The following is a 288,358-nucleotide window of genomic DNA, read 5'->3' as shown; positions in this document are numbered from 1 at the left end:
TAGTGGAGTAGACTCAATGGGCTGAATGGCCTAATTCAGCTCCTTTGTCTTATTTACAGACAAACACTTTAAATATAATCAACAATGGAAAAACGACAATGATTTGAACACACCAAGGTGATAATAGTCACAGACCTATAAAACATGGAAATGGGTCCTATGATCTAACTCAAAGTAAATTAATTATCAAATAACATATATGTTACCATATACTACCTGAGATTCATGTTCCTATGGGCAATTACAGGGGAAAAAAGTACAATAGAATTTTACAAAAAAACTATCCATGCGCAGACAAAGATAGACAAACACCAATGTGCAAAAGAAGACAAACATTTTGAATAAAAAAAATTATACTGAGAATGAGTTGCAACATATCCTTGAAAGTGGGTCTGTTGGTCATGGAGTCAATCCAGAGCTGTAGTGATTAAAATTATCCATGTCTGTTGAGGAGCCTGATGGCTGGAGGTGAATGACTGTTCCTGAACCTGGTGGCTTCTGTACCTCCTGCCTAGGGAGAAAAGGGAATGGTCTGGATGCTGGGGAGTCATAGACTCACAATGATCTAGGTGAAGAATTGTTCTACATCTGTCCTATAATGGACTGCCTCCTTATTCTGAGATTGTGACTCTTGATTTCTGACATTCCCACCGGGGTAAATATCAATTCTACACCTCCTCTATCAAATCTCTTAAGAATTTTAGGTGTTTCAATGAGATCACCTCTTATTGTTCTAAACTCAAGAGAATACAGGCCTCTTGTTTGTTCATATGACAAAATCCATCTAAGATATCAGTCTAATCATCCTTCTATACACTCCCTCAGTTACATGTATATCCTGCTTTAGATAGGATGACCAGAGCTGTTGAAAACATTCCAAAGCAATCTCACCAGAGCAAAATGACACTCAAATCCTCGCGTAATAAAGACCAACAAACTTGCTCACCTGATTGTCAAATTTCAGTGTTAGGTGCACCAGCTCCCTAAAAACCTTCCACTCCCTACCAGTTGGCTTCATATTCTGAACTCGACACCTTTCAATTTCTGGCCAAAACTAATGCACGGCATTAATAAGTGCGATAAGGAATTCAAGAGAACTTCCTTTACTCAAAAGGGTGGCGAGAATGCTGAACTGACTTCCAAATGGGGCAGTACAGCAGCGTAGTGGTTAGCAGATCATTTGACAACACCAACATTCACCAAATGAGCTCCAACACCTGCCATTGTCAGTAAGCTGTTTGTACATTCTCCCTGTGACTGCATAGGTTTCCTCCAGGTGCTCCAATTTCCTCCCATGTTCCAAAGATGCATGGTTAGTAAGTTGTGAGCATACTTCGTTGGCATTTGGAAGCGTGGCGATATTCGCAGTTGCCCCCAGCACATCCTTGCTGATTGATATGATGCAAATAATGTATTTTGCTGTATGTTTCGATGTTTTGATGTACATGTCACAAATAAAGCTTAACTTTATCTTTAATCTTCTCAAATGAAATGAGCAACATTATTGTCTTTAACGGACTATGTATCTGAGAGAGAAAAGAATAAGAAATACTATGATACATTATGAGGGGTATAGATAGGGCAACTGCAAGCAGGCCTTTTTTTCTCTAAGATGAGACGAGAACTAGGTCATGTTTTAAGGATGAAAGATGAAATATTTAAGGGGAACATGAGGGGGAACTTCTTCACTCAGAGGGTGGTGAGAGTGTGGATTAAGCTGCCAGTGGAACTGGTGGCTGCAGGTTTGATTTTAACATTTAAGAGTGATTTGGATAGGTACATGGACAGGAGGGGCATAGGGGGGGTGCTACGGTCCGGGTGTATGTCAATGGGACTTGGCAGGATAATAGTTTGACACAGACTAGATGAGCCGAAGGGCCTGTTTCTTTGCTGCAGTGTTCTATGACTCTGTGACGGTACCAGTACGGTATTAGAATGGTGGATGCTCATGGATGGATAAAAGAGAACAGAGCACGAAAGAGTCATATGGAGCATGAACACTGGTATAAACCTGCTGGATTAAGTGGCCTCTTGCTGTGCTATTCCACTTAATGTATTTGTAATTGCCTTAATGATAACAAGTTTTGTGTTCGTACCATTGGAAAGTGAAGGTCAATATGGCTCTCCAGTTCTTTTATGCCAATCTATTGCATGCTGTGCAAAGGAGTCATCAGATCCCAGAGTTCATCCTAATATACAGCAAGCTTTAGAACTGGTTTATCACTTTCCCTGAGGAACATGCCGGTGGGGGTCGATTAGTTATATTGAATTTCAAGCATTATAATTATGGCATGTTATTTTATCTTCTTAAGATTGCTAACATTTGAGTTTGATGTGGTTTAAGTATTCTCATTTCATGAAGATATCTATCACTGGAACTATATTAGATTGATGACACTTTATTTATATTAATTTTATTCCCACATAGTTAAGAACTAAGTTGATGCATGTACTGTGAATAAAACCTTAAATGTATCATATTAATGACATTTCTTTGATTGAAATTTAATCATCCCATTTATATCAAATTACTTTTTGTTCTATTTCTCTTCACTCTTTTATGTTCCAATGCTACAGCAATGAAATGTGTGATTGCACGTATTCAGAATAAGATGCTAATCGGTATCCAACGACATTGCTGATGTGGTCGGAGAATACACCATTTTGTAGCTATAGGCTATTGATGTCACTCAAGAGATAACTTCAGTTATTTACAATGAATGAATAAATCAAATTAATTTGGCATTAAAAGGTTCTCTAGTATGTTCACCTCCGCCTTCAGAACTGAATCCCATTGAGGCTAGAGATGCTGCCTGGCCTGCTGCGTTCACCAGCAACTTTGATGTGTGTTGCTTGAGGCATTAATTGTTCTGTGGAAAAGCTTACAAGCCATGTTCACGGCTGGGGTTAGGGAGGAAATGGAAAGGCTGGTTTGCCTTTGAATCAGTCCAATTCCATGGTCATGGTCAGCTGGAGGATGGTCCTAGGGTTTGGTCATCAAACAGACCATAAGACATGGAAGTAGAATTAGGCCATTCAGCCCATTAATTCTGCTCTGCAATTCCATCGTGGATGATTTATTATCTTATTCAACTCCATTCTTCTGCCTTCTCTGTGTACCCCTCGGCACCCTTATAATCAAGAACCTATCAACCTCTACTTTAAATATGTTTCAAATCAACTGCCATCATTACTATAACCAAAGAACTCTACCCCTTCAGAAGTAAACTACTACAGCACGGTGGCACTGACACCAATCATCAGGACACACGTGTATGTGTTTGTATATACAGACATACAATATATACAACATCTCACTGCCACCAAAGACACACGTGTATGTATTTGTATATACAGACATACAATATATACAACATCTCACTGCCACCAAAGACACATGTGTATGTGTTGGTATATACAGACATACAATATATACAACATATCACTGCCACCAAAGACACACGTGTATGTGTTTGTAGGCAGGTTTGTATATACAGACATACAATATATATGCCAGAAAAGGGCCAGCAACATCCTGAAGGATCCCACTACCCTGCCGATGGACTGTCTGTCCCAGTCCCATCAGGGAGAGGCTCTGTAGCATCCACACCAGGACCACCAGACTCAAAAACAATTACTTTCCCCAAGCAGTAAGGCTGATCAATACCTCCACCCACTAACTCCACCTCTACTTTATTATTTCCTGTCATTCATCTTATGTACAGCCTAATACCACTTTAGCGCCACATATAAGCTATTTTATGTATTTATATTTGTTCTGTTTTATTAATGTTGTGTTCTTTATCTTTTGTGTTTTTTTGAGTTGTGTTAGATCCAGGATAACCATTACTTTATTCTCCTTTATCCTTGTTTACAGGAAATGACATCTAAGCATCTTGAATATTTGCAAATATGCCCAATGTCCTGAGCACAAACCAAGATGTGGCCACAAGTCATTGCCGCAGATTTTTATACCAAAGACACCTATTAGATGTTGAAGAATCTGAGAGATAGCCCAGTGTAATTGGTGAATGGGGGTTTGATTTCAACATTTAAGAGTAGTTTGAAGAACTACCTGGCAGGGCAGGATATAGGAGTATAGAAACAGCTATGTACGGGAAGTGTAAAAAAGTTCAAATTCAAGAATGGTTGAATGTTGTAAATGGTTTAACGTGTCAATGCCGTTGGAGGAGAGGAGAGTACATTTTGTTTACATCCCCACCCCCTGCCATGGGTAACACCCTAGCAAAGTTGAAGATGTAAAGAACATCTCCTCACTTCTTGGAGCACAGTCACCCTGGTATGAGCTTTTGGTGAATACTGTAGTCATACTCCGCATAACCGTTTACTTTCCATAATGCTTTGCCCTGCTCTGCATTACAAGAGATCAACCCACTGAGTGGCTTGATGGGATGAATGAAGAGAACAATATTCTAGCAGGAAGGAGCTTGGTCACAGATGTACACAGAGTGAAGACCATAAGATATAGGAGCAGATTTAGACAATTTGGCCCATCGAGTCTGTTCCGCCATTTCATAATGAGTGATCCACTTTCTGTCTTAGCTCTAATCTCCTGCCTTCTCCCCATATCCTTTCATGCTCAGACTAACCAAGAATCTATCAACCTCTGCCTTAAATATAGCTAATGACTTGGCCTCCACAGCCACCTGTGGCAATGAATTCCGCACATTCACCACCCTCTGGATAAAGAAATTCATCTTTATCTCTGTTTGAAATGGATGCCTCACTATTCTGAGACGGTGCTCTCTGGTCCTGGACTCCACCACTGTAGGAAACATCCTCTCCATTTCCACTCTACCTACACTTTTTAGCAGCTTTCAATGAGATTTCCCCCTTTATTCTTCTAAACTCCAGTGAGCACAGGCTTAGAGCCATCAAAAGCTACTATCCATTTCATTCCTGGTAACATTCTCATGAACCTCCTCTATACCCTTTCCAATGCCAGCCATCTTTTCTTAGATAAAGGACCCACAATATTTCAAGTATGGGCTGACATTACGTCCTTGCTTTTATAGTCTAGTCCTTTCAAAATGACTGCTAACATTGCAATTGCCTTCTTTGCCACTGACTCAACCTGCAAGTTAATCTTTAGAGAATCCTGCATGTGGACTTCTAAGTACATTTGCACCTCTGATTTTTGAATTTTCTCTCCATTTAGAAAATAGTTTACCCTTTATTTGTTCTACCAAAGTGCATGACCATATACTTCATGACACTGTATTCCATCTGCTACTTCTTTGTCCATTCTCCTAATCTGTACAAGTCTTTCTGTAGCCTCTCTACTTCCTCAAACCTACCTGCCCCTCCAGCTACCTGCATATGGAATACTCTGGTTGAATGGACAATATAAGCAAAACTTTACAATTGGATGAATGCTTGAGGTGACAAAAGTTCATCAGTCCTCTGGGGATAGGACATGTTACAGACTGAATTACTCTTCCAAATTGTCCACACCACTAACACTGGCTTCCTTCAGCACCGTTTCATTCCATGATTCTATGCCACAGAAGGAGGTTATTTCTAAGTTGCAGCCCAATATAGGCTGTTTTTCAAGATACATCAAAGATGTTCAAAGTAAACTTATTATCAAAGTACACCTATTTCACCAGATACTATCCTGTGAATCGTTTTCTGTGGGCATTCACAGTAAATGGAAAGAAACACAATAAAATCAATAAAAATCACACACGACAAAGACAGACCAATGACAATGTGCAAAAGAAAACAAACTGTGCAATTACAGAAAGAACATAGTAACAATATATCTGGATATTGTAATGCATGATAAACAAGCAAAAACAACTTATTTTATGGATATAGCCATTTTAAAACATATAAGTTACAGAAATCAATACTGTAAGTGAAAACCCCAGAAATATGCTGAATTAAAAGAGGAAATTGAAAGACTATGGAACATGAACATGGTATACATTGTCCTGATAGTAATAGCTGCAACTGGTATCACTCCAAAGGCACTACACAACAGCATTTAACAATTAGGGCAACATGGCAATATTTATGTAAATCTTCAGACAGCTACAATACTAAACACCATGAGAATAGTCTGAAAGTTCCCAGCAACTGAGAAAAAAATGTTTTTTGGCTATGCCTGTACCTCAGGTTTTACCATCTTGAGCTGAGAAAAAATAAATTGCAATAATAATGATAAATAAATAAGCAGTAAATATTGAGAACACAAGTTGTAAGGTCCTTAAAACTGAGTTCTTAGGGTACATAGAATCAGCTATTAATTTGCCTCTTGAAAGAGACTGATAAATGGAGTTCAAATTCAAGAAAGGTTTGATAGAGTAAATAAAAGAAAGAATATTTGAGTATCAGTGCTGTTGGGGGAGAAGAGTACAGGTCCTTTACCCTTCTCCACAGCGCTGAGTCTCCTGGACTGGCTTCACTCCCCTCAGCGCTGAATGGACTGTGAGCTGCAGCCATCGGGCTCCTGGACTGGCTTCACTCTCCTCAGCACTGTACAGGCTTCATGGCTGTGGACTCACTTTTGGGAACTCTGTCATTCATGTTCTGTGTATTACTTATTTACTTTTTTAATTGTTTGCACAATTTGTACTTTTTTCACACATTGGATATTTGTCGGTCATTCCTCTGTGTGTTTTTCTTCGTGGATTCTATTGTGTTTCTTAGTTTTGTGGCCGCCTGCAAGAAGAATCTCAAGGTTGTAGATGGCTGACAGTACCTACTTTGATAGTAAATTTACTTTGAACTTTTTGTAATTTGCCATGTTACCCAAGTACCTAGCTAAGCTGAACTTCTCTTTCCTTGGTGCACAAATGACCTGGCACAAGCTCCGGATGAATTTTGGGCAATAGAGCAGACAATATTCTGCATATTTACTCTCTATTGTCCCTCACTCCGCACTGCACCTCGTGTCTGTGTCAACACAATATAGATACACCACCTGGGGTGGGGGTGGGGTTTGACACCAATTGCAATTCTTGCCTGTTCTGCACAGCACTTGGTTTCTATTCTAATTGGATCCCAAACCTGCTCGCATTAGATGACAGTAAGAACTGAACTCGGATAATGTAAAGTATGTCAAATTCATTAATCTGCTTACCTGTATTTGCAGCACACAGGGTTGTGAAGATAATTTCAGCAGCTGTAATCACTCATCGCATGACTGCAGCGTGGTGCGGTGTTACTTGACTTAGAGTGCCTTCGCAGAAGGTGGAGAAGGTCCTTATTGATGAGATCATTAAAGTTTTTATTATTAGCTTTATTTGTCACAGGTACATTGAAACAGTCAGTGAAATGCGATGTTTGCATCAATGACCAGCATAGTCTGAGGACTGTGCCGGGGGCAGCCTGCAAGTGTCACTGTGTTTCCAGCACCAACATAGTACGCCCACAACTTACTAGCCCGAACCCATACGTCCTTGGAATGTGGGAGGAAGCCGGAACACCCAGAGGAAAACCACGTGGTCATGAGGAGAATGTATAAACTCCTTAGAGAAAGTGGCAGGAATTGAACACAAATCTCTGGCACTGTAAAGTGTTATACTAACTGCTTCACCACAGTGCCACCCTTTATTCTTGTCTTCATCACAGCTATTCAACTGAGTTGGACCATCCTGAGGAGGGCCTGTACTGTGCTGTACTATTCTATGTTCTATGTTCTATCACTCCTTAGTGCTGTAGAGTGATAGAGCACAGCAGCCCTATGCTCATTGTGCCAATGTGGGTACTTCAGTGGAGCTATTTAAATACTTGCACCTGAAGAATATTGATTATTGCTTGCCACAGACCATAAAACTGGATCGAGACTGTAAGCTCATAACTAATGCTGAAAGCTCACATGATGTTGGAAGGAGGTGCAGCCACTGAAAGAGCTTGTTGGGGAAGGATGACATTATAGAGTTCTTCCACTATTGGAGAGGGAGGGGTCCGGTTCGGTGAGGAAGCCTCTCAATTATTGTAGTAGAGTACCAGCCGAGGGGCCACATAAGCACCAGCAATCCTATTGGTTTTAAGGAATGTAACTGAACAGCACTGAAAGCATTGACTAGGAATGCAAAATACGAAGATGATTGTATGGTTTATTTTTGTAAATGATTCTTTATTTAAAGTTTAAAAATGTTGAAAGAAGGGAGTAAATGCATGTGCACTCAGTGCTACTTTATTAGGTATACCTATGTTCATTAATGCAAATATCTAAGTCAATCATGTGATAGCAAAATGCATAAAAACATGCAGACGTAGTCAAGAGGTTCAGTTGCTGTTCATACCAAGCATCAGAATGGGGAAGAAATGTGATCTAAGTGACTTTAACTGTGGAATGATTGCTGGTGCCAGAGGGGGTGGTTTGTGTATCTCAGAATCTGCTGATCTCCTGTATAGTTATTGGCCTTATCAACCCTCAGCCTGATCAGTTTCAAAACAACACAGTGTCACTCTTCATGAACTAACTCCCTGAGGAGTACTGCATTGTCTTGTACAATTAACAATAGAACAAAATGCAACATATTCTTGTCTTTCTGTTAGTTTTATGTCCTTATTCATGATTGGTCAGGGAATGAAGGAATACAGGGAGAAAACAGGAGATTGGGGCTGAGAGGAAAATTGGATTGACCATGATGAAATGGTGGAGCAGACTCGATGGGCCAAATTGTCTAATTCTTCTCCTATATCTAATAGTCTTATGGTCTTATAGCACTGCAAACTTTCACAGTCTCAGTACTTATCCAAGCAGAGTTTGCATTCTTTGTAAAGCTGCTACCAGGCCTTGTCATAGTCTACACTCCGTGGTCATTAATTAGGTATCCTCATACACCTGCTCATAAAACCGCTGATCTCCTAGGACTTTCATGCAAAACAGTTTCTAGAGTTTACAGAGAATGACGCAAAAAAACAAAAAGTATCCAGTGTGAGGCAGTTCTGTGGGTGAATACGCCTTGTTAATGAGAACAGAGGAGAAGGGCCAGACTGGTTAAAGCAGACAGGAAGATAACAATAACTCAGGTAACCATGCATTACAACAGTGGTGTGCAGAAAAGCATTTCTGAATGCACATGCTGAATCCTGAAGTGCATGGGCCACAGCAGCACAAGACCATGAACATGCACTCAGTGGCCACTTTGTTAGGTACAGGAGGTATCAAATAAAGTGGCAACTGAGTGTATATCAGCAGTTTTGCTCAGGAACGATTCCTACTCCTGATCAATGGTCCAATGATCTACTAAGAGTCAATGGCCAATGGTATTGTTTTCAGGGATGGATGGGTAAATGCTAATCACCACTTGTGGTTACTGCTGTGCTGGTAAATCTATTGAAGTCAGCTTTAAATAGCAATGCAGACAGGACTTGGATTTACCTTCAAAAGACCTGAAGTTGCAGGTTCTTGAAATTAAATTTAAAGTTTGACTGAAGTCTCCAAGTCAGATAATATGACTAGGAAACAAGAAATTAAAACATCAACATCCTGCATTTCATCCTCATTTCCACCAGCTTATTTCTGGCTGCGACCATGTTAGTCTTTTGCCAGAATGCAGCTAGTTTCCTATTAACCCTTGCAGGTCTGTAGCCTGGTGAGATCAGTTACACCACACATCAATATTGCAGCTTAGTTCAGTGTGTGGGAGTCCTATGCTTGGGAGCAACTGACAGCTCAAGAGAAACCTATCAACTTTTGAAAGGGATAGATAGAGTAGATGTGGAGAGGATGTTTCCTATGGTAGAGAAGTCCAGGACCAGAGCACACAGCCTTAGACTACAAGGATGTTGTCATAATGGGGGCGCTGGTGCGAACCCAAATGCAGGACACAAACACGTTTTGTGGAGTTAACTAAATTGAGTTTATTACTCGTTACAAGGAGAGCAAACTGGAAGTGGGAATAAGCGTAAAGGACTGGGACTCAGGGTTTGGGCTAGGCTGGGACTCAGGCCCTGGGCTAGGCTGGGACTCAGAGCACGGACCTCGGAGCCAGGACTTGATGCTTGAAAACCCCGGAACCAGGACTTGGAACTCAAACACAGGACATAGAACACTGAGTCGGGACTCCTACTTTGACAGAGGATATGGAGCCGGGACTCTTCTTATTCATTGGACAGACTCAGACACAGGACATAAAACACTGAGCCGGGAATCCTCCTTAGACACAGGACAGAGTCGGGACTCTTCTTGACACAGGGTCAGGACCCCTTTTAGACACAGGACATGGATACAGAGACCACACAACGATAGACAGTTCTTTATCTGGACACAAGTTTGCTCCAAGCAGCGGTGAGCTCTTGACTCACCCCGGCGGGTTAACTTTGACAGATCCGCTCTGGCAAGGGAAGGCAGCTTGCTGGCACTTGCTTCGGGAGGAGACTTGGCTTGCTCCAGCAAGAAACTTAGTTGGCTCTGGCCAGATGACATTGGCTCGCACTAGCTCTGGTGACTTCGTTAACGCTCCATAATGCTCTCAAGCCAAACGGCTGAAGCCGGAGACTTATAAACATGGGTTCAGTAGAGAGTAAATTGCCTTTAATCACCAAGCCCGAGGGGCATGGGAAAACAGGGAATTAATCAGGGAGTCAACAGTCCGGATTGTAACACAAACAAAGTAAGTTTAAAGGGAACCTGATCCGGACCATGACAGATGTCCTTTAGAACAGATATGAGGAGGGTTTTCTTTAGCTAGAACATGGTGCATCTGTGGAATTCATTGTCACAGACGGCTGTGGAGGCCAAGTCATTGGGTATATTTAAAGTGGAGGTTAATAGGTTCTTGATTAGTAAGGGCATTAAAGATTACAGGGAGAAGGAGGAGAACGGAGTTGAGAGGGATAATGAATCAATCATGATGGAATGGCAGGGCAGACTTGATCTGCTGAATGGCTTAATTCTGCTCTTGTTTTATGGTCTAATGGAATAACTGGCTTTCTCAAAGACCTCATAAAGGAACCTCCAACCTCTCCTGAGTCACAGTAATTACTTGGAACCTTCTTTTTCCCACTTCCCAACCTGTATCCTTACTGCCTCCAGTCTTCAGCATCTCAATTGTGAAACTTGAGCTAATTTTCCCATCCAAGTGATACTTTGGGGAGAGTTCCCATGGTGACAGTTTTTCCTCCTGCTCATTAGTTAAAATTTTAAGCTGCATTACTAAAAGAATCCCCTGATACAGTGAGTACCAGAGAATGTGTATGTGATACACTAAATTCTGCACTGATTTTTCTTTTTTATAAAAGCACAGATTTCCATTGGTTGTCCACGTACTTTCCCTTAACTTACTTCATTTTGAAAAAAATACCTGATAGTTTTTTAATGAATTAATTGTGCAATTTCTTCTACAATGCTGGTGTACAAATTACAAAGTCACGGCCACTGGCATGGTAAGAAAGAACAGAAAAAAATTGCTGGAATCTCTCTAAGGGCATTCCAAATTGTGTTCTATCAAATAAATTACTTCTGGAATATCGTTACTAGTAGGGAAATGCTTAATCCCCGATTCTATACAGTAAGATCCCACTATAGGAAATACAACCAGTTTTCATAGCCTTCTTTTGACTGAGGGTTAAATTTTGGCATGGAAATGGGAGAAGTTTCCTGCCTGTCCTTATTTAGTACCATGGGATCCTCAACAAGCAGATGCTCCCACATTCCATTTTCCTTGGTGTAGAAATCTTTTGTTGAACATAGGACCATAATTTCATAAGACATAGGAGCAAATTTAGGGCATTTGGCGCATCGAGTCTGCTCTGCCGTTCCATCCTGACTGATTTATTATCCCTCTGAATCCACTCTCCTGCCTTATCTCTATAACATTTGATGCCCTGGCTAATCAAATAACTATCAACCTCCATTTTAATTATACTCAATGAATTATCCTCCACAGGGCAATGAGTTCCACAGATTCACCACCCTCTAGCTAAAGAAATTCCTCCCCATCCCTGCTCTAAATGGACATCCCACATATTCTGAGGCTGTGCCCTTTGGTCCTAGACTCATCCACTATAGGAAGCATCCTCTTCATATCCACTCTATCTAGGCCTTTCAATGTATGATAGTTTTCAATGAGATTTCACCCCTCAGGTTTCTAAACTCCAGAAAGTACAGGCCTAGAGCCATCAAAAGCTCCTCATAAATCAACCCTTTCATTCCTGGGATCATTCTCATGAACCTCCTTTGGATTCTCCCCAATGCCAGCTCATCCTTTCTTAGATAAGGGGCAAAACTGCTCACAATACTCCAAGTGTGGTCTGACCATTTTTTTTTACAAAACCTCGGCATTACATCCTTGCTTTTATATTCTTTTTCTCTCAAAATGATTGTTAATATTGCATTTGCTTTCCTTAACAATGACTAAACTTGCAAGTTAACCTGTAAGGAATCCTGCACAAGGACTCCCAAGTCCCTTTGCACCTCTGAGTTTTGAGTTTCCTCCCCTTTAGAAAATAGTCCATGCCTTAATTCCTTCTGCCAAAGTGTATGGCCATACACTTCCCTATACTACATTCCATCTGCCACTTTTTTGCCCATTCTTCCAATCTATCTGTCCTGCAGCAGACTCTCAGCTTCTGCAACACTTTAGCCCCACCAATGTTGTATCTTCTGCAAACTGGCCACAAAGCCATCAAATTTGTCATCGAAAACTATTGACAAGTAACATGGAAAGAACAAATCCCAATATTGGCCCCTGTGGAACACCACTAGTCACCAACAGCTGACCAGAAAAGGCCCCCTTTATTCCCATTCTTGGCCTGCTGCCAGTCAGCCAATGTTCTATCCATACTAGTATCTTTCAGGGCGAAAAGCATTATCAGGGATGCATCTCACCCTAACCATGGACTTTTTACTCTCCTCCCATCCAGTAGGTGCTACAGGAGCCTCCACTCCTGCACCAGCAGGCACAGGAAGAGCTTCTTCCCTGAGACTGTGACACTGCTGAACCTCTCATCACAGCGCTAAGCAGTATTGCATACATATTGTACTGTCTCAGTACTTATATATTTGTGTGCTGTAGCACTTTTTTAATGCACAGTTATTTTGTTAATAACACTATTCTTTGCATTTCTGGTCAGATGCTAAATGCATTTCATCGGCTTTGTATCTGTACTCGGCACAACGACAATAAAGTTGAATCTAATCTAATCTAATACCATGGGCTCTTATCCTGTTAGACAGTTTCATGTGTGGCACCTTGTCAAGACCTTTTGGAAATCTAAGTTAACATCCACTGACTTTCCTTTGTCTATACTATCTGTTATTCCCTCAAAGCATTCCAACAGATTTGTCTGGGAAAATTTCCCCTTTAAGAAATCATGTTAACTTTGGCCTATTTGCTCATGTGCCTCCAAGCACACAGAAACCTCATCCTTAATAATCAATTTCAACATCTTCTCAACTAGTGATTATACATTGATTTTATTAGGTAATCCTGTACACATGCTTGTTTATATAGATATCTAATCCGCCAATCATGCAACTTAATGCATAAAACCATGCAGACATGTTCAAGAGGTTCAATTGTTATTCTGACCAAACATCAGAACAGGGATGAAGTGTGACTTTGAACATGGAATGATTGTTGGTATCAGAGGGAGTGGTTTGAGTATCTCAGAAATAGCTGATCTCCTGGAATTTTCATGCATAGCAGTTTCTATAGCAGGAGTTCCCAAATTGGGATCAACATACCCTTGCTTAATGGTATTGGTCCTTGGCATAAAAAATGTTTGGAACCCCCAATCCAGAGTTTGGAGAGAATGGTGCGAAAACCAGAAAACATCCAGTGAGTGCATTTCTATGGGAGAAAATGCCTTGTTAATGAGAGAGGCCAGAGGAGAATGGCAAGAATAGTTCAAGTTGTTAGGAAGGTAACAGTAACACACATAACCACCCATTACAAAGGTGGCGTGTGGAAGAGCACTTCTGAATGCATAAGGGCATCAGCCCTTGAAGGGGATGGGCTACAGCAGTGGAAGACCAGGAATGTACACTCAGTGGTCACTTTATTAGTGTATATTAACTTTATTGAGATTTAAGTGCTGCTGACAAGGCTGGCATTTAATGTACATTCTTAATTACGAAGTTGGCGGTGAGCTGCTCTCTTGAAGCATTTTTAGTCCTGATCCACAGTGGCTGTTGAGGGAAGAAATATTATACTGAGCAACACAAACAAATGCTGGAGGAACTCAGCAAATCATGCAGCATCTACGAAGGGAATAAACAATTGATGATTTGGACTGAGACTCTTGATCAGGACTAGGAAGGAAGGGAGCAGAAGCCAGAATAAGAAGGTGGGGGGAGGGCGGAGGGGGGAGGGTAAGGAGTACAAGCTAGAAAGTGATAGGTGATGGTGGGTGCATATAGGAGAATGAGTGAAGAAGCTGTGATGTTATAGGTAGCTGAGGCAAATGGCTGAAGAAGAAGAAATCTGGATAGGAGAGGACAGCAGACCATGGAAGAATGGGAAGGAGGATGGGCACTAGAGGGAGGTGATTGGCAGTGAGGAGAAGAGGTGAGAGTGGAGCCAGAATGAGGAATAGAAAAAGAGAAGAAGTGAGGGGAGAAATTACTGGAAGTTAGAGAAATCTGACACAAAGGTTGGGGGTGTTGTGGATAGTGTAGAGGACTGTCAGAATTTACAGCAGGATGTTGATAGGATGCAAAATTGGGCTGAGAAGTGGCAAATGGAGTTCAACCCAGATAAGTGTGAGGTGGTTCATTTTGGTAGGTCAAATATGATGGCAGAATACAGTATTAATGGCAAGACTTGGCAGAGTGGAGGATCAGAGGGATCTTGGGGTCTGAGCCCATAGGACACTCAAAGCTGCTGCGCAGGTTGACTGTGTGGTTAAGAAGGCATACAAAGCATTGGCCTTCATCAACCATGGGATTGAGTTTAAGAGCTGAGAGGTAATGTTGCAGCTACAGGTTTCCCCTGCCATCCGAAGGTAGAGCGTTCCTATGAAACGGTTCATAAGCCGAAATGTAAAGCGAAGAAGCAGTTACCATTTATTTATATGGGAAAATTTTGTGAGCATTCACAGACCCAAAAATAACCTACCAAATCATGCCAAATAACATATAAAACCTAAAATAACAGTAACATATAGAAAAAGCAGGAATGATGTGATAAATACACAGCCTATATAAAGTAGAAATACTTTTCCACAATCATTACTGAACTGTTCTCCGTAGCGAAAATCTCACGCAAGCACCGTTGGCAGAAAATCTCACGCAAGCGCTGTTGGCAAGAACACTCTCTCCAGTAACCTTTAAGTTATGAAGCTGCCAAATCATACCAAATAACACGTAAAAATACACAACCTATATAAAGTATAAATAATGTATATACAGTGTAGTATCACTTACCGGAATCGGGAAGACAGCTTGCTGAGCACACTGATGATGGTGTGTTAGACTGAGTCATTGCAGGTTGGGTGGTGCAGTGGCCCCCACCCTCCAGGCCGCCGAGTGATACATTGCTGCGAAGCATGCAGGAATGCAACGGTAGCTGGGAGGTACACAGCACATCTTTAAGAAAAAAGCCGAAATAAACGACTAATTAATTAGGTGCCACCCGACACGTAACTGTCGGCCCAGATCAATGCCGATTTCCGATTGCGTCGTCTCTGATCTGGGCCGACAATTACGTGTCGGCGGTACCTAATTAATTAGCATGTTTATTTCGGCTTTTTTCTTAAAGATGTGCTGTGTGCCTCCTGGCTACCGTTGCATTCTCCGTGAATCGGTATCTGTCCATGGCCTGAAGGTTGGGATGGTGAGATACTGGGGTGTCAGCTCGTCGTCTGTTTCCATTAGAGCAGGCAGCTCATCTTCTTCTATCTCTGCCCGCCTCGATGTCGAAGGTCGAGGTTTGTCATCTGCTGTGGCTGATGTGGAAGCCTTGCTTGACTGCTGAGCCTCGCGCATTTTTCTATCACATAAGGACTCAAACCATCCTGCAAATATCTCCTAAACCGACGTATCCTTTCAAAATTAAAGTCGTACTTTATCATTACTCATTCAGTTTTGATTGTTATTCTTTTTACTTCCAATTGCATCTGCTCTTCATCTGTCAGTTCTTGGTGATGGGATGCCGGAGCCTCTTCAACATCATGTTCGTCAGCTTTCACAAGTCAAACACACGTTGTCCTTACTTCGTTCACCAATATCAAAATGCTTAATTATGTCTAGTTTTGCTTTAAGTGTAACACCCTTACGAGCTCTTTCAGGCTTTTCTGATACCATAGAACTCATCTTGCAAACGGCTGCTCACAGGCACGTGTTAAAGCAAAGCAGTTCCGAATCCGGGGGACAGCGGCTGCTCGGGGCGTGCGCTGCCTTTTATTGTGCGCTGAATTTTTTCCGTAACAGTGAAAACACCTTCTGAAAGCGAAAACAGGGTACTAATGTAGGTCTTTCGTAATAGTGAGGTTTCGTAAAGTGAACATTCGAAAAGCGGGGGACACCTGTATATAGGACCCTGGTCAGACCCCACTTGAAGTACTGTGTTCAGTTCTGATCACCTCACTATGGGAAGGATGTGGAAACTATAGAAAGGGTGCAGAGGAGATTTACAAGGATGTTGCCTGGATTGGGGAGCATGCCTTCTGAGAATAGGTTGAGTGAACTTGGCCTTTTCTCCTTGGAGTGACGGAGGATGAGAGGTGACCCGACAGAGGTGTATAAGATGATGAGAGGCATAGATCGTGTGGATAGTCAGAGGCTTTTTCCCAGGGCTGAAATGGCTAACACGAGAAGGCACAGTTTTAAGGTGCTTGGAAGTAGTACAGAGGAGATGTCAGGGGTAATTCTTTTATACAGAGAGTGGTGAGTGCGTGGAATGGGCTGCCGTCAATGGTGGTGCAGATATGATAGGGTCTTTTAAGAGACTGCTGGATAGGTGCATTGAGCTTAGAAAAATAGAGGGCTATGGGTAACCTTAGGTAACTTCTAAAGTAAGTACATGTTCGGTGCAGGATTGTGGGCTGAAGGGCCTGTATTCTGCTGTAGATTTTCTATGTTTCTATGTTTAAATTGATGTTCATGACATTAGGTTGGAGGCTACCCAGGTGGAATATGAGGTGTTGCCAGGGGAGGACATGGACCAACATGTCCGAATGGGAATGGGAAATTGAATTGAAATTAGTGGCCACTATGTGTAGAATGTTTTTGGTGCAGACAACATCATTTCACTGACATTCCAAAGGAGAGCAGACCCTGAGATATCAAGGCATGGATTAAGCCGTCTTGTGTTCTTCTATTAGCAATAGTGGGGACTTCAGAGATCCTGCTTTCATTTTGCCCTTGGCCATGATGAAAGAAATAATTTATTTTCAATATTTTATGATTTCAGGAAGCCCCTTAAATTGGAAATGCATAACCAATGGTTGCTATCGCTTGCATCTATTGCAGTGAAGGGCTTACACTGGGCAGGAGACCTACTGTTATTTCCAAAGTTGGCATGAAATTTTTTACAGCCAACTGAAAAGGTCTCAAGTCAAAATCTTGTCTGAAAGATATGGTAGTGTCGCAGTTAGCATAACACTGTTGTAGAGTACCAACAACCTGGTTCAGTTCCTGCTGCTATCTACAAGGAGACTGTACGTTCTCCTGTGTCAGTGTGGGTTTCTTCTGGGTGCCCCACTCCAAAGGTGCACAGGTTAGTAGGTTAGTAGACCACATGAGTGTAATTGGGCGGCGTGGGCTTGTTGGGCCAGAAAGGCCCGTTCCTGTGTTGTATTCCTAAATAAAATAAGTAAACTCAGCTTTGCTTTCCTTCAGGCCCTGACCCAAGAACTTGGAGTATTGTGTTCTGTTCTGGTCACCTCTTCATATGAGGAAGGTGGAAGCTTTAGAAAGGGTGCAGATGAGATTTTTCAGGATGCTGCCTTGTCTAGATAGCATGTGTTAAGAAGATGGTCTAAGCGAGCCAGAGGTGTACAAGGTGATAAGAGGCAAAGATAGAGTAGATATCCAGAGACTTTTTCCCAGGGCAAAAATGGCTAATACTCGGAGGCATCATTTTACGGTGATTGGAGAAGATAGAGGCGGATGTCAGAGATGGGCTTATTACACAGAGAGTGGCGGTGTGTGGAATGCCCCGCCAGGGGTTGTGGAGGAGGCAGATATATTAGAGGCATTTAAGAAACTCTTAGATACGCACATGGATTATAGAAATATGGAGGGTTAAGTAGAAGGAAAGGGTTGGATTGATAGAGTCAGAGAGTCATAGAAAGGTACAGTACAGAAACAGGCCCTTCAACTCATCTAGTCCATGCTGAACCATTTAAACTGCCTACTCCCATCAACCTGTACTGGGACCATAGCCCTCTATATCCATACTATCCGTGTACCTATCTAAACTTCTCTCCAATGTTGAAATTGAGCTTGCATGCACCATGTGTGCTGGTGGCTTGTTCCACACTCTCACGACCCTCTGAGTGAAGAAATTTCCTCTCGTGTTCCTCTTAAACTTTTCACCTTTTTTGATTTTTCAGTAGGTTAAAATGTTAGCATAATGTCATGGGCCGAATGGCCTGTACTGTGCTTTACTGTTCTTTGTTCTACAAATTCTGGCTCTGAGGTGACACAATTTCCCGGTGAGTTGCAGTTCACACCGCACATTACTTCAGATGTTAATCTCAAATTGCACCCATTTAGTGTTAATATTCCTGTCTTTCAGCCAAAATAGATACATGGCAATGAATAAACTTCATACAGCATTTCAGTTTATGAGTTGTATTATAATTGCTCAAAATTTTAAAGTTGCTTTTCATTGTTGTTAATAACGAAGGCTCATTTTGTTGCTTCTCCAGAACATCAGGGAACTTAAAAGAATTAATCAGTCAAAACTGCTGAGGTTGGCTCAGGCAGATATATCACATCTACAAACTTTGTACCCTACTTCACTTCAATTTTTTAGACAGGGAGCATGCCTTCACAGCCATGTCTGGGGGTGCAAGTAGTTAGGACGAGCCACGCTCAGATGTATATTCAGTGACCACTTTATTAGGTAAGCCTGCATACCCGCTCGTTAATGCAAATAACTAATCATCTTGTAGCAACTGAATAGATAAAAGCATGCAGTCCTGGTCAAGAGGTTCAGTTGTTTTCAGACCAAATATCAGCATGCGAAAGGAATGTATTCTAAGTGACTTTAACCGTGGAATGATTGTTGGTGCCTGACAGGGTGGTTTGAGTATCTCAGAAACTGCTGAGATACTGAGATGGTGCATGAAATTCCCAGGAGATCAGCACTTTAGAGTTTACAGAGTATGGAGCAAGGAACAAAAAAAAAATCCAGCAAGCGGCAGTTCTGTGGGTGAAAATGCCTTGTTAATGAAAGAAGTCAGAGGAGAGGACAGACAATTCCCCGAAACTTCCGCCACCTCTAACCGGATCCCTTCACCAAGCATATTTTTCCCTCACCCCCTTCCCCACTTTCTGCTTTTTGCAGTGATCGCTCCCTGTGCAACTTTCTGCGGGGATCGCCCCTCCCCACCAATCCCCCTTCTGGCACTAATCCTTGCAAGTGGAACAAGTGCTACACCTGCCCCTATACCTCCTCCCTCACTACCATTCAGGGCCTTAAACTGTCCTTCCAGGTGAGGCAACACTTCACCTGTGAGTCAGTTGGGATCACTTACTGTGTTCGGTGCTCCCGGTGTGGCCTCCTGTATACTGGAGAGACCCTGACGTAAATTGAGAGACCCCTTCACCGAGCATCTATGCGCTGTCCACCAGAACAAGTGGGATATCCCAGTGGCCACCCATTTTAATTCCACTTCACATTTCCATATGTCCATCCATGGCCTCCTCCTTCTTCCTCTTCTTCGGTTGTCCATTGAAATCCGATGATGACGTCCACTTCTTTAACGGTGAGCTCTTTGATGACTATACAGTCCTATCCTGGACCCACAAGCTCTATTGCAGGTATGTATATATGGTAGTGGTAGCAACCATGGCTGCATTTCTCCTGGCTCTCTTCTGCTGTCTTCTGGTTGTTCCTTCCATCTCCAGAATACAAACCCCATCCCTACACAGCTGTCGCCAAGTGGTACGGTCAGCAGCAACCTCCTGCAGGTCCTTGGGTCTGATCTTACACTTCCTTAAAGCATTCTTCATCTGATCCTTATAGCGCTTCTTCGGCCCTCCAGCTGAACATCGACCATGATGTAGCTGGCCGTGTAACACTCTATGGGGTAGCCGACATGGGGGCATCCTTATCACGTGCCCCAGCCACTGCAGCTGATGCTGGGTGATGATGGCCTCAACACTCCTACAGTTGGTCTTTACAAGTATTTCAGTGTGAGGCACCCACTCAATGCCAGGTAATTCCCAGGATGCACTGGAGGCAGCTTATGTGGAAGCGCTCGAAGGACTTGATGTGACGGCTGTAGGTTACCCAAGCTTCACAGCTATAAAGGAGGGTGGTGACACAGACCGCTTGGTATATGACAACCTTTGTGGAGGGATAAAAGCTCCTGTTCTAAAAGACTCTCCGCCAAGGTCTCCCAAAGGCAGCTGATACCTGTTTAATGCGGCTCTGGATGTCGTTGTCAATGCCGCGATCCTTAGAGAATGCTCCCCAGATATTTGAAAGATGGCACTACTGACAGCTTTTCATCACCAACAGTGAAGGCAGGTAGAGTGGGTGGGACACTGGTACTCCATTGGCAAACCACGTCTGTCTTGGGGGTATTGACAGTCAGCACCATCCTGCTGGAAGCTCTCACTGCCACAGCAAGGACAGTCTGAAGATCCTCTGGAGTATGGGCCACAAGAGTACAGTCGTCTGCATACTGCAGCTCCAGAACCCGCTCCCTACGGGGTTTGGTGGTTGTGTGGAACCTCCTGATGTCAAAGAGGTTGCCATCGAATGTGATGTCCACTGCCACACCGCTGCTGTCTTCAATCTCGTTCTGGAGAAGCTTGGTAACACACAAGAGGAAGATGTTAAAGAGCACTGGCGCTAGCACACACCCCTGCCTCACCCCTGTGTGTACAAGAAAGGGCTTGGACTCCTGTCCTCCAATGGTCACCCAAGCAGTCATCCCATCATGGAACTGGCAGAGGATGATAACAAATTTATTGGGACAGCCAAACCTGAGGAGGACATCCCATAAGAGCTCTCTTTGCACAGTGTCGAATGCTTTGGAGAGGTCGACAAAGGCCATAAACAGGTCCTGATGTTGCTCCCGGCACTTTTCCTGAAGCTGCCGGGCTGTGGAGATTATGTCGATCGTGCTCCTGTTCTTCCTAAATCCACACTGCGATTCAGGCAGCATTGACTCGGTGATGTTGCTGATGAGTCTCTGAAGCATCACCTTAGCCAGGACCTTTCCAGCAACAGAAAGGGGTGGTATGCCCCTACTATTGCCGCAGATGGCCTTGTCACCCTTGTTCTTATAAATGACAACGATGTTTGCATTTCTCCATTGTGGGATGTTCTCATCAGTCCAGGCCTTGGTGATGTACTGGTAGAGGGTGCGCATACACATGTACCGTCAGTTCTTCAGTAACTCAGCAGGGATATTGTCAGTGCCAGGGGACTTGTTCTTAAGTGAATGGACAGCTGATAGAACCTCCTGGAAAGTTGGTGGTAGACTGAGGCCACTGTTGGAAGTCCACTGTTGTGATGAGGACACACTTAGGTTGGAAGAACAACACTTTATATTCCATTTGGGTAGCCTCCAACCTGATGGCATGAACATTGATTTCTCAAACTTCTGGTAATGCCCCCTGAACCCCCCTCCCTTCACCATTTTCCATCCCCATTCCCTCTGTCACCTTATCTCCTTGTCTGCCCATCGTCTTCCTCTGGTGCTCCTCCCCCCCCCCCGCCCACTTTCTTCTATGGCCTTCTGTTTCTTTCACCAATCAACTTCCCAGCTTTTTACTTCATCCCTCTTCCTCCAGGTTTCACGTATCACCTGGAATTTCCCTCTCCCCTCCCCCACCTTTTAAATCTACTCCTCAGTGTTTTTTTCTCCAGCCCTGCTGAAGGGTTTCGGCCTGAAATGTCGACTGTGCTTTTTTCCATGGATGCTGCCTGTCCTACTGAGTTCCTCCAGCATTTTGTGTGCGTCGATTGGAGAGGAAGGTGACAGCTTTTCCTGGGACCAGATGATGTAAAAGTTTCTTGTGAATGTGATATATGCTCCCCAGGATATGGAGGTCTGGAAGTCCGTGCTTGCCTGTTTGTGTCTTCTGTACTAATCCAACATGACAGGGACGTTTAGAGCTGAATTGCACTAGGTTCTTAACACATGAATAATGGTGATGGGCAACAGACCCTCTGAGATGGGGAGGCATAGTGGAATAGGTCTCACCAAATCACTCCCCAACGTTTGCCAGTGTTGCCGTAACAAACTCCCAATCCTGCGTTGCTATGCTCCTTAATAACTATTTCAATGGCTGGTACTGTGAACACTTTTCATTAGGAAATCAGAAAACTAGACCCCTCACAGCATTCTCAAACACAAGGCGTACATTCTGCAATGATTTTCCCTCGGGAATCAATTATGTTTAACCCTATATGTGTTCTTACATTCCATAGCTCCCCCTACCTACTGTGTTTGAAAATGTTTAAGGACTAGATGGTACATTTGGTCATGAGCAAAGGATCTGGTATTTCTTCTACCTTACTTCTTAGTCCATTTTTTAATGCCACATCTAGCCACAAGCAAAGGATCTGACATTTTTATCTTGAATCTAGACTGCTTTTCATCACCCTTTATCTTACTGGTAAAGGGTGCCCTCCCAAAACAGTTCTATAGATATATAGTTCTGTTCCAACATTATTACCTGCGCTGTGCATGTCAATATTTCCATTGCTAGGGGTCTTCAGGCCAGATTAAAGCGTGACGCCCAAGAGCGGAAAATGAATTGATGTTCATCCCCACTACTCTAGGCCTATTAAAGTGCTGAGCCAGATTAAAGGGATGAAGCCCTTGAGCGGAAAAATGAATTGATGCTCATCCTCACATCCCTGCACCCAATGAAAGCGCTGAGCCAGATTAAAGTGTCGAGGCTGAAGTGTAGAAAATGAACTAGTGTCCGTCTCCACTACTCCACACCGATCAAAGAGTTGACCTAGATTAAGGCGTCAAGGTCCAAGAGTCGAAAACAAACCAGTGTTCAGCCCAATACTCCATGCCAACCACCTGAGCCCATCCCATCTGCCTATGCTTAATCCTTCTTGCTATTACCAACAGGTGGGAGGTGCAGGAGTCACTGCCGGGTTTGGGAACAATTGTTGCCCTGCAGCCGTTGGGCTCCTGGACGAGCTTCACTCGCCTCAGCACTGAACTAACGCCACAGGCTGTAGACTCAGTCTGCAGCTCATGGTCATGTATAATATTCATTTTTCAGGTACTAAACGTTTGCCAGTCTTGGTTGTATGGGGTTTTTCATGGTTTCTATTGTGTTTCTTTGACTTACAGCTATCTGCAAGAAGATGAATCTCAAGGCTATATATTGGATACATACTTTGAAGATAAATTTACTTTGAGATTTGAACTGCATCATTGAAACTCTAATCATCTCATGGCTCTCCATTGCAAATTTCTTACATTGTCAATATAGCAGTAATTCATAACAATGAACCAACACTATAACCCTCAGCCTGAAGCTTCAAGCGCGTAATTCAAAAACAGCTTTGCAACAACAGTGACCAATAAATGAAAATCTTTAAAATCTTAAATCACTTAACTGCACTGCTGGCTGGAACAACCTTTTTTTATTTTATCTTAGATGATGATTAACAGATAAAATTAATATATAAATATAAAACACAATGAAATATCGACAGCTTCTTGTCAGGTAAAGTAGAAGAGGCTTGACACAAAAGCAGAGGAGAGGAGACAATTCAACAGTGTACAATAGCTTTAATAGTAGTCCATAAAATAACAAGTCACAAGGAATCACTAAACAAGAGAGAACCGAAATGCAACAGGCAACAAAGCCATCTTTAGGAAAGCTGGGAGCAACTGGTTGAGACCAGCTGGTTCAATGAGGAAACAAGGGTTGTGGCTGAGAACTGGGGTTATATGGGCTCCCTGTAATGAGACCAAAATGAGTGGCAGATGAATGCTATTAGCTGAGTGGCGAGTGGGAGGTGCCTGCATGGACATGCCGGGCACTTCTGTATAAAGTGCCTCTTCCCACCCTTCTTGGAAATTCTTGATGGCCACGAATCACTAACTGAAGGCTTAGACTATAATAATTGCCTTTGCTTTGCCTATCTGTTTTACTTTCTGCAAAACCTTTGACGCAGCTGAATAATTGTTGATTGATATATTGGCCTTTTCTCTGAACCTGATCAGAATTCTCAAAAATTGATTGTGTTTCTGTTTCTACATTGTCAAGTATGTGAAGTGGCAATTTCCATAGTTAAAAAGCCATAGTTTTATTGTTCCATACCATCACAGAACACAATGGAACTGAAAATGGAAATTGGGCCTGCTCTATGAGCTGCGGTCACATCTTTTCTTGTACGTGTTATTATGTGGTAATTATTATTTTCTGTATGATTAGTGATCATAAGAAAAATGGTAAGGTTCATTTTAATATAGCCCAGTGTGAGATGTACGCCTAATGACGTCAGCCAGTACATGCCAGCCACTTCTGCACTATCCAATCAAAATTGTCATAGGAGGCACTATCGTTATCAAGCTTTGATTGTGTCTTGCTTTTGCACAGTCTTTTTTTTCATTGTACAGTATAATCTAAGCATAATTTATATTCTGTGTGCTGCTTGTGCTTACATGTCTGTGATGCTGGGGCGGGTAAGTTTTTCATTGTACCTTACACATATGACAATAAACTTGAGGAGAGACCCATGAATTGTGTTTTTCACTAATAGTAACACAGGAGGCAAACCTCACAGCTAGTGGGAAAAGGTATGTAATATAAAAGTAGGACATCAATATTTTACCCACAGCCACTGGCTTTGACCAATTCTTTGACCACTTTGGTCTTGAGTTATCACCAACAAAGAATGCTGCACCTCAGTGTTATGTATGTACCTCACTGCAATGAACTGTCCCGTAACAATTGGCTACAGGTTGGTAGTCTGATGCCACACACATCCTTAAAACAATTAGACTAAAAAATCACGTGTCTGCAGCCCAGACCCTGAACAATGCACCAAAAAAAAAACGGTGTTTTTTTCCAAGTTAATTTGCCGAACTATTCTCATGGGCCTGCCATATTAACCCTGGGTCATTCTCAATGGATGCTGCCTGGTCTGCTGAGTGTTTCCAGCAGTTTCTGTTTCTTTTATTATTGTGGAAACTATTCTATAACATAAATAGTTACAACATAGAATAACCAAGCAGTGGAAAGATAACCCAATTACCCATCGATCGCTTGATTACTTTTTTGCAGCTCATCTGATTAGGCACTTGTTTCACACACAGTGCCCATAATGCATACCCAAATGGTAATCTCTGGTGTCCTGATATAGGACTTTATAAATCCAGCTCTTTTCTCAAGTGTTCGATATTACAGACAGCACCAAGAATAGAATCATTTGTATATTGGAAAGCAGCCATATTGTGATCCCCTGAAACCAATTCATAAAGGAAATCTTCATATTTTATAATATTCAGAATATTTAGGACATGAAATACAGCAGATTGCCATAAAATAAATTATTTTATGTGGCCACACAATTGTCTCATTAGTCTTGTTTAGCAGTTTTAGATATTAAAATGCTACTGATTTTTATTCTACGACCAACTAAAAAGAATGAAACTTTCAAAATATTTCTGAGAAAACGTTCATTGCTCCTTCCAAAACCTCCTACAACAACTCTCTGGCCCATCACTGAGTACTCTGTGTCCAATGACCCCCTTATCCATCTACCAGCTCTGCCCGGTATTTGAATTTCCCCTGCCATCTCTCCCCAGCAGGAAAACAACCAACCCACAACCTATTTGTAAGCTATCAGCTTGGAAAGTACTGTCATCCCAGTAGATAGAATTTCTGCAGTAGATAGAACTACTGTCACCTAGTTGGTGTGTGTGTGTGGGGTGAGAATTGGGAAGGACATCAGGAGGAAATTTAGGAGATTCTGCTGAAGTCTAAACATGAATGACTTAGCCAGTGGTCTGTTAGGTGTACAGAGATTACTGCAACACTTTATAGCACCTGCGATCAATGGGAGATTGGGTACAATCCCCGCTGCTGTCTGTAAGTAGTTTGAATGTTCTCTCTATGACCATGTTGGGTTCTTCTGGGTGCTCTGGTTTCCTCCCACATTCCAAAGATGTTGAGGTTAGTAAGTTATGGGCATGTTATGTTGGTGCTGGAAGCAAGGCGACACTTGCAAGCTGCCCCCAGCACACTGTTGACGCAAACCAAGAGTCTCAGCCCAAAACGGCAACTCCCAATTCATTTCCATTGACATTGCCTGATCTGCTGAGTTCTGCCAGCATTATGTATGTGCTAATGCACATTGCACTATATGTTTCAAAGTGCATTTATTATCAAAGTATGTATACAAAGAGTGGCAAACACCCAATGTACAAAAAAGAAACAAATCTTGCAAGCAATAGAAAAGTAGACAAGTAACATACAGAACATGAACCGCAGAGTTCCCAAAAGTGAGTCAATAGCCACGGAGCCAGCTCAGCGCTGAGGTGAGTGAACCCTGATGGTTGGTGCTCATATTCACGGAACCAGTTCAACGCTGAGGTGAGGGAAGCCTGATTGATACTGACCATCGCCACGGAGCCAGTTCAGCACTGAGGCGAGTGAAGGCTCATGGCTGGTGACCATAGCCACAGATCCAATTCTGAGCTGAGGCGAGTGAAGCCTGCTGTCTGCTCACCACAGCCACGGGGCCAGTTCAGCGCCAGGGCGAGTTTGGCCTTATGGCTGGTGATAATAGTCACGGATCCAGTTCCGAGCTGAGGCGAGTGAAGCCTGATGGCTGACGACCAGAGACCCGGAGCCAGTTCAGTGCGGAGGGGAGTGAACCTTGATGGCTGCTGCCCACCATAACCATGGAGCCAGTTCAGCACTGGGCGAGTTTAGCCTTATGGCTGGTGATAATAGCCACGGATCCAGTTCCGAGCTGAGGCGAGTGAACCCTGATGTCTGCCCACCACAGCCACGGGGCCAGTTCAGCGCCGAGGCGAGAGAAGCCTGATCGATTCGGGCCACTGAAGCGAGTGAACCCTGATGGTTGCCGACCATAGTCATGGAGCCAGTTCAGCGCTGTTACAAGGTTGTGTGTTGGAGGCGGACCCAAATGCAAGATACAGACACTGAGGTACTAACAACAGGACTACGGTTAACCAGATAACAAGGTGAGTAAGGAAGAAAAGACGCTGGACATTGACACTGGACATGGACGAGACTAGGATTCAGGGCCTTGGACTAGAAGCACGGTACCTGGACGTGGAACAAGTAACAAGGAGCCTGCATTAGGAACTCGGAACTCCGGAACCAGAATCTGGACAAGGACCCGGAACCTGGTTCTTGGTTGGGATTCAGAACCTGGGTCTTCACTCTGAACCGGAACCTGGGTCTAGGCTAGGACTTGGGACTAGGATCTTGGCAAGGACAGGACGAGGACTCTCCAGCACAGAATTTGGCTCGGCTCTTGGACTCAGCTTAGTTAGGCTCCTGCGTATGGAGCCGGGACTCCTCCTTGGAGTGCAGGGCCGGGACCCTTTCTAGGACACAGGGCCGGGATGCTTTCGCAGGGCCGGATGCTTTCTTGGACGCAGGGCCGGATGCTTTCTTGGAAGCAGGGCCGGGATGCTTTCTTGGACGCAGGGCTGGGCTGCTGTCTTGGATGCAGGGCCGGGATGCTTTCTAGGATGCGGGGCTGGGATACTTTCTAGGATTCATGGCAGATGCAATTTAATGTGGATAAATGTGAAGTTATCCACTTTGGTGGCAAAAATAGGAAAACAGATTATTATCTGAATGGTGGCCGATTAGGAAAAGGGGAGGTGCAACGAGACCTGGGTGTCATTATACACCAGTCATTGAAAGTGGGCATGCAGGTACAGCAGGCGGTGAAAAAGGCGAATGGTATGCTGGCATTTATAGCGAGAGGATTCGAGTACAGGAGCAGGGAGGTACTACTGCAGTTGTACAAGGCCTTGGTGAGACCACACCTGGAGTATTGTGTGCAGTTTTGGTCCCCTAATCTGAGGAAAGACATCCTTGCCATAGAGGGAGTACAAAGAAGGTTCACCAGATTGATTCCTGGGATGGCAGGACTTTCATATGAAGAAAGACTGGATGAACTGGGCTTGTACTCGTTGGAATTTAGAAGATTGAGGGGGGATCTGATTGAAACGTATAAAATCCTAAAGGGATTGGACAGGCTAGATGCAGGAAGATTGTTCCCGATGTTGGGGGAAGTCCAGAACGAGGGGTCACAGTTTGAGGATAAAGGGGAAGCCTTTTAGGACCGAGATTAGGAAAAACTTCTTCACACAGAGAGTGGTGAATCTGCGGAATTCTCTGCCACAGGAAACAGTTGAGGCCAGTTCATTGGCTATATTTAAGAGGGAGTTAGATATGGCCCTTGTGGCTACGGGGATCAGGGAGTATGGAGGAAAGGCTGGGGCAGGGTTCTGAGTTGGATGATCAGCCATGATCATAATAAATGGCGGTGCAGGCTCGAAGGGCTGAATGGCCTACTCCTGCACCTATTTTCTATGTTTCTATGTTTCTATGCAGGGCCGGGATGCTTTCTAGGACACAGGGCCGGGATGCTTTCGCAGGACCGGATGCTTTCTTGGACGCAGGCGGGATGCTTTCTAGGATGTGGGGCTGGGAAGACTACGGAGGTAAACTGCCGAGGATTCGGATGGGGACAATCCAGCACAGGGCTGGGTGTGGTCCTCCTGGGCTGGGCAAGGCACATGGACTGAAAGAGGACAGAAAGCTCAGACTTGGACAGGGCTGGAACACAGCACCTGGACTTGGTCTTGGAACACAGGAACACAGAGCCTTGGACTTGAACTGGATGCACAGAGCGTTGGACATGGACTGGACACTCAGAGCCTTGGACGTAAACAGGACGCTCAGAGCCTTGGACGTGGACTGGACGAGGTACTCCACGGAAGGAAGAGCCTCTGAGGGTCCACTCGCTGAGGCGAGTGAAGTCTGATGGCTGCCAACCATAGCCACGGAGTCAGTTCAGCACAGAGGCGAGTGAACCTTGATGGCTGCCCACATTGGTCACGGCGCCAGTTCAGCGCTGTTACAAGGGGGTGTGTTGGAGGCGGACCAAAATGCAAGATACAGACATTGAGGTACTAGGAACCGGACTAGGGTTATCGAGAGAACAAGGTGAGTAAGGAAGAAATGATGCTGGACGTTAACACTGGACAAGACTAGGATTCAGGGCCTGGGCTCGGACTTGGACTAGAAGTACAGTACCCAGATGTGGAACAAGTAACAAGGAGCCTGGGCTAAGAACTCGGAACTCCGGAACCAGAGTCTGGACAAGGACTGGAACCTGGTTCTCGGTTGGGATTCGGAACCTGGGTCTTCACTCTGAACCGGAACCGGGGTCTAGGCTAGGACTCGGGACTACGTTCTTGACAAGGACGAGGTACCCTAGCACAGGACTAGGAATCTCCAGCACAGCACGAGGAATCTCCAGCACAGGACGTGGCTCTTGATTTAGATTTGGCTCGGCTCTTGGACTCACCTTATTTAGGCTCTTCCGTATGGAGACGGGACTCCTCCTTGGAGCGCAGGGCAGGGATAGCTACCAAGGTAAACTGCCGAGGATTCGGATGGGGCGACCGAGCACAGGATGGTGGAATCTCCAACACCAGGCTGGGCGAGGTACTCCTGGGCTGGGCGACGCACATGGACTGAAAGAGGACAGAAAGCTCAGACTTGGACAGGGCTGGAACACGGCGCCTGGACTTGGTCTGGAACACAGGAACACAGAGCCTTGGACTTGAACTGGATGCACAGAGCCTTGGACATGGACTGGACCCTCAGAGCCTAGGACGTGGAAGGAAGCTCCGAGCCTAGGATGTGGACTGGATGAGATACTCCAGGGAAGGACGAGGCTCTGAGGGTCCACTCACTGAGGCGAGTGAAGCCTGATGGCTGCTGACCATAGTGACGGAGCCAGTTCAGTGCTGAGGCGAGTCCCAATGGTTGCAGCCTGCAGCTGCAGAGTCAGCTCAGCGCTGAAGCAAGTAAACCTCGCGAAGGAGTGAGCTGAACACTGAATCGACCTTCGCCCTCGGCCTTAATGCTTGATCAAATTGTGCAAACAGTGACAAAAAGTAAACAAAAATACATGGAAGATGAGCTGCAGAGTCCTCGAGCATTTTCAGCGCTGAGGTGAGTGAAGTCCATTCAGGCACCCAATGTCTGCAGGGCAACAGCTCTCCTGAACCTGGCGGTTTGTGACCCAAGACCCCTGTGCCTCCCGCCCGATGGTAGTAGCGAGAAGACAGGGAAATCGCTTAAAATCTGGCAGACGGCACTGAACCCCTGCTCATTTTCCACTCTTGTCCTCGACAATTTTAATCTTCATTACATCTTTAATTAGCAGGGAGAAGTGAAGCCAATGACGGGCTTGTGTTCTGTCATCTGGTACTGATGCAGTTTCTATCCCCAGCGAAGGCTCCCCTGGCCGTACCAAAACAGAGGCATAAGTAACCAGATGACACACACAAAATGCTGGAGAACTCAGCAGGTCCGGCAGCATCTAAGGAGAGAAATTAACAGTCGATATTTTGGTTTGAGACCCTTCATCAGGAGGATAGAAGAGCAGTCGTGATGGGAAAAGGGGGAGGGCTTTTCCAGTCCTGGTGAAGGATCATGGCCTGAAACATCGACTGTTAATTCCTTTCATTAGCTGCTGCCTGACTTGCTCAGTTCCTCCATCATTTTGTGTGTGTTACTCTGGATTTCTAGCACCTACTGTCATAGTCCAGTCCGTGAAGTCCTCATTCCGGTTCACGGTCTGGTCCGTTGATTCCTTATTCTGGGTTTTCCTTTTTTCCCTTGTTCCATTGGGTGCCTTAATTAAGGAACTTGATTCTTGTTTTGGGCTGGCACATAAATACCTCTCAAACCAAGGATTCCCTGCTGGACTGTTCCATTCTCCTTCCTTCTGAAGCCTTGCTTGCATCCCTGCCAAGTTCAACCGCCGGAGTGAGACCAGAGCCTTGCCATGCCAAGATAAGGAACTATCTGTCATTGAGTTTGGAACTCTCTCTTTTTGTCCCCATGTTTAATGTCCGTATCAAAGAAGAGTCCCGGCCCTAGGTCCTGTTCCCAAGGAGGGGTCCTGACTCTGTGTAAAGCCCTGGCCCTAAGTCCTGTTCCCAAGGAGGGGTCCCGGCTCTGTGTTCCAGTCCTGTCCAAGTCAAGGCTTCGTGTTCTTGTCCAGTCCAGGAGTCCCTCGGCAGTTTACCTTGGCAGTTCCCTCGGCAGTTCCCTCGGCAGTCATCCTGGCCTTGCATCCTAGAAAGGGTCCCGGCCCTGCACTTCAAGAAAGGGTCCCGGCCCTGCGGTCCAAGGAGGAGACCCGGCTCTGGACCCAATAGCCTAACCAAGCTGAGTCCGAGAGCCACGTCCTGCACTGGAGGTTCCTCGTCCTGCACTGTAGCCACATCCTGTCCTTGCCAAGATCCTAGCCCCGAGTCCTTGCTAAGATCCGGGTTCCGGTTCCGAGTCAAGACCCAGGTTCTGAGTGCCAGCCAAGAGCCAGGTTCCGGGTCCTTGTCCAGACATCTGGTTCAGAAGTTCTGTGTTCCTAGTCCAGGCTCCTTGTTCCTAGTTCCTCATCCGGGTCCTGTGCTTCTAGCCCAAGTCCTAGCCCAGGCCCTGAATCCTAGCCTCCTCCAGGGCCTGAGTCAATGTCCAGCGTTGTTTCTTCCTGACTCCTCTTGCATTCTTGACAAACCTAGTCCTGTTCCTAGAACTGCAGTGTCTGTGTCTTGCATTTTAGGGCTGCTGCCAGTGTCCCCCTTATAACAACTACAGGATCTCTTGTGTTAATATGTAACTAGATAACTTTGGACTGAATAGCTATCTTCTGCTGTGAATCATTCCCTGATCCTAGCCATGGTTAAATGCAATATTTTTGTTGATTTTTTTATTTCTGCACAAGCTGATTTTGGCAAAACTGGTTCAAAGCAATTAGCACGATTAAACTGATAAAAAAAAACCTATGTTGCATCTTTCACGTCATTTGGAAAGCCCAGTGGAATTTAATGCACGCTAACTTTGTAATTATATACTCTGTTATTGTGTAGGAAAAGGAAACATAAGCTTGCACACAGCACTCAGCCCAAACAACGGATTGTGATAAATTGTCAGTTAATCTGTGTAGATGGAATGGGTTGACAGAAAACGTTTAGCCAGGACCCAGGGAGTACACCTGCACTTTTTGAACAGTGCCCTGGGGATTTTCCGAAGCCCACTAGAGAGGTTTTAACATCAGATTCAGATTGAAAGTGTACGGAGAAAATTTACAAGGATGTTGCTGGGTCTTGAGGACCTGAGTTATAGAGAAAGGTTGAATAGGTTAGGACTGTGTCCCCTGGAGTTGAAGACAATGAGGAGAGATTCAAAAGAGGTATACGAAATTATAGGTGGTGTAGATAGCTTTTTCCATTGAGGTTGGGTGAGACTAGAACTAGAGGTCATGGGCTAAGAGTGAAATATTTAAGAGCAACATGACAGGGAACTTCTTCACTCAGAGGATGGTGCTTCACCCAGTGGAAATGATGGACGCATAATCAGAATCAGAATCAAATTTAATATCACTGGCAGATGTCGAGAAATTTGTTGTTTTGTAGCAGCAGGAGAGTGCAACACATAATAATCAAAAATCTCGAAATTGCAATAAGAAAATATATACAGTATATCAAAACATTAATTAAATAAGTAGAGCAAAAAGAGAACAAAGAAGAAGAAAAAATACTGAGGTATTTTACATGGGTTCATTGTCCATTCAGAAATTTGATGGCAGAGGGGAAGAAACTGCTCCTGAAACATTAAATGTCTGTCTTCAGGTTTCTGTACCTTGTCCTTGATGGTAAGAGAGCATGTCCTGGGTGATGGGGTCCCTAATGATGGATACAGGTCATCTTTTTAAGATGTCCTTGATGCTAGGGAGGCTAGTGCCCATAATGGGGATGGCTGAGTTTGCAACTTTCTGCAGCTTTTCCCAATCCTGTGCAGTGGTCCCTCTACTTGAAAGGCTGCATACCCTCAGCACTGCACTGTGTGCTTGTAAGATGATTGTGCTTGGGTACGTGATCTAATTCAGCATCTCATCTAATATTTTAACAAACTCACTCATATAGATGCACAATAGAGAGCATCCTGACTGGTTGCATCACAGTCTGGTATGCAAATACTAATACCCGAGAAAAGAAAAGACTGCAATAATAGTGGATACAGCCCAGTACATCAAGGAATAAGCCCTCTCCACCACTGAGCATAAGACCAGGAGCAGAATTAGGCCATTCCATCATGTCTGATTTATTACATGTATTCATCTCACCCCATTCTCCTGTCTTCACATTCACAAGGACTGCTTCCACAAGAAAGCAACATCCATTGTCAAAGACCCCCACCATCCAGGCAATGCTCTGTTCTCCCTGCTGCCATCAGGATGGAGCCTTGGGTCCCACACCACCAAGTTCAGGAACAATTACTCACCCTCAACCATCAGGCTCCTGAACCAGCATGGATAACTCCACTCACCTCAGCACTGAATTGATTCCACAACCTACAGGCTCACTTTCATGGACTCGACAACTTGTTCTCAGTATTATTTATTTACTTTTATTATTGCACATTTTATTGTATTTGCACAGTTTGTCTTCTTTTGCACATCGGTTGTTTGTCAGTCTTTGTGTGTAGTTTTTCACTGATTCTATTGTATTTCTTTGTTCTACTGTGTTTGCCTGCGAGAAAGTGAATCTCAGGGTAGTATGTGGTGACATATGCGTACTTTAATGATACAACATTATGATAGTCTTTCTGTGTAAGCTCTCCCACCATGGTGTTGGGCAGGGTGTTCCAAAATCAAGACCCAATAATAAAAATTAAGTACATAGTCTTTGTAGACTGTCCCCAGCATATCCTTAGGTTGTGTCCCCTCTTCCCATCTTTTTATTCTGGCTTCTTCTCCCTTCCTTTCCAGTCCTGATAAAGAGTCTCGGCTTGAAACATCGACTCTTAATTCCTTTCCATAGGTATTACCTGACCTGCTGAGTTCCTCCAGGCTTTTGTGTGTATTGCTTAGATTGTGTTGCTTGTGTCAATGTACACGTGATAAATAAACGAATCTGAATCTGAATAAATTTACAAATCAGGATAGTGTGTAATTTGGAGGGGAACCTGAGTGTTCCCACACACCTGCAGCCCTTGTCGTTCCTGGTGATGGAGGTGGGTTGGGTTTAGGAGATGTTGTCAGAGTTAGCTGTGTGGAACTGCCATGCATTTTGTAGATGGTCTGCACTGTGGCCATTGCGTGCCATTGATGTTGAGGATGGATAGCTGGAATGGTGGGTGGGCCAGCGGTCAAGCAGGTTACTGCATTTGTCCAGTGTAGAGTATTTCATCATACCCTTGACTTGGGAAGGCACAAGAAGCTGCAGATGCTGGAATCTGGAATACTTGCAGAACTCAATGGGTCAGGCAACATCCATGGCCTGAAATATTGACTGTCCATTCTCCTCCACTGATCTGCTGAGTTCCACCAGCATTTTTATGTGTTACTCCTGATTTGTGCCTTGTTAGCAGTGGTGAAGAAAGCTTTTGGTTTGCTGGCCTTTATTAATCAGAACATTGAGTATAGGAGTTGGGATGTAATGTTGAAATTGTATAAGGCATTGGTAAGGCCAAATTTGGGGTATTGTGTACAGTTCTGGTCACCGAATTATAGGAAAGATGTCAACAAAATTGAGAGTACAGCTGAGGTTTACTAAAATGTTGCCTGGGTTTCATCTCCTAAGTTACAGAGGAAGGTTGAACAAGTTAGGCCTTTATTCTTTGGAGCGTAGAAGATTGAGGGGGGACTTGATAGAGGTGTTTAAAATTATGAGGGGAATTGATAGAGTTGACATGGTTAGACTTTTTCCATTGAGAGTGGGGAAAATTCAAACAAGAGGGCATAGGTGGAGAATTAGAGGACAAAAGTTTAGGGGTAACATGAGGGGGAACTTTTCTCAGAGAGTGGTAGCTGTGTGGAACGAGCTTCCAGCAGAAATGGTTGAGGCAGGTTCTATGTTGTCATTTAAAGTTAAATTGGATAGATAAATGGACAGGAAAGGAATGGAGGGTTATGGGCTGAGTGCAGGTCGGAGGGACTAGGTGAGAGTAAGAGTTCGGCACGGACTAGGAGGGCCGAGATGGCCTGTTTCCGTGCTGTAATTGTTATATGGTTATATGGAAATGCACTAAGATGACGGGGTGAGTCACTTGCCAGCCTCTGAAGTGGTGGTAATGCTAGTGAATGCTCTGGGCAGCTGGGGCAGCACTGCATCTTAAATGAAAATGCTTTTCATTCTGAAATATAAGATGTGCACTCTCAGCACCACCTCAGTTTTACCTTGTTGGAGGTAGTTATTACCTTGGCACTTTTGAATCACGGAGGTAACTTGCTAATTATCAGCCAATGTCTGGGTGTTGCTGAATGCAGGCATAATCTGCTCTATTTGCTGAGGATCGAAAGAGGAACTAAACATTTGCTATCATTAATCAATATTTCCACTTTAGACCTTATGTTGGAAGGAAGGAATTGAAGAAGATTGGACCTAGGATACTGCTCTGAGGAACTTCTATAGTGATGTCTCGAGAATGAGATGATTAAAAATAGATTATAGCACAGGTGTGGGTCTTTGGCCCACGATGTTGCGCTGGCCTTTCAGCCTACTCCAAGATCAATCTACCACTTCCTTCCTGCATAGCCCTCCATTTTCTATTATCCATGTGCCTATCTAGGAGAGAAGGGGATGGAAGTCAGCTATATGACTTGAGGGGGGAATGGGGTTTGTGAGCAGGGGGGGGAGGGAGAAGAGACTGTGAGGGGCAGTGATGGTGATTGTGGAAAGACACTGTTGGAATGAGGTAGAGGGAAAGAGAATTAGTGATAGGAAGAGGTTGGAGTGGGAATAGCAAGCAGGAGAAAGGGAGAGGTTTAGGTACAAGGGGATCTACATCCAGCACATATATCCCTATTATACAGTATCTGCCTCTACTACCACCCCTACCTAGTAAGGCATTCCAACATCTTCCAACAATCATGGCCGTCTTCCTTTGTTTGATTTACAATTCAATTCGCTGAAATTTCCTTCCTCTGACACCCACTGAGGCGATGCTTACCGTGGTTCCTTGATGCAGCTCCCAGCTGCTGTGGTATCAAGGACAGTCATTCTCACCTCACCCTTTGAAATTTGCTCTTCAGACCATATTGGGACAAAGGCTGGGACAAAGTTGGGAGACAAATGGTTCTGGCAAAACCCAGCATGGCTATCAGTAAGCAGGATTTTTCTGAGTAAGCGCTGCCTAATCGCTTTTTTAATGAGAGCTTCCATCACTTTGCTGATAATTGAGTGTAAACTGATGGGTGGTTTTTGGCTGGATTGCTTTTGCTGAACAGGATGTCCTCGGGCAATTTACCTTATGCTGCCTTTCGAGCTTTGCATCGAAGTGCACAAAGTCCCAGCAATCTGTCTCTCAACAGATTGCCGGTTTGCAGTGACATGGGCTTGGAAGAGTTATTGTGGCTGCCTGCATAATTACTCCTCGTAAAACAACTTCATCGCAGCAATCAACCTTCTCTGATCTGCTCTCAGCAAATATTTTAATTCTTAAATAAGACATAGGAGCAGAATTAGGCTATTCGGCCCATCATGTCTGCTCTGCCATTCCATCATGGCTGATTTAGTGTCCCTCTCAATCCGGTTCTTCTTCTTTTCCCCCCATAATCTTTGACACCCTTACTAGTCATAGTCATAGCCATAGTTTATTGATCCCGGGGGAAATTGGTTTTCGTTACAGTTGCACCATAAATAATAAATAGTAATAAAATCATAAATAGTTAAATAGTAATATGTAAATTATGCCAGGAAATTAGACCAGGACCTGCCTATTGGCTCAGGGTGTCTGACCCTCCAAGGGAGGAGTTGTAAAGTTTGATGGCCACAGGCAGGAATAACTTCCTATGACGCTCTGTGCTGCATCTCGGTGGAATGAGTCTCTGGCTGAATGTACTCCTGTGCCCAACCAGTACATTATGTAGTGGATGGGAGACATTGTCCAAGATGGCATGCAACTTAGACAGCATCCTCTTTTCAGACACCGCCGTGAGAGAGTCCAGTTCCATCCCCACAACATCACTGGCCTTATGAATGAGTTTGTTGATTCTGTTGGTGTCTGCTACCCTCAGCCTGCTGCCCCAGCACACAACAGCAAACATGATCGCACTGGCCACCACAGACTCGTAGAACATCCTCAGCGTCGTCCAGCAGATGTTAAAGGACCTCAGTCTCCTCAGGAAATAGAAACGGCTCTGACCCTTCTTGTAGACAGCCTCAGTGTTCTTTGATCAGCCCAGTTTATTGTCAACTCGTATCCCCAGGTATTTGTAATCCTCCACCATGTCCACACTGACCCCCTGGATGGAAACAGAGGTCACCGGTACTTTAGCTCTCCTCAGGTTTACCACCAGCTCCTTAGTCTTTTTCACATTAAGCTGCAGATAATTCTGCTCACACCATGTGACAAAGTTTCCTACCGTAGCCCTGTGCTCAGCCTCATCTCCCTTGCTGATGACGGCCATGAGTAGGTCAAGAACCTATTCACCTCCATTTAAATATGCCCAATGACTTGGCCTCCACAGCCATCTGTGGCTTTGGTTTCTTTCCACTGTACTGGTGCTAATATCTTATGGATTTAAACCTATTTCTCCTATACCAATCTTCCAGCCATGTGTTTATTTCTTTAATCTTGTTGCACTTGTGTCAATTAGCATGTGCCTCAGGAATGTGCTAGAGGAGAGAGGGGTGCGTAGAGATAAGGGGAGTATAGTTTGTGAGCAGAGGGAGTCAAGAAATTGTAGGGAGGAGAAACTGTGAGGAGCAATGATGGGGATTGTGGAAAGGCTTTTGGAATGAGGTAGAGAAAGAGGGAATTAGTGGTGGGGGGGGGAGTGGAGATGGTAAGCAGGGGAATGGGAGTGGGGTTCAACAGAGAGGAATCTGCATTCCACACATATGCATAATACTGACACTGGATTTAAGAGGCACTTCGTCCACTTTTATTTCTTAATATTAGGCACAAGGTACTGAAGCCTTCGGTCCCACACTGCTAGGTTCAGGAACAATTACTATCCTACAACCATCAAGCTCCTAAGTCAAAATGGATAACTTGACTCACCACTACTCTGAGCTGATCCTACAACCTACAGACTCACTTTCAAGGGTTGTTTACAACTCACATTCTCAGACAGCCTGATGATCCATAAATCTGAAGCCTTACCTCCTACACCAGCTCTTTCTCCACATATTGAACTGCACTCTATCTACTTCTCACCTCACTAGCTCAGAGCTAGGAAGTCCTGCTTTTTAGCTTCCTACAGATGTCTGTATGTTTGTAATAAGCAACAGGAAATTGAGTGCCGGGGGCAGAAGTGAGCAGAATTGTGATTACTAGGGAGAAGGTGCTTGGGAAGCTGAAAGGTTCGAATGTATAAGTCACCGGGACGAGATAGACTGTACCCAAGGGTTCTGAGAAAGGTAACTGAAGAAGTTGTGGAATAATGATCTTTCAAAAATCACTATATTCTGGAGGACTGGAAAATGGCAAATATCACTCCATTCTTCAAGAAGGGAGGGAGGCAGCAGGAAGGAGATTATAGGTCAGTTAGCCTGACCTCATTGGTTGAGAATCTGTTGGAGTTGATTGTTAAGGATGAGGTATCAAGGTACTTGGAGGCATATGATTAAATAGGCAAAAATAGCTTAGTTTCCTTAAGGGAAAATCTTGCCTGATAAATCTGTGGGAATTCTTTGAGGAGATAACAAGTAGGACAGACAAAGGAGAATCAGTGTATGTTGAGTAACTGGATTTTCAGAAGGCCTTTGACAAGATGCTGTACATGAGGCTGCTAAACAAGATGCCCATGGTATTGTGGTGACTAGTGATGTTCTGCAGGGGTTGGTGATGGGATTGTTTCTCTTTACGCTATATCTTAATGATTTAGATGATGACGTTGATGGCTTTTTGAGCAATTTTGTGCATGAAATGAAGATAGGTGGAGGGGCAGATAAAGTTGAGGCAGTATGGAGGCTACAGAAGGACAGATCAAGCACCATCTATAAATTTGCCAATGACACAGCTATTGTTGGCAGACTTTCAGATGGTGATGAGGAAGTATACAAGAGTTGGCTGAGTGGTGACACTTTGCACTCAACGTCATTAATACCAAAGAATTGATTGTGGACTTGAGAAAAGGGAAATCACAGGGAAATCTGGTACATATAGACAAAACACAGCAGCTGAATCTCTATGTACTGAAAAATGAAGGACCACCATTGCTGGGACGTGAATGGCTCAGGAAAATCCAGTTGGAATGGCACACCATCAAGGCACTAGTTGTGTCAACAAAGGAGGGCAGCTCAGCGGGGAAGATGTCTGCAGCTCTCCTCTCACCCATTGTCGACTGTTACGAAAACGAGGAGGAGCTAGACACTGTCAATGATGAGGACGAACGCGGTATCCATGGCCATGACTCGGATCAAGATACAGAGGATGCAAGGGAGACAGATATTGCCAATAAGCAGGATGATGAAGACTACCTGGAAGTAAAAGAGCAGATGTACCAGGAGAAATTAACATCTCTCAAAAGACAGCTACAGCAGTTACAGGAAGGCACTTTGCAGGAGTATCAGAAAAGGATGAAGAAACTAGATCAACAATACAAGGAAAGAATTCGAAATGCAGAGCTTTTTCTGCAACTGGAGACAGAACAAGTGGAAAGGAACTATATTAGAGAGAAGAAAGAAGCGGAGAGAGTGCAGGAGCCCCCATCTCAGACCAGCCCGAGCCGCAGCCACCTCACGCAGCCTGTCAACACCATGAGCGAGGCCGAGACGGAGCAGCAATCCGAACAGCAGCAGCAGCAACAGCCAGACAAACCCAAATCCCCTGGGGAGAAGAAAGTCATCGCAACAAAGCTTCTTGGACAGTAAAGTGGCTCAACATACGAAATGGATATGGATTCATCAACAAGAATGATACAAAGGAAACACGAGGAAGTCTGCAGATGCTGGAAATTCAAGCAACACACACACAATACTGGTGGAACATAGCAGGCCAGGCAGCATCTCTAGGAAGAGGTACAGTTGACATTTCAGGCTGAGACCCTTCATCAGGACTAACTGAAAGAAGAGATAGTAAGAGATTTGAAAGTGGGAGAGGGAGGGGGAGATCCAAAATGTTAGGAGAAAACAGGAGGGGGGAAGGATGGAGCTAAGAGCTGGAAAGTTGATTGGCAAAAGGGATACGAGGCTGGAGATGGGAGAGGATCATGGGATGGGAGGCCTAGGGAGAAAGAAAGGGGGTGGGAAGCCCAGAGGATGGGCAAGGAGTTATAGTGAGAGGGACAGAGGGAGAAAAAAGAGAGAGAAAATAAATAAATAAATAAGGGAAGGGGTACGAAGAGGAGGTGAAAAGGGTGCAGAAGCAGCAAACATAACTGATCCCGGAGGAATTCCAGTCCAAGGGAGCCGATAGGCTGCGGACAGAAATCGTTATTGTCGCTACAACCCTCGCCATCGAGGTCCACCACGCAATTACGAACAGAACATTGAAGGTGGAGAGAAAGGAGATGGAGCAGAGACAGCAACAGATGGAGAAAACCAAGATTATCAAAATCAACAACATCACCCTCCTTACAGAAGACAGCGTTACTCACCTTAAACAACAGGAATTCTACACCTTATATTCCGTCTGGGTAGCCTCCAACCTGATGGCATGAACATCGACTTCTCTAACTTCCGCTAATGCCCCACCTCCCCCTTGTACCCCATCCATTATTTATTTTTATACACACATTCTTTCTCTCACTCTCCTTTTTCTCCCTCTGTCCCTCTGACTATACCCCTTGCCCATCCTCTGGTTCCCCCCCCCCCCCACCCCTTGTCTTTCTCCCCGGACCTCCTGTCCCATGATCCTCTCGTATCCCTTTTGCCTATCACCTGTCCAGCTCTTGGCTCCATCCCTCCCCCTCCTGTCTTCTCCTATCATTTTGGATCTCCCCCTCCCCCTCCCACTTTCAAATCTCTTACTCACTCTTCCTTCAGTTAGTCCTGATGAAGGGTCTCAGCCTGAAACGTCGACTGTACATCTTCCTAGAGATGCTGCCTGGCCTGCTGCGTTCACCAGCAACTTTGATGTGTGTTACTCACCTTACTTTGTTCGTGGTCGCTATGGTCGCTGCCCACAATATAACGATCAGCTTCAGGGAGAAATTGTTGAGAGGGGTGAAATAAATGAAAACCAGGTTGCTGGAGGAGAAGGTAAACCTAACAGAGGACAAAATCAATTCCATTCAAACAGAACAGCTTTCGCACAAGGTAAATCTTGAACCAATCATTTCCTCCGTTGAGAATCATACACTTAATCCTTTGCAGGAAAGTATCTTTTGCATGTAGATAGTTTGAATCCTCAGCCAATGTGTCTTGTTTTGCACAGAGAAGGTTGGGAAACAGGTTCCAAACAGAAGTGAATTCCGGCAACAAACTGTAAGGTTTCTATTGTTGTATTTTCACACGTGTTGAATGTTTATCTGAAGAAATTCTCCCTCTTGAGTCAGACAGATAGCACTGCAGATAACCCTTACTATCGGCAAAACTGTACTTTAACAGCAGCTTAAGAACAATGGAACGAACAACAGGATTTCGATCAACTGTGAAATCAAATGGTGAAAGATTACTGGTAAAGTACTAATCTTTCTGTGAGTCATTGGATTGCTGCGACTTTTGAATAACTAGGAGAGACAGCAGATCACCAACCACTTCTTTTGTTGGTGGCAAGTCACCTTTGAAGCAGACCGTGGAAACTCCCTATGCTCAGAGGTCAACTTTTGTGACTTTTATATGGAAATCTGTATTAAAACAAACAAGTTTATTGACAGACGTTACCCAGAGGGGCAGAGAAGACCCCTCCAGAGACTTGAGTTATAGATAGATAGATAGATAGATATATAGATAGACATACTTTATTGATCCCAAGGGAAATTGGCTTTCGTTACAGCCGCACCAACCAAGAACAGAGTACAAGCATAGCAATACAAAACCACAAACAATCAAATAATAATATGTAAACCATGCCAGATGAAAATAAATTCAGGACCAGCCCATTGGCCCAGGGTGTCCAAGCCTCCAAAGGAGGAGCTGCAAAGTTTGATGGCCACAGGCAGGAATGACTTCTCATGACGCTCAGTGCTGCATCCCGGTGGAATGTGTCTCTGGCTGAATGCACTCCTGTGCTCAACGGTGTGAATGATGTTACACGCCGACGTCATTATAATAATAATTATTATGTTACCTTATTATAATTTGATATTATTAAACAATTGGTAAGTGTTTGTATGTTAAGGGTACACATATTGTTTATCATAGTGACCCCAGTAAAAAAAACAGTTGATACACTATTAAAATAAAAGGGGAGGAGTGTACCATATAACCTACTGTATAATATAGGACTACTTTATGTTGTACTAATACATTGTATCGAGCATGCGCTATTAGCCACGTATTGATCTGTATATATGTGTTCAGTTCAGGTTCCGTAAGCAAAAGCCCTTGTTAACTTAGCTCCAGTCTCTAGCATTTTTTTATTAATGATATTGTTGTGCAAATGGCCTCATACACAACGATACCTAATTAAACTACTAACCTAATGTCTTTGGAATGTGGGAGTAAACCAGAGCACCCAGAGGAAACCCACATGGGAAGAATGTATTCCTTGTAGACAGCAATAGAACTGAATCTGGGTTGCTGACACTGTAAGGGTGTTATGCTAATTGCTACGATACCATGCCACCTCTACAATATGAAACCTAAAGCTACCTGAGAGGCTTTCTTTTTTTTCTTTTATTATGTTAATTACTTATTATTTAGTTATGTAGAGTACTTATAATTTCATGTTAGTTTATACTTATGTTAACTAATATTCATTGTGTTTGTAATGTATGGTGCTGCTGCTGCTGCAAAAAGCTAATTTTCATTGCATTTAAACCCTGGGTATATACATTCAGTGGCCACTTTATTAGGTACACCTGTACATTTGCTCATTAATGCAAATATCTAATCAGCCAATCATGTCACAGCAACTCAATGCATAAAAGCATACAAACATGGTCAAGGGGTTCAGCTGTATTCAGATTGAACATCAGAAAGGGAAGAAATGTGATTTAAATGACTTTAACTGTGGAATGACTGTTTGTGCCAGATAAAGTGGCTGAGTATCTCAAAAACTGCTGATCTCCTGGGATTTTCACATATAACAGTCTCTAGACTTTGCAGAAGATGGTGAAAAAAACCAAAAAAAAACCATCAAGTATGTGGCAATTCTGTGGGTGAAAATGCCTTTTTAATGAGAGAGTTAAGAGGAGAATGGCCAGACTGGTTCAGGTTGACAGGAAGGCAACAGTAACTCAAATAACCACATGTTAAAACAGTGTGTGCAGAAGAGCATCGCTCAACGCACATGCCAAACCTTGAACTGGATGAGCTACAGGAGCAGAAGACCATGAATGTCCTCTTAGTGGCCACTTTATTAGGTACAGGAGGTACCAAACAAAATGGCCACTGTGTGTGGAGTACTGTGTAAAGTCTTAGATACATATAAAAGAGACCAGTCCACATTGAGGAATCAACAGTGGAAAGGGAGAGCAGTTTCAAATCGCTGCAATATGTGGATTTCAAAGCCAGGGGAGACAACACACTGGACTTGGTTTATACCGACGCACCACAGGCATACAAAGCAGCCCCCCGTCCCCATCTTGGCCACTCTGACCACATATCTGTCATGTTCACACCAGCATATAAACCACTGCTTAAACGTGTGAGAGCAGAGAAAAGAGAGAGAAGGGTCTGGCCAAAAGGAGCAGCCTCAGCACTACAGTCCAAAGACCTGCTGGTTGGTAGGTTAATTGGTCATTGTTAATTGTCCTGTGATTAGGCTAGGATTAAATCGGGGGATTGCTGGGCAGCATGGCTGAAAGGGCAGGAGGGACCTATTCTGTGCTGTATCTCAAAAATATATATGCCAGTGACATTAAATCTGATTCTGATTCTGATTCTGCATTCAGCACTTCTGCTGGCAGCTCATTCCACACTATCGCCACCCTCTGAGTGAAGAAATTCCCCTCGATGTTCCCCTTAAAATATTTCACCCTTAACCCATGACCTCTAGTTCTAGTCTCACCCAGCCTCAGTGGAAATAGTCTGCTTGCATTTACCCTATTGACCCCACTCATAATTTTGTTGACCTGTTTCAAATCTCCCCTCGTCCTTTTACCCTCTGGGGCTAAAGCCCCGGATGACTCAGGTCCTAAAACTCCAGCAACATGCTTGTAAATTTCTCTGTACTCCGTACTCTTTCAACCTTATTGATACCTTTCCTGTAGGTAGAGGACACAATACTCCAAATTCGGCCTCACCAATAACTTATGCAACTTTAACACAACATCCCAACTCCTGTACTCAATACTTTGTGTGGCCACAGAGTACTGGATGGACAAAAGTCTCTGTGTGTTAGCCTGCAAGATGGTTATTGGATTCTATCCACATTCTATCTTGTTGAAATTGAATCACAGTGAACACAATCAAGCTGCTACATGATCCAAATTCCGAGCAATCTTCTCTTCCTCCTTTCCATCTGCACAGTCTGAAGTTTCGTTGCCCAAATTACTCCTCTGGATTAAACAATGCTATTGGTGCCTGATCCAGAAGGTTAGTTTTTCATATGCTTTGCAGCAAAACATAACTTTCAGATTTTAGAGTTCTTCATGGAGAAAGGGAATGTGTGATGATCTTGTTCCCATTGCCTCTGTTCTCCAGTCAGCTCTGAGGAGGGCTTTCTCAGTTGCAATGATCTTTTCCTTTGTCTGAAGAACCTTACAAATTCGAGACACAAACGACTTCAGATGCTGGAATCTGGAGCAACACTTGATCTTCTGAATCTTTGGGGCAGCATGTATAATCCAGTGGTTAGTTTAACGCTGTTTCAGCACCAGTGACCCTGGTTCAATTCTGCCACTAACTATAAGGAACTTGTACATTCTCCCCATGACTTTTGGGTTTCTTCCAGGTGCTTCATCCAAAGACATAATTGCTCACATGGGTGTAATTGGGCAGCACAGGCTTGTTGGACCAGAAAAGCCCTGTTACCAAGCTGTATCTCTAAATTTAAAAAGAGGTAATGTAAACTTTGCAGTTTGAGCAGTATCAGTGGGAGGAAAGAAATTGTCACACTTCAGACCTGACACTGCTTGACACGCCAAGTCCCCCCAGCAAACTATGTGTTGCAACTTTACAAACTCCTTGGCTGGCTAAGATTGGGATCAGAAAAAGGTTGCAAGGCTGAAGCTTTATAAAGCTTGGAGTAGTGTGAGCAGTTTGAGGCCTCTTATTTAAGAAAGGATGTGCTGTTATTGGAGATGGTCTGGACAGGTTCACATGAATGATTCTGAGAATGAAAGGGTTAACATATGGGGAGATTTGATGGCTTTGGACCTGTTCTTACTAAAGACTAGAAGAGTGAGGGGGAATCTCATTGAAATCTATCGAATATTGAACTGCTTCGGTAGAGAGGTTGGGGAAAGGATGTTTCCTTAAGTGAGGGAGTCTGGGACCTGAGGTTAGAGCCTTAGAAAAGAAGATATCCCTTTAGAACAGAGATAAGGAGAAATTTCTTTAGCTAGAGGGTGGTGAATCTGTGTAGGCATTGCCATAGATGGCCGCAATTCATTGGGTATATTTAAACTGGAGGATGATAGGTTCTTAATTACTAATGAAGTCAAATGTGGTGGGAAGAAGGCTGGAGAATGGGATTTAAGGTGGATGATAAATCGGCAGTGATTGAATGGTGGAGCAAACTCGATGGGCTGAATGGACTAATTCTGTGCCGATATCTTATGGGCTAAATTCCATTTGCGCAGATCTGAGGCTCATTATGCCATGCATGACCAAAGGAAGTATTTGCTGAGCTTTGCCTTTGTTGTCCACAAATTGCCTGGGCCACCCCTAACAGGCTTTTCGCAGGAACTTCTCAAGGGGTGAAGTTAGCTGTCAAAGAGAGCTTTCAAGCTGGGAAACAGGCAAGTGCTGTTGATGCTGTGCTAGCCGGAGTCGGGAATTTATAAGACGATTGTAATTCAGTGCATTTTTCTTCTCAGTATTTGTCTGACAAGGGCTCACAGTTTGCCGCTGAAATAATGATGCTCTCAGTGTTGTCACGACTGAAATTGACCAACATCACACAGTGACAAAGAGATGCCTTTCAAGCTGTGAATCACCTCATTCCTGGATTATGTGTAGTGTTCCACTGTAACACTCAAGTAAATGGCAGTACTCCCTTGGCCTCTTTGTTAATTGCAAAAAAAATTCCACACTTGCACATTAATTGTTCTTTAAATTCAACCTAGAAGTATCGGGAATATGTTTATTTAGTATTGAGATGTATATGTCCCAAAATGAGAACGACTGAAATTGCAGAATCTCATTCCTTAACTGTTGCTAACTAGGCATCAGTTTAAATTATAAAATATACATTTTCTTCCTTTAACACAAGAAATTCTGCAGATACTGGAAATCCAGAGTAATACACACACAAAATGACAGAGGAACTCAGCAGGTCAGGCAGCACCTATGGAGAGGAATTAGCAGTTGAAGTCATGATGAAGGATCTTGGTCTGAAACGCTGACTGTTATTTTCTCTCTGTAGATGCTACCCGGCCTGCTGAGCTTCTCTGTCATTTTGCGTGTGTTATTCATTTTCTTTTATTTTTCTTCTGACTGTATTTCTGTCTCTTTGGCTAAAGCTGTGTTGCCAATCAGGATGGCGTGTGACATAAAGGGGAACCGGCACGTGGTGGTGATCCTAACTGGAAGTGGTCTTGTCTTTTTGGACTGTATAGGGCACAGGTTTGCAAGTTGCGATCAATGAAACATTAATGAGCAACTGTTATGCATTTTGTAGATGATACATATGCCAGTGGTGGAGGGAATGATGTTGATTATGAAGACAAATCCATTTAATGTTTAATGTAAATTGTTATTGAAAATAGTCATTGCATGGCACTAATGTGGTAAGAAATCATTTGCTGTAAACAGATCTGAATGTTGAATAATCTCTCCTTGGGCTTCATGCCAGCTACAGGTATTGATTATAACCAACATTTCCATGACAAACTCTGCCATCTTCTTCAAGGATGATGCCTGGGTAAGTCTAGTCCACTGGAAGAAGATGGCAGAGTTTGTCATTGAAACGCTGGTTATAATTGATAGCCGTACCAAGCTTGAAGCCTGGGAAGAGTTTATTCGTCATATATGCCGGGAAACACTAGATCCTTTTTCAGATCTGAATTTGATTCAATGGTATTTTAACTGGAACCAGAGTCTTTGTAAATGGAAAGTGCTGCCACTTATTATGCAATCCAAAATAGATTCACTTGACTAATTATAAACACAAACTCTACCATGGATTGTCCCAAGCCTAGCTGTGAAAGGAGGAGGGTTGGTTATGGGGTTAGCAACCACATCCTGTAAAAACCCAGAGCTATAGAAAAGACTTGTCAGAAGGGCAGTGTTATGATAATTGTGGAGGATTTTAACATGCAAGTGGATTGGGAAAATCAGGTCAGCACTGGATCTCAAGAGAGGGAGTTTGTAGAATGTCTGTGAGATGGCTTTTTAGAACAGCTTGTTGTTGAGCCCACTAGGGGATCGGCTGTACTGGATTGGGTATTGTGTAATGAACCGGAGGTGATTAGAGAGATTGAGGTGAAGGAACCCTTAGGAGACAGTGATCATAACATGATTGAGTTCACTGTGAAATTTGAAAAAGAGAAGCCGAAATCCGATGTGTTGGTATTTCAGTGTAAAGGAAATTACAGTGGCATGAGAGAGGAACTGGCCAAAGTTGACTGGAAAGGGACACTAGCGGGAAAGACAGCAGGGCAGCAGTGGCTGGAGTTTATGTGAGAAGTGAGGAATGTGCAAGACAGATATATTCCAAAAAAGAAGAAATTTTCGAATGGAAGAAGGATGTAACCGTGGCTGAAAAGAGAAGTCAAAGCCAAAGTTAAAACAAAGGAGAGGGGTTACAAGGAAGCAAAAATTAGTGGGAAGACAGAGGATTGGGAAGTTTTTAAAAGCTTACAAGAGGAAACTAAGCAGGTCATTAAGAGAGAAAAGATGAACTATGAAAGGAAGCTAGCAAATAATATCAAAGAGGATACTAAAGTCCTTTTCAAGTATATAAAGAGTACAAGATAGGTGAGAGTAGATATAGGACCGATAGAAAATGATGCTGGAGAAATTGTAATGGGAGATAAGGAGATGGTGGAGGAACTGAACGAGTATTTTGCATCAGTCTTCACTGAGGAAGACATCAACAGTATACCGGACACTCAAGGGTGGCAGGGAAGAGAAGTGTGCGCAGTCACAATTACGACAGAGAAAGTACTCAGGAAGCTGAATAGTCTAAGGGTAGATAAATCTCCCGGACCAGATGGAATGCACCCTTGTGTTCTGAAGGAAGTAGCTGTGGAGATTGCGGAGGCATTAGCAATGATCTTTCAAAAGTCGATAGATTCTGGCATGGTTCCGGAGGACTGGAAGATTGCAAATGTCACTCCGCTATTTAAGAAGGGGGCAAGGAAGCAAAAAGGAAATTATAGACCTGTTAGCCTGACATTGGTGGTTGGGAAGTTATTGGAGTCGATTGTCAAGGATGAGGTTACGGAGTACCTGGAGGCATATGACAAGATAGGCAGAACTCAGCATGGATTCCTTAAAGGAAATTCCTGCCTGACAAACCTATTACAATTTTTTGAGGAAATTACAAGTAGGCTAGAGAAGGGAGATGCTGTGGATGTTGTATATTTGGATTTTCAGAAGGCCTTTGACAAGGTGCCACACGTGAGCCTGCTTAACAAGATGAGAGCCCATGGAATTACGGGAAAGTTACATACATTGGCTGATTGGCAGGAAACAGGGAGTGGGAATAAAAGGATCCTATTCTGGTTGGCTGCCGGTTACCAGTGGTGTTCCACAGGGGTCTGTGTTGGGGCCGCTTCTTTTTACATTGTACATCAACGATTTGGATTATGGAACAGATGGCTTTGTGGCTAAGTTTGCTGATGATACCAAGATAGGTGGAGGGGCCGGTAGTGCTGAGGAAACAGAGAGTCTGCAGAGAGACTTGGATAGATTGGAAGAATGGGCAAAGAAGTGGCAAATGAAATACAATGTTGGAAAGTGTATGGTTATGTACTTTGGCTGAAGAAATAAATGGGCAGACTATTATTTAAATGGGGAGAGAATTCAAAGTTCTGAGATGCAATGGGACTTGGGAGTCCTCATGCAGGATACCCTTAAGGTTAACTTCCAGGTTGAGTCGGTGGTGAAGAAGGCGAATGCAATGTTGGCATTCATTTCTAGAAGAATAGAGTATAGGAGCAGGGATGTGATGTTGAGGCTCTATAAGACACTGGTAAGACCTCACTTGGAGTACTGTGGGCAGTTTTGGGGTCCTTATTTAAGAAAGGGTGTGCTGACGTTGGAGGGGGTACAGAGAAGATTCACTGGAATGTTTCCGGGAATGAGAGGTTTAACATATGAGGAACATTTGTCCGCTCTTGGACTGTATTCCTTGGAATTTAGAATAATGAGGGGGGACCTCATAGAAACATTTCGAATGTTGAAAGGCATGGACAGAGTGGATGTGGCAAAGTTGTTTCCCAAGATGGGGGAGTCTAGTATGAGAGGGCATAACTCAAAGATTGAAGGGTGCCCATTCAGAACAGAGATGCGAAGAAATTTTTTTAGCCAGAGGGTGGTGAATCTATGGAATTTGTTGCAACAGGCGGCAGTGGAGGCCAAGTCATTGGGTGTATTTAAGGCAGAGATTGATAGGTACCCGAGTAGCCAGGGCATCAAAGGGTATGGTGAGAAGGCGGGGGAGTGGGACTAAATGGGAGAATGGATCAGCTCATGATAAAATGGCAGAACAGACTCAATGGGCCGAATGGCTGACTTCTGTTCCTTTGTCTTATTTGTCTTATGGTCTATAGAAATGCCAAGAGGAGCTCCAAAGATCTCATCCCTGGGAGAGGAAGGATTGTGTCAAGAAGACGTATGAACTTGTGTGGTGAAAGCAGAAGTCACAGGGCCAATCAACCTTTTGCCCAGGACTGAAGACTCCGGTGAGCTGCTGTTGCTGGCCTGTGCTCCAGCAAAGGCGACAGGCTTAAGAAGAAGGAGAAATATAAACACAAGAGACTCTGCAAATACTGGAAATCTAGAGTAACATATACAAAATGCTGCAAGAACTCCTCAGGTCAGGCAGCATCTCTGGAAGGGAATGAACAGTTGATGTTTCAGGCTGAGACAATTCATTAGGAGGAATCAGGACCTTCACTGGAATTGGAATTGGTTTATGATTGTCATTTGTACCAAGACACAGTGAAGAACTTCATTTTTGTCCCATCAAAGCAGGTCAGTCTCATTGCAAGTACACTGAGGTAGTAAAAAGAAAACAACATGTAGATTATACTGTTGTAGATACACAGAAAAGTGCTGCTTAGGCAAACAAAACACAAGAGCCACAATGAGGTAGATTGGGAGATCAAGAGATTATCTTTTAGCGCATGAGAGGTCTGCACAAGAGTTTGATACCTGTGGGATAGAAGTTGTCTTTGAGTATGATTATTCATGATTTCAAGATCTTCTACTTTCTGCCTGAGAATAGAGGAGAGAGTGGAGAATGACTGGGGTGGGAAGGGTTCTTGATTATGCTGCCTGCTTTTCTGAGGCAGTGGGAAGTGTAGACAGAGTCTCTGCAGAGGAGGATGATTTCTAATGGGCTGTGTTCACAACTCTCTGCAATTTTTGGCAGTCCTGGGCAGAGCAGTTGCCATACCTAGTTCTGATGCATCCATATCAGGTGCTTTTTGAGTACCTATAAAAATTGTTAATGTAACACTGAAGTGCCCAGCAGGTGACACTGACACCTCCAAGAACAATGATGTCACCTTTCTGGATGGAGATCCTCATCCTAATCACTGGGAGGGATCTCAGTTGGATTATGAGACACACCTGAGACTGATTGAGGGGTGCTTAAGGCTGGTGGTTGCGTCTACTAGTTGCTCAGTCTTAATATTTGCTCAGTTGGTTAGAATTGACTAATAGAGTTAGTCATTCTCCTGTGCCAATTCTGTGAAAAGACTTACCTGGGATCTAGCCTGTGGAAACAACCCCTTTGTTTTGTGGCGCAAACATGAGGAAATCTGCAGATGCTGGAATTTCAAGCAACACACATAAAAGTTGCTGGTGAACACAGCAGACCAGGCAGCATCTCTAGGAAGAGGTACATTCGACCTTTTGGGGCCGAGACCCTTCGTCAGGACTAACTGAAAGAAGAAATAGTAAGAGATTTGAAAGTGGGAAGGGGAGGGGGAGATCGGAAATGATAGGAGAAGACAGGAGGGGGAGGGATGGAGCCAAGAGCTGGACAGTTGATTGGCAAAAGGGATATGAGAGGATCATGGGACAGGAGGCTTAGGGAGAAAGAAAAGCAGGAGGGGGGAAAGCCCAGAGGATGGGCAAGGGGTATAGTGAGAGGGACAGAGGGAGAAAAAGGAGAGAGAGAAAAAGAATGTGTATATATAAATAAATAAATAACAGATGGGGTACGAGGGGGAGGTGGGGCATTAGCGGAAGTTTGAGAAGTCAATGTTCATGCCATCAGGTTGGAGGCTACCCAGAACGGAATATAAGGCGTTGTTCCTCCAACCTGATTGTGAAGTGTCGCCTCACCTGGAAGGACTGTCTGGGGACCTGTGAGTCGGCTGGGGTGATATACTGCATCCGGTGCTCCCGATGCGGCCTTCTATATATTGGCGAGACCCAACGCAGACTGGGAGATCGTTTCGATGAACACCTATGCTCTGTCCGCCAGAGAAAGCAGGATCTCCCAGTGGCCACATATTTTAATTCCACGTCCCATTCCCATTCTGATATGTCTATCCATGGCCTCCTCTACTGTAAAGATAAAGCCACACTCAGGCTGGAGGAACAACACCTTATATTCCGTCTGGATAGCCTCCAGCCTGATGGCATGAACATTGACTTCTCAAACTTCCGCTAATGCCCCACCTCCCCCTCATACCCCATCCGTTATTTATTTATTTATATACACACATTCTTTTTCTCTCTCTTGTCCCTCTCACTATACCCCTTGCCCATCCTCTGGGTTTTTCCCCCCTCCCCCTTTTCTTTCTCCCTGGGCCTCCTGTCCCATGATCCTCTCATATCCCTTTTGCCAATCAATTGTCCAGCTCTTGGCTCCATCCCTCCCCCTCCCGTCTTCTCCTATCATTTCGGATCTCCCCCTCCCCCTCCCACTTTCAAATCCCTTACTAGCTCTTCTTTCAGTTAGTCCTGACGAAGGGTCTCGGCCCGAAACGTCGACTGTACCTCTTCCTAGAGATGCTGCCTGGCCTGCTGTGTTCACCAGCAACTTTGATGTGTGTTCCTTTGTTTTGTGGACTGACTTGCCAGATTTTCTCCTGAAGCCTTGGATCTTCTGAGACAGCTTGCCTGAAGCCTTTTTGTTATATTCTCTGTGAACTCTTAAAGTGCCTGTGTATTATAAGTTTAAATCTGAACAATTGAATGTGGTGAGATAGTTGAACTGAGTGTCTCTGACTGTTGAAGTAAAGTTAGAAGTCATTTGACCAACACTGTTGCTGTCTCTTTCTACAGTTGTGCTCAGACCCTCCTGCATTGTTACAGTTAAGTATCATTGCGACATGCTGCATTTCACTTGCCCTTAGATGAAGTTCAAAGTTCAAACTTATTATTGAAGTGTATACACCATATACAACCTCGAGATTCATTTTGCACGCAGCCACAAAACAAAGAAACACAATAGAATTCACAAAACTCCAACAAATATCTGAAGAGGAAAAGAGGACAGATTGCACAAAGAATTTAAATTGTAAAAATATAACAGATAGAACATGAGCTGCAGAGCCACAGCTGTGGAGTCTGTTCATCGCTGAGGAGTAGATGAGTTGCTCTGCTTTCTTGGCTGTAGCATTAACACGAATGGACGAGGACAGATTTTTGCAAAGGTGCTATAGAAATGTAAGCCTTTCTTTTTATGCAAACAAGCTCCTTCAGGTCTCTGTGTGTCAGCAGCATTAAAATGATAGAGTATAACAATTTACTACACTGCTAATTTCCCCAGAGTGCATGAAACCTTTCACTTCACCCACAATGCTGCTTGTGTCTGTGCACACATTAAGATGACATATCTAAATAGAAAGGTCTCTTACCATCAAATTACCCAGCTAGGACCATTTAGCGATGAACTATCAGTTTTCCTTGGAGTTGAAGCATTACTTTTTTAAAGACAATGTTCCGAATAATGCCTTTTCCTGTGGGAAAGAGATTGGAGAGTTGCTTACCAGCAACATCTAGTTACGTCACATTATTATTCAATATATATTAGGCAAGCTCTTTTTTTGAGCTAAGTTCTTAAAAATAACTTTCTACTTCTTGTATTCATACTGTTTCATACTGCAGACTTTGAGATTGCCTTCCCAAACCAATTCACCTCAATCATAAACGCAAGAGATTTGCAGATGTTGGAAATGCAGAGTAATACCTATAAGATGCCGGAGGAACTCAGACGCTATGGGTGAGGAATAAATAGTCGATGTTTCGGGCCAAGACCCTGATGAATGATCTGATAAAGGGTCATTTCGGGCTGAGACCCTGATGAATGGTCTGATGAAAGGTTGTTTCGGGCTGAGACCCTAATGAAAGGTCTGATGAAAGATTGTTTCGGGCTGAGACCCTAATGAAAGGTCTGATGAAGGGTCATTTCGGGCTGAGACCCTAATGAAAGGTCTGATGAAGGGTCATTTAGGGCTGAGACCCTGATGAATGGTCTGATGAAGTGTCATTTTGGGCTGAGACCCTGATTGAAAAGCCTGATGAATGGTTGTTTCAGGATGAGTCCCTGATGAAAGGTCTGATGGGTCATTTTGGGTCCAGTCTTGATGCAAGGTCTTAGGCTAAAATATCGACTGTTTATTCCTCTCCATGGAAGTGGCTTGACCTGCTGAGTTCTTCCAGCATTTTGTGTATGTTACCACTAAGTTATCTAACTCTTTGACTGCAAGTTTAGTGACCTGTCCTTTAATACGTAGTTCTTTGCCTGTAATACATTTATGACAGTTTATTTTTTCTCCTTTAAAGATCTTTTGTTGTTTTATTTAAGGGAATACATTGAAATAAATTTGACTTTGTTACATTATAAATCCAACTAGTCATTGATGTTGAAGCAAATAGACCTTCTCCAACACTAAGGTCTTCTTGAATGGCTATGCACCGCTAACAATAACATTCCTTTTAATAATTCTGTCTCAGCTTTAAAATATGCCTTCATTGTCATTGAATCAAAAACTTGCTACAAAGAACTGCCCAGGAGCAGTTACTTCAGGCAGGTTTCCGTTGGGATGACTTGCAAGATTGCTAAACAAGAAAAAATCTGCAGATGCTGGAAATCCAAGCAACATACGCAAACTGCTGGGGGAGCTCAACAGGCCAGGCAGCACCTATGGAAAAAAGTACAGTTGATGTTTCGGGCTGAGGCCCTTCATCAAGACTGGGGAAAAAATGATGAGGAGCCAGAAGAAGAAGGTGGGGGGAGGGGAGGAAGAAACACAAGGTGAAAGGTGAAACTGGGAGGGGGAGGGGTGAAGTAAAGAGCTGGGAATTTGATTGGTGAAAGAGGTACCTGGCTAGAAAAGGGGGAATCTGATAGGAGAGGACAGAAGACCATGGAAGAAAGAAAGGAAAGGGGGAGGAGAGGTAGACGGAGGTGATGGGCAGGTAAGGAGATAAGGTGAGAGAGGGAAATGGGAATGGGGAATGGTGAAGGAGAGGCAGGTGAGGATCATTACTGAAAATTCGAGAAATTGATGTTCATGCCATCAGGTTGGAGGCTACCCAGACAGAATATAAGGTGTTGCTCTTCCAACCTGACTGTGGCCTCATTGTGACAGTAGAGGAGGCCATGGACTGACATGTTGGAATGGGAATGGGAAGTGAAATTAAAATGGGTGGCCACTGGGAGATCCCGCGTTTTCTGGTGGATGGAGCGTAGGTGCTCGGCAAAGTGGTCTCCCAATCTACATCGGGTCTTACTGAAATATAGGAGGCCACACCAGGAGCACTGGATACAGTAGATGACCCCGGCAGATTCACAGGTGAAGGTTGCCTCAACTGGAAGGACTGTTTGGGGCCCTGAATGGTAGTGAGGCAGGAGGTGTAGGGGCAGGTGTAGTACATGTTCTGCTTGCAAGGATAAGTGCTGGTGGGGAGGGATGAACGGATAAGGGACAGAAGCATGAGAAATGGAAGATGTGTGCTTGAGGGCAGTGTTGACGGTGGAGGAAGGGAAGCCCCTTTCTTTGAAGAAGGAGGACAAATCCTTAGTTCTGGAATGAAAGCTTCATCCTGAGAGCAAGTAAGGAGGAGACAGAGGAAGTGAGAATAGAGGATGGCATTTTTACAAATAACAGGGTTGGAAGAAGTATCGTCCAGGTAGCTGTGAGAGTCTGTGGGTTTATAATAGACACCAGGAGATAAGCTGTGTCCAGAGTTAGGGACAGAGAGATCAAGAAAGGGGAGAGAGGTGTCTTAAATGTAAACTTGAGGGCAGAGTGGAACTTGGAGGCAAAGTTGATAAAGTCGACGAGGTCTGCATGGGTGCAGGATGCAGCACCGTTGCAGTCGTCAATATAGCATTGGAAAAGTTAAGGAATGATGCTAGTGTAGAACATGGACCGTTCCACATAGCTGACAAAAAGGCAGGCATAGCTGGGACCCATGCGAGCGTCCATGGCTACACCTTTTGCTTGAAGGAAGTGGGAGGAACCGAAGGAGAAATTTATGAGAGTGAGGGCAAATTCTGCGAGATGGAGAGAGTGCAACTGGTTAGGTCTGGTGTCCAGAAAGAAACAGAGTGCTTTGAGGCCTTCCTGGAGGGGGATGGAGGTGTATTGGGACTGGACATCCAGAGTGAAAATAAAATGCTCGGGGCCAGGGAAATTGAATTCTTTGAACAGATCAAGAGTGTGTGAAGTGTTGTGGATGTAGGTAGGAAGAGACTGAACCGGTGGGGTGGGGTGATGGTGGTGATAAAACTGAGTCGAGGTATGCAGATATGAGTTCAGTGGGGCAGGAGCAGGCAGGAACATGCAGAAACAATGGGTCGACCTGAACAGGCAGGTTTGTGGATCTCGGGTAGGAGGTAGAAATGGGTGATATCGGTGGCAGTGGATGGGAGACCCCAGAGTTCATAATGTCAGTGATGGTGTGGGAGACAATGGCCTGGTGTTCAACAACCAGAAACAATGGGCCTACCTGGACAGGCAAGTTTGTGGAACTTGGTTAGGAGGTAGAACATCATCATTGTAATAGCTTACCTTTATACACCCAGTGGCCACTTTATTAGCTACTTCCCATACCTAATTAAGTAGACACTGAGTGTATGTTTGTGGTCTTCTACTGCTGTAGCCCATCCACTTCAAGATTCAATGTGTGCATGTGGAGCTGCTCTTCTGCACATCATTGTGCTTATTTGAGTTACTGCAGGCTTCTTGACAGCTCGGCCATTTTCCTCTGACCTTTCTCATTAGCAAGGCACTTTTGTTCATGGAACTGTTGCTCACCATTCTCACACCAATCTCTGTAAGCTCTAGAGAGTGCACCTCCCAGGCAATCAGCAGCTTCTGAGACACTCAAACCACCCCATCTGACACCAACGATAATACCACAGCCAAGGTCACTTAGGTCACATTAGGTCTCCATTCTAATGTTTGCTCTGAACAATGATTGAACCTCTTGACCATGGCTGTATGTCTTTATGCATTGAGCTGCTGACAGATGATTGGCTGATTAGATATTTGCATTAATGAGCAGCGTACAGGTGTACCTAAAAAAAGTGGCCACTAACTGTATATTCCAGTAGGTAATTGAATACTGAATGTCCAATCATTTTGAGGAATATATGTACAAAGATAAGCTATTACAATGTAAGATTGAATTTATTATTATGGGAGAGTTAACACATAAAGGTTCATTATGTAAGTCGTATATGTTGCCTGGAGTATTGCTGCTGTGTATCGTCTGAACTGGAAGAGTTTCATGCCTGAGCATTGTCTGACCATGGGAGTGTTAACTTTGAGTTTTTAATCAGTCAGCACTCTCCAGAGCTGGTCAAGAATCTGCAGCCTGCCTGACAGTGAGCGGACTAATTTACACTTTCCAGACATTCCACTGTGTATGCGTTGTCTTGCCAAGTCTTGTTAGCAGCAGTACAAAGCATGCTGACTCCCCAGGAATGGCGCTAATACTCGTGAACCTTTTTCATCTGCACCAATTTACTCCTTTTGATTTGTCATCTAGTCAATACTAGCAAGATGTCTGCCAGTGATCAGTTATCTCTGTCTGTGAAATCTGATGAAAAATCATCATATTTTGAATGGGCAACTTCGAGTTATTTCAATCCGTGGATTGCCGCAAACATGAAGTTAGTTAATTACCTTAACCTGATTGACAGTGACCACAAAGACCTGTGGCTATCAATAACCTTGAGGCAGGCTTCTGCTAATTCTGCCCTTCAATGTCGGCTCTGCAGCACCAATTAGGTTGTTATTCTGAATTGCACTTGTATTCCAGGAGACACCTCTCACTTAAGGCAGGGTTTCTCCACTACTCCCCTTTTGTGTATTGGAAAATCCTTTAGTTAAATGAGGATATGCTGTCAGGGAGTACAATACCAGTTGGAATATCAAGTGTTGTTCCTTCAGTTTAGGTGCTGCTGTGCCATGGCATGAATAGGAAATTCCCCAGTTTCCGATAATCTGCTCCCCATATGGAATACAGTGTTGGGAAATGTATGATAATGCATTTTGGTAAAAAGAACAGTGGTGCAATCTATCTAACTGGGGAGAAGGTACAATCATCAGAGGTGCAGAGGGGCTTAGGATTCCTCATGCAAGACTCCTAGAAGGTTAATTTACAAGCTGAGTCTGTGGTAAAGAAGGCAAACACAATGTTGGCATTTATTTCAAGAGGAATAGAATAGAAAAGCAAGGAGATAATGCTGAAGCTTTATGAGACACTAGTCAGACCACACTTGGAGTATTGTCATCAGTTTTGGGCCCCATATCTCAGAAAGGATGTGTTGTCTTTGGAGAGAGTCCAGAGGAGGTTCATGAGGATAATTCTGGGAATGAAGGCGTTAACATATGAGGCGCGTTTGGCAGCTTTGGACCTGTACTCACTGGAATGTAGAAGAATGTAGGGGCATCTCATTAAAATCTACCAAAAATTGAAAACACTATATAAGGTGAATGTGGAGAGGTTGTTTCCTATCGTGGGGGTATCCAGAACTAGAGGACACAGCCTCAAAATTGAGGATGTGACCTTTTAGAACAGAGATAAGGAGGATTTTTTCAGCCAGAGAGTAGTGATTCTGTGGAATGCTGCACCACAGGTGAGAAGGCAGATATACGAGGTTGAGTGGTACCCGAGAGCAGCCATAATGGAATAGAGGAGCAGACTCAATGGGCTGAATGGCTGAATTCTGCCCCTGTGTCTTATGGATTTATGGTCTTATGTTCCTGTTTGCATTCCTCCTGATCTACCCAGTCCTTCCTTCACTCACCCCAGATCCCATCACCTGGTTTCCTTACCGTCTCCACCCCCTGTCCATCCTCCCAATCTGCCCATCACACACACACTTCTCCCACTGATTCCCAACCGCTGTTTTCATCTGCCTTCCCACCTCCATCCCTTGATTACACTCTCTACCTTCCACTCCAACCAGATTCCATTATCTTAAGCTCTTTGCCGCCATGGCCTATCACCTTCCAGTTTCTGCCACTATTTCCATTTTCCCCTCCTGCATCTGCCTATCAGCCTTTATTTCTTCCATTTTTATTTAGAGATACACCACAGTAACACACCCTTCTGACACAGAGACAGCAGAGTAACAGACTGTTCTGACACAATGAGATACACCACAGTAACACACCCTTCTGACTCAATGAGATACACCAGAGTAACAGACCCTTCTGACTCAATGAGATACACCAGAGTAACAGGCCCTTCTGACACAGTGAGACAGCAGAGTAACACACCCTTCTGACACAATGAGACAGCAGAGTAACAGACCCTTCGGACTCAATGAGATACAACAGAGTAACAGGCCCTTCTGACAAAATGAGACAGCAGAGTAACAGACCCTTCGGACTCAATGAGATACACCAGAGTAACAGACCCTTCTGACACAATGAGATACACCACAGTAACAGACCCTTCTGACTCAATGAGATACACCAAACAGACCCTTCGGACTCAATGAGATACACCAGAGTAACAGACCCTTCTGACACAATGAGATACACCACAGTAACAGACCCTTCTGACTCAATGAGATACACCAGAGTAACAGACCCTTCTGACTCAATGAGATACACCAAACAGACCCTTCTGACTCAATGAGATACACCAGAGTAACAGACCCTTCTGACACAATGAGATACACCAGAGTAACAGACCCTTCTGACACAATGAGATACACCACAGTAACACACCCTTCTGACTCAATGAGATACACCAGAGTAACAGACCCTTCTGACACAATGAGATACAGCAGAGTAACAGACCCTTCTGACTCAATGAGATACAACATGGTAACAGGTCCTTGTTACGCAACGAGCCCGTGCCTACCAAATACACCCATGTGACCAATTAGCCTGGTAATCTAAGCGCGGGAGGAAACTGGGGCATCTGGAGGAAATCCACACAGTTTAATATCCTCACTTATGATTCAAAATTCAAGATTTTTAATATAATTTCCAGTACAGAATTGTTAAGGAGAACAAAATAAATATTACACTGGATGTGATGCAGCACAAAAACCACAAAAGATAAATAGTATAATAGTAACGATAAAACGCAGTGAAATAAATACATAAGCTAGGCTATATAGATAGATTGATTGTATGGCCATAAGGTGATTGCTGGTACAGCAATGACTCGACATAAGGTGACTGACTGGAAATGATAAAGTAGTGGTGACTGGGGGTTGTGGGGGTTGTGGGGGTTCTGGGGGTGGGTTAGTGTGTGTTGGTGTTCATCGTCCTTACTGGTTGGACAAACTCACTGTTTTTGAGTCTGGTGGTCCTGGCGTGGATACTACATAGCCTCGTCCCTGTTGGGAGTGGGACAAACAGTGCATGAGCAGGGTGGGCGAGATCCTTCATGATGCTTATGGCCTTCTTCCGGCACCTTTCTCTATTTGTCCTTGACTGTGGGTAGGCTGCTGCCGGTGGTGCGTTGGGCAGCTTTGACTACCCGTTGTACAGCTTTACTGTTTTCTGCAGTGCAGTTTCTTTACCATGCAAGTGATGAAGTTTGTTATGACGCTCTCTATAGAGTGTCTGTAGAATGATGCATATCAGAATCAGAGTCAGAATCAAGTTCATTATCACCAGCATGTGACGTGAAATTTGTTAACTTAGCAGCACCAGCTCAATGCAATACATAATTTAGCAGAGACAGAAAAAATAATAGTAATAAATAAAATAAAACATAATAAGTGAACAAGTAAATCAATTACGTATATTGAATAGATTTAAAAATTGCACAAAAACAGAAATACTGTATATTAAAAAAAGTGAGGTAGTGTGCAAAGCTTCAATGTCCATTTAGGAATTGGATGGCAGAGGGGAAGAAGCTGTTCCCGAATTGCTGGGTGTGTGCCTTCAGGCTTCTGTATCTCCTACCTGATGGTAACAGTGAGAAAAGGGCATGCCCTGGGTGCTGGAGGTCCTTAATAATGGACGCTGCCTTTCTGAGACACCGATCCCTAAACATGTCCTGGGTACTTTGTAGGGTAGTACCCAAGATGGAGCTGACTAGATTTACAATCTTCTGCAGCTTCTTTCAGTCCTGTGCAGCAGCCCCTCCATACCAGACAGTGATGCAGCCTGTCAGAATGCTCTCCACAGTACAACTATAGTAGTTTTTGAGTGTATTTGTTGGCATGCCAAATCGCTTCAAACTCCTAATGATATATAGCTGCTGTCTTGCCTTCTTTACAACTACATCAATATATTGGGACCAGGTTAGATCCTCAGAGATCTTGACGCCCAGAACTTGAAGCTGCTCACTCTCTCCACTTCTGATCCCTCTTTGAGGATTGGAATGTGTTCCTTCGTCTCACCCTTCCTGAAGTTCACAATCAGCTCTTTCATCTTACTGGTGTTGAGTGCCAGGTTGTTGCTGCGGCACCATTCCGTTAGTTGGCATATCTCACTCCTGTACGCCCTCTCGTCACCATCTGAGATTCTACTTTACTTTACTTTATACTTTATTGTCGCCAAACAATTGATACTAGAACGTACAATCATCGCAGCGATATTTGATTCTGCGCTTCCCGCTCCCTGGATTACAAATCGATAGTAAATATTAAAAATTTAAATTATAAATCATAAATAGAAAATAGAAAAATGGAAAGTAAAGTAGTGCAAAAAAACTGAGAGGTAGGTCTGGATATTTGGAGGGTACGGCCCAGATCCGGGTCAGGATCTGTTCAGCAGTCTTATCACAGTTGGAAGGAAGCTGTTCCCAAATCTGGCCGTACGAGTCTTCAAGCTCCTGAGCCTTCTCCCGGAGGGAAGAGGGATGAAAAGTGCGTTGGCTGGGTGGGTCGTGTCCTTGATTATCCTGGCAGCACTGCTCTGACAGCGTGCGATATAAAGTGAGTCCAAGGACAGGAGATTGGTTTGTGTGATGTGCTGTGCCATGTTCACGATCTTCAGCAGCTTCTTCCGGTCTTGGACAGGACAACTTCCATACCAGGTTGTGATGCACCCTAGAAGAATGCTTTCTACAGTGCATCTATAAAAATTAGTGCGGATTTTAGGGGACAGGCCAAATTTCTTTAGCTTTCTCAGGAAGTAAAGACGCTGGTGGGCCTTCTTGGCAGTGAACTCTGCTTGGTTGGACCAAGTCAGGTCATTTGTGATATTGACCCCGAGGAACTTAAAGCTTTTGACCTGTTCCACTTGCGCACCACCAATGTAAATTGGGTTGTGCTGTCTGCTACTCCTTTTGAAGTTAACAACCAATTCCTTTGTCTTGCTGACGTTGAAGGATAGGTTATTGTCTTCACACCATGCCACGAGGTTCTTAAAATTTCCTCTCTGTACTCAAACTCATCATTACTCGAGATACTGCCTACAATTGTTGTGTCATCAGCAAACTTATATATTGAGTTTGATGGAAACTTGGCTACACAATCATGGGTGCACAGTGAGTACAGCAGGGGGCTGAGTACACAGTCTTGTGGGGCACCGGTGCTCAGAGTGATTGTAGAGGAGAGCTTGTCCCTTATTTTTACAGCCTGAGTCCTGTCTGTGAGGATGTTGAAGATCCAGCTGCAGATCTGAGTGCTAAGGCCCAGGTTCCGGAGCTTAGGAATCAGTTTATTTGGAATGATGGTATTAAAGGCAGAGCTGTAGTCAATGAAAAGGAGCCTTACGTATGCGTCTTTATTCTCCAGGTGTTCTAAGGAGGAATGAAGGGCCAGAGAGATGGCATCTGACGTTGACCTGCTGCTCCAGTAGGCGAATTGCAAAGTGTTGCGGTTGACTGGAAGTTTGTGGTTGATGTGTGCCATAACCAATCGCTCGAAGCACTTCATAGCAATTGATGTCAGAGCCACAGGTCGATAGTCATTCAGGCATGCCACCTTGCTCTTCTTCGGCACCGGGATTATTGTTGCCTTCTTAAAACACGAGGAGATCTTAGACTGAAGCAAGGAGCAGTGGAAGATGTCAGCAAACACTCCAGCTAGCTCGCTTGCACAGGCCCGGAGAACCCATCCTGGGACACCATCTGGGCACGCCGCCTTCCTTGGATTTATCTTCAGGAAGACCCTTCTAACATCCTCCTCGGTAATGATGAATCTCGATGCCACCAGGTCCGGTTCATCCGGAGGGAGCGGGACGCTCCTCTTCTGTTCGAATCTTGCGTAGAATACGTTAAGTTCGTCAGGAAGAGAAGCGCCACAGTTATTGATATTCCCAGCCTTTTCTTTGCGCCCAATGTTCTCATTTAGACCCTGCCATAGTCTACTGGCATCCCTCTGGTTAGCCTGGGATTCCAACTTGGCTCGATATTGCCTCTTGGCACCCTTAATGGCTTTCCGGAGTTCACGCCTGGATTCCGTGTAGCGACTGGTATCCCCGGACTAAAAGCCGCAGCTCTAGCCTTTAAAAGGGACTTGACCTCATAATTCATCCAAGGTTTCCAGTTAGGGAACACCCGGATCGTCTTGCAAGACGATCAACCATTGTCTACCAACAATGGTTGCATCATCAGCAAATTTATAGATAGTATTTCAGCTATGCTAGCCACACAGTCATGGGTATATAGAGAGTAGAGCAGTGGACTAAGTACACACCCTGAGGTGCCCCAGTGTTGATCATCAGCAAGAAGGATATGTTATCACCAATCTGCACAGATTGTGGTCTTCCGCTTAGGAAGTCGAGGATCCAATTGCAGAGGGAGGTACAGAGGCTCAGGTTCTGTAACTTCTCAATCAGGATTGTGGGAATGTTGGTATTAAATGTTGAGCTACAGTCAATGAACAGTATCCTGACGTAGGTGCTTGTTTTGTCCAGGTGGTCTAAAGCCGTGTGGAGAGCCATTGAGATTGCATCTGCCATTGACCTATTGTGGCGACAGGCAAATTGCAATGGGTCCAGGTCCTTGCTGAGGCAGGAGTTCAGTCTAGTCATGACCAACCTCTCAAAGCATTTCATCACTGTCGATGTGAGTGCTACTGGGTGATAGTCATCAAGGCAGCTCACATTATTTTTCTTTGGCACTGGTATAATTGTGGCCTTTTTGAACAAGTGGGAAATTCTGCCCGTAGTAGTGAGAGGTTGGAAATGTCCTTGAATACTCCTGCTGGTTGGTTGGCACAGGTTTTTAGAGCCTTACCAGGTACTTCATCATGACTTTCTGCCTTACGAGGGTTCACTTTCTTTAAAGACAGTCAAACATCAGCCTCTGAGACATAGATCACAGGGTCATCAGGTGCAGCAGGGATCTTCACAGCTGTAGTTGTGTTCTCCCTTTCAAAGTGTGCGTAGAAGGTGTTGTGCTCATCTGGTAGTGAAGCATCGCTGCCATTCATGCCATTGGGTTTCGCTTTGTAGGAAGTAATGTCTTGCAGTCCCTGCCAGAGTTGCCGTGCATCCGATGTCACCTCCAACCTCATTCGAAATTGCCTCTTCACCCTTGAAATAGCCCTCCACAAATCATACCTCGTTTTCTGGTACAGGCCCAGATTGCCAGACTTGAATGCCACAGATCTAGCCTTCAGCAGACGATGTACCTTCTGTTTCATCCACAGCTTTTGGCTTGGGAATGTACAGTAAGTCTCTGTAGTCACAAACTCATCCACACAGGTCTTAACGAAGTCGGTAACAACTGCAGCATACTCATCCGGATTCAAAGATGAATCCCTGAATACAGTCCAGTTCACCAATTCAAAGCAATCCTGTAGGCGCTCCTGCGCTTCCCTTGTCCAAACCTTCTTGGTCCTCACTGCTGGTGCTGCAGTCTTCAGTCTCTGCCTGTACTCAGGGAGTAGAAGTACAGCCAGGTGATCAGACTTCCCCAAATTGAGGATGTGGAAAAGCATGGTAGGCATTCTTGGTGGTGGTGTAACAATGGTCCAGTGTGTTGTTTCCTCTGGTATTACAAGTGATCTGTTGATGGTAATTGGTTAGTGATTTTTTCAGGCTGGCCTGGTTAAAATCTCCCAAAATGATAGTGCAGGTGTCAGGGTGCGCTGTCTTGTTCATGTTGATCCCATTGCTCAGAACATATAAAGCCTGCTTGACATTGGCCTGAGGTGGAATGTATACTGCTACCAAAATGACCCCAGAGAACTCCTGTGGTAGGTAAAAAGGACAACACTTTACTGCTAGATATTCCAAGTCTGGTGAGCCGAGATGGGACAGCACTGATATATTTGTGCACTAGGAAGAGTTGATTATGAGGCATACTCCTCCACCTCTGCTTTTGAGAGTATAGTCTAGCTCTCTTCCTATGGATGCATATAGTCCAGCTCTCTTCAGCTTCTTCAGGAAGTTAAGGCATTCGTGAGCTTTCCTGATTGTGTAAGATGTGTTCTGGGACGATGAGAGGTCCCATCGTCCCAGCAGTGGAAAGTGTAATCAGCTTCAAGTTCCTGCGCTTTAACATCTCAGAGGACCTACCCTGGGCTCAACGCATTCATGCATTCACGCAGAAGGCATGCCAACGGCTGGACTTCATTAGGAATTTGAGGAGATTTGGTATGTCACCACAGACTCTGTCAAATTTCTGTTGATTTTAAGTGGAGAGCATTCTGACTGGTTGCATCACCACCTGTTGTAGAGGCTCCAATGCACAGGATCGAAAGAGGCTGCCGAGGATTGTAAACTTGGCCAGCTCCTTCACGGGCACAAGTGTCACTACCATCGATGACACCTTCAGGAGGCAGTGCTTCAGGAAGGCAGCAGCCATCAACGAACCTCACCACTCTTATTAATACCATCAAGGAGCCTGAATACCCACACTCATTGCTTTAGGAACAGCTTTTTCCCATCTGCCATCTGATTTCTGAATGAAGCATAGTCCATGAACGCTAACTCATTGTCGCTCTTTCCCACTATTTATTTATTTTTATAATAACATATAAAATGTAACATATATTTGGGTGTATGGGGTGTCCAGGGAGGAATAGCACCTCTGGTGAAGGGGCTTGTTGTGTCCACTCTGGGGCAGCTCACTCACCTTTGGTCCCCACCGGACTAAAGTTCTCACCGCGGCTCCATGCGTGCAACAGTGGCCACACCCTGTAACTTTGCTTCGACAGGCAGGCTAAACCAGGTGAGGGTAGTTGGAGGGCCTCATTCCCTGGTGAGATATGGACATGCTTTTTCTAGCATGCAAAGTCGGCTCTGGCAGACTAGGCGGGTGAGATCAACACTGGAATCCAGTGGCCAGTTCTGCATTGCTTTGTGGAGAGTGAAGGGCATGATGAGGCACAGAAGAGGTCATGGTTATCCATAGCAACCAAGGAAGACCCCACTTATGACGGATACTCATGCTGCTGGACACGGACTTCGGAGGTCGAGAAAGTGGACTTTTCCACTTTAAAAACTCTCCTGTACAGGTTTCCAATCATTGCCAGGTGCATCAGGCAACCACCATTGTGGCATACATTAACTTTTTTATGTTTTGCAGTATGCTGCTGCCACAGGACAGCAAACTTCATGAAATATATCGATGATACGCAACCTGTTTGGGATTCTGACGACACTTGTCACACCAGTGGAAAGGTGAATGATTGCCCTTCGGACTTCATCGGCCTCTATGCGACTGTGGGAGGTGGGGTGGGCACAGTGCTGCAACTCTTCAGTTCTACCTCAGGTTCAGTCCCGAACTCCAGGGCTGCCTGTGCGGGTTCCCTCTGAAAGCTCGGGTTTCCTCCCACTTGGACAGGTTGGTAAATTGGCTGCTGTGCGTTACTCTGAATTGGTAGAGGAGTTGTAAAATCTTGGGGTGGGGGAGCAAAGGGAGAAAAAAATGACATTAGTGTTGGATTTCATGTTAATGGGTGGTTAGTGGGAATTTGGTGGGAGCAAGGGACTCCATCCACTCCTGGACCTAACTGAGTGAGTGTTCAAGGTTTTCTGCAGCTCTAGTCCATCCACTTCAACTTTCCACATGTTGTGTGCTCAGGGATGCTTTCTGCACACCACTGTTGTAACGCCCGGTTATTAGAGTTACTGTTGCTTTCCTGTCAGCTTGAACTAGACTGGCTGGCCGTTCTCTGCCAATCTCTCCCACGAACAAGGTATTTGCGGTCACATAATGGCCGTTCACTGGATGTTTTTTGATTTTTGCACCATTCTCTGTAAACTAGAGATTGTTGTGTGTGAAAATCCGGGGAGATCAGCAGTTTCAGTCATACTCAAACCATCTGTTTGGCATCAACTATGATTCCACAGTCAAGGTCACTTAGATGACATTTCTTCCCCATTCTGATGTTTGGTCTGAACAATGATTGAACCTCTTGACCATATGGTACCTGCATGCCTTTATGCATTGATTTGCTGCCAAAATGATTGGCTGATTAGATATTTGCATTAACGAGCAGGTGTACAGGTGTACCTAATAAAGTGGTCACCGAGTGAATATAAATTAAAGATATTACCTGGCATTGGGGCTTGTAGGTGGATAGGGTCAGTAACTTGGCATTATCATTTCGGAGGATCTGTCCTGGGACCAGCGCGTAAGTGCCATTAAAAACAGCTCATGGCAGTGTCTCTACTTTCTTAGCAGTTCACACAGATTTGACATGTCATCTAAAACCTTGACAGATTTCTTGAGATGCCCAGTGAAGGGTATCCTGACTGGCTGCATCACAGCCTGGAATGGAAACACCAATACCCAAGAGAGGAAAAACCTCCAAAAATTAGTGGATACAGCTCAGTCCATCACAGGAAAATCAGAGGACCATCACAGGTCCCTCCCCACCACTGAGCACATGCTGCCACAAGAAAGCAGCATCCATCATCAAGGACCCCCACCATCTTGGCCATGGTCCCTTCTCGCTGCTGCCATCAGGAAGGAGGTACAGGAGCCTTAGATCCCACAGCACCAGGTTCAGGAACAGTTATTACCCTACAATCATCAGGGTCCTGAACCAGCATGGATAACTTCACTCACAATTACTCTGAACCGATTCCACAACCTGTGGACTCACTGTCAAGGACTTTACAACTCATGTTCTTTATTTGTTATGTACTGTATGTATTTATTTATTTATTATCATCATTTGTTATATTTTTGTAGTTGCACATTTAGTCTTTTGCATATTGATTGTTTGCCCATTTTTGTGTTTAGTTTTGCATGGATTCCATTGCCTTTCTTTGTATTTACTGTGAATGCCTTCAAGAACATAACTCTCAGGGTAGTATGTGGTGACATATACATGCTTTATAATTAAATTCACTTTGAACTTTGAATAAATGCATTAAAACTATCAACAATAGTTTTGGAAATGCTAGCAGGAGTTGGAATCTACTGAAAAATATGAGAGTTAATTCAGAATGAGACAGCAAATAAATAATAATATTAGAGTGGAAATGGTTAACTGTCATTGGTGAAGTACTGATTGTGAAATAACTATATTTTTAAAACCTACTTTCTGTGAACTACGTATTTGTCCTCTTGGTTTAAAAATCTTTACATCAGTGAGATGACAGGAATGTGGGCATTGATGACCGAGGGATTAAAAGCAGGTTGCTTGAAATAATTTTTTTTGTGTATAAAACAAGTGGCCGCTCTGAACAGAATAAAAATTTCCAGCATAGAAGATAGGCCTCAGGCGACACAAAAAAAATGAGCAAGCGAAGAAAGAATTGAACTTGCTATGTCATGAAGTATACATAATATATAGAGCCTTATGTTCTGGGGCAAGCTCGCCTCTCGGGTCTGTCACTACTCCTTCTACCATCTGACTTGTTTGCTTCCAAGATTTGTATGTTGTTGTGCTCCTAATATCTGAGCTTTTCACTTTAAAGTACCTCCAGGAAAAAAAGAATATGTATTTATAAAACACGTTAATAGAGTCAAATACCCCTAGGTGGCTGGTTTGCAGAAGCACTATCAGACAAAACCTGACACCAAGACACAAAAGGAGATTGTACAGTCCATGATCATAAGCTTGGTCAAAGATATAGGAATAAAAGAAAAATGGAGGGCTATGTGGGAGGGAAAGCTTATCTAGGAGTATAAGAAGGACATCAGAGATAGGTTTTTACACAGTGTGTAAAAAAATGTAACATAAGAACATAAGAAACAGGAACAGGAGTCGGCCATCTGGCCCTTCAAACCTGCTCTACCATTCAATAAGCTCATGACTGAGCTGGCCATCTCCACCTACCTGCCTTTTCCACATAACCCTTAATTCCCTTGCTATGCAAAAATCTATCTAACCTTGTCTTAAGTATATTTACTGAGGTAGCCTCCACTGCTTCATTGGGCAGAGAATTCCACAGATTCACCATCCTCTGGGAAAAGCAGTTCCATCCTAAATCTACTCCCCCAAATCTTGAGGCTATGTCCCCTAGTTCTAGTCTCACCTACCAATGGAAACAACTTTCCTGCCTCCATCTTATCTATCCCTTTCATAATTTTATATGTTTCTATAAGGTCTCCTCTCATTCTTCAAAGTGCGTGGAATGCGCTGCTGGGGTGATGGTAGAGGCAGGTACTTTATTCTGAACATTTTGGGGACTCTTGCATAGGCACATGGGTGAGAGGACAATCGAAGGCTATGTGTGAGAGGAGAGTAAGATTAATAAACACCAGACATTCTGCAGATGTTGGGCATCAGAGTGACAACACGAAATGCTGGAAGAACTCAGCAGGCCAGGCAGCAGATATGGAGAGGAATAACCAGTCAAAATTTCGGGTCGTGTCTCTTTAGTAGGATTGGAAAGCAAAGGGGCAGAAGCCAGAATAAGGAAGTGGGGAGGGGAAGGAGAACAAGCAAGGAGGTAATAAGTGAAGCCAGGTAAAGCAGAAGGTAGGTGGGTGGGGGAAGAGCTAGCGAGAAGCTGGGAGGTGTTAGGCAGTAAATATAAAGGACCGAAGAAGGAGAAATCTGATCGGAGAGGAGGTTGGACCATGGGAGAAAGAGAAGATGAAGGAACTGATAGGCAGGTGAGGAGAAGAGAAGGGGAAAGAGGGAAACCAGAATGGGAAATGGAAGAAGGGGGAGAGGGTGAACAGCTTTTATACACGCTTTAAAAGGAAGAATAAAACTGCACCTGTGTGAGTCCCTTCACTGTCTGATGACCCTGTGTGTGACCTCTGTCTCGAAAGCTGACATCAGAATATCTTTCAAGAGGGTGAACCCTCGCAAGACACCTGGCCCTGATGGTATACCTGGTAGGGCTCTGAACATCAGCACCAGTCGACTGGTGGGAGTGTTCAAGGACGTCTTCAATCTCTCACTGCTGCAGTTGGATGTTTCAGGTGCCTCAGGTGGGCGACAATCACACCAGTGCCCAAGAAGGACAGCGCGAGAAGCCTCAACAATGATCGGAATCAGGTTTAATATCACTAGCATATGTCATGAAATTTGTTAACTTTATGACACCAGTGCAATGAAATACATGATAAATGAATATAGAGAAAAAAAGAATTACAGTAAGTATATGTATGTCTATTAAAGAGTGAAGTTAAAATAAGCAGTGCAAAAACACAGGAAAAAAGAGTAGTGAGGTAGTGTTCATGGATTCAATGTCCATTTAGAAATTGGATGGCAGAGGGGATAAGTTGTTCCTGGATTGCTGAATGTGTGCTCTCAGACCTCTGTACCTCCTTCGTGATGGTAACAATGTGAAGAGGGCATGTCCTGGGTGGTGGGGGTCCTTAATGATGGACGCCAACTTCCTAAGGCACCGGTCCTTGAAGATGTCTTGGGTACTATGGAGGCTGGTACCCATGATGGAGCTGGCTAACTTTACAACCTTCTGCAACTTTTTTGATCTTGTGCAGTATATTGAGTTATTGATACCCAGGGACCTGAAATTGGTCACTCTCTCCAATTCTGATCCCTCTATGAGGATTGGATTGTGTTCCCTCATTAGCTCAAATATCATCTATAAATTTGCCGATGACACAACTATTGCTGGCAGAATTTCAGATGGTGACAACGAGGTGTACAGGAACGAGTGGTGTCGCTGCAACAACCTTCCACTCAACATTAGTAAAACCAAGGAATTGATTGTGGACTTCAGGAAAGGAAGGACAAGGGAATGCACACCAGTCCTCATTGAAGAACCAGCAGTGGAAAGGGTGGGGTGTTTCTCACTCTCCTTTTTCTCCCTCTGTCCCTCTGAATATACCTCTTGCCTATCCTCTGGGTCCCCCCCCCCTTGTCTTTCTTCCCGGACCTCCTGTCCCATGATCCTCTCGTATCCCTTTTGCCTATCACCTGTCCAGCTCTTGGCTCCATCCCTCCCCCTCCTGTCTTCTCCTATCATTTTGGATCTCCCCCTCCCCCTCCAACTTTCAAATCCCTTACTCACTCTTCCTTCAGTTAGTCCTGACGAAGGGTCTCGGCCTGAAACATCGACTGCACCTCTTCCTACAGATGCTGCCTGGCCTGCTGCGTTCACCAGCAACTTTGATGTGTGTTGCTTGAATTTCCAGCATCTGCAGAATTCCTGTTGTTTGCGTTTAAATTCACTACTGCGAAGCCTCTTCCGGTGATGCCTACACCGAAGAAGTTTAGATCCTCTCTTCGACGGGAGTTCAGTGAAACCATCTCTCACTGCTCCCCATCTGTAATTTCTTCGGCTCTTCAACTTTTCGACCACACTTTGACTCAGACTCGCTATCACAGCCATATATCCTTTCTTGGAAAGTGCCTCCGTCGCCAACTTACTCCAGTTGGCTTTAGGATTCGTTTCCAAGCCTCTCAATTTGGACCTTCTGAGGATCCCAGGTACTCACATTTTATTGACTCTGCCTCTCGCCGCTTCTCCCGTCAAGCTCTGGAGGCGACTCTCTCTGCCATGAGGAGGTACTTGGTGTCCCTATCCCAGACCCTTCCACACCTTCGGGACACTTTCTTCGCCGTCTGTAATGGTCCTACCCGTTATTTCATCCTCCGTCGGATTCACGCCTGCAATCACCGTTTTTTTGACTTTGTCATGTTAGGCAAAGATCGCAAGATCCTACATCTACGGACTCCAAGGCCTGCTGGCCATGAAACTAGCAGGCATGAACTTCAGATTGCGGCTCCTGCCATTGATCTCGCTGGCTCCAACACCTCAGGGCATATTCAAAACCCGGACTCCAGCAACGACCATGGACACCTTCACAGCGATTGCGCAACCACCAACTGCGACGCCAGCCTTGAACTCCAGGCCGGGTCTTTATGTGCTGCTGTTGTGACTCCCGTCTCCCCTTCCCCCACCAACACCCTGCAATCCTGTCTCCTTCAGATCCCACCGTCAGCTCCTGGGTACTCAGAGGCTCCATCTTCCTCTCACCCCAACCCTCCCCTCTCCACTGACACCCCCAGCCTCCCCCTTCCGCCTCTGATCCCAGCTCTCAAGATTCCAGCCTTGAACTCCAGGCCGGGTCTTTATGTGCTGCTGTTGTGACTCCCGTCTCCCCTTCCCCCACCACCACTCCGCAGCCCCGTCTTCCTCAGATCCCACCGTCAACTCCTGGGCCCTCGGAGGCTCCATCTTCCTCTCACCCCAACCCTCCCCTCTCCACTGACACCCCCAGCCTCCCCCCTCCCCCCTCTGATCCCAGCTCTCATCCGTCCCGGATCTTTACCATCCCCTCCGACCTTCAACTGTCGGAGGCAGAATGCTCTGTCCTCAGTAAGGGCCTCACCTTTGTCTCCCTTCGTCCACACCTCAGCGAGTTCCGTGTTTGCCACAATGCGGAACTTTTCTTCTGCCGTCTCCGTCTCCGAGCCTACTTCTTCGGCAAGGACTCTTCCACCCCCACCGATGACCCCTTCTCCTGTCTTCAACCCTCCTCTTCTTCATGGACACCCCGCTCTGGTCTTCTGCCTGCTCTGGATCTCTTTATCGCTAATTGCCGACGGGACATCAACCGTCTCGACTTCACCGCACCTTGTCCCCATTCCAACCTCACTCCTTCCGAACGCTCTGCTCTCCACTCCCTCCGCACTAATCCTAACCTTATTATTAAACCCGCCGATAAGGGGGTGCTGTTGTAGTCTGGCGTACTGACCTCTACCTTGCCGAGGCACAGCGACAAGTCGCGGATACCTCCTCTTATTTACCCCTCGATCGTGACCCCCCTAGGGAGCACCAGGCCATTGTCTCCCACACCATCACCGACTTTATCCACTCAGGGGATCTCCCATCCACTGCTACCAACCTTATAGTTCCCACACCCCGCACTTCCCGTTTCTACCTCCTACCCAAGATCCACAAACCTGCCTGTCCTGGCAGACCTATTGCCTCAGCTTGCTCCTGCCCCACCGAACTCGTTTCTGCATACCTCGACACTGTTTTATCACCCCTTGTTCAATCCCTTCCGACCTATGTTCGTGACACTTCTCACGCTCTTAAACTTTTTGATGATTTTAAGTTCCCTGGCCCTCACCGCTTTATTTTCACCATGGATGTCCAGTCCTTATATACTTCCATCCCCCATCAGGAAGGTCTCAAAGCTCTACGCTTCTTTTTGGATTCCAGACCTAATCAGTTCCCCTCTACCACCACTCTGCTCCATCTAGCGGAATTAGTCCTTACTCTTAATAATTTCTCCTTTGGCTCCCCCCACTTCCTCCAAACTAAAGATGTAGCTATGGGCACCCGTATGGGTCCTAGCTATGCCTGCCTTTTTGTTGGCTTTGTGGAACAATCTATGTTCCGTGCCTATTCTGGTATCTGTCCCCCACTTTTCCTTCGCTACATCGACGACTGCATTGGCGCTGCTTCCTGCACGCATGCAGAACTCGTTGACTTTATTAACTTTGCCTCCAACTTTCACCCTGCCCTCAAGTTTACCTGGTCCAATTCCGACACCTCCCTCCCCTTTCTAGATCTTTCTGTCTCTGTCTCTGGAGACAGCTTATCCACTGATGTCTGCTATAAGCCTACTGACTCTCACAGCTATCTGGACTATTCCTCTTCTCACCCTGTCTCTTGCAAAAACGCCATCCCCTTCTCGCAATTCTTCCGTCTCCGCCGCATCTGCTCTCAGCATGAGGCTTTTCATTCTAGGACGAGGGAGATGTCTTCATTTTTTAAAGAAAGGGGCTTCCCTTCCTCCACTATCAACTCTGCTCTTAAATGCATCTCCCCCATTTCACATACATCTGCTCTCACTCCATCCTCTCGCCACCCCACTAGGAATAGGGTTCCCCTGGTCCTCACCTACCACCCCACCAGCCTCCGGGTCCAACATATTATTCTCCGTAACTTCCGCCACCTCCAACGGGATCCCACCACTAAGCACATCTTTCCCTCCCCCCCTCTCTCTGCATTCCGCAGGGATCGCTCCCTACACAACTCCCTTGTCCATTCGTCCCCCCCATCCCTCCCCATTGATCTCCCTCCTGGCACTTATCCGTGTAAGCGGAACAAGTGCTACACATGCCCTTACACTTCCTCCCTTACCACCATTCAGGGCCCCAAACAGTCCTTCCAGGTGAGGCAACACTTCACCTGTGAGTCGACTGGGGTGATATATTGCGTCCGGTGCTCCCGATGTGACCTTTTATATATTGGCGAGACCCGACGCAGACTGGGAGACCGCTTTGCTGAACATCTACGCTCTGTCCGCCAGAGAAAGCAGAATCTCCCAGTGGCCACACATTTTAATTCCACATCCCATTCCCATTCTGACATGTCTATCCACGGCCTCCTCTACTGTAAAGATGAAGCCACACTCAGGTTGGAGGAGCAATACCTTATATTCCGCCTGGGTAGCCTCCAACCTGATGGCATGAACATCGACTTCTCTAACTTCTGCTAGGCCCCACCTCCCCCTCGTACCCCATCTGTTACTTATTTTTATGCACACATTCTTTCTCTCACTCTCCTTTGTCCCTCTGAATATACCTCTTGCCCATCCTCTGGGTCCCCCCCCCCCATCTTTCTTCCCGGACCTCCTGTCCCATGATCCTCTCGTATCCCTTTTGCCAATCACCTGTCCAGCTCTTGGCTCCATCCCTCCCCCTCCTGTCTTCTCCTATCATTTTGGATCTCCCCCTCCCCCTCCAACTTTCAAATCCCTTACTCACTCTGCCTTCAGTTAGTCCCGACGAAGGGTCTCGGCCTGAAATGTCGACTGCAGCTCTTCCTACAGATGCTGCCTGGCCTGCTGTGTTCACCAGCAACTTTGATGTGTGTTGCAAGGATAAATTAACACAACAAGGATGGCGTTAATTGGAGCCATTACAACAGTTGATAGTAACACTGAAGACTGGGCAACTTATATTGAAAGAATAGAGTTATATTGTGATGCTAACAATGTTAATGCAGAAAAGAAAGCCAGCATCTTACTTAGGCTACATCCACACTAGACCGGATAATTTTGAAAACAGAGGTTTCGGGTAAAAATGACAGGCGTCCACACTAGGCATTTTTCAAAGTATCTCTGTCCACACTAAAATGGATATTTGGGTGAATCTACCGCTACTGGGCATGCGCAGACACATCTACAGAAAACAAGCGAAGAGGAAACTGTATAATATTTACGTTTCCGCGGCGGTGTTGTGCTATTTCCATTGGTCAAAGACTAGAGTACCAACAACAACAGTGAAAAGAAGTTTTCAACAATGTCTTCGAGGAATACAAAGAAAACCTTCGCTGGAAAAAGCAGACCGGACTTCTTTGTTTAGACAGTCAATGAAGTCGAGCTGTTTCTGCGAGTTACAAACGACTACAAAGTCAGCAAAGCAGTTTGAGAACGTGGAGGTGTATAACTCCAAACAAGCTATTAATGTAGACAATAAAGTAAACAACACATGCATGAAGCCGTCCTCTACCCAAGATCAACAACAGAGTGGAATCTTCTGCCGCCAGACCTGCGCAGTATTTCTGACATTAATATTTTTAAAGATAGACTCAATCAAATCAACTTAGGGGATCTAGTCAAAGAAGTTCACTTTACAATTTAACTCTCAAGCCGTTCACACTGACTGCGTGTTATAACAGCCGTCTGGCAGTGCTTGCGCAGTACCAAGCAGAAGCAGAAAAAGCATTGTTGTTGTGGTGTTGTCGTGACAGCATTTTTAAATATCTCTGTTTAACCCGTCCACACTACAACGCACAACAATCGTTTTCAAATTTACACACTCTGGAGAGTGTTTTAGAAAAGCTCCATTTTTGGAGGATGAAAACGCCGTTTCAATGTCGATGGAGGGTCAAAACGAAGAGAAAAAGATTCATTTTTAAAATTATCTGGCGTAGTGTGGACGTAGCCTAAGTGTAACGGGCACAAAAACATACGGCCTACTACGGAGTTTGTTAACCCCTGAAAAACCAGCTAACAAAATGTTCAAGCAAATAGTAGACACTCTCCAACAGCACTTAAACCCCAAACCACTGGTCATTGTTGAAAGATTTAAATTCCATGAATGGAATCAGAGCAAAAATGAAAGCATTTCTGAATATTGTGCTGAGTTGTGCAAATTATCAGAACATTGTCAATTTGGAGCTGTCTATCAGACACATTGAGGGACAGGTTAGTGTGTGGCATGCACTGTGAAACCACACAGAAGAAGTTCCTGGGTGAAAAAGACCTTACATACGAGAAAGTGCTAAACATCTCAATATCATTAGAAACAGCTGCACGAGGTGCTTCAGAGATACAACAAAAATCTCTGGAATATGCTACGAATAAAATGTCACTGCGCAGAAATGAAGGAAAGAAATGTTACCGTTGTGGGAACAGGTCACATGACCCTGATGATTGTTGGTTTAAAGACAAAGAATGCCGAAACTGTGGCAAACAAGGCCACACTGGCAGAGTATGCAAAGCTAGTAAACAGCAGGAAAAGGGCAAAATACAGAGAAACAAGAAACCCCAAGAAGGAAAATACAACAAGGTACACAAAATGAAAGAAGGCAGTTCTGATGAAAACGACTCCGATGAAAGTGAATCATCTTGTCTGCAACTTCATAGCGTGACAGAGACAGTTGATCGAAGAGTAGTAAGGATCACTCTCCACAAGTGGCAGGCGTGAAACTGAAAATGGAGTTGAACACGGGCTCAGCTTTAACAGTGATCTCTGTACACGACTACAAATGACTGTTTTCTCACATTCCTCTGAAACGACCTAAACTACTGCTAAAGATCTACACAGGACAGAAAGTGCATCCCGAAGGCAAAATTAAAGTGGTAGTGACCTACGGAGACAAAACACAGCAGCTGAATCTCTATGTACTGAAAAATGGAGCACCACCATTGCTGGGACGTGAATGGCTCAGGACAATTCAGTTGGAATGGCACACCATCAAGGCACTAGTTGTGTCAACAAAGGAGGGCAGCTCAGCGGGGAAGATGTCTGCAGCTCTCCTCTCACCCATTGTCGACTGTTACGAAAACGAGGAGGAGCTAGACACTGTCGATGATGAGGACGAACGCAGTATCCATGGCCATGACTCGGATGAAGATACAGAGGATGCAAGGGAGACAGATATTGCCAATATGCAGGATGATGAAGACTACCTGGAAGTAAAAGAGCAGTTGTACCAGGAGAAATTAACATCTCTCAAAAGACAGCTACAGCAGTTACAGGAAGGCACTTTGCAGGAGTATCAGAAAAGGATGAAGAAACTAGATCAACAATACAAGGAAAGAATTCGAAATGCAGAGCTTTTTCTGCAACTGGAGACAGAACAAGTGGAAAGGAACTATATTAGAGAGAAGAAAGTAGCGGAGAGAGTGCAGGAGCCCCCACCTCAGACCAACCCGAGCCGCAGCCACCTCACGCAGCCTGTCAACACCATGAGCGAGGCCGAGACGGAGCAGCAATCCGAACAGCAGCAGCAGCAACAGCCAGACAAACCCAAATCCCCTGGGGAGAAGAAAGTCATCGCAACAAAGCTTCTTGGACAGTAAAGTGGCTCAACATACGAAATGGATATGGATTCATCAACAAGAATGATACAAAGGAAACACGAGGAAGTCTGCAGATGCTGGAAATTCAAGCAACACACACACAATACTGGTGGAACATAGCAGGCCAGGCAGCATCTCTAGGAAGAGGTACAGTTGACGTTTCAGGCTGAGACCCTTCATCAGGACTAACTGAAAGAAGAGATAGTAAGAGATTTGAAAGTGGGAGAGGGAGGGGGAGATCCAAAATGTTAGGAGAAAACAGAAGGGGGAAGGATGGAGCTAAGAGCTGGAAAGTTGATTGGCAAAAGGGATACGAGGCTGGAGATGGGAGAGGATCATGGGATGGGAGGCCTAGGGAGAAAGAAAGGGGGTGGGAAGCCCAGAGGATGGGCAAGGAGTTATAGTGAGAGGGACAGAGGGAGAAAAAAGAGAGAGAAAATAAATAAATAAATAAGGGAAGGGGTACGAAGAGGAGGTGGAGCATTAACAGAAGTGAGTGAAGTCAATGTTCATGCTATCAGGTTGGAGGCTGCCCATACGGAATACAAGATGTTGTTCTTATATTCCCCTCCCCCTCCCACTTTAAAATCTCTTACTATCTCTTCTTTCAGTTAGTCCTGACGAAAGGTCTCAGCCCGAAATGTCGACTGTACCTCTTCTTAGAGATGCTGCCTGGCCTGCTGCATTCACCAGCAACTTTTTATGTGTGTTGATACAAAGGAAGATGTGTTTGTACATCAGACAGCTATGAAAAAGAATAACCCACGGAAATACCTCCGCAGTGTTGGATATGGTGAAACTGTGGAGTTCGACGTAGTGGGGGGTGAAAAGGGTGCAGAAGCAGCAAACATAACTGATCCCGGAGGAGTTCCAGTCCAAGGGAGCCGATAGGCTGCGGACAGAAATCGTTATCGTCGCTACAACCCTCGCCATCGAGGTCCACCACGCAATTACGAACAGAACATTGAAGGTGGAGAGAAAGGAGATGGAGCAGAGACAGCAACAGATAGAGAAAACCAAGATTATCAAAATCAACAACATCACCCTCCTTACAGAAGACAGCATTACTCACCTTAAACAACAGGAATTCTACACCTTATATTCCGTCTGGGTAGCCTCCAACCTGATGGCATGAACATCGACTTCTCTAACTTCCGCTAATGCCCCACCTCCCCCTTGTACCCCATCCATTATTTATTTTTATACACACATTCTTTCTCTCACTCTCCTTTTTCTCCCTCTGTCCCTCTGACTATACCCCTTGCCCATCCTCTGGTTCTCCCCCCCCCCACCCCTTGTCTTTCTCCCCGGACCTCCTGTCCCATGATCCTCTCGTATCCCTTTTGCCTATCACCTGTCCAGCTCTTGGCTCCATCCCTCCCCCTCCTGTCTTCTCCTATCATTTTGGATCTCCCCCTCCCCCTCCCACTTTCAAATCTCTTACTCACTCTTCCTTCAGTTAGTCCTGATGAAGGGTCTCAGCCTGAAACGTCGACTGTACATCTTCCTAGAGATGCTGCCTGGCCTGCTGCGTTCACCAGCAACTTTGATGTGTGTTACTCACCTTACTTTGTTCATGGTCGCTATGGTCGCTGCCCACAATATAACGATCAGCTTCAGGGAGAAATTGTTGAGGGGGGTGAAATAAATGAAAACCAGGTTGCTGGAGGAGAAGGTAAACCTAACAGAGGACAAAATCAATTCCATTCAAACAGAACAGCTTTCGCACAAGGTAAATCTTGAACCAATCATTTCCTCCATTGAGAATCATACACTTAATCCTTTGCAGGAAAGTATCTTTTGCATGTAGATATTTTGAATCCTCAGCCAATGTGTCTTGTTTTGCACAGAGAAGGTTGGGAAACAGGTTCAAAACAGAAGTGAATTCCGGCAACAAACTGTAAGGTTTCTATTGTTGTATTTTCACACGTGTTGAATGTTTATCTGAAGAAATTCTCCCTCTTGAGTCAGACAGATAGCACTGCAGATAACCCTTACTATCGGCAAAACTGTACTTTAACAGCAGCTTAAGAACAATGGAACGAACAACAGGATTTCGATCAACTGTGAAATCAAATGGTGAAAGATTACTGGTAAAGTACTAATCTTTCTGTGAGTCATTGGATTGCTGCGACTTTTGAATAACTAGGAGAGACAGCAGATCACCAACCACTTCTTTTGTTGGTGGCAAGTCACCTTTGAAGCAGACCGTGGAAACTCCCTATTCTCAGAGGTCAACTTTTGTGACTTTTATATGGAAATCTGTATTAAAACAAACAAGTTTATTGACAGACGTTACCCAGAGGGGCAGAGAAGACCCCTCCAGAGACTTGAGTTATAGATAGATAGATAGATAGATAGATAGATAGATATATAAATAGACATACTTTATTGATCCCGAGGGAAATTGGCTTTCGTTACAGCCGCACCAACCAAGAACAGAGTACAAACATAGCAATACAAAACCACAAACAATCAAATAATAATATGTAAACCATGCCAGATGAAAATAAATTCAGGACCAGCCCATTGGCCCAGGGTGTCCAAGCCTCCAAAGGAGGAGCTGCAAAGTTTGATGGCCACAGGCAGGAATGACTTCTCATGACGCTCAGTGCTGCATCCCGGTGGAATGAGTCTCTGGCTGAATGCACTCCTGTGCTCAACGGTGTGAATGATGTTACACGCCGACGTCATTATAATAATAATTATTATGTTACCTTATTATAATTTGATATTATTAAATAATTGGTAAGTGTTTGTGTGTTAAGGGTACACATATTGTTTATCATAGTGACCCCAGTAAAAAAAACAGTTGATACACTGTTAAAATAAAAGGGGAGGAGTGTACCATATAACCTACTGTATAATATAGGGCTACTTTATGTTGTACTAATACATTGTATCGAGCATGCGCTATTAGCCACGTATTGATCTGTATATATGTGTTCAGTTCAGGTTCCGTAAGCAAAAGCCCTTGTTAACTTAGCTCCAGTCTCTAGCATTTTTTTATTAATGATATTGTTATGTAAATGGCCTCATACACAACGATACCTAATTAAACTACTAACCTAATGTCTTTGGAATGTGGGAGTAAACCAGAGCACCCAGAGGAAACCCACATGGGAAGAATGTATTCCTTGTAGACAGCAATAGAACTGAATCTGGGTTGCTGACACTGTAAGGGTGTTATGCTAATTGCTACGATACCATGCCACCTCTACAATATGAAACCTAAAGCTACCTGAGAGGCTTTCTTTTTTTTCTTTTATTATGTTAATTACTTATTATTTAGTTATGTAGAGTACTTATAATTTCATGTTAGTTTATACTTATGTTAACTAATATTCATTGTGTTTGTAATGTATGGTGCTGCTGCTGCTGCAAAAAGCTAATTTTCATTGCATTTAAACCCTGGGTATATACATTCAGTGGCCACTTTATTAGGTACACCTGTACATTTGCTCATTAATGCAAATATCTAATCAGCCAATCATGTCACAGCAACTCAATGCATAAAAGCATACAAACATGGTCAAGGGGTTCAGCTGTATTCAGATTGAACATCAGAAAGGGAAGAAATGTGATTTAAATGACTTTAACTGTGGAATGACTGTTTGTGCCAGATAAAGTGGCTGAGTATCTCAAAAACTGCTGATCTCCTGGGATTTTCACATACAACAGTCTCTAGACTTTGCAGAAGATGGTGAAAAAAACCAAAAAAAACCCATCAAGTATGTGGCAATTCTGTGGGTGAAAATGCCTTTTTAATGAGAGAGTTAAGAGGAGAATGGCCAGACTGGTTCAGGCTGACAGGAAGGCAACAGTAACTCAAATAACCACATGTTAAAACAGTGTGTGCAGAAGAGCATCGCTCAACGCACATGCCAAACCTTGAACTGGATGAGCTACAGGAGCAGAAGACCATGAATGTCCTCTTAGTGGCCACTTTATTAGGTACAGGAGGTACCAAACAAAATGGCCACTGTGTGTGGAGTACTGTGTAAAGTACATATATATATATATAGCTAGCGTGCCTAAGACTTCTGCACAGTACTGTATTTGTCAATATGGAGTGGAGAGTGAGCTTGTAAATTTGGCAGGAGCAAAGGATGTTGGAAATGGCGAGGGTGGAGTGCCATGGGAGAGATGTGGGACAAGTGTCAGAGGAGGAGTCCCAGCGGTGGGGGGTTACACGGGGACAGACACACCCAGCCCTGAGACACCAGGCAGAGTAATTTGATACCAAACAATTGGTTTATCAATCATTACAGAATGTCTCTCTTGTTCTTCCCACTCCCTCCCCTCTCCCTTTCCCTTTTCCCAACCATGATTCCCTTCTCCCTTCCCCTTTCCCACTCTCAGTCCACAACAGAGACCTATGTCAGAATCAGGCTTACATATATCATAAAAATTTTTTGTGGCAGTGGTACAGTGCAATACATAAAATCACTACAGTACTGGACAAAAGTCTTAGGCACCCTAGCTGTATATATGTACTTAAGACTTTTGCACTGTACTATCTACCTAAGACAATAAACTTGAACTTTAACTTCACTCTTCCCAATATCTACTGGAGGACATTTCTACAATTTAGTTAGTAGATATCAGCAAGGAACCTGTCAGTTTAAATTATCACACGCATAGACAGCTGGAGGAACTCAGCAGGCGAGGCAGCATCTATAGAGGGAAATAAATAGTTGACATTTCAGGCAACAGGACTCTTGATCCTCATTTCCCTCCATAGATGCTGAGTTTCTCCAGCACCTTGTGTGTGTGTGAGGCTCATGATATCCATCATCTGCAGAATCTCTTGTGTGGTGCTTTAAAGGAGGCAAAGGGGCATGTAGGTGGGAGGAGAAACACTCATACTTCATCTGTGTATACTTCAACCTAATAGTGCAAACATCGATTTCTCTAATTTCAGGTGATTTCTGTACTCTTCCTCCTTCTCTTTTTTGCCATTCCCTGTTCCGGATATTTTCTCATCCCTTCTTCTCCTTACCTGTCCATCACCTCCCTCTGATGTCCTTTATTTTTTCATGATCTGCTGTTCTCTCCTCTTCATCCCTTTATCTCTTCCACTCATCATCTCCCAACTTCTTACTTCATCCTGTCACGTGACTGGCAACAATGAATATAGAATTGAGTCAAGTTTTATAAAAACAATCAAACATTTATTAAACTCTGCTCAATATAAAAAATAAACAAACGAAAATCTTAATCGGAAGCAAACTGCTATGCGGCCATTTAACAAACCGCCACTCAGAACTAGTTCTTAAAGCGATAAATGCGAAAACAGTTCTTAAAGTGGTCAATTCAAACACAGTTCTTAAAATGGTAAATTTGAAAGTCCAAGAGATTTATACAGTCAATTAGGAGAGACTTTCCTGAAGTAAAGAATTCCTCGAAGACACGACATCACTGCCAGTCCCAGCCGGATCCTGCCTTGTCTGCAGGATTCGCGACGACGGAAATAAAACTGTTTAAAGGCACTGACCTTTCCCTCTGGATACTGCATAGCCTTTTCTGCTGCTTTTAGCAGAGGCTATCTCATGCAGATCACTCTTCCTTGAACAAATTCAATAATAGTCAATCCCATCCAAAACTGCTGAATGACGCCTTCAGGCTCCTGTCTTCACTCTCCAATATTACTGAAAAGATACATCAACAAACCTGGCAGCGATTGGTTAAACTGCTGGCCCAACACTTTTGTACCTTACAATAGAATGTAAGACTCCATTTTAAAACTGTACTGCATCATGAGATTAATAAGCAGTGTAGCAGAGTGTCTGACTGACGATCTAACTGAAAACTAGCTGCGTCACCAGGGGTCTACCTGGAGGGAACAGGTCATCACATGACCTCACATCGGCGGGAAAATTACATCATGTGACCTCTGCAAGACCATTACATCATCCTCATAAGACAGTCACAAGATATCCATGAGGTATGTAACAATTCCCTCTGCCCCACGTGCCCACTTTACCCCTCTCTTGGTTTCACATATCACCTGCCAACTTGTACTCCTTCACCACCCCCCCCCCACCACCTTATCGGGGCTGCTGCCTCCTTCCTTTACAGATCTGATGAAGGATCTGAGCCCGAAACATTGACAGTTTATTCCCCTCCATAAGTGCCGTCTGACATGCTGAGTTCCTCCAGCATTCTGTGTGTGTTGAGTAGATCAGATGTTGTTCCCAGATGTTGAGAGAATCGGGGACAAAGAATTTAGCCGTGTAAAGTGTTGCTGAGATGTGAGAATATGAAAATATCTAAGGAGGCCGAAGACAGAGAGACCCGAATAGGAGTTGGCTGGACACTTCAAAGAACAGTGAAGAACAAAGAATATCCTACTTGCCATCAAGGGCATATATACAGAAATGTGCCAGAAAAGGGCCCGTCACATCTGTCAGAGTCAGGCTCCGCTGTTTTAAGACGGTGCTACTGAAGATCAGCAACGGCTTACTGATGGTTCATAAAGCAAGAAATACAACTAAGTACTTCATTAACAACACTTTTTTCTGTGAAAATTATGGTAAACAGTGAAGCGGAGAGTGAAGGCGAGACGGACTCAAGGGTTGAGGCCTGCGGGTGAGAGGCGGAGTCAAAACGAGGTCAAGGAGAAGTGGTTGGAGTGAGGTCAAGACATGATCGAGACGGAGTCGGGGTGTGTGAAGCAGAGCAAAGTCGGATTGGAGGAGTTTGGAGCCCATCCACCTAAATTGAGAGTGAGCTTGGTTTGATCTATGCACTGGGTTGATTTGAAAAGGTCGGATATGGGCTGGAATATAGTGGCAGACCTCAGGCCTAGAAGATATCAAAGTGACAGGGCCCAGGTCCAGTACAAAGGTGACACGGTGCTTGGACAATTTAAATGCTGGGTGGGATGGATTGAAAAGGCCAGGTGCCCCATGATGTTACTCTGCTCTCCATGGCACTGAGCCTGAGTCTACGGCCTGCTCTGGCTGCTGCGGGCTTCATGCCTGCGAACTTGGTTTTGCTCCACTGTGTGATGAACTAAGTCTGAGGCTGTGGGCCTGCTCTGGCTTTGTGTCTATGGACTCATTTTTGTTCTAAATGCTGTTGCTTGCTTTCATCATTTGCATGGTTTGTGTTTCTCTCTCTCTCTCTCTCTCTCTCACACACACACACACACACACACACACACACACACACACACACATGGTGTTTGTTAGTCTTTTTTTAATGGTTCTTTTGGGTTTCTTGTTTTGTGGTTGTCTGTAAGTAGGTGAATCTCAAGGTTGTATAATTTATGATTTTTCTTTGCACTGCATTGGATCTGGAGTAACAATTATTTTATTTTTATTTACACGTGTGCCAAAAATGACATAAAAAAATCTTGAACTATGCCACATTTTCAGAAGCTTGCATGGTAAATTGTGAAACCAGCCTTAAGCTCGACCGAAGTCAATTTACAATCCAAATTTATTCTATTGGAAAAGTGATTTATTGAGGCAATGCAGAGAGATGGGTTGCAGAAGAGCCGGAAAATATCTCATGTATCTCTGTATCACTGAAAAAGCAGTAAGTAAGCTGATGGAAACATTGTGAATACAAGGTTATGTTTAGCCAACCTTGAAAGTTTTGTCGCAGTCTGAGCAAAGTCATTTTTATTGGACTTGCTACCTGTCACTACGTTTATATTCATATGTGTAAATATATATATATATAATGTGTGTGTGTATGTGTATACACACACACACACACACACACACACACACACACACACACACACACACACACAGTGATTGAAAAGTTCGTGGCGTGTGGTAGAAGGGGTCAATTTTAGAAAGCCTAGCACATTTATTTTTCAACATAGTCCCCTCCTACATTTACACACTTAGCCCAGTGGTTGTGGAGCATATGGATCTTGGACCTTCAGAAAGCGGTCCACAGCAGGGGTGATTGATAGGTTCGTGGCCTAAGGTAAAAGAAGATGAATTATATGGCTCTCGTTGCATGAACATGCAGGCCAATTCTTTGAGTGATTATGCAGAAAGTTTAAAGTTAATAACTCGTAAGTTAACTCATCAGGGGCGATTGATAAATTCGTGGCCTAAGGTAGAAGGAGATGAGTTATTAACTTCAAACTTTCTGCATGATCACTCAAAGAGTTGACCTACTTGTGCCTGTAACAAGAGCTGTATAACTCATACCCTTCTACTTTAGGCCACGAACTTATCAATCACCCCTTTTTTGTGTGTGTGTGTGCATATATGTAGATTTATATATTTTATATATACACACACACAGACACATACACACACACACATATATATATATAAAATATATAATTCTACATAATTTACCAAAGAGAGAGCAATAATTCAAGTCTTAAGTCACGTGTCCTACCAATAATCGAATGGCTGTCCTGCCACAACAAAAGATCAGTCATTTTTTTAATGCCTCTGACTACCTGGTGGGTATAGGGCTGTCAATGACTCTAAGATTTAACTTAATAAAGTTTCCCAATATGTGCTTGCAAAAAGAAAATAGAAACTTCATCCAGGATGCTTGTAGTACATTAAATATTTGAGACGTCAGCTTGAGCCTGAACATAATGATTGTGATTCTTCCCCAATAACTTCAGAAAGGCCAAACTGTTCAACGGAAAATCTAAAGCAAACTCTTAAGTTTATAATGATGAATAATAAAGTGCTTATTGCAAATGAAGATTTTGCGAACTGGCAGACCTCAGTATAATCCTTACTGTAACAAAACAATAAATGAATTTGTATTTATGCAGGCAAAATGGAAAATATGCCCTCATTCTTTTGGAACTGGATTCAATCAATTAAAATGATAAAATGTCACAAGGGGATAAACACAAGCAAATTGTTGGAAGTCAGAAGCATCTTGTATAAATCACTGATTGCCATCATACATTAATTAAGCCTGTTCTAGCCTCTGTTTCTCTCAATCGCGTGCAAATAACAAATAGTCCATTCGGGGCAATTATAGTGAAGTGATCATATTGCATGAAGGTGGGGAAATGGGAAAGGTTTGGACTATTCTAAATAATTAAAATACTCAAGTTTGTTTTCCATTATTGCCTGTAATTTATTAATTTAAGTGGTTTTAATAGTATAAAATAATTAGTAAATAACCCAACAACCTACTATACATTGTAGAAACCAAATGCAGATTAGGGCGACTGCCTTGTGGAGCACATGTGTATGGACACAAGGCAGAATGTGAACATTCTGTCGCTTCGTAATATAAAGCTTCATCCCATGCATACACACAACATGCTGGAGGAGCTCAAAAAGTCAGGTAGCATCTATGGTGGGGAACAAACAGTAGACGTTTCAGGACAAGACCCTTCACAACCTGAAATGATGACTGTTTATTCCTCTCCATTGATGCTGCCTGACCTGTTTTCCCAGCATTTTATATGTTTCGCTGGATTTCCAGCATCTGTAGAATCCCTGTGTATAGTGATTCTCCATCCTGTGCTCCCTTTGACCTATGGGCCTGTGCTATCCTGCACTGTTCTAGTTCGGCTGAGGAGCAGCCCCTCATCTTCCCAATGGGTGTATTGCAGTTTCCAATCTGAATGGCTTCATTTGACTCGCTTTCTCTGTTTTGTCAGAATTGGCCATATCTGCTGTAGGTTATTCATTTACAATATTATCTCAGTTCTTCCTCTCTCTCTCACTGTCTGTGCTGGGCATTCAGTACAGCTCTGTTCTTCACTTCTACTACATTCTGTTGTTGGTGTTTTCTCTCAGATTTTAAGAGTCCTTCTTTGTTCTCTCTCCCCCTCTCTTTACCCCTCCTCCTCTCCTCCTTCCTTCCCCTCCCTGTCCTCCCTTTTCCATCCTCCCCTCCCACCCCCTCCCCTTCCCATTCTCATCTCTTCCCCCTCTCTTCCCCTCCCCCCATTCTCCCTTCTCCATCTTCCCTTCCCCCTCTCTCATCTTCCCCCCATCCCTCCCCCTCCCTCTCTCATTCATTGACCTTATTAATCTATTAACCTCGAGGTTGCCATGGAGGATAATCAGTTAGAAACCATAGAAACCATAGAAACCATAGAAAAACTACAGCACAGAAACAGGCCTTTTGGCCCTTCTTGGCTGTGCCGAACCATTCTCTGCCTAGTCCCACTGACCTGCACATGGACCATATCGCTCCATACACCTCCCATCCATGTATCTGTCCAATTTATTCTTAAATGTTAAAAAAGAACCCGCATTTACCACTTCGTCTGGCAGCTTATTCCATACTCCCACCACTCTCTGTTAAACTTTTCCCCACTCACTCTTAACCCATGTCCTCTGGTTTTTTTCTCCCCTTGCCTCAGTGGAAAAAACCTGCTTGCATTCACTCTATCTATACCCATCATAATTTTATATACCTCTATCAAATCTCCCCTCATTCTTCTACGCTCCAGGGAATAAAGTCCTAACCTATTCAACCTTTCTCTGTAACTGAGTTTCTCAAGTCCCGGCAATATCCTTGTAAACCTTCTCTGCACTCTTTCAACCTTATTTATATCCTTCCTGTAATTTGGTGACCAAAACTGAACACAATACTCCAGATTCGGCCTCACCAATGCCTTATACAACCTCACCATAACATTCCAACTCTTATACTCAATACTTTGATTAATAAAGGCCAATGTACCAAAAGCTCTCTTTACGACCCTATCTACCTGTGACGCCACTTTTAGGGAATTTTGTATCTGAATTCCCAGATCCCTCTGTTCTACTGCACTCTTCAGTGCCTTACCATTAACCCTGTATGTTCTACCTTGGTTTGTCCTTCCAAAGGGCAACACCTCACACTTGTCTGTATTAAACTCCATCTGCCATTTTTCGGCCCATTTTTCCAGCTGGTCCAAGTCCCTCTGCAGGCTCTGAAAACCTTCCTCACTGTCTACTACACCTCCAATCTTTGTATCATCAGCAAATTTGCTGATCCAATTTACCACATTATCATCCAGATCATTGATATAGATGACAAATAACACTGATCCCTGTGGCACACCACTAGTCCCAGGCCTCCACTTGGAGAAGCAATTCTCTACTACCACTCTTTGGCTTCTTCCATTGAGCCAATGTCTAATCCAATTTACCACCTCTAGTGACTGAATTTTCCTAACTAACCAGTTGAAGAAGTTATCTGGTTGATAGATTAATAATGGCTCTTATAGCCTTTTCCTTTCGTCTGTCTATCTCTCCCCTGCCCCAATGCAAATTGAAGCTATATCGTTTTCTCTATTTTTCACTTCTGAAGAGGAGTCTTTGACCTGGAATGTTAACTCTGTTCCCCTTTCTGTAAAATGTTTCCTGTCCTGCTGAAGGCCCCCAGTATTTTTGGCTTATTCATTTCGAACTGCAATCGATAATTTATTTATTTTGTTATTTTGTTTAGAAGTATGGCGCTCAACAGCCCCTCCCAACTCAATGAGCTGCACCACTCGGCAACCCATCTAATTAACCCTAGCCTAATCACAGGACAATTTACAATGACCAATTAACCTATGAACCGGTATGTCTTTGGAATGTGTGTGCAAACTGGAGCAGCCGGAGGAATTCCAAGCAGGGAAAACATACAAACTTCTTACAGACGCAGTCGAATTGAACCCTGAACTGCGACATCTCAATCCGTAATAACATCGCACTAGCCACTATACTACCATACCACTCCCAGTGCTCTGCAGATTATAGAGTGGGTAATGTGGGTCATGGTGTTTTGCTTTTGTTGACTATCTCAGGTAATTAAATTTAGTTTCCTCTCCTTACACAAAAAGCTCGAGTATACTTGTTAATGTGCTTGTATTTGCTGAAAAAGGGAGGGAGACTAACTGGTTTGAATTGCTTCCTTCCTCTGTGATTAAGGTGCATTATATTAACAAGTACTAAATTATCATATGGTTACTGGTACTGTTAAAATTCCACACGTAATCCTTCAAAGCAAGTTTAATACACAATAATTGTGCAAAGCTACAAGTTCTTTGAAATAACATGCTGAGGGAAATTTGTACAAAGCAGGGAGTAAACCAGCCAATGTATTCTGCAGATCTGGAGCTGATGGATTATTGCTTTATACGCTGAATTTATTGCATTAAGCAAAATTCTGGATGAACTCAGCAGATCAGGCAACATCTGTAGAGGTAAATGGACAGTCGATGTTTCAGGTCAAGACATTTTATCAGTCCAGATTATGAGTCTCAACCCAAAATATCAGCTGTCCATATCTCTCCACAGATACAGCCGGACCTGTTGAGTTCCTCTAGCATTTTGCTTGTTGCTCCAATTTCAGCTCTACAGGCTTTCGTGTCTTGACTCTGAATTTGTTGTTTGATTTAGACATTAACTACATGCATCATTTGACGATGGCACAGTGGTGTTGGAGGAGCAACACCTCATATACCGTCTAGGTAGTCTCCAGCCCTCTGGTATGAACATAGAATTCTCCAACTTCCGATAATTCCCTCCCCCTCCCTTACCCTATCCCTATTTCACTCTCCCCCAGCTGCCTACCATCTCCCTCATGGTTCCACCTCCTTCTACTACCCATTGTGTTTTCCCCTATTTTTTCTTCACCTTTCCTGCCTATCTGCTCCCTGCCTCCCCTCCCCCACCCCTTTATCTTTCCCCTTACCGGTTTTTCACCTGCCAGCCTTCTCCTTCCCACCCTCCCCCCACATTCTTTATAGGGCCTCCGCCCCTTCCCTCTACAGTCCTGATGAAGGGTTCCGGCCCGAAACGTCGACTGATCATTTCCACGGATGCTGCCCGACCTGCTGAGTTCCTCCAGCGTGTTGTGAGTGTTGCTTTGACTCCGGCATCTGCAGATTATTTTGTGCTTACAGTGGTGTAGTGGTTAGCACAATTGCTGTACAGCAGTAGTGATCACTGAAAGAGGCTCGATTCCCATCGCTCTGGGGAGTTTGTATGTTCTCTCCATGATCCTATGGGTTTCCTCCTAGTACTCCGGTTTCCTTGCACATTCCAAAGACGTATAGGTTAAGGTTAGGGTTAGTGATTTGAGGGCATGCTATACCGGCGTTGGAAGTATGGTGTCATTTATGGGCTGCCCCCCCCAGCTCAAATCTCAAACTGTGTTACTCATTGACACATTTCCCTGTATGTTACCATGTACATGGTATAAATAATGTTAATCTGTAAGCAATGTTATTTTGATCAGCAAGATCCAACTCGATGATTCGAATAGTATTCTGGTTGGATTATCTAGGGACAGATGAGAGTTGGGTAGATGAGAGGCATGTGCTAAAGTATTAGCATAATAAATCTGTCAACTTCACTAACTAGAGACCTGTCCAAAGTAAACAGCCACTGGACTATCATACTGTGTGCTTTCCCGGCTGATGCATGACTTTAGATGGAAAAGTATGCCTTTTATAGGAGACGTCCTATTCAGACTCTTGAAACAAAAATGTGAGCTGCTCAGAACTGGTAGGGATGAACCTGTCTCTGTCCCGGTGTGTGGTCTGAACGTAAGGTGTGCCTCAAGTTAGCATCCTTCGAGAGAAGTTTCTCTACACATTCATTTACACATTGGGATCACAAGAGATTCTGCTGATGCTAGAAATCCAGGGTAGCATGCATAAAATGCTAGAGCAACTCAGCAGGTGAGAGAACATCTAAGGAGAGGAATTAACAATTAATGTTTTGGGCTGAGACTTTTCACTCAGACTGAAAAGGAAGAGAAAAGAAGCCAGAATAAGAAGGTGGGAGAGGGGGAGGAGTACAAGCTGGCAGGTGAGGGGGGTAGGTGGGTGAAAATAGAAAGCTGGGAGGTGAGAGGAGGTAAAGAATCAAGGTTTTCAGCCCTTTACCTTTTCCACCTATCACCTTCCCAATTGGCTCGAAGGTAGGAAGATTGTTTCTCAGACTGGACGCAACATGATTTGTGGTGTGCCTCGGGGGTTGATGCTGGGCCCATTGTGCTGCCCATATTTATCAACATCTTGGATACGAACGGACGAGGTCTGTAAGTCTGTAGATGATATTATAATAGGTGATATAGTGGACAATGAAGAAGGTTCATCAAAAATCATGGAAGGAGCATAATCAGCTGAATAAGTGCGCTAAGGAATGGCAAATGGAATTTAAGTCAGATAAGTGTGAGGTGCAGCATTTTGAGAAGTCAAATCAAGGTATGACTGTCACAGTGAATGGTAGGGCGCCGGGGAATGTCAAAGAGCAGAGGGATGTTGAAATTCCAAGACTTGTTTCCTTTAAAATGGAATCACAGATAGGCAGAGTGGTGAAGAAGGCTTGTGGCATGCTGGCCTCGGTCAGGGCATTGAATATAGTAGTTGGGATGTCATGGTGCAGTTATACATGGTGCTGGGCAGGCCACACTTCGACTATTATGTTCTGTTATGGATCCTCTGTGATATAAAAACTATGTAATTAAACTGGAAATAGTGCAGAAAAGATTTACAAGCGTGTTGCTCGGACCTGAGGCATTGAGTTTTAGGGAGAGTTTGGACAGGCTGGGAGTTTATTCCTCAGAGCGTAAAGGACTGAGAGTGATCTTATAGGGGTGTATAAAATCATGTGGTCATAGATCTGATGAATGCTCTTAGGGTTGGGATTTCCCATGCTTGTGGAATCAAGAACTAGAAGGCATAGGCTTATGTTGAGTGGGGAGAGATTTAATAGGAACTTGACCAGCAGCATTTTTACACTGGGCGTTGTTTCTCAGTGGAATGAGCTGCCAGGGGAAGTGGTTAAGGCAGGTGCAATAACTCTGTTTTCCAGACAGTTGTACAGATATAGGAATAGGAAAGGTTGAGAACGTTATGGGACAAATGCTGCCAAATGGGACCTTGGTCGGTCTGGACCAGTTGGGATGAAGGACCTGTTTCTATGTTTTATAATTCTGTGATTCTAAATCCCTTAACAAATAAAGAAAGCAAAGAGAAGTGGGAGATCCTGAGCTGTCGTCAGGAGACTGGCACATGTGAAAGTACTCACTGCAGATGAATAAAATTGGGAGAGAGTCCTCTCCAAAGAACAAATTTCTTGAAAATTATACAGGGCTATTAATCCTACCTGACAGATTGCCTGTGCCTGTAGAGGTTCAAATATATAATAACAAGCCAGCCAGAATAATATATATTCAGAGCTCTTGTTAGGTTACAAAAGTGTAATAAAATCCTGACAAGAAAATAAATAATGACCTTTATTTGTCTGTATGGTAACTGCAACAGGAGGATGAAAGAGAGGAGATCCGGGGTGCTGGTTGGCCATAAAATTCTAGTAATCTTCCTTGCACTGGATGAATGAACTTGCATTCATATTGTATCTTTCTCAACTGCAGAACGTTAACAAAGTGCTTCTTTATACGGGGAGCACAACATTGTGCTTTGAGCACATCAAGTCATACAGTTAAGCTTGAGTGCATCTACATGGAGCACTGCTACAGGAAAGCAACATCCATCATCAAGGACCCCAACCATCCGGACCATGCTCCCTTCTCACTGCTGCCATCACTAAGGAGATACAGGGGCTTTAGGTCCCACACCACCAGGCTCGGCAACAGTTACTAACCTGCAACCGTCGGACCACTGAACCAGCATGGATCACTTCACTTACCTCAGCTCTGAGATGTGGTGGGTGGATGGAAAACACTGCTGGGGTGGTTGTAGAAATCGGGTACATTAGGAACATTTAATAGACTCTTAGATAGGCACATGGATGAAAGAAAAATGGAGGCTGTGGGGGAGGGAATGGTTAGACTGATTTTGGAGTAGCTTAAAGGGTTGACACAACATGGTGGATTCAAGGGCTTCTACTATATGGGTCTCTGTTCTATGTTCTATACTTCATGGGTCCCTGGTAAAAAAGTGATAGGGGAGACAGGTTCACTTGCTTTGGGCTGGACTGTGTCCAAGTGAATGGAATGACTTGCAGGTATAGAATAGGATTTAAGACAAATAATGTTTATTTTCAGAGGGAGGGGAGGGGGAGGAGGCAGAAATATATAAATAAATAGATAAGTAAGCAATAAATATTGAGAATATGTGATGAAGCATCCTTAAAAGTGAGTCCATGGGTTATGGGAACATTTCAATAATGGGGCAAGTGAATTTGAGTGGTTATCCCCTTTGGTTCAAGAACCTGATGATTGAGGAGTAGTAACTGTTCCTGAGACTGGTGGTGTGATTCCTGAGGCTCCTATACCTTCTTCCTGATAGCAACAGTGAGGAGAGAGCATGACCTGGGTGGTGGGGGTCCCTGATGATGAATAATGCTTTCCTGCCCTGCATTTCATGTAGATGTACTCAATAGTGGGGAGGGCTTTACTGGTGCTGGTCTGGGCCATATCCACCACATTTTGTGGGATTTTCTGTTCAAGGGCACTGGTATTTCATTACCAAGCTGTGCTGCAGCCAGACAATATACTCCACACTATGCATCTATAGAAGTTTGTCAATGTCATGCTGAATCCTCACAAACTTCTAGGGAAGTAGAGATACTGCTGTGCTTTAGCACACAGTACCTGTACTGATGGGGATCGTGGAGGAGACGTTACCAATCTGAACTGACTGGGGTTTTCAAGTGACGAAATCAAGAATCCAATTGCTCAGGGAGGTATTGGAGCCAAGGCCTAGGAGCTTATTGATTAGTTTTGAGAGGATGATGGCATTGAATGCTAAGCTGTAGTCAATCAAGAGCATCCTGATGTATGCATCTTTATTGTCCAAATGTTCCAGGATTGAGAGAAGAGCCCTAATAGATGGTATCTGTTGCTCTAGTAGGCAAATTGGAGAGGATGTAAATCAGTTCTCAGCTAAGAGTTGATCTGTTTCATCGCCAACCTCTCAAAACACTTCACTTTTGTGGATGTAAGTGCTACTTGGACAATAGTCAATGAGGCCATCACCATGTTTTTCTTGGGCACCTCCATAATTGAAGCCTGCTTGAAGCAGGTAGTATCTCAGACTGTCAATGTGAGAGGTTAAAGATCTCAGTGAACACTCCAGCCAGGTGATCAGCACAGATCTTTAGTACTTGGCCAGGTACCCCGTCTGGGCCAAATGCTTTTCATAGGTTTAGTCTCCTAAAGGCTGCTCCCATGTCAGCACATCACGGGATCATTGGGGAGATTGGGAGTTTGTGATGGTTCCTCCATGTACTGATGATTAAGTCATTTGATTTAACTTCATAAGAGGTGATAGTATTCAAGCCCTGCTACAACTGTCGAGCATCCTTCAGTGATTCCAGTTGAGTCCTGACTTGCCACTTTGCCTGTGAGATAGCTTTCTGGAGATTGTACCTGGACCTATTATACCTTTCTTGGTCACTGGACTTGAATGGCCCTGATCTGGCTCTCAGCAGATTGTGTATGTCACAACTCACCCAGGACTTCTGATTGAGTAAGACTGAATGATTTTGTGGGGACGTGCTCATCTACGACTACTTTAATAAAGTCCATGACAACCATGGAGTATTCATTCAGATCGATAGATGAGTCCTTCACCACAGCCCCGTCTACTGACTCGAAGCAATCCTGTAGCCACTCCTCTGCACGAGCTCGACAAAACCACCACATTGGAACACTAATGCGTGTTTATTATGAAACACTCACCTCCTCCTTTTGCCTTTTTTGAATCAGTAGTCTGGTCTATTTGGTAAATCAAGAAGCCTTTTGGTTTTATCACTGTATCTGGTGTACTGGGAAAAGCTAAGTCTTGTTTAGACATAGAAAACAACACCTCTTCTTTTCCATGCGGTACGGCACTCTTGCCTTCAGTTCCTCAATTTTGTTCACCAGCAACTGCGCAAGTGCTAACAAGAATCTTGGTAGAGAGGGCCTTGTCTCCCTACGTTTCAGTCAGGCTTGTACTCCATCTCCTCCTACCTTACTTCCACTTATGGCAATGAAACTTCTTCCACCTAACAATGCTGTACCTGCCTGGTCTGCTGTGACCATCAGACGATCGTGAAATTTGTGAACCATTAAGCTGATTTAAAAATACATTGCTTAGAGGGAAGTTACATGCTACAGATTGCAGTGAGAGTATTTTGAAAGAGGTATATTTATAAGCATATTTAGAAATATTGTCTGCAGCCCACAACATGTTACCATAATCGCTCTCGTGACGAACGGTTTCATGGACTGTTCAGAAATCTGTTGGCAGAGGGAAAGAGCTGTTCTTAACTCATTGAGTGTGAGTCTTCAGGCTCGTGTAAAGGCTTTGGTGCATTAGAAAAGTGCATCATTCACTGCAGGACACCCATCCTCTGATCTGCTCATATAGTCACAATATTGAGGTGGCTAGCCTCGTGAGATTCAGCTCAAGTTCCAATGAAGGGTCTCGGCCTGAAACATCGACTGGCTATTCATTTCCAAAGATGCTGCCTGACCTGCTGAGTTCCTCCAGCATTTTGTGCATGTTGCTCTGGATTTCCAGCACCTGCAGAATCTCTTGTGTTCAAGATTCAACTCAAGTTCAAATTTATTGTCAGAACCATTCAAATTCAGTCCAAAAAGGAGTCTACAACCATCTTGGCCACAGAGTGCTAGGAACAAAGTGAAGTGCCCCTTGTCAAGGGCATATATACACAGGGTATAAATGTCAGGAAAATTAGCTTTTTGCAGCAGCAGCAGCACAGTACATTACAAACATGACAAACATAAGTTAACATAAATTAGCATAATTCATACAAAATTTATGAGAAAATAAACACAACAACACTAGTGCATGTTGCGAGAGAAAGAGGAACAGTGTGAAGCAGTGTTGGGTTGGTTCAAGAACCTGGTTGTAGTGGGGAAGAAGTGGGGTTTCTTGCTGTAACTTATTGTAATTTTTAACGTATTGCATTTTGGTGGTGGTTGTCCATTGTATCCGATGATGACAGGAAACCCGTGCGGGAGAGTTCTTAGAAGTAGAAAAGCCATTACACTGGGGCAGTTCGACTCTCTTGACCTCAGAAGTCAGGTCCAGTGGTAGGAACAAGCGTCACTGGAGTCTTCCTTGGTTGCAGTGGATGACCATGACGTCTTCCTTGTCATGCCCAGGGCTCTCTACAGAGTGTTGCAGAACCACCTTCCTGAATGTTGGATCTCACTGTAGATCTTGTCTGCTCAGTCCGCCGGAGCTAACTTTGCATGCTAGGACTGGCGTGTCCCTCTCTCACTGGGGTTTGAGGCCACCGGCTACCCTCACCTCGTTTATCCCGCCTGTGGAAGCAGTGTACCGGGTTGTAGCTGCTGTTGCACCCAAACAGCTACTTGGGGCCACAGGTGAGAGCTAAGTATCTGGTGAGGATACTTAGCTGGAAAGTTAAGTGAGCTGTCCCAGATTGGACACAACAAGCCCTTTCACAAGAGGTGCTACCCCTCCCTGGACACCCCATACACCCCATGTGTTGCACTGCGCTACTGCCACAAACAACACATTTTATGATGTATGTCAATGATAAAAACCAGACTCTGATTTCTGATATTGAATTGCAGTGATGACTTGGAATTGGGATGACTAAGTTCTACGACAACCATTTCACTCTGAGTGAAGTATGACTCCAATCACCAGTACGATTTTCTTTTGATGCATATTGACTTCATGAAACTTCAGGGCACCGTGTTTCCAGTCAGTCAAATGATGTAGTGATATCAAGGGCTGTCACCCTATCCTCTGCTCAGGGATTCCAATCTTTATTCCACCTTTGTACCAAGACCCTGATGAGCTGTGGAGCCAAGTGGTCTGTGTGAATGCAAAATGATTATTGAAGAATGGTTTATTTGTGAGCAAGTGGTCCATGATGGTATGGTTGAGAACAACTTCCAACACTTAGAAAAGGTGTGCTGCCAATGGAGAGGGTCCAGAGGAAGTGTGTGAGAATGAGCCAGGAATGCAAGGGTTAATGTGTGCAAAGTGTTGGATGGCTCTGGGCTTTACTTGCTGAACTTTGGAAGAATGAGGGGTGCGCAGGTCCTCACCAAAACCAACTGAATATTTGATAGAGTGGATCTGCCAAGGATGTTTCCTGTAGTGCAGGGGTCTAGGACCACGGACAGAGCCTCAGCAAAGATGACCTTTTAGAACAGAAATGAGGAGGAACTTCTTTAGCTAGAGGGTGATAAATCTGTGGAATGTATTGCCATGGATGGCTGTGGAGGGCAAGTCATTGGGTATATTTCAAGCCGAGGTTGATAAGTTCTGCAGTTGTGCTAGCAGTAGAAGTGCAAATGCATCAAATTACTATAAATTACAAAAATAAATAAGTAGTATAAAAAGAAAAGAAATACAGAGCTGATGTTCATGAGCTGTTCAGAAATCTGATGATGGAGGGGAAGAAGCTGAGTGTGGTTTTCAGGGTCCTGTAGCTCTTGCCCAATGGGAAGAATGAGAAGAGGGCATGTTCCTGATGGTGAAGGTCCTTAATGATGGATACTGATTCTTGAGGCATTGCCTCTTGAAGATATCCTCGATGGTGGAGAGGCTTGTGCCAATGATGGAGCTAGCCCTGCAGCCTCTTTTGATCCTGTACCTTTAGAGTCTTGATACCAAGTGGTGATGACACCAGTCAGAATGCTCCCCACTGTGCATCTATAGAAGTTTATAAGAGTCCCTGGTAACATAGCAAACCTCCTCAAACTCCTAATGAGAATATAGTTGCTGGTGTTTGTTACTCATGATTGCATCAATATGTTGGGCCCTGGGTAGATCATCTGAGGTGTTGATTTCCAGGGTTCATGTATGGGCTCACCCATTTCATCACTGACTCCTCAATGGGGTCTGATGTCTTTTTTCTTGACTTCTCCTTCCCAAAATTTACCATCAATTTATCAGTCTTGCTCACATTGAGTGAAGTTGAATGACAATGAATCAATCGGAGAGTGGTGAATCTGTGAAATGTGTTGCCTCAGGCAGCTACGGAGGCCAAGTCTTTATGAGAATATAGTTGATGGATATGGCAGAGGTTGATGGGTTCTTGATTGGTCAGGGCATGAAGAAGGCAGGAGAATGGGGCTGAGAGGGAAACTGGATCAGCCATGATGAAATGGCAGAGCAGACTTGATGGGCCAATGTCCTAATTCTGCTCCTATGCTTTATGGTTTTATAATCTAGATTAAGTGGAAATTACTTCACTCATAGAGTGTGGTGAATCTTTGAGGTCTCCACCTTGTGTATTTATGTTTATTATGTTTTTTAAAATTATTCTTTATCTTATTGTGTTTTTTTTTTGGGCTGCATTGGATCCAGGGTAGCAATTATTTCATCCTCCTTTCCACTTGTGTACTGAAAATTACATTAAACAATATTCAATCTTGAATCTTGAACACCCAACACAACCTAAGGATATGTAGGTGGCAGACCGTAATTTATTTTATTAGGAAAATAAATGTGCTGCATGTAAGATTTAGTGGTTATAGCCCTCAGTTGCACTAGCCCTTTCAACCATTTTCCCTAGACCTTTGCAATTACTAATCCACAATGGTTTATAGTTAACATATTCCTCAATTTTAAAGCTTTCAATTTTGTTTTCCATTTATTTCAGTGGTTTTAGCCCTTCCTATTACCTTAACCACTTTCAGCCTGCCAACTCTCAGGTCCCTTGCACATCCCCAATGTTCATTTGATAGTGAGCTGTCAGCTACTTGTAGTTCCTTACCTGAACCTTCTCAGGGCTCGTCCTCTCTTTACACCATCAAATTACTCCTTAGGCATGACTAGTCTCACAAAGCATTTAGTCACCAGTTATATTATTCCCTTCTGCTCTGAGTCTATTTTTGTTTCATAGTACCCACGTGAAGCACTTTGGGACATGTTATTTCAGAAAGATGATATATGAAGGCAATATATTGTTTCAAAGATATAATAACTTATGGATTTCTTTATTTAATTATGTTGGATAATTGTTGGACTGTCAATTAGAAATAAGTGATTTAAAACCTTTAGAAGGTGTCAATAATTGCATAAATGTGATTTACATCCGCAATTCTGTCTCTGGTAGGTTTGTTACATGCTATGTTATCCCACAGTGCAAAACCTTTGTATTTGCCTGTAGACTTGAACAGTATTGATTTTGGAATGAAGTAATTTTATTGTTTGCTAATAGGCAGAATCCCCAGCCCATTTCAGCTTCTCATCTTTTGACCTTCCTTTTCGAGGCTCTTAAAATTGTTCCTGTAAAGCCAGCTCCATTTCATTTCCACATTTTCCACTGGTGGAAGTAGATAAAGACACAAGTCAGAATCAGAATCAGGTTTATTATCACTGGCATGTGACGTGAAATTTGTTAACTTAGCAGCGGCAGTTCAATGCAATACATAAAATAGAAGAGAAAAAATGAAATAATAATAATAAATAAGTAAGTAAATTGGGGTGGGTGAAGTCTTTGCTTATGCTGGCTGCTTTACTGAGGCAGTGAGAAATATAGATAGAGTCTATGGGAGGGTTGGGTGGGGTGGGGGGGTGTGGAAGCTGGATTCATGATGTGCAGAGCTGTGTTCACAACTCTGCAGGTTTTTTGGTCATGTGTAGAGCAGTTTCCACAGCAAGCAGTTATGGCCTCAGCAAGGACCTGGACCCATTACAATTTGCCCATCGCCACAATAGGTCAATGGCAGATAAAATCTCAATGGCTCTCCACACGGCTTTAGACCACCTGGACAAAACAAACACCTACGTCAGTATACTGTTCATCAACTATAGCTCAGCATTTAATACCATCATTCCCACAATCCTGACTGAGAAGTTGCAGAACCTGGGCCTCTGCAATTGGATCCTCAACTTTCTAACCGGAAGACCACAATCTGAGCGGATTAGTGATAACGTCTCCTCCTCGCTGACGATCAACACTGGTGCACCTCAGGGGTGTGTGCTTAGCCCACTGCTCTACTGTCTGTATACACATGACTGTGTGGCTGGGCATAGCTCAAAAACCACCTATAAATTTGCTGATGATACACCATTGTTGGTAGAGTCTCAGGTTGTGATGAGAGGGTGTACAAGAGTGAGATATGCCAACTAGTAGAGTGGTACCGCAGCAACAACCACACTCTACGTCGGTAATAATGAAAGAGTTGATTGTGGACTTCAGGAAGGGTAAGATGAAGGAACACATACCAATTTTCATAGAGGGATCAGAAGTAGAGAGAGTGAGCAGTTTCAAGTTCCTGGGTGTCAAGATCTCTGAGGACCTAACCTGGTCCCAACATGTGGAAGCAGTTATACAGAAGTCAAGATAGTGGCTGGACTTCATTAGGAGTTTGAAGAGATTTGGTATGTCAACAAATACACTCAAAAACTTCTATAGATGTACCGTGGAGAGCACTCTGATGGGCTGCATCACTGTCTGGTGTGGGGGTGGGGGAGCTACTGCACAGGACCGAAAGAAGATGCAAAGGGTTGTAAATTTAGTTGGCTCCATCTTGGGTGCTAGACTATAAAGTACCCAAGACATCTTCAAGGAGCGGTGTCTCAGAAAGGCAGTGTCCATTATTAAGGACCATTAAGGACCTCCAGCACCCAGGACATGCCCTTTTCTCACTGTTACCATCAGGTAGGAGGTACAGAAGCCTGAAGGCACACACTCAGCGATTCAGGAACAGCTTCTTCCCCTCTGCCATCTAATTCCTAAATGGACATTGAATCCGTGAACACTACCTCACTTTTCTTTTTTTTCAAATCTTTTTATTATTATTATTATCCAAAATTAACACGAGTACATCAAAGTAAGCAACACTTACAATGTCTCAAGAAAAAAAACATTATTTTAAAGATTGAAAAAATTTTGGTGATTAAAAAAAACCTCTACTAAGCAAGAAAAAGTGAGGGAAAAAAAAACCTCATTAGGTGTTCAACCCCGGAGCCAAGCGTAATACAAAAAGCTTATAAAAATAAGCATTAAACCACCAGCAAGAAAAAAAAATGTACCAAAACTTTACAGTTAGATCGTAGAGGAAATCTATCAATTAACTCAAATGATGATAACAAGCAAACGAACCCTATCTTTTCTCAAAATCAAATAAAGGTTTGACTTCTAATTTTCTCCAAACTAAGATATAGCAACACTTGAGAGAACCATTGTGACAAAGTGGGAGCCGATGTATCCTTCCACTTCAACAAAATGACCCTCCTAGCTATCAATGTAACAAATGCAATAACATGTTGGTCAGACAAGAAATACCATGGATATTTTGAAGAATTATTCCAAAAAGCAGAGTTAATTTGTTAGGTTATAAATTAATTTTAAGTGCTTTAGAAATTGTCGAAAAAACTGACTTCCAGAACTGTTCCAGTATAGAACAAGACCAAAACATGTGTGTCAGTGTAGCTGTCTCAGTCTATCACAATAACTATCAACATTAGGGAATATTTTAGACAATCTCTCCTTTGTCAAATGGTAACAATGTACAATTTTAAACTGAATCAGTGAATGACTACTAGCACAGATTAATGAAGAGTTAACCAGCTTCAGAATCCGCGTCCAATCCTCCATCATAAAATTCAAATTGAGTTCCTTTTCCCAATCTTGTTTAATCTTAAATAAAGGATGCTTATCCCATTGTAATAGTAAATTATAAATTCTTCCAATGGAACCCTTCATCGAAGGGTTCATTCTCATAATAGTATCTAACTGGTCAGCATGCAATATGTAAGGAAAATTACTTAAATATTTTTGTAAGAAATGTCTAACTTGAAGGTATTGTAGAAAGTGTGAGTATGAAAGAGAATATTTATCAACTAATTTTTCAAAAGACATCACTCTATCTTCTTTAAATAAATCCAAAGAATAATTAATACCTTTATTTTTCCAAAGAAAAAAATTGGATCACTCAAAGAAGGCTTAAAAAAGTAATTTCGATAAATTAAACTACAAAGTTTAAATCTTTTAAGATTAAAAAAATTGCGGAACTGGAGCCAAGTTTGTAAAGAATGCTTAATCACGGGGTATAGGTTTAAATGAGCAACTTTAGCTAATTGTATAGGTAAAGCAGCTCCCAATAACGAGGTTAAATAAAACAGTTTCACAGCTTTCAATTCCAAGTCTACCCAAACTGGCCGATCACTCTTATCAACCCAATATAACCAAAAGGACATGTATCGCACATTAACAGCCCAGTAATACATTCTTAAATTAGGCAAAGCGAGACCTCCATCCTTTTTCAACTTTTGTAAGTGACATTTACTAATTCTTGGTCTTTTATTATTCCAAATAAAAGATAAAATAATAGAATCAATCCGATCAAAAACTTCCTAGTCAAAAAAAGGGATATTCTGAAATAAATATAAAATTTTTAAATTGTATAGTATTTCTGTTTTTTGCACGATTTTTAATCTATTCAATATACATTTACTGCAATTGATTTACTTATTTATTTACTACTATTATTATCTTCTTCTTCTACTTTATGTATTGCATTGCATTGAAATGTTTATGTGAACATTTAACAGATTTCACGTCACATACTGGTGATAATAAACCTGATTCTGATGTATCCAGATAGGATGCCTTCAAAGGTGAATCGATAAGAATTGGTAATGGTCAGTGGCAACAAACTAAATCTCTTCAGTGTTCTGAGGAAGTAGAGATGTTGGGGAGCTTTCTTTACGTACTGCCTGTCTCAAGGGGGAGGTCTGGAACAGTCAGCTGTAAAATAGAGAAGAAGTTGTAGAAATACTCCAGACGGTGACATAAAACACAAGTGAAATGGCAAGAGGAAACACTTTGACACCAGAATTATTTCTGCTCTCAACATACAAATCATTAAATCACCAGGAGACTGACTGTCGGCTTCTGCTGCATTAAAGATATAGAAAAAAATCATTTAGCCCAACTGACTCTTCCTGGCTTCGAAGTCACCTTGAAGCTGCCAACCTGATGCTAATCACAGGTGTCAGCCGCCCTCAGTGGAAGTGTTGCAGCCTCAGGGTTAGGAGGTCATCAGTTCAACTCTCCTTTGCAAATGTGAGTGAGTAATCTAGGTTGACATTCCAGCACAGTGCAGCCAGTCACAGCTTCAATAACAAGTTAGAGAATTAACTCTATGTATAACCTAAGCAGAACTTGCAGAACTGTACTGACTAGGTGTTGCGTTGCTCGAGGGAGGAAGTCTGAATTAGATGCAAAAGACTGCTTTGAAGAATTATTTTTCCAGTGATCTTGCAAATATTGATCTTACAATGAGTGTAGATGGATATCTGAAGTAAAATAGAAAATATGGGAAATTTACAGCAGATCAGCAGACATCCGTAATGAGGAAAAAGGAGTTAACTTATTAAACTGGGGACTATTGTATTATCCTCTGCAAGCCTGAGGAACACATTCAACGTTTCAGGCTGAGACCCTTGATTCAAAATTGCAAAGACTAAAAGTAAGTGTAAATGTCTGTATACTGTATGCAACCCTAAGATTTATCTTCCCCACAGACAGCCTGAAACAAAGAAAACCATGGAACCCATTCAAAGAAAAGCATCAACCTTCCCCCCAGCCACCCAAATGCTCAAAAACAGAAACAAAGTGTGCAAACAGCAGCAAAAAAAAACCAAACGGAAAACACAAAATATAAAACACAAAATTGAAAGAGCCTGGGCATATTTACTGCAGCTCAGTGTTTGCTATCTGCTGGCAGCCTGAATTCAAAATTGCGTAAAATAACAACAAAAAAGGAGCGATTAGGAACTAGAAACACATCATAACGTGAACTCCAGAGTGCAATTCACAAACCATGCCGATTAAACCTTGCCCAAGACCCAGAACTCTGGCACCATCCTCCGACAGCATCGAGGGAGAGAGAGACCATCCAGATGCAGGGACCCTCCTCTGGGAGCAGCAAGCGAGAGGGAGTGAGAGGGAGAGACCATCACACGCAGACACCTTCCTCTGAAGCAGTGATTCACAAGCTGGTAGATGGTGCTGGATACTCTTTCATCTCAATGATTTCAATCTTCCTTGATGCTTTAATCAGTGAGATTGGCAAGAAATTGAGTTGATCATGGGCTCGTGCCCCATCTCAATGCTTCTTTGCCTTGAGGCTGCGTATTTTGCTCAAAGCGTCAAGGAACCCTCTCGTAGACAGAAGCTGCCAGATCGCTCAATGGGCCCGAAAACACACCACCAAAATGTAGATCACAGGCTCCAACAGTAGCAGGACCACATTTGAAAGAAAAAGGAGACGTAAAAGAACCTTCTGGAGTGTGTTTCTTTTGGTCATGTTGTTTGCTGGTGCCATCTTCTTCCAGAACTGATCAGAACCTGTTGAAAAGTCTCAGCCCAAAATGTCGAATATTTATTCCTCTCCATAGATACTGCCTGATCTACTTAGTACCTCCAGCATTTTGTGTGTGTTACTCTGGATTTCCAGCATCTGCAGAATCTCTTGTATTTACACTATAAACTGGCCACTTTTGGATATTAGTTTCAACACAGACTTCTGATCGTAACCTTTCTCCTTTTCCCTTTTTCAGACATCAGGAACTGGTAATTGTTCTTTTTTCACTTAAGTCTCCTTTAGCCCTGTCCCTTGTTTCCCCCCTTGTCCCATTACCACCATGATTTGTCGGCACCAACAGTGCATATGTTACTAACTATTGCCTTCCACCTGCCACAGACCCTCACATATTTGTTTTCATTATCTGGAACAGATAACCTTATAAATCATTGGTGAGACCTCCGGTAGAGTACTGTCTGCAGCTTTGGTCACCACGCTTTAGGAAGGACCTAATAACACTGGAGAGGGTGCAGAGGAAATTCACCAGTATGTTACCAGGGACGGAGTGCTTAAATTAAGAGTAGAGACTACAGAAGCTGGTACTGTTTCCCCTGTAGGGGAGGAGGTGAAGAAGGGAAATGATTGAGCTTTATAAGGAGTATAGCTAGATTAGACTGATGGAATGTTAAGGAAAGTAAATTTAATGTTAGCAGTCGTTTTGAGAGGACTAGAAGCAAGAATGTAATGCTAAAGCTTTACAAGTTATTGGTCTGTGTGCATCTGGAGTATTGAAAGCAGTTTTGGGCCCATTATCGAGGAACATTTGTGCTGGCATTGGCATTGAGGATGATCCCAGGAATGAAAGGGTTAACATATGAGGAACGTTTGATTGTTCTGGGTGTGTACTCGCTGGAGGTTAGGAGAATGAGGGGAGAATTTCATTGAAATCTATCAAATATTGAAAGGCCTAGATGGAGTGTACGTGAAGAAGATATTTCCTCATGTGGAGGACTCTAGGACCAGAGGGCACAGCCTCAGAATAGAAAGATGTGCTTTCAGAACAGATGAGGAGGAATTTCTTGAGCCAAAAGATGGTGAATCTGTGGAATTTATTGCCACAGACAGCTGTGGAGGGCAGTCATTGAGTATATTGAAAGGTTGATAGGTTCTTGATTAGGGAGGGCATCAAACATTACGAGGAGAAGGCAGGAAAGTGGGGTTGAAAAGGATAATAAATCAGCAATGATGGAATGGTGGAGCAGTCTTGATGTGCTGAATGGCCTAATTCTGCTCCTATATCTTATGGTCTAAAATTAGAGGCCACAGGTTCAGAGTAAGGGGTTATGTGGGGACCTGGGGGGGGGAACTTTTACATCAAGAGAGTGGTGAATACCTGAAAATGCTGCCAGAGAGAGAGGTGGAAGCAGAACAGCAGACCGCTTTACGAAGTGTCTAGACGAGCACTGAATTGCCTCAGCACTGAAGGTTGGACGACACCTGCTCACATTTCCATCACGACTGTTTCTATGATTCTTACCCACACATTTCTGACTTACAAATAGTTCTAGTTCGGGATCAGAATCAGGGTTATTATCAAGGACATATGTTGTGAAATGTGTTGTTTTGCGGCTGCAGTGCGGGACAAGATGTAAAATATTACGATAAGTTATAATACAGCACCAAATCAAAAGGTTCAAGTTTCAAGGTTGAAGATTGTTTAATGTCATTTCCAGTACACAAGTGTAAAGGAAAATGAAATAATTGTTTCTCTGGATCCAATATAGCACAAAAAGAAGCATAATAAGACAAGAAGAGAAGAGAGAAATTGCCTTTTAAACTCACGAGAGAGCATAGGCCATCAACTTTCTGCTGTTGATGTTTCTGTAGCAGGCAATTTCTTTTTTACGAGGTCGAGTTGCTAGCTCGACATTCAACCCAGCACAGTTGGAAAGCGTGCCTGGGGAGCCAGCTGGGTTTGAACTCGGGAGCCTTCGCTCCGAAGTCCAGCGCTGATGCCACTAGGCCACCAGCTGGCAATAATAAGACAAAGAACACCATAATTATACCAAATATACACAATGTATATAAATATGTAAGATAGCTTGTATACATAGATTGATGGAACACCCATAAAGTGACACTAGGCACAGGAGTGTCTGTACCTAAGGTGACTGACAGACAGAAATGATAAAGAAGAGGTGGCTGAGGGTGTGGAGGCATGGTTTAGTAGGTGGAGGTATTGATCAGACTTGCTGCTTGGGGAAATTAACTGTTTTAGCGCCTGGTGGTCCTGGTGTGGATGCTATGTAGACTCTTTCCCGATGAGAGTAGGACAAGCAGGGTGGATGGGATCCTTCATGTTGTTACCGGCCCTTTTCTGGCACCTTCTGTATATACGCCCTCTCTGGCAGTTCGACAGGTGCCAGTGGTTCATCGGGCAGTTTTGACTGCCTGTTGTAGAGCTTTCCTGTCTGTTGCAGTGCAATTTCCATACCAAGTAGTGATGCAGCTTGTTAGGATGCTCCCTACAGTGTATCTGTAGAATGACATGAGTATGGTGCAGCCCTCTTCGGCCTCCTCAGAAAGTAGAGGCAATGGTGACCTTTCTTGTCTGTAGGATGTGTTCTGGGACCACGAGAGGTTGTGTGTGATGTACACTCCACGGGGCTTAAAACTGCTTGCATTTTCCATTGCTCTGCCACTGATGTAAAGGTGGGGGGAGTGAGTGGTGTGAGTTCTCCTGAAGTCGATAACCATCTCCTTTGTCTTGTTGATATTGAGGAAAGTTTTATTTGGTTGGCACCAGGCAAATTTACAGAGACGAATACAGTTCTGTCATGGGAAGCCAGGAGAGAAAAATGTGACACTCATATAGGAAAAAAGGAAACTAAGAGACAGGAAACTATAGGTCAACATGAAAAGTGATGGTGGACTGCAGCAGACCAGTTAGTATCTAGGGAGGGGAATAAGCAGGAGAATAAACGGTCATGTTTCAGGCCAAGACCCTTCATCATGGTTGGTGAACAACCCAGAAGTTAGGGGAGGAGAAGAAGTACAAGCAGGTAGGTGATAGATGAAGTCTGGTGAGTGGGTGGGTAGGGGAGGGTGCATGAAGTGAGAAGCTGGGAGCCACTGGTGCCCTTTCTCCAATAGTCCATTTGCCTATCAGATTCCTTCTTCTTCTTCAGCTCTTTACTTTTTCCACCCATCACCTTCCTGCTTCTCACCTCATTTCCCCTTCCACAAACACCCAGCTTCCCATAAGAAATCTGCCTGCCTAATGCAGGCACCACTGCAGCCTTTGAGCAGTGTAAGGGCTGCATTGCCGGTGGCTGTCATGGCAACTGTTGCAATGGACCTCAATGGGTTTGCTGTATTCCCAATTGGAAGTTAAGCTGTTTGTACTAAGCCCTAGTTTACCGTCCACTTCTGTGAAAAGGAGATTACTGATCCCCTCTACTTAAAGCAGAGCTGGCTATATTTCATTAATCTATCCATTAATTGATTTTTAGGTAAAGACCAATGCAAACTAACCAATCAGGAGTAGGCAATACAGATCCACCCAATCAGGATTGAGCATTAAGCCCTACCCATGCCCTGCTTATTTGAGAGGATCTATAAGGAAGTGTCGCGAGGGGGACTTGTCTTTGATTAACTTTTGCCTGAGGAAGATGGTTGGGTTTACTGTTGAAATGTTGTAATCAGTGTCTGTAAGTATGTGACCATTAAGGCCAAAGGATAGTATGGATAGATTTGTTAACTAGTCACAAAGCTTTTGCAGTCAGTTATATTTCATATGCATGAGATTTTCTTCAGATGCTGCAAATCCAGAGCAACTAGCACAAAATGCTGGAGGAACTTAGCAGGTCAGGCAGCATCTATGGAGAGGAATAAAATTAGAATATTAAGGCAGGTGAAGGATCTTGGCCTGAAATGTTAACAGTTTATTCTTTTCCATAGATGGTACTTGGCCTGCTGAGTTCCTTTTGTGTGTGTGCCCACTGTTTGCTCTAAGCTGTGAGGGTGCATGGCCAGACAGTAACTGAAATCCTCCTGTGCACATAGCCTTTGTTGTCGTGCAGCTGGAATTTTCTTTTGTATAATATTTCATTAAAGTGTTGTGTCGTGTAGTTTTCAGGTTGTGTGAAAATTTCCTGCTCAGAGTGATGGTTGGTTTGTACACCTGTATATAAAAAAAAAAAAAAAAATGAGAGGGAACGTTGTTTGTGGCTATGTTTCATTTTCAGAAATTGTTGGAAATAGTCAGAGGTCAGCGAGCATATGTGGAAAGAATGACATTCAGATCTTGTATCCTTTATTGGAATGATTCTGCTGAGAGGTCACAGACCTGAAATGTTTACTCTGTTTCTCTTTCTACAGGTGCTGCCTGACACCTTGTACTCCATTTGGATAGTTTACAAACTGATAGTGTGAGCGATGAATTTTCCTTTTTCTGCAACCTGTTGTTCTTCACCCACGCACTCTCCTATCCATTTAGCTTCCCTCTTCCCTTGTCACCTTTCCTGTCCTCTCATCCCACCTGGCTCCATCTGCCCAACATCTCCTCACCATCTCCCCATCTGATTCCACCTATCACGTACCAGCCTTTGGCCCTCCACTTGCACCCTCCCCAAACCCATCCCGCCACCACCCGTATTGCAATAATTTGAAAATCTTTCCTGTGACTTCTTCACACAGGTGCAGAGACTCTCAACCTGAAACACTAATCATACCTTTGCCCCCACTTTACTTGCTTTACCCACTGAGATTTTCCAACTGTTTATTTTTAATTATTTTTAGAGTCCATTATGGGAACAGGCAATTCCGGCCCGATGAACCGATGCAGCTCATTTGCACCTATGTGACCACATTCCTCTTTGGAAACCAGAACACTTGGAGGGACCCCAGCCAGTCCCAGGGAGAATGTGTAAACCTCTTACAGAGAGCCGTGGAATTGACCCCGGGTCGCTGAAACTGTAGTAGCTCAAGTATGCTAACCGCTAAAGGACCATGCCACCTTACATTCTGCTTTTTGTTGCCAGGTCTGCTGAGTGTTTCCATTACTTTCTGTTTCTGTTTCAGATTTCAGGCATTTACAGTTTTAAAAAAAAAATTACATTGCTCTATTGTGTGGTTCCTTAAGGTTGTCATAGTCGGTGGGGTATGGTGGTGGTAAGTTGGGATAAGCTTCCACTACTTATTAAATGCTCCCAAAGGTGTGCATCTCAAGTGGCTTCTGGTAATCAAGACCAGTTCCTGGCCTTCATGTGTGGCTTAGCTACTAAGCCATGGCAGAGCCGTTTCTACTGACAGGAGAAGGGGCAACAGCAGGTTACCAGCACCTTGAAACCAGTCACTTCGGGCAGATGGGGCTCATATCAGCCATGGTTGGCAGCTCATGTGGAAGAAGTAAAACTCTGATCTCCAATTCTGCTGCTTTGCAGCTATACCCAGTCATGGGAAAGGCGTCAGGAGTAAAATCCAAGGAGAAATCAGGAGTTGGAGTCCCTCAGGCAACCCTACTGTACATTGAGTTCTCTGCTGATTGGCAATCCTTTAGAGAGGGGGAGCCTGCTGCATGAGCAACAACTGGCTCTCCATATTGTCCAGCCTGGTGTGCACTGGCTTTTGCTCCAACAATTGAGTTGCTAGCATGCAACATCCATTGTCAATCCTGACCAGTGGAGGACCTCAGCTTTCACATGGTGGAGCACAGCAGCCTGAGTGAAGAAGGGGAATTTTAAGGATTTTAAGCTCCTAATGCCGGGTGCCATTGACCACACGGGCATTACTTTGTGGAAGACACCAGTCAGCTACACCATGTTGTGTTATTGAAGGGTTTCTTTAATGCCAACGTGATGTGTCGAATTCTGTGCAGGCTAGCATCAGGTTTTCCTCATTCTACACATCTGCTGTGCCTCCTGGATCTGAATCTCTGTGGCCAAGCAAAGACTGACTGCTTGATGACATGAGCTGTCTGTTGATAGACCATAATTTAAGAACATAACACATACGAGCAGAATTAGGCTACTGGTCCATTGGGTCTGCTCCACCATTCCATTGTGGCTGATTTATTATCCCCCTCAATCCCATTTTCTTGCCTTCTCCCTGTAACTTTTGATGCCTTTATTAATTAAGAACTTAAAGTATCAACATTTGGTTTAAATATACCCAGTGACTAATGGCCCCCACTGATGTCTGTGGCAATTACTTCCACAGATTCGCCGACCTCTGGCTAAAGAAATTACTCCTCTGTTCTAAAGGGATGTGCTTATATTCTGAGCCTATCCCTCAGGTCCCAGAGTCCCCCACTATAGAAAACATCCTCTCCACATTCACTCTATGTAGTGCTATCTAACACGTGCACATTGAAAACCACAGAGCTGCATTAAATGTGATACAGCAGATCCCATCCTTGCTGGAACAGGACTTCCCTGGAGGAGTCCTACTGTCTTTGACACCTAATACATAAGTATTTCTTTTCCTGTGGATCAACATCCTCTTCATTCTCAGCATCTCATGAAGAGACACCTTGTTTTATTCTTTTCCCCTGTCCTGGTTGCTAGTGATTCATGTACGCCACATTCAGTGTTTGTACTAGCCTCTAAATTACGCATTGTGTCAGGGGCAATGACTGCAGGTGTCAATTCTAAACACAAGAGATTCTGCGGATGCTGGAAATCTTAAGCAACACACATAAAGTGCTGGAGGAAGTCAGCAAGTCAGGCTACATCTATGGAGTGGAATAAACAGTTGACATTTCAGGCTGAGACCCTTCATCAGGGCTGGAAAGGAAGAGGGCAGAAGCCAGCCGGTATGTACAGACCAAGTGAGATCCTTAGAGATGTGTATACTGAGGAACTTGAAGCTATTCACCCTCTCAACTGCTGACACATTGATGTCAATAGGGGTGAGCCTGTCTCTGTTCCTCCTTTAGTCCACAGCCAGTTTCTTTGTTTTTGCGACATTGAGGGAGAGGTTCTTTTCTTTACACCACTGTGCCAGGGTGACACAATGTAAACCTTGTTCCTGTTCCAGCGTCTTTCAGTTTCCCCTATTAATTCAGCATACTTCTGATATTTTTCACTTATTGATTTCTGTATGTTATGAGTGTTTGGAATGGCTATATCTGTTCAGTAAGTTGTTCTTGTCTGTTTATCCTGTAATATTATATCCAGGTGGTTATTCTGGCTTGTTCTATCTGTAATAATAAATCAGTCATAATATAATTTGTGGGACTCTGACTCAAAATCTGGTTCAGACTTGTATTTAATATAAGGTACAGTGTCTTTTAAGAGTTTGTATTTTAAAGCAAGATTTTTACTTTTTGCCAGTGGTGTAAAATCTTATTTTTTTTCCCAAAGACTGAGTGTGCACAAATTTTTACTTGCCTTTCAATAAGATCAACAATGTCAATGAAATAACCTTATAGTTGTGCCTTTCTTGCAGTTTGCAGGCTGCTCAGTTCTATTTTTCCCAAAGTTTATCAGGCACTTTATTTATGACAATCTTCATATTTTCAGGCATGTCCTGCATGTCTTCCATGGTACTGCAACAGCCACCTATGAAAAAGACTGTAATCTTGAAAAGTTTTTTTGAATTGATATATGGCTAAGAAAGGACCTTTTCCATGTTAGGCTGCCGCAATTTTGTACTCGTCTCCAAAATGTTCCTGTAGTAGATCTTGGGCCCTTATATATCCTTACTCCGGGCTGGCCCACTGGCAACTTTTGACAAGATTTCTAGGGTAATCTCTAGTGAATTTGAGATGGTCGCCATAGTTGCCAGTCTTGTCTTTAATGCTGTTCTTGAAAACCCTCATAAATGAATGATACTCCAATAGATTGCCATCGAAGATTTGAATCTCTCTTTTAAGCAGAGATGCAACACTTTGTTGCTGCATTACTATGCTTGTTGGTGTTAAAATGGTGCTGTGATGCATATAGTGTGGTAGTGCATGTCTCTCTCACTTTCAGCTTCCACCGCTGGCTAGCAGTCTTGCAAAAAGGAGAACTAAATGTGTAAGTATCTCCCTGCCTGTACATAGCCTCTCCAACAGCCAGCCTCATGTGGAGCCTCCTTACTGGCAACACATAGAAACTGAACTCCTTTTGGACTCGGGCTGAACTACTGAGGATGGCCCCTGCACACATTACATGCCGGCCCACTGGCGTGTGGATACGCCCTAGTGCTCATGAATCAGATCCCCAGCTATAGGTAAATAGCCCCACTACCTTGTGTGCTTCCATGGGAGAGATGAAGACTATGGGAGTAAACCCAGACAGCAAATCCGTAGTGGAGCCCCTAAGGTGGCTGGACATCACTGAACATCCTTCCCGCAGCTTCTGCAGCCAAGCTGATGCCAAACGTATGCTTTCCAAGCTTTCCTTTGGACTATACTGGTGAGGCTGAGAGGGGGACCTTGATGAATGGGCATCTCAGGATCTCCATACCCTCTGCCCAGACATGAGATGATCATCATCACCCATTGTCCTTCCAGACAGAAAGATGCCAGCCACCGCTATGCTTGTTATTTCTTTCGTGTCCTTGTGGCCTCCAGCACTGCATTTAGACCTCTATCAGCTGAAACGCAAGTGTCATCATACTGAAAATCAATGTCCTCAAAAGCACCTTGTGCTATTGTATATGACATAGGAGCAGAGTGCCTCCTTGTTGCAGGCTGAGAGGAAACAGCCTAAACTAACCCCTGGGGGTGGGGGGGGGGGGGGTTCAAACGCATGGCTCATAAACACTTGTTCCTCAAATGTAGCTACATTGACATAGGGTATGGTGGATTTACTCTGTCCCACATCAACATAGGAGCTCTCATCATAGGTGCATGTTTAGTACTCACAGTACTTGAAGCCCTTAGCACTTTAACTCCAGCCAACTTGGCTGCAATTTCTTCGTGCAACTTTATCTGCTCCATCTATCAGAATCAGAATCAAAATCAGAGGTTTAATATACCCAGCAGATGTCGTAAAGTTTGTTAAACTAGAGGCAGCAGTACAATACAATATTTGGTAATGTAGAAAAAAAGTAAGTAATTTATAGTAAGTAAATATGTAAATTAAAGTTAAATTGAAAATAGTGCAACTTCCTTTGAGGTGCTCTTGCATTTTTTTTCATTTCTTTGAAGCTGTTCATCTTCCAATGTATGTTTATCCTTCAATATTTGTTGTCTTGCATATTACTCAGCTAAATCAGCCTCCATTCTAACGTGTGCCTATAAGGTATCAGATGCATGGATGCTCTGCTAGCAATAGAATATGCTGCACACATATTAGATACACTGCTTTCAGCTTTATACATAGTCACAGCCTGTTCAGTGGCTTTTTAAATATTTTCATGTGTCCCAGCAATCTGACCTTCAATATTGCATGTTTAATTTCTCTCTTAGTCTTGACCTCAAAGTTACTGCTTCCAGCTTGACTCGTGTTGTTTTCCAAGTGTATTGATCAGACAAAACAACGGCAATTCAACTCAGGTGTAGATAATGGAAGTATTTCAATTCAGCGATTTAATCGAACTACTCAGACAAACAGGACTACACAGCTTACAGCTGAGTCTCTAATTGGGCAGGCAGCGCTGACCATCAAAACTGTGTTTCTAACCCAAACACACAGCATGAAGATGTAAGGTATTCCCTTTGCTTTTACCTTGCTCCCACTCATGTGACTGGTTACCATAATAAACAAGCAATACAGAATACAATGCAGATAGAGAATGGATGCATGGCTCCTACAAAGAGTGCATAGTGTTTTCTAAAATTTGCCAATTCAGTTCTTATTTTTCTTTGTAAATTTTCTAGATCAGTTTTGGACCAAGATATTATGCCAATAGAATACGTCAGTATGGATATAGTGAAAATGTTTATTGCCTTTGTTATATTTTTACTATTGAGGTCTGATTGGCAGATTTTCTTAAGCCTTGAAGTAAATCCTGTTGAAAGTTTTCCCTTTATCACAGAATGATCTATTTTATTTGCTTACTGATATCCCAAATATTTGTTTCATAGGTGTACGGGGTCTTTCTTTTGTTACATTTAAAATGGCGACTTTGTTATGTTAATCTGGGGAATGCGGCTTTGTTGTGCTTTAACGCTGAAGAGAGTTTGCGCTAACAGTTTGTTTTACTTTAAAATGAGATAACAGGGTTCTATTAGCCAATGGGTGGTTATGTATCGTTTTGTTTTTGGATACCATGCTGTATGATATGACTGTGGACTGAGTTTTGGCGGGGAGTCGGAGGAGAGACGAGGAGGACCGCGGACGTGTGGAGAGGCTCCGGTCAATCACTCAGGGTGGTCCTGAGCCGTGAGTCGACGGAATTCGAGTGGTCGTCTGAAGTCGAATTGAACTCCAACGTAGCGCACAAAGAACTTGGACTTTGATAAGTGTTGGTGCCTTTTTTTTTCATTACTTTCCTCTCTGTATCAAATGTATATTAATGTCATAGAATTAGTAATATCTATAAAGTGTATTTGTTAAAATTTACTGCGTGTGCTGGCTGATGATTGATGTTTGTGATTGATTCGGGCGGCAACCGACCCTGTTGGGAGTGTTGAAGCAGGTGCTGGGCAGGATTTCCCCTAGACATACACGAGCCAATATAACTGAACGTTACGTATGTATCCATCAGTTGTATTGTATCTTGCTGCTCTGTTTTATATTCTACAGACTCTTTTGCACCTTTCTTTATGTTTAATATTCTGCGCTTATCTAATCCAAAATTCATGTTTATCTTCTGAAAGTAGTTCTACCATTTGAATTAATTACTGAAGTTCTATTGGTGAAGAAATGTATAATTTTAAATCATCTATGTATAGAAGGTGTGGCTGGGTATAATTCATTTGGTTGTTTCTGATTTGATACCCTATTCTCGTCCAATTCAGTAAATTAGAGAGCTGGTTTAAAGCTAGACAAACCATAGTGGACTTAGAGAGTCGCCCTGAAAAATGCCTTTGTTTATTTTGATAATGGTGGTTGTTAAACGGTAGGGTAATTATAGTACACCAATGCTGCAGATGTAAACATTTCACAAGTATTGGGTGTTATGTTTATATCTATATTAAATATAGAACTTCTATTAAGATCTTGGGTGTTAAAATCTGAGGACCTAACCTGGTCCCAACATATTGATACAGCTATAGAGAATGCAAGACAGTGACTCATTGGAGGTTGAGGAGATTTGGTATGTCAACAAAAACACTCAAAAACTTCTTTAGTTGTACTGTGGAGAGCATTCTGACAGGCTGCATCACTGTCTGGTATGGGGGGTGGGGTGCTACTGTACAGAACCAAAAAAAGCTGCAGACAGTTGTAAACTTAGTCTGCTCCATGTTGGGAACTAGCCTACAAAGTACCCAGGACATCCTGAAGGAGCAGTGACTCAGAAAGGCAGTGCCCATTATTAAGGACCCCCAGCACCAAGGACATGCCCTTTTCTCACTGTTACCATCAGGTAGGAGGTATAGAAACCTGAAGGCACACACTCAGCGATTCAGGAACAGCTTCTTCCTCTCTGCCATCCAATTCCTAAATGGACATTGAATCCGTGAACACTACCTCACTTTTTAAATATAGATTATTTCTGTTTTTGCATGATTTTTAATTTTATATATATATATTCTGTAATTGATTTAGTTGTTTGTTTATTTATTTATTTTTTCTTCTATATTATGTAATGCAATTAACTTCTGCTAAATTAACAAATTTGACGACACATGCCAGTGATAATAAACTTGATTCTGAATATCAGATTCTGATTCTGGTATTAGCTGAAATTCAAAGTAAAATTTATTATCAGATTACATACATGTCATCACATGCAACCCTGTGATTCTTTCTATCGAACAGTAGCTGTTTCTTTTGAGTTGGTATTATAAAGCAAGATTTTGGCGAATGATGTTTGCCACTTGGTTACTTACACAGGCACAATCAGATGGCGTTAAACTTCTGCAGGATCCTGTAATGTGTTGGATTGTTTCTGGTTTCTCTTGGCATTTTCTACATGAATTTGTTTGTCCTTTATTATGCATTTTTGATTTTTTTTTTGTTAACCACCTAGTCCTGTATTGCCACAAGGAAGCCTTTTGTTTCTGGGAAGAAGTCTCCAACTCTGAGCCAGGCATTTGACGTTTCCTTATCGACACCTAGTCTGCTCATGGGGATGTCTTCCATGGAGGGTCATGCTCTTCCATAGGTTACCTTTTTCTTCTATAGTGATAATTTCTTCATTCTTTCTGGTTTGTGCTTTCATTTAAGTTTAGTGGTGTATACTGCTTATTGGAACTGCATATGCTCACATGAGTGCTGAATCCTGTTTTCACTGATGAAAATATATCCTTAGAAGTTTTATCTGACTGTTGCATAGATCTTTTATGTCTGTTATTTGTCTTGCCCCCTTCAGTCCTAGGTAGTGTTAGTCTATGTGTATTCAAGTGCACATAATGTTTTCTAAAGTTCGTCATTTCAGTTCTTACTTTTCTTTGTAAATTTTCTAGATCGGTTACAGACCAAGATATTACACCAAAATAATATGTTAATATGGGTATAGTGAAATTGTTTATTGCCTTTGTTATATTTTTACTATTGAGCTCTGTTTGGCAGATTTTCTTAAGCCTTGAAGTAAATTCTGTCAAAAGTTTTCCTATGTATGATCTTTGCTTGTTGATACCCAGATACTTACTTTCCATATTGATCCATCAGTTATATTGATATTACAGTAACAAGGAACTTCAAGAATCTTTTTCGAGAAAATTTTACCAATCTTCTAAACTCTACAAAACAGAGTTTGACACAGTGGTCACCCTTGTCCATGTCTCTTGTAGGTGGAATTAATGTTACTAAAATGTATATCCTTCCTAAATTTTTGTATCTATTTCAGTCTTTACTAATTTTTATTTCTAAAGCTTTTTTGATGTGTTAGATTCTATTATTTCGTCCTATCTATGGAAGGGTAAACACTCTAGACTTAATAAAGCTCACCTTCAAAAATCTAAAAAGGAAGGTGGTATGGCCTTGCCGAATTTTCGTTTATATTATATTATTGGGCAGCCAATATTCATTGTCTTATTTTTTGATCTTTTTTCCATAATCAGTCTGACTGCCCAAAATGGGTGGCAGTGGAGTTGAACTCTACTAAGGATATTTCCATTTCTGCACTTCCTTGTTATTTGCCTAGACTAATTGTTAATCCTCTTATTAGACATACTCTGAGAATATGGGCTCAGTTCAGAAAATTTAATGGTCTTCATGGTTTTTCTCTCTCTAGCCCTATTTTACACAATCAGTTTGGGATTCAATTCTTAAGTCAGTTAACTCAACCTTTTTATGTGCCCGCCACTGCCTTTTGCAGTTTAAGGTTGTACACAGGGCTCATATGTCTAAAACTAAATTATCACAGTTTTACCCTGACATTAGTCCCATTTGTGATCATTGTAAAGGGGGCTGAGTCTTCTCTTATCCATATGTACTGGGCCTGTCCTAGTCTAGAGAAATTCTGGAGAGAAGTTTTTTCAACCCTATCTTACAAAAAAAAAAAAAAAAAAAAAAAAAAAAAAATCTTACATTCTTAATTGCCATTTAGAACCTAACCCTCTGGTTGCTCTTTTTGGCACCTTGGGTGAAGTAGACATGCACTTGAGTCTGACTAAACGTTGAACATTATCTTTTGTCTCTCTCTTGGCTAGACGGTTAGTTCTCAGGTGGAAAGATGCTGCTCCACGCACTCATGCTCAATGGCTTAGTGATATTCTGTCCTGCTTAGACCCTGAAAAGATTCGTGATTCACTTCTTAATTCAGACATAAAGTTTCATAAGGTGTGGGGACCTTTTCTTGAATATTTTCATAACTACTCTTTAGGGTAAATTTATCCTTTTTTCTGTATGCTACAATCCCTTACTTTCAGCTTTTTTCCCTCTAAGTTTTACGGTTTTTTGTTGTGAATTACATTATAGTTTTGGTAGTCGGCATTATTCTTTCTTTTTTTTCTTATACAGCTTTACAGCTCTGTGGGGTTGAATGCTCCGATTAATTTTCTCTTTCTTTTTATACACAGAAATGGTTGGCCTGGGTTTTTTTTCCAGTGGGAGGTTGGGGTGGATACTAATCTTACATGATCTTACTTTGGGTGCTATTTTTATTGTTATGAATTATATATTGGACTTGTTTGTTTTGCACTGTATAAATCTCCATTTTGATGTTTTTTCTGTAGTTCCATTGTAGAAACATAAAAAAACTAATTTAAAAAAAAAGAACTTCTATGAACCATGAATGCAGGACAGAGTCAAATGCTTTTTGGTAGTCAATATAGCAACATGAACGATTTCTGCTTTTCTGCTGGGCTTGATTTAGAATTACGGAATCTATTATCAGTTGTCCTTTACATTGATTCACACCCTTACAGCATCGTTTCTGCTCTTCTGTACTGTAAGTATATTGTGATGATCTAAGTGAGTAATGATTAATTACGAGATGCATGATGTTATAATTTTGTATATAGTTCGTAAACAAGCAATAGGATGATATTTTGATGGATCATTTGTGACTTCCCTTTTAGGTAAGAAATGTTTTACATTATTATTATCATTAATTTATTTTTTCTCAGCTCAAGCTGGTAAAACCTGAGGTACAGGCATAGCCAAGCACGTTCATTTCTCAATTGCTAGGAACTTTTGGACTATTCTGGTAGTGTTTAGTGTTGTGGCTTTCTGAAGATTTACATAAATATTACTGTGTAATTGTTTAATGCTATTCTGCAGTGCCTTTGGGATGATGCCAATTGTAAATGCTACTATCAGGACAATGTACACCTTGTTCATGTTACAAGGTCTTTCAATTTCCTCTTTTAATTTAGCATATTTCTGGTGCTTTTCACTTACTGATTTCTGTAAGTTATGTGTATTTGGAATGGCTATATCCATTAAGTAAGTTGTTCTTGCCTGTTTATCTTGTAATATTATATCTGGATGATTGTTATGGATTGTCCTATCTGTAATAATGGATCAGTGTGAGACTCTGACTCCAAAACTGGATCAGCCTTATATTTATAGTAAGGTGTGATTATTATTATTACTATTATGTCTTTTTTATTTGTACAGTTAATTGTCTCTTGCACATTGGTTGTCTACACTACTGGTGCAGTTTTTCATTGATTCTATTATGGTTATTGGATTTATTGAGTATGCTCATAAGAAAATGAATCTCAGGGTTGTACATGGTAATATACAAGTACCTTGATAATAAATTTACGTTGAACTTTGAAGTAGAGTGAGCAGTTTTTTGACGCTTAGTATTTTTATTTAGATACAGTGTAGGATAGGTCCCTCTGGCCCTTCGAGCCACACTGCCCAGCAATGCCCAATTTTGATTCTAGCCTAATTATGGACAATTTGCTGTGACCAATTAACCTACCAATTGATATGTCTTTGAACTCTGGGAGGAAACCAGCACTCCTGGAGGAAACCTATGCAGTCATGAGGAGAACATGCAAACTCTTTGTAAGCAGCAGTGGGAATTGAACCTATGTCACCTATACTGAAAAGCATTGTGCTAACCACTATGGTATCGTGCCACCCTAAGACCGCTTTATCTGAGAAAGGATGCCCTGGCATTGGAGGTTTACAAGAATGATTCCGGGAATGAAAGTGTTAATGTATGTGGAGTATTTGATGGCTCTGGGCCTGTGCTCATTGGAGTTTAGAAGAAAGTGGGGTGATGTCATTGAAACTTTCGAATATTGAAAGGAATAGATAGAGTAAATTTAGAGAGGATGATTCCAATATCGGAGGAGTCTATGTCCAGATGTCACAGCCTCAGAATACTCTTCCACACTAGGGAATGCAGGCTGGTCATGTTGAAAATGTGAGAGGGTCTGAGGTACCCACTAACAATGCTGTGGTCAAGCAATGATGTCAAGAAGCATGGAAGACTAGTTATCAACCTGCTGTCATGAAGGCCTTATCCATTATATTCACTCTGAGACACATTTGGAAACATGTCTTGCTTCCAGGTTGTTAGGTTAACACCTTACCAAGTGAATTGGAAAATTGTCTCCCTCATCTGCAGGTTTAGTCCCAGACTCTTTAAAAGTGTTGGTGTGATGCCATCCATTCAAACCAAAGTTACCTTGCATCTTAATTTAAATATTAAGAACAGACTGAATGTAAGTAAGACGTTCTCATTTGCAGACAAGATCAGCAATGAGGCCAAAGACATCAACCAATCACTAACAAGTGTTTTGAGGGAATTCAGGAGAATACTGTTATAAACAGAAGGTGAGAATGCGGTAGGGCATGTATCAGAAACACATCATAGTTGCATGGAATTGGGTGTCAAGTAAACATCAGAGGAAATAGGTGATAGAAATCGAACATAGACTATACTCTAGAACAGTACAGTACAGTCCAGTTGGCCCACAACGCTTTACCAATGTTTTAACCTACTCCAAGATCTATCTAACTGCATAGCCCTCCCTTTTTCTTCCATCCATGTGCCTGTCTATAGTGTCTTCAATGTCTCTCGTGTATCTTCATCCCCGGCAGCATATTCCGTTCAACCTCCACTTGGTGTACTTTTAAAAAAACCTACTTCTGACATCTACCTTATACTTTCATCCAATTGCCCTAAAATTATGCCCTCTTATATTAGCCACTGTTACCTTGGGGAAAAGGCACTCGGTTTCCACTCCATTAATGCCACTTCATCTTGTACACCTCTGTCATGTTACCTTTCATCCTCTTTCACTTCAAAGAGAAAAGCTCCAGCTCCTTCAACGTATTCTCATAAGACAAGATCGCCAATCCATACAGCATCCTGGTAAAAATCTCCTCTGTACTCTCCATAATGTTTCCACATAATTCCTATAATGAGGTGACCAGATCTGTGCACACCTTTCCAAGAGTAGTCTAACCAGAATTTTATAGATCTGCAACATAAACTTATTGCTCTTGAACTTAATCTCATGGCTAATGAAAGCCAACATAACTCGTGCTTACTTTAACACCCTATTCAATTTTGCAGTAACTTTGAGGGATCTATGGATGTGGATTTCAAGATCCCCCTGTTCCTCTATACTGCAAAGAATCCTGCCATTACTCTGCCTTCAAATTTGACCTACCAAAGTGTATCACTTCACATTTTTCCGGATTGAGCTCCATTTGTCGCTTTTCAGCCCATCTCTGCACTCTGTCATAACCTATAACAACCTTCTACACTATCCACAACACCACCAACCTTCATGTCATCTGCAAACTTTCTTACCCATCCTTCCACTTGCTCATCCAAGTTATTTATAAAAATCACAAAGAGCAGAGGTCCAGAAGAGATCCCTGCAGAACATCACTGGTCACTGACAGCCAGGCAGAATATGCTCCATCTACTATTATAAGACCTTAAGACCATAAGACATAGGAGCAGAACTAGGCTATTCAGCCCATTCAGTCTGCTCTGCCATTCCATCATGGCTGATCCCGGATCCCACTCAACCTCATATACCTGCCTTCTCGCCATATCCTTTGATGCCCTGACTGATCAGGAAACTATCATCTTCCACCTTAAATATACTCACAGACTTGGCCTCCACCACATTTTGGGGCAGAGCATTTCACAGATTTACTACTTTCTGGCTAAAAGAATTCCTCCTTACCTCTGTTCTAAAGGGTTGCCCTGCAATTGTGAGGATGTGTCCTCTGGTTCTGGATAACCCCACCATAGGAAACATCCTCTCCACATCAACCCTATCTAGTCCTTTCAACATTTGGAAGGTTTCAACGAGATCTCCCTGCATTCTTCTAAATTCCAGTGAGGTACATGCCCAAAGCTGCTAAAGGCTCCTCTTATGTTAACGCCTTCATTCCCGGAATCATCTTCATGAACCTCCTCTGCACTCTCTCCAATGACAGCACATTCTTTCTGAGATATGGAACCCAAAACTGTTGCCTATACTCCAAATGTGGTCTGACTAGTGTCTTATGAAGACTCAGCATTATCTCCTTGTTTTTATATTTTATTTCCCTTGGAAATAAATGCCAACATTGCATTTACCTTCTTTACTATGGACTGAACCTGAGAATTAAACTTCTGGGAGTCTTGCACAAGGACACCTAAGTCCCTTTGCACCTCTGATGTTTGAACCTTCTCCCCATTTAGATACTAGTCTGCACTATTGTTCCTTTTACCAGAATGCATTATCATACATCTCCAAACACTATTCCAACTGCCACTTTTTTGCCTATTGTTCCAATTTGTCTAAGTCCTACTGCAATTGTTTTGCCTCTTCAGCCCTACCTGCCTCTCCACCTATCTTCAAATCATCCACAAACTTTGCCATAAAGCCATCAATTCCATTAAACTATTGACAAACAAATGTGAACAGCAGCGGTCCCAATACTGACCCCTGAGGAACACCAATAGTAACTGGCAGCCAACCAGAAAAGGCCCCTTTATTCCCATTTGCTGCCTCCTGCCTGTCAACCATTCTGCTATCCATGCCAATATCTTTCCCGTAACACTATAGGATTTTATCTTGTTAATCAGCCTCATGTGTGGCATCTTATCAAATGCCTTTTGAAAATCTAAGTAAATGACATCCACTGCCTCTTGTTTGTCCACCCTGCTTGTTACTTCCTCGAAGAACTCTAACAGATTTGTCAGGCAAGATTTCACTTTACAGAAATCATGCTGATTTTGACATATTTTATTAGTCTCCAAATACCTCAAAACCTCATCCTTAATAATAGAATCCAACACTTTTCTAACCACTGAGGTTTGGCTAACTAGTCTATAATTTCCCTTCTTTTGCCTTTCTCCTTTCCTAAAGAGTGGGGTGACATCTGCAATCTTCCAATGCTCTGGGACCTTTGAATATTGATAAAGATGGAGATGTGGGTATGGGGTATATTGATTTTAGTAAGGAATACAACAAGATTCCCTACAGTATGCTCTCTCGTATATGTGTTATGTATATGTGTTTTTTTTATATATATTATAATGTTGTGTGTGTGTGTGTGTGTGTGTGTGTGTGTGTGTGTATTCCCTCATCTTACACTTTCTGAAGTCCACAGTGAGTTAGTTTGTCTTACTGACTTTGAATGCAAGGTTGTTGCTGTGACACCACTCAACTAGCTGATATATCTCACTCCCGCACGCTTTCTTGTCACCATCTGAAATTCTGCCGACAATAATTGTGTCATCAGCAAATTTATAGATGGCATTTGAGCTGTGCCTAGCCATACAGTCGTAGGTGTAGAGAGAGTAGAGCTGCGAGCTGAGCACAAATCCTCAAGGTACACCAGTCTTGATTATCAGCAAGGTGGAGATGTTATTTCCAATCCGCACAGTGGTTTTTCTCACCACTGATGTAAGACTTGCTAGTCTGTGATTCCCAGGGTTATCTTTATTACTTTTCCTGAACAAAAGAATAATGTTTGCCACACTCCAATCTACTGGCACTACTCCTATGGCCAGTGAGGACACAAAGGTCATGGCCAAAACCACAGTAATCTCTTCCCTTACTTCCTATTGTAATCTAGAGTATATCCCATCCAGCCCCAGGGACTTATCTATCCTAATGTTTTTCAAAATTTACAGCACATCCTCCTTTTTTTTATCGTCAACATGTTCTAGTACATTAGCCCGTTCTATGTTTTCCTCATATTCGCGAAGGTCCCTCTCATTGGTGAGCACAGAAGTAAAATACTCATTAAGGTCCCTTAATATAATTAAATCCCTTAGTAGAATCCCATGATAGAAGGAAATATTGACTGGATTAGACAGAAAGGAGTTTCACATGTTAGTATGGATGTCAATGTCAACTGATTCCTGATATAGACAGGTTATGTAATGAGGATAGATTTGCTTGAATGGAGATGAGTTCCCTGGAGTTCAGAGAAATGAGCTTTTTGGAAATGGAATTGGAATTGGTTTATTATTGTCACATGTACAAGCTTGTCTTGTATACTGTTCATACAGTTCAATTCATTGCACAGTGCATTGAGGTAGAACAGGGTAAGACAACAATGTAGCTACAGAGGAAGTGCCGTGCTGGTAAACAATAAGGTGCAAGATGATAGCGAGGTAGATTGTGAGGCCAAGAGTTCAATTTATTGTACTAGAAAACTGCCTAATAGTCTTACAATAGTTGGGTAGGAACTGTCTTTGAACCTCTTGGTATCGTCTTTTGGGCATTTGTGTCTTCTGACTAATGGAAGGGAAAAGAGGGCATGTCCAGAGGGTGGATCTCTGATTATGCTATCTGCTTTATTGAGGCAGTGAGAAGTGTATACAGAGTGCGTGGAGAGGAGTCTAAGTTTTTTGCGGTGCTCACCAGAGGAGTTACTGTGAGGCTGTTATTCCTGGTGGAATAGTTTACAAGAAGCTTGTGTGATAAGGGGTCAAAATTTTAGGTCGAAGTTGAGTTTTTGCAAATCTTCCTGACATCATCTTCCATCATTGCTTTCATGCTCCCTAATGAGTTTAGTTGAAGACAGTTAAAGACAGAGTACTTTCTGCTGAAATGCCAGGAGCCCCACAACTGATAATGGAAAAATTCATTGGAGAAGATTACATCAGGATTTATATGTATTCAAAAACAAAAGGAAAAGTGGCATTGGCTTTGGGATGTAAAATAACTGAGGGGAACAAATGGAGTCCTTGGAATTCTTTCATTTTTCATTTTCTATGCCAAATAGCTTCAGAATAAGTGTCAGAATCTCAGCAAAATAATTAGAAAAAAGACTATCAATTTGAATTGAATTTTTTATTGTGGATTCTTAAATTTTTCTTGCCTGCTTTGGTGTAGACATTTGTCCTCTGTTGCGAGCACTATAACTATAACATGTGCATGTTGTATTCTACTTCTCAAACTTTGCTCCACTAGAAATGTATTTTGGAAGCAGAGCAGGGCCTTTGAACGAACTTCAACTCCATTGAATCTTCTAAAGTCCTGGACTCGTACAGCAAAGATGCAGGGGTCTTCTTCTCAACAAGTCCATGCTGATCAGGTGCTCACCCAGCTATTCTCAACTTCATTTGTTCGGCCCCTGTCCCCCTCAGCCCTCCCCCTCCATGTACCTATCCAAATGAATCTTAAATAATGCTATTGTACCTGCCTCAGACTCTTCTGGAAACTTGTTACATATACTTACTGCCCTCTGTGTGAAATAGTTGTCCCTCAGGTCTCTGTTAAATCTTTCCTCTTTCACCCTAAATCTATCTTTATTTATTCACTTGGTATGGCCAGCATTTATTGCCCATCCCTAGTTAACCTTGAGAAGGTGGTGATGAGCTACCTTCTTGAACCGCTGCAGTCCCTGAGGTGTAGGTACACCCACAGTGCTTTTAAGGAGGGAATTCCATGATTTTGATCCAGTGACAATGAAGTAACGGCAATATGTTTCTAAGTCAGGATGGTGAATGACTTGGAGGGGAAACAGGTGTCTGTTGTTCTCGTCCTTCTAGATGGTAGCGGTCGTGGGGTCTGGAAGGTCTGCCCCTACCCCAGGGAAAAGACTGTAAACATCCACCTTATCCATGCCTCTCAAAAATGTAAACATTTCTGTAAGGTCACCCCTTATTCTCCTACCTTCCAAAGGAATAAAGGCCTTTTCTGACCACTCTCTCCCTTTGACTCAGGTCCTATAGTTCTGGCAACATCCTCATAAATCTCCTCTGCACTCTTTTTCCTCTTGGCCATGATGAAGGGCCTTGGCCCAACATGTTGATTCTTTATTCCTTTCCATAGATTTGCTTGGCTTGCTGAGTTCCTCCAGCGTTTTATGTGCGTTGATCTGGATTTCCAGCATCTGGAGAGTCCCTTGTGTTTACACTTAACCACGTTTTTCCTATAACAAAGCTGTATACAGAACTCCACATGTGGTTCCACCATCAACTCGTACAACTACAATATAATATCCCAGCTTCTATACTCAGCACCCTGATTGATGAAGGCCAGGATGCTAAATGTCTTTTTCACCACCTATTCCACCTGTAACACTGCTTTCAATGAACTTTGCACCTTTACTCCTAAGTTGCCGTATTCCATTATACTCCCTTGTGTCCTACCATTCATAGCACAAGTCCTGTGCTGGTTTGACTTTCCAAAATGTATCACCTCACACATAACAACAAGGGAGTCTGCAGATGCTGGAAATCTTGAGCAACACACACAAAATGCTGGAAGAGCTCTAAGTCAGACAGCATCTATAGAAAGAGAAAGCAGTCGATGTTTCAGGTCAAGACACTTCATCAGTTCAGTTCTCCACTTATAATAATTGTTCTTTCTTATCAGCACCTGAACTAGCAGACTAGGTTTTAGGAACAGCATCTTCCCTTCCATGATCAGATTTCTGAATGGTCCATGAAGCCATGAACACTACCTTGCCATTCTCCTTGCACTCCATTTATTTATTCTTGTATCTATTTATCTCTATCTGTTTATTTAATCATTTGACTATTTGTCTGTTTATTTATCATTTATTATTAGGAATTGTGTGGGTGTGTGGGCACATGGCCAAGTGGTTAAGGCATTCGACTAGCGATCTGAAGCTCACGAGTTCGAGCCCCAGCCGAGGCAGCGTGTTGTGTCCTTGAGCAAGGCACTTAACCACACATTGCTCTGCGATGACACTGGTGCCAAGCTGTATCAGCCCTTGCCCTTCCCTTGGACAACATCGGTGTCATGGAGAGGGGAGTCTTGCAGCATGGGCAACTGCCGGTCTTCCATACAACCTTGCCCAGGCCTGCACCTTGGAGAGTGAAGACTTTCTAGGCGCAGATCCATGGTCTCGCAAGACTAACGGATGCCTTTATTTATTAGGAATTGTATTTTTTTATCTATTGCACTGTACTGCTGCCACAAAACAACAAATTTCATGATAGATGTGATGAAAATAAACCTAATTCTGATTTTGATGTTGAGATACATTGTTACTTTATTCTTTCTCATGTGACAGATCCCCTTTTGGGTACTGAGCCAAGTAGCATCTCTTGGATATCTACATAAAGGCTATAGTAATGATAGGAGGAGAGGACAGGGAAGAAGGTCTGTTTTTCCCTCTTGCATGCTCTAGGGCAGATTGTGGGATATTGGGGAAGAAGTTTAAAGTTCAAAAAAAATTTAGTATCAGGGTACATATATGCAGGCATTTACAAAAAGGGAATGCAATGGAATTTATGAAAAACTATACATAAACAGACAATGATGGTCAAACAACCAATGTGCAAATTGTGCAAATAAAAATTATTGCTGAGAATGAGTTGTAAAGGTGCCTTGAAAGTGAGTCTGTAGGTCAGAATCAATTCAGAGTAGTGGTGATTGCAGTTGTCCATGCTGGCTCAGGAGCATGGTAGTAGGGTAGTAACTGTTGCTGAACCTGGTGTTATGGGACCTAGGGCTCCAATGCCCATGTTAGGACATGCACTGTGATTAGTATTTCATAAATGCTCCAATCCTTGCATGAAGTGGGAGATCAAATATCACGCACTGATGACACCAGGACAAACTCATGTGAATATCTTTTGATACACGTTTCCATTTGTATTGAACATCCAACAATCTATTCACCAAATTGCTGATCATACTTATTGAAAAGCTGAGGTCGCTGTACAGATCCCTGACTACATCACTAAGGGTAGCACTGAGAAGCTTAGGGTGTCATCTATCCAGCTGGGAGAGCTGTTGCCTCATGGTGCCAGAGACCCGCATTCGAAGTAAATTTATTATTGAAGTATGCATATGTCATTATATTCTATACTGAGATTCATTTTCTTGAGCCCATTCAGAGAAGAACAAAGAGATACAATAAAATCAATGGAAAACTACACACAAATAAAGATTGACAAAGAATGAAGGTGAAAAAGAAGACAAACTGTGTTAGAAGGTCAAAAGTACATTTCCTAAAGGGAAATTACAGACTGCAGATTGCAGCAATCAAAGCTCAAAGGAAGTATTCCTATAGTTTTGTGAGCTGCCCACAAAACACCATTGTGTATCCTCAGTGCCATCTTAGTTCATCTTCAATCCTGACCTCGGGTACTGTCTGAGTGGAGCTTGCATGTTCTCCCTGGGGCTACAGAGAGGAGGTGGAAGAGCTTGAGGTCTGTTGCTGGGAAAATAATCTCTTCATCAATATCAGCAAGAGAAAGGATATGGTTATCAACTTCAGGCGAACTCACTCCACTCACACCCTCTTTTACATTGGCGACACAGTAATGGAAATTGCAAGCTGTTTCACTATTCTGCGAGTGCACACCTCACACAATCCCTCACAGTCCCAGAACACATCCTGTACTATCAGTAATCCCTCTACTTTCTGAGGAAGCTGAAGAGAGCTGGGCTCTGCCCATCAATACTCACAACCTTCTACAGATGTGCAACAGAGAGCATTTTAACATAATACATCACTGCATGGTACAGAAACTACACTGTGGCGGACAAGTAGTCAAAATTGCCCAGCACATCATGAGCATTGGCCTACCAGCCATCAAGGACAGAAAGGTGCCAGGAAAAGCCCAGCAATGTCACGAGGGATTCCAGTCTTCCTGCTCAAGCACTGTTTGTTTCACACCCATCAAGGAGTAGGCTACATAGCATTCACGCCAAGACCATCAGACTGAAAAACAGTAACTTTCCCCTATCAGTAAGGCTAATCAACCTGTCCGCCCACTAACCCAGCCCCCCACCACCACTACTTTATCACTTCCTGTCAGTCACCTTGTGTACAGACACTCCGGTGTCTGCTGTTACTTTATGGACATACAATCATTTCATGCATATAAGCTATCTTGTGTATGAATATTTATTGCGGTTTTATAATTGTGTTCTTTATCTTTTTGTGTTTTTTTTGCCTGCATCCGATCTGGCATATCAATTATTGTGTTCTCTTTTACACCTGTGTACTGGGAATTACATTAAACAATTTTGAATCAAGACAGGGTTCCAGCTTCCTCCCTCCTCCAAAACATGAGGGTTGGTAAACTAAATGGCCACTGTAAATTGTGTAGGTTGGTGGCTGAACTTGAAAAGAGTTGATGGGACTGTGGTGAGAATGCAATAGAATTAATGGACGGTTACTATAAATGGGTGGTTGAAGGACCCTAGTTAAGTGTGCTAGGAGATCTGAGGTCTTTGAGGCTGCAAGTCCGGGCTAGGGACTAGAATTGGGAGGCCCAATATCTGTTAGTCTGAGAAGCTGGACCCTGGAATGGAGGGTGGAGGACTGATGTTTTCAGATCTGCGAGTCTGCACTGGGACTGGTGGTTGGCCGCACAGTGTCTGCGAACCTAAGGGTTTGGGGCCAAGGACAGATGGTCAGAGGCCTGGAAGGTGGGTAAGGGGCTTATTTTGCTGCTGTGTTGTTTTGTTTTGTTGAATCTGGTGGGCATGCTATGTTGGCATAGGAATGGGTGGTGACTATTGCAGGCTCCAAACCCCCCAGCACCTTCTTAGGTTGTGTTGGCTGTTAATACAAATGACACACTTCCCTGTATGTGATAGTGATAAATAAATACATCTGAATCTGGAAGACCAACCAGCAACAGCATCTCCCCAATATCATTTCAGCTATGGGAGCCCTCCCTTAAGCTACCAGGGAGATCAAGGGAATCATCTCCTCTGATCACCCTGCATCTTAAGCTCTCCTCCAAAACTTAACCAAGCATTTGGTAGTACCTTGTCCTGTTTCCTTCCTTAGATCGGTGCGAATTTCTGAGCCATAAGTGAGATGTAAATAGAATTTGTTATATTAGTGACCAAGGAACAAATGCATATTAATCTCAATACCTTGTAATTCAGACTGTCAAGGGTTCTCAATGGTTTGGTATAAATAATGGAGTATCATCAAAACATGGTTATTTGGGATCTATTTCGAATTCATGATAATAATTCAATACCTGATAAAATAATGCATCAGATCAAAATAATTGTGTTAACAGTTATACTTGAGACTGAACTTAGTATCAGAGTCATATAACTGCATGTTATTTGAGCATGTATTGTAGTCCCATGATCCAAATATGAGTGTTTTGCTAGATTGGAGTTTCCTTCCAATGACAATTAGGTCTAATATTAAGGAGTTAAGTCTCTATTGATTTAAACAGAGGTCAAAAACTCTGCTCCAAGATCAGAATTAAATCAGGGAGTTTTAAAGTTCAAATTGATTAATAATATTGATGTTTAGTTTCTGGAACATTTAGTGGTCCGAGCGACAGCAGATAAAACATTCAAGGCTGTCTCAAGCACAGCAGAGGGACAAATTGATTGAATGTGCTAAAAAAAAATGAAGAATAAAGACAGGATGATTTATTGATACAATAAAGATTAATTTGATGCCACACTGCACCGTAAAGATCAATGGTACATTTGATTGTGGGATCCCTCAATGTAGTCAAGAAATACACTGTGGCCACATTATTAGGTATGCTTGCACACCTGCGTGTTATTGCAAATATCTAACCAGCTAATCATGTGACAGCAACTCAATGCATAAAGGCATGAAGACATGGTCAAGTGGGTTAGTTGTCGAGACCAAACATCAGAATGGGGGAAGAAATGTGATCAAAGTGACTTTGACTGTGAAATGGTGAGAGAAACAAAAAAAATCTAGAGAGTGGCAGTTCTGTGGGCGAAATCGTCCTGTTAATGAGAGAGATCAGAGTAGAATGGCCAGACTGGTTCAAGCCAACAGGAAAGCATCAGTAATTCAAATAACTACACGTTACAACAGTGGTGTATAGAAGAGCATCTCTGACTGCATAACACATCAGATGTTATGAACCCCGTAACTGGGTTGCCAAACCAGCAGAAATGGAACGCTCGTTGGAGTCTATGATTACTAGGAACTAATAAAGTTTTATTAAAGAAATAAGTAATACAGTACACTAATCGCAGGGATATAAATGTAATGGGTTAGCAATGATAATACACACATATACACAGAAATAGGGCAATAGGAATCAACCAAGCTCTATCACAGTCTAGGGGTAAAATGATCAGTCTTAAGTGAAGCAGAGTTCAGTTCAGTTTAGCGCAGTTCGAAGTAATCACTGTTGTTGTACCGTTGGAGAGAGAGAGAGAGTGAGAGATGCAGTTGGTTTCGGGCAGACCTTTCGATGTCTTCTGATCCCGCTGTGGTCACTGACTGTGACCCCTCCGTTCCAGAAACGATCGTTCTTCTGCGGTGAACCCGGCACCTAAGCAAGGGCGGACGCACACCCCAGGTTTCCACTGATCGTACCTTTACACCCTGTGAGCCTCTGACTAATTCCTGCGAACTAGTCCTCCAAACTCTCACCAACTTGTGGGGGCACACTGCTCTTTCCAGGGTCTCGTGGTGTGTTGTGCCTTAGCAAACCTGTTCTTTTTATCCCCCTGCTGGGGTATCACCTGTCCATCAAACTTCAAACAGTTCAGGTTCAAAGCAAACGGTCTGTCACTATCTGAATTGTGTTTCTTTCTCGTTAATCTCTCCCTTCTCTCTTATTAGCATTTTGAATGTTTCTCCGTTGTCTTCCATTATCTCTCTCATTAGCATCATCCGTCCGGTAGCTCTGCTTGGCATCACACATGACACAGACCTTGTAGTGTATGGGCTACAGCAGCAGAAGACCATGAACAAACATTCAGTGTCCACTATTAGGTATAGGAGGTACTTAATAAAGTGGCAATTGAGTGTGTAGTGATGTGGATTTGTCATGTTTTTGGAGTTACAAAACAAGGTCAGAATCAGGTATAATATCACTGGAAAAAAAAATATATATAAAATATTATTTATATTTATATTGAATCAAATGATTAGTGCAAAAGGAGAGCAAAAATAATGAGGTAGTGTTCATGGTTCTTGCAGTTTTTATTTGCAAAAGAAATTGCCCTTGAATAGTTAAATGTAACTTCTATCCCTGCCAAGCCTCTGCAGTAAGCTTGCGCTGTCATATTGGTAGTCAATATTGCTTAAATCAAATAATAACTACCAGGGTTGGATTGAACAAGTTTTGCATTGAGATAAATGTAAAGCAATAACAAAGAAGCAAAAAAAATCTGGTGATGGCAGTCAACAATATATTTACTTCAAGCCTGGTAGGGACACGGATCGTCAGAAGACTACCCGTAAACTGCAATGGAATTGTTTTCTTAGCTTCACTTCCCAAAGCTTGAGGCTAAGCAGCTTTGACCTTTTAACAAATTGAATACTTTCCTCCAGGTCACTGTGCTGTGCTGAATACTGATGGAATTGTTGAGTTTGATGCAATCATTATGAATGGTAAAAAAGTTGCCTGAGGAACATTCTCCTGTGTTAAGAACTTTTTCGATCCAGTGGCACCTGCACACTCGGTCATGAATAAGGTGATTTTTCACATGCCCTGTGTTGCAGAAAACGCTTCAGTCAGCATTCTAACTGCCAGTGCTACATAAATAGACATTTTTCAGTGCCAAGAATGCCTACAAAGAATATCAAAGACTCCAGCAAATTTCTGCAGGTGTTCCATGCAGAACATTCGAACTGGTTGCATCTCTGTTTGGTATGGAGGGGACTCTGCACAGAATCAGAAAAAGCAACAGAGGGATGTCGACTCCACCAGCTCCATCATGGGCACTAAACTCCTCAGGATTGAGGACATCTTCAAAAGGCGATGCCTCGAAAAGGCAGTATGTATCCTTAAGATCTTGCATCACACAGGATATGCCCTAGTACTATTAGCAAAGGGGAACAGAAGCCTGAGTGGTCACATATTAGGTACAGGAGGTATCTAATATACATAATACATATTAATATTGTATATAATTAATTAAAACATAAAATTATGTATAATTAATATTATACTATAGTATATATTAATACTGATATATAATGTATATATAATTTCTTGTATATAATATGAAATATATATATTCCGTTGAAATTTATTTTCAATGTATACCATATACATCTTTGAGATCCATTTTCTTACAGACACCCATAAAACAAATAACCACAGTAGAATCCATGAAAAGCTATACACAGCAAAGACTGACAAACATCCAATGTGCAAAAGAAGACACATTGTGCAAATAGTTAAAGAAGAGTTAAACAAACAGCACTGGAAACATGAGCTGCAGAGTCCCTGAAATTGAGTCCACAGCTGTGGAGTCAGTTCAGTATTGAGGAGGATAAAGCCAGTCCAGGAAACCAATGGCTACAGGACAGCAACTGAACCTGGAACTGGACCTGGCGAGGTGGGACCCAAATCTCCTGCGCCTCCCAAGGGAGATTGGTCAAACGCAGGCAGATGAGGTAGACTCGGGTGGGGGAAATCTTGGCTCCCTGGTTTGTTTTCCACTCTGCTTTAATCTGACTCGACTCTCTAACTGGTGTGGAGTAATGGAGCTGAGCATGGGTTTGTATCCACTCTCTCCCTGGACACAGTGTCCACCCCCAGTGAAGGCTGCCCTGTTGAAAGCCATACCTGCATTCTCGATAGTCATGTCCATTCTGGGGCAGCTCCCTAACCCTGTAGCTGCTTGCATGCATCCTCGTGTACTGCTTCAACAGTTGGGCTAAGCCAGGTGCGGATGAATGGCAGGCCTTCTACCCTGCTGAGATGGGGTCATGCCAGTCCTAGCATGTGAAGTCAGCTCAGGTGGACTGGGTGAATGAGGTCAAAAGGGAGATCCAGCAGTTCTGCAATGTTTTGTGGAGAGCAGCCAATGAATCCAAAAGAATGCCAGAGACTGATACAGTTTAGCAACAGTGATGTTGCAGGAGTTGCCAGTCAGCAGTGAATTCAACTTAGGACAGTCTTAAAGAATCTAGCTGTGGATTTTTACTCATGGTTAACTCTCGAAGCCTTCCCCATGAATGGGTATAGCCACAAGTCAGTGGAAGTTTGAGATCAGAGCTTTTCTTCTCCTAGAAGAGCTGCCAACCACAGCTGACGAGCCCCATGTACCTGAAGCAACTAGTTTTATGGTACCAGTAACCCGCCTTTAAATACAGCCTGACTGCTCACTAGGAGGCTTGATTATGAGATAAAAGCTCAAATATTCAGGCTACATTATGATAAGACATGATTCTTTGGAGAAGACTCTTATGTTGGGAAAAACAGAAGGTAAAAGAAGGAGAGGGCGACAGAGGCTACGATGGATGGATAATATTACTCAGACAATGTATGTGACCTTGAGGGATCTTAGAGAGACAGTCTCCAACAAGAAGGCTTGGTGTGCAGAAGAAGGGGAAGGTAAAAGAAGGAGAGGACAACAGAGGCTATGATAATATTACTCGGACAATGCGTATGACCTTGGGAGATCTTAGACAGGCAGTCTCCAACAAGAAGACTTGGTGTGCAGAAATCCATGCGGTCACAAAGAGTGAACGACTGAAACAACTGAACAACACCAACCCACCTTTGGCTCTTCTCCTGTAAGTAGAAGTGCTTCTGCCAGGCTTAGAAGCTAAGCTACTCGTGAAAGCCAGGACCCGGACTAGGTTTTCAGAGGTTATTTGAGATGCACCCCTTTGGGAGCATTTAATAGGGAGTGGGAGCCTATTCCCACTGCCTTCTCCCAACTTTGACAACCTTAATGAACCTGTATTCTTTAAGCAGGTGGAAACCCCAGATTGAAGCTAGGAGAGGTTAAAGATGTCTGAAAGATCCCTTCCCCTCAACTAATCAACACTATCATACCCCCAGAACTAATCAATAAGCTTCAAGATCTTGGCCTCAATACCTCCTTGTGCAACTGGATCCTCGATTTCCTCATTTGCAGACTCCAGTCAGTTCAAATAGGCAACAACATCTCCTCCAGGATCTCCATTAGCACAGGGGCACCCCAAGGCGGTGAGCTTAGCCTCCTGCTCTACCTGTTTTACATTTATGGCCGTGGGGCTAAACAGAGCTCCAATGCCATATTTAGGTTTGCTGGCATTACCACTATCGTTGGCCGAATCAAAGATGATGATGGCATATAGGAGACAGATTGAAAACCAGACTGAGTGGTGCCATAACAGCAACCTCTCACTCAACGTCAGCATAACCAAGGAGCTGATTATTGACTGAGAAAGAGGATATAGGAAGTCCATGAGCCAGTCCTCATCAGGGAATCAAAGGAGGAGAGGGTCAGCAACTTTGAAATTACTCAGTGTAATCATTTTAGAGGACATGTCCTGGGCCCAGCCTGTAAGTGCAATTTCAAAGAAAGCACAGTAGCGCCTCTACTTCCTTAGAAGTTTGCGGAGATTTGGCATGACACTTAAAACTTTGACAAGCTTCCATAGATGTGTAGTACAGAGTATACTGACTGGTTGCTTCATGGCCTGGTATGGAATCACCAATGCCCTTGAATGGAAAATCCTACAAGAAGTCGTGGATACAGCCCAGTCCATAATGGGTAAATCCCTCCCCTCCATTGAACACATCTACATGAACCGCTGTCGCAGGAAAGCAGCATCCATCGCCAGGGACCCCCACCACCCAGGTCATGCTTTCTTCTCACTGCTGCCATTAGGAAGAAGGTACAGGAGCCTCAGGACTCACATTGCCAAGTTCAGGAACAGTTATTACCCCTCAACTATCAGGCTCTTGAACCAGTGGGGATAACTTCATTCAAATTCACTCACCTCATCAGTGTACTGTTCCCACAACCTATGGACTCACTTTCAAGAAATCTTCATCTTGTGTTCTCGATATTTATTGCTTATTTATTTTTTTTTATTTTTTCTCTCTTTTATATTTGTACAGTTTGTTGTCTTTTGCAAGTTGTCGTTTGTCTACCCATTTGGGTGCAGTCTTTCTTGATTCTATTATGGTTCTTTGGACTTACTGAGAATGCCTGCAAGAAAATGAATCTCAGGGTTGTATATGGTGACATGTACTATGTACTTGATAATAAATTTACATTGATATTTGAACTCTGAGATGACTTGCACAGGATCTAAGAGCACGACCAGGGACACCATGTGGCCCAATTGCTTTCTGTGGGTGTACTCTCTGGAACTCTCTTCGAGGAAGGGTGGACAAAGGAGAGGTGGCGGATGTCATTTACTTAAATTTTCAAAAGGCATTTGATAAGGTACCTCATATGCGGCTGCTTAATAAGATAAAATCCTATAGTGTTAACAGGAAATGTCTGGCATGAATAAAGGAAAAGCTGACAGGCAGGAGGCAGCAAGTGGGAATTAAGGGAGCCTTTTCTGGTGACTAGGAGTGTTCCTCAGGGTCAGTAATGGGGCCACTACGTTAAACATTGTTTGTCAATGATTTTGGTAGCGAAACTGGTGGCTTTGTGGCAAAGTTGGCAGTTGATACGAAGATAGGGGAAGGGGTAGGTAGTGCTGAGGAAGCAATGCAATTGCAGCAGGAGTTAGATAAATTGGAAGACTGGGCAAAAAAGTGACAAATGGAACACAGTGTTGGGAAATGTATGATAATACATTTTAGTAAAAGGAACATTAGTGTAGACTATTATCTAAATGGGGAGAAAATTTAAGCCTCAGAGGTTCAGAGGGACTTGGGAGTCCTCGTACAAGACTCCCAAAAAGTTAATTCACAGGTTGAGTCTGTGGTAAAGAACGCAAATGCAATGTTGGCATTTATTTCAAAGGGAATAGAAGTGGGAGGGTGAGGAGCCAGAGGTCGTGGTTCATATAGGTACCAATGACATAGGTAGAAAAAGGGAAGAGGTCCTGAAAGGAGAATATAGGGAGCTAGGAAGGGAGTTGAGAAAAAGGACCGCAAAGGTAGTAATCTCAGGATTACTGCCTGTGCCACGCGACAGTGAGAGTAGGAATGCGATGAGGTGGAGGATAAATGCGTGGCTGAGGGATTGGAGCAGGGGGCAGGGATTCAAGTTTTTGGATCATTAGGACCTCTTTTGGCGCAGGTGTGACCTGTACAAAAAGGACGGGTTACACTTGAATCCTAGGGGGACCAATATCTTGGCAGGGAGATTAGCGAGGGCTACTGAGGTGACTTTAAACTAGAATGGTTGGGGGGTGGGAAGCAAATTAAAGAGGCTAGGCGAGAGGAGGTTAGTTCACAACAGGGGGATGGGAACCAGTGCAGAGAGACAGAGGGGTGTAAAGTGAGGGTAGAAGCAAAAAGTAGTAAGGAAAACAGTAAAAGTGGCAGGCCGACAAATCCAGGGCAAGCATCAAGAAGGGCCACTTTTCAACATAATTGTATAAGGGCTAAGAGAGTTGTAAAAGAGCGCCTGAAGGTTTTGTGTGTCAATGCAAGGAGCATTCGTAACAAGGTGGATGAATTGAAAGTGCAGATTGTTATTAATGATTATGATATAGTTGGGATCACAGAGACATGGCTCCAGCGTGACCAGGGATGGGAGACTCAACGTTCAGGGATATTCAATATTCAGGAGGGATAGACCTGAAAGAAAAGGAGGTGGGGTGGCAGTTGCTGGTTAAAGATGAGATTAGCGCAATAGAAAGGAAGGACATAACCGGGAAGATGTGGAATCGATATGGGTAGAGCTGCATAACACTAAGGGGCAGAAAACGCTGGTGGGAGTTGTCTACAGGCCACCTAACAGTAGTAGTGAGGTCGGAGATGGTATTAAACAGGAAATTAGAAATGTGTGCAATAAAGGAACAGCAGTTATAATGGGTGACTTCAATCTACATGTAGATTGAGTGAACCAAATTGGTAAAGGTGCTGAGGAAGAGGATTTCTTGGAATGTATGCGGGATGGTTTTTTGAACCAACATGTCGAGGAACCAACTAGAGAGCAGGCTATTCTAGACTGGGTTTTGAGCAATGAGGAAGGGTTAATTAGCAATCTTGTCGTGAGAGGCCCCTTGGGTAAGAGTGACCATAATATGGTGGAATTCTTCATTAAGATGGAGAGTGACATAGTTAATTCAGAAACAAAGGTTCTGAACTTAAAGAGGGGTAACTTTGAAGGTATGAGACGTGAATTAGCTAAGATAGACTGGCAAATGACACTTAAAGGATTGATGGTGGATATGCAATGGGAAGCATTTAAAGATTGCATGGATGAACTACAACAATTGTTCATCCCAGTTTGGCAAAAGAATAAATCAAGGAAGGCAGTGCACCAGTGGCTGACAAGAGAAATTAGGGATAGTATCGATTCCAAAGAAGAAGCATACAAATTAGCCAGAAAAAGTGGCTCACCTGAGGACTGGGAGAAATTCAGAGTTCAGCAGAGGAGGACAAAGGGCTTAATTAGGAAGGGGAAAAAAGATTATGAGAGAAAACTGGCAGGGAACATAAAAACTGACTGTAAAAGCTTTTATAGATAAGTAAAAAGGAAAAGACTGGTAAAGACAAATGTAGGTCCCCTACAGACAGAAACAGGTGAATTGATTATGGGGAGCAAGGACATGGCAGACCAATTGAATAATTACTTTGGTTCTGTCTTCACTAAGGAGGACATAAATAATCTTCCAGAAATAGTAGGGGACAGAGGGTCCAGTGAGATGGAGGAACTGAGCAAAATACATGTTAGTAGGGAAGTGGTGTTAGATAAATTGAAGGGATTAAAGGCAGATAAATCCCCAGGGCCAGATGGTCTGCATCCCAGAGTGCTTAAGGAAGTAGCCCAAGAAATAGTGGATGCATTAGTGATAACTTTTCAAAACTCGTTAGATTCTGGACTAGTTCCTGAGGATTGGAGGGTGGCTAATGTAACCCCACTTTTTAAAAAAGGAGGGAGAGAGAAACTGGGGAATTATAGACCGGTTAGCCCAACGTCGGTGGTGGGGAAACTGCTGGAGTCAGTTATCAAAGATAAGATAACAGCACATTTGGAAAGTGGTGAAATGATCGGACAAAGTCAGCATGGATTTGTGAAAGGAAAATCATGTCTGACGAATCTCATAGAATTTTTTGAGGATGTAACTAGTAGAGTGGATAGGGGAGAACCAGTGGATGTGGTATATTTGGATTTTCAAAAGGCTTTTGACAAGGTCCCCACACAGGAGATTAGTGTGCAAACTTAAAGCACATGGTATTGGGGGTAAGGTATTGATGTAGATAGAGAATTAGTTAGCAGACAGGTAGCAAAGAGTGGGAATAAACGGGGCCTTTTCAGAATGGCAGGCAGTGACTAGTGGGGTACCGCAAGGTTCAGTGCTGGGACCCCAGTTGTTTACAATATATATTAATGACTTGGATGAGGGAATTAAATGCAGCATCTCCAAGTTTACAGATGACACGAAGCTGGGCGGCAGTGTTAGCTGTGAGGAGGATGCTAAAAGGATGCAGGGTGACTTGGATAGTTTGGGTGAGTGGGCAAATTCATGGCAGATGCAATTTAATGTGGATAAATGTGAAGTTATCCACTTTGGTGGGAAAAGTAGGAAAACAGATTATTATCTGAATGGTGGCCAATTAGGAAAAGGGGAGGTGCAACGAGACCTGGGTGTCATTATACGCCAGTCATTGAAAGTGGGCATGCAGGTACAGCAGGCGGTGAAAAAGGCGAATGGTATGCTGGCATTTATAGCGAGGATTCGAGTACAGGAGCAGGGAGGTACAAGGCCTTGCAGTTGTACAAGGCCTTGGTGAGACCACATCTGGAGTATTGTGTGCAGTTTTGGTCCCCTAATCTGAGGAAAGACATCCTTGCCATAGAGGGAGTACAAAGCAGGTTCACCAGATTGATTCCTGGGATGGCAGGACTTTCATATGAAGAAAGACTGGATGAACTAGGCTTGTACTCATTGGAATTTAGAAGATTGAGGGGGGATCTGATTGAAACGTATAAAATCCTAAAGGGATTGGACAGGCTAGATGCAGGAAGATTGTTCCCGATGTTGGGGAAGTCCAGAACGAGGGGTCACAGTTTGAGGATAAAGGGGAAGCCTTTTAGGACCGAGATTAGGAAAAACTTCTTCACACAGAGAGTGGTGAATCTGTGGAATTCTCTGCCACAGGAAACAGTTGAGGCCAGTTCATTGGCTATATTTAAGAGGGAGTTAGATATGGCCCTTGTGGCTACGGGGATCGGGGGTATGGAGGGAAGGCTGGTACAGGGTTCTGAGTTGGATCATCAGCCATGATCATAATAAATGGCGGTGCAGGCTCAAAGGGCCGAATGGCCTACTCCTGCACCTATTTTCTATGTTTCTATGTTTCTATAAAAGCAAGGAGATAATGCTGAAGCTTTATAAGACAGTAGACAAGCCACAGTTGGAGTATTGCCAGCAGCTTTGGGCCCAGTATCTCAGAAAGGATGCATTGTCATTGGAGAGAGGTCCAGAGGAAATTCACGAGAATGATTCCAGGAATGAACGGTTAACATATGTGCGTTTGGCAGCTTTGGGCCTGTATACTCTGGAATTTAGAAGAACACATTGATAAGGTGAATGTGGAGAGGATGTTTCTTCTGGTAGGGGTATCCAGAATTAGAGGGCATAGTCTCAAGATTGAGGGGCGACCCTTTAGAACAGAAGTAAGGAGGAACTTCTTAGCCAAAGAGTGGTGAATCTGGGGAATGCTCTGCCACAGACTGTGGTGGAGGCCAATTCTGTGCATGTATTCAAAGTGGAAATTGATAGATTCCTGATTGGTTGAGGCATCAAGGGATATGGTGAGGGGGCAGGTGTATGGGATTGAATGGGATCCTGGATCAACCACGATGAAATGGCAGAGTGGACTTGATGGGCTGAATGGTTTAATTCTGCACCTATGTCTTATTGTCTTGAGGTCTAAGACAGCAACAGTGACTGTGGGTTCAGGCACATTGAAGGCTGTTGAGGTGGGTGGCGACATACCAATCCCCTTCTGTTCAAAATGTGCAGGGAGTGTGTTAGAATTACCAGGAAGGTGAGCACTGTTGTTGGTGATGCTGCCTAACTTTGATTTGTATCCCATTTTAACATGTAAGCCCTGCGATAACTGATGACTGGTCTGGGATTTTATTTTGGACTGCCATCGTCTCTTGGCATCTCTGAATGCTTTATGGAGGTTAGATCTCAGTTTCCTGTGAAGGCCAGTGTCGCTTGATTTGAATGCTGCAGATGGAGACATCAGTAGGAAGTGAATCTCTGGCCTCATCCATGATTTCCGGTCTGGGAACACTCGGATTGTCGTTATTGGTATGCAGTCCTCAACAGACTTGATGAAGTCCAGGATGGTGGTGACGTACTCATTGAGTCTGAATGCTGTGTGTAACAAAAATTAGGAAGGTACTAATAGTTTAAACCTCATGAAAGCATGGATCCTTACAGTGCTGTCAGGAGTGCAGAGAGTGGAGGAATAACATCTAGAGTGACACTGCAGTGCCAAACTACTGGAGGTGTCATCTTTCGGATGAATTGATAAACACTTATTTCTTGATACAAGAAAACTGCTCATTTCTCATTTCTTCCCCTGTCAGATTCTTCTTAAGAACATGAAAATGCAATCATATTAGCCTGCAACTTCCTAAATTCAAGGGAATTCATACTTTAGGAAATATGGAGGGTCATCCAAGCTACACTGGCCAATATTTTCAAAATAAAATTCTGGATCTATCACATTAGGGTGCTTGGTGAATGCAAGTTAGGTTCTGCCAATTTAAAAAAAAATTGCAATGCACTTGGTGACATCCTGGTGGGGTCCTGTAAGACATTATGTAATGTAAGTCTCTTCGTCAGATACTTACTCCTCGTCACTGGCCTGGAACCACTTTTATTTCACAGATATCTCAACCAAGTACAAATCTTCAAAGTTCAATGTAAATTTATTCTCAAAGTACACATATGTCACCATACGCTACCTTGAGATTCATTTTCTTGTGGGAATTACAATGAAATACAATGAAATGAAAAACTAAATGGACTGAAAAACAACCAATGTTTAAAGGAAGCCAAACTGCAATCACATAAAACATCAAATAATTATAATACTAATAAATAAGTGATAAATAATACTGAGAGCATAAATTGCAGAATCCTTGAAAGTGAGTCCACAGAGTGTGGAATCAGTTCAGAGTTGAAGTGGGTGAAGTTATCCACTCTGGTTCAGGAACCTGATGGTTGAAGATAAATACCTGATGGTTGAAGATAAATAACTTTTTAACCTGGTGGTGTGGGACCTAGGACTCCTGTAGCTCCTTCCCAATATGGCTTTCTTGTGGCAATGCTTTTTACCTCTGAATGAGAAGACTATGAGTTCAAGTTTCACTCCAACCCTGCTGACATGCCAGTGTAGTGGTAGTGAGAACATTACCTTCTAATGAGGTGTCAACCTGAAACCCCTGCTAACTACATAAAGTTTGGTGCATGTAAGGTGCCTGCTATCTTTCCCATGTCTGGAACCTGCTCCAAGTTCTTATGTACTTGTATGAATAAGGTTAGGTGATTTAAAACCTTGAGCTTGTTCTGCATTCAACAAAATTATGAATACTACAGAACCAAGTTTAATGGTTCCATTTAATGTCAGGGAATGTATACGGTATACTACCTGAAATTCTTGCTCTTTGCAGACGTCCACGAAAACAGAAGAGAACCCCAAAGAATGAATGACAGATAAAATGTTAGAACTCCAAAGCCCCCTGTCCCCCCATTCCCACGCACAAGCCCCCTCCTCACTCTCCCTCCCCCACCCCCACTTATTCAGCAGGAAGCATCAGTGCCCACCACCCACCAAGCAACAGCAAAGCCCCCAAAGAGAGACCATGATCTACAGACCATTATTATTCACCTGTCAATTCGACATGGCACAGGCCCTCTCTCACTAACTAGTGATAGAAATTTGTCACCACAGAGAGAAGGAAGACCAACAGAAACAGTCACTTTCATTCTGAGTCTCTTGACTCAAGAATTAGGAGAGGGAGGAGGTCTCCATCAGCTAATCCGCTGTGCACAATGTCATGTTTCTCCCATGAAGTCTCAGTTGGCGACACTGGCATGGAACTGACCCATCCACAGGGCTGCACACCCTCGCGCTGAAGGCTCGTGTCCTCCAGGCTACATCCTTGGGATATCAAAAAACGGCTGGTCAGTGAGTCCAGGAGTGTGAGCCATGGTCATAAAGAACCACAGTTTGATCACATCTGTAGATCACGGACTCTGACAGAACCCCATCAACCTTGAAAAGGAAAAAAAAAAGACATTAAAGAAAAGAACTTAAAGCTCTTTCACAGATGAGCTCAAGATGCTGACGTCTGGAGACATCTTAGTTCCATGACATATCAGCTTTTGGACAATATTTCTTAAAACTTTTGGTGAAATTCGCTTATCATTCTTCCACCCTAGTGCATGAGTGCCTAATATCATTTTTGTAGCTTTCCTTTTGCAATTGATCCCCAAACAGCAGTAATCATTTCTCACTTTCTACCCTATCAGATTCACCTCAAGACCATGAAAATGCAACCATATTGGCCTGTAACCTCCTAAATCCCAGGAATTCATATTTTAGAAAATGCTTAAAATTAAATGCTGGAGGTGCTCTGCGGGTTAGATTAGATTAGATCTATTTATTTATCACATGTGCATTGAAACATATAATGGAGTGCGCCATTTGCGTTAACCAGCAACACAATCTTTGGATATGCTGAGGCAGTCCACAAGGGTCACTCTTCATTCCAGCAGCACACACAGCATGCCAGAAATGTACAGCAGAACAGCACACAGCCAGCATACGACAAGCAACAGAGTAAAACAAACTCTTCTCTCAACTTTCCATTCACACACACAGACAGGCTTCCAACCTCAGCACAGGCTGCTTCCAGGCCTCCAAACTCTGCACCATGGTCCTGGATTCAGACACTTGGCCTCAGAAGGCATCAACTGTGAGGAGAGAAACGGAGCCAATGGCTCTTCAATAATTGTTCACCACTTCTGATTCAGGGGCAGCTGGTGGCATTAAATTAGGTATTGCATTCTAACTCAAATTTCCAGACTTCCAAGGAACACTACTCTAATTTGTGTGATCTCTTCTCATCATTTAACACTTGGAATCCAAATATCATGCTGGCAAATTCATGATGCACTCCTTCAAAATCCGCATATTTTTCCGCATAAATAGTATGGTATTCTGATTTGTTGACAGTATTCCAAGTATGGCACAATTACAACCTCTGCTCTCTTGTACTTCAGTTCTCTGGTATAAAGATTAGGGGTTCATTGGCCTATTGGTTATTCTCCATACACGTCTATCTTACTTTGAAGATTTGTATATATGTGTGCCCACACTCTCTTTCAACTCCTCTTCTTCTTGCTTTTCCACAGTTAGGTCTAAAGTTAATATTCCTGCACTGAAATCTATTTCTACCAATTTGCCTAATTTGCTAACAGCTCTACTAATTTAACTTGTCTTTCCATGTTACTTATACAAATTCTTCTCTGAGCTTGTGAGCTCATGAGAGCTGAAGAGCAATGCCATCTGGAATTTAGCCATCTGGCACTTGGCTCCTGGTAGGGTCACCCATGCTAGTAAGGTCAAGGCAATGACTGATCCAACCAAAACCTCACTGGTGCAGCTGGTGAAATATGATAACACACCATGACGCCAGTGAAGGCAGAGGAAGGCCTTCAGTGAAGGGTCCCCAGACAGCCTGCACTTCATGCCACTGGAGCCTGACACTGATCTGTCAATAACTGTGTGGTAGCCGCCCGTGCATCAGTCTCCCCACATTAAACAAAGTCACACACAGGCTCTCTCTATTAAGGGAATCCACCCTAAGAATGTGGTTATGTGCATCCCGGATCGGCCTCTACAGCCACCTGAGAACCCACTAATAGACAACTTTTTTGGAGAATATCTTACTCGATCTGAGTGATCACATGGCCACTATACTGCTGCCTGTTTTAGTGTCTTTCCTGAACATGGGCACATAGTTTCTATTACATCATCTAATTCAACTATAAATACCTTAAGTAGCACTCCTATCAGTTTGGGTATTTTTATTACTTTATGTACTGCGCTGCAGCTCAATCAATTCCTCATCAGGCCAATAATTTATCTTCTATTACATGACCTTTAACTCCAGCTAATCATCTTATAAAAGGGACTATATCAATAGTCTTCTGGACGATCCGTGCATATAATATCACCTCTTTAAAAATTCAGTCAGGCTTGGCAGGAATTATAAATCCCCATTTGTTCTCCAATCAGCTGAAAATACTCAAGGTGTGGGTGACTCTGATAGAATCCACTAACTTTCTTACCACTGAACTTCATCACTAGTCCCTTCCTTATCTTTCTCAAAGTGTAGAGTCATATTTGTAATTTTCTAATCTACAGAAACAATTCATGAATACAGCAGTTTTTAGAAATTAAGTAAAGCATTTACATTTTCTCTTCCAAAACCAAAGAATGAAAATATCCGGTCCGCAGCTTTTGTCCTTAGTGCCATTAATTTCCTTGATACTATTATTATTTGCTCACGTTCATTTTGTTGACACCTTGTTGACAGTGATTCAATATTAATTTTCTTCAGATCTCTAGACTGTTCCCTTGCTGTACTGTAAATGGCAAAGGATCCACAATGTCCACAATTCCTCGTTTTTTTTCCATATCATCATCATCATCACTGACCCCACCATCCTGAGCATGTGTCTTTTCAATGCTGTCGTCAGGCAGATGATACAGGAGTCTGACCACACACTCCTCAAAGTTCAATGTCAGCTTCTTCCCTGTTGCTTGAACCAACTTGAAAATCCCTAACATTCCCTCAGACTATATATTTATTCTCTCTCAGCTTGCACTAGTGCCATCATGTAACTTGTGTTTAATTTATTCTAATTTAAGTAATGTTAACATGTTTATCATGTTTATAATGTACTGTGCTGCTGCTACAAGAAGCTCATTTTCATGGCATTTACATCCAGTTTAATATATGCCATTGTCTATACGACCATAAGGCATAGGAACAGAATTTGGTCTATCAGTCCATTGGGTCTGCTCTGTCATTCCATCATGGCTGAATTATTATCCTTCTCAACCCCATTCTCCCGCCTTCTCCCCATAACCATTGATGCCCTCACTAATCAAGAATCTATCAACCTCCACTTTAAATATACCCAATGGCTTGGACTCTGCAGCTCTCTGTGGCAATGAATTTAACAGATGCACCACCATCTGGCTAAAGAAATTCCTCTTCATTTATGTTCTAAAGGGATGTCCTTCCATTTTGAGGCTATGCCCTCTGGTCCTAGATTTGACAACTATAGGATCCAGCCTTTCCATATCCACTCTATTTAGGCTTTTCAATATTCAATAGGTTTCATTGAGATCCCTTCGTTCTTCTAAACTCCACCAAGTACAGTCCCATGGCCATCAAATGCTCCTCTTAAGTTAACCTTTTCATTTCTGGGATCATTATCGTGAACCTCCTCTGGGTCCTATCCAATGCCAGCATACATCCTGTCTTAGATAAAGGACTCAACTGTGCACGGTAGTCCAAGTATGGTCTAAGCATTACCTTATAAAGCAACAGCAATAAGCTTGTTAGTGAACTTCAAATTGAACTTCAGTTATCATACTTCTGCTGATTATTTTTGAGGGTCTCACTTTGTTCCTGGCATTCTACTAGCTAGATGATTGTAAACTCTTTTTGGATTGATCTTGATACGATTGGCAAGCTTTTTATGTTCTCTTTTTATAGATGTATTTCCAGTTTTGTCAACAGTTGGATCTCTTCCAAACACTGAAACCCACTTTTCTTTTTGACTTGTTCTATGCTTTTCCTTTACTATAAGGATCGTCACCTCGTTCTGGTGGAGTGGCTTGTGAGTTCCCGAGATTCTGAGAGTGAAGCTATCTGAAGTTTAGCCATTTAGTGGGAGATTCCACACAAAGGGCGATCCAACCGAGACTTCGGTGGTGGAGCAGGTGGAAAATGATGACACATCACAATGGCAGTGAAGCTGGGCAAAGGCTCTGGCAGTGAAGGGCCAGCAGTCATCTTGCATGCCATACCACTGGACCCTGACCCTGATCTGTTGAGGACAGTGTGATGGCTGACCGTGCATCAGTTTCACCACTTTAAACAAAGTCACACATAAGACACATGACTATAAGACATAGGAGTAGAATTAGGCCATTTGGCCCCTTGAGTCTGTTCTGCATTTTATCATGGTCAATCCAATTTCCCCTCAGCCCCAATCTCCTGCCTTCTCTCACATCCTTTCATGCCCTGACCAATCAAGAATCTATCAACCTCTGTCTTAAATATACATAAAGACTTGGCATTCACAGCTGCCTGTGGCAAAGAATTCTTCAGATTCACCATTCTCTGACTAAAGATACTCCTCCTCAAACCCATTTTAAAAGGAGGACCTCTATTCTGAGGCTGTGTCCTCTGGTCTTAGACTCTCCCACCACAGGAAACATCCACTCTATCAAGGCCTTTCACCCCTCATTCTTCTGAATTCCAGTGAATACAGGCCAGAGCTATCAAGTGCTCTACATTTGACAAGCCTTCCAATCCTGGACTCATTATCGTGAACCTCCTTTGAACCCGCTCCAGTTTCAACACATCCTTTCAAAGATAAAGGGCCCAAAACTGGTCACAGTTCTCCAAGTGAGGCCTCACTAGTGCTTTATAAAATCTCAAAATTATATCCTTGCTTTTATATTTTAGTCCTCTTGAAATGAATGCTAACATTGTATTTGCCTTCCTCACCATTGGCTCAACCTGCAAATTAATCTTTAAGGAATTCTGCACAAATACTCCCAAGTCGCTTTGCACCTCATTTTTTTGTATTTTTTCTCCATTTAGAAAATAGTCCACCCTATCAGTTCTTCTACCAAAGTGCAGCCTCTCTGCTTGCTCAAAACTAGCTGCCCCTCCATTTATCTTCATATTGTCTGCAAACTTTGCAACAAAGCCATCAATTCCATCATCCAAATCATTAAAATATAATGTAAAAAGAATTGGTCCCAACAGAGAACCCTGTGGAGCACCACTGGTCATTGGCAGCCAACCAGAAAAGGCTCCCTTTATTGCCAGTCTTTGCCTCCTGCCGATCAGCCACTGCTTTATTTGTGCCAGGATCTTTCCAGTGATTCCATGGGCTCATCAGCCTCATGCATGGCACCTTGTCAAAGGCCTTCTGAAAATCCAAATAGCAACGTTAACCAAAGCTCTATCCTGCTTGTTATTTCTTCAAAGAATTCCAACGGATTTGTCATGCAAGATTTTCCCTTGAGGAAACCATGCTGACTATGGCCTGTTTTATCATGAGCCTCCAAGTACCCTGAGATCTCATTCTTAATAATTGACTCCAACAACTTCCCAACCACTGAGGTCAAGCTAACTGGCCTATAGTTTCCTTTCTTCTCCCTCTCTCCCTTCTTGAAGACTGGAGTGACATTTGCAATTTTCCAGTCTTCTAGAACAATTCCAGACGCTAGTGATTCTTGAAAGATCATTATGAATGTCTCCGCAATCTCTTCAACCACCTCTTTCAGAACTCCGGGTGTACAGCATCTGGTTCAGGTGACTTATCTACCTTCAGACCTTTCAATTTCCCAAGAACCTTCTCTCTAGTAATGGTAACCACACAGTTCATGACCCCTGACACTGGAACTTCCACCATAATGCTAGTGTCTTCCACGGTGAAGCTTGATGCAAAATACTTATTCAGTTCATCCACCATTTCATTGTTCCCCATTACTGTTCTCCAGCATCATTTTCCAGTACTCTTGCCTCTCTTTTACACTTTATGTATCTGAAGTAACGTTTGGAATCCTCGTTAATATTATTGGCTAGCTTACTTTCGTGTTCTATCTTTACCTTCTTAATGACTTTTTTAGTTGTCTTCTGTTGGTATTTAAAAGCTTCCCAACCATCTAACTTCCCATTAATTTTGTTCTGTTATATGCCCTCTCTTTGGCTTTTATGTTGGCTTTGACTTCTGTTGTTAGCCACAGTGGTGTCATCTTTCCTTTAGAATGCTTCTTCCTCTTTGGGATGTGTATATCCTGTGCCTTCTGAATTGCTTCCAGAAATTCCAGCCATTGCTGCTCTGCTGTCATCCCTGCCAGTGTTCTTTTTCAATCAATTCTGGCCAACTCCTCTCTTCTGCCTCTGTAATTCCCTTTACTCCAACGTAATACTGATATATCTGACTTTAGCTACTCCTTCTCAAATTTCAGGTATTTGATCATATTATGATCACTTTCCCTTAAAGGTTCTTTTACTTTAGCTCTCTAATAAATTTTCGTTCATTGCACAACACCCAATCCAGAATAGCTGATCCCCTATGGGCTCAAACACGAGCTGCTCTAAAACGCCATCCATTAGGCACTCTAGAAATTCCCCCATTCCCTCATAGGCATTCTCTGTTAAGAGAATGCACCCAAACACCCCAGATGACAACCCCTTAGGAGAATATCATACTCCACTCGAGTGATCACACTAACACCACAATAGATTCATTACTATTTTTATTATCCAAGTTTGTTTTATTCCAGCAAATAGAGGTCTTGTCTCTCATGGGTATAAGCAGAAGGCAAATTGTGTTAATTTCTCTTTTTAAACACTTTCTGATAGTTTTCTGCAACTGTACCAATTGACAGATTGCTCGGCTCACTGATGGCAACCACTGTTTCAACGCATAGGAATCAGCCTCAAATTCCCGGTCCAACAAATGGCACAAATGTGTCCCCTGTTGGATATTGGTGATATAAAAAACTGCTATTGTGGTTCATTGCTGAGTCCAATGGCGCGGTAGCCGTGTGCCCTTTGGTTGTGCTGGAGGCCGTGTGTGAGAGAACAGAGGTGCCACTGGCTTGCTGGAATCTGTTCTGGATTGGGGGATTGCCCCTGTCGGCCAGCTCTCTTGTTTGGCTGCTCTCCAGTGTTCACTCCCTGTGAAGTAAACTGGATAAGCTGGACTGTGCTCATCTGCAACTGACCCAGTGTGAGATGAGGAACTGCTGTGTGCTTGTTCTTGTGGAAACATGGCTCCAAGATAACGTCCTATATATCACCAATCTACAGGCCACGCTACTCAGAGACTTGTACTAATATTACATTTTGTGACTCTATTATTGTGACTGTATGTGCTGTGTGTGACTGTATTTGCTGTGTTTTGCACCTTGGCCCGCAAGGAATGCTGCTTCATTTAGCTGTATAGATGTGTATGGTTGAACGACAATCAAACTTGAAATGTAAAACCTTGACAGCTGCTTTATGTTTCTTTTGATGTCACAGTGAACTTCACATATTATGAAAGCCATTAGATGAGTGTTCAAGCACCATTAAGCTATTCACTACACTTGGCTCATTAGTTATAACTAAATCTCATATGGCCTTTCCCCTTATTGGTTTGGGATATGATGTTGCAAAAAAAATTGTGAACACTCAAGTTAGTCACAACTATTCTGCTGTGAGCTAGACTACATTAAAGTTAAAATTTCTGACTAAATTACACTGCTTGTCTACTGTTTATATTTTGTCACACTTGTAGGGACAACATTCAAATTTTAAATCATGTTTCTTTATCTCTTTTTCTAATGCTTCCTTACCATAAGACTGTAAGACATTGAAGAAAGATTAGGTCATTTGATCCAGCAAGTCTGCTCTGCCATGTGGAGCATGTACGAACTCCTTCCAAGAAGGGATGGGAATCAAACCCCAAATGGTGATTGCTGATGCTGTAAAGCAATGTGCTAATTACTGTGCCGCATCCCCCTCTATACTACCATGCTGTCTGCCTCCTTCTTTTCTGCACCATTCCCATTTCCCAAGGGGCAGGGGGAGTTACTAAGAACATGTGGAGAATGGGATTAATGTTGATTAATGGGTGCTTCGTGGTCAGTGTGGACTTGCTGGGTCAAATGAGATCTGTATCTGTGTTGGTCTCTCTCTGACTCTGTGGCAGTTGTCACATTCACCCAAGCAGGTTTATACTTGACACCAGATCACCAGAGTCAACTGTTCTCTGGAATGTCACAGGGAGCACCTGTTTTAAGCAAAATAAATCCAAACCCAGTGCAGACTGGTGTTAAGCAAGGCTCAGTTATTTTCCCAGTACTTTTCTCAGTCTTCCCTCTCACAGTGCTGCAACTCACTCCCAAAACCGTTCCCTCTGGAGTGGAGCCGATCTCCAGGCCTAACAGGAGACTGTTCGGCCTCCATCACCCAATCCAGAGTCCTGGTCAGTGTCAGGAACCAAGTATGCAGGCAACACTTGCATTTGTGCATGGTTGGTGATCAGCACTAGGTCACTGTTGATGAATTCAATGAATAATGCAAGAGAATGAGTCTCACACTCAAAATCCACAAAACAAAGATCCTTTATGGAGAGAATGCTGGAGGAATTCAGCAGCTGTGGAGAGGAAAAGCACAACAAGCGGTTGATGTCTTGAGCTGGGATATTTCATCAGGACTGGAAAGGGAGGGGAAAGAAGCCAGAATAAGGTGGGGAAATGAGAAGAGTTTACAAGCTAGCAGGTGATAGGCAGCATCTATGGAGAGGAATAGATAATTGACATTTGGGCTGAGGTCCTTCAATAGGACTGGGAAGGAAGTGGGGGCTGCAGAAGCCAGAATAAGAAGGAATATAAGCTGACAGGTGATATGTGTGAGTGGGAATGTGGGTGAGTGGGGGAGGGAGGAAGAAGTTGGAAATTGGGTGGAGGAGGTAATGGGCTGAAGAAGAAGGAATCTAGTAGTCAATGGAAGAAAGCGAAGGAGGAGAGGAACCGGTGGGAGGTGATTGGCAAGGTAAGGAGAGGAGAAGGTGTAAGAGGGTCACCAGGATGAGGAATTGAAAAGGGAAGAAGAGGGACGGGTAAGAAATTATCAGAGGGTGGAGAAATTGAAGCTCATGCCATCAGGTTAGAGGCTACCCAGATTGAATAAGGTGTTGCACCCTTCCCCCACCTCCTTATTCTGGCTTCTACCCCCTTCCTTTCCAGTCTTGATGAAAGATCTTGGCCGAGAACCATCAACTGTTTATTCCATTTCCCAAAAAGGTGCTGCCTGACATGCAGAGTCCCTCCAGGATTTTGTGTATATACCTCAAGATTTCCAGCATCTGTAGAATGCCTTGTGTGAAGAATCATGGAGTCACCTGGCATAGAAACAGACCTTTAGCCTTTTTACAAAATTGTACAGAATTGCATTGAGTAAGATCTGTTGTGAAGCATGCAGGCATTTTCCAGCTCTGCCTGCATTAATATAATCTGGAAGATAAGGGTTATACTTCTCATTCCCCAGCTCCGCACACCAATTCTCACACCTACTGCAGCCACTGATGAAATTAGTCTTCTGGCAATGAGAATCCCATGCCATTTTGAATGTTTCTGTGTGCGAAAACCACCAAGTGCCATCTCAAATACCTTTTCAGCCAAGTTCACAACTCATTTGCAGAGAAACCATAAGTGTTTTAAAGGCTGGGTTTAAATGGGTAAATTGGTTTATTGCCGCATGTACCAGGGTAGAGTGAAAAAAATTGTTTTGCATGCCGGTCGTTTGCATAACTTGTACCAGCAGGGCCTGTTCTGTGCTGTACCTGTAAATAAAATACTGTAAAATAAAATTCATAGCCATCATTTCATCAATTTGATACATTGTGATACAAGGGAAAATAATAACAAAATGCAGAATAAAGTGTTACAGTTACAGAGAAAATGCAGGCAGACAGAAGATACAAGTTCATAATGAGGTACATTGTGTGGGTCAAATGGACCATGCCAATTTTTTAGCCTCTGAGGATGTAGAGGCGATGGTGAGCTGCCTTGCCTGTGGTGTCTACATGCTTGGACCAGGACTGGCCTTGGGTGATGTTTACTGTTAGGACCTGAAGCTCTCAGCTATCTTGACTTCAGCACAACAAGGTTTAGTGGACCAAAGGGGGCTGAACTCCCATTTTGCAAGCAAAAACAACAAATTTCCCCTATCTGTACCTATTTCTACTGCACTTATAAAGCAAAGGCATGGACAAGTAAATAAAGATTAATATTTTTAGAGTATCCGTGATGAAATGGTTTTGAAGTGCAGTTAACATTGCAATGCAAGTCAGAGTTGGAAGTGTACAAAGATATTTGGGATAGTTGCAGAGCTAGAGGAGATTAAGCAAGGAAATAACAAAATTAAAGAGGGATTTTAAATCAAGCTTTTAAATTCCTAAGCTCCTTTTGCTCATTGCTTGCTTGTCAATCTTAGTTTGTGTGTAGATTTTCATTGATTCAAGTATATTCCATTGTTTTATTGTGAATGCCCACAAGAAAATAAATATGAGGGTAGCAGCTGCTGACATCACTCAGTGATTACTTTATTAGGTAACTGCTGTACCTAGCAAAGTGGCCACTAAGCGTGTGTTCGTGGTCATCTGCTGCAGTATCCCATCTGTTTCAGTGTTCAATGTGTTGTGTGTTCAGAGATGCTCTTCTGCACACCACTGTTGTAATGTGTGGTTATTTGACTTACTATCACCTTCCTGTCAGCTTGGACTTGTCACAGTGTGGGGGCGCTGGTGGCGGACCCAAATGCAAGACACAAACACATCTTGTGAGGTTAACTTAAGTTGAGTTTACTGCTTGTTACAGGGAGAGCAAAGCAGAAGCAGGAATAGTGTACTGGACAGGCACTCAGGCCCTGGACTAAGCTGGGACTAAGGGTCTGGGCTAGGACTTGGAATCACGGACCTCGGAGCCAGGACTCGGAACACAGATGTCGGTGCGAGGACTTGATACTTGAAACCTCCGGAGCCCGGACCTAACACTTGAAACCTCCAGAGCCTGGACCTGACACTTGAAACCTCCGGAGCCTGGACCTGACACTTGAAACCTCCGGAGCCTGGACTTGGCATTTGAAACCTCCGGAGCCTGGACTTGACACTTGAAACCTCCAGAGCCTGGACTTGACACTTGAAACCTCCAGAGCCTGGACTGGACACTTGAAACCACCAGAGCCTGGACCTGACACTTGAAACCTCTGGAGCCTGGACTTGACACTTGAAACCTCCAGAGCCTGGACCTGACACTTGAAACCTCCTGAGCCTGGACTTGACACTTGAAACCTCTGGAGCCTGGACTTGACACTTGAACCCTCCGGGGCCTGGACCTGACACTTGAAACCTCTGGAGCCTGGACTTGACACTTGAAACCTCCAGAGCCTGGACCTGACACTTGAAACCTCCTGAGCCTGGACTTGACACTTGAAACCTCTGGAGCCTGGACTTGACACTTGAACCCTCCGGAGCCAGGAGCTCTTCTTATTCATGGAACAGACTCAGACACAGGACATAAAATACTGAGCCTGGAATCCTCCTTAGACACGGAATGGAGTCGGGACTGTTCTTATTCATAGGACAGTCGCAGACACAGGACTTAAAACACTGAGCGGGGAATTCTCCTAGACTCCGGATGCCGTCGGGACTCTTCTTGACACAGGGTCAGGACCCTTCCAGGGTACAGGGCCGGGACCCCTTTTAGATGCAGGACATGGATACGGAGACCACACAACGATGGACAGTACTATAACTGGGCACAAGTATGCTCCAAGCAGCGGTGAGATCTTGACTCACCCCGGCGGGTTAACTTTGACTGACTCGCTCTGACAAGGGAAGGCGGCTTGCTGGCACTCGCTTTGGGAGGAGACTGGGCTTTCTCCGGCCGGATGACGTTGGCTCGCAGTACCTTCGGTGACTTCGTTAACGCTCTCACGCTGAATGGCTGAAAGCTGGAGACTTATAAACTGCCAGTTCAGCCGAGAGTAAATTGCCTCCAATCACCAAGCCCGAGGGACACGGGAAAACAGGAAACCAAAGGGAAACAGGGAGTCAACAGTCCGGAGCATAACACAAACAAAGTAAATTTAAAGGGAACCCAATCTGGACCATGACAGTACTAGTCTGGCCACTCTCCTCTGACCTCAAACATGCAGATTCTGGAAATCCAAAGCTGCACATACAAAATGCTGGAGGGACTCAGCAGGCCAGGCAGCATCCATGGAAAAGAACAAACAATCAAAGTTTGAGGTTGAGACCCTTCACCAGGACTGGAAAAGAAGATGAGAAGGTGGGGGGAAGGGAGGAAGAAGTAGAAGGTGATAGGTGAAACTGGGAGAGGGGATGTGGACGAAGTAAGGAGCAGCGAAGTTGATTGGTGAAAGAGATAAAGGGATAAAGGAGGAGGAATCTGACAGGAGGGGGTAGAAGACCATGGAAGAAAGAGAAAGAAGACGAGCACCAGAGGAAGCTGATGGGCTGGTAAGGAGATAAGGTAAGAGAGGGAAACAGGAATGTGGAATGGTGAAGTGGGGGAGGGGCAATTGCCAAAAGTTTGCAAAACTGATAAGCACCTCCCTGCTTCCCCTCCCCCACCCCTTTGTCTTTCCCCTTACTGGATTTTCACCTGGAACCTACCAGCCTTCTCCTTCCCACCCTCCCCCACCTTCTTTATAGGGCCTCTGCCCATTCCCTCTACAGTCTTGACAAAGGGTTCTGGCCCGAAACGTTGACTCATCGTTTCCACCAATGCTGCCCAGCCTGCTGAGTTCCTCCAGCGTGTTGTGAGTGAACTTTGAAGTTTAGTCTTTGCTGGAATTCAGGTAGGTAGCTGGGACCTGTGATTTTGCTTATACAGTAGCTTGGCAGCTAAGCACTAATTTCATTACATCTTTGCACCCTCACTTACTTACATCCAGGCTTGTTCAGGCAAGAATAAAATCAATGCAAACACATATTTATCCATTGTGTAGTTAATTCATCTAAAAATCAATCTACTGTGCAATTTCTATTGCTCTACAAAAACAAATCTCAGCAACATTTTTCCACCAATGAAGCATACCCTGCCTGGCCACTTCTGCTCCTTCATTCAATTCAGTTAACATATTGGTTAATCCCTCAATAAAACAAAAATGACAAAACTCCTTTTCTAACTAAAATTGATACTATTATCGGTGCAAACAATGATAAATATCTCACTAATGACACCGGCACTAAGTGTACACCAAGATGTGGAATGAAAAAATAATTTTTTGACTTATTGAATTTTATTCTTCTGAAAACCATGTGTGATCTGCTTAGTTAATCCAAACATACTATTATAATTGTTTGCTAAATAACTCCCCATAATTATTCCTGCTCCTTATAAATAATGAGAAAAATTCAAAGTTCGAAGTACATTTGTTGTCAATGTATGTATACATTATATAACCTTGACATTCCAGATTCTAATGGCTAAAAGAAAACTTATGCTGGAAAAGCAAAAGAGAAGCAGAAGATACGGCTGATAAGTACAAAAGATTTATCTTGCTGGAAGTATTAAGCAGCACACACAAAGGGCTGGAGGAACTCAACATATCAAGCAAGCATCTATGAAAAGAAATGAACAGTCAAAGTTATGAGTCAAGAGCCATCATCAGAACTGGAAAGGAAGAGGGAAGAAGCCAATTAAAGAAGGTAGGAGGAGGAGAAGGAATACAAACTAGCAGATGATAGGTGAGACTTTGTTGGTGGGGAGGGAGTTTGTTGGGGGCGAGGTGACGAAGTAAGAAGGTGGATGGAATAGGTGGAAGATGTGAAGGGTTGAAGAAGAAGGAATTTGATAGGACGAAAGGGAAGAAGCTTCCTCCCCCTTTCTTTCCAGTCCTGATGAAGGGACACGGCCAAAATAACAGCTGTTCTTTTCCATCCATAGACGCTGCCCGACACACTGAATCCCTCCAGCATTCTGTGTGATTTTGCTCAAGATACTGAAGATGGTTAACATCTGAAGAGAAAGAAAAATAATCTTTCCTTTGTTGAAAAGTTATTTAACTGGAAAATCAATTCTGTTCCTCTCTCCATGGATAGGTCCTGATCTGCTGAATATCTCCAGCAGTTTCTGCTTTTACTCTAAAGGTCCCAGAAAGGTAGTTTGAATATCAATGAAAAAGGTGATCTGTCCCATATCATGGTGCTGCATTGCTCTCGATCCAGCCCACACATCAGAATCCCACAGACTCCAGGCAAAACCCTCTGCACCAGAACATATTTATATGGAGTGCTGCCACAAAAAAACTCAGCATCCGTCATTAAAGAACCTCACCATGCTGACCAGGCTTTCTTCTCACTACTACCACCAGGAAGGAGGTACAGGACCCCTAGGTCTCACACCACTAGGTTCAGAAACAGTTATTACCCTACAACCGTCAGGCTCCTGAACCAACGTGGATAACTTCACTCTCTTTGAACTGATTCTATGACTTGCACACTCACCTTTAGGGACTCTTTACAACTAATATTTTCAGCATTACCTTTTATTTGCACATTTTGTCTTCTTTTGACATTTTTTGTCAGTCTTTGCCAGTTATGTATAGTTTTTGTAAATTCTATTCTATTTTTTCCTATAAAAATATACTTTGAATATTTTAAACTCGTAGTTATTGGGGCTAGGGGTGTTCTGCCTAAAGAGTTGGTGGAAACCCATTTCATCAATGATTTTTTAAAGGGGTATTTGAAGATGAGGAACTCAGGATTGTCTTCGGATCTCTGCTCTCCACATTCCCTTTATTCTCCCACTCAGTGGATGTGTCATTTCCATGTAGTGGCTGTATTTTTAGAATAGCCATGACAGCAGGACAAAGGCACTGTAAACACAGTGATTCTCTGAATGTGGTGTGCCCAGTAGTTCTCCGGAAGTTTCCACAGCCACTAGATATCATCTTCATAGCAGCACCGTCAGACAGATAAGCATGCCAGGCTGGTTAACTACCAGCCGGACTGGATTAGGCATGCCTTGGCACCACAGGATGGTCAACTTCAAGGATACCCCTGCACTGTGAGCATACACTATCAACGAGCTGACACAGACATTACCTGGCAACCACAGCCTCTGGACAGCAACTGCAGTGCTGGAGGTACATGGGCAGAAACGGACATAGTCCCCCTAATGCAATTCAAACTTCTCCCTGTTATGGCAGAGATGATCCAAAGAGAAACCAGAAAAGAACCCACACTGTCTAGGGTCTACATAGTGACTTAAAAAGTCTGGAATATGTAGCAGAAATCTCAGCTTGCTCATTTTTACCAGCACCGGGGTAAACTTACCCTTGATGGAAGTTGATGCGAACAACAGGAATTCTGCAGATGCTGGAAATTCAAGCAACACACATAAAAGTTGCTGGTGAACGCAGCAGGCCAGGCAGCATCTCTAGGAAGAGGTGCAGTCGACGTTTCAGGCCGAGACCCTTCATCAGGACCAACTGAAGAAAGAGTGAGTAAGGGATTTGAAAGTGGGAGGGGGAGGGGGAGATCCAAAATGACAGGAGAAGACAGGAGGGGGAGGGATAGAGCCAAGAGCTGGACAGGTGATAGGCAAAAGAGATACGAGGGGATCATGGGACAGGAGGTCCGGGAAGAAAGACAGTGGGGGGGAACCCAGAGGATGGGCAAGAGGTATATTCAGAGGGACAGAGGGAGAAAAAGGAGAGTGAGAGAAAGAATGTGTGAATAAAAATAAGTAACAGATGGGGTACGAGGGGGAGGTGGGGCCTTAGCGGAAGTTAGAGAAGTCGATGTTCATGCCATCAGGTTGGAGGCTACCCAGACGGAATATAAGTCATCAGGTTGGAGGCTTGGTTGGAGGCCATCAGGGTAGCCTCCAACCTGATGGCATGAACATCGACTTCTCTAACTTCCGCTAAGGCCTCACCTCCCCCTCGTACCCCATCTGTTACTTATTTTTATGCACACATTCCTTCTCTCACTCTCCTTTTTCTCCCTCTGTCCCTCTGAATATACCTCTTGCCCATCCTCTGGGTCCCCCCGCCTTGTCTTTCTTCCCGGAACTCCTGTCCCATGATCCTCTCGTATCCCTTTTGCCAATCACCTGTCCAGCTCTTGGCTCAATCCCTCACCCTCCTGTCTTCTCCTATCATTTTGGATCTCCCCCTCCCCCTCCCACTTTCAATTCCCTTACTCACTCTTCCTTCAGTTAGTCCTGACGAAGGGTCTCGGCCTGAAACGTCGACTGCACCTCTTCCTAGAGATGCTGCCTGGCCTGCTGTGTTCACCAGCAACTTTGATGTGTGTTGCTTGATGGAAGTTGCCTTATATGGGGATTGAGAGCTGTTGTATGATCCAAGCTGAGAGTTAAGGTGTTGGAGGAGCTAGATGCCAGTCATTTAGACATGGTCAAAATGAAAGTCTCAGCTCGAACTGCTGTCTGGTGGCCTGGGATGGATCTGCAGATCAAACAGCTTGCCATACACTTTTCAGGATGCCAACAGATGAATTGAATTGACTTTATTTCTTACATCCTTCACATACATAAAGAATAAAAATCTTTATGTTACGTCTCTGTCTAAATGTGCCATGTGCAATCATAGTAATTTATAAAATAATTTATAATAAATACAACAGTCGATATAACATAGAAATACACAAATCAGCATGAGTTAATCAGTCTGATGGCCTGGTGGAAGAAGCTGTCCTGGAGCCTGTTGGTCCTGGCTTTTATGCTGGGGTACTGTTTCCCGGATGGTAGCAGCTGGAATAGACCGTGACTGGGGCAAGACGAGTCCCCAGTGATTCTTTGGGCCCTTTTTTGACACCTGTCTTTGTAAATGTCCTGAATCATGGGAAGTTCATAACTACAGATGCTCTGCAGAGTCCTGCGATTAAAGGAGGTACAGTTCCCATAGCAGGCAGTGATGCAGCCAGTCAGGATGCTCTCAACTGTGCCCCTATAGAAAGTTCTTAGTTCTCAGCTGGTGTGTATAGACCATGTGAGGTCCTTGGTGATGTGGATGCTGAGGAACTTAACGCTGTTCACCCTCTCAACCCCAGGTCCATTGATGTCAATAGGGTTTAGCCCGTCTCTATTCCTCCTGTAATCCACAACCAGCTCCTTTGTTTTTGTGACATTGAGGGAGAGGTTGTTTTCTTGACACCACTTTGTCAGAGAGATAACTTCTTCCCTGTAAGCCACCTCATTATTGTTTGATATTAGGCCAATCAATGTAGTAATGTTGGCAAATTTAATTAGCAGATTAGAGCTGAGGGTGGCAATTTAGTCATGGGAATACAGGGAGTAAAGGAGGGGACTTAGTACACAGCCCTGAGGGGCTCCTGTGTTGAGAGTCAGAGGGCAGAGGTGAGGGAGCCCACCCTTACCGCCTGCTGGCGATCTGACAGGAAATCCAGAATCCAGCTGCATAAGGCAGGGTCAAGGCTGATGTCTCTGAGCTTCTTGTCGAGCCTGGATGGAATTATAGTGTTGAATGCCTAACTGTAATCCAAAAGCAGCATTCTCACACAAGCATCCTTCTTCTCCAGATGTGTAAGGGCAGTATGTAGAGCTGTGGCTATTGTGTCATCTGTCAATTGGTCGTGTCGGTAGGTGAATTGTAGGGGGTATATTTTGGGTAGTGGCATGCTGCAGATGTAATCCTTGACCAGCCTCTCAAAGCATTTGCTTATTATTGAGGTGAATGTGACAGGATGCCAGTCGTTCAGGCATGTTACCTTGGTCTTTTTTGGTACAGGGACAATGGTGGATAATTTGAAGCAGGGGATCAAGAAAATGCCAGGAGCAGCACCTCTCCACCCCTGGGAATGGCTTGCTTTCTCCTGGCAGAGGGTTCATGTTCTTGCTGCCAGACCACTCGTGGGCACACCTTTCTTAGTAGTAGTGGATGCAGCTACAAAGTGGCCAGAAGTGTTCCTAAGAGCTTCCACTACAGCCTCACACACTGCTGATGTTTGCAAACCCTCTTCTCAAGGGCCAGTGTTCCAGTACACTTAGTTAGTGATAATGGACCACAGTCTGTTGCATAACAGTTCCAGTCATTCCTAAAAATGAACAGAATAAGACATATTACATCTGCACCGTACCTGCCAGCTACAAATGGTTTTGCGGCAACACACATAAAAGTTGCTGGTGAATGCAGCAGGCCAGGCAGCATCTGTAGGAAGAGGTGCAGTCGACGTTTCAGGCCGAGACCCTTTGTCAGGACTAACTGAAGGCAGAGTGAGTAAGGGATTTGAAAGTTGGAGGGGCAGGGGGAGATCCAAAATGATAGGAGAAGACAGGAGGGGGAGGGATGAAGCCAAGAGCTGGACAGGTGATTGGCAAAAGGGGATACGAGAGGATCATGGGACAGGAGGTCCGGGAAGAAAGACAAGGGGGGGGGAACCCAGAGGATGGGCAAGGGGTATATTCAGAGGGACAGAGGGAGAAAAAGGAGAGTGAGAGAAAGAATGTGTGTATAAAAATAAGTAACAGATGGGGTACGAGGGGGAGGAGGGGCATTAGCAGAAGTTAGAGAAGTCGATGTTCATGCCATCAGGTTGGAGGCTACCCAGACAGAATATAAGGTATTGTTCCTCCAACCTGAGTGTGGCTTCACCTTTACAGTAGAGGAAGGCGTGGATAGACATGTCAGAATGGGAATGGGATGTGGAATTAAAATGTGTGGCCACTGGGAGATCCTGCTTTCTCTGGCGGACAGAGCGTAGGTGTTCAGCAAAGCGGTCTCCCAGTCTGCGTCGGGTCTCGCCAATATATAAAAGGCCACATCGGGAGCACCGGACGCAGTATATCACCCCAGCTGACTCACAGGTGAAGTGTTGCCTCACCTGGAAGGACTGTTTGGGGCCCTGAATAGTGGTAAGGGAGGAGGTGTAAGGGGCATGTGTAGCACTTGTTCCGCTTACACGGATAAGTGCCAGGAGGGAGATCAGTGGGGAGGGATGGGGGGGACGAATGGACAAGGGAGTCGCGTAGGGAGCGATCCCTGCGGAATGCGGGGGGGGGGGAGGGAAAGGTGTGCTTAGTGGTGGGATCCCGTTGGAGGTGGCGGAAGTTACGGAGAATAATATGTTGGACCCGGGGGCTGGTGGGGTGGTAGGTGAGGACCAGGGGAACCCTATTCCTAGTGGGGTGGCGGGAGGATGGAGTGAGAGCAGATGTACGTGAAATGGGGGAGATGCGTTTAAGAGCAGAGTTGATAGTGGAGGAAGGTCTTGGCGGATGGTTTGTCTAGAGTCCAAAGAACGCACTGCAAGCACTAAAGCAGAAGCTTGCCAATTTCCTCCTTGTGTATCGCAATGCAGTACTCTCCACAATTAACAACCCACCAGCCATGTGCTCATGCTTGGATCTCCTCAAACACAATCTGAGAAAGAGTATGCAGGACAAACAGCTGAGACAAATCAAGGTTATCTCTAACAGGGAGGTTTGCGGTTTCGTTCTAGGATAAACAGTCCTGGTGAGGGACTGTGGAGATGATCAAAAGTGGGTATTAGAAACGATTAAGGATAGAACAGGACCTCTCTCCTACACAGTGGAGATTGTGTCTGATGTCTTCTGGAGATGATGCCTCGATCAGTTGAGGAGAGCAGAGTCAATTGTTAGGGAAAAAAGGTAGCTAGAACTGTCAAAGCCATTTCCTGCAGTCAACTCCGACAACCATCGTGGAGGAGGTCCCAGAACCCGAGATTGTTTCACAGCCACAAGTCTCGCCTGCCAAGCAGAGCGACTGACCACCCCCTTGTCAGGAAAGATGTTATCCCACATGAATAAGAAAGCCTTCACAGCGATTAAATCTTTTGGCCTGAATGGCTCAATTTAGAATTTACTATGCTGTGGACGTCCATACAGTAGTTGTATTATATAGCATATTATATATATATATGTATATAAACTGAGAAGCATTCTATATTGAGTTGGAGCTTATAGCTAAGCAGGGAGGAGTGTTGTGTATTTAATATTTTGCTAATATTTGAGTAATCTTGTAAATATATTGCTAGAGTAAGAATTCATTGTCTTAAAAATTCATCACAGCTTATATATAAGCATATGTGAATTGCATATGTTATGACACTACCATGTACTACATGTGTACCTTGATTAAAGTCAAAGCGAAGCTAGACTCCCATTCTGGACTTGTTTTTCTTTGATTTAGGTTTTGTTTTGAAAATAGAAAATATTACAGGAATATGACGTGGTTCAGTTTGAACATTTAAGAGAAACTTGGATATGTGCATGAATGGGAGGGGTATGGATAGCTATGGGTCTGGGCACAGGTCGATGGGCCTAACAGTTCAGAATGAACTAGATGGGTTCAAAGCGTGTCTTTCTCAACTGTAGTGCTCTATGACTATGACACACCAAACCAATCATCTGACCAGAGAGATCAAAATCTGCTGTTGGTAATATATACAAGGCATAGCTTCAAGATTCAAGATTCAAAATTGTTTATTGTCATTCTTCAGTACAAGTAAGAAGGAGAATGAAATCATTGTCACTCCGGATCTGATGCAACATAAAAAACACAATAAGCATAACAACACAATAAGTATAAATATAAAAGCAATCCTAAAAAACACAATGTACAAGTAACAGACTGTGGCTTTATTTACAGTACATTAGATTAGATTGTATCATCTAAGTTACAGAGAAAGGTTGAACAAGTTGGGTCTTTACTCTTTGGAGCGTAGAAGGTTGAGGGGGGACTTGATAGAGGTATTTAAAATTATGAGGGGGATAGATAGAGTTGACGTGGATAGGCTTTTTCCATTGAGAGTGGGGGAGATTCAATCCAGAGGACATGAGTTGAGAGTTAAAGGGCAAAAGTTTAGGGGTAACATGAGGGGGAACTTCTTCACTCAGAGAGTGGTAGCTGTGTGGAACGAGCTTGCAGCAGAAGTGGTTGAGGCAGGTTGGATGTCATTTAAAGTTAAATTGGATAGGTATATGGACAGGAAAGGAATGGAGGGTTATGGGCTGAGTGCAGGTCGGTGGGACTAGGTGAGAATAAGAGTTCGGCATGGACTAGAAGGGCCAAGATGGCCTGTTTCCATGCTGTAGTTGGATATGGTTATATATACAGTACATGGACCACATACATGAAGTATCTGAACATAAGGTGACTCTGACAGGAAGTGGCAAGAGGAAATCTCCTCAACAGCAGCATGACACGTGAAAATACGGTGGAACATTGACTGGGTCAGAGTAGCTATGAAGAGTGGAGTGTGAGTGTAAAGTGGCAGTGCATGGGGGATAAGGATGCTTTGGAGCTGTGGAGAGAAGTGTGTGTAGTTGTGGTGGAGTAGGTTAATGGGTGGAGAACTACCAGTTCTCTGGGGAAAGCGAGCATTGCTTTCTTATTTTCCTTTCCCAACACCATCAATAAATTAAGTTCATTTGCACGTTTATTGATTGACATCACAGTGACATTGGACAACAGAAGGAACATTGCTTCATTGCATAGGTAAAGATTGAACCTATTTTCTTCTTCAAAGAAAACCAATCTATTGTATATATTATATAAAATAACAGATGGCAATGAGCACATAACAAGACAGCTACACAAATCCTGTAGTATCCTGTCATGACTTACACTGTCATTGTAGTCTGTGCTGGCCTTGTAATTCAATTGAGGCCATCCATTATTACATATCCTCCACTAATGTGCTGGCATAATAACAAAACAATGAGAAATGTGAAGTCATTTTAAGAATAATTGCCTAAATTACAGGTTGTAGTAATTAGTATATTGATTGAAATTTAATCAGGAGCTTTGTGGCATATATTAATAAAATAACATTATTTTAAAAATACATTAATGAAATTTTTAAAGGGGAAAAGATATCACTGAATAACCTTTAAGTGACTGTGAAGAATAGGGAGGCAGAAACTTACCAACTAAAGTGCCTAAGCTGATTTCACAAATCCTTCAGAAGCAATGTGAACAAAGATGCATTGTATAACATAAATAACAGGGAATTAAATTTTCAGAGCACAGCTTGGAAATATGTAGCAAATCCATCCGGTTTTTCACTCGTTGGGTACTTGTAGTTTCATTCCTTTGCTCTCTAAGCAGTCAGTACAAAATTTAAGATTGCTTTTATCTATTCCCTACAAAACTTCAACCTGTAAAGATCGCCTAAAATGAAGAGACCATTAAGTATTCATTACATTGTCAAGATTAAGTTCATCAAAGAATCTGAGCCTGTTGCACAGGGCAGGAGTAAATTTCCAACACCTCAGGTTGACCGCATCCTCGATTTTAAGAGCTGACCTGGGGTTGTCCAGTTCCCACAAACTCTAACTTCTCATCAATTCTGGGCAAGGACTATTACATGGATGCTGTGACATTATTAGATGGCCCAGTCCACACAGGCAAGGCCCTCCCTACCATTTGAGTATATCAACAAGAAAGAGCACTGCCACAAGAAAGTACCCCACCATCCAGGTCATGCTGGAAATGCAGAGCAACAAACACAAAATGCTGGAGGAACTCAGTAGGTCAGGCAGCATCTATGGAAGTGAATAAACAGTCAACATCTTGGGCCAAGACTCCTGATCAGGACCGGTAAGGAAGGGGGAAGATGCCAGAATAAGAAGGTAGGGGAGGGGCAGGAGGACCAGCTAGAAGGTGATAGGTGAAGCCAGTTGGTAGGGGAGGGAGGAAGAAGTAAGAAGCTGGAAGATGATAAATGGAAAAGGCATTGGGCTGGAGAGGAGAGAGTCTGATAGGAAGGGAGAGTGGATCGTGGGAGAAATGGAAAGTGGAGGGGCACCAGGGGGCAGTAGTTGATAGGTGAGGAGAACAGGTAAGTGGCCAAGAGGGGAAATGAAGAAGAGGGGAGGGAAGGGGAAGAATTGCCAGAAGTTGAACAAATTGATGGTCAAGCTGTTAGATTGGAAGCTGGCTAGATGATAAGTGAGGCTTTGCTCCTCCAACCTTATTGTGGCAGAAGAGGAGGCCATGGACTGACATTTTGGAACCGAAATGAGGATAAAATTTGTAACATTGGCTATTGGGAATTTTTGCTTTTTAGAGATAGAGCTGAGGTGGTCCCTCAACCTACATCAGGTCTCACCAATACAAAGAGGGAGCACTGAACACAATAGAAGACCCCAAGAGATTGCAGGCATGGTCAGGAGGTTCAGTTATTGTTGACACCAAATATCAGAATGGGGAAGGAATATGACCTAAGTAGTTTTGATTGTGGAATGATTGTTAGTGCCAGACAGAAGGTTTGAGTGTTCAAGAAACTGCTGATCTTCTGGGATTTTCTTGCACAACTGTCTCTACAGTTTACAGAGAATGGTGTGGAAAACAGAAGGCATCTGTTGAACAGCAATTCTGTGGGCAGAAAATACCTTGTTGATGGAAGTGGTCAGTTGTGATTGGCAAAACATCTCCTCCACAAACTCCCTCAGCACAGGTGCATGAAAAGGCTGTGTGCTTAGCCCCCTGTTCTGCTTGTTTTACACTTATGCCTATGAGGCTAAGCACAGCTCCAATGCCATATTTAAATTTGCTGACAACACGATTGTCATTGGCCAAATCAAGGGTGGTAATGAATCAGTATTTAGGAGGGAGATTGAAAATCTGTCTGAGTGGTCCCACAACAACCTCTCACTCAATGTCAGGAAGACCAAGAAGATGATTATTGATTTCAGGGGAGGAAACATTGGTCCATGAGCCGGTCGTCATCGGGGGGTCAGAGGTGAAGAGAGTTAGCAACTTTAAATTCCTCGGTGTTGTCTTATCAGAGGATCTGTCCTGGATCCAGCATGTAAGTGCCACTACAAATAAAGCATGGCAGCAACTATACTTTCTTAGAAGTTTGTGCAGATTCAGCATGTCATCTAAAACTTTGACAATCTTCTATTGATGTGTTGGAGAGTATTGTAGCCCCCTGGAAAGCCTCAGGGTCGCTCAACTTGCTGTCTTCTAGGGTAAACAGTCCTCGGCCCCGCCAAACTGGGTAATTAAGTTTGTGTGGATGCGGTGTGATGTACCCACCCCTCCAAATAACAGACAATACACCATATGCGATTATATGAATTACAGTTTATAGATATTACTGGAAGTATATAATTAATAGAGATAAAATATAAAAGGAAAATAAAAGGTGCCACACTTATCAAAGTTCAATGTCTTCATGCACAAACAGTTGGAGCTCTAGTAGCGATCCTTTCTTCACCATTTGATCCCCTCTGACCACCTCGACCCGCCGCTTGGGGCCACTCACGGTGGTCAACCAGACACTCCACACGAGTCTGTCTTCGTCTCCTCTCCTCACCAAAGACCCCGGACTTCGGACTCCGGCTCGGGTCCACCTCACCGGCCCGCTCGCAGCATCCTGTCCGCTCTCTCTGTCTCCATCACGCCTTCTGCCCCAAAAACCCACGCATCACAACAGCTTACAGCACACAGGAAAGAATAATATGGACACCCATTGGTTCATTTTTCTCTCTTATCAAAAATATAACCCAAACAAGCTGCTGATGAGTGAACTTTCTCAGCGTTTAACATAACAAAGAAGCCATTTTAATTAGCCTACACAGTAACGTAAAAGAAGAAACGCCTTACAGTATATTGACTGTCTGTGACACAGCCATGTGTGGAAAAGACCAATGTCCTTCTACAGAAAAGCATACAAAAAGTGGTGAATTTGGCCCAGACCATCATGGGTAAAGCCCTCCCCACCGTTCAACGCATCTACACAGAGCACTGTAGCAGGAAAGCAGCATCCATCATCCAGGATCCCAACCATCGAACCCATGCTTGTCTTCTCGCTTTGCCATCAGGAAAAAGGTAAGCAGCCTTAGAATCTGCACCACCAGGTTCAGGAACGGTTGTTACCCCTCATCCACCAGGCTCTCGAACTACAGCAGATAACTTCGCTCACCCCATCATTGAACTGGATACACTTTCAAGGACTCTTCATCTCATGTTCTTATATTTAACCCTGCTTATTATTATTTCTTCTTCTTTTGTATTTGCACAGTTTGTAATCTTTCATATTGGTTGTTGTCCATCCTGTCGGGTATGGTCTTTCATTGATTCTGTTGTGTTTCTTGTATTTTTTATCATTGCCTGCAAAAAAAAAGGAATCTCGGGGTTGTATATGGTGACATATATGTACTTTGATAATAAATTTACTTTGAATGTTGAACTTGAGCTGACTAGTTTAAGCTGACAGGAAGAGGACAGTAACTCAAAAAACCATGTGTTACAACAGTGGTGTGCGGAAGAGTGTCTCTGAACACACAACACGTTGTACCTTGAAGTGGATAGTCTACAGAAGCCGAAAACCATGAACATGCACTCAGTGGCTGCTTGATTAGATACAGGAGGGAACTAATAAAGTGGCCACTGTGTGTAACCTCCCTATAGTGTGAGCATCTGTACACACCCATGATGGATAGGGCGTAAAAGCTCTTTTTGAGTTTAGGGCTTTGCACACAATGAACCCAATGCCATCAGAAGATTCAGAAAATACCTTTATATCTACCTTGAATTCAGGCTCTCCATATGTACATCTGCCCCTCTTTGTTCACCTTGTTTGTTTTAGATTTCCATGTATCCTCATTAAGGTGAACTCTGTGCTATTGAACCACTTAGCTGGTCCTATGTGCTTCCACTCTTCCACAGTTTGTTGCCATGGAACCTTAACTTTAGTGACCAACAAATTCCCTGGCCTTCAGAATTCAATGTATGTTTGCTGATGTGCCTGTCAAGCATGCGATGAACGCAATTCAAAAGAAGGATCATCCAACGACAAAGTCTGCTTCCCTGTGGCACTATGGTTGGGAGGCTGTCTCAACCAGCAGTTCTAAATGATTTAAGAATGTACCATTGTTCATGTTGCTCTTTTCAAAGTCTGCTATGGGCCCTGTACTGTGATCTATTAGAATTATTACAAATTTAATTTAATGCAACATTTCACTGCAGCTTATTATAAGCTTTATTGAGTATCAATTATAATTTTAATTGGACAACAATTGTAATTATATTGATAATTTATAAAATAGATCAGGTGATCAAAAGTGGAAAGAGTGACATTTAAGGCTCTCCTATGCAATATAATTTATATGTGCATTACCTTTAAATTAATCACCATTCTCCCCCTTCATAAAAGGCACAGGGCTATAAATTCAGTCACCTGTTCAGTGTTCATTCTTTTCTTGATGTGCGATGGATGCAAATAATTTTCTGATTGCAAAATGATACATTCTGGAGCTTGGAGGTTGGAGGGTGGAGGCCTGAACTGGAGTTGGAAGACTGTCTATGTGTGTGTGTGTGGGTGGGTGGGTGGGAGGGAGGAAAGAAGGAAAGAAACTTGGTTTGCTTTTGTTTGTTGCTTCTTGTGTTTTGTGCTGTTTTGCTGAGCATCGTGGACATGCTATGTTGGCACCGAATGTGTGACGGTACTTGCAGTCTGGCCCCAGCTCATCCCTATGTTGTGTTGGTTATTAACACAAACAATTCATTGTACTGTATGCTTCAATGTACAGGAGATGAGTAAATCTGAATCCAAATCTGGAGAATATTCACACTATTACTCTCACAAAAGGTGAATGCTATACTTGGACTGCATTAGAAACTGGGCCATCAACATTTGGCTTGGTGGTGTGTTTTATTTGGATTCTATTGGCAGCAAGAAATTTCAAACTCAGCACAAATGACACTTGACCGATGCATATGCACACGTTAGTGGAAGAATCAATTAGGGAATCTTGCCAAAGACAAGCTGTAATGCTAGCCTGTGACACTTACATTCTAATTTCATATTTCCCATAAGATTAGAGATTATCTGGCCCATCCCATCCATGCTAACTCACAGAATAATCCTTTTCTTTATACCTCCTTTAGCTGTAAATTATCTAATCAGCACATGATTGGCTGATTAGATATTTGCATTAATGAGCAGATGTACAGGTGTACCTAATAAAATGTCTGTTATTTGTAACATAAACGAGTCTTAGTTTGGTTTTTACTTTATGTGAAGGCACACATATGACGCACTGGTGAGATGACGTATGTCATTCACACACTTTGTATATATTCCATTGGAGGAAGCTGGAGAATGTAGAGAAATAACACAGGGAGAATATGCAAACTCTACACAGACAACACTAGGTCTGAAGCCAGCACTGCTAAACTGGAACTCCACACTCAAACTACTGCCAGATCATAATCTAACACAAGTTAAACAGCAGAGAACACATAGAGTAATGTACACATGATACTGGAGAAATTCAGCAGGTCAGGCAGCATCTATGGGGCGGAATAAAGAGTCGACATTTCGGGCCAAGGCCCTTCATCCAGCCTTGATGAATGGTCTTGGCCTGAAATATTGGCTGTCCTCTCCATTGATGCTGCCTGAACTGGTAAGCGCCTCCAGCCTTTTGTGTGTGTTACTCTGAATTTGCAGAATCTCTTGTACTTAGAGAGTACACAGAGATGGACAGTGTGCTGGTAGGCACAAGAGGAAAAGGTGGTGAGGATCCCCAATGGGCATTCATTTCCTACTAAACATTTGGTGGTTAATATTCTTGCTGCACTGCTTTGAAGAATGATGCATGAGACTTCTGTGTTTAATAAGGATATTCTCACTGAAGTATCCAGCATTGTAACATTAGAGAAGAATACAACCTGCTGTGGGATTAAAGAGGGCCTGGAAGAGTCTGGTGCTGTATTTTTGGGATGCTAGGGAGACAGGAACACCATACTACAGAGACATCTGGGAGACATAGACTCCAAGCTGCAGTTCAATCCAAGCACTCATTGGCAACTTCCATCCAAGTTCCATGTGGCCTTGAAATGAGAAATTGCAGAACAGTGCTTGCTAGCTCAATGAATCCAGAGCAGCACACGCACAAAAAGTTTACAGAAGCTCAGCAGGTCAGGCAGCATCTACGGAAATGAATAAACAATCGACGATTCAGGCCAGTGCCCTTCTCGGGTGCTGCCAAAATGATGTATCGTTAGGGTTCGTGAATTATGGGCTAAATTGGCAGCAGAAAGATAGTGACATTTGCAGGCGACCCAGCACAATCCTTGTTGGTCTGATTAGATACAAACAACTCATTTCACTGTATGTTTCAATGTTTTGATGTCCATGTGAGAAATAAAGCTAATCTTTGAAAGTGCAGTGCAAGTTGAAAGTAAGGTGAAAGATCATAATGAGGTAAATTGTGAAGATGAGTCCATTTTATTGTGTTGAATAGGAAAACAAGGGGTTGAGAAAGAGGAGAATGGAAATCAATGTTAGAGACAGGTTAGGTTGTATTTCCCTAGCTCTATAGACATGAAGAACTAGAAAACATGTGATGCCTGCAGATAGAAACCTAGTGGTGACATAACTGCAGTGTGCTAGCATAGTAGTTTGTGTAACACTTTTAGACTATGAGAGAGAAATAGGCCATTTGGCCCATTGAGTCTGCTCTGCCATTTCATCATGGCTGATCCATTTCCCTCTCACCCTCAATATCCTGCCTTCTGCCTGTAACCCATCATGCCCTAACTAATCAAGAATCAATCAACTTCTGCCTAAAATATACCCAAGACTTGGCCTCCATGGCCACCCGTGGCAATGAATTCCACAGATTCACCATAACTTGGTTAAAGAAATTCCACCTCATCTCTGTTATAAATGGATGTCCCTCTGCTCTGAGGCTGTGACCTCTGGTCCCAGACTCCTCCACCATTGGAAACATCCTCTGTATGTCCACTCTATAGAGACCTTTCAACATTTGATAGGTTTCAATCTGATCCCTCCTAATTCTTCTGAATTCCAGGGAGTACCGGCCCAGAGCCATCAATCGGTCCTTGTATGGTAACCCTTTCTTTCTCGGTATCATTCTCGTGAAGCTCCTCTAAACCCTCCCCAATATATGCACATCCTTTGTAGATAAGAGGCCCAAGAGAGGCCAGGTGAGGCCTTACCAAAGCCTAAAAAGATTCAGCATTACATCCTTGCTTTTATATTCTAGTCCTCTCGAAATTTGAATCTATTTTAACTAATTTCTGTTCACTTCTGGTGTAATGCTTATCTATCATTGGTTTCCACAATGTAAATCTCAAAACCTTGCAGTCCTGTGTCATTCTCATCATTTTTCATCAACAGTATGCAGATTAGTGACTTTTTATCTATTTCTTCCCTGTGCAGTCTACCTATTTTTGTCTGCATAGCACACTCCTTGTATTGTATGTGTTCTATTTTGTTGCATTTTCTGCAAATTTCACCTTTAAACCTGCTGTATGTGAACACCTGCCACAATGGTAATACAATTTTTTTGGCCAAGCAGGTGTCTGTTTTGACTTTGCAATTTTGTTCTTGCTCACTTTCATTCCTAACTCCAACTTATTTGTGTCTCTGTCTGTTGTTTCCATTGATATAGCTATTTCAACTGCTCTTTTAAATGTAAGCCTTGCTTCTGTTAGGATCCATTTTTTTTTAATGCTTTCTTGTAAGATTCCACAAACTAAGCAATCTCTCAATGCATCTTCAATTCAGCCATGTACTCTGAAATGGATTCCTTAATTTTTGGTTCAACTTATGAAATCTAAAATGTTCTTCAATCAATAATGATTTTGATTCTAAATGTCCATGCATTTCTCTCACAATATCAGCAAAGTTCATTCCATCTGGTTTTGTTGGAGCATTTAAACTGTTAAGCAAATGCACTCAACAAAATAGGCACTCGCTTTTATTGGCTATTTAACTTCTTCAAAATACTGCTCAATTTGCTAAGTATAAAATATGTAGTTAAATCTTGTGCAGTCAAGTGTGTCTATCTTTCTGATGCAGCCAACTATTTTTGCTTTTTAAATTTATGATTATTATCATCTAGAAATGACTGTTTATGATCCTGTGAATTTGTCCATTTTCTGTCTATTTTAACTCAATCATCTTTCCTTTTCTGAAGAAACCATGTGCTGTGCTTTTTTAAAACTCAATCATTCTTGCAGTGTTTTATTTTAACTCGAACACCATGCTGTGTTTTTTTTTGAATTGAAATATCTCACTAGGCTTCAAGATGTAGGTAGTCAACTTAAGTTTGTTTAAAATTTCCTCATCACCACTGTTACTGTTTGTAACTCCAGGACATTAAACTAATTGAAAGGAAAGGATGGGAACATGGAACAACGTGCCTAATTTTGTTTTTACTTTAAGCAAGGCATGCACATATGACATGGGGGTGAAATGTTGTATGCCATTCACATACTTTGTACAGATAGCCATAATGGATGATGTAAACAACATAGAATGGTTAATCAAACAATATATTTACAATATTTCTCAAATATTACTGAAATATTAAATGCACAGTAACTTCAGTTAATGTTTTCATGAAAATTATCATTAGTTCTCTGATTTTGAATTTTGGTTGGGTTCACAAATCACCGAAAGAAGCTCTTCACAATTCTGCAATCATTCTACTGTGTGCAAGATTAGTGCAGGACTCTTGTGCACACAATGGATTCAAGTTAATTTGGGACACATCAGGACCAGTACAATTTGGCTCAATTACACAGCTATCCCATTTAGCCGAAGTTTCATGAAAGTAGTTGAAAAGACAAACTGAGTAACAAATTATGTAGTTGAATGAAATACAGAACAAATTAGAACACTACAGTATTAAAAATCTGTGTAATAATTCCCAATAGTAATCGATGGAAGAATTTCCTCCAGTGTACGTAATGAACAAAATCAGCCTGGATGAGTAGTGCAGATAATGGACAGCATTCATACAATGCTATTTATGAGTGGATCCTTCAAATATTCATTTTAATTGTAACATTCAAGATGATTGACGATACCTTCAAATTATTCATAGTTTGTAACTTGTTGAAGTAGGGAAATCATTTTATTTTCACTCTGGCCAATTTTAGGATTTCTAAGCTTGAATGCTTGAAACTGCAATGAGAAAAACCATTCTGAATTATCTTACTAATTATTACTCACCAACTATCAGTGACAAAAATCATTGCTTTTTGAACGCAAATGCACGCAATTGATGCTATTTAAAAACTGATCACTCTATGCATGGGGTGGTGTATAATTGCCACAGAAGTGCTGGCAACTGACACTAGTTAGAACCTGTTTTCCAACAGTCTCTTGTCCCAATTAAGTGGCATATTGTCTTAAATAAATGAAGGGAATTTCAACAATGCGCTCGATTAGTTTTTGTTCATTAAGTGTTGTCCCAAATAAGTGTCTGCCCTGATTAACCAATGGCTCAGTTAACTGGAATAAACTGTTTGGGATATTTACCAATTAAATATCACCACTATTTCAAGGTGAACCTATATCAGCCACCTCTGTAATATTATCAAAGTGCATACAGAGTACATTACCATATACATACTTCCCTGAGATTAATTTCCTTGCAGGCATTTACAAGAAAAAATAAAAATAAAGAAATATAATCAAGTTTATAAACAAAGATTGCCAACAAACGTGTAAAAGAAAATGAATTGTTCAAATAAAAACATAAATATATAAATATTACTGAGAATATGAATTGCAGAGTTCCTGAAAGTGAGTCTGTAGGTTGTGGAATCAGTTCAGAGTTGTGTTGAGTGAAGTTATCCACACCAGTTTAGAAGCCTGATGGTTGTAGGATAATAAATTGTTCCTGAACCCGGTGGCTCCTATACTTCCTGCCTGATGGTGATAAAAATAAGAGAGCATGGTCTAGAATACGGAAGTCATTGATGATGGATGCTGCGCTCCATGTAAAGGTGTTCAATGATGGGGACAGCTTTGCCTGTGATGGACTGGGAGATATCCACCACTTTTCTGTTCTTGGCCACTGGTGTATCCATACCAGAACATAGCACTGCAACAGTGGCCTTTGGGGTTTTCATCAGGAACACATGCTGTTGCAAATTGTTTTTATTCTGTGGATTTTGATTCTGACAATTTCATTTACTTTCTCTTCTAAATGTACACATATTTGCCACAGATCTGGTTGCCTGCACTACTTCTGTCACATACAATAAAAGGATTGCAATTTTCAATTTATCATAGAGTCATGAAGAGAAATGGTCTCCCAGGTACATTAAACAGGCTTGTGAAAAAGCCTTTTGCACTGAAAATAAAATGTTTTACTTTTTCCTTTAATTGGACTCCAAAACAAAGTCGAGATGACTAGTAGCTTATTCTACTCAGATTTTCAAAGTAGCAGATTTTTTCCGTACTATTTCTTGTTTACACTGTGTAGAATGGAACTGTATGATTATCAGGGTATTAAGAGAGAATATATCCCCTAGTGATGCTGTCCTCACCTGCATCTCCTCCATTTCATGGACATCCGTATTCACCGCACCTCACCGCATAGAGTTCCTTATGTTCCCATCTATCATCCCATGAGCCTCCACACCAACACATGGCTCTCCGCAAACTTCTGCCATCTTAAATGAGATCCTACCGCCAAACACATATTTAGCGCCCCCCCACCGCCCCACCACCTTCCTCTGTGATTCCCTTGTCCATTCATCCCTCCCTGCTAATCTCTCTCCTGGCACATCCTTGGAAGTGGTAGAAGTGCTACACCTGCTCATTCACTTTCCTCCTTCACCTCCATTCAAGGTCACAAACAATTTTTCCGGGTGAGACAACATGTGGATCTCTTGTAGTTGTCTACTTCATCAACTAAAAGTAGAACTACTTGGTGGCCGATCATTTCAATTCGTATGTGACATATTGGTCCATGGCCTCTTCTGCCACGGTGAAGCCACTCTCAGGTTGAAGGAACAATAACTCATATTCTGTCTAGGTAGCCTCCAACCTGATAGCATGAACTTCTGGTAAACTTTTTCCCTTCCCTTTTCTTCACTTTTCCAAGCTGGCATCTTACCACTTACCTGGCTACCATTTTCCCTTGGTACTCCTCCTCCTTCTCTTTCTCCTATGATCTACTTTCCTCTCCTATCAGATTCCTTCTTCTCCAGCCCTTTGTCTTTTCCACCTATCACCTCCAGCTTTTTACTTCAACCCCCTCCCCACCTATCTGGTTTCACCTATCACCTTCTAGCTCATCCTCCTTCCCCCTTTCTCACCTTCTTATTCTAGCTCCTGCTTCTTTCCTTTCTCGTCCTGAAGAAGGATCTCAGCTTCAAATGCTGATTGTTTATTCATTTCCATAGATGCTGCCAGACCTGCTGAGTTCCTTCAGCTTTTTATGTGTGTTGCTCTGGATTTCCAGCATCTGCAGCATCTCTTTCACTTAAGAAAGAATATTCCAATTTTAGCCTCTTTTACTTAACCTATTTCAGGGTATGTTCCATCTCATCCTCTGATCTACCAGCCAACCGTTTCATCTTTCTAAATACATGACAAAATGGGAACTACATGGTGATTCTTTTGTAATCTGAACAATGCAACTTAAATAATTGAACGAGGCCCATTAGAGAGTCATGCCACATTTATTATCGATTCTGTGTAAATTAATGACACTAGGTGATAAACAACATTCGAGTCTGAAAATGGAAGACTACTCGAGAATTTTTGCCCTCTATAAACACAAGTTCTACAATTATGACCCATTTGTCATATCAAATTAAAACACATTTTTTGTTAGACAATGTAAATGACACAAAAGATCTTAGCTATGAATTGCAAAACCACTCTTTTTTTTATTATGGATCCAGGAAATGTTTATTGAATAGTCAGGTTAAAAGTATTTTAAAAACATTGGTGCTGCTGTTTGAAGTGGAAGTCATTAGTCAAGAATTTACAATAATAGTTCAGTTTTAAACAGGTGCAAGGGTACTTTGAGAACATCTTGCAGCACTATTTCTAATATTTCACAGGCCAGAAGATTCATTTCTTCTGTAGTAGGATTTCACACAATGGTTAATGAGCCTCTCATACCTATAATTGTATCTCTCACATGCCGATAAATGAACTTCATACACTTTGAACAGTATCATACGTGGCCATAAATGAACCTTGTACAATTGTGACTGTTTGTCCCACATCTATAACTGGATCTGCCTTATGGGCAAATAGGATTCTCATATGCACAAAAACATGGAATCCTCTTCCACCTTTAACTAATCTTGCACGTTTGTAAATGCATTGCATACCAATACCAATGCACCTTGCACCCCTACACATGTACTACACTGACAAATGAGCTGTTTTGAGTACTTTATCTATGAAAGGTATGCTGACTTTCTAAGAGGGTTCACAGGAGGCTCATGAGAATGATCCCGGGAATGATAGGGTTATTGTATGAGGAGTGTTTGATGACTCTGGCCTTGTACTTGCTGAAGTATGAATAATGCATTGAGGGATCTCATTGAAATCTATCAAATAGTGAATATTCAAGATGATCAAAACTAATACTTTATTTTTTATTTCTGCTAGATTACTGTCATACTTTTTATTAATCTTTGCTGAGTCATCTTACCAGTCTTTACGTTTATGAGACCTTGTAACAATATTTAAACCTTTAATCTGTTCCAGAATCTTGGTATCCACAGGCACTTCTCCCTTGGGCTTACTATTGCAGAATATGAACTATTTATTTAAATCTTTGACATTATTTACCTGCCTGCCATTATAGCTTTTTCCAATCTACTTTAACAAATAGCATTGAGCGCGACATCACAAGAACAGATCCTTTGGCCCAACTAGTCTGTGTCAAACTTCTGTCTGGCCTAGTCCTGTTGACCGGCACCCCTCCCATCCATGTACTTACCCAACAGTTCTCTTGAATGTTGAAAATCAAACCCACATCCACCACTTCTCATAAATAAGGGCTCATCCAGGATTTGAACCCAGGACCTCTCCCACCCAAAGCAAGAATCATACTCCCTAAACCAATGAGCTAAATATACTATCATAATACCAAGTATTTATCATTTGTGATGCAGGCAGCAACGAGTCAATTTTGTGTCAATGTTTAGTTTATAGGACTGCATGATAATCAACTTGCTCATTAGCAGAATTTAGCAATTTAGCACTTAAGGCTAATCTGTTCTAATTAAAGTTGACCTTTACCTCCTAAAGGAAAGGTGTTTGGTGGTTGCAACAGGCATAGGCGAGTCCTCTGGACTCAAATAAACAAAGTTCTGAGTGGCATAGAGAAAATAAGTGCATGCAGGCTTTTCCCCTTCAAGTTGGGTGAGATGAGAACTAGAGATAATAGGTTTAGGGTGGTAGTTGGAATTCTCAATGGGAATCAGAAGTGGAACTTCTTCACTCGGAGGGTGTTGTGGGTGAGGAAAAATCTGTTAGTGCAAGTGGTGGGTATGGTTTCAATTGTGACACAAGCGAAACTTGGATGGGTATCTGGATGAGAGGGCTTTGGAGGGATATGGTCTAGGTGCTGTTAGATGGCTAGGCATGTTGTTAGGGATGAAGCAAAAAATTGGGTTGGAATGGAATAGATGAGTCAAAGGGCCTGTACACTTTGGTATTTTATATCTCTATGACTATATCTCACGTTGTGCGGGAGAAGTTGAAGCATAACAAAGAAGATTACTTGTAGTTGTTGGTGTGGCATGGTAGTGTATTGTTTAGTGTAATGCTATTACAACAGTGGTCCCCAACCTCCAGGCCATGGACCGATACATTGCCGCGAAGAATGCGGCAGTGCAGCGGTACCCAGCACATCTTTAAGAAAAAAAGCCGAAATAAACAAGCTAATTAATATCCGATATGGGCCGACATTTACGTGCCAGATGGCACCTAATTAATTAGCTTGTTTATTTTGGCTTTTTTTCTTAAAGATGTGCTGGGTGCATTCCGACTACCGCTGCACCGCTGCATTCTTCGCGGCAATGTACCGGTCCGCGGCCCGGAGGCTGGGGTCCACTATATTACAGTGCCAGCAACCCGGGTTCAATCCCTTTTGCGTGGGTTTCCTCTGACTGCTCCTGTTTGCTCCCATATTCCAAAGAAGTATGGTTTAGTGGGTCAACTGGCCACATGGATGTAATAGGGCAGTGTGATCCCGTTGGGCCAGAAGGGCCTGTTTCTGTTCTGTATCTCTAAATATTAATAAATAAAACAAGCAGTGTGCTGTTTACAGAATGATAACAATGCGTAGGTGAAGCAGACTGAATAATAGTACTTGGAGTTTAATCCAGAGGGTCTGAGGGAGTATTGAGGAACAGAGGCATCTTGTTATGCAACATTAAGGTAGTTGGAAGTCAGCAATCCATGTATATAATGTGGTTATAAACACAGGAGAGTCTGCAGATGCTGGAAATCCAGCAGAACTCACACAGAATGCTGGGGGAACTCAGCAGGTCAGGCAGTATCTATGGAAAGGTAGAAAGAGTCGGCGTTTCAGACCAAGACCCTTCAGCAAGTCAGATAATGAGGACAAGAGGGTGTATAGGATTCCAGCCATCATTTGTCAGGGTGTTGAGTACAAGAGCAGGGAGGCTATGCTCCAAATTTATGAAACATTGGTCAGACTTCACTCTGGAGTACTGCATGCATTTCTGATCACCCCACATTATGAAGGATGCGACAGCACAAGAGAGAGGGCAGAGGAGTTCCTCCAGGATCTTGCCAGTGGTGGACCATTTTGGTTATGGTTCCTTTATCTCTGAATAATCTTTGTGATCCCTAGAGAGGAGGAACTTAAAAAGGGGCATGATTGAGAAATATAAAATTCTGAGTGTTATAAATAAGATGCCATGAAAGAATCTTTTCCCCTTACAGGGGTGAAGAAAATTAAAGGCCATAGATATAGTGTAAGGGATTATGTTTATCTCTCAGAGAGTTGGTGACAACCCTGGAAGACAGTAAGTACTTCTGTTTGAGTACTGTTGGGGGAGACAACCTACCTGGGGGAAGCAACACTGGGCTGCATCTCTGGCAAAGAGTCTGACTCTGTGGCTCAGAAGGGTAGAGAAAAGAAGAGGATGGCAGCAGTGACAGGGGACTCTATAGTTAGTGGTCAGACAGGCAATTTTGTGGACGCAGGAAAGAAAAGCGGATGGTAACTTGCCTCCCAGGTGCCAGGGTCCGGGATGTTTCTGATCGCATCGACGATATCTTGATGTGGGAAGGAGAATAGCCAGAGGTCGTGGTACATATTGGTACCAATGACATAGGTAGGAAAAGGGAGGAGGTCCTGGAAACAGACTACAGGGAGTTAGGAAGGAAGTTGAGAAGCAGGACCTCAAAGGTAGTAATCTCGGGATTACTGCCTATGCCACGTGACAGTGAGTATAGGAATAGAATGAGGTGGAGGATAAATGTGTGGTTGAGAGATTGGAGCAGGGAATAGGGAGTCAGATTACTGGATCACTGGGACCTCTTCTGGGGCAGGTGTGACCTGTACAAAAAGGACCGGTTGCACTTGAATCTGAGGGATACCAATAACCTGGTGGGGAGGTTTGCTAAGGCTATTGGGGAGAGTTTAAACTAGAAATGCTGGGTGGGTGGGAACCAAACTGAAGTGACGGAGGAAAGGGAGGTTGACTCACAAATAGAGGAAGCTTGTAAGCAGTGTGTGAGGGAGGATAGGCAGGTGATAGAGAAGGGATGAACTTCAGACTGAAGTTTTGAGATGTGTATTTTAATGCGAGGAGTATTATGAATAAAGCAGATGAGCTTAGAGCGTGGATCAGTACTTGGAGCGATGATGTGGTGGCTATTACAGAGACTTAGATGGTGCAGGGGCAGGAATGGCTAGTGCTAGGCTTTAGATGTTTCAGAAAGGACAGGGAGGGAGACAAAAGAGGTGGGGGCATGGCACTGTTTATCAGAGATAGTGTCATGGCTGCAGAAAAGAAAGAAGTCATACAGGGGTTGTCTACGGAGTCTCTGTGGGTGGAAATTAGGAATAGGAAGGAGTCAATAACTCTACTGGGTGCTTTTTATAGACCCCCCCCCCCAATAGTAACAGGGATATTGAGGAGCAGATAGGGAGACAGATTCTGGAAAGGAGTAATAATAACAAGGTTGTTGTGGTGGGAGATTTTAATTCCCAAATATTGATTGGCATCTCCCTAGAGTCAGGAGTTTAGGTGGGATGGAGTTTGTTAGGTGTGTTCAGGAAAGTTTCTTGACACAATATGTAGATAAGCCTACAAAAGGAGAGGCTGTACATGATCTGGCATTGGGAAATGAACCTGGTCAGGTGTCAGGTCTCTCAGTGGGAGAGCATTTTGGAGATAGTGATCACAATTCTATCTCTTTTACCATAGCATTGGAGAGGGATAGGAAAGGACAAGTTAGGGAAATGTTTAATTGGAGTAAGGGGAAATATGAGTCTATCGGGCAGGAACTTGGAAGCATCAATTGGAAACAGATATTCTCAGCGAAACGTATGGAAGAAAGGTGGCAAATGTTCAGGGGATACTTGTGTGGGGTTCTGCGTGGATACGTTCCAATGAGACAGGGAAAGGATGGTAGGGTACAGGAACCGTGCTTTCCAAAGTGTCCAGTGCAAGTTAAAAGTGTCCAAAGCAGAGTCAGGTAGAGCAGCTATTTAGCAGTCTGACTGCCTGTGGGAGGAAGCTGTTTAGTAGCCTTGTGGTTTTAGATTTGATGCTCCTGTAACGTTTGCCTGATGGCAGAAGAACAAACAGTTCATGGAGAGGGTGTGAGGGGTCTTTAATGATGTACCGTGTCTTCTGGAGGCATCGACTCTGAAAGAGGTCTTGGACAGAAGGTAGGGAGACCCCAATAATCTTCTCTGCTCCCCTAACCACCCTCTGCAAGGCTTTTTTGTCGACAGCACTGCAGCTGGAGTACCAGGTTGTGATGCAAAAGGTCAGCACACTCTCAACCACGCCTCTGTAGAATGTAGTTAAGATGTTAGTGGGGAGTGATGCTTGTTTAAGCTTCCTCAGAAAGTGCAATCTCTGCTGGGCCTGTTTCACAATCCCGGTGGTGTTCCTGGACCAGGTGAGATTGCAAGGTACCCCATGCAAGGCTTATTGAGAAAGTGAGGAGGCATGGGATCCAAGTGGACCTTGCTTTGTGGATCCAGAACTGGCTTGCCCACAGAAGGCAAAGAGTGGTTGTAGATGGGTCATATTCTGCATGGAGGCCGGTGACCAGTGGTATGCCTCAGGGATCTGTTCTGGGACCCCTACTCTTTGTGATTTTTATAAATGGCCTGGATGAGGAAGTGGGGGGATGGGTTGGTAAATTTGCTGATGACACAAAGGTTGGGGGTGTTGTGGATAGTGTGGAGCTGTCAGAGGTTACAGTGGGAATAGGTTGAGTGAAGCCGCCTTTTCTCCTTGGAGCGACAGAGAATGAGGTGTGACCTGATAGAGGTGTACAAGATAATGAGAGGTATTGATTGTGTGGATAGTCAGAGGCTTTTTTCAGGGATGAAATGGTTAGCACGAGAGGGCATTGTTTTAAGGTGCTTGGAAGTAGGTACAGAGGAGATGTCAGGGGTAAGTTTTTTACGCAGACAGTCATGAGTGCATTGAATCGGCTGCTGGCGGAAGTGGTGGAGGCAGAAACGATAGGGTCTTTTAAGAGTCTCCTGAAGGGATACATGGAGCTTAGAAAAATGGAGGGCTATGAGTAGGCCTCGGTAGTTCTATAAGGACATGTTCGGCACATCTTTGTGGGCTGAAGGGCCTGTATTGTGCTGTAGGTTTTCTATGTTTCTATGTTTCTACAGTAGCAGATAAAACGGAGGAAGCCATGTTATTTAACCTTTGACTTGCCTGGGTACTAAAAGGCCGAGTGCTGGAAGATGTGTTTAGTAGGATGGAAGGTGATTGTTTACTGCGGACATGGGGGTGGGGGGGGACAGTGGCCTGTTTCCATGCTGAATGGCTCCCTGATCCATGGCCCCACCTGGAATAATGGAACAGTGTGGGCTCCCTTTGATTATAATAGTTCATGGTGGCAGTACTAAGAGGTATGGAGTTAGTCAGAAACAGTAAATCTAGGAAGTAAAACAGACAAAATGCTGGAGGAGCTCAGCAAATCAGGCAGCACCTATGGAGAGTAATAACCAGTTAACATTTCAGGCCAAAACCCTTGATCATCCTTTTTCCCTTCTCTCAGTTCCTCCACCTTCACTACTGCTGTTCCCAGGGTCAGGCTTTCCATTCTAGAACATCCGAGATGTTCTCCTTTTTCAGAAAATGAGATTTCCCTTCCAACTCTATTGATACCCTCACCTTCTGTTTCATGCACATCTGCCTTATCCCTTCCCTACCTAATCACAGCGCGGATAGGGTTCTCTTGAATACCGATGAGAGGTTTTGTTTCAAAATGTTGACGGTTTATTCCCTGTGTAGATGCCTGCATGCCTGTGAATTCTTCCAGCACTTTGTGTGTGTTGATTTGGAGTTTAGCATCTGCAGAATCTCTTGTGTCATAGAATGAAAGCATTGTATGCTTTACACAAACAACAAACAACAAACAACAGGAATTCTGCAGATGCTGGAAATTCAAGCATCTTTCCTTCAGTTAGTCCTGACGAAGGGTCTCGGCCTGAAACGTCGACTGTACCTCTTCCTAGAGATGCTGCCTGGCCTGCTGCGTTCACCAGCAACTTTGATCTATGCTTTACACAAAAAGTTCTGCAGATGTTGGAAATCCAGAGCAACACAGACAACTTGTCATTTGTCACATTCGCCAAAGGACTGGTTACTGATCTGAGTTCTTCAGTGTAGAAGAAACACACTAACTGGAACCACTTTCATTGTGCTATATCTCATAAGTGCCTACACAGAGGCTGCAAAGTATGGTGTGGAAGGTTATTGTCAATCTGCTGCAGAAGGAATCTTGCTAACATTGCAAAAACAGTTGCTCGGTCTGCCTGGTGCTCTCTGGTGAGAGAAGATACAGTTAATTTATTTCTCAGTCTTCAAATGGACTATCAAGGTTGCAGTCCTCATGTTATCTCCAATTCCAGCCTAAAACCATCCCAGTGAACTTTAGTTCATAGACGCATAGAGCCGTCCAGCACAGAAGTAGACCTTTTCACCCACCATTTGCATGCTGACCATCAAAGACCTTTGTTTATGATCTTCTCCAAGGATCATCATCTTATCATGGTGGAGAGGCTTGTGAGTTCCTGAGATCATGTAAGCAACGCTGTCTGGAGCTTAGCTCCTGGAAGGCTCACTCATGGCAGTAAGGTCAAAGAGGAGATTCCAGACAAAGAGCGATCCCAACTAGACCTAAATAAATGGTGGAGCTGCTGGGCAATGATGCCACATCATAATGGCAGTGAAGCTGGAGGAAGGCTGTAGCGGTGAAGGGTCTTGAGTCAGCTTGCATTCAATGCCACTGGACCCTGAACCCAATCTGTTTGTGTGGAGGGTGCCCAGGCGTCGGCCTCTCACGTTAAACAAAGTCACGGACAGGCATTCTCCTTTAAGGGAGTAACCCCCTGGGAGAACATCATATTCAACTTGAGTGATTGCACCATTCACACCAATACTATTCTGTCAATATGAATTTCATTTCTAGCACTTGTCTGTAGCCTTCTATGCCTGTGATAGCCACTGAAAATGTAATTCTTGTCCTGCTCTATGTATGATTATGACTGGAGGAGGTGGAAGATTTCACAGGGATCTCTGCACTGAAGCACAAAAATCTCACATTTTGCCCTTGACCGATGTCTAGCTAGAACTGCTCCCTGACTACATGTCCATCATGAACAACGCTCACCATCTGCAACATGCCCTCGTCTCATTATTACCATCAGGGATGAGGGATGGGAATCTGAAGACTCGCAGTCAATGCTTTAAGAACAGCTTCTTCCCCTCTGTCATCAGATTTCTTCACAGTCCATGAACAATACCTCACTTTTTGCTCATTTTTACACTTTTTGAATATATATAAATTATAATTTATCGTGATTATTTAACGTATTGTACTGTACTGCTGCCGCAAAACAAATTTCACCACATGCCGTATGTCAATGATAATAAACCTGATTTTTATTCTGATTCTGATTCTGCTATGCTGACTTTCTGCCTGCATCCAGCGGCTTAAACTGCCTTTGCGGTCCTTCTGCCCGTCCCTGCAGCCCCAGATGAACTCCAGTACTGTGCATGAACAAGTTCAGAATACAAGTTTAAACGAAAGATCCTCATAGCTGGCACACCATTTACTGTACATTTTAGCAACTTCACAAAACTTTAATGAACAGCAACCGTGTAGTATCAAGGCATAAGCTAGTTGCAAACAACCAACACTGAATAATTCATTGGAAGAGCATTCCTGTTTTTCTTCCTGCACCCAAACACCTGCTCACTTCCGAGAGGATCAGAGAGAAAGTTCCTGGATGTCTAGACTTCAGAATGTTAGCTAAGGTGTACAAAGAACTAACATGGCTTCACATTTTGTGATGTATCTTGAAAAGATTAGTTGGAGGTCAAAGACGGCCTGTTCTGGTGTTGGAGGATTGCGTATGTGCATGGGTGGGTGGGAGTGGGGAACAGGGCTTGTTTTGCTGTTACTGTTTTGCTGTGTGTGTGTTATGGTTGTTCTACCGAGTACTGTGAGCACGATATGTTGGTGCAGGAATGTGTGGAGACACTTGGGTATGTGGGTGGTAGGGTTATGGAGAGCAAAGACTCAGGTGAAGGCTGATGGGAGTAGGGATGAAATAGATGGGCAGAAGGGCCTGTTTCTGTGCTGTATTTTTCTATGACTCTTTTACTTGCCTCCAGCACATCCAAAGATGTATCGGTTGTAAACACAAAGAACGTGTTTCACTGTATAGAACCATAGAACATTACAGCACAGAAACAGGCCTTTTGGCCCTTCTTGGCTGCGCTGAACCATTTTTCTGCCTAGTCCCACTGACCTGCACCTGGACCATATCCCTCCATACACCTCTCATCCATGTACTTGTCCAAGTTTCTCTTAAATGTTAAAAGTGAGCCCGCATTTACCACTTCATCTGGCAGCTCATTCCACACTCCCACCACTCTGTGTGTGAAGAAGCCCCACCTAATGTTCCCTTTAAACTTTTCCCCCTTCACCCTTAACCCATGTACTCTGGTTTTTTTCTCCCCTAGCCTCAATGGAAAAAAACCTGCTTGCATTCACTCTATCTATACCCATCATAATTTTAAATACCTCTATCAAATCTCCCCTCATTCTTCTACGCTCCAGGGAATAAAGTCCTGACCTATTCAACCTTTCTCTGTACTGAGTTTCTCAAGTCCCGGCAACATCCTTGTAAACCTTCACTGCACTCTTTCAACCTTATTTATATCCTTCCTGTAATTTGGTGACCGAAACTGAACACAATACTCCAGATTCGGCCTCACCAATGCCTTATACAACTTCACCATAACATTCCAACTCTTATACTCAATACTTTGATTTATAAAGGCCAATGTACCAAAAGCTCTCTTTACGACCCCATCTACCTGTGACGCCACTTTTAGGGAATTTTGTATCTGTATTCCCAGATCCCTCTGTTCTACTGCACTCCTCAGTGCCCTACCATTTACCTTGTATGTTCTACCTTGGTTTGTCCTTCCAAAGTGCAATACCTTACACTTGTCTGTATTAAACTCCATCTGCCATTTTTCAGCCCATTTTTTCAGCTGGTCCAAGTCCCTCTGCAAGCTTTGAGAACATTCCTCACTGTCCACTATACCTCCAATCTTTGTATCAACAGCAAATTTGCTGATCCAACTTACCACATTGTCATCCAGATCATTGATATAGATGACAAATAACAATGGACCCAGCACTGATCCCTGTGGCACACGACTAGTCACAGGCCTCCACTCGGAGAAGCAATTCTCTACCACCACTCTTTGGCTTCTTCCATCGAGCCAATGTCTAATCCAATTTACCACTTCTCCATGTATACCTAGCGACTGAATCTTCCTAACTAACCTCCCATGCGGGACCTAGTCAAAGGCCTTACTGAAGTACATGTAGACAACATCCCCTCATCCACTTTCCTGGTAACCTCTTCAAAAAACTCTAATAGATTGGTAAAACATGACCTACCACGCACAAAACCATGTTGACTCTCCCTAATAAGTCCCTGTCTATCCAAATACTTGTAGATCCTATCTCTCAGTAGTCCTTCCAATAATTTACCTACTACTGACGTCAAACTTACCGGCCTATAATTTCCTGGATTACTTTTAGAACTTTTTTTAAATAATGGAACAACATGAGCTATCCTCCAATCCTCCGGCACCTCACCCGTAGATACCGACCTTTTAAATATATCTGCCAGGGCCCCTGCAATTTCAACACAACTTTCCTTCAAGGTCCGAGGGAATACCCTGTCAGGTCCTGGGGATTTATCTACTCTGATTTGCCTCAAGATAGCAAGCACCTCCTCCTCCTCAATCTGTATAGGTTCTATGACCTCACTACTTGTTTGCCTTATTTCCATCGACTCCATGCCAATTTCCTTAGTAAATACAGACGCAAAAAACTCATTTAAGATCTCCCCCATTTCTTTTGGTTCCATACAAAGCCGACCACTCCGATCTTCAAGGGGACCAATTTTATCCCTTACTATCCTTTTGCTCTTAATATACCTGTATATGTTTCCATCTACATAAATAAATGTGATACGTGAATAAATCTGAATCTTGAATCTTGGTGTCAAATCAGTTTTGTGATATTGTTCCTCTTCCTTAAGCATCTGGTGACGGTAACCTGTGCCTGAACTAACACCTTCACAATAGTCAATGGAACTTAAGCTGTAAGTAGGCTTTCAAAAAAAAACAGCACTACTAAAACATATTCTGTTGCTCAATTTTGCAAGCTTCCTGCTAAGTAGAAAAAAAAGCTGCATAACTCAGCTGCAAAGTTTTGTTTGCAGCTTCAAACTTTCTTCTTTTTATTATTTCACTTACAGTTTAACCAACCAGATATTGAAAGGCCTAGGCAGAATGGTGGTGGAGAGTTTTTCCTCAGCGGTTTGATCAAGGCATGAATGCGCAGGTGTGTGGACATCAGCGGGTTAGACTGGCGGAGGGGAAAGATTTAAAAGAAGACACCTTTTCTTTTCAAATCTTTTTTATTATTAAGCTTTATAGAGTGGGCGAAAGACTAGAGGGAGGCAGAGTAGGAGGGCTTTGGTTCAATGGGGCTTTGGCGATAGCGGGTCGAGGCGAAGTAAGCTACTTGTGAGGAATACGAAGTATGTCTGTGCGGCCAGGGTTCTGTACTGGGTGTCAGATGTGGGAAGTCCGGCAGACTCTCCACCTCCCAGGCAGCCACATCTGCACCAGGTGTGTCGAGCTGCAGCTCCTTAGGGACTGTGTTAGGGAACTGGAGATAATGACCTTTGTCTGGTCAGGGAAAGTGAGGAGGTGACAGAAAGGAGCTATAGGCAAGTAGTCACACCAGGGCCTCGGGAGACAGACAAGCCAGTAACAGTCAGGAGAGGGAAGGGCAAGAGTCAGATACTAGAGAGTACCCCAGTGGTTGTACCCCTTGACAATAAGTACTCCTGTTTGACCTACTTGGGGGAAGCAACAGTGGCTATGCCTTTGGCACGGAGTCCGGCACTGTGGCTCAGAAGGGTAGGGAAAGGAAGGGGATGGCAGCTGTGACAGGGGACTCTATAGTTAGGGGTTCAGACGGGTGATTCCATGCATGCAGGAAAGAAACACAGATGGTAGTTTGTCTCCCAGGTGCCAGGGTCCAGGGTGTTTCTGATCGTGTCCATGATATCCTGAAGTGGGAAGGTGAATCCCAGAGGTTGTGGGACATATTGGTACTGACGACATAGGTAGGAAAAGGGAGGAGGTCCTAAAAACAGACTACAGGGAGTTAGGAAAGAATCTGAGAAGCAGGACCTTAAAGGTAGTAATCTTTGGATTTCTGCCTGTGCCATGCACCAGTGAATATAGGAATACAATGAGGTGGAGGATAAATGCATGGATGAGAGATTGGAGCAGAGGGCAGAGATTCAGATTTCTGGATCATTGGGACCTCTTTTGGAGCAGGTGTGACCTGTAAAAAATGGACGAGTTGCACTTGAATCCGAGGGGGACCAATATCCTGGCAGGGAGGTTTGCCAAGGCTATTGGAGAGAGTTTACTAGAATTGCTGGGGGGCTGGGAACCAAACTGAAGAGATGGAGGAAGGGGCGGTTGGCTCACAAATAGAGAAAGCTTGTCGGCAGTGTGAGAAGGAGGGTAGGCAGGTGATAGAGAAGAGATGTGCTCAATCTGATGGTTTGATCTGGGTCTGTTTTAAAGCAAGAAGCATCATGAACAAAGCGGATGAGCACAGAGCGTAGATCAGTACTTGGAACTATGATGTTGCGGCCATTACAGAAACTTGGATCGTTTAGGGGCAGGAATGGTTACTTAGAGTGCCAGGCTTTAGATGTTTCAGAAAGGACAGGGAGGGAGGCAAAAGAAGTGGGGGCGTGGCACTGTTGATCAGAGAGAGTGTCACGGTTGCAGAAAAGGAGGAAGTCATGGAGGGATTGTCTACTGAGTCTCTGTGGGTGGAAGTTAGGAATAGGAAGGGGTCAATAACTCTACTGGGTATTTTTTATAGACCTCCCAATAGTAACAAGGACATTGAGAAGCAGATAGGGAGACAGATTCTGGAAAGGTGTACTAATAACAGGGTCGTTGTGGTGGGAGATTTTAATTTTCCAAATATTAATTGGCCTCTCCCTACAGCAAGGAGTTCAGATGGGTTGGAGTTTGTTAGTGTGTTCCGGAAGGTTTCCTTACAGAATATGCAGATAAGCCTACAAGAGGAGAGGCTGTACTTGATCTGGTATTGGGAAATGAACCTGGCCAGGTGTCAGGTCTCTCAGTGGGAGAGCATTTTGGAGATAATGATCATAATTCTATCTCTTTTGCCATAGCATTGGAGAGGGATAGGAACAGACAAGATAGGAAAGCATTTAATTGGAGTAAGGGGAAATATGAGGCTAGCGGGCAGGAACTTGGAAGGATAAATTGGGACAGATGTTCTCAGGGAAAGGTACGGAAGAAATGTGGCAAATGGTCAGGGGATATTTGTGTGACATTCTGCATAGGTACGTTCCAATGAGATAGGGAAAGGATGGTAGGGTACAGGAACCATGGTATACAAAGGCTACTGAAAATTTAGTCAAGAAGAAAAGAAAAGCTTACGAAAGGTTCAAAAAACTAGGTAATGATAGAGATCTAGAAGATTATATGGCGAGCAGGATAGAATTTAATAGTGAAATTAGGAGAGCCAGTAGGGGCTATGAGAAACTTGTCGAGCAGGATTAAGGAAAACCCCAAAGCATTCTACAAGTATGTGAAGAGCAAGAGGATAAGATGTGATAGAATAGGACCAATCAAGTGTGACAGTGGAAAAGTGTGTATCGAACTGGAGGAGGTATTGGAGGTACTTAATGAATACTTGGCTTCAGTATCACTGCGGAAAAGGACCCTGGTGATTGTAGTGATGACTTACAGCAGACTGAAAAGCTTGAGCATATAGACATTAAGAAAGTGGATGTGTTGGAGCTTTTGGAAAGCATCAAATTGGATAAGTCACCGGGCCCAGAAGAAATATACCCCAAGCTACTGTGGGAGGCGAGGTAGGAGATTACTGATCCTCTGGCGATGATCTTTGCATCATCAATTGGGATGGGAAAGGTTCCAGAGGATTGGAAGTTTGTAGATGTTGTTCCCTTATTCAAGAAGGGGAGTAGAGATAGCCCAGGAAATTATTGGCCAGTGAGTCTTACTTCAGTGGTTGGTAAGTTGATGGAGAAGATCCTGAGAGGCAGCATTTATGAATATTTGGCGAGGCATAATATGATTAGTTATAGTCAGCATGGCTTTGTCAAAGGCAGGTCGTGCCTTACGTGTCTGATTGAATTTTTTGAGGATGTGACTAAACACATTGGTGAAGGTAGAGCACTAGATGTAATGTATATAGATTTCAGCAAGACATTTGATAAGGTACCCCATGCAAGGCTTATTGAGAAAGTAAGGAGGCATGGGATCCAAGGAGACCTTGCTTTGTGGATTCAGAACTGGCTTGCCCACAGAAGGCAAAGAGTGGTTGTAGACGGGTCATATTCTGCACAGAGGCTGGTCACCAGTGGTGTGCTTCAGGGATCTGTTCTGGGACCTCTTTTGTTCATAATTTTTATAAATAACCTGGATGAGGAAGTGGAGGGATGGGTTAGTAAATTTGCTGATGACACAAAGGTTAGGGTGTTGTGGATAGTGTGGAGGGCTGTCAGAGGTTACAGTGGGATGCAAAACTGGGCTGAGAAGTGGCAGATGGAGTTCAACCCAGATAAGTGTGAGATGGTTCATTTTGGTAGGTCAAATATGATGGCAGAATATAGTATTGATGGTAAGACTCTTGGCAGCGTGGAGGATCAGGTGGATCTTGGAGTCCGAGTCCATAGGACACTCAAAGCTGCTGCACAGGTTGACTCTGTGGTTAAGAAGGCATAGGATATACTGGCCTTTTTCAACTGTGGGATTGAGTTCAAGAGCCGAGAGGTAATGTTGCAGCTTTATAGGATCCTGGTCAGACCTCACTTGGAATACTATGCTCAGTTCTGGTCACCTCACTACAGGAAGGATGTGGAAACCATAGAACGAGTGCAGAGGAGATTTACAAGGATGTTGCCTAGACTGGCGAGCATGCCCTATGAGAATAGGTTGAATGAACTCAGCCTTTTCTCCTTGGAGCGATGGAGGATGAGAGGTGACCTGATAGAACTGTATAAAATGATGAGAGGCATTGATCGTGTGGATAGTCAGAGGCTTTTTCCCAGGGCTGAAATGGCTAGCATGAGTGGACACAGTTTTAACGTGCTTAGAAGTAGGTACTGAGGAGATGTCAGAGGCAAAATTTTACGCAGAGAGTGGTGAGTGCGTGGAGTGAGCTGCCGGCGATGGTGGTGGAGGCAGATACCACAGGGTCTTTTAAGAGGCTTCTGGATAGATACATGGAGCTTAGAAAAATAGACAGCTATGGGTAACCCTAGGTTATTTCTAAAATAAGTACATGTACGGCACAGCACCGTGGGCCGAATGGTCTGTATTGTTCTGCAAGTTTTCTATGTTTCTATGTTCTATTATCGTCCTCATTAGTTTTTCATTAAACTCACCAATTAATTCAACCTGTCATTTGAGCTCCTATTTTGATGTGAAAACACCTACAGATTTTGTGTCTTTATCAGTTTTTATTTGTCATTATTACTTCCAATGCTGTCTCAAGTTCAAATTTAAACCCTTCAGCCGAATGAAACAATGTTCCTCTGGAGCCAAGGTGCAAAACATACACGGCAGAAGGCATATACTATATAGTCCAAATAAACAGACAGTTACACAAAAAGATATGTGTTTGTGTGTGTGACTGTGTGGATAGATACTGTATGTATCATCTCCTCAGCCCACTTCTAGTGTATTATCCCCAATTACAGCATCAATAACCACTGCCTAGACAGAATTACCAAAGGAAAGCACAGCATTTTGTGATTTTAAATATCATCTCAATGTTTTCCAATCAGATTTCCTGAAAGCAGAGAAAGTTCCTCCTTGCAGGAGAGACTGTTCAGAGGACACAAAAGACAATATGAATGTGACTGTTATCGGAACCTTGAATGTTACATATTTGAATCTTGTTACAAATTTGAAAACTGTTATGTATTTGAATTAGGTTCATGAGCCATTAAAGTCGCTTCACAATTTAATAAGATTACAGCTGATGTGACTGTACTCTGTTTCCATCTGTTCCCATTGGCCTTTCACCATCATGCCATCTTTTTGCAGATACAGAAGCCTGAAGCCCCACACCTCATCAGGTTCAAGAAATGCTACTTCCTTTCAACTATTCAATTCTTGAACCAACCTGCACAACCTTAATCACTACCTCAGTATAGCGACAATAAGACTATTTAGATCACTTTGCACTTCAACGGATTTCGTCAGAGGCTTTTTCCCAGGGCTGAAATGGCTAACATGAGAGGGCACAGTTTTAAGGTACTTGGAAGTAGGTACAGAGGAGATGTCAGGGGTAAGTTTTTTACGCAGAGAGTGGTGAGTGAATGGAATGGGCTGCCGGCAACAGTGGGGGAGGCGGATACAATAGGGTCTTTTAAGAAGCTCCTGGATAGGTACTTAGAGCTTTGAAAAAATAGAGGGCCATGAGTAACCCTAGGTAATTTTTAAAGTAAGTACAAATTCAGAACAGCTGTAGGTTTTCTACGTTTTTATTTTTCTAGAATTTCATATAATTTATGGCTTTCTTGTGAATGTTATGTATCCAAATCCATGCTGAAAGTAAGATTTTAATTGACACATGTACCTGTGCATATGATAATAAACTCAACTTTGGCTTTGACATATATCTGTCCTGAACTTATATACCTCTGCCTTAAAAATATTCAAAGACTGTTTAACTTAGGGAGGCTCACTACCCTCTGAGAGAAAAAAAATGTGTAATTGCTGTGTTAAATGAATCATCCCTTATTTTAGAACCATGATCCCTCGTTCTAGATTATTCCATAAGAAAAAGAAACATCCTCTCTACATAGTGGTTGCGAAACCCTCAGGATTGCATGTGTTGACAAGCAATCACCTATCACTCTTTTAAGCTCCAGGGGGTATCTTGGAGTAATTTTTACAGATGTCTTGTCAGTGTATGTTACTATCAGAACCCTACAGATTACAAGGTGCCAGGGTTGCCCCCAGACTATGTTCTGATCTACACAGTGAGACAAAAATCTAAAGAACAAGCTGCATCTTATTGTAAATTTTAAAATGCAAACACGAGGAAATCTGCAGATGCTGGAATTTCAAGCAACATACACAAAAGTTGCTGGTGAACGCAGCAGGCCAGGCAGCATCTCTAGGAAGAGGTACAGTCGACGTTTCAGGCCGAGACCCTCCGTCAGGACTAACTGAAAGAAAAGCTAGTAAGAGATTTGAGCTTTTCTTTCAGTTAGTCCTGATGAAGGGTCTCAGCCCAAAACGTCGACTGTACCTCTTCCCAGAGATGCTGCCTGGCCTGCTGCGTTCACCAGCAACTTTTATGTGTGTTGCTCCCATTGTAAATACACATTTCCCACCAATAAACAGGGGGTGCTACCCAATCCCATGCCATCTCACCCCTAGTTTTCACTTCACCCAGATTCCTAACAAGTTTGAGCTCATAGGACTGGACATTTCAATCCTTTTCGTAAGCAGATCCTAACTCAGATCACAGCATAGAGATCTTGAGGTGGGTCTTGGTGTGTGGCAGATGCTTCCCAGGGGTCATCAAGTGAGCACCCTCCTTTTTAGATGTTTCGTCAGTTTAAGTCCACTACATCTCCAGAGGACTCAACAGTGCGACCTGGCATCCCAGGTGCGCCTCCTTTCACATCCAGCCACCCATTAATCATTTTAGGGCCCAGCTGCCATCACTCTTTATCCATAACCAGTGGCTGCTTCACTTGGCTGCCTCTGAGAGTTTTTCTGATGGCTTGCCACTGGCCCTGGCCTTGGACTCCCAATCCCATCAGCAATTGGACCATGGAGGTAGCCACAAATCCTCTGCAGCCAACATCTACCGGGAAAAACTGCACCTCCCATCCACGCTGCTTAGCACCTGCGGCCAGCTCAGCGTAACTTGCAAATTTCCACTCATACACCTCGCAGACTGCATCTCCTTGGGGCACCGTGAGCTCTGAGATCACTACAGCCTTCAGACTGCTGGACCACAAGACCAAATCTGGTCTGAGGGTGGTAGTGGCGATCTCTGGGGGAAATATTATCATTTTGTCAAAGTAGCATTATCTTCAACCATATTTCACATGTGGTCAGTTTCCTCCCTTCCTTTTGTGATGGTATTGGGTTCACTATCGGCAAAGCTCTGAACTCAAAAGGAGATTTTAAGCCCTATCTGATATAGGCATCTATAGGTGCATTCACTATAGGGAGATTATACTATATCAACCAACTCTTCAAAGACTAGCTCACTTCCCGGTCTGGTCTCTGCAGTGAGGTCTAGCTGCTAAGATCCACTCCTTGAGTAGTGGGTTCCCCCTTCCTACCAAGGAAGAGATACTTCTAGCTACTGATGAAGTTTAAACAGTTTATTTTAATTTTAATGATACATGTTTTGATTTGGACAAGTAGTTCTCAACATACATTTAAAACTCCAAAAATATTTCTGTTTTATAAAAGACTTCTGAATTCCAAAAGATTTCCAAACACAAGCATAATTCTTACGAACTACAAGAATATATCAAGTTGCAGATGAGTGAATTTTCTGTTACAGAAACCGGAGGTTGAGAAAAGTTACTGTCACTCCACCTTTCTGTCATTTGCCTTGTCATTTCTAACAAACCCCAATGCTTTCTAACAGCTATATTGTTTGCTACTAGTTTTTTGCATGTGATATTTTCCGATAGCTTCACTGGGATAAAGTAATTCACATAGATGATCTTAAAGCTTATGAGATCAGAGATCTCAGATACTCTAATGCTGTGAGAGCTAACTCTGAGTACACAAATCTCCCAATTATTGATTGATTATACCTGAGACCATATTTGATGTGCTGGGACAAAATAAGTTTGTCTGCAAGCTTCCTTGGACTAAATATCTTAGCCACTGTTGTTTGTTTGCAAAGATGTCCTTGTAACTTCAGGCTCATTATTGCTTGGAATTCATATTAAGAACTGCAAACTGCTTCTTGTTTATGCAGCAGCTGTTCATTTTGTTGGTCTCCCTTCTCGCTGTGGAAAGGAGCGACACCTGTCTGTCCCTGAGAGGTTGTGGCACACCAAGATGTTAGTCTTTCTTTGGGGGCCTTGCTATTGTCTGCCTGCTGGGTGGTGGGTGCTGATGCTTCCTGTTGAAATAAATGGGGGGAGAGAATGGGGGGACAGTGTGATGCTTTGTTGTTGCTTGTGTGTGAGAGGTGGAGAGAGAGCTTTGGGGTTCTAATGTTGTTTCTGTCATCCATTCTATGGGGTTCTGTTTTCCTGGATGTCTGTGAAGAATAAGAATTTCAGGTTGAATACTGTATGCATTCTCTGATATTAAATGGAACCATTCAACCATTGAACAACAGAAAGCTGAGCAAGAAATATTAGTTATAAGCTTAACTTGGTCATTAAAAATCTTTGACCCTTTGGAAAGGTCATGTTGCTCAGCTAGAAATCTGAGGTTGGCATTAAGCCACTTGGCTCTGGAAAGTGAATGTCCATCGCCCCTTAGTTCTGTGGCGGTAAAGCTCAAAGGAAAATATTGCTGTATTTTAGACCTCACCTCACTAAAGTGCAGAGATTGACTTTACACTCATGACTGTGTGGTTAGGCACAGTTCAAACGCTATCAATAAATGACACTACTGTTGTTGGGAGAATCTTAAATGACATTGAGGGGACATAAAGGATGAGATAGATCAGCAGGTTCAGGTTTTTCACAACACCAACCATGTACTCAGAATCAGCAAGACCAATAAACTGATTGTGGACTTCAGGAAGGGTACGTGGGGAGAACACACACATCCTCATTGAGGGGTCAGTAGTGGAAAGGATAAGCAGCTTCAAGTTCCTGGGCATCAACATCTCCGAGGATCTATTCAGATCTCAACACTTTGACGCAATCATGAAGAGGTCACACCGGCAGTTATATTTCATTTAGAATTTAAGGAGCTTTAGTATGTCACCAAAGATTCTGGCAAATTTCTCCAGCTGTACAGTGGGGAGCACCACATGGTACAGAAGCACCAATTCACAGGACCTTGGGAGACTGTAGAGGGCTGTAGACTCAGCCAGCTCTATCAGGGTTACAAACTTCTCAACCATCGAAGACATTTTCAAAAAGCCTAGTCTCTAGAATGTGGCACCCATCATTAAGGGCTCCACCGTCCTCTTCTCATTCTTACCATTAGAGAGGATGTACAGGAGCCTGAAGACCCACACCCAATGATTTAGGAACAGCCTCTTCCCCTTCACCATCAGATTTTTAATTAGCCCATTCACCCATGAACCTCATTATTCCTTTTTGGCATTCTTCATGTACTTTTGTAATTTACAGAGTTTAATGTCTTTGCACTGTTCTGCTGTTGCAAAACAACAAATCTCATGACATATGTCAATGATAACAAACCTGTTTCTGATTCAGAGATTATACACTGAAGTGGTAATAGGACCTTTACGACTGCTCTTGTGGCGTGTTACTGAATACAAATTACTTGCTGCATTTCCCACATTGCAATAGTGATTACACTTCAGAAGTATGCATTGGTGGGACCTGAGTTACAATAGATGCTTTGTGATTATAGGTTGGCTCGATCGGGGGAGACTGTTAACAATAAATTAAAACAAAATTTCATAAGGCAATCTTCCACATAACTGTTACAGAAGTGTTGGAATTGTTAAGGAAATACCATATATGACCCTGCTCAGTTTATCTCGCTTTGACAGGTGGAGATGAATTAAGTTCCATTACTGAGTGCCTACAGAAGAACAAACTGTTTTTGCCACAGAAAAAGATTGTTTATTTATATCATCTGTAAGAATAATTCAAGAGGTTTGTTCTGATGGATTGGTTTAATTAATTCGTTTGTGAGCTGTTTCTAAACTCTGTTGAGTGTGAAACAAACTTGCCAAGTCCTTGCAGGCCTGTTTGATCTTCAGCTAAACTTACAACCACGTTTCATTTCCATTAGAAGGGCTACCTTCTCCATAGTTGTCACATCACCATGGGGACATGAATCTATGGTTTTCTTTTAAGCAGACACCTTTCGTGATCCCACCACCACACTCCCCTGCCGCCAGCATACCCCTCCCCACCACCAACTGACAAATGCCCAATTCTGACATTTGTCAGCCAGTTCATCCACACCGCGGACAATCATGCTGACCAAGAGTTTTCAAGAATGCTTTAAGCTAGGGCTTTTCCCTGGTGTTGAGCTGTATCCACAACTCTCTGTGGTTTCTTGTGGTCACACATAGAACAGTTGTCATATCAAGTTCTTATGCATCCAGGCAGAATATGGTGCATCAATAAAAATTGGTAAGGGTTAATTGGTCACTGTAATGTGTAGGTGAGAGTGGTATATTCTGGGGGGGGATGTATGTGGGGGGCACTGAGAGGATTGTGGGAGAAGAAAGTAGGATTTGCATAGTGTTACAGACCTCGTGGTTACCTTGTGACTGTCTTATGACCATGATGTAACTGAGTATCTTGTGAGCCTGATGTAATGATCTTGTGATGGTGGGGTGATGAGATTTTCCCGCCAGTGTGAGGTCACGTGATGACATGTTCTCAACAAGTATATAGTGGGAAACCCTATTGCGACGCAGTTAGTTTCAGTTTAGTTCGTCAGTTAATTCGACAGTTACTCTGTTATGCTGCGTGTTCATCTCATGACGCAGTTTTGTTTTAAAGTGGAGTTTTACTTTCTATTGTAAGTCTGGTATTGGAGAGTGAAGACCTTACTAAAGTACGGGAACCTGAAGGATTGAAAAAGTTGGAGCCGTTTGGTGGTTTAATACAGGATCGACCTTATGGAATCTTTCAGAAATAGTGACCTGCATCTGAGATAACTCCTGCAATATCAGGGAAGTTTGTGCAGTGTTCACTCGCCAGAAAAAGGTCAGTTCCTTTAAGCCATTTTATTTCCTTCATCGTGAATCCTTTGGAGAATCAGCCGTAACGTCACATCTTCGAAGGAATCCATTTTCAGAGAACTCTCTCCTTATTGACTGTGTAAATCACTTGGACTTTTGAATTTACCATTTTAAGAACTGTTCCAGATTTGCCGTCTAGCCGTTAACTTCCAGTTAAGTTAGTCGTTTGAATACTTTTCGCTATTGTTGAGCAGAGTTTAATAAATGTTTGTTTTTTTTAAAACCTGACTCAATTATATATTCATTATTACTAGTCACGTGACAATAGGATTGAGGTAGATGGGTGACATGTGTGAGATAGACCTGATGGGTGTAGTGCCATTTTCTGTGTTGTATGTCTCCACAATTCTGTCTACTTCCTTTCCACACGAGCAGGGGCATTTACGTGTTAACGCCCTCTCTCTGATGTGCATAGTCACACTGTAGCTGATGTCACACTGTAGTTGACCGAGCTTCTGCAATAGCCAGAAAACACACATTATCAAGGCAAGTTTTGCAGTCTCAGTCGAGCACAATAACCTATTTATTGACTCTCCCCAATTCTATTTCATCACTTGAAGGAAAGTTCCACCACATTCTCCACTTGCTCCTTGCTCCCTGAGGTAATTAATGGTTGTCCAGACAGGCTACATTATTCATCTCTGATTGCTTACTTTCCCTGGGATGACTATCCCAAGCTCCCATCAGCTCCACAACAATTATGCTCCCTGAAGCATTTGATTGTCACGTTCTTTAAATTGATCTTAGGACCCATTCCTAACTGAATATTTCTCAGCTCTATTTAAAAGCAGTAAATGGAAGCATTATTAACTGGGTTTGTAGGCACTTCATTCCACACATCCACTACTCTGCAATAAAAAATAATAACAGAAAGATTCTCAGTCTGTGGCTTTGCTTGAGGGTTGTTAATTTTGTACTTTCTGAGCTGGGAATCAGTGCAGAAGCTCCATTCTCTGGGGATGGACTCCTGTACCCCCCATATTCCACAGTACAGGGGCTACCTTTCCTACCCACTGACAGGAATGGGCACGTTGTTAAAAAATGAAAATGTCAGCTGACTCTTTATACTTTCCAGGTGAAAGGGCTGTGTGATAGTGTTCACTACATTTCATATGAAGTATTTTTTAAAGTTTATAATCTACAAAATCAAGGTGTCAAGAGTTAAAATCCTCTGAGTCATGTTTTCAGAATCTGCTTGATTCTTAAGCGGCCCACATTACAGACTGAGTGTAGGTATTCTGCCGAGTCTGTACTTGGTCCTTCCAGATGAGACAAAGGTTCACATCATCTCCTCCAACCTTGTCTAATGCATTCGGTGCATCGATATGGTTTCTACAGCGAGACCACTTGACGACCGCTTTGCAGGACACCTACACTCAGTTTGCTTGGGCCATCCCCAGCTCTCAGTTGCTGATCATCTCAACTCCCCTTCCCATTCCCTCATTACCCGTCATTCCTTGGCCTTCCCTTCTGCTGGTATGAAGCCCAAAGCAAAATGAAGGAGCAATGCCTTATATTCTGTCTGTACAGTCTACAACCCAATGGCATGAATATAGAATTTTCCAATTTTAGGTAAACCCGGGCTTATTTCTTTTCTTTTCAATTCTCCGCTTCCTTTGCTGACTGATCCTCCAGTGACCCCCATTTTTGTCCCCCTTTTCACCCTCTCCCCAGCTCCCCTTCACCTATTCTTAAAAATGCAAACAGCAGGAATTCTGCAGATGCTGGAAATTCAAGCAACACACATCAAAGTTGCTGGTGAACGCAGCAGGCCAGCCAGGCCAGGCTGCATCTCTAGGAAGAGGTACAGTCGACGTTTCAGGCCGAGACCTTTCGTTCCAGTCCTGACGAAGGGTCTCGGCCTGAAATGTCAACTGTACCTCTTCCTAGAGATGCCGCCTGGCCTGCTGCGTTCACCAGCAACTTTGATGTGTGTTGCTTCACCTATTCTTGTTCCTTTCCCCCCTTCCATCTGCCAAATTTGCACACAGTTTTCCCCCACCAACTCCCCTATATCTCCAATCTTGTTCAAGTGGAGGAACTCAGCAGATCAAGCAATATCAAAAGAGTGGAATAACAGATTCAGGCCAAAAGTTTATTTACCTCAATAGATGCGGACTGACTTGCTGAGTTTCTCCAGTGTCTTGAATATCTAGCACTACTTATCTCCCTCGAGTATTCTCTCCCATTTTCAAACTACAGCAGAATAAAACTATGCCCTGTAAGGATCCTTGCAGCACCCGGTGACCCTGTGATCTCTGTCTCGGAGGCCAATGTCAGACTGTCTTTCAAGAGGTGACAGGCCCCATAGAGTACCTGGTAGGGCTCTGAAAACCTATGCCAACCAACCAGTAGATGTGTTCAAAGACATTTTCAATATCTCATTGCTACAGTCGGAAGTTCCCACCTGCTTCAAAACGACAACAATCATACCAGTGCCCAAGAAGAGCAGGGAGGGGTGCTTTAATGACTACCCATCCAGTAGCGCTCACATATACAGTGAAGGAGTGCTTTGAGAGGTAGAATTAACCCCTATCTTAGCAAGGATTTGGACCCACTGCAGTCTGCTTATCACCGCAATTGGTCCACAGCGGATATGGTCTCATTGGCTCTTCTTGCGTCCTCGATTCACCTGAACAGTACTAATACTTATGTCAGGGTGCTGATTATCGACTACAGCTCAGCGTTTAACACAATCATTCCAACAGTTCTGATCATAAAGCTCCAAAGTTGGGGCCATGTACCTCCCTCTGCAACTGGGTGCTTGACTTCCTCACTGGAAGACCATGATCAGAGCGGATCGCAAACAACATCTCTACCTCACTGACAATCAACCCTGGTGCACCTCAGGGATATGTGCTTAGCCCAGTGCTCTACTCTCTCTACACCCCTGACTGTGTGGCTAGGTACAGCTCAAATGCCATCTATAAATTATTGCTGCCAGAATTTCAGATGGTGACTAGAAAGAGTAGAAGAGCAAGATATATCAACTAGTGGAGAGCTGTCGCAGCATCAACCTTGTGCTCAATGTCAGTAAGTCCAAAGAAATGATTGTGGACTTCAGAAAGGGTAAGACGAGAGAACACACACCAGTCCTCATAGAAGGATCAGAAATCGAAAGAGTGAGCAATTCCCTGGGTGTCAACATTTCTGAGGATCTATCCTCGGCCCAACATATTGATGCAGCTACAAAGAAGACACAACAGGGCTGTATTTCATTAGCTGTTTGAGGAGATTTGGTATGCCACCAAAGACGCTAACAAATTTCTACAGATATATCATGGAGTCCACTCTAACTGGCTGCATTCAAGTCTAGTAAGGTGAGGGTGGGGTTGGGGGGGGGGGGCGGTTACCGTAGAGGATCGAAAGAAGCTGCAGAAAGTTGTAGACGAAGTGAGCTCCATCATTGACACTAGTCTCCGCAGCACCCAGGACATCTTCAAGGAGTGATGCCTCAAAAGGGGACCACCGTCACCCAGGGCATCTTCAAGGAGCGATGCCCCAAAAAGGGACCACCGTCACCCAGGGCATCTTCAAGGAGCGATGCCCCAAAAAGGGACCACCGTCACCCAGGGCATCTTCAAGGAGCGATGCCTCAAAAAGGGACCACCATCACCCAGGACATCTTCAAGGAGCGATGCCTCAAAAGGGGACCACCGTCACCCAGGGCATCTTCAAGGAGCGATGCCTCAAAAGGGGACTACCGTCACCCAGGGCATCTTCAAGGAGCGATGCCCCAAAAAGGGACCACCATCACCCAGGGCATCTTCAAGGAGCGATGCCTCAAAAAGGGACCACCATCACCCAGGACATCTTCAAGGAGCGATGCCTCAAAAGGGGACCACCGTCACCCAGGACATGGCTTCTTCTCATTGATACCATCAGAGAGTAGGTACAGGAGCCTGAAGACACACACTCAATGATACAGGAACAGATTCTCCCCTCTGCCATCTGACTATTGAATGGACATTGAACCACAAAACTTACCTAATTTTTTTTGCACTATTTATTTAATATAACTATTATATATATATATATATATATATATATATATATATATATATATACACACACACTGTAATTCACAGCTTAAAAAAATTAATATGCATTGCATTATTCTACTGGTGGTAACAACAAATTTTACGACATATGCTGGTGATATTAAACCTGATTCTGATTCTGAAACTGATTCATCTTGATCCACCTTTTAAAAAATATTTTTTATCTCCTTTCTTTGTCTGTCTCCATTCATCATCACATGATGAAGGTTTCTCACCACAAATTATCAATTGTTTATTCCCCTTCAATGATACTACCTGAGTTCCTTGAGCATTTGGTCTGTGTGCTCAATCATTCACCTGCCCCAGTCTTTCAATTTCATCCCCCCTGCTCACCTCCCCTACGGGGCACTATCTACCTGTCTCCTTACACCTCCTCAGTTCACCGCTCACTGTGGAGTCTCCCCTTCTCCTCTCCATGCTGGCCATCTCACCTCCCCACCTTCAGTACCAATGTAGGGTTTGGCCCAAAATGTCATCTATTTCTTTCCTTACACTGATGCTGTTTGACCTGTTGAGTTCTTCCAGCAGATTGTGTGTTACTCCAAATTCCAGCATCTGCAATCTTTGTGTCTCCCTTAGGCTGGGAAAATAAACATGCTGCATTTTAAGCTCTAGTACTTAGGAAATAAAATGAAGCTACAAAATAAAATGTTCAAATACTCGATAAGTTGGGCTTGATTGTCCTCCCAATTGCAGTTGATTGAGGGTCATGTTGCAGTAATAGCTGTTATCCAGCCTTCCCCAAACTTTAGTAACAGGCACTTCAAAGGGAGCAGATGGCCAACATCAGTAAACTGGCATTTTTCCTAAACTTAAGTACCACTTAAATGGGTACCACTTCATGTCCTGAATAGGATAAATGAAACCATTAAATAATATTACTGAGGAACAAAACATATAAACAAGACTCTGTCTCACTTGGTCTCGGCTGATGCATCAGAATCAGAACCAGGTTTAATATCACCAGCAAATGTTGTGAAATTTGTTATCTTTGCAGTAGCAGTACAATACATTACATGATAATGTAAGATAAAAAAGGCTGTGAATTACACTAAGTATATACAGTGGCATGCAAAGGTTTGGTCACCCTGGTCAAAATTTCTGTTACTGTGAATAGCTAAGCGAGTAAAAGATGAACTGATTTCCAAAAGGCATAAAGTTAAAGATACACATTTCCTTAATATTTTAAGCAAGAAAACTTTTTTATTTCCATCTCTTACAGCTTCAAAATAACAATAAAGGAAAAGGGCCCGAAGCAAAAGTTTGGGCACCCTGCATGGCAGTACTTAGCAACACCCCCTTTGGCAAGTATCACAGTTTGTAAATGCTTTTTATAGCCAGCTAATACTCCTCAAATTCTCGTTTGGGGGATTTTCGCCCATTCTTCCTTGCAAAAAACTTCTAGATCTGCAAGATTCTTGTGCTGTCTTGCATGCACTGCTCTTTTGAGGTCTATCCACAGATTCTAGATGATGTTTAGGTCAGGGGACTGTGAGGGACCATGGCAAAACCTTCAGCCTGTGCCTCTTGAGGTAGTCCATTGTGGATTTTGAGGTGTGCTTAGGTTCATTATCCTGTTGTAGAAGCCATCCTCTTTTCATCTTTGGCTTTTTTACAGATGGTGTGATGTTTGCTTCCAGAATTTGCTGTTATTTAACTGAATTCATTCTTCCCTCTACCAGTGAAATGTTCCCCGTGCCACTGGCTGCAACACAAGCCCAAAGCATGATTGATCCACCCCCGTGCTTAACAGTTGGAGAGGGGTTCTTTTCATGAAATTCTGCACCCTTCTTTCTCCAAACATACCTTTGCTCGTTGCGGCCAAAAAGTTCTATTTTAACTTTATCAGTTCACAGGGCTTGTTTCCAAAATGCATCAGGCTTGTTTAGATATTCCTTTGAACCTTCTGAATAGAACTTTTTGGCCGCAATGAGCAAAGGTATGTTTGGAGAAAAAAGGGTGCAGAATTTAATGAAAAGAACCCCTCTCTAACTGTTAAGCACGGGGGTGGATCGATCATGCTTTGGGCTTGCGTTGCAGCCAATGGCATGGGGAACATTCCGTCGTGACTCTCCCTCGAGGTCGAGGATGATGGCCTTCATTCTGTTGATGTATTTATGGGCTCTCAAGTGGCTTATGAGTTCAATCTTGGCTTTGAAAGTTCTTCCGCATTCAGGACAGGTAGTTCCAGATGGCAGATCGGGCTTTAGTTGTTGCTGCCTCCCTTTCCATTTTCTTCTCTTTTCTTCTAATTCTGCACATCTGTTGGCTTCAAAAGTTGCCGTTCCTTCTCGGATGATGGCTTGCCAGAGTTTCCTGTCCTTGGCATTGGTTTCCCAATTGTTTATGTCCATAAGACCATATGACAAAGGGGCAGAAGTCAGCCATTCGGCCCATCGAGTCTGCTCCGCCATTTTATCATAAGCTGATCCATTCTCCCATTTAGTCCCGCTCCCCGCCTTTTCACCATAACCTTTAATGCCCTGGCAACTCAGATACCTATCAATCTCTGCCTTAAATATACCCAATGACTTGGCCTCCACTGCTGCCCGTAGCAACAAATTCCATAGATTCACCACCCTCTGACTAAAAAAATTTCTTTGCATTTCTGTTCTGAATGGGTGCCCTTCAATCTTTAAGTCATGCCCTCTCGTACTAGACTCCCCCATCATGGGAAACAACTTTGCCACATCCACTTTGTCCATGCCTTTTCACATTCGAAATGTTTCTATAAGGTCTCCCCTCATTCTTCGAAACTCCAAGGAATACAGTCCAAGAGCGGACAAACATTCCTCATATGTTAACCCTCTCATTCCCAGAATCATTCTAGTGAATCTTCTCTGTACCCTCTCCAATGTCAGCATATCCTTTCTTAAATAAGGAGACCAAAACTGCCCACAATACTCCAAGTGAGGTCTCACCAGCGCCTTATAGAGCCTCAACATCACATCCCTGCTCCTATACTCTATTCCCCTAGAAATGAATGCCAACATTGCATTTGCCTTCTTCACTACTGACTCAACCTGGAGGTTAACCTTAAGGGTATCCTGTACAAGGACTCCCAAGTCCCGTTGCATCTCAGAACTTTGCATTCTTTCCCCATTTAAATAATACTCTGCCCGTTTATTACTTCTGCCAAAGTGCATAACCATACACTTTCCAACATTGTACTTCGTTTGCCACTTCTTTGCCCATTCTTCCAATCTATCCAAGTCTCTCTGCAGACTCTCTATTTGCTCAGCACTACCAGCTCATCCACCTATCTTCGTATCATCAGCAAACTTAGCCACAAAGCCATCTATTCCATAACCCAAATCGTTGATGTACAATGTAAAAAGAAGCGGCCCCAACGCGGACCCCTGTGGAACACCACTGGTAACTGGCAGCCAACCAGGATAGGATCCCTTTATTCCCACTCTCTGTTTCCTGCCAATCAGCCAACGCTCTATCCACGTATGTAACTTTCCCATAATTCCATGGGCTCTTATCTTGTTAAGTAGCCTCATGTGTGGCACCTTGTCAAAGGCCTTCTGAAAATCCAAATATACAACATCCACTGCATCTCCCTTGTCTAGCCTACTGGTAATTTCCTCAAAAGATTGTAATAGGTTTGTCAGGCAGGGTTTTCCTTTAAGGAATCCATGCTGAGTTCTGCCTATCTTGTCATATGCCTCCAGGTACTTTATAACCTCATTATTGACAATCGACTCCAACAACTTCCCAACCACCGACATCAAGCTAACAGGTCTATAGTTTCCCTTTTGCTTCCTTGCCCCCTTCTTAAATAGCGGAGTGACATTTGCAATCTTCCAGTCCTCTGGAACCATGCCAGAATCTATCGACTTTTGAAAGATCATCGCTAATGCCTCCGCAATCTCCACAGCTACTTCCTTCAGAACACGCGGGTGCATTCCATCTGGTCCGGGAGATTTATCTACCTTTAAACTATTCAGCTTCCTGTGTACTTTCTCTGTCGTAATTGTGACTGCGCACACTTCTCTTCCCTGCCACCCTTGAGTGTCCGGTATACTGCTGATGTCTTCCTCAGTGAAGACTGATGCCAAATACTTGTTCAGTTCCTCTGCCATCTCCTTATCTCCCATTACAATTTCTCCAGCATCATTTTCTATCGGCCCTATATCTACTCTCACCTGTCTTTTACTCTTTAGCTACTTGAAAAAGTTTTTAGTATCCTCTTTGATATTATTTGCTAGCTTCCTTTCATAGTTAATCTTGTCTCTCTTAATGACCTTCTTAGTTTCCTTTTGTAAGCTTTTAAAAACTTCCCAATCCTCTGTCTTCCCACGAATATTTGCTTCCTTGTATGCTCTCTCCTTTGTTTTAACTTTGGCTTTGACTTCTCCTGTCAACCACAGTTGCATCCTTTTTCCATTCGAAAATTTCTTCTTTTCTGGAATATACCTGTCTTGCACCTTCCTCACTTCTCGCATAAACTCCAACCACTGCTGCTCTGCTGTCTTTCCCACCAGTGTCCCTTTCCAGTCAACTTTGGCCAGTTCCTCTCTCATGCCACTGTAATTTCCTCTACTCCACTGAAATACCGACACGTCAGATTTCAGTTTCTCTTTTTCAAATGTCACAGTGAACTCAATCATGTTATGATCACTGTCTCCTAAGGGTTCCTTCACCTCAATCTCTCTAATCACCTCCGGTTCATTACACAATACCCAATCCAGTACAGCCGATCCCCTAGTGGGCTCAACGACAAGCTGTTCTAAAAAGCCATCTCGCAGACATTCTACAAATTCTCTCTCTTGAGATCCAGTGCCGACCTGATTTTCCCAATCCACTCACGTGTTAAAATCCCCCACAATTATCATAACACTGCCCTTCTGACAAGCCTTTTCTATTTCCAGTTGTAATTTGTAGTCCACATCCCTGCAGCTGTTTGGAGACCTATAAATAACTGCCATCAGGGTCCTTTTACCCCTGCTATTTCTTAGCTCAACCCATAAAGATTCTGCACCTTCCGATCCTATATCACCTCTTTCTAATGATTTAATATCATTTCTTCTTCAATAAAGCCACACCTCCCCCTCTGCCTACCTTCCTATCCTTCCGATACACCATGTATCCTTGGACGTTCAGCTCCCAGAGACATGCATCCTTTAGCCACGTCTCAGTGATGGCCAAAATATCATACCTGCCAATCTGTACGACAAGATCATCCACCTTATTCCTTATGCTGCGTGCATTTAAGTATAACATCTTAAGACCAGTATTTGGTACTTTTCGCTTTGATCTCACTGCAACTCATCCCAATGGCTACAAATTTGCCCCATCACCTGCCTGTCTTTCCTGACATCTTTACTGCTCACTATCTTAGATTTATTTCTGTTTTCCCCTTCCTCCACTCTGTCATTCCATTTCCCATCCCCCTGCCAAATTAGTTTAAGCCCTCCCTAACAGCTCTATTAAACTTTCCCGCCAGTATATTGATCCCCTTCGGGTTCAGATATAACCTGTCCTTATTGAACAGGTCATACTTCCCCCAGAAGAGATCCCAATGATCCAAGAATCTGAAGCCCTGCCCCCTGTACCGGTCTCTCAGCCACGCATTCATCTGCCTGATCCTACTATTCTTGTCCTCGCTAGCACGTGGCACAGGAAGCAACCCCGAGATTACTATCCTTGAGGTCCTGCTTCTCAGCTTCCTTCCTAACTCCTGGACATCTTTCTTCAGGACCTCCTCCTTTGTCCTATCTATGTCATTGGTACCAACATGTACCAAGACAACTGGCTGCTCACCCTCCCCCTTTAGAATATTCAGGACCCGATCCGAGACATCCCGTACCCTGACACCTGGGAGGCAACACACCATGCGGTTATCTCTATCAGGCTCACAGAATCTCCTGTCCATTCCCCTGACTATGGAATCCCCTACGACTACCGCATTCCTCTTCTCCCTCCTTCCCTCCTGCACCACAGCGCCAGGCTCAGTGCCAGAGACCCGGTCACCGTCGGCATCCCCTGTCATGTCATCCCCCTCAACAGCATCCAGAGCAAGATATTTGTTGCTGAGGGGGACAGCCACAGGTGTGCTCTCCAATATCCGGGCATTTCCCTTCCATCTCTTGACAGTGACCCAGTTTTCTGACCCCTGTAGCCTAGGGACGACTACCTCCCTGTAGCTCCTGTCTATCACCTCTTCACTTTCCCTGATAAGCAGTAGGTCATCAAGCTGCAGCTCCAGATCCCTAACATGGTCTCTGAGGAGCTGCATCTCGGTGCACCTGGCGCAGATGTGGCCATCAGGGAGGCTGGAGGTCTCCCAGGATTCCCACATCTGACACCCTGAACAAAGCACTAATCCTGCAGACATGCTATCTAATTCTACAGGAATGAAACAGGAAAATTAAGTCTACTCACCCACTTACCTCGCCAAACAGACGAACTTTTTAAACCGTTAGCTCATACCATTAGCTGTGAGAGCCCTGCTGTTCCTGTCTGTCTGGGCGGAGTCACAAAAGGAGTGGGGTGGAGAAAAAAAGAGTTGGTGCCTCGCTCTCGCCTCTTCCCATTTACTGCCGAAGCCCGTTGAAGCCAAAGCCCTACACTCTGCTCCCATTCACTGCACTGCCTGCCCTGACAGCTGCCTGCTGTATAGGATGGTCTCCTTTTTAAACTCTCCGCACTGTCCTGTTGACGTCACGCGCCTGCGCAGTCTCGTCCTTCTTGCACTTGATGAAGTTTTTTAAAAAACTGCCTTCCTTCAGAACTCAGCTCCCACACCGCTCTGCTTGTCCCGATCCAAAAGACAGTCGTTGGTAGCAACCTTCCTTTTTAAACTCTCCGCGCTGTCCTGATGACGTCACATGCCTGCGCAGTCTCGTCCTTCTTGCACTTGAAGTTTTAAAAAAAAAACTGCCTTCCTTCAGAATTCAGTTCGCATGACGCTCTGTAGTCCCGATGTAACATGTCTATGTTACATTTCTTCATGTTGGCTTTTAAGTCATCTTTGAATCTCTTCTGTTGTCCGCCTCTTTTACGTTTGCCTTTTTTAAGCTGGGAGTAGAAGATTTGTTTTGGCAGACGTTGCTCTTTCATCCGAACAACATGACCGCTCCATCTTAGTTGGTTCTTGATGATGCTGGCTTCAATGCTTGTTGTTTTTGCTTCATTTAGCACATTGACGTTGGTTCTTCTATCTTCCCAGCTGATATTTAAGATGCTTCGAAGACAGCGTTGATGGAACTTTTCAGGTGCCTTCAGATGTCGTCGGTATGTTGTCCAGGTTTCTGATGCATACAGGAGCATTGGAATTACCACTGCTTTGTACACTCACATTTTGGTGTCTGTTCGGGTGTCACGACCATGAAAGACTTGTGTTCAGAGATGTCCAAAACCTGTTCCAGCGCATTTAAGATGATGTTGGATCTCGTCATTAAGGTCGACATTGCAGGAGAGTTGGCTTCCAAGGTACGGAAAGTGGTCCACATTTTCCAGGGTTATTTCGCCAAGTTGAATTGATGGTTCTATCCGATTTGTCTCAGTTGGTGATGGTTGGTAAATTGATGGAAAGTATTCTTAGGGATGGTATATATAATTTTCTGCATAGACAGGGTCTGATAAGGAACAATCAACATGGATTTGTGCGTGGAAGGTCATGTTTGACAAATCTTATTGAATTTTTTGATGAGGTTACTAAGAAAGTTGACAAGGGTAAAGTGGTGGATGTTGTCTATATGGACTTCAGTAAGGCCTTTGACAAGGTTCCACATGGAAGGTTAGTTAGGAAGGTTCAATCGTTAGGCATTAATATGGAAGTAGTAAAATGGATTCAGCAGTGGCTAGGTGGGAGACACCAGAGAATAGTGGTGGATAACTGTGTGTCAGGTTGGAGGACGGCGTGTAGCGGTGTGCCTCAGGGATCTGTACTGGGTCCAATGTTGTTTGTAATATATATTAATGATCTGGATGATGGGGTGGTAAATTGGATCAGTAAGTATGCAGATGATACTAAGATAGGTGGTGTTGTGGATGATGAGGTAGGTTTTCAAAGCTTGCAGAGAGATTTAGGACAGTTAGAAGAGTGGGCTGAAAGATGGCAGATGGAGTTTAATGCTGAAAAATGTGAAGTGCTACATTTTGGTAGAACTAATCAAAATAGGACATACATGGTAAATGGTAGGGCATTAAAGAATGCTTTAGAACAGAGGGATCTAGGAATAATGGTGCATAGTTCCCTGAAGATGGAATCTCATGTGGATAGGGTGGTGAAGAAAGCTTTTGGTTTGCTGGCCTTTATTAATCAGAGCATTGAGTAGAGGAGTTGGGATGTAATGTTGAATTTGTATAAGGCATTGGTAAGGCCAAATCTGGAGTATTGTGTACAGTTCTGGTCACCAAATTATAGGAAAGATGTCAATAAAATTGAGAGAGTACAGAGGAAGTTTACTAAAATGTTGCCTAGGTTTCATCTCCTAAGTTACAGAGAAAGGTTGAACAAGTTAGGTCTTTATTCTTTGGAACGTAGAAGGTTGAGGGGGGCTTGATAGAGGTGTTTAAAATTATGAGGGGGATAGATAGAGTTGACGCAGATAGGCTTTTTCCATTGAGAGTGGGGAAGATTCAAACAAGAGGACATGGGTTGAGAATTAGAGGACAAAAGTTTAGGGGTAACATGAAGGGGAACTTCTTTACTCAGAGAGTGGTAGCTGTGTGGAACGAGCTTCCAACAGAAGTGGTTGAGGCAGGTTCTATGTTGTCGTTTAAAGTTAAATTGGATAGATATATGGACAGGAAAGGAATGGAGGGTTATGGGCTGAGTGCAGGTCGGTGGGACTAGGATAAGGTAAGAGTTCGGCATGGACTAGAAGGGCCAAGATGGCCTGTTTCTGTGCTGTAATTGTTATATGGTTATATGGTAGATGATCTGAGTCTTCTTGGAATTGATGGTAAGTCCAAGTTTTTTGTATGCACGGTTGAAGGCAGTCAGAATCTGTTGTACGTGGTTTTCTGAAAGAGTTGCAACACTGTTGTCATCTGTGTATTGGAACTCGATGAGGGAACTCGTGGATGTTGTGGGGAACATTTACTGGTAAAGGGAAGAATGAATTCAATTAAATACCAGCAAATTCTGGAAGCAAACATCACACCATCTGTAAAAAAGCCAAAGATGAAAAGAGGATGGCTTCTACAACAGGTTAATGAACATATTAACACACCTCAAAGTCCACAATGGACTACCTCAAGAGGTGCAAGCTGAAGATTTTTCCATGGCCCTCACAGTCCCCTGAGCTAAACATCATCGAAAATCTGTGGATAGACCTCAAAAGAGCAGTGCATGCAAGGTGGCCCAAGAATCTCACAGAACTAGAAGTCTTTTGCAAGGAAAAATGGGCGAAAATCTCCCAAACAAGAATTGAAAGACTCTTAGCTGGCTACAAAAAGCATTTACAAGCTGTGATACTTGCCAAAGGGGGTGTTACTAAGTACTGACCATGCAGGGTGCCCAAACTTTTGCTTCAGGCCCTTTTCCTCTTTTGTTATTTTGAAACTGTGAAAGATGGAAATAAAAAAAGTTTTCTTGCTTAAAATATTAAAGAAATGTGTCTTCTTTAACTTTATGCCTTTTGGCTATCAGGTCATCTTTTACTCGCTTAGCTATTCACAGTAACAGAAACTTTGACCGGGGTGCCCAAACTTTTGCATGCCACTGAATGTATGTATGTATGTACGTATGTGTATATGTATATATATATATATATATATATATATATATATATATACATCAAATAGATAAATTAAGTAAGTAGTGCAAGAACAACTTAAGAATGTAGTGAGGTAATGTTCATGGGTTCAATGTTCACTCAGAACTCGGATGGCAAAGGGGAAGAAGCTGTTCCTGAGTCGCTGAGTGTGAGCTTTCAGTCTTCTGTACCTCCTTCCTGATGGTAACAGTGGGAAGAAGATATGTTCTGGGTGCTGGGGATCCTTAATGATCACTGCCGCCTTTTTGAAGCACCACTCCTTGAAGATATCTTGGATACTACAGAGGCTAGTACCCATGATGGGCTGTTTGTGCCCTATACAGAAGGTCCCACACCTTAACAATCTTTTTCCTCAGCAGCACATACAAAATACTGGAGGGACTCTGCTGCATCTATGGAAGGATATAAACAGTTGATGTTTTGGGCTGAAACCTTTCATCAGGAAGGATTTATTTCTCTACACAGATGCTGCCTGTCTTGCTGAGTTCTTCCAGCATTCTGTGTGAGTTGCTCAAGATTTCCAGCATCTGCTGAATATGTTCAATTCATTTCCTCCCTGCCCTGTGTTATTCTCTTATCTTCCCTTTAAGTGCATCAGATTGAACTGCTCCAAGCTCTTGTCAGTGCAGTGTGTATGAAGAACTTCCTTCTAAAATACTATCTGTTTTACCAGATAAATCAATATTCCCTTGCCAAGTGGAGAATTTTGTTCTTCAAATCCATACTTCCAAGCTCTTTTATGATTTTAAATAATAAAATTGGACCTCTAAAAAGATCTTTCAATGTTGTGCTTTCTTCAATAGTTCAAAAGATCCATTTAATATCAGAGAATGCATACAATAATACAACCTGAAATTCTTCCTCTTTGCAGACATCCACGAAAACAGAAGAGAACCCCAAAGAATGAATGACAGATAAAACATTAAGCCCCCATTCCCACCCACAAGCCCTCTCTTCACTCTCCCTCCCCCACCCCCACTTATTCTGCAGGAAGTATCAGTGCCCACCACGCACCAAGCAACAGCAAAGCCCCCAAAGAGAGACCATAATCTACAGTCCATCAAAAACTAACTATTCTCTCTAACATTTTGACATCCCACAGTTTCCCTCTCTCTCTCTCTCTCTCTCTCACACACACACATACACACACACACACACACACTCACACCCTCTCTCTCTCTCCACAGTGACAGGGGAGACAACAGTTACTATTTTGATGTTACAGTCAGTCTGAAACATTGCTTTTTATTTCCTAGAGCTCATTCGGTCTGCTCAATACTTTGTACCTACTATTGTAGCAAGATGTGAAGTTTTTATCTCCTATATTTCAACATCCTTTTCAGGAACTGTGCAGAATAACCATGTTATCTATTCGGATATCTAAATTCAGCATTACTTCTTTGTTTCTTTCTTCTTTCCTTCCAGGAAAGATATGTGGTTCTTTGAGGGTACAATTCATGATACTGCTGTGTGTGATAATTGTATCTGGATGCTTGAATCTTTGCTCTCTCCTCCTATATAGCTTTTTACCTTCTTTCCCTAATTCCTCCTGTCAAAATAAATCTTTTCTTTGTACTGATATTTTGAATTTAACCTCAACCTTTCTTACATGTGCTGCCTCACCGTTTTGCTGCACACTAATACAAATGTTCAATGATGTAGAAAGACAGATGTAGGGCTTAACCTTATAACATAGAACGTCAAGCTAAGAGTTAATAGAAGTGATGGCGCAGAGAGAGAAGAGCTGTGAATGCTCCTTAGGGATACAGTAGATCATTGAGGAAATAGCTTCCATATTTTCATATATATTCCTTTAGGAGCCTAGGAGAATGAGAGATTTGTTAAAGGTATGCAAAATTATAAATGGGTACAGATAGGGTAAATGCAAGCAGGCTTTTTCCACTGAGATTGGATGAGATGAGAACTAGGTGTCATGGGTTAAGGGATGAAAGGTGAAATGTTTAAGGAAGAATGTTTTCACTCAGAGGCTGGGGCAAGTGTAGAACAAGCTGCAAATGGAAGTGGTGGCTGGGGGTTCTCTTTCAACATTTAAGATGTTTGGATAGATACATGGATGGGTGGGGTGTGGAGAGCTATGGTCCAGGTGCAGGACGATGGGGTTAGGCAGAATAGTAGGTCTGCAGGACCAGTTAGACCAAAGGGCCTGTTCCTGTGCTCTAGTGCTCTATGATCCCATTTTCTACCAAGGTAGGGCCGTTGGTCAATCAAGTTAGTGCCTGCCTGCCCACAGAGCAATACCATTCATCAACTAACCTTTCCTTGTAACTTAATCTCCTTCACATTTCCATCAATTCAACAGCCCACCTCCACTCATCTGCATTAGGGGTAACTTCTCAAATCTAACAATAGGTATGTCTTTGGGACGTGGATGGAAACTGGAGCACCCAGAGGAAAGTCACGTGATCACTGGGAGAACGTGCAAACCTTGCAGAGGCAGCACTGGTGGTCAAGGTCAAACCCGGGTTGCTGGAGCTGTGACGTAGCAGCATTGTACCTCTGTGCCTCGCGCATCTAAATACAGCAGAGTAACAGGCCCTTCTGGCACAGTGAACCCCTGCTGCCCAATTAAACCCATGTGAGCAATTTACTTTACATCTTTGGAATGTGGGAGGTAACCAGAGTGCGAGGAGGAAGCCCACGTGGACACGGGGAGACCATACTAACTCCTAACAGAGAGTGGTGGAACTGAACGTGGGTCATTGGTGCTTGTTACCAGTAATCCATGAATTTTGATGAATGACACGTGAGTCTGTTCAATCCCACCAGTACGTACGGAGGTTTTAAATTCAACAAGTGAGAACTGGAATAAAAAGCTGGTATCATCAATAGTGACCATTATACGACAGGATCTCTACAAACCTGATTTCTTTTCAGAAATCAAAACCATTGCACAGCTGGGGAATGATGAGGAAGTTCGAAAGAAACAGCTTGCTAATTCGGGAGCATGGATTTTCATTGCACTTCCAGCTCTCTCTTTAGGACCACTAGTGGTTCTTTGTACGTATCAGTCAACGTGTCATCTTGTTCAAATTTTACTTGTTGAGAAATGCTGCTTGAAACCAGAATGTATTTAAATGGAAAATTCCCACACTGCACATAACTCAGTCACAGGAACAGGTTAATTTAGGTAGCTCTTTAACCAGCCCTATAAAAGACCTTGGTTCATCATTGGTCTGACAAAAAGTCTTAACTCCCTCAGATTAAAAATTCATCAGTCCCTTGATCAATGTTGCTATCAAACTTCACTGACCCTTGGTCTTTAGTGCTGATTTAGAGTTTTCTTAGGCTGACATAGAATGATAACATTAATAAAAGCTTTAATATTTAAAATTTGAGCACAAGCATCATATTTTATCTTCATCTTCTTGTTTCCAGTAAGATGTTAAAATGTGTCTTTTACAAATTTGTCAGGGAGATTCGAACAATTGCTGTTTGTTGAGGATTTATTTTACAAATATTTTAACAGCAGTCAACATGGACTTGTGTAATTCCAAGCAAGTGCTACTGCATTGAAACTGTGCTGTTGTGCTCCTCCAAAGTAATTGAGAATAAGCCAACTGACAAAGATAAAAATAAAAGGATTTTTTTTAAGTACAGAGAAAAATACAGGAACAAGGTCGATTATGCATTTTTAGGATAATTGGCAAAAGAGCCAGAGGGAAGTGGAGGAGGATTATTTCATGAAATGACTTGTGATCTTGAATACTTTGTCCAGAAGTTAACAAAGCATCTTTAATTGTTGTTCCCTAAAGGAAATTAGATTAATATTTGAAGGAAATATTTTGCAGGGAATAAGGATTGAATCGGAATAGGGGATGAATTGGGTAGTTTTACTAAAAGGCGCCAAAGGGAATGACTGAACGATTGCTCTGCTCACTTTACACTTACGACAGTGTAGCTAAGTACAGCTCCAATGCCATATTGGTTTGCTGATGACGCCACTGTCATTGACTGAATGAAAGGTGGTGACAGATCAGCATACAGGAGGGAGATTGAAAATCTGGCTGAGTGGTGCCATAGCAGCAATTTCTTACTCAATGCCAACAAGACCAAGGAAGAGGAATCTGGAGGTTCATGAGACAGTTTTCATCAGGAGATCAGAGGTGGAGAGGGTCAGCAACGTTAAGTTCCTCAGTGTTATTATTTCAGAGAACCTGTCCTGGGCCCAGCATGGAAGTGCAATTATGAAGAAAGTACAGCAGCACCTCTGCTTCCTTAGGAATTTGCTAAGATTTGTCATGATATATAAAACTTTGGCAAATTTCTGTACATTTGTGGTGGAGAGTACATTGACTGTCTGCATCATAGCCTGGTATGGAAATGCCAATGACCTTGAACAGAAAATCAAAGAAAAAGTAGTATATATGGCTCATTCCATCATGGGTAAAGCCCTCCTTACCATTGAGCAGATCTCCATGCAGCGTTATTGCAGGAAAGCAACTTCCACCACCCAGGCCTGCCCTCTTCCCTCTGCTGCCATCAAGAACAAGGTACAGGAGCCTGAGGACTCACACCACCGGGCTCAGGAACAGTTATTATTCCTCAACCATCAGCCTCTTGAGCCAGAGGGGATTAACTTCACTCTGCCTCACTTGTCCCATCACCGAACTGTTCCCGCAATGTATGGACACACTTTCAAGGACTCTTCAGCTGATGTTCATGATAATTTTTGCTTATTTATTTATTATTATATGTAAAGATACATGATTTGGATATGTCACCACACTGCCAAGTGATGAGTGCGTGCCTCGCTTACAGTAAACATGAGGTTAGATTCACATTTCAGACTCTTGTGTCTTCCTTTGAATTAGTTTAATGTTTTGAAGTAACAAGACATAACAATAGCAACAAAGTATTTTAAAACAAACCCAAGACTGCTACTGACCTGTTGAAGTGCAGTGAGATGTTTGAAATACAAAAAGACAGTGAGAAACAACAAGTGAAAAAGGAGCCTACTTATCAGCACAAGCAGGCAATGTTGAGTTTTTTAAAAAGCGGTAAATGGAAGAATTCAGGGTTCATAATCAGTGTGTACTGGGTGATAATAATCATTAAAAAGACTACAGAAATGGCTGAGCATATCAGAAAGATAGACACGTTTGATTACACATCAGATAACTGGATTTTCTAAACTGAGCTAATTGAGCAGTACTTTGAAGCAAATGAAATAGCCAAAGAGAAACAAGTTCATTGGGTTTAAAGGAATACAGCTTGCTTTGAAATTTGACTTGTCCATCCAAACCAGTAGAAATGAGCTTTGCTAATATTGCCAAAGTAATGCAGGTATATTTAGAACCAAAGCCATTGTTGATTGCAGAATGCTTTAGGTTTCATAAGCGGGATCAAAAAGAAAGGGAGGCCATTTCAGTGTTCGTGGCTGAATTGAAGAAGTTGTTTGACCATTGTTCAGTGGTGGGCTTAATGATGCACTGAGAGATAGCTTAGTTTGTAGAATCTTACAAGAAAACATTCCAGAATGGCTTCTTACTGAAACACAGCTCACATTTATAAGAGTAACTAAAATCACTGCTTCAATGGGAGCTGCATACTGAGATGCAACTGAGTTGCAGTCAGGAATGAAAGTGAGTGTGAACAAAATTGCAATGCCTAACCAGGCTGGCTGAGCAAATTGTGTTACTGTTGTGGCAGGGGTTGACAAACACCACATCAATACAGGTTGAAAGATGAAACATGCAGAAAATGCAATAAAGTAGGACACAGTCAAATACAACAACCGACAATCCGCATTGAGCTGAAGGACCAGCATTGTGGGAATGTGATTGAATGAGACAACTACAACCTGATTGGATTTCCATCTACATCCCCGACATTAAAGTCAACTGAAACCAAATTAAGAAGGGTACTGGATGATGCCACAACCGTCTCCATGCTGTACACTATGAACCATTGCCCAAGAGAGGAAAAACAGGTATTGATGCCAACTTCTGTGCCTCTGGTTGGAAAGCATATTGGACCAAGAAAGGACTAAGCTGCTCAAAAGAATTGTTGTAAGTGGCAAAAACAGTGGTTTGAATGCAACAGTTTTTGCAGGCAACATCTTATCGTAAGCTTCTAATATGTTAACCAGACAGTTACTTGCAAAATGTAGCTTGGTTTTAAACTGGAAGAGAGTTCAAGAACCTTTAGGAAAGCTGTAAGCATTTGGCTTTTCTGAATATAAAGAACTAGAATCTACTCTGTGTGAATTAAGGTCAAGTGAGAGACAAAAAGCTGTTTGTAAAAATAGATGCAAAGACCAAAGCCCAGCTGGATGCATGGAAGCCCAAAAAGAAAGGAATCAATGGAGATATGGAAACAGACAATTCATCAGATGATGTGGTGAATGCGGAAACCAAGAGGAGAGATTAGATTGTAGAGAGAGCAATAGAAGGATTAATAAGAGAATACTCCAGCGAACTAAATGCACCTTCCCAAGATCAAGATGCACAAACCAGAAGAAGAAAAAGGAAGGAGAATAAAGGTGTCCAGAGCTGTCAGAACCACATTGTGCAGTGACAGAGTCAACTCCTTCAACCACCATGGAGGAGGCTCCAGAACATGAGATTGTCTCACAGCAACAAGTCCCACCTGCCAAGCAGACTAATATCCCTTGTCAGGAAAGATATTATCTCACAAGAGTAAGATATCCTCTTCAGTGATTAAATCTTTAGACCTGAATGGGACAACTTAAAGTTTACTATGCTGTGAATGTCTGTATAAAGTAGTTGTATTATGTATTATACTGTATATATAGTTGATGCATTCTATATTGAGTTAGAGTTTATGGCTAAGCAGAGAGGAGTGTTGTGTATTTAATATTCAAGTAATATTTGAATAAACTTGTATATATATTTTGTTTGATTAAGTATTCTTGTTCATTTAAATAATTCATTATGGGTTATATTTAAAACTATGTGAATTGCATATGTCATCACATGATGCATGCGTGCCTTGCATAAAGTAACCATGAAGTTAGACTCACATTTTGAACTCCCGTGCCTTCCTTTGAATTAGATTAATGTTTTGAAGTTACAAAACATAACAGAGAGAAATTTATCTGGGAGATGTTATGAAAAGGCAGTTTGTCAGTGAAAGATTATCAAGAAGGGGAGGGATACCTTGGAGGCAGCTCACATGAAAACATTTGCTGAAGGCAGATTATTTGGGAGAGTTTGTGGGAGAATGATTGCGAGGACTGGGGACGCAAATATTTGCAAGTGGATAAAGCTGCTAAGGGATGACATTGTTAGGAAAAGGCAGGATGGGAAGAGGGGAACAAGAAAGAGATATAGGGAGGGAAACACACAGAACAGAGACACGAGAGCACTTATGGATGAACCATGGGAGTAGAGAAGAAAGGGACAAAGGAAAACAGGAACTATACATGAAGAGAGGCCATTCAGCTCTTCAAGCTTTCTGTATAATTCATGAGATCATGGCTCACACCACTCCATATCTCTTATAAATTCAGTTAATGAAACTTAACATTTGCAGACTTCAAATTGACAATCGGCCCAGATCAGTTGTAGCTTGTGGAGAGATAGTTGTGAAAGAATTCAGTTAAGGTCACTGAACATAGGAGAATGATGGCTGGGAGTGTACTGACCATTGGTGATCATGGGCATGCCTTGGTGGAACAAAGCTTGCAGTCCAGATTTGCGGTAAGTCCGAATTTGGAACTGTGGAGAGAGACAGCAAGTTCTAGGTGTGCTGTTCTGCACATCACTGTTGTAATGTGTTGTTATTAGGGTTGCTGTCACCTTCCTGTCAGCTTGGAGCAGTCTGGCCATTCTTCTGTGGCCTCTCTCATTAACAAAGCACTTTCATCCACAGTATTGCCACTCACTGTTTTTTTTTGCACTGCTCCCTGTAAACTCTAAAGGTTGTCTCTAAGATACCCAAACCACCCCATATGGCACCAACAGGATAATTCCATGGTTAAAGTCATTTAGACCATATTTCTTCCTCATTTTGATATTTTGGCCGAACAGGAACAACTGAACATCTTGGCTTGTCTGCACGTTTTTATGCATTGAGCTGCTGCCACATGATTGGCTGATTAGACATTTGCATTAACAAGCAGGTGTACAAGTGTACCTAATGAAGTGGCCATTGAGTGTAAATATACTATAGGTAATCCAAACTGAGAAGGCTTGAATAAGTTAGAAGCCAGCATAGTCACAATGGCCTTGACAGGGCTTCCTATTTTTCAAGCATGTAACTCTCAAATCTCACACAAATGTACCAGAGTCTACACCACCCCAGTTCTATTTTCTTTCTGTCCACCCACCCCTCTAGCCTATTACTTTCTCTGATATTATCTCCTGACTTTATTCTTTATCTGTGAACTTTGCGCAGTATGACTAACAGAAATTAGGCAAGGCTGTAACTGATTATGCACAGTCCTCACTGTCAGAGTTTCTTTTCTCCCCCTCCTGCGGTTCTTGAGCAGAAAATTGCTTTGAATGCTGGAGGCAAAACCATTCTTCATTCGCATTACTCCATCAAATGCAATTTATTGTCAAAAACATCATTTGGTTAGTTCAAAAATAATGCGGAGTACGCGACGCTGGGGGGAATGTCATTCCTGGGTTTCTGAAAGTCAACATGAATGCATAGATTGCTGTCTGTTGCTGGTGAGTTTTAGGACAAGCAATCTGATTCTGTCTGTGCTAGTCAGTCAGCAACTTGCTCAGCTTTGAATCAGTGGATTGTGAGCTTGGATTTCACTCCAGAATCTTGAGCTCAAAAAACTAAGCCGACATTCCAGTCCAGTCCAGTGCAAATGAGGCATTCAGCCAACGATTTGCCTGCTCTTTCCGCTGGTTATGATACATCCTATTGTATTATTACAACACATTATACCTGGTGCAGCACACACAAAATGCTAGGGTAACTTATTAGGTCTGGCAGCATCTATGGAGAGAAATAAACAGTTTGTATTTCACGCTAAAACCTTTCAGCAGTTTATTTTCCTTTGTAGATGTTAGCTGACTTGTACAGTTCCTCCTGAATTTTGTTTTGTGTTGCTCTAAAAATCCAGCTTCTGCAGAACCTCTTGTATTTCTCAGTTACAGCTGGTGTTATGGACAAAACTTACCCCTTCAAATAACATTACTAAGTAAAACAAATGATCTGTTCCGTATCATGTGTTGGATGCTTCTTGTGCACCAATTGGCTGCTATGTCTTCTGCACAACTGATGACTACACTTCATTCTGACGGGTTGCATCACTGACTGGTATGGAGTCTCTCACTCTCAGGATCGCAAGAGACTACGTGTCAACCTCTGCTTTAAATATACACCATGATTTCATCTCCACAGCAGTCTGTGGCAATGAATTCCTCTGGTGAAAGAAATTCCTCCTCACCTCTGATTGAAAGGGACGTTGTTTCATTCTGAGATTTTATCCTCTGGTCTTAGACTCCCTCACCTTAGTGGAACTGATGGAGTGTGCTGACCCAGTGATAACTTCAGTGTTGAAACTCACATGTCTCCTGCTTCCTGAACCTTTACATCGCACCACCATATTTTGATCATTATGGGGAGCTTATAAAAGGCTCTTGTGAACAGAAGTTGTCCTCTGGATCCATGGTTCTTTGCATATAAGAAGAGATTGTCAGTTACAAGGACCTCCAGGGACAATAAATCTTTCACCATTCATTCACCTCTACTCTTGAACTGATTTCACACCCCATGGACTCACTTGGAAGGGCTCTATGCCTATTGTTACGTACCCGTAACTGGGTTGCCAAAGCAGCAGAAATGGACCACTTAGTTGGAGTCTGGATTACTGGAGCTAAGAAAGTTTTATTAAAGAAATAAGTAACACAGTACTCTAATAGTAAGGATGTAAATGCAACAGGTTAGCAATGAATAAACACACATGTACACAGAACTAGGATAATAGGATCAATCAAGCTCTATTGCGGTCTAGGGGTAAATGATCAGTTTCAAGTGACGCAAAGTTCAGTTCAATTTAGTTCAGTTCAGTTCGCAGTAATCGCTGTTGTGCCGTTGGGGCGGAGAGAAGAGAGAGAACGAATGAATATGCAAATCGGATTCCAAACAGACCTTGGATATTCCTCGCAGTTAGCTTTCGGGCGAGCCCTTTGTAATGTCTTCTGAGGTCACCGACTGTGACTCCTCCGTTCCAGATATGATCGTTCTTCTGCGGTGAACCCGGCACCCAGGCAAAGGCGGACACACACACACCGAGTTCCCGCCCGACCGTATCTTTCCACCCCGTGCGTCTATGGCTGGTCCCGCGACTGGACCTCCATGGCTCCCAGCAACTTGTGGGGGCACACCGCTTCCAGGGTCTGGTTACCTCGTGGTGTCGTGTGTCTGTTGCCTTAGCGAACCTGTCCCTTTTTATCCCCCTGCTGGGGTATCGCCTGTCCATCAAACTTCAAACAGTTCAGGGTTGAAAGCCACCGGTCTCTGACAATACTCAGAACCGTGTCTCCTTTCGGTAATCTCTCTCGTCTCTGTCTTATTAGCACCTTGCATGTTCCCCCATTGTCCTCTTATCGGCATCAATCTTCTGATACCTGGTTCTTTTGTCACATCCCTACCCTTCAAAGGATTTTTACTGGGGTAAAAATAATAGGCAGGAATACATTCTTAGATACACACAAATATACATGTTCATCAGCTATGTGGCTACTACAGAGACTTTTAAGTTGTCAACACCTGACAGACAGTCAGCAATCACATTTTCTGTTCCTTTTATATGTGTCATTTTAATAATCCTCTAAAACCAGGCTCCAACTTAGCAAACTTCATAGTGGCCGAAAACACCAATGAATTGTGATCAGTGTAACTTCTCAGTGATTTTCGCCCCGGACACAGATAACAAGGGTCGTCCCATACCAACTTAGCATTCTTTGGCAAAGGCTTAGTAAGAGGGTGGGTACTATCTGCAAAGTTGTTTTTTTTCTGCAAAACTTCCGATAGTACCCCACCATCTCCAAGAACCTTCTCAGGGCTCTCTTGTCTGTCGGGGTGGGAACTTCAGAGATAGCCTGCACCTTAGCTTGCATCGGAGCCAGCTGCCCCTGTCCTACCACAAATCCCAGATAAGTGACCTTCGCGTGGCCGAACTCACTTTTAGCGAGGTTCACTGTCAGGCTGGCTTCACACAGCTTTTTAAACAGCTCCTCCCACGTGTTACTCCAGTCCACTACATCGCCAATATACACTTCTGTGTTCTTTAGCCCGTTTGTCACTGAATTAATCATTCTATAGGGATGTTGCTCACTAGGCTGACCTGATGTGGCAACAGCACCATGTCCCAGCTCTTTGCATCGCCTCGGGACATCTGGACCTACGTGGGCGTGTCGTTTAATTAGCTCTCTTAGCGGTTCGCTTTGTTCGGGGATTAAGGGAGAGAACTCAACAGCAAAGTCGGTTAACACAACAGGGTTCTCCCATCTGGTCAGCACCACACTTATCTTTTCAAAATGGGTTTTCCCTTTATCAGGTGGCACCCTAGCCTCATTAATTTTCATGATATCACCAGCTAGATCTGTTTTCTGATCGTGGTGAGCTTTTAACATGTTAATAGCCTCTAACAGTGTTAACTCACGTCTACAATAGTCAACAACATCCTTCCTCCTGTGCAGCCAGTACAACCCTTTTATGATTCCGCTGACTGCTTTCCTCCCCCCAAAATGTCCACCGAGGGGTATCTTGTGGGCCAGGTTAAGAATCTCATCCCCATAAATTTTTGGCACCATCCCCCATTCCTCATCTGCAGGCACTGTACTTGGTCTCCCTTTCTTCCTTAGCACTCCCTCCTCCGCACAATAGCCTACTGGCTCCCTTTTTAATTCTGCTTCAGAGAGAGCTGTCTCCGCCGAAACCCGCAGCTCCTCGTCTTGCTCCTGTGCCTGTATAAAGTCCTTCCTAGCTAATGCCAAGTCTGCCTCAGCTCCCTCACTTTCTCCCGTTCCACTATGCTCCTTCTTCTCACTTTCTACCTCCCCCTGGTACAAGGCTGGTAGAAACGTCTCAGCTAACTCTGTATCAGCCTCTGCAGCCTTTCTGGACATGCGCCGAGTCACTGCGCAAACGGGATAAACCTGTGAATCCATGGGCGGGGCCTCAATGCTGGCCGGCTGACTTGTCAATCTCACACCGGCGAGGTCATTACCGAATAAGACCTCCACGTCTTCCATCGGTAGTTCGGGTCTCACCCCTATCGTGACCGGTCAGGAGACCAAGTCGCTTTGTAGGTGTATCTGGTGCAAAGGCACTGCTTCAGTCCCTTTTCCAATGCCTTTGATCACACTGACCTCCCCAGTCTCGGTCTCTGAACTAAAGTCTAAAACACTCCTTAAGATCAGTGACTGACAGGCTCCCGTGTCTCTCCAGATCCGCACTGGAACTGGGTTTAACCCCTCCTTCACCGACACCAATCGGCCCGAGATAAACCTCTCGCGCCCTTCCTGAACTTAATCAGACCTCCTCTCCCCTGGCAGTTTGTTTGCCGGCTCAATACAGCCAGTCGGAACCGCCGTTTTTTCTTTCCCCGTCTCCTTCTTTGGGGCAAAGCACCTGGACGCAAAGTGTCCGACTTTCCCACAATTATAACAGACGACCCCAGGAGACTTCCTACCAAACTGCTCCCGGTCTACCTTATCCTTCTCACTAGTCCCCGGCTTACTTCCTGACTTTTCTGGTGGACTCTTCCCGCCGTCCTGACTACCCTTCTGGTAGCCTTTACTCGTGGCAAACTTCGTTTTATGTGTCAACGCGTACTCATCCGCTAACTTAGCAGTTGCGGCTAAAGTGTCTGCCTCTTTCTCATCTAGGTAGGGTCTCATACCGTCAGGGACACAACCTTTAAACTGCTCAATCAGGATCAGCTGTAGCAGTCTGTCATAATCCCCATCTACCCCCTTCGAGGCGCACCAACGCTCACAATATGTCTGCATCTCACGGGCAAACTCTAAATACGTGCGGTCCCACTGCTTCCTCGCATTCCGGAACCTCTGCCGGTATGCCTCCGGGACCAACTCATAAATCCTGAGGATGGCCTCTTTCACCACCTCATACCTCTGGGCGCCTCTGGACAAAGCCGAGTAAGCTTGTTGGGCTTTTCCCTTAAGTACACTCTAAAGCAAAACAGCCCACTTATCCCTCGGCCAGTCCTGACTTGCAGCAACTTTTTCGAAATGGAGAAAGTACCGATCCACATCGGTATCGTCAAATGGGGGAACCAGCCTAACCTCCTGGGTCGCCTGGAACCCTCCACCTTGGTTCGGCATGGTCCCCTGCTCTGCCCTTATCTTTAACCTCTCCAGCTCGAATTCCCTTTCCCTCTGTTTCTCTTCTCGCTCCAACTGTTTGTCTCTCTCTTGCCGTTGTCGTTCTGTTTCTCTTCATGTTCTAGCTGCCGTACCCGGAACTCGTGCTCGAGTCTCAGTTTTTCAAGCTGCACCTGTACCGCGTCTCCACCAGGTTTTCCAATAGATATCACCTCCAGCTCCCCTTGGGGAAACACACCTTTAGATACATAGTGCTCTACGATAGCTCTGTGTATCTCCTCTCTCTTCATTGTCAACTTCCCCTTAACAAGATTCAACTGTTTGGCCACAGCTGCCAATTCCGCTTTCCTGGCATCCTCTAATGCCTCCAAGGTCGGCGCCTTTAGAAATTCCTCAATCTCCATTTCTGCTGTTTGCCTTTTCCTTCTTTCGGGAATTTTAACCCAATCAATTTACCCCGTCCCAAATTTAGCGTTCAAAATCGCGGACGAGAACCCCACTTATGTTACGTCCCCCGTAACTGGGTTGCCAAACCAGCAGAAATGGACCACTTAGTTGGAGTCTGGATTACTGGAGCTAAGGAAGTTTTATTAAAGAAATAAGTAACATAGTACTCTAATAGTAAGGATATAAATGCAACAGTTTAGCAATGAATAAACACACATGTACACAGAACTAGGATAATAGGATCAATCAAGCTCTATCGCAGTCTAGGGGAAAATGATCAGTTTCAAAGTGACGCAAAGTTCAGTTCAATTTAGTTCAGTTCAGTTCGCAGTAATCGCTGTTGTGCCGTTGGGGCGGAGAGAAGAGAGAGAACGAATGAATATGCAAATCGGATTCCAAACAGACCTTGGATATTCCTCGCAGTTAGCTTTCGGGCGAGCCCTTTGTAATGTCTTCTGAGGTCACCGATTGTGACCCCTCCGTTCCAGATACGACCGTTCTTCTGCAGTGAACTCGGCACCCAGGCAAGGGCGGACACACACACACCGAGTTCCCGCCCGACCGTATCTTTCTACCCCGTGCGTCTATGGCTGGTCCCGTGACTAGACCTCCATAGCTCCCAGCAACTTGTGGGGGCACACCGCTTCCAGGGTCTGGTTACCTCGTGGTGTCGTGTGTCTGTTGCCTTAGCGAACCTGTCCCTTTTTATCCCCCTGCTGGGGTATCGCCTGTCCGTCAAACTTCAAACAGTTCAGGGTTCAAAGCCACCGGTCTCTGACAATACCCAGAACCGTGTCTCCTTTCGGTAATCTCTCTCGTCTCTCTCTTATTAGCACCTTGCATGTTCCACCATTGTCCTCTTATCGGCATCAATCTTCTGATAACTGGTTCTTTTGTCACACTATGATCTCAATATTATTTAATTACTTACTTATTTTTATGGGCACAGTTTGTCTTTTATTTTACATATTGGTTGTTTGTCAGTCTTTGTGTGTAGTTTTTCATTGTATTTTTTCATTCTATTGAATTTCTTTGCTCGACTGTGAATGTCTGCAAGAAAATGAATCTTAAGGTAGCATTTGGTGACATTTTGGTGTGTAAACCTCACTTATCAGGTTAGAATTTACTCTTGCTTGTTCAGCTTGAGCGGGTAGAAGCACAGATTTACAGGAATGACATCTGAGGACACATCGCACAGACTGGGCCTGTATTCCTTTGAATACAGAAGATCAGGATGTTGTCTAATTGAGATGCAGTGATATATTAGGACAAATGGAGAGATTCCAGTCTTGAAAGAGAGTCCATAAAGAAGAGGACAAAAACTTAACTTTAGAGCCAAGCAGAGTGTTGTCAGGAAGCACTTCTTCAGCCGAGGGTCGGTGGATTATAGATCCCATTCCTAAAATGCTGCTACGGATGAAGGTTAATAGAAGACTAATTGTCCGAAACATCAACTGTTTATTGTCCTCAATTGTTGCTGTTGCCTGACCTGCTGAGTTCCTCCAGCACTTAGTGTGTGTTGCTCTGGATTTCCAGAATCTCTTGCATTTATGAAGTTGAATTGATTTTCATTCAGAAAAGGGAATGAGAGTCACAAAACACAATATACAATACACCATCGTGAGGGTCATTACTTCATTAATTTTTTAATACAATATATATATTTCTTATTATAATTTACAGTCTATTTTATGTATTGCACTGTACTGCTACTGCAAAACAACACATTTCATGACATACTGTAAGTCAGTGATAATAAACCTGATTCTGATTCTGACAAAGGTAGTAGATAGATTAATGGTATAGATCAACTGAACGTGAGAACTGTCTGAGAGGATGAGTGTCCTCCTCCTATTCTGATGTACTTATTGTTAACTGTTGACTGACTTCTAGCAATAATACAATCTCTCACAGTCAATTTCGACTTGTTAGGACTGTGCCTACTTTCTCAAGCATTACCTCCCCGTTTTAAAATTTTGCAACAAATTCTTTTATCATAGAATACGCTCACATGATGAAACCACTTACTTCCTGTTCATTCCCCATATCCCTGAGATCCCAATGAGGTAGGGAGACCTGGAGGCCTATCCTGGGGTTGGGAGGCTCTCTGAGTGTGTGGCTGAGAGGCAGAATGAGGGAGAGGAAAGGGGGCTTGTTTTATCATTGATGCTTTTATTGCTTGTTGCGTTTCATTTTATTGTGTTCTGTGTTGTTCTGCTGAGCATTATGGACATGCTATATTGGAGCTGGAATGTGTGGCAACACCTGCAGCCTGTCCCCAGCACAGCCTTAGGTGTGTTGGGTGTTAACATAAACGATGCATTTCACTGTCTGTTCTGATGTACATGTGATAAATAAATCTGAGTCTGAATCTGAAAGTTTTTATTGGATCTGTTTCCATCGCTTGTCAGGCAATGCATTCCAGATCCTATTAACTTGCAACATGAAACAAAATTCATGTGCCATCTGCTCCTTTTACATTTTGACTTATTTCCTCTGGTTAGGAGCCTGCTTGCTTATGAAAACTGTTTGTTCTTTTCTAAATCCATTCAAAATCCTGATCCAAGTTTATTTTTATGCAAATGAGAATAATCCCTATTTCTCTAGCTTCTACGGAGATACCCCAAATCCTGTACCCCTCAACTGACTTGGCAGCTTCCTTCTGGTGCACACAGGTTACTCCTTTCTTTAAAATAATCTAGTAGCCAGAGTCATAATCAGAATTATTATCACTGATATATGAATTGAGATCTGCTAGTTGCAGGTGTTTCCAATCAGAGGAAAGCCACCGAGCCGAGCAACACACACAAAATGCTGCAAGAGCTCAGCAAGCCAGGCAGCATCTAGGAAAAGAGTACAGTCGATGTTTCAGGCCAAAATCCTTTGGCAGGACGGCCTGAAACGTCAACTGTACTCTTCTCCTAGCTGCTGCCTGGCCTCCAGCCATTTTGTGTGTGCTGCTCGGATTTCCAGCATCTGCAGGTTTTTCCTTGTTTGTCCAATGAGCAGGGGGCATGTGCTTAAGAAGCTGGACCAAAGCACCAAGCGGAAAAGAGGAGAATTTTTAGATATGGAGTGAACTATTGGTTTTAAAGAAGTCCTTCTTGAAAGGGTGAAGAAAGGAAATTCTTTTGTGATTTTTAAAAGGAAGTTGAATGCAAGGTTGAAGGAAGAGAAGCTTACAGGACAATGTTCAGATATGGTGGTTCAGATAGCTCCTTGTGTACTGTAAGATTTTACAGTGTTTTGGTTAGCAAACCAGTCAATGAGACATTTCTAATCTATTGCCTGTACAATAATCCTATTCCCAGCCTTCTGAGGACTGTAAGATCATCATTCCAACCTTGAACCTGACAAATTTTTGGAGTGTTTCCACCCAAGTTTCTACTCTCTTCAGCCTTCCAAACCAATATTAGCTGCCCCTTTCTTCTATCAATACAGAATCGGCTTTATTTACACCTATATGCATTGTGAAATTTGTTGTTCTGTGGCAGCAGAACAGCGCAAGATAAAATTTCTATAAGTTACAAAAAAGACATAAGTAAATAACGCAAAGGAGGAATAGTGAGATGGGGTACATGCTCATAGACTATTCATATATCTGATGGTGGAGAGGAAGAAACTGTTCCTACATCAACGAATGTAGGTCCTCTGGCTCCTGTACCTCCTCACTGATGGTAGTAGTGAGAAGATGTCTTGCCCCTGATGTTGAGGGTCTTTCATGAAAGATGGTGACTTCTTGATGCACCGCCTGTTGAAGACATCCATGATGACAGAAAGCACTGTGCCCATGATTGAATCACTATTTCGGGAAAACCCCAAGCATTTTGCAGCCGATTCCTTCTGAACTCTAGTCACTGCTTCAATGTAGAAAATGTGACAGCTAATTTCACAGAGTAAGGCGATAATATTAGCTGGTGATGTAAGATCTTCCTTAAATACCAGGGAGAACTTTATTGCTTTTCTTCACTGGGATGTTTCATGCCCAACAGTCGTAACAAAAATGTGTTTGATTTAATGCCACACAAAAAAGAGTGAAGTGATTCATTTTGGAAGGTTGAATTTGAAGTGAAAATGGTTGCAATTGTTGCTTGCTGCTGCTTGTGCATGGGAGGGAGGGGAACTGGGGGGGGTGGACTTTGGGGTCCTCACATTTAACTGTCATTCATTCTTTAGGGGCACTCCAGTGCTTTCATGGATGGTTGTGAAGAAAGAGTATTTCAGTATGTAAATTGTATACATTTCTCTGACATTAAATACACCTTTGAAACCTTTGAAGTTCAAAGTTCAGAGTGAATTTATTATCAAAGTACATATATGTCACGATATACAACCCTGAGATTCATTTTCTTATGAACATTCACATTAAATCCAGGAATCCTAATAGAATCAAGGAAAGACAGCACCCAGCAGGACAGACAAGAAACTGATATGCAAAAGACAAAAAAAAAGCAATAAATATCGAGAACATGAGATGAAGTGTCCTTGAAAGTGAGTCCATAGGTTGTGGAAAAATTCAGTGATGGGGCAAATGAAGTTGAGTGAAGTTATTCCCTCTGGTTCAAGAGCCTGGTGACTGAGGGTAAATAACTTTTCCTGAAACAGGAGGTGTATGTTCTGAGGCTTCTGTACCATCTCCCTGATGACAGCAGTGAGAGAGAGTATCACCTGGGTGCTGGGTGCTTTCCTGCAACAGCATTCAGTGTAGATGTACTCAGTGGTGGGGAAGGTTTTACTGGTGACGAACTGGGCCATATTCACTACTTTTTGTAGGATTTTCCATTCAAGTGCATTGGTGTTTCCATATCAGGCTATGATACAGGTAGTCAATATACCCTCCACCATACTTCTATAGAAGTATTGGATGTCGTGCCAAATCTTCACAAACTTGTAAGGAAGTAGATGCACTGCTGTACTCTTTTTTTGTATTTGCTCATGCTAGGCCCAGCACAGGTCCTCTAAAATGATACCACCAAGGAATTTGAAGTTGCTGACCCTCTCCACCTCTGATCCTCTGATGAGAACTGGCTCATAGACCTGCAGTTTCTTCCTCCGGAAGCCAATAATCAGCTGTTTGGTCTTGCTGACATTAAGTGAGAGGTCGCAGCTGTGGCACCACTCAGCCAGATTTTCAACCTCCCTCCTGTATGCTGGTTCATCACCACCTTTGCTTTGGCCAATGACAGTGGTGTCATCAGCAAACTTAAAGATGGCATTGGACCTGTGCTTAGACACACATCATAAGTGTGAAGCAAGTAGAGCAGGGGCTAAGCACACAGTCTTGTGGTGCACCTGTGCTGATGGAGATTGTGGAGGAGGTGTTGCCAGTCTGAACTGACTAGATATGCAAGTGAGGAAGTTGAGTATACAATTGCACAAGGAGGTATTGAGGCCAAGGTCCTGAAGCTTATTGATTAGTTTTGAGGGGATGATGGTATTGAATGTTGCGCTGTAGTCGATAAAGAGCATCCTGATGGATGCATCTTTGCTGTCCAAATGTCCCAGGGTTAAGAGCATGTCTTAAGAAGATATGTTGAGCGAACTAGGGCTTAACTCTTTGGAGTGAAGGAAGCTGAGAAGAGACGTTAGAGATGCACAAAATGATAAGAGGCATAGATGAAGTAGATAGTCAGAGACTTTTTCCCAGGGAGGAAATGGCTAATATGAGGGACATAATTTTAAGAAGATTAAAGGGACTTGCATCCCTGAGCTTGATGCATCCAACACTCTGCCAGGGTTAGTGGTGGAGGCAGATACATTACAGACATTTAAGAAACACTTAGATAGACAATTGGACGATAGTAAAATGGAGGCTATGTAGGAGGGAAGGGTTAGGTTGATCTTAGAGTAGGTTACAAGTTGTCACAATATCATGGGCTGAAGGACATTTACTGTGCTGTAATGTTCCACCTGAACTTCTACCTCTAATAGTGCAGTGCTTCCTCAGTCCGACTCTTAGTGTGTAAGTGGAGGTTTTGTGTTCGATTGTAGGAGCAAGTCATTCTTCAAGAAAACTTTGATTGGATGGACACTGGGATGTCTGCTAATAAGGTCTGATTGCATTTATTCCTGAGGAAGTAAATCTCAATACTGTATTTTGAACGGTATTTCTGAAGGGTAGCTTGTTTCCTTTTACAATATTCTCTATATATTTGCTTCATAAACTTTCCAGCTAGCAAAAGAAAAGGTCAGAGCAATGCGATGTGTCTATTAAAATTGTTCTGCAATGCTGTGTCAAAAAATATTTTAAAATGAGGAAAAGCTCTCACAGCATTTATGCATTGAACTAACTATGGATTAAGAAATGATGCATAATGGACAGGTTAATTTGATTTGTCACTGCACTGTCAGCTTCACAAGATAGTTTAAAAAGGGATATCGCATTTCAGGCTGTCCATGTTCAAAGAGACACTTAGCATCTTTATTACAGTGGTAGAGCACTGTGGTTTTGTTGGCACCATTGCAGAAATCAACTATAAGGCTATTAGAAATATGCACCTAGTTGGAATGAAATGCCACAGGTAACACTAGACGCCCATTAAAACTAATGTGTGTGTGTGTGTGTGTGTGTGTGTGTGTGTGTGTGAGAGAGAGAGGCATCTTGAATTAAGCTGTAGCTGAACTCAGTATCATCCCCTCTCTCTTTGACAAACACAGCATGCTGCGGCTGCTATTGATGATTCCCAGTAAATTTGCCTTGACTTTGAGCAGATGATCGCACCTTCACCACCATATTTTTCATTCTCATCCGTAAGTATCTTTGGACTTACTGAAGCAACAAGAGAAATGAACTGGACTCTATTGACAATGCAACTGTATCTACATACAACAGCCACTTTATTAGGTATCTAACAAACTGGCCAGTGAGCTTATATTTGTTTTCTTCTGTTGCTGTAGCGCATCCACTTTTAGGTTCAACGTGTTGTGCGTTCAGAGATACTGTTCTGCACACCGCTGTTATAATGCATAGCTATTTGAGTTATTGACATCTTTCTGTCAGCTTGAACCAGTCTGACCATTTTCTTCTGACCTTTTTCATTAAAAAGGTGTTTTCACCCACAGAACTGCTGCTCACTGGATTTTTTTTTGTTTTTCACACCATTCCCTGAAAACTATACGGACTATTGTGCATGAAAATCCCTGGAAATTTGCAGTTTCTGAGATAATCAAATCACCCAATCGGGCACCAATAATCATTGCACGGTCAATCACTTAGATCAGATTTCTTCCCCATTCTGATGTTTCGTCTGAACAACATCGGAAACTCTTGACCATGTCTGTGTGCTTTTATGCATTGAGTTGCTGATACATGATTGGCTGATTAGATATCTGCATCAACGAACAGCTGTACATAATAAAGTGGCCACTGAGTGTAAATTAATGCATGGCACTGAGCAGCCTGCAGTGAGAAAAAAATAACCGATGACTACTTGCACTCATTTCTCAATCGCACTTTACTTAATTATGGATAATGGACTGCGGCCCGTCATCAAACTGTTCTCAAGTTTGAGCAAAGAAATGCCATTTTATACAGAAATTGGCTAGCTATATACAAATATTGATCCAATAGAAATTTGTGTACTTTTGAATACCATTATTTGCATATTTATGTACCAATTATAATACATATTACCAGCATTAATAACTAATAATACTTGAAAATTAGTAAAATAACAGTACAATAGTAAGTTTTGCCTGAGAATTCTTTGTTTGCTTCTTTGTCTTGTCTTGGTATGCTTGGTGACCTTGGTTCCCAGTTTGAACGGAAAGGCTGTACAAGAGTTAGGCTTTCAAGGGCCATGTTCAGCATGGTTGACTGCACTATGTCTGCATACTGTCTCTACCATCTTATCATCTTGGCTGTTGTAATTCCAGGCATAGAAAGGCTGTACAAAGTGTCTACAGCTCTGTTCTGTTAGCATACCATTTTAACCCTTGCTTTGTTGTTATTTCTACACTTCCAGTAAGCAGAAATTCTGGGTTTCAGGAAATGTGGTTATAGTAAACCTGGAGTATTGTTGCAGGGTGTTGTGTAGACAGCATGGACTCAGCAGCACAGAGCATTGACAGTGCGGAGAGTGTACATACAGAGCATTGGATGGAGTGCCAATCACATAGGCTGCTTATGACATACAATGTCAAAATTCTGCAGTGTTGTTGGAGCTGAACTCATCCAGAAAGTCTTCCATCCTTTGTGTCTTGAAGGATCTTGAGGTATCAAAAGCCAGGATACCTGGTGAGGGTTCCCACTCTTGTAGCTTCAGCATTTCAGTTGCTGGCCTAGACCATTCTGATCATTGGACAGAAGGCAGATAGCAGACTCTGTGATAGCAATGTCTTTGAATGTCAAGGATAGAGGTTACTAGAAATATCTATTAAAGTCAGAATTTTTTTTTGCCGTGTGGTAATTGTCAATATTTACCAATCTGCTTCTGGCCCAGAACAAAAGTAGTTAAGAGTTAAGGAAAAAAATGCTGGAGGAACTCATTAGGTCAGGCAGCATCTATGGAAAGGAATAAACAGTCAGCATTTTGGGCCAAAACCCTTCATCAGGGCCTTTCAGCAGGATTTCCGTCATCTGCAGAATCTCTTGTGTTAGTAGTTATGAGAGTGGTATATCATTCCTTCAGCTTGTTGGAAATTTTGTAAATGTAAGGATGTTCTTTTATAAGTATCTCAATGTGTTGCAACGAATGAGGCGAACCCAAGCGCAGGAGATTTAGTTAGGATGCAGACGTGCGCGTGAGCGTTGAACGGCAAACAGGAGGGAGAGCAGGAAGGCAGGAGACAGGCAGAATTTATCTTGATATGGACAGACTGGGTTTCACAGGTAAACCTCGGAACTGTAGTAGAACTTAGAAAACTGATCTTGACATGGAGAGACTGAGTTTCACAGATAAATCTCGGTACTGAAGCAAAACTTAGGACACACAATTCTAAGTGGCCGGGAAGCATTAATTACCACACTGGCAAAACGATCTGGCAACTAGTGGGTGCAAAGCCGGTGTTCTTATGCTGCAGGTCTTGATGAAAACCAGGTGTGCTGTCATCAAAGGGAATTAGGAGAAAATGGGGAATTAACAGTCGGAACTGTGGCACAATCAAAGAGAATTAGGAGAAGATGGGGAATTAACGGTCGGGACTGTGGCACAATCAAAGGGAATTAGGAGAAGATGGGGAATTAACGGTCGGGACTGTGACATAATGTTAATTTTCTTTTTAATTCCTAATCTCTTCTTTATTCTTCATTACTCATTTCTTTCTTGATATCCTCTGAGGAGACTGAGAGAAAAATAGGCTGCAATGGGATGCCCTTCTCCGCAAAATCCCACTAGAACAATTGTAACAACTGCTTGTTTCCCTTTTGCTCTTTTTCCTAGCCATTACTTGAATGTAAAATTAAAAATTCTTCACATTGGGGTCCTATTGTTTACACACTGGCCTTATCCTCGATAGATAGTGCGGAGATAGGAAAAATGCTGATATCTTTATCACTGATATCTTTATGATGAACACAGCCCAGTCCAAAGCCCTCCCCATCACTGAGCATATGCAAGGAGTACAAGAAAGCAGTATCCATCAACAAGAACCCCTACCATCCAGGCAATGCTCTCTTATCACTGCTGCTATTGGGAATGAGGTACAGGTGCCTTAGGTCCCAAAGCACCAGGTTCAGTTATAACTCTTCAACTATCAAGCTCCTGAACCAGCATAGATAACTTCACTCACCTGAACTCTGAAATGATTCCACAACCTATGGACTCTCTTTCAAGGACTCTACAGCTCATGTTCTCAATATTATTTATTTACTTACTTTTTTTATTTGCAGTGTCATTTTTTGCAGATTGGTTGTTTGTCAGTTTTTGCAGTTTTTTATTGATTCTATTGTGTTTCTCTGTATATTGTGAAAGCTTGCAAGAAAATGAATCTCAAGGTATTATGTACTTTCATAATATACTTACTTTGAACTTTTTGAACTTTAATATCTAAAAGGAAAATGCTTTTCATTTTCCCTTTGTTGAGGGGTGCTTCCCTATTCTTGTTTGACTATCCCTTAATATTTTATTGCAAGAATAGTCACTGCTAATCAAGTCTCCTGGCCTGGCAATTTCTTTATCCTTTTAACTTCATGTGCAAACACCAATATTTCTTAATTAATAAGCATATTCAAAAAATAAAAGTTCATAGTTTGTTTTTAAACCCCTTATGTTTTCTTCTTGGCTATTGTTTGCTGTAAATTGCTCTTGAGATTACTGTCTATTGTCTCCAGACTGCAGGCTAATCCAAGAAGGTCGGGAGTTCTACGTAGAGATGGTTGCTATGGGGATTGAGCTATCAATGAAATGCTGGAGTAGAGTGTTGATATGAGCTGTGCTGATCTACAGACCAGGTTCTATCTAACCTTTAACTGCTGTTATCAAGGAAAGATTGTTGGAAAGTTGGCTCTCTATGCCTGTGTGATATAGGATGATTTCCACCACCTGGAGCTCAGGATAGTTGAAACTTCCAGGTTACTCAGTTCATTGTCAGACAGACTTTCAGTCATTGGACCTGAGTTTTAAGCCTGCAGCTCTCTGCCTTTGAAGGCAAATGCACAGTTCTATCTGTTGTAGTTACTTAAGAGGATTGGAAAGAGAATGATATGAATAGAATACAATTTTTAAAAAACTGAGGATGATAACGTGCAAGATTAGATTAATCTATGAAGCAGATACAATTTGAAATAAATAACGCTGCAAATAGAGCCTCAGTTACAAAAATTGATCAGATAGTCCTCAGGTCTTTGACCAACAAGCTGAGGAATTAGTCCAGACTTTTGGTTTGCTTTGTAATTGAAACCCTACTCTCCAATCTGACACATGATCAAGTGCCAGAGCCAGTTCCTGATAGTTGGTGCAATTATATTTTTCTGAGTGGGCCCTGGCAATAAATCACTGCATATAATTGGAAATGGTTTCGTATTTGCACACTCATTTATCACATGTTGATGAAGCATTTCATTTTTCAGCTCCAGTGTGTACCATTCTGAAGGCTAGACCTTCTACTCTAAAATGCATGAAATTGTATCGTTTCAGATAAATGTTACATTGGGCCTAATCTCACTAGTAAATTCCTGCAGTTCAGTGGCGATCTGTGATCACTTACTTCTGTAAATATATTAAGGTTTTGAAATTTGGTGAGTCCAAATTCAGAAGCCCCAAACATGCTGTTGAAATCCAGTCAGTGAACCTGTTGGTACGCCCTGACCTCTGGATGTCATACAGAGTACAAAGGTGGGATTTCCCAGCACTTACATTGAGCTTAATCCAGAAATGGATTAAACCTGGGGATAGTGCTCCAAAACACTCATTCCAATGGAGGCCTTATACCACACTGATGCACCGTGGCTTGGTATGGCAACTGATCTGCCCACGATCACAAAAACTACAGCTCAGCACATCATAGGAACCTATGTCTCGCTCATGGTCTTTATCTATACTTCTTGCTGCCACGGTAAAGGAGGCAGCATAATCAGAGCTACCACCCATGCCACACTCTTTCTGTACAACCCGTTCTCATTGGGCACGTGGTAAGAAGTCTGGGCTCAAGGACAGCTTCTGTCCCACTATTGTAAGAATATTGAATTGTTCTCTAGTACAAAAAGATCAAAGTTCAAAGTAAACTTATTATCCACGTACATATATGTCACCATATACAATCTTGAGACTCACTTTCTTATAAATCCAAGAAATACAATAGAATCAATGAAAGACCACACCCTACAGGACTGTGGTGCAAGAGACAACAAATTGTGCAAGTACAAAAGGAAAAATAACAATATTAAATAAGTAAGAAATAAATATCAAGAACATAAGATGAAGAGTACTTGAAAGTGATTCCATAAGGAATGGGAACAGTTCAGCCAGTGAAGTTGAGTGAAGTTCAAAATTCAAAGTAAATTCATTATCAAAGCACATACAGTATATATCACCATATACTCCACAGCCTTGAGATTTGTTTTCTTACGGGCTTACTCAGTAAATCCAAGAACCATAATAGAATTGCCGAAAGACTGCACCCAGCAGGACAGACAAGCAATCAATGTGCAAAAGGCAAGAAACTGTGCAAATATAAAAGAAAAAAAAAAGAAATAAGCAATAAATATTGAGAACATGAGATTAAGAGTTCTTGAAAGTGAGTGCACAGGCTGTGGGACAGTTCAGAGATGGGTAACATGCACACGTCAAGATGGACAAACAACCAATGTGCAGAAGAAAACAGTTGCACAATTCACCTCACTGTGACCTTGTGCTTTATTGCCTACCTGCACTGTAACAGCAACGCTTTATTCTGCACTCTGCTATTGTATAACCATGCACTACCTCTGTGCACTGTTGGAATGAGTTGATCTATAAGGACGATGTGCAAAGAAGGATTTTTGTTGTACATATCACAATAGTAAACTAATTTACCAATTTCACCTGGAAGGAAGAAAAAAATAAATTAATATTTTTAAAAGTTTTTTGTATATATTAACTTTTATAATTGTTTAAGTGTTTTAAGTATAATTACATGGAACAGAGAATGTAGAACTGTACTGCACAGTTTGGTCCACAATGTTGTGCTGACCTATATAAACCTACTCTGTGATCATTTTAACCCTTCATTCCTACATAGCTATAACCATAATGTTTCTTACATCCATGTGTCTATCCAAGAGCCTCTTAATTGTCTGTATTGTATAAGTGTCTACCGCCACCCTGCCAGTGTATTCTAGGCACCTACTACTCTCTATGTGAAAAAAACTACCTCTCACATCCCCCTAAACTTTCCTTCACTCACCATAAATGGATGTCCTCTGGTTTTGGCTGTTGTCACCTGGCAAAAAAATTGGTGGATGACCACTCAATCTATGGCTCTCATAATCTTATACACTTCTATCAAGTCACATCTCATCATCCTTTGCTCTAAAAAGAGAAGTCCTGGCTCACTCAATCTCTCCTCATAAGATATGATCTCTCATCCAGGCATTACCTTTGTAAATCTCTTCAGCACTCTCACTAAAGTTTCCACACCCTTCCTAAGATGAGGTGACCAGAGCTGAACACAATGCTCAAAGTGTGGTCTAAGCAGAGTTTTATAGAGCTGCAACATTACCTCATGGTTTTTGAACTCACTCCTGGGATTAAAGAAGGCCAACACACCATATCCCTTCTTAACCATCCTATCAACTTATGCAACAACTCTCAGACATGGACCTCAAGATCCTTCTGTTCCTCTACATTGCAAAGAATCCTGCCATTAACCTCGTACTCCAACCTCAAGTTCAATCTTTCAAAATGTTATCACTTTACACTTTCTGGATTGAACACCATCTGCTGCTTCTCGACCTGGCCGTGCATCCTATCAACACCCTGTTGTAACCTTCTACATTATCCATAACATCACTAACCTCCAAGGTTCTTCATCCAAACAATTTATAAAATATCAGTAAGTGTAGAAGTCCCAAAACAGATCCCTGCAGATTTTGTAATTATTTATATTTCTTGGAGTATCTTTTTAGATGATTCTGATTGACAGCTGGCTTTTGATGTGGAAATTAATTGATGAAAGTTGACAATGCTGGAGGGAAGGCTTTGCCACACAACTGAGTTTTTTCCATAGCAGGATCAGAGGTGGGGCTTATTCTGGCAAACGCAGACAGCCCGATGACCTGGTATCAGAGAGAGCTTCATTGGTGGGTCCAGAGCACACTCTACCACCAAGTTCAGCCTACTGGTTGCGAGGCAGTGAAATGTGAGTCTGCAGAGAGGAATGGACCCAGTTAGTACTTCATTGGCAGATTCCTCCCCACCATCAGTAGGATCTACAGGAGTGCGCCTCAGGAAGGCAACATCCACCATCAAGGATCCTCACCATCTACGCCAGGCCATCTTCTATATAGCTACAGTATATAGGGTTGCACCACTTTGGACTTATTTTTCCTGATCTAATTTTGTCCTTTCTAGCAAAAGAAGTGTATTGTTGTTGTTCCTTTCTGTGCCTTGTGGCACATCAGGCGGCAACCTTGCTGTTTCATTTAGCATTTATCTGTTTTTTAGAAGACCAAGTTGCCAGCTTGACGCCCAACCCAGCAGGGATGGGAAGTGCGAAAGGAGCTGGTTGGATTCAAACGCAGGACCACTCACTTCAAAGTTCAGTGCAGATGCACTACACCACCGGCTGTCTAAAAAAAGATGCATAATTTATAGATTTCTTGTGAATGTTGCTTATTTGATGCTATATGCTGGAGGTGCTGATGCAAGTAAGTTTTTCAGTGCACCTGTGCATACATGTACTTATCCATATGGCAGTAAACTCTTTGACTTTGTGGAATACGTAAGTCAAATGAGCTTTATGGATGTTTTCTAACATCTCCCAATATATCCAGCTGTTTGTGCATTCTCACATTAACTTATGCAGGGTAGCCAATGGCCTATTGTTTTCACCAGTGCAAGAAACATTGGATTCCCTGATGATCCAGTGGAAAGTTCCATAATCACTGGAGAGAAATACCTCCTGTACCTAATAAAGTTGCCACTGAGTGTATGTTCGAGGTTCTCTGTTAGTATGATGGATTGTGTGTTGGGAGATACTGTTCAGCACACCACTGTTATAACACATGCTTATTTGACTTACTGTTACCTTCTTATCAACTTAAACTAGTTTGGCCATTCTCCTCTGACCACTCTCATTAAAAAGACATTTTCACCCACAGAACTGCTGAGCACTGGAGTTTTTGTACAATTCTCTGTAAACTCTAAGGCTATTGTGCATAAAAATCCCAGGAAATCAGCAGTTTATGAGCTACTCAAACCACCCCGTCTGGCACCAACAATCTTCTTTTGTGCTAATGGCAGCTTGCACCTATCAGGAAGCTGCATTACTCCCACCTATTTGAAGCCAACATCATCTTCTACTGCATTCTTTCACAGGGTGACCCTCCTCATTCAAACCTGTTCCCCTTCACTCATTTTCCTTTTATTTCATGCCAAATTCCATTCCATATCATCACTTAACTCCCCATCTGAATTTCCTGCCATCGGCTTCCCTCAGTCACATTACAGGTGGTGCAAACCACCCGTAGCCTCTCCCCAACCTCAACAACCAAAGCCCAAACGCCTGTCATTCCCACCCTCCTCAGCACCAATAAGCATTCCATGGTCGGTCACTGATATCAGAATTTCTTTCCCATTCTGATGTTTGGTCTGAACAGCAATTGAATTTCTTGACCATGTCTGCATACTTTTATGCAGTTAGTTGCTGCCACATGATTAGCTGATTAGATATTTGCATTAACCTAATAAAGTGGCCACTGAATCCATAGTGAAAAAAAAATTAAAGGAACTTTCCTCAGGGGATTCAGTGGAGGAGACATGCTTATTGAACTGAATGCTCTTTCCTTGCCCATATATTGTTGTGTCCTTAACCTTGTGTATTTGTAGCTGTTGCTAAAAAAAGCTCTTGATTTGAGAACCTTTCATCTCCTCAATAAATGTAATTCCAAGGAGCAAGAAAAAGTAGCAAAAAGCGGAATGTGACAGTGATCCTAAATCTAATAAACGAGAGCTGGTAGTACAGGTAGCATGGATTAATAAATCACATAAAAGAAATGTGAGCACACAGAGAAATAAATCAAACAGATGAGACATGATTAGAGAGAAAAGTACAACTAATGGGAGAAAGGCAGAGGAAAAATAAACAAAATAAATCAGGGTGTTCCTTTAAATAAATGAATAAAATATCTTTAAGTGATGGATAATGAGGCAAAGTTCGGAGGAGAGCATTAAGTGAGACTATTGCAAAAAAAATACAATGTGGCATTAGATGTGAAAAGGAATTGCTAATCCCTTCTCATTTGGTTGGTGACCAGCTAAGGCATGTATTTGTAAAATTGCAATATATTTCTAGTGCTAAAGAACAAGCTAAAGTTCCCAAAAATAAAAAGCAATTTCTTAAGCTCCCACGGCAATTGGCAACTTTGCTTTTTACATGCATTAGAAAAGATTTAAGTACGCTATCATCTCGGGCTGTCCTTTCAGAGCCCAGCTGCAGTTGTGTGTTTTTTTTGTAACTAGCATGCTATATCGTGTACTTACACTGATTTGATCAAAGGGTTCAGAGCTACAGCAGTGGTATAATGTGGAACCTGGTAAATACTGGACAAAAATAAACCGAAGTCTATCGACTTCTTCCTCTATCATTCTGGTAACCAGGCAGTTGAGCAATAATGGAGCTTTGACTGCCCACAGTAATTGATTGCTATCAATTAGTTCACCACAGAATAGACCAGACAGATGAGGACACAGGGCGATAGGGAGACCACTGAAAGGAGAGACAGAGAGATGGGATATAGATAGACAGAGACAGGGAGGAAGAACGGATAGAGAGAGAAGGTGAAACAGGATGAAGAGAAGCAGACAGGAAATGGATTAACATAGAAGAAAGGGATGGATGGTCAGAGCGAGCAAGAGAGAGATAGGATAGATAAAAAGAGACTGGGAAAGAGAAAAAGAGAGGAGAGGCAATATGAAAGGAGTGAGACAGCATGGAGAGAGAGAGAAAGGCATGTGATGAAGAGAGAAAGAAAAAAGAATGGAGGAAGGAATGAGCTGGATAAAAAGGGCTGGATAGAAATCAAGAAAGAAAGAATAAGCGGGAAGATGGAGGAGAGAGAGAGCGAGAGAGAGAGATGGAATAGATGGAGGAAATAATTAGTTGAGAGAACTTTTAAAATCTTAGGCTCAATTCACCTCATCATGCAATAACTATCTATCTGCTTAAAAATGAATCTCTGTTAACACCAAATGAACTGCTTTGAATGTGACACAATCATACAGCACATGATCTAAAATCAGTGTCTTGTATTCATCTAGTTTACTGATCTGAGTTACAAGTTTTAGAAGTTTTCATTAGTATAATAAACACTACCTGTTGATCAAGAGAACTACATGAACATTTTAGAGTCAAAGAGTATTATAGCATATAAGCAAACCCTTTGGCCCATGTAGTCCATGATAATCTATACTTAGTCCAGTCCCATTGACCTGTACCCTCCCGATCCTCCAATCTCCTCTGCCCATGCAATTATCCAAACATCTCTTAAATGTTGCAATTGAACCCGCATTCATCACTTCTGGCAGCTCATTACACACTCACAGCACCCTCTAAGTGAAGAAGTTCTCCCATGGGTTCCCCTTTCACCCTTAACCATTACCTCCAATTCTAGTTTTGTCCAGCCTTAGTGGAAAAACCCACTTAATAAGTATTTTACGTCAGTCGATACTGTGCAAGACACTACCAGTACGACAGAAGTTCAAAATTGTCAGGGGCAGAAGTAAGTGTAATTACTATTACTAGGGAGGTGCTTGAAAAGCTGAAAGTTCTGAAGGTAGATAAATCACCTGGACCAGAATGACTACACCCCAAGGTTCTGAAAGAGGTAGCTGAAAAGATTGTGGAGGCATTGTGATCTTTCAAGAATCCATTCAATTCTGGAATGGTTCCTAAGGACAGGAATTCTTCAAGGAAATAACTGTTAAGTATTTTAACTCCAAAACATAAAGCTAGTTGAAAGCAAAAACAAGGAGCCAGGACTTTGAGTCTTACTACTATCGAGGAGCACATAATGACATGGTGGCATAATGACGTAAGCCATTCATGTACTTATACATATAATCCATAATGAATTACATATACAACAAAAATTGCTTATTCAAACAATATATTTTTAAAGAATACTAAAATATTATTGAAATATTAAATACACAACACTCCTCCCTGCTTAGCTATAAGCTCCAACTCAATATACAATGAATCTCAATTTGATATACACCCTATCCTCGTTATATGCGGGGGATATGTTCCTCGAAGTTGACGCATAATATGAAATAGCATAATGTGAATAATTATTTAAATAGAGAAAATAGGGATGTGTTCCTGAGGGCTTCCTAAATATGTTTTATCTGTAATTTATTCACATTTTCTTACCAGTACAACACAAAAGCAGTACCACAAGGCAACATTTGTATTATATTTCATCAATTTAAGGTAATATTCAATGTAATAAATCATAGAAAGTTAACATCCGAGGGTGTACAGTAGTCACCAACAGTGGCAGGTGTGTTCGCTCCGGGAGATGAGTGGTTGTTGTGGTGTCGGGCAGCTTTACATGGATGAAGTGGATGGTTGTGGCCGTCAGGATCATATCAAGCACAGCAAGGGGTGAAGGATGACTCACAGAACTCTTGGAACTGCCGGCAGCAGAAGGTGTTACCGATTTGGATAAAGTGGTGAGGGTTGTTTGCTTGGCAGCATTTTGTTTTAAATTTGCTTGTAGGGAAGGACTGAAATGCGACTCTGTTCTAAACGTGGGTCCATGCCCATCACCATTTGTGCCAAGTATTCTGACTTCCACCATTCCCTCACCATTGGTAAATTCCCAGGATTTTCAAAATCATCTGTTGCTTGCAGCATCTGAGAAATAGTTCGCCGTAAAAAAAAAATGCCTTGAATGTGGATTACACCTTGGTCGAGTGGTTGAATCAGCGATGTTGTGTTAAGCAGCAGGAAACACACTGTTATGCTAGGATGAATGCTGTCCAAATGTTTAGGATGGGCTGGCGCATTGTCAAGCAACAAAAGAACTTTAAAGGCAGGATTCTGTTCCTGGCAGTAGCGTCCCAGAGCTGTGTTACCTTCAGCTGATGCCGCGCTGTTTATAATTTCCAACTTTTTTTCAAGTGTTAAAGTGGTCCTCTGCCGCTCGGCTGACGGCCCAGGACATGACATCGGACGCATAGGAGGCATAGTTAAATATTTCAAACGCAAAATCACTGCGTAAAACCAACAGAAGTTCAAGATCGCGCATCCACAACTTGCTGAAACCAATGTGACAGTGGCGGGAGTGAAATTGTGAGATGCGCACACGTGACTTGTATTGGCAGGAAGGCAGCGCTCCTCGCATAACTGTGAATTTTGGATGCATATCACGAGACGTTGGTAGAAATAGGTTCCTCGCATAACTGTGAATCCGCATTGTCTGAAGACACATATAACGAGGATAGGGTGTATAGTATATAATACAACTACTATATAGTTATCCTTAAAACCAGTCGCTTTGGGCAGATGGGTCTCATCAGCCGGGGCCGGCAGCTCATCTAGAAGGAAAACTCATATCAAACGTCTGCTGGGAAAAGTTCAGAGCTAGAGTCCCTAAAGCAGTCCTACATTGAGTTCAATGTTGACTGGCACTCCTGAGATGCTGCTAGTACCAAACTATATATCGGTCTCTGCCATTCCTTTGGGTTCATCAGATGTGTGGAGAGGGGGAGCTTACTACATGGGCAACAGCTTGCCCTCCATATCATACTGCCCGGGTTTGCGAATCTAGACAGGTAGAATGCAATATCCATGCTCTGACCGACAGAGGCCTCAGATCAGTTCAGCATGGTTATCCATAGTTTAGAAAATTTTAAGCTGTCCCATTCAGGCCTAAAAATTTAATTGTTGTTGAGGATTTCCTACTTTTGTGAGATAACATCCTTCCTGAGAGTGGGGGTACGGTGGTCAATCTGCTTAGCAGGAGAGATTTGTGGCTGTAAAACAATCTCAGATTCTGGGGCCTGTAGAACAATCTCAGGTTCTGGGGCCTCCACCGCGCTGGTTGTAGGAATTGACTCTGGGACGGAGCAGGTGCTTCTGACAGCTCTGGACAACATTCTTCTGGACATGTAAACATCCTGAACAGAGCATGGCAAGCTGCTTGATCTGCTGATCTATCCCAGCCCACCAGTCAACCCTTCCAGCCAATGCTTTCAATTTGACCATGCCTAGATGATCGCTATATACCTCCTCCAACACTTTAACTCTCAGCTTGGAATGTACAACAGCCCTCAATCTCCATATAAGGCCAGCTCTGCAAGGGCAAGTTCAAATGTTAAAAATGGGGAAACTGGAATTTATGCTGTACATTCCAGCCGTTTTGATTTGCCATGTGTAACAGAGACAATGTGGGTCTTTTCTGGTTTCCCTTTAGATTAGCTCTGCCGTAATAAAGAGACTTTTAATTTTCTTTAGGGAGAAAAGGTCAAGAGGAGTGTCCTCTTTTGTAAATTATTCAGGTATTTCCCTATCCAATTTAAATAAGACAATCCATCAACATTTCCATGTTTAGTTGTCCTCTTGAATTCAGTCTTGTAATAGTGACTTCCGAGAAACAGAGCCATTTCTGTATTTGTGCTGCTGCTGTTAGTGTAATATCCTTCTGCGGACTGAAAATGGACACTAGTTGTTGATGTAATCATAAATAAAACAGAGCTGAAATGGCTGGTTGCATCAGAAAGACAGGCATTCCATTGCATAAGAGATAGCTGGAATACGTATATGGAACAGATTGAGTTGTCTTTTAAAGCAAATGGAATAGCCAATGAGAAACAAGTACCAGTTTTGCTGAGAGTATTAGATGGAAAAGCATATAGTTTGCTTCAGAGTTTGACTGCTCCAACCAAATCTGCATGTAAGGGTCTTTGCCCCACTGACCTCCCGTTGCCTAGGGTGAATAGCCGTCAACCCCGCCAACAGTGCAATTGCTTTGGTGCGGATAAGGTGTGAGTTGCCCAATGATCAGCCACGACACAAATATGAAACAATATGCAAAGTGCGAGTGAAGAATTGTGCTTTATAGCAAATTTTTGGTGATGGGTTAGTAGAAACAACTACAAGAAAAGGCGCCGCATAAGTAACTTATCAGTCTTGTGCACATAATATTTTAATACGTTGGAGCTCAGGCCTCCGATTCCATCCACAATGTCCTTCCGAGACTCTGGCCACCCTCCAAATCCCTGAGGTCCGGTGTCCGCCGCCTGGGAACCACTGTCCGTTCCTCACACGTCCGTCCTCTCTGCTTGCCTCCCAAAAAAGCCCGCACTCCTCAACTCAGCACACATATACAAGATAACAGGACATGACTTCCATTGGCTAACAAATGAATACCATTTCCATTATCACCCTGTATAACCCAAACATTGCAGTTACAGAGAACTCCTTGCTCAGCAGTTAACATTACGGGGATCCGTTTTAATATAACACTTCAGAGAAGCCATTTTGGTAATAAGCGATTGACAGTTAACAGTCCACCTAGTATACTGAGAGCCCTACATGCAGAAATGAGCTTTACTGATATTGTGAAAGTAATTCATCTCTGTCTCAGAGGCTGATGTTAGGCTGTCTTTGAAGAGAGTGAATCCTTGCAAGGCAGAAGGTCCTGATGGAGTACTTGGTAAGGCTCCGAAAACCTGTGCCAACCAACTAGTGGGCGTATTCAAGGACATTTTCAACCTCTCACTGCTAGGGGCGGAATTTCCCACTTGCTTCAAAAAGGCAACAACTATACCAGTGCCTAAGAAGAATAATGTGAGCTGTCTTAATGACTATTGCTTGGTAGCACTCACATCAACAGTGATGAAATGCTTTGAGAGGTTGGTCATGACTAGACTCCTGCCTCAGCAAGGACCTGGACCCATTGCAATTTGCTTATCACCACAATAGGTCAACGGCAGACACTATATCAATGGCTCTCCACAGGGCTTTAGACCACCTGGACAACACAAACACTTATGTCAGGATGCTGTTCATTGACTACAGCTCATCATTTAATACCATTATTCCCACAATCCTGATTGAGAAGTTACAGAGCCTGGGCCTCTGTACCTCCCTCTGCAATTGGATCCTCGACTTCCTAACTGGATTGGTGATAACACATCCTCCTCACTGACGATCAACACTGGCACACCTCAGGGGTGTGTGCTTAGCCCACTGCTCTACTCTCTATATACACATGACTGTGTGGCTAGGCATAGCTCAAGTACCATCTATAAATTTTCTGGTGATACAACCACTATTGATAGGACATCAGGTGGAGACGAGAGGGTGTACAGGAGTGAGATATGCCAACTAATGGAGTGGTGCTGCAGCAACAACCTGGCACTCAATGTCAGTAATGATGAAAGAGCTGATTGTGGACTTCAGGAAGGGTAAGATGAAGGAAGACACACCAATCCTCATTGAGTGGAGAGAGTGAGCTGTTTCAGATTGTGGGTGTCAAGATCTCTGAGGACCTAACCTGGTCCCAACATATCGATGTAGTTATAAAGAAGGCAAGACAGCAGCTATACTTTATTAGGAGTTTGAAGACATTCGACATGCCAACAAATACACTCGAAAACTTCTATAGATGTACCGTGGAGAGCATTCTGACAGGCTGTATCACTGTCTGGTATGTGGGGGCTACTGCACAGGACCGAAAAGCTGTAGAAGGTTGTAAATCCAGTCAGCTCCATCTTGGGTTCAAGCCAACAAAGTATCCAGGACATCTTCAAGGAGCGGTGTCTCAGAAAGGCAGCGTCAATTATTAAGGACCTCCAGCACCCAGAGCATGTCCTTTTCTCATTGTTACCGTCAGGTAGGAGGTACAGAAGCCTGAAGGCACACACTCAGCGATTGAGGAACAGCTTCTTCCCCTCTGCCATCCGATTCCTAAATGGACGTTGAAACCGTGAACATTACCTCACTTTTTTAATATATATTATTTCTGTTTTTTGCATGATTTTTAATCTATTCAATATACATATATTGTAATTGATGTACTTATTTATTATTATTATTTTTTTCTCTTCTATTACGTATTGCATTGAACTGTTGCTGCTAAGTTAACAAATTTCATGTCACATACATGAATAGTTAATTCAGAAACAAAGGTTCTGAACTTAAAGAGGGGTAACTTTGAAGGTATGAGACGTGAATTAGCTAAGATAGACTGGCAAATGACACTTAAAGGATTGACGGTGGATATGCAATGGCAAGCATTTAAAGATTGCATGGATGAACTGCAACAAATGTTCATCCCAATTTGGCAAAAGAATAAATCAAGGAAGGTAGTGCACCCGTGGCTGACAAGAGAAATTAGGGATAGTATCAATTCCAAAGAAGAAGCATACAAATTAGCCAGAGAAAGTGGCTCACCTGAGGACTGGGAGAAATTCAGAATTCAGCAGAGGAGGACAAAGGGCGCTTAGGAAGGGGAAAAAAGATTATGAGAGAAAACTGGCAGGCAACATAAAAACGGACTGTAAAAGCTTTTATAGATATGTAAAAAGGAAAAGACTGGTAAAAACAAATGTAGGTCCCCTGCAGACAGAAACAGGTGAATTGATTATGGGGAGCAAGGACATGGCAGACCAATTGAATAATTACTTTGGTTCTGTCTTCACTAAGGAGGACATAAATAATCTTCCAGAAATAGTAGGGGACAGAGGGTCCAGTGAGATGGAGGAACTGAGCGAAATACATGTTAGTAGGGAAGTGGTGTTAGGTAAATTGAAGGGATTGAAGGCAGATAAATCCCCAGGACCAGATGGTCTGCATCCCAGGGTGCTTAAGGAAGTAGCCCAAGAAATAGTGGATGCATTAGTGATAATTTTTCAAAACTCTTTAGATTCTGGACTAGTTCCTGAGGATTGGAAGGTGGCTAATGTAACTCCACTTTTTAAAAAAGGAGGGAGAGAGAAACCGGGGAATTATAGACCGGTTAGCCTAACGTCGGTGGTGGGGAAACTGCTGGAGTCAGTTATCAAGGATGTGATAACAGCACATTTGGAAAGCGGTGAAATGATCGGACAAAGTCAGCATGGATTTGTGAAAGGAAAATCATGTCTGACAAATCTCATAGAATTTTTTGAGGATGTAACTAGTAGAGTGGATAGGGGAGAACCGGTGGATGTGGTATATTTGGATTTTCAGAAGGCTTTTGACAAGGTCCCACACAGGAGATTAGTGTGCAAACTTAAAGCACACGGTATTGGGGGTAAGGTATTGGTGTGGGTGGAGAGTTGGTTAGCAGACAGGAAGCAAAGAGTGGGAATAAACGGGACCTTTTCAGAATGGCAGGCGGTGACTAGTGGGGTACCGCAAGGCTCAGTGCTGGGACCCCAGTTGTTTACAATATATATTAATGACTTGGATGAGGGAATTAACTGCAGCATCTCCAAGTTTGCGGATGACACGAAGCTGGGTGGCAGTGTTAGCTGTGAGGAGGATGCTAAGAGGATGCAGGGTGACTTGGATAGGTTGGGTGAGTGGGCAAATTCATGGCAGATGCAATTTAATGTGGATAAATGTGAAGTTATCCACTTTGGTGGCAAAAATAGGAAAACAGATTATTATCTGAATGGTGGACGATTAGGAAAAGGGGAGGTGCAACGAGACCTGGGTGTCATTATACATCAGTCATTGAAAGTGGGCATGCAGGTACAGCAGGCGGTGAAAAAGGCGAATGGTATGCTGGCATTTATAGCGAGAGGATTTGAGTACAGGAGCAGGGAGGTACTACTGCAGTTGTACAAGGCCTTGGTGAGACCACACCTGGAGTATTGTGTGCAGTTTTGGTCCCCTAATCTGAGGAAAGACATCCTTGCCATAGAGGGAGTACAGAGAAGGTTCACCAGATTGATTCCTGGGATGGCAGGACTTTCATATGAAGAAAGACTGGATGAACTGGGCTTGTACTCATTGGAATTTAGAAGATTGAGGGGGGATCTGATTGAAACGTATAAGATCCTAAAGGGATTGGACAGGCTAGGTGCAGGAAGATTGTTCCCGATGTTGGGGAAGTCCAGAACGAGGGGTCACAGTTTGAGGATAGAGGGGAAGCCTTTTAGGACTGAGATTAGGAAAAACTTCTTAACACAGAGAGTGGTGAATCTGTGGAATTCTCTGCCACAGGAAACAGTTGAGGCCAGTTCATTGGCTATATTTAAGAGGGAGTTAGATATGGCCCTTGTGGCTACGGGGGTCAGGGGGTATGGAGGGAAGGCTGGGGCGGTGTTCTGAGTTGGATGATCAGCCATGATCATAATAAATGGCGGTGCAGGCTCGAAGGGCCGAATGGCCTACTCCTGCACCTATTTTCTATGTTTCTATACTGGTGATAATAAACCTGATTCTGATTCTGAACATTTTGAGCTGAAACCATTGTTGATTACAGAATGTTCTATGTTTCATAAATAGAATCAAAAGGAAGGGGAGTCCAGTTCAGCAGATGTGGCTGAATTGAAGAGAGTGTCTGAGCATTGTCAGTTCAATAAGGACATAAGAAATAGGAGCAGGAGTAGGCGATCTGACCCATCGAACCTGCTCCGTCATTCAATAAGATCATAGCTGATCTGGCCATGGACTCATCTCCACCTACCTGCCTTTTCCCCAGAACCCCTAATTCCACTATTATGCAAAAATCTATCCAACCTTGTCATAAATATATTTACTGAGGTAGCCTCTACTGATTCATTGGGCAGAGAATTCCACAGATTCACCACTCTCTGGGAAAAGCAGTTCCTTCTCATCTCTATCCAAAATCTACTCCCCCAAATCTTGAGGCTATGTCCTCTTGTTTTAGTGGACCTAATGATGCACTGAGTGATTGTTTACTTAGTGGAATGTTAGAAGAAAACATTCAAAAACAAATCCTAACAGAAGCACAACTTACAATTAAAAGAGCAGTTTAAATAGAATGGAAACACCCGACTGAGACTGTTGCAGACAGGAATGAAAGTAAACATGAGCAGAATTACAATGTCTAAACAGAAACCGGCCTGGCTGAACAAGTTGTGCTACCATTGTAGCAGGAGTTCACATATACTGGGCCAATGCAGGTTTAAAGGTGAACCTGCAGAAAATCCAACAAACGAGTATGCATACATTACAAAGAGCATATTGGGCAGACAAAAATAAATGGATTGCACTGGGAAGAGATAAAAATAAAAAGTCAAGTCTGCATGCAGCTGGTGAGAAATCTGATAATGATGAGAGTGACACAGGACTGCGTAGTCCTGAGATTTGAGATATTCATCATTTGAGATTGTCAGTGTGAAAACTAACAATAAATAAACAATAAACAACAGGAATTCTGCAGATGCTGGAAATTCAAGCAACACACATCAAAGTTGCTGGTGAACGCAGCAGGCCAGGCAGCATCTGTAGGAAGAGGTGCAGTCGACGTTTCAGGCCGAGACCCTTCGTCAGGACTAACTGAAGGAAGAGTGAGTAAGGGATTTGAAAGTTGGAGGGGGAGGGGGAGATCCAAAATGATAGGAGAAGACAGGAGGGGGAGGGATGGAGCCAAGAGCTGGACAGGTGATTGGCAAAAGGGGATACGAGAGGATCATGGGACAGGAGGTCCGGGAAGATAGACAAGGTGGGGGGGACCCAGAGGATGGGCAAGAGGTATATTCAGAGGGACAGAGGGAGAAAAAGGAGAGTGAGAGAAAGAATGTGTGCATAAAAATAAGTAACAGATGGGGTACGAGCGGGAGGTGGGGCCTTAGCGGAAGTTAGAGAAGTCGATGTTCATGCCATCAGGTTGGAGGCTACCCAGACGGAATATAAGGTGTTGTTCCTCCAACCTGAGTGTGGCTTCATCTTTACAGTAGAGGAGGCCATGGATAGACATGTCAGAATGGGAATGGGATGTGGAATTAAAATGTGTGGCCACTGGGAGATCCTGCTTTCTCTGGCGGACAGAACGTAGATGTTCAGCAAAGCGGTCTCCCAGTCTGCGTCGGGTCTCGCCAATATATAAAAGGCCACATCGGGAGCACCGGACGCAGTATATCACCCCAGTCAACTCACAGGTGAAGTGTTGCCTCACCTGGAAGGACTGTTTGGGGCCCTGAATGGTGGTAAGGGAGGAAGTGTAAGGGCATGTGTAGCACTTGTTCCGCTTACACGGATAAGTGCCAGGAGGGAGATCAGTGGGGAGGGATGGGGGGGACGAATGGACAAGGGAGTTGTGTGGCTTTTTGTTGGGTTTGTGGAACAATCTATGTTCCGTGCCTATTCTGGTATCTGTCCCCCACTTTTCCTTCGCTGCATCGACGACTGCATTGGCGCTGCTTCCTGCATGCATGCAGAACTTGTTGACTTTATTAACTTTGCCTCCAACTTTCACCCTGCCCTCAAATTTACCTGGTCCATTTCCGACACCTCCCTCCCCTTTCTAGATCTTTCTGTCTCTGTCTCTGGAGACAGCTTATCCACTGATGTCTACTATAAGCCTACTGACTCTCACAGCTATCTGGACTATTCCTCTTCTCACCCTGTCTCTTGCAAAAACGCCATCCCCTTCTCGCAATTCCTCCGTCTCCGCCACATCTGCTCTCAGGATGAGGCTTTTCATTCTAGGACGAGGGAGATGTCTTCATTTTTTAAAGAAAAGGGCTTCCCTCCCTCCACTATCAACTCTGCTCTTAAACGCATCTCCTCCATTTCACGTACATCTGCTCTCACTCCATCCTCCCGCCACCCCACTAGGAATAGGGTTCCCCTGGTCCTCACCTACCACCCCACCAGCCTCCGGGTCCAACATATTATCCTCCGTAACTTCCGCCACCTCCAACGGGATCCCACCACTAAGCACATCTTTCCCTCCCCCTGTCTCTCTGCATTCCGCAGGTATCGCTCCCTATACAACTCTCCTGTCCATTCGTTCCCCCCCCATCCCTCCCCACTGAGCTCCCTCCTGGCACTTATCCGTGTAAGCGGAACAAGTGCTACACATGCCCTTACACTTCCTCCCTTACCACCATTCAGGGCCCCAAACAGTCCTTCCAGGTGAGGCAACACTTCACCTGTGAGTCGACTGGGGTGATATACTGTGTCCGGTGCTCCCGATGTGGCCTTTTATATATTGGTGAGACCAGAGCAGACTGGGAGACCGCTTTGCTGAACATCTACGCTCTGTCTGCCAGAGAAAGCAGGATCTCCCAGTGGCCACACATTTTAATTCCACATCCCATTCCCATTCTGACATGTCTATCCACGGCCTCCTCTACTGTAAAGATGAAGCCACACTCAGGTTGGAGGAACAACACCTTATATTCCGTCTGGGTAGCCTCCAACCTGATGGCATGAACATCGACTTCTCTAACTTCCGCTAGGCCCCACCTCCCCCTCGTACCCCAACTGTTACTTATTTTTATGCACACATTCTTTCTCTCACTCTCCCTTTTCTCCCTCTGTCCCTCTGAATATACCTCTTGCCCATCCTCTGGGTCCCCCCCCTCCTTGTCTTTCTTCCCGGACCTCCTGTCCCATGATCCTCTCGTATCCCCTTTTGCCAATCACCTGTCCAGCTCTTGGCTCCATCCTTCCCCCTCCTGTCTTCTCCTATCATTTTGGATCTCCCCCTCCCCCTCTCAAATCCCTTACTCACTCTTCCTTCAGTTAGTCCTGACGAAGGGTCTCGGCCTGAAACGTCGACTGCACCTCTTCCAATAAATAAACAATGTCGCTTACGCCAGAAGTGAACAGCAAATTAATGAAAATGGATTTGGGCACCGATTCGGCTGTTTCAGTCTTTCAATAATATGAGTTTGAACGGCATTTCAAAAATATTGAACTGAAGCCTGCAAATATCCAACTAAGAGCTTATTCTAGAGAAAAGATTACTCCTGTGTCAATCACATCTATAACGTTGAAGAACTACAACCAACAAGTCACATTGGGCTTGTATGTGGTAAAAACAGGAGGGCCAGCATTGTTGGGATGTGATTGGCTGAGACAATTGCAACTTGATTGGAAATCCATCCACTATTTGCAAGCCACATCCCCTGTGATAGCGTCAGCTAAAGCGAGTTAAGAAAGGTACTGGATGATGCCACAACTATCTCCATCCTGTACACCATGAATCATTGCCCAATAGAGTGCAAACAGGTATTGGTGCCAACTTCTGTGCCTCTAATTGGAGAGCATATTGGACCAAGTAAGGACTGTGCTGCTCAGAGGGATCATGAAGCTGATGAAAGCAGTGGTCTGACTGCAAAAGTTTTTATAGGTAACATATCTGAGAAAGCTTGGATATCTTAAGCAAGTAGTTACTTGCAAAATGTGGCTTGGTTTTAAGCTGGAAGAAAGTTCAAGGAGCTTCAGGAAAGTTGCAATCATTTGGCTTTTGTGAGTGTAAGGAACCAGAATCTACTCTACGTGCATTAAGGTTATTGCACGAACTTCAAGTAAGAGACAAGAAGCTACTTGTAAAAGTAGATGCAAAGACCAACAGCCAGCTAGATGAATGTAAGGCCTAAAAGCAATAAGTCAATGGAGATATGAAAACAAAGAATCAATCAAATGATGTTGTGGATGAGGAAGCTAATGGAAGGATTAATATGAGATTACTGCAGTGACCTAAATGCACCTTCCTCCTGAGGAAAAGGAAAAGAAAGAGGAGGATGACATTAGTGCTATGGAAATGGAAGACAATAAACAAGACATAATATCATGGTCCGGTCTGTGAAGTCCGCAATTCAGTTCACGGTCCGGTCCGTCGATCCGTATTCTAGGTTTTCCGGTTTTCCATTGTTCTGTTGGGTTCTCTAATTAAGGCACATGATTCTCATTTGGGCAGACACATAAGTACCCCCGGAGACCAGGGCTTTGCTGCTGGATTATTCCTGTCCAAACCCCCTGTCTGAATCCCTTCTCTGCCTCTTCCTCCTGAAGCCTTGCTCTGCAACCAGTGTCTGAAGCCTTGCCTCACCTGAAGCCTCTACCTGTGTCCTTGCCTGTATCACTGTCAAGTTCTACCACTGGAACAAGGCTGGAGACTTGCTGTGTCTAGATAAGGAACTGTCTATTGTTGTTTGGAACTGTCTCTGTGTCCACACCTTTGCTAGGTAGGTCTGGCCATTTGCTGCTACCTTGTGTTGGGAAACGTCTCTGTGTCCACGCCTTTGCTAGTTTGGTCTGGCTGTTTGCTGCTACCTTGTGTTGGGAATTGTCTCTCTGTGTTCTGTGTATGAGTCCCAGCCCTATGTCCTGTTCCCAAGGAGGGGTCCTGGCTCTGTGTTCCATGTTCCTGTCTCTCAAGACCAAGGCTCTGTGTTCTGTGTTGCTGTCCTCCCCAAGACAAAGGCTCTGTGTTCTGCATTCCTGTTGTCCCAAGTCCAAGATTCCGAGGTTCCTGTCGTCCCAAGTCCAAGGCTTGGCTGTTCCTGAGTACCAAGTCAAGGCTTTGTGTTCTTGTCCTGTCCATGTGCCTCACCTAGCCCAGGAGTACCTCGCCCAGCCCGGTGCTGGGGTTCCCCTGTCCTGCGCTGGGGTTACCTCGTCCTGTCCAAGTCAAGGCTTTGTGTTCTCGTCCTGTCCATGTGCCTCATCCTGTGCAGGAGTTCCACGTCCTGTCCTTGCCAAGATCCTAGTCCCGAGTCCTAGCCTGGACCCGGGTTCTGGTTCCGAGTCAAGACCCAGGTTCTGGGTCCTTGTCCAGGCTCTGGTTCCGGAGTTCCATGTCACTAGACCAGGCTCCTTGTTCCTAGTTCCTTTTCCGGGTTCAGTGTTTCTTGTCCATGTCCTAGCCTAGGCCCTGCATCCTAGTCTCATCCCGGCCTTTTGTCAATGTCCAGCGTCCTTTCTTCCCCACTTCCCTTGCTTTCTTGACTCTCGTCCTAGTCCTGTTCCTAGTACGTCAGTGCCTATGTCTTGTATTTGGGCCTGCCATCAACGTCCACATTATGACACCTAATTTCTTGAGAAATGAGTAGATTCAGAGATACTCACAAGAAAGTAAAAGTAAAAGGAATCAGTGAGAAAGAAAGACAAGTAATTGAAAAGGAGAGAAGCAAGGATTGAAATAGATCCAGAGAGTAAAGCTGAGCAAAGGAGAAGAAAAGTGTCCAGAGCTGTCAGAACCACTTCCTGCAGTTTCAGAGTCAACTCCTTCAGCCACCACTGAGGAGGTCCCAGAGCCTGAGATTGCTTTCACAGTCACAAGTCTCACTTGCCAAGCAGCGTGACCTACCTCGTCAGGAAAGACATTATCCTACAAGAGCAAGAAAGCCTCCACAGCAATTAAATCTTTAGGCCTGAATGGGACAATTTAAAATTTACTGTGCTGTGGATGTTTATAAGTTGAGATGCATGCTATATTGAGTTGAAGTTTATAGATAGCTGAGCAGGGAGGAGTGCTGTGTATTTAATATTTCAGTAATATTTGGGTAATATTGTAAATATATTGTTTGATTAAGCATTCTCTGTTGTTTACATAATGCATTGCCAGTTATATGTAAAAGTATGTAAGTTGCATGCTTCATCACAGCACCACATGATTTGTGCGCGCCCTGCTTTAAGTAAAACAAACTAAGACTAGCATTATTTCAGACTCTCTTGTTTTCCTTCCAATTAGTTTAATGGTTTGGAGTTACAAAGCCTAAAAGGTATATTTAAAGTGGAGGGTGATAGGTTCTTGATTAGTCAGTGTGTGAAAGGTTGCGAGGAGAAAGCGGGAGAATCGGGTTGAAAGGGGTAATAAATCAGCCATCATGGATTGGAGGAGCAGACTCAATGGGTGAATGACTTAATTCTGTTCCTCTGCCTTGTGCTCTTATGGTATTGCAGGAGATACAGAGGAGATTTATCAGTATGTTACCCGGGAGAAGAAGTCTCAGTTATATGGAGAGATTGCACATGCTGGGATGTTTTTCTCGGAATGGTGGAGGCTGAGAGGGTACTTGATGGAGGTATACAAATTTGTGAAGGGCACAGAGGTTAATTAGTAAGTTAGAGGTCTCTAATATCATAGATTTAGGGCAAGGGCTAAGAGGCTGAGAGATGATCTGAGGAAGGATATTTTTATCTGGAGGTTGGTTGCAATCTAGAATGTATTGCCTACACACAGTAACCACTTTATAAGCTATACATGTACTCCTGCTCATTAATACAAATATATAATTAGTCAATCATGTGGCTGCAACTTGATTCATAAAAGCACGCAGACATGGTCAAGACGTTCAGCTGCTGTTCAGTCCAGACTTTAGAAAAGGAAAGAAATGTAATCTAAATTACTTCGGCTGTGGAATGATTGTTGGTGCCAGACAGGGTGGTTTGAGTATCTCAGAAACTGCTAATCTCCTGGGATTTCCACACACAACAGTCTCTATAGTTAATAGAGAATAGACAATAAGACAATGGAGCAGAAGTTGGCCATTCAGCCCATCAAGTCTGCTCCGACATTTTATCATGAGCTGATCCATTCTCCCATTTAGTCCCACTTCCCTGCCTTCTCACCATAATCTTTAATGCCCTGGCTACTCAGATACCTATCAATCTCTGCCTTAAATACACCCAATGACTTGGCCTCCACTGCTGCCTGTGGCAACAAATTCCATAGATTCACCACCCTCCGGCTAAAAAAATTTCTTTGCATCTCTGTTCTGAATGGGCACCCTTCAATCCTTAAGTCATGCCCTCTCTTTCTTTCTTTTTCAATCTTTTTATTAATTTCGAAATATAGAAACAAAACATAGCAATAATACAAATAGTAGGAGATATATTGTTACACTTAAGAAAAGTAATTGTAGAATCAAATAGTGTAAGTTAACAAAGCTCCCAATCATGTAGAACTGACAACGGATAATACAAATCAAAAAAAAACTGAAAAAAAAATCATGAAAAAGAAAAAAAAACCAAAAAAAAACCCCATCCCCAAAGAAAAACAAAATTAATCAACTAAACTAAAAGACTTGGGCAAAACTAACAACTTAAAAATGGAAAAGAAGAAAACCTTAGTGTCGACGACTCCATTCTCCTCCTTGCCCTCTCGTACTAGACTCCCCCATCATGGGAAACAACTGTGCCACATCCACTCTGTCCATGCCTTTCAACATTCAAGATGTTTCTATGAGGTCCCCCCTCATCCTTCTAAACTCCAAAGAATACAGTCCAAGAGCGGACAAACGCTCCTCATATCTTAACCCTCTCATTCCCGTAATTTTTCCACTGAATCTTCCTTGTACCCTCTCCAACGTCAGCACGTTCTTTCTTAAATAAGGAGACCAAAACTTCCCACAGTACTCCAAGTGAGGTCTCACCAGCGCCTTATAGAGCCTCAACATCACATCCCTGCTTCTATACTCTATTCCTCTAGGAATGAATGCCAACATTGCATTCACCTTCTTCACCACCGACTCAACCTGGAGGTTAACCTTCAGGGTATCCTGCACGAGGACTCCCAGGTCCCATTGCATCTCAGAACTTTGAATTCGCTCCCCACTTAAATAACTGTCTGCTCGTTTATTTCTTCTGCAAAGTGCATAACCATACACTTTCCAACATTATATTTCATTTGCCACTTCTTTGCCCATGCTCCAAATCTATCCAAGTCTCTCTGCAGACTCTCTGTTTCCTCAGCACTACTGGCCCCTCCACCTATCTTTGTATCATTAGCAAACTTAGCCACAAAGCTATCTATTCCATAATCCAAATCGTTGATGTACAACGTAAAAAGAAGCGGCCCCAACACTGATCCCTATGGAACACCACTGATAACCGGCAGCCAACCAGAATAGGATCCCTTTATTCCCACTCTCTGTTTCCTGCCAATCAGCCAACACCCTATCCACGTCTGTAACTTTCCTGTAATTCCATGGGCTGTTATCTTGTTAAGTAGCCTCATGTGTGGCACCTTGTCAAAGGCCTTCTGAAAATCCAAATATACAACATCCACTGCATCTCCCTTGTCTAGCCTACTGGTAATTTCCTCAAAAGATTGTAATAGGTTTGTCAGGCAGGGTTTTCCTTTAAGGAATCCATGCTGAGTTCTGCCTATCTTGTCATATGCCTCCAGGTACTTTATAACCTCATTATTGACAATCGACTCCAACAACTTCCCAACCACCGACATCAAGCTAACAGGTCTATAGTTTCCCTTTTGCTTCCTTGCCCCCTTCTTAAATAGCGGAGTGACATTTGCAATTTTCCAGTCCTCTGGAACCATGCCAGAATCTATCGACTTTTGAAAGATCATCGCTAATGCCTCCGCAATCTCCACAGCTACTTCCTTCAGAACATGAGGGTGCATTCCATCTGGTCCGGGAGATTTATCTACCTTTAGACTATTCAGCTTCCTGAGTACTTTCTCTGTCGTAAATACTGCAGAGCCTAGTGCAAAAAAAAAACCAAAAAGAGATAAAAAGAAATCCGGTAAGTGACAGTTCTGTGGGCAAAAATGCCTTGTTAATGACAGAGGTTAAAGGAAAATGTCCAGACTCGTTTGAGTTGACAGGAAGGTGACAGTAGCTCAAATAACCATGTGGTACAACAGTGGTGTTCTCAACAGCATCTCTGAATGCACAACACGTTGAACTTTGAAGTAGATAGGCTACAGCATCAGAAGACCATGAGCAGAAGTTACCTAATAAAGTGGCCACTGAATGTATGTCAGTAGTAATAAACCTTATTCTGATTCTGGCTTTAGCATTTCAAATCTGCCTACCCTTCAGTATCAATGTCTGCTTAAGAAATTGTACTTTCTTACACACAGTTCCAGGCTGTCTCCCACCATGGTGCATGGGAAAGTGCAACGGATATGTTAAAATGTTCGGAACTTATGTGCTTGACCAGTCCATCACAACAACAATGAATGCTGTGAGCTTAGCTCTTAGAGAAGGAAGGGAAACTTAATGAACAGTAGAAGCAAAAGGGATCGACCTTCCATATGGCAAGTATGGTTGGTGCATGACAACACATTAATCACATTTGTTAAAAGAGCGTAACTAGAATCTTCAAATACCAAGAAAGTAATCATGATTTTATTTTACATTCACACAAAATGCAGTTATCTATTCGGACCAAATTCAGGTCTCTGGACCAATTAAAGGCCAAGCTGTCAGTTCAATTATCGCTCCTACCTTTCTTTGCCTTCCTGTCATTTGCAGCTTAAAGAGTTTTCCTCTTACATGCAGAACTGTGGCAGGGAATGTAAAAAGTGCCCCGCTTATTGATTTTTCCAGTCTCTCCATTGTATAGTCCATCAATATTGCAGCTAATATTTATTTAGTTCACATGTTGCAAGCATTCCAATCTCTGTGCTTACTTACTGTTCATCTCAGGTTTGTATCAATAAGACTGAAGGTTCTTAAGCTTGCTGCTCCAGAGGAATAAAGAGTATTCAGAGGAAGAGGGGGAAAGAGAAGAGGAAGCAAGGAGCCATTTAGCAGTTCCATGCTGGAATGTATGACTGAATCTATTCAAATGGAAGCTGTTTGTCAATTTAATGATTCAAGGAAGGAAGGATCAACTTTATAAGCCATATGTACACATTTACATTACTGTGGTGCATTGTGTGACATGTAACAAAAGGCAACAACATTCAACATTATAGGAATAAAGAATGATATAAAAAATAAAGTTAGAAGTTAAAGTACAGATATGGAATAAAATGTGCACAAATACACGAATACCAGTATGTAACTGCAATGTAAACAGCATTATAAAAGGTGGGTAAAAGTGTTAACAGTGCTGTGATGGGGGTAATAGAGGGGATGGGGAGAGTGTGGTGCTACTTAGAATCATTGACCTGATTGATTCCCTGGGGTAGAAACTTCTAAGATGCCGTGAAGATATTGTTTTCATTGCCCTATAACACTTTCCAGAAGGGAGCTTTTGGAAAAGGCTGTTTGCTGGGTGGACCGTGCCCACAATGGTTTTCCCTGCTGCTTCTTTCTCCTGGACATATAATGCTAGACTGTGGCCAGTGACCTTTTCCGCTGACTTCAGAGTTCTCTCTAGTTTTTGTATATTGTGAGCAGATGTTGCACCAAACCAGGCCAACGTGAGGATTCAACATTTCTTGCATTAACATTTTGGTTTAATTACCAGGTTAGCTTCGTGCAGTTTATGTTGCATTTGCTGGTCTCCTATCTACTGCATTTGTTTCATTCCTATGCATACTGTATATGCTGAGCATAGCTACACAGAGTATTCGGACATTGTAACTCCACTTAAAAGAAGACTTCAGGGTCGCTCTGGGTGACAAAGAGCAAGAACCTTCACGTCCCCAGTGAAGCGACCCAGCAGATGTTCCTTTCTTTGCTACATGCTATAAGTATAGAAGAAAAACTTTTACTTACACTCAGTGGCCACTTTATTAGGTGACCTGTTAGTTAATGCAAATATCTAATCAGCCAATCGTGTGGCAGCAACTCTGTGCATAAAAGCATGCAGTGGTTCCGTTCTTGTACAGACCAAACATCAGAATTGTGATCTAAGTTGACTCTGACCATGGAATGAATGTTGGTGCCAGAGAGGTTGATGTGAGTATCTCAGAAACAGCTGATATCCTGGGATTTTCACACATAACAGTCTCTAGAGTTTACAGGGAATGGTGTGGAAAAAGAACAAAAAAAAATTTAGTGAGCAGCCATGGGCAAAAGTGTGTTGTTAAAGAGGGAGGTCAGAGGAGAATGGTCAAACTGCTTCAAGCTGACAGGAAGGCAACCGTAACTCAAAAAAAAACGTACGTTACAACAGTGGTGTGCACAAGAGCACTTCAGAAGGCACAACACCTCCAGCCTTCAAGTGGATGGGCAGAAGGCCAGGAACACATACTCAGTGGCCACTTTATTAGGTACAGGAGGTACCTAATAAAGTGGCCGATGAGTGTATATTTCTCCCTGTGTCGCTTCTGGATGTTCCAGAGCACAATGCAGGCAGTGTGCCAATTTTGAAGAAAATGCCCATAGGTGCACAACAAAATGTCACAAACCACCAAAGTGACAATCTCCAGGGCACCTGTTTCAGGTTGGAAACATCAAAAAAAAGTCTGCAGTTGCTGGAAATCTAAAATGAAAATAGAAGAAGCTGGAAATACCCAGCAGGTCAGGCAGCATCCATGGAAAGAGTAACAGAGTTGGCATTTTGGGTCCGACAGCCTTTTTCAGAATCCAAAGGAAACAGAAGAAGCTTGTAAAGCTTCAGGGATGGTAGAGGAAAGGAGATATCTCTGATTAGACAGCATTTATGGGGGGGGGAGTGGGAGTGGTGGGAAATGGACAACAGATGTTTCAGATGGGGACCCTTCATCAGGACTGGAAAGGAATGGGACAGAAGCAAGAATAAAAAGATAGGAGTGAGGGAGGGAGCACAAGCTGGCAGGTGGATAGGTGAAGCCAGGTATGAGGGGCAGGAGAGAAAAAAGGGAATGATGAGAGAACTGGGAGGTGATGCATGGAAGAGGCTAATGGCTGAAGAAGGAAGAATCTGACTGGAGAGGACAGGAGATCATGGAATAAACAGAAGGAATTAGGGATCTACAGGGAGAAAAATGATGGGCAGGGAAGGGGAAAGAGAAGAGATACAGCGGCCACAGAGTTAAGTGAAAGTGATAGGAGAGCATGCCGGAACAAAGAAGTCAAAGCCCAGTGGCTGAAGCCTGGAGAGTGGAGGATCAGCGGCCTGTCCAGGTGGGTAGGGGGGAGGAAAAGGGCTTGTTTTGCTGTTGTTTTGTTATTTGTTGTGTTCTCTGTTGGTCTGCAAAGCATTGTGTAAATCTGAATCTGAATCTAGGAGAAGTGATTACCAGGAACTGGAGAAATCAGTGTCGATGCTACCACTTTGGAGACTGCCAAGATGGAATATGATGTGCTGATCCACAAGATTTTTATTCCATGAGTATCTGACATACATCAGTATTCAAAAAAATGCTTCTCAAAAGTAATCAAAGTTAAAACACTGTAAAATTATTGCATAGAAATTGAAAATATGAAACAAAATACTAGAAAACACTTAAGACATATACATATTTAAGTGAGTCCAACTAAAACTGAAAATTATAGAAAATTTACTTCCTGATACAAATACTGTCAGCTGTCAGCACCCTGCTGTTGGACTCCCAATATTGAGAAACTGCCAGAGATCAGATATGAGAAAGTTTGATATTTCTGTTCTCTTGAGTATTTGTTGAGCTTTCTGACTGTTACGGATAGAAATGCCAGCAGCTCTGCATGGAACAGTTGGTATTTAGGGAAAATTCAGGTTGATAGATCACCAGTGATCACGGAGCAAGGATATACTTCTGTGAAGATTTTTTGTTCTGCACACATGATAACAGGCTTTTTATTACAGATAAGTGGGTTATTCTCACTTAAATAAAAAGGCAGTTCGTATCAAAGAGGAAAAGGGAAGAACTCGCCTCTTAAGGTTAGCAGACTTCCATCAACACCCCAAGAAAAGCTATTTACTCTCATGTCATGACCATATGTGAAAAAAAATTGTCAAGCACTGATGTTAGCCCTTCCTTCTTGCACTACGTATTTACTTTGTAATTTACAGTAATTTTATATCATTGCCACAAAACAATAGGTTTCAGAATCAGAATCAGATTTAATATCACTAGTGTACGTCATGAAATTTCATAACGTATAAGACAGCGATAATAAACGTGATTCTGATTCTAATCAGCAACACACACAAGATGTCAAAGAAACTCAGCAAGTCAGGCAGCTTCTATGGCGGGAAATAACAAACAGGACTCCTGAAGAATGGTTTTGGACACCAACACTGACTGTTTATTTTTCCCCTGCATAAATGCTGCCTGTCTTTGCTGAGTTCCTCCAGCATTCTGTGTGGTTTGCTTTAGATTTCCAGAATCTGCAGAATCTCCTGTGTCTCTGATTTTGAAGATACAGTTTTTTGTGTAGTATGATGTATTTCTCTCATTTTATCATGCAGACTGCAGTGTAGAGGGAGAGTGAATGTGCTACTCTGACAGAGTATGGACCTGAGACTATCATTAGTGGGGAAAGAATGAGCCTCTCAGTTCATGACATTCACTAGGGCTTGTAAAGCTTCAGCAAAGCAGAGATTCACTCTAATCTGTAGCGTGGCACCATCGAAAGGGAACCGTAGCAGCTGTGAACAAGCAAAGAACAACAGGGCTCCTTGCTGCATCCATAGCAAAGGCTCTGCCAATGACTGATATCCAAACCAAGCTGCAGGGATGTTTAATACACACACACACACACACACACACACACAAACACACAAAACAATTATGCGTTTCCATTTAGGTCAGGGGAACCAAACTTTGTAAACACAAAATACTCTACAGATGCTAGGGTCAAAGCAACACTCACAACACATGAGTCCTGATGAAGGGTTCCAGCCCGAAACTTTGACTGATCGTTTCCACGGATGCTGCCTGACCTGCTGAGTTCCTCCAGCGTGTTGTGAGTGTTGCTTTAACCAAACTTTGTAAGCGGCAGTGCTCAGGCCTGACCTGACCAATACCTGTGGATCAATCCTCCACAAGCTGGTGCAGACAACCATGGACAAGCATCATGTTCCAGGCAAACTGGCAGATCTCATCCTGGATTATCTCAGAATGAGAGTCTCATCAAGCTAAGCTACATCAGAGTGGCACACGCTGGAGATCGGGATCATCACAGGCAGTGCCATCTCTGCGACCTTCTTTGCCCTTGCAATGAATATGATTGCAAAGTCTGCCAAAACAGAGTGTCGTGGCCCCCGCTCTAAATCTGGTGTATGGCAACCGCCAATTACAGCTTTCATGGATGACCTGACAGTCACCATGGCGGGAACTAGGTGGACTCTGCAGGAACTGAAGAAACTCAACAACTGCGCAAGGCTGAGTTTCAAGCCCACACAATCAAGATCACTGGTACTGAGGAAGGACGGAGTCACCGACAGATTCTGCTTTAACATCACAGAAGCGCTCATTCCATCTCTGACAAGCCAGTGAAGAGTCTTGGCAAAGTGTTCGACAGCATCCCGAAAGACACACTATCAATCCAGGTGACCAGTTAGAAGCTTGATACAAAATCTGAACCATTGCCTTAAAGCAGACCGTGTGGCACTGGCTGAACACAGAAAAAGATTTGACCTTTCAGCACAGCAGCTTGGTTGTCCAAGCTGGTCTATGCCAGTGTTTATGCCCCAGATGTGCCTCCTCCTCCTACATCTGTTCTGCAAAGACTTTACACCATCTAAGTGAAGTGTTCTACATTCTCACCGTTCCCTCAATATTGGAGGTCCCCCTGAATTTCTGATTGGATTTAGTGGGGACTAATCTTAACGTAGTGGCCACTTTATTAGGCAGACCCCTACCAGGTGGCATGGAATCGTAGTGGTTAGCACATCATTTTACAGCACTAGCAACCGGTGCTGAATTCCCCCCGCTGACTGTAAGAAGTTTGTACATTCTTCTCGCAACCACATGGGTTTCCTCTGGAGACTCCAGTTTCCTCCTACTCTCAAAAGACAAATGGGTTAGCAGGTTAATTGGTCACATGGATGTAATTGGGTGGCGTGAGCTTGTTGGGCTGGAAGAGCCTGTTACTGTGCTGTATCTCTAAATTAAATTGACCTGCTCATTAATGCAAATATCTCATCTGTCAATCATGTGATAGCAACGCAATGCATAAAAGCATGCAGACATGGTCAAGAGGTTCAGCTGTTGTTCAGACCAAACATCAGAAGGGGGGAGAAATGTGATGTAAGTGACCTTGATCAGTGTGAGGTGGTTCATATTAGTAGGTCAAATATGATGGCAGAATATAGTGTTAATGGTAAGACTCTTGGCAGTGTGGAGGATCAGAGGGATCTTGGGCTCCGAGTCCATAGGACACTCAAAGCTGCTACACAGGTTGTCTCTGTGGTTAAGAAGGCATACGGTGCATTGGCCTTCATCAATCTTGGGGTTGAGTTTAAGAGTCGAGAGGTAATGTTGCAGCTATATAGGATCCTGGTCAGACCCCACTTGGAGTACTGTGCTCAATTCTGGTTGTCTCACTACAGGAAGGACGTGGAAACCATAGAAAGGGTACAGAGAAGATTTACAAGGATGTTGCCTGGATTGGGGAGCATGCCTTATGAGAATAGGTTGAGTGAACTCGGCCTTTTCTCCTTGGAGCGACGGAGGATGAGAAGTGACCTGATAGAGATGCACAAGATCATGAGAGGCATTGATCGTGTGGATAGTCAGAGGCTTTTCCCCAGGGCTGAAGTGGCTAGCATGAGAGGGCATAGTTTTAAGGTGCTTGGAAGTAGGTACAGAGGAGATGTCAAGGGTAAGTTTTTTACGTAGAGAGTGGTGAGTGCATTGGATGGGCTGCCGGCGACGGTGGTGGAGGTGGAAGTGACAGGGTCTTTTAAGAGACTCCTGGATGGCTACATGGAGCTTAGGAAAATAGAGAGCTATGAGTAAAGCCTAGGTAGTTCTAAGGTAGGGACATGTTCGGCACAGCTTTGTGGGCCGGAAGGCCTGTATTGTGCTGTATATTTTCTCTGTTTCTATGTTTCTATATTGATCGTGGAATGATGGTCGGAGCCAGACGGGGTGGTTTGAGTATTTCAGGAACTACTGATCTTCTGGGATTGTCATGCACAACAGTTTCTTTAATTTACCAGAGAATGATGTGAAAAACAAAAAAAAAATTCAGTGAGCGGCAGTTCTGTGGGTAAAAATGCCTTGCTAATGAAAAAAGGTCAGAGGAGAATGGCCAGAGTGGTTTGAGCTGAAAGGAAAGTGATATTAACTCAAATACAACAGCGTTACAACAGTGGTCGGCACCTCTGAATGCACAACCTGTAGAACCCTGAAATGGATGGGCTACAGCTCTAGAAGATCACAAAAGCACTTAGGCCACATTCACCTTATAAAGTGGCCACTAAGTGTGTATCTCTGGCCTTAACTTTGCATCATTTTCATGTAGAAATGTTCAAAGTTTACCCAATCGAACCACATTCATAATGTTAATGGTCTCTTCTCCATCATTATTCTAGGTAAAAGAGTGTCAACCTGTACAATTTTTCCTCTCAGTGAAGAACCTAGTCTAGTGAATCATTGTTGGCACCGGTTCCATTGTGTTGTTTACTGTGGAGACCAAAAGTGAGAACAGTACTCTTGTGTGTACATAATAGCTGACTAGAAACCATTTCTAGTTGATGAATTTTAGTAAATTTGTGGTCTACAAATCTAATTAGTAATTTGTAAAGTCAGTCAGATCTATAATGGGCTCAACGCTCCAAACCATGAAGGATATCTTCAAAAAACAGGGTCTCAGGAAGACAGCATCCATTTTTGAGAACTCTCACCATCCCGGACATGCCCTCTTCTTGCTATTACCATCAGGAAGGAGGTACAGGAGTCTGAAGTCACATGCTCAATGATTTAGGAGCAGATTCTTCCCCTCCAACATCAGATTTCTGAAGTCCATTAACCCATGAATATGATGACGGACAATTTGCTGGAGGAGCTCAGCAAGTCAGGCATGAGGGGAATAAAGAACCAATGGTTTCAGCTGTACAATGTCCCATACAGCTATGTTCCATTTATATTTGTACTCTGTCATTACAGTCAAATGTAACCTTACAGATTTGACTGCCTCTCAAAGAAAGAGCTTGTGTTAACACAGTACTTTTCATAAAGTCATCAATTCATAGGAAGATTATAACAAAGCTCATGTATCAACCAAATCTTCAATGACCCTGGAGAACTTGTACTGAAAGGGGCATTTCTTCAGTTAATCTTTAAAATTCGTCATTTTCTAAAAATTATAACAGAAATAGATCACTTTTTCTTAACATTCCTGAGGAAGGCAAACAGGCAGTGGGATCAATGAATAGAGAAAAGAATGGAATGCTCCATCATTCCATCATGGCTGATGTATTTTCCCACTCAATCCCCATCAAACCCTGTAATCTTAATAATCAAGAACCTATCAACCTCCACTTTAACTATACCCAATGACTTGGTCTCCAAAGTCATCTGTGGCACTGAGTTTCATCGATTCACCATACACTGGCTAAAGAAATTCCTCCTCATCTCTGTTCAAAAGGGATGTCCTTCTATTCAAGGAATTTGCGATTAAAATATTAGTATCTGTGAAATGGTGACCATGGAAGTGGTTTTTTTTGCTAAAAAAAAATCCACCCTTGTTTTAGGAAACGAATACTGTAATGTTTAACTGATCCGTAACCACTGATCCTTAATAGGTCTGTCGGATGGTCTTACCTGCCAATCAGCGGAGAAAGTAACTGTAGGTGGAAAATGATTACCGATCCTCTCTTTGACATGCTGTGAATTAACAAAGATGGTAGTTTTAAAAGAGATCAATTTTAATTTAAAGCAGAAATAATTGTTTACTGAATTAATACTGAATTCTCTTCATCACTTACACCTCGGACTTCAACTACAGCACAGAGTCTTGTCATCTTCAGAAGTTTTCAGATGACTCTGCCATAGTTGGATGCATCAGCAAGGGAGATGAGGCTGAGTACAGGGCTACGGTAGGAAACTTTGTCACATGGTGTGAGCTGTGTACAAACATCTATTGATGCTTCTGGACACATCTTCAGTGATGTTCCTGGAATCATCGGGTGTTTCGGGTCTTTCAACTTCATACAACCTCCTCCAGGTGACCCAGTCGGGGCTGATCAGACCCCAGCTTGTGTCCAGGTGGCTAGCTGCTTATGACTCCATGGCTCCCCTCTTTTGAACCACAGCCATCTTGAGGCCCTCTCTGCTGCATCGGTGGTACTGTGGATGGCTCTCCTCTTCCTCTCTCCCTCAATGCCCAAAATGCTGAAGGCTCTAATAAAGAACGGGCTACGAATCCCCTACAACCAGCCTCCACTGGGAGACACCTCGCTCTCCATACAGCCTGCTGACAGTTGCTGACCAGTCCTGCGTACTTGGAGAGCTTCCTTTCAAAGGCCTCCTCCAAGCTATCTTCCCATGGGACTGTCAGCTCCAGCAGCACCGCTTGCTTAGTAGACTCAGACACTAGGACAATGTCTGGTCGCAGAGTGGTGGCTGCGATATGGTTGGGGAACTTCAGCTGCCCTTCGAGGTCCACCAACAGCTGCCAGTCCCTTGCAGAGGTCAGGATGCCTGCAGATGTTCTTTTGGCAGGTATTGGCTGCTCCCCAGCTCTGACAAAGGCAATGGTCTGCTTGGAGGGTCGGGACCGCTTCGCCCATTCAACTCCTGCGCTGACGGCTTCAGCGATGGTCTTCAGGACCTGATCATGCCTCCACCTGTACCATCCCTCACCAAGTGCCCTTGCACAGCTGCTGAGGATATGCTCTAGGGTTCCTTGCTTGGAGCATAGTGGGCACGCAGATGACTCTGCCTTGCCCCATGTGTGCAGGTTTGATGGGCTTGGAAGCACATCGTACACTGCCTGGATGAGAAATTGGATGTGGTGTGGTTCGGCTTTCCAAAGATCAGCCCAGGTCACTTTCCTCTCAACTGCATTCTCCCATCTTGTCCAAGCTCCCTGTTGCTTCATTCCCACTGCCTTGCAGGCTCTCATCTCCTCCACCACTGCTCTCACCTCCTCTTGAACTAGGCGAGGCCTTTCCTTCCCTCTGGTGTCCATTGGGGAGTTGGAAAGGATCCTAGCCCAGCTCGGCCCCATGTAACCACTCCCACCAGCCTCCTGTGACGCAGCCTCGCCTCTGCCTCCTGAACAGCTTCCTCTGCCCTCCACTTCCTGCCGCAGAATTATCTGCAGCTTATGTGAAAAAGACTAAGGAGCTGGTGGTAGACCTGAGGATAGCTAAGGTACCAGTGACCCCGGTTTCCATCCAGGGGGTCAATGTGGACATGGTGGAGGATTACAAATACCTGGGGATACGAATTGACAATAAACTGGACTGGTCAAAGAACACTGAGGCTGTCTACAAGAAGGGTCACAGCCGTCCCTATTTCCTGAGGAGGCTGAGGTCCTTTAACATCTGCCGGACGATGCTGAGGATGTTCTACGGGTCTGTGGTGGCCAGTGTTATCATGGTTGCTGTTGTGTGCTGGGGCAGCAGGCTGATGGTAGCAGACACCAACAGGGTCAACAAACTCATTCGTAAGGCCAGTGATGTTGTGGGGATGGAACTGGACTCTCTCACGGTGGTGTCTGAAAAGAGGATGCTGTCTAAGTTGCATGCCATCTTGGTCAATGTCTCCCATCCACTACATAATGTACTGGGTGGGCACAGGAGTACATTCAGCCAGAGACTCATTTCACCGAGATACAACACTGAGCGTCATAAGAAGTCATTCCTGCCTGTGGCCATCAAACTTTCCAACTCCTCCCTTGGAGGGTCCTGGACTTATTTCATAATTTACTGGCATAAATTACATATTACTATTTAACTATTTATGGTTCTATTACTATTTATTATTTATGGTGCAACTGTAACGAAAACCAATTTCCCCCGGGATCAATAAAGTATGGCTATGACTATAACTAATAGTAAAGCGTGTGTGGACATAAAGTCTTAGCATTGGTGTCAATCTTGCAGCTGGCATTCTGTGCTGACAGTCTGCACATAAGGCTGGTCTGGCTGAGAGAATGTGAAATGTTTTCACACACCAAATTATTGTGATCTGTGTTGTATTCAATAGCAGCCTACTGAAAGGGAACTGTGCACAGATCTGAAAGGAAAATATTTGCAAGGTTACGAGGATAGAGAACAGGAGTTGAACTAATTAAATAGTTTCTTCAAAGACCTGACAGAGGTAGGAGTGGTCAAGAGGCCCATCTCTCTCCTATGATAGTGATCTAGTGTCTGAATTTGAAGCAAGTTGTAGAAAACTGGAGGTGGCTGGGGTGGGTTGAGGGTGAGGTTGTGGCGGCTGTGTAAGCTGACTCAAGATTTCCTGGGTTTATCTTTCACTATACTTGAGCCAGATTTGATGCATTTAGTTGTTGGAATCAGGTGCCATGGTAGCATAGTGTTTAGTGTAATGCTACTGCAGTACAGTAGTACACAGGCGTTTCCAGTCAGTGGACAGTCACAAGGCTGCAGGATTGGATGGCATCCCAGGGAGGGTATTCAGAGTCCGCATGGCACAACTGGCAGATGTGCTTACAGACATTTTTAATCTCTCTCTCTCCCTCTCTCAGTACAGAGGGTCCTCCTGCTTCAAATTATCCACCACTGTCCCTGTACCAAAAAAGACCAAGGTAACACGCCTGAACGACTGGCACTCTGTTGCATTCACCTCAATAATAAGCAAATGCTTTGAGAGGCTGGTCAGGGACTACATCAGTAGCTTTCCACCACCCACACCGGACCCCGACAATTCACCTACCAACACAACTGATCGACAGATGACGCAATAGCCATAGCTCTACACACCCTCCTTACACATCTGGAGAACAAGAAGCCCAGAGACCTCGGCCTTCACTCTGCCTTGTGTAGCTGGATCCTGGACTTCCTATCAGATTGCCGGCAGGTTGTAAGAGTGGGCTCCCACACCTCTGCCCCTCCGACCCTCAACACGGGAGCCCCTCAGGGCTGTGTACTAAGCCCCTTCCTTTACTTTCTGTATACCCATGACTGCATCACCACCCATAGCTTCAATCTGCTAATTAAATTGGCCTTGAAATTGTTCAGAAGTAATCACTGAGAAGTGAGAGTCTGCCTAGGCTGAGTTTGAATTGTGTCTTAACACTTTGAGGATATCTTGGTTTTACTCTTGTCAAAACAGTAGATATTGCAACCTATTTACAATATGTTACGTCTTCGTATAGATTTAGTGACAGTATAATTTAACCTTATCACTCCTCATAGGTTAAGTCCTCACATAACTTTACAATATTTGAAACTATTTGACCTCTCTTTTAATATTTTTTCTCCAGAATATGTTTGCTTAGTAATATTCTGGTAAGGTGAGGGTGAGCTTGGATGCAGCAGCTTCTACGAGGCCAACCAAAGCTGTTATTGACTTTTTAAATATAGTTTTTTATGATGGCAAAACTGTGCTGGACATTAGACCATAAGACAAAGGAGCAGAAGTCAGCCATTCGGCCCATTGAGTCTGCTCCACCATTTTATCATGAGCTGATCCATTCTCCCATTTAGTCCCACTCCCCCGCCTTCTCACCATAACTTTTGATGACCTGGCTACTCAGATACTTAAAGAAGTATCAGATAATTAAGAAATTAAAGTACTGTAGGTCTACCCCATCAGCGAGTTGCTTGTTGATGAAGAAACTGAAGGAGCTGGACTTGGCGCAGACTGTGTTTCAGGAGAGCTGTCAGAGTCGATGAGCAAAGGCGTTGTGCAATCGAACAGTGAGTGATTGTCTTAGTCGCTTTTCTTGTGATCACAAGACCCTGGTGGACATTGGTAATGTGGAATGCTGCAAGTCAGGTTACCTAGTTTACTAGTGAACAGCAGACTGTGGAGGAGCTGCCTGGCCTCGGTCATAGCGAGGACTGGGCCTTAAGACATGACATCCCTTGTTTAAGACCATCCAGGAGGGGAGTGTTGGAATCAGTGCCACCCTCCAGTGTTTGCTCGGCAGAGGACCAGCTGTGTTGTGTTCAGCTGCAGACTGCAGTGGTGTTTGTGGACTCAGGGACTTGGACGATGTTTTTTTTTTGTGTGACTGTGTTTTACTGCTACCTTCTACCTTCTGTGTGTGCCTTGTGCCGTGTGGACAGCAGGGGAGGTGTATGGCCTCGGACCACATCGTCGCCTGATTGTGGCCGTCCTGGAGAGGGGTATCACAGTCAGTGCTGCTCTTCAGTGTTTGCATGGCAGAAGACAAGTTCTTTTGTGTTCAACTGCAGACTGCTGCAACACTCATGGACTCAGGGACTTGGACTATGTTTTTTTCTGCGTGGCTGTATTTTACTGCTATCCTATATGTGCTGTATGTGCCTTGTGGTGCTTATGACTGTTGGTTCTGTGCCTTGCACCATGGTGCACTGGAACACGGTTTCGTTTGGCTGTATTCATGGGTAGTTATGTATGGTTGAATGACAATTGAACTTGAACTAGTGTAGGCCAGTTGAACTACATCACAACCAGGCTGGCATGAAGAATCGGAATCAAAATCAGGTTTGGTTTCACTGACATATATGATGTGAAATTAGTTTTGTGTCAGCAGTTCAGAAAAGGACACAAGATTGCTATAACTTACAAAAGTAAAGAAACAATACAAAACAAAAGTCTCTGTTCATCAACACCAGAGATTCTGCAGATGTTGGAAGACAGAATCCTGATCAAGGAACTCAGCCCGAAATGTCAACTGTTTATTCCCCACCTGCCTGACTTGCTGAGTTCCTCCAGCATTTTGTGTGTGATAGAATTCATGGGTTCATGGACCATTCATATATCTGATGATGGTGGGGAAGAAGCTGTTCCTCAATCATTGCATCTGCATCTTCATGCTCCTGTATCTCCTCTATGATATTGGTAACAAGAAGAGGGCATGTCTGGCATGGTGAGGGCCCTTAATGATAGATGCCACCTTCTTGAGAAACTTTTTTGAAGAATTGGTGTGGGTTGTGTCCATGATGGAGCTGGCTGAGACTATAATTACTGGTTAAGTTTGTACACTACAAATTTGCTAACATTAATCAACCAGAGATGGTTTCCAGGCAGCTACTGTTGAGGAAAATGTTAATTTGCAGCATCTTGCAATCCTGCGCATTGAAGCCTTCATACCGGACAGAAATGCAACCCATCAAAATGCTCTCTTCCCAATACATCTATAGAAATTTTTAAGAGTCTTTGGTGACACATAAATCTCCCCAAAGCTCTAACGAAGTAGCTGATTCTAGGATCTGTTGAATGCTCAGTATTTTTGCTCTGAATGATGTAAATATTCTACACACAACCACTTTCATCCACTGAGCAAAAATTCAATCTTTCTATGCCATTTTAACCCCAGCAACAAACATCCCAGCCCTTTCACCCTTTGTGCTTATATCTCCTTCCTCTCGGGATTTCTCCCCATTTGTTGCCTGAATTACATTGACCCACCAGTCAATATAACATCATGGTCATTTAATTATAAGGAAATAATCACAAGGAAGTGAAAAATCACATAGACCTGGATTCAGTACTCAGAGAGTTACACTACATAGTTTAGAGAGCTCTTTAGTTACAGTTTAATGGGATGTAATAACTCCTTTGGGTGGAGAACATCAGCTTTCTTTTCCTTTAGTACCCAGTTCACAGTCTTTCAGGATAAGAAATGACACATTCAAGAAGTGAGCCATGCAATTTTACTCAGCATGTGTTCTGATGAAACAATCTCTCTCTGACAAATTAAACCCTCAATCTTCCCTTTCTTTCAATGCCTTTCATGAATTAAATCACGGGGAGGTTTGACTATTTCTATTTAATGATTGATTGATTAATTGATTGATTGATTCATTCATTTATACATCTATTTATTTAGATTCAGCACAGTAATGGTCTCTTCTGGCCCAGGTACACCCATGTGACAACCTAATAACCCATACGACTTTTGAATGTGGGCGGAAACTGGAGCACCCGGAGAAAACCCATGTGGTCAGGGGAGAACATACAACCTCCTGGCACACAGTGGCGGGAATTGAACCCGGGTCAGTGGTGCTGCTCAAGCTCCAATCAAATGACAATCTAAATAAATGTGCCAATCTACAGAAAATCAAACCATGAAGTTAAGGAAGATCAAGCAGCACAAATAAAATGCTGGTGGAACGCAGCAGGCCAGGCAGCATCTATAAGAAGAGGTACAGTCGATGTTTCGGGCCGAGACCCTTCGTCAGGGCTAACTGAAAGAAGAGATAGTAAGAGATTTGAAAGTGGGAGGGGGAGGGGGAGGGGGAGATCCGAAATGTTAGGAGAAGACAGGAGGGGGAGGGATAGAGCTTTGAGCCGGAAAGTTGATTGGCAAAAGGGATACAAGGCTGGAGAAGGGAAAGGATCATGGGAAGCCTAGGGAGAAAGAAAGGGGGAGGGGAGCCCAGAGGATGGACAGCAGTCAAGGAGTTATAGTGAGAGGGATAGAGGGAGAAAAAAGAGAGAGAGAAAGGAAAAAAAAAAAAAGGGGGAAATAAATAAATAAATAGATAGATAGATAAATAAGGGATGGGGGTAAGAAGGGGAGGAGGGGCATTAACGGAAGTTAGAGAAGTCAATGTTCATGCCATCAGATTGGAGGCTACCCAGATGGAATATAAGGTGTTGTTCCTCCAACCTGAGTGTGGCTTCATCTTGACAGTAGAGGAAGCCGTGGATAGACATATCAGAATGGGAATGGGACGTAGAATTAAAACGTGTGGCCACTGAGAGATCTTCTCCCTTCTCCAGCCTTGTATCTCTTTTGCCAATCAACTTTCCAGCTCTTGGCTCCATCGCTCCCCCTCCTGTCTTCTCCTATCATTTCAGATCCCCCTCCCCCTCCCACTTTCAAATCTCTTACTATCTCTTCTTTCAGTTAGTCCTGATGAAGGGTCTCGGCCCAAAACATCGACTGCACCTCTTCCTAGAGATGCTGCCTAGCCTGCTGCGTTCATCAGCATTTTGTGTGTGCTGCTTGAATTTCCAACATCTACAGATTTCCTCGCGTTTGCGAAGTTAAGGAAAATAATCATTTAATTTGTATATATCCTCCTTTCCTTGTATTTCCTGCTGACAACAGAATCTTCTCAAGCACTAGCTTGTGCTCCTTCCTTGAGAACAGGCTGAAGGAATGAGGGTCCTAATGTCACCTCATCCTATCTACCCTGAGAAGATACTTCAAGGTCAAGTTTGTTCACTTTCTTGTCATTCCACTGTATACGTTAAAACTGCCAAATGAAACAGTACCTCCAGACTAAAGTGCACAATACAGTACATATAATTCTCATACACCATACATTAAGTGATATTAACCACAAAGAAATTAACAAGTAATAAGCTGCATTTATGACACATGTTAAAGAATAAATCAGCATTGTTCCCATCAGTTTTAAACAATGATAGTTTGTTTAAATGCATTAAGAGATCTTTGATAACTGTACTGATCTTGGAAGCAGTTGTGCTTTTTAGCTGTATCAGGCTGAAATGGGAATATTTAATTGTATCCATTGAGAGTTCTGCTGCTACATGAGTTGCCCGTAGGTGCCCTGGAAGTAGAATCTATAGATGTACCGTGGAGAGCATTCTGACAGGCTGCATTGCTCTCTGGTATTGGGGGGTGGGGGGGGCTACTTCATAGGAATGAAAGAAGCTGCAGACGGTTGTAAATTTAGTCGGCTCATTCTTGGGTACTAGCCTACAAAGTACCCAGGACACCTTCAAGGCAGCGTCCATTATTAAGGACCTCCAGCACCCTGTTACCATCGGGTAGGAGGTACAGAAGCCTGAAGGCACACACTCAGCGATTCAGGAACAGCTTCTTCCCCTCAGCCATCCGATTCCTAAATGGACATTGAACCCTCGAACACTGCCTCACTTTTTAATATATATCATTTGTTTTTTGCATGATTTTTTTATTCTATTCAAAATATGTATACTGTAATTGGTTTTCTTATTTATTAATTATTATTATTTTTTCTTCTATATTATGTGTTGCATTGAACTGCCGCTGCTGAGTTAACAAATTTCACGACACAAGCTGGTGATAATAAACCTGATTCTGAAGGAAATAGTATAACAGTACTGTTGCTTCATATGTGATGAGACCTGGGTGGTGACAGGGAGCTCAGTAGTCTCATGGCTGAGGGGAAGAAGCATTCTAGCAGTTCTTGTCCCAACACCACAATACCTCCTGCCTGATGATAGGGGGTCAAAGGGATTGCGGGATGGAAGGAAGAAATCAACCTGTTGATAACCACAAGGCAGAACGCAGGAATAGAGGAAGTCACCTTACCTGCCCACCCACTCTTTTGCAAGCCAAATGACCAAAATTAAGAGCCTGGAACCCATGTGGAGGTCAAGGATGAGACCTTTTAATGAATGGAACCTCTCTGTAGGTTCTCCCCAAAGAGATAAAATGTCCCTGGCATTTTCTGCTTGTAAATCTTTCTCAGCTTGTTCCACTCATAGCACAACAACCTGAACTGGAACATTTAGTTCATGGTGTCTTTGGACACAAAGCCATCTTCTGACCTACCACATGAATGCAGCTCGAACAGACATCATACTTTGCTGAACAGAGAGGAAATAGCATGTAATAAATATTGGTAAATCTAATATCCACTGTCTGGTGGATCTCAATTCTCAAATCTGCCCTGCAAAGTCAGCTAGTCCCTTTTATTTTTACTATTTTGAATATTTCTCAACTTAACGTCTTCAGAGGATGTGAGTTTATTTAAAGTCCCAATAATTTATCTTACTGGTGTTGCTGGCAACAACGTCCAAATGATTAATCTTCAATTCCTGGAATCTCTTTGTCAGATCTGAAGGCTGGGTTGCCTAACCGTAATTGATGTTGTTTTTTCATTTGTAGCATGTTAGAACAGTGCAGCATAAAGAGAAAACGTTCTGTGCATCATGTAATGCAGGCACTTACATAAAGGCCCTGCAGTTTCTCCCTTGCAACACACACACAAGATGCTGGGAAAAACTCAGCAGGTCAGGCAGCATCTATGGAGTGGAATGAACAGGCGATGTTTTGAGCTGAGACACTTCATCAGGATTGGGCCCAAAATGTCAAAGTCAAAGAAAATGCAATTTTATCATCTAAGTATGTATATGTCACCATATACAACTCTGAGATTTGTTTTCTTGCAGGCATTTACAGGAAAAAGAAGAAATACAATAGAATTTATGAAAAACTATACATAAATAAAGAGTAATAAACATTGTGCAAAAGAAGACAAATTATGCTAAATAAATAAGTAGATAAACAAATAAACATAGATAAATAAATAAACAAATTGATGGATGGATCGATAGACAAATAAATAAATAGTACTATGAACATGACTTGTAGAGTTCTTGAAAGTGAGTCTGGAGATTGTGGAATCAGTTCAGAGTTGCGGTGAGTGAAGTTATCCATGCCTGTTCAGGCACCTGATGAATGAACCTTGTGGTGTGGGACCGACAGCTTCTATACCTCCTACCCCTGGTAGCAGTGAGAAGTGAGCATGGCTTAAATATTGACTGTTTATTCCCCTTCATAGATGCTGCCTGACTTGTTGAGTTCCGCCAACATTTCTTGTGCCTTCCAGCATCGGCAGAATCTCTCGTGTTTAAGACTTTCCCCCTCAACTGTACAGATAATTTCCATTTTAAATCCATCAGATTTGTTTCCACCACTTTTAATCGCGGACTTTCTTAATCAATACAAGTCTGGAACACTGGAGGTGGAGCGGAGTAATGATGGCACTAAATGGCAACTTCTTTGCTTGCATCTTCGGAAACAGCTCTATTTCCATCTTTAACATTTTTATTTTTCTCTTTCTGGGTTCTTTTGAAGACCCTGACTTGGAGTTACATGCTGACTTTGTTTCTTTGTGGGAATGGGACCCGCTCTTGCGGTTTCATAACCGGCCATTGTTGTTCGGCACGCCAAGAGCTCAGCCTAAGAGTCCGGCTTGGATTTGGAAATCTAGGATCACGGGGCTCTGGAGACAGGCAGATCGAAGGTCGGTATCACGAAGATCGTGTGTTGTCGGGTGAGTTGAAATATCTATCGCTGTGTGCCCAGAGACCCGAGATCTTTGAGATCTTTGGGCACAGAGCTTGAAAAAAAGCAATGTAACGGACTTTTAACATCGTAAACTAGCGAGTTGTTCGTTATGTCTCCTTGCTCGCTGGGAAAACAGAAACAATTCTTTCTCCTTTATTAGGGAGAGAGAAAGAGAGAGCCTGTGGTATGTCATATACCGGGTGAAACATGAAGTCCCTAGGGTAACTGCAAGTTTCTGTCTTTGCTATTGCTTTGCTCATGCCTGAGTGCTTGGTGGCGTGTGCCGATGCTTCTTTTTGCCGCTGGGGGGAGGGGGGATCGTTGCTTGCTGCCACTTACCCGGGGAGGGAGGGGAGCTGGCGGGGACTTTGGGATTCTAACATTTAATTGTCGTTCATTCTTTGGGGAATTCCTGTTTTCGTGGATGGTTGTGAAGAAAAAGCATTTCAGAATGTATATTGTATACATTTCTCTGACATTAATTTGGACCTTTGAATCTTTGAACCTTTGAAATCAATGAGTAAAATAGTTCTCCTCTTCTCGCCTCTGGATCTTTTTCCTCAAGTTTTATGTTTTACAGTAATTGTAAATTTTGTGTCAAAGAAACATAGACAGTCTCTTTCCTCTCATAGATGCAGCTCAATTCACTGAGTTCCTCTAGCAGGTTGATTGTTGCCACAGAGACCTGATGCAAAGTCTCAGCATAAACCATTGACTTTGCCTCACCCTCTACAGAGGCTGCTTGACTTGCTGAGTTCTTCAGCGGTTTTTTTTTGCTTCAAATTCCAGTATCTGCAGTCTCTTTGTCTCCATGGTTTTATAATAAATGTGCAATATTAAGGATTAACTTAATTCACTAAATATATTTATATGTATTAGGAATTTGCTGTGGTGTGCTAGCCAAGGTGTGGCTGACATCAGAAAACAACAACTCAAAAATTATGAAGAATTAGATATGAAATAAAACATGCATAAATACATAAATGCCAGCAGGTATTTACAATGTAAACAGCATTATAAAAAGTGATCTAAAGTGTTTACAATGCGGTGCAATAATGGGGTAGTAGATAGAGGGGGTTGTGTGGGGCATACCTAGAATGATTGATCAGATTAACTGGATGGGGAAAACACTTTTTAACATGGTGTGAAGTTTTGTTTTAGTGGGCCTGCAGAGCTTTCCAGGAGGGAGCTTTCAGAAAAGGCAGCTTGCAGGGTGGGTGGTATCTATTGTAAAGAGATCTCTGCCATTCTAGACCATTTCTGCACTTGTAACTACATGAACCCAATGAGACAAGTTCCTACTTTTGAAATGAATCCTGAAATGTAGGTGGCTGGGCGTGCTCACATAATTATAAATTATAGGACTCTGCTCAGCCCATCATGAAAAGCCTGGCCCTTCCATTGACCTAATCAATGAGTACCACTCCCTTGCTCCTTTCCCATAGCCCTGTAATTGACTCCAGTAGATGTAAGATTAAGAAGGAAAGTTTCATAAACTTTGCATCAGCCTGTGCTTGGGAAGTCGAGAATCTAATTCCAGCAAAAAATAACAGGCGTCAGTAAACAGGTCAAGGAGTGTTTGGATGAAAGATCCAATTGATTTTTGTTGGCTTCAGTCTCACATTTTAATTGTAATTTGTTTTTTATTGGTTTGAAGTGTCACATTTTAGCTTTTCTTTTAGTTTTATGGAAGGGTTTTTAATTGTATTTTAGGCTCCATCAGCAAAATTATCATAAAGTATTACATTTGGATTTTAATTAGATTTAAAGACAAGGCCTAATGATGCTGGATTTTACTTGTCATCTAGTGATGTTCTGCAGCTTTAGGCAGGTGTTGAGGAGACATGTTTTTCAGTGACACTGTTGTCCTTTTCAACTTTCCAAAGGGAAGCTGATTACCTGCGCAGAACATTGTTTATACAAAGGTTTGACTGGACGGGAAAACAATGAGGTAGAGAACAACCAGGGAAGGAATTAAAAACAAGGCTGCTGTCAATCCAAAGCTCGATTAAGTTGCACTTTATACTTTATGACATGTCTACAGTTCCCCTGAAATAAATAACTGAGAAGCTTTGTCTCAGATTTAAGTTCTGATGAAATTGGAGATGGGCCAGTTTTTGGTACTTTCATGCAGAGAGACAAGATGCTTTTATTAGCAGCCAGAAAATATTTAAGGCATGATTTATTGTAAAATTTCATACTGTTTGCAGGAGGTAAACATGCTGTATAGTCGAGGTTGCACATAGTCCTCTGAATGGAACCAAATTCTGAAAGTGATCACAACATGTAGACCCTTCCTCATAATAAGACCATAAGACATAAGAGCTGAATTAGGCCATTCAGCCCATTGACTCCGCTACACTATTTCATCATGGTTGATTTACTATCTCTCTCAACCCCATTCTCCTGGCTTCTTCCCATAACCTTTGACAACCTAATCAAGAACCAATCAAACTTCACTTTAAATATACCTAGTGACCTGTCCTCCACAGCTGTCTGTTGTGAAATCTAACAGTAGACAAGCAATATGACTTACATCAGGTGAATATCAAATTAATTAAAATGGAATTGGACAGTGGCTTGGCCATTTCAGTCATTCCACAAAATGGGTTTGAATGGCATTTCAAAGGTACTAAACTGAAGCCTGCAGATATACAAACAAGAACTTGTACTGGAGAAAAGATAACTACTGTGGGAATGATATTTGTAACAGTAAAATACAACAACCAACAAGTGGTAAAAACAGGAGGGCCATCATTGTGGGGTTGTGATTGGCTGAGACAACTACAATTTGATTGGGCATTCATCCACCTTTTGCAAACCAAATCCCCTGCAATAGAGCCAACAGAAAGTGAATTAAGAAATGTACTGGATGACACCACAGCTGTGTTCGAGGATGGCATTGGAAAAATCAAACATATCAAGTGTCAAACAGTGTTAAATGAAAATATCACACCCAAATTTTACAAAGCTTGTCCAGTTCCTTATACTATTTGCAATCAAGCAGTCAGTGAGCTTGTTCACATGAAGGCTGAAGGAATTCTCTCCAAGGTTGAGCGGAGCCCATGAGCAATGCCAGTGGTCCCAGAAGCCAAGAAAAATGGATCTGTTGGGATCTGTGGTGATTTTAAGGTCACCAACAGCCCAGTACTGAAAGTAGATCATTACCCTCTGCTCAGGATAGAGGAAGTCTTGGCAAACCTTTCTGGAGGAACATACTTCAGTGAAGTGGACTTATCTGATGCCTACCTACAAATGGAGATGGAAGAAGAGTCAAAAGAGTTTTTCACTGTAAACACTCAAAAAGGGCTTTATTGCGATAATAGGCCTATTTCTGGAGTTCCATCTGCACCTGGACTGTGGTGGAAAGCTGTGGAACAAGTGCTACAAGGCTGTCCAGGCACCCAGTGTTACCTGGATGACATCATTGTTACAGGTAAGAATGACAAAGAACATCCTAAAAATCTCAAGACAGTAAAAAAGATTAGAAGATTACAGGTTCAGCAGTTTGTGTCATGAAATTTATTAAATTGACACAAGTGTAAATTCTTTAAACCAAGCATCACTTACTGTGTCAAACCATCCATGCACAAGGATTACACTAGTGTGCTGAAAAAATCCAAGTGGTGATGGATTACCCATTCATGTCTATTATAAACCCACGGACTCTCACAGCTACCTTGACAAGACAAAGGGCATGTCACAGTTGCAGTCCTTTTTTAGGATTTGTCAATTACCATAACAGGTTCATGCCAAATCTGGCTACTGTTCTCTACCCCTTTGGCTTATTACTACAGATCAGGAAGAAATAGCAATGGACAAAGCATTGTGAGGTGGTTTTCAAAAAGGTAAAGGAGATGGTCATGTCTGTCAGACTCTGTACTCAATGTAATCTACCTCATTCCGTGGAGTTTGCCTGTGACGCCATGTTATAGGTGCTGTCATAGCACATGGATTGAGTGATGGAAGTGAACGTCCCATAGCCTTTGCATTATGTTCCCTTACTGCTGCAGGGAAAAATTACACACAGGTTGGCAGATGTTGACAGAAATTAACTTTAGTCTGGTTTTGGGTGAAAAACATTTCAACCAGTACCTGTATGGGAGAGAGTTTACCCTCATTACTGATGATCAATCACAAGTAGTCCATTTTTAATCTACTGAAGGGTGTTCCACTAAAATCAGCAACAGAAATGCAGAGATAGGTTCCCTGGCCCCCATCATCTCATTTTTGCTATGAATGTCCAGTCCCTATACACCTCCATCCCCCACCAGGAAGGCAACAAAGCTCTCCGTTTTTGTTTCTGGACACCAGACCTAACCAGTTCCCCTCCACCGCCACTCTCCTCCGCCACTCTCCTCCGCCAAGTGGAACTTGTCCTCACTTGAAATAATTTCTTCTTTGGTACCAGCCACTCTCTTCAAACGAAAGGGCTAGCCATGGGCCCTCGTATGGGTCCCAGCTATGCCTGCCTGTTTGTCGGCTGCGTGGAACAGTCTATGTTCCAAGCTTACACTGGTGACCATCCTGCACATCTCCTACACTACAATGACATCTGCATTGGTGCTGCTTCCTGCACCCATGCTGAACTTGTCGACTTCATCCACTCTGCCCTCAAATTTACCTGGTCCATTTCAGACACCTGCCTCCCCTTTCTCGATCTCACTGTCTGTATCTCTGGAGACAGCTTACCCATTCATGTCTATTATAAACCCACGGACTCTCACAGCTACCTGGACTATACCTGGACTAAAAACATCATCCTCTTCTCTCAATTCCTCTGTCTCCACCACATCTGCTCTTAGGATGAGGCTTTTATTCTAGAACAAAGGAGGTATCGTCCTTTTTCAAAGAAAAGGGCTTCCCTTCCTCCACCATCAGTGCTTCCCTCAACTACATCTCTTCCATTTCACGCATGTCTGCTCTTACCCCATCCTCCCGCCAACCTACCAGGGATAGGGTTCCTCTTGTCCTCACCTACCACCCCACTAGCCTTCGTGTCCAGCACATAATTCTCCAAAACTTCTGCCATCTCCAATGGGATCCGACCAACAGGCGCATCTCTCCCTCCCCTCAACTTTCTGTTTTCCACAGGGATCGCTCTCTTGTCCATTCGGCCCTACCCACTGATCTCCCTCCTGGCACTTATCCTTGCAAGCCGATCAAGTGCTATTCCTGCCCCTACACCTCCTCCCTCACCACTATTCAGGGCCCCAAACAGTCCTTCCAGGTGAGGTGACACTTCTCCTGTGAGTCTGTTGGGATCATTTACTGTGTTTTCGGTGCTCCTGGTGTGGCCTCCTGTACATTGGCGAGACCCAACATAGATTGGGAGACCGCTTCACTGAGCACCTATGCTCCGTCTGCCTAAAAAGCAGAATCTCCCAGTGGCCACATTTTAATTCCACTTCCCATTCCCATTCCAATATGTCTATCCATGGCCTCCTCCACTGTTGTGATGAGGCCACAATTAGGTTGGAAGAACAACATCTTATATTCAGTTTGGGTAGCGTCCAACCTGATGGCATGAACACTGATTTCTCAAATTTCTGGTAATGCCCCCACCCCCCCTTCACCATTTCCCATCCCCTTTTCCCTCTCTCATCTTATCTCCTTGCCCACCCATCGTCTCCCTCTGGTGTTCCTCCCCACTTTTCTTTCTTCCATGGCCTTCTGCCTCTTTTACCAATTTACTTCCCAGCTCTTTACTTCATCCCCTCCCCTTTCAGGTTTCACCTATCTCTCTCTCCCTTTCCCCCACCTTTTCAATCTACTCCTCAGCTGTTTTTTCTCCAGTCCTGCCAAAGGGTTTCAGCATGAAACGTTGACTGTATTCTTTTCCTAGATGCTGCCTGACCTGCTGAGTTCCTCCAACATTTTGTGTGTGTTACTCAGATTTCCAGCATCTGCAGTGTTTCTCTTGTCAGAGATGGGCTCTGCTTCTTGTAGGACACAATTACAAGGTTGAATTCAATGGAAATGCTGATGGATGGTCCCATTTACTCTTGGAAAAGGAAATGGCTGGAAAACTTACAAAAGAGGACACTCCTCTGGATGTAATCTCTCTAATGAAAGTTGAAAATCTCCCTGTTACAGCAGAGATAATCTGAAGGGAAACCAGAAAAGACCCCACACAATCTGTCTACATGGCCGCCCAAAATGGCTGGAATGTACAGGAGGAGGGAGAGTGGAGCTAAATGGTGGACTCTGGCTAGGTTCCAGAGGACTGGAAAATTGCGAATGTTACTCCACTCTTTAAGAAAGGAGGAAGTCAGTAGAAAAGAAATTATAGACCAGTTAGCCTGACCTCAGTGGTTGTGAAGATGTTGGAGTCAATTGTTAAGGATGGGGTGATGGAGTGCTTGGTGACACAGGACAAGGTAGTACAAAGTCAGCTTGGTTTCCTAGAGGGAAAATCTTGCTTGACAAACCTGTTGGAATTCTTTGAGGAGATTACAAGTAGGATAGATAAAGGGGATGCAGTGGATGTTGTACAATATATTTGGACATTCAGAAGGCCCCTTTGACAAGGTGCCACACATGAGGCTGCTTACCAAGTTAAGAGCCCATAGTATTACAGGAAAGTTACTAACATGGTCAGAGCATTGACTGATTGGTGGTGTCAGTGAGTGGGAATAAATGGATCCTTGTCTGGTTGGCTGCCAGTGACTAGTGGTGTTCTGCAGGGGTCAGTGTTGGGACCACTTCTTTTTATGCTGTATATAAATGATATAGCTCAAGTGAAGCGGCCAGTGGAAAGCGGCCAGAGCATGAGTGGGCCAGTGAAGGAGTGGAGCTTTGAGGCTTTGACTCGAGAGATTCTGGCAGTTTTGGCAGTTGGTCTGTGCAATCAAGTCAATCAAGATTTGAATAGATCAGCAGTAAGCCATTGATTAGACAATCAAGATTTGAATAGCTCAGACTCAACAGAAAGCAGCTGATTGGGCAGTCGAGGTCAGGTGACCAAACATTTTGAAAAGTTCAAACAGATAAATAGAGGGATAGCTCAAGCAAAGTGGCCGGAGTGTGAGTGGGCCAGTGAAGGAGTGGAGCTTTGAGGCTTTGACTCGAGAGGCTTCGACGAGAAGAGGCGGAGGACAAGCTAGCTCACAGTTAGTTTTTACAATGCCTCCTGAGATGGTGATGTGCCTCTCATGTGAGATGTGGCAGTCTTGGGGGAACGCCCCTCTCCCGCAGAGTCACATCTGCCAGAAGTGCATATGGCTGGGCGATCTGGAAGACCGTGTAAGGAATCTGGAGCAGCAGCTGGATAACCTTCGACTCATAAGGGAGAATGAGGCAGTCATAGATGAGAGCTACAGGGAGGTAGTCACACCTAGGCTGGCGGAAGCAGGTCGTTGGGTGACAGTCAGAGGGCGGAAAGCAATGGTGAGCAGACAGGTAGTGCAGAGCACCCCTGTAGCCATTCCCCTGAATAATAAGTTTACCGTCCTGGATACTGTTGGCGGGGATGACCGACCAGGTGTGAGCCATGGTGGCAGGGCCTCCGGCACTGAGTCTGACCCGGTGGTGCAGAAGGGTGGGACGGAGAAGAGGAGAGCTGTCGTCATTGGAGACTCTATAGTCAGGGGAGCAGACAGGAGATTTTGTGGACGTGAGAAGGACACACGCATGGTTTATTGCCTCCCAGGTGCCAGGGTCCGGGATGTCTCTGACCGGGTGCACGACATCCTGGTACGAGAGGGAAAGCAACCAGAAGTCGTGATACATGTTGGCACCAAAGACATAGGCAGGAAGAGGGATGAGGTCCTGAAGTGTGAGTTTCGGGAATTAGGCAGAAGGCTGAAGAACAGGACCTCAAGGGTGACGTTCTCAGGATTGCTGCCAGTGCTACGTGACAGAGATGGTAAGAATTGGAGGAGATGGCAGTTGAATGTGTGGCTGAGGAGCTGGTGCAGGGAGCAGGGTTTTAGATTTTTCAGATCATTGGGATCTCTTCTGGGGAAGGTGGGACCTGTACAGATTGGATGGGTTGCACCTGAACTCGAGGGGGAGCAATATCCTTGCAGCTAGGTTTGCTAGCATGGTTCGGGAGGGTTTAAACTAATTTGCGAGGGGGATGGGACCCAGAGTGATAGAGCAGTGAAAGAAGTGCATGGAGTAAAGCCAGATCTAATATACGGAGAGGCTTCGAGGAAAAAGAAGCAGAAT

At 43.1% G+C, this 288,358-nt stretch overlaps 2 pseudogenes; both read left to right on the top strand.

The window, feature by feature from the left end:
• The first annotated feature begins 40,005 nt into the window (after positions 1–40,005).
• On the top strand, positions 40,006–41,738 carry LOC140209688 (Y-box-binding protein 1-like; annotated as a pseudogene).
• A 36,114-nt stretch (positions 41,739–77,852) lies between these two features.
• On the top strand, positions 77,853–266,523 carry LOC140210980 (Y-box-binding protein 1-like; annotated as a pseudogene).
• Positions 266,524–288,358: the final 21,835 nt, after the last annotated feature.

This window comes from Mobula birostris, chromosome 2 (assembly GCF_030028105.1).
Source record: "Mobula birostris isolate sMobBir1 chromosome 2, sMobBir1.hap1, whole genome shotgun sequence".
Classification (NCBI taxonomy): domain Eukaryota; kingdom Metazoa; phylum Chordata; class Chondrichthyes; order Myliobatiformes; family Myliobatidae; genus Mobula; species Mobula birostris.
Note: the sequence above shows the minus strand (reverse complement) of the source record. Positions and strands in the feature narration are given on the sequence as shown.